Genomic DNA, 288,358 nt, shown 5'->3' with positions numbered 1-288,358 from the left:
TATTTACAGTTTATACTCTGGAAGAGACCTTGTTAAGAGAACCAAAAGACAAGCCACATATGGAAGAAAATATTTGCAAAATACAGATCTGAGAATTTGTATTCAAAATATATTAAAAATTGTTAAAACTAAACAATAAGTTAAACAGCTCAATTAAAAATGCACACAGATCTGAACAGACACCTCAACAAAGAAGATCTACAGATGGCAAGTACACTTACAAAAAGATGCTCAACATACTAGAGACCTGAAAACCATAAAAAGCACAGCTGGTCTATATATAAGACCAAATATAAGACCAAAATATGCCACCCCAAAATATAATGGTAGGAAACCAGAATATGCAACCCCAAAATATGTCCCTTTGGCTTAAGAATTATTCCAAGCTAATTATTTTGAAAAAAAAAAAGCTAACAAAGGAAGTTGTGAAAACACAGTAGAAATTACTTGTGTAAGGAAAATTTACATCTATAAAGGAAATAACCATTTAATAACCTTTGTAATAACCTTTGTAATAAACCATTGTAATAACCTTACAATCCAAAAATAACATTCCTAAGTATTTTGACAACTACTTTGATGTTATTTCCAATCAAAACCTACCATGAAACCCCGTCTCTACCAAAAATACAAAAATTAGATGGGCATGACGGCATCTGCCTGTAGTCCCAGGTAATCAGGAGGCTGAGGAGGGAGGATCGTTTGCACCCAGGAGGTAGAGGTTGCCATGAATACTTATGCTGAAGTGGCATATTTTGGGCTGACATAGTCTGATCCCCTTTGGCTACTATAAACATTTGTCTGCAGGTTTTTGAGCTACCTCTCTTGACACCAAGAAGAGAACGATAACTAAATCACTAAAGAGTCTTATCAATGGAGAATGCATGGACTTAAGTCTGTATAACGAACCTTACCCTTGTCTAATGTGCTTTTGCTAGTTAACTCCCCACTAATGCACCTCAAATCTTCTTTCTTTAAGTTGAAGACAGTATTTATGCTTGAACTGAAAGCCACCTGTTGGAGATTTACTCATTTTTCCCTGAGTATCTCCCATGTAACCATAAGGTATACATGTTTTTAAACTTTTCTGTTTTGCTCATTTTAATCTGTCAGTTTTTACAGAGCATCCCATCTAAGAATTCCGAAAACAAAAAATTATTTTTCCTCCCCTATTACAAATTGGGCATTTTTTCCAAAGCTAAACAAGTCTCACCTTACAATCCAAAAATAACATTCCTAAGTATTTTGACAACTACTTTGATGTTATTTCCAATCAAAAGCTACCATGAAACCCCGTCTCTACCAAAAATACAAAAATTAGATGGGCATGACGGCATCTGCCTGTAGTCCCAGGTAATCAGGAGGCTGAGGAGGGAGGATCGTTTGCACCCAGGAGGTAGAGGTTGCCATGAGCTGAGATTGCACCTTTGCACTGCAGCCTGGATGACAGAGCCAGACCCTGTCTCAAAAAAAATTTTAAAGGAAAACTATAGCCATTATAGCTTATCAGATTCTAGTCTTGTTTCTTGTTTCTGGGCTATTTTTACCCCTTTGTAAACTGGATCCTGCCATCTGATGAATTTTGTCCCACAATGATACTTGGGGAACAAGAAGCCAAGTATTGTCTCTCCTACTAATGTATCCATTGTCAGTTAATTTGAAGGTCTCCAACCCTGGAACAAAGTTAGAAGAGGAAGGTTCTGCTCCCCAAAATGCATAACCAAATTGTGGTACATTCATGTAATGGAATACTATTTAGCCATAGAAAGGAACAAGCTATCAACTGACACAAAGACATGAGTGAATCTTGCATGCACATTGCTAAATGGAAGAAGACAGTCTGAGGAGGATACACACAATGTGATCTCATTTAATGAGACACTGGAGAAGGCAAACTATACAGATGGGAAGCCATTGGCTCCATGGGGTGGGGGTTTGAAGCATTCCATATGATACTTTAATAGTGGGATATCTGCCACAATGCATTTGTCGAAATATGCAGAATTTTACAGCCAAATGGTTAAAGCAAACTCTATTCAAATTAAATACAATTACTCAGGATGTGGAGTATCCCAGGACAGAATACATCATGTGAAAAAGAATTTATGCTACAAATTACTATGGTTTGGATGTGGTTTGTCCCCACAAAAACTCATGTTGAAATTTGACTCCCACTGTGTCAGTGTGGGGTGGTGGGGCCTAGTGGATGGTGTTTGGGTCGTGGGGATGGATCCCTCATGAATACATTAATGTCCTCCATGGGGGTGAGTGAGTTCTGTTCTCACAGGAATAGATAATTTCTGCAGGAGTAGGTAATTAAAAAGAGTCTGGCTTCCTTGGCTTCCCTCTTGCTTTCACTTCTGCTATGTGATCTCTGGGGCACCCCTTGCTCCCCTTCCACTTTCCACCATGAGGTGAAAAAGACTGAGGCCCTGCCAGATGCAACTGCCCAATCTCAGACATTCCAGCCACCAGTATTGTGAACCAAATGAACCTTTTTTACTTATAAATTACGCAGCCTCAGGTATTCTGTTACAGAACCACGAAATGGACTAAGACACAAATGTAGGTAAAAACTCACTGAAGGTGTAGGGAAAATGGTGTTGACCTAAGTCACTTTGAAAAGGAACAGAATCTGTAGGCTGAAGGCACATGAACTATACTTCATCATTGGATTCCACTTTATAAAGTTCTTTCCAACAAAAGCAATTGTGAACAATTGTAAAACCACAGTGTCTGTATCTGGAATAAAACAATGACTTACATAAGTCACAGATGGTGGGAACCAGGTTTCTCACTGTTGAAGTGGGAGATTACAAATTAGCAAGGCAAGAAGGCTAGAATGATTCATGTGATAGTAGATCAGAGGTGGAGACATCAACGTAAACTTATGTTTAGTTTAATAAAGATACACACAGTTCTACATAGAAAACTTTATAATTAGGTGTGTATAGGTAGGTTAGACACACACATATACTTCCTAGCATTGCCAATGAGGGACAAGATACAATGTGCTCATTCAGCAGCCAGATGTAAGTTTTCCTACCATTCTGAAAGGAATCAGGCTCTTTGAAGAAATGTCTGATACTAGAACTGGGACAGTAAATATAGGAGCCAGGATAATCTGGAAGTATCAGAAAGTAAGTAAGTACTAAAAAATTTAAAATATATCAAAGAAAAATAAGAGCCAATAAAAACAGCTACTGATGGCCAACACAGGAATGAATTGTGCAACATAATACTGTAGTGTTGAATAATAACTAAAGCTTAAAGTCATTATCTAGGTGTCTGTATTTGTATCCCTAGGTGAATAAGCAAATGGAGTTGCATAGAAATCTCCTTTGCAAAAGAATTCCAAATAATTGATGTAGACACTCAGCCACCAAGAAGGTGGAGCCACCTCCTCACTCCATAACTGTGGGCTCTGCATAGTGACTTGCTCCAAAAGAACACATGGACTCTAAACCCAAACCCGAACCCGAACCCCTAACCCCTAACCCTAACCCTACCCTAACCCAACCCTAACCCAACCCTAACCGTAACCCTAACCCTAGCCCGAGCCCTAGCCCTAATCCCTAAGCCCTAAGCCGTAAGCCTAACCCCAACCCCAACCCCAACCCCAACCCCAACCCTAACCCTAACCCTTCCTCAGCCTCTCAACCTGCTTGGGTTACAGGTATGAGCCCCGGTGCCTGGCCAAACATTCCATTTTATATGCATATGCTAGGAATGAATAATCTCTAAACCAAATTATGAAAATTCTACCTTAAAAAATACCAATAGCAATATTATACTTAGGAATAAATGGAATGAAATGACAAGACTTAGATGAGGGAAATTATAAGACATTACTTAAGGAAATTAAATTCCCAATAAATGTAAAAACTTATCTTATTTGTGGATTTGTAGACCACATTGTTAAGTTTCCCAAAGTACACGAAGCAATCCGTGGATTCAATGTTATTCCTACAAAAATCCCAAAGGCCTTGGGACAGAAGTGGATAAGCTGATCCTGATCACATCCCAATTTCAAATTTTATTACAAAGGAACAGTAATAAAAACAGTGGGATCCTCGCACAGGAATAAACAGAAATATCAACTGAATTGAATTGGGAGTCCAGACAGAAAACAATACCTCTATGCTCAACTGATTTTAGACAAGGTCCATTACCAGTAAATTGGGGAAAGAATCCTGTCCTCAACAAGTGATGTAAGGCAACTTGCTATCCACATAAAGGGAAATGAAATTGTATCCTTACCTCATACCACATAAAAAATTAAACTACAATGGCTCAAAGACCAAAATAGGTGAAAACTAAAAACTCTGGAAGAAAACATACAGTTAAGCATTCATGACCTTACATGTAGCAATAGTTTCTTACATCTGACACCAAAAGCACAGACCACAAAAGGAAAAATAAATCAATTTATTTCCTCAAAATTTACAACTTTTACGTCTCAGAAGACATGAAGAAAAAAGTTGAAAGACAAAATGTTATAATAGGAAAAACAACTGTCTTATAGTATACTCTCAACACTCAACACAGAACACTTCTGTTACCAGATACATCGGTTTTTTCCCCACACAGACCAAATCTTGGGTACCAGCTGGGTGTCCTACAGTGCAACCCAATTGTGACAGTAAATGGAGAAAGCATCAGACCCCACAGGCTAAGGACTCAGTCCTAGGAATACACGTCATGCCCCTTGTTGCTTGCAAATTTAAATGACAAACACAAGGATGGTAAAAAGAAAGTGACTTTATGCCAGAGCTTAGCTGAAGGGAACATACAGGCTCTTGCCTTAAGGGAAGCGCTTCCACTTTCTGGGCAGAAAGCAGGGCTTTCGGACTTGCCAGAATGGCATGCAGGGGATGAGGTGAGGAGGTGCAGGGTCTATGGGACATGCTCTGATGTTTTCTCCATTAGGTGATCTTGCTAGCACCACCATGGGCAGAGCCAGGTTGTAAATTGACTGTTGTCTGCTGCCAATCTCCTGGTGGGGGAGAGATATGGAAGTGCCAGTTTGTTTCAAGGTTTGGTCCCTGGAACTTTTAAGTTATCACACAGTTGGAAAAGTTTGCAGTATAGGAAGTGTCTGGTGGAGAGACAGTAAAGCTTATAATTGCATTCCTAAAGAGCTAAGTGCAGGAACAGCAAAATGGTAAAACTAATTCATTTCTTCTGTAAGAAAATATGGGTACTCCGTTACAAGACTGTAACCACTTAAGGTGCCAACCACAAACAGTAGGTTCCCAGGTTACCTTCTGTCTGACTTTGCTACAGATTGGAGGCTCCCACAACACCCTTATTGGGTTCAGCAATTTGCTACATCACATTGCACAACCCATGAACGCAGTGTACTTACTATTCCTGACTTATTACCAAGGATCTTTTAAATGCTACAAATGAAAAGCCAGAAAAAGAGATGCACAAGGTGAGGTAAGTGGAAGGAATGCAGGCCTCCCATGCCCTCACCAGACATGATCCTCCCAGTATCTCCTGTGTTGGGAGAGCAACACAGATGCTCTCCCAACCCTGTCCTTTATTACACAGGCAAATTGGTTACGTCTGTGGCCATAGGTGATCAACTCAACCATCAGCACCTCTCCCCTTCACAGAGACGGGACGGGGGAAGAAATTTCAAATCCTCTAATGACAAGGTTGCTTCCCTTGGCAGCCAGCCCCACTGAGGCTATCCAGGTGCCCCCAGCCATCAATCATTTCATTAGCATACGAAAGACACATTACTTCGTACATTCCCGAGGCTTAGCGCTCTGTTTCAGGACACTGCAGCAGAGACCACACATTAACTCTTATTACGTTCCAACAACCTATAAAATGGAAGAAAATGTCGGCACATTAGATACTTCATCAGTGTCTGTTATCCAGAATGTATAAAGAACTTTTACAACTCCACAGCAAAGACAACCCAATCTAAAAATTGACAAAAGACTTTAATACACACTTCACCAACAAGCACATGAAAAGATGCTTAACATCATTACCATAATTAAAACCATGAAGAGATAACCCTTAACTCACACAAGAATAGTTATACTAAAAAATAACAAGTGTTGACAAAGATGTGCAGAAACTTGAACTCTTAAACACTGCTTGTGACAATATGTGACAATAAGTGACAAAATGGTGCAGCCTACGTGTAAAATAATTTGATGTTTCTTCATAAAGTTACAAATAGATTTACCATATGACTCAATGATTCCATTCCTAGGTATATACCCCAAAGACCTGAAAACAGCTGTTCAAACAAAAACCTGTGTGCTCTTTAAATGTGTCAAGGTCATAAATATGAAGGAAAGTCTGGGAAACAGTTCCAGGAAAAGAAAACTGGATCCGAATGAAAAAAAAAAAAAACACATTATACTCCCAAGTGTGGCACGAGGTAAAAGTGAAGTGAGTTTGTGGACCGAATTATCATGTAGGAACAACGCTGATTTCCTGATCTAGGGGTTATGTGGTAGTTACCTGGGAGAGTGTCCATGCTTTCAGTGCAATATACCAGAGTATTTTGTGCGACACTGCAAATCTGGTACGGCAATAACTGTTGGGGAATCTAAGGGAAGAAAAAGTTGTATTTTGTACTACTACGGGAAGTTGCTTAGAAATATGACATTATTGGAAAGTAAGTTACTTTTTAAAACAACCATGTCAATACCATGCCAGCAAAGCAGACACATCATCAAAATCCATTACAGAGGCTATAGTTCAGCCAAAGCTGTAAAACCCTTAAAAAAGCCTCAATGTCAACAGGGTCCACTTACTAGATATTATTCTATATATTAGTATTAGAGGCAATTGTGTCAATATATTAGTGTTAGGGCATGGTATGGACATTTAGATAAGTGTTAGGGAATGGTGTGGATATTGTATTGGTGTTGGGAAATTGTGCAGATATTACATTACTGTTAGGGCATGGTGTGGATATTATTACATTAGTATTAGAAGAGATGGTGTGGATTAGATGAGTATTAGGGCATGGTGTGGATATTATTACATTAGTATTAGAAGGGATGGTGTGGATTAGATGAGTGGTAGGGCATGGTGTGGATATTATTACATTAGTATTGGAAGCGATGGTGTGGACTAGATCAGTGATAGGGCATGATGTGGATATTACTAAATTAGTACTGGAAGTGATGGTGTGGATTAGATCACCGATAGGGCATGGTGTGGATACTATTACATTAGTATTAGAAGCGATCGTGTGCATTAGATCAGTGATAGGTCATGGTGTGGATATTATTACATTAGTATTAGAATGGATGGTGTGGATTAGATGAGTGGTAGGGCATGGTGTGGATATTACTACATTAGTATTAGAAGCCATGGTGTGGATAAGATCAGTGTTAGGGCATGCTGTAGATATTATAACATTAGTATTAGAAGCGATGGTGTGCATTAGATCAGTGATAGGGCAAGGTGTGGACATTATTACATTAGTATTAGAAGGGATGGTGTGGATTAGATGAGTGGTAGGGCATGGTGTGGATATTATTACATTACTATTGGAAGCGATGGTGTGCATTAGATCAGTGATAGGGCATGATGTGGATATTATTACATTAGTATTAGAAGCGATGGTGTGATTAGATCAGTGATAGGGCAGGTGTGGTTATTATTACATTAGTATTAGAAGGGATGGTGTGGATTAGATGAGTGGTAGGGCATGGTGTGGATATTATTACATTGCTATTGGAAGTGATGGTGTGGATTAGATCAGTGATAGGGCATGGTGTGGATATTATTACATTAGCATTGGAAGCGATGGTGTGGACTAGATGAGTGATAGGGCATGATGTAGATATTACTACATTAGTATTGGAAGCGATGGTGTGGATTAGATCAGTGATAGGGCATGGTGTGGATATTATTACATTAGTATTGGAAGCGATGGTGTGGATTAGATCAGTGACAGGGCATGGAGTGCATATTATTACATTAGTATCAGAAGGGATGGTGTGGATTTGATGAGTGTTAGGGCATGGTGTGGATATTATTACATTAGTATTGGAAGTGATGGTATGGATTAGATCAGTGATAGGGCATGGTGTGGATATTATTACATTAGTATTGGAAGCGATGGTGTGGACTAGATCAGTGATAGGGCATGATGTGGATATTACTACATTGGTATTGGAAGCGATGGCGTGGATTAGATCAGTGATAGGACATGGTGTGGATATTATTACATTAGTATTGGAAGCGATGGTGTGGATTAAATCAGTGATAGGGCATGGTGTGGATATTATTCCATTAGTATTAGAAGTGATGGTGTGGACTAGATCAGTGATAGGGCATGGTGTGGATATTATTACATTAGTATTAGAAGCGATGGTGTGGACTAGATCAGTGATAGGGAATGATGTGGATATTATTACATTAGTATTGGAAGCGATGGTGTGGACTAGATCAGTGATAGGGCATGGTGTGGATATTATTACATTAGTATTGGCAGCGATGGTGTGGACTAGATCAGTGATAGGGCATGGTGTGCATATTATTACATTAGTATTACAAGCGATGGTGTGGATTAGATGAGTGTTAGGGCATGCTGTGGATATTATTACATTAGTATTAGAAGTGATGGGGTGGACAAGATAAGTGATAGGGCATGGTGTGGATATCATTACATTAGCTTTGGAAGCGATGGTGTGGACTAGATAAGTGATAGGGCATGATGTGTATATTATTACATTAGTATTGGAAGCGATGGTGTGGATTAGATGAGTGTTAGGGCATGATATGGATACTATAACATTAGTATTGCAAGCAATGGTGTGGATTAGATCAGTGATAGGGCATGGTGTGGATATTATTACATTAGTATTAGAAGCGATGGTGGGGACTAGATCAGTAATAGGGCATGGTGTGGATATTATTAGTATTGGAAGCGATGGTGTGGACTAGATCAGTGATAGGGCATGGTGTGTATATTATTACATTAGTATTGGAAGCGATGGTGTGGATTAGATGAGTGTTAGGGCATGGTGTGGATATTATTACATTAGTATTGGAAGCGATGGTGTTGATTAGATCAGTGATAGCGCAAGGTGTGGATATTATTACAAAAGTATTGGAAGTGATGGTGTGGATTAGATCAGTGATAGGGCATGGTGTGGATATTATTACATAAGTATTAGAAGCAATGGTGTGCAATAGATCAGTGATAGGTCATGGTGTGGATATTATTACATTAATATTAGAAGAGATGGTGTGCATTAGATCAGTGGTAGGGCATGGTGTGGACATTATTACATTAGTATGAGAAGGGATGGTGTGGATTAGATGAGTGGTAGGGCATGGTGTGGATATTATTACATTAGTATTGGAAGTGATGGTGTGGATTAGATCAGTGATAGGGCATGGTGTGGATATTATTACATTAGTATTGGAAGCGATGGTGTGGACTACATCAGTGATAGAGCATGATGTGGATATTACTACATTGGTATTGGAAGTGGTAGTGTGGATTAGGTCAGTGATAGGGCATGGTGTGGATATTATTACATTAGTATTGGAAGCGGTGATGTGGATTAGATCAGTGATAGGGCATGGTGTGGATATTATTACATTAGTATTAGAAGGGATGGTGTGGATTAGATGAGTGTTAGGGCATGGTGTGGATATTATTACATTAGTAGTGGAAACGATGGTGTGGATTATATCAATGATAGGGCATGGTGTACATATTATTACATTAGTATTAGAAGAGATGGTGTGGACTAGATCAGTGATAGGGCACGATGTGGATATTATTACATTAGTATTGGAAACGATGGTGTGGACTAGATCACTGATAGGGCATGGTGTGGATATTATTACATTAGTATTGGAAGTGATGGTGTGGACTAGATCAGTGATAGGGCACGGTGTAGATATTATTACATTAGTATTAGAAGCGATGGTGTGGACTAGATCAGTGATAGGGCATGCTGTGGATACTATTACATTAGTATTACAAGCGATGGTGTGGACTAGATCAGTGATAGGGCATGCTGTGGATATTATTACACTAGTATTGGAAGCGATGGTGTGGAATAGATCAGTGATAGGACATGATGTGGATATTATTACATTAGTATTGGAAGCGATGGTGTGGATTAGATGAGTGTTATGGCATGGTGTGGATATTATTACATTAGTATTAGAAACAATGGTGTGGACTAGATCAGTGATAAGGCATGGTGTGGATATTATTACATTAGTATTGGAAGCGATGGTGTCGACTAGATCAGTGACAGGGCATGGTGTGGGTATTACTACATTAGTATTGGAAGCAATGGTGTGGATTAGATCAGTGTTAGGGCATGGTGTGGATATTATTACGTTAGTATTAGAAGCGATGGTGTGGATTAGATGAGTGTTATGGCATGCTGTGGATATTATTACATTAGTATTAAAAACAATGGTATGGACTAGATCAGTGATAGGGCATGGTGTGGATATTATTACTTTAGTATTAGAAGCAATGGTGTGGACTAGATCAGTGATAGGGCATGATGTGGATATTACTACATTTGTATTGGAAGCGATGGTGTGGACTAGATCAGTGATAGGGCATGGCGTGGATATTATTACATTAGTATTGGAAGCGATGGTGTGGATTAGATGAGTGTTAGGGCATGGTGTGGATATTATTACATCAGTATTGGAAGCGATGGTGTTGATTAGATCAGTGATAGCGCAAGGTGTGGATATTATTACATTAGTATTGGAAGTGATGGTGTGGATTAGATCAGTGATAGGTCATGGTGTGGATATTATTACATTAGTATTAGAAGTGATGGTGTGCATTAGATCCGTGACAGGTCATGATGTGGATATTATTACATCAGTATTAGAAGGGATGGTGTGGATTAGATGAGTGGTAGGGCATGGTGTGGATATCACTGCATTAGTATTAGAGGCGATGGTGTGGATTAGATCAGTGTTAGGGCATGGTATGGATATTATTACATTAGTATTAGAAGCGATGGTGTGCATTAGATCAGTGATAGGGCATGGTGTGGATATTATTACATTAGTATTAGAAGCGATGGTGTGGATTAGATGAGTGTTAGGGCATGGTGTGGATATTATTATATTAGTATTGGAAGCGATGGTGTGGATTAGATGAGTGGTAGGGCATGGTGTGGATATTATTACATTAGTATTAGAAGCCATGGTGTGCATTAGATCAGTGATAGGGCATGATGCGGATATTATTACGTTAGTATTGGAAGCGATGGTGTGCATTAGATCAGTGATAGGGCATGGTGTGGATATTATTACTTTGGTATTAGAAGGGATGGTGTGGATTAGATGAGTGGTAGGGCATGGTGTGTATATTATTACGTTACTATTGGAAGTGATGGAGTGGATTAGATCAGTGATAGGGCAGGTTGTGGATATGATTACATTAGTATTGGAAGCGATGCTGTGGACTAGATCAGTGATAGGGCATGACGTGGATATTATTACATTAGTATTGGAAGCGATGGTGTGGATTAGATGAGTGTTAGGGCATGGTGTGGATATTATTACATTAGTATTGGAAGCGATGGTGTTGATTAGATCAGTGATAGGGCATGGTGTGGATATTATTCCATTAGTATTAGAAGCGATGGTGTGGACTAGATCAGTGATAGGGCATGATGTGGATATTATTACATTAGTATTGGAAGCGATGGTGTGGACTAGATCATTGATAGGGCATGGTGTGGATATTATTACATTACTATTGGAAGCGATGGTGTGGACTAGATCAGTGATAGGGCACGGTGTAGATATTACTACATTACTATTGGAAGTGATGGTGTGGATTAAATCAGTGATAGGGCATGGTGTGGATATTATTACATTAGTATTAGAAGCGATGGTGTGGACTAGATCAGTGATAGGGCACGATGTGGATATTATTACATTAGTATTGGAAGCGATGGTGTGGACTAGATCACTGATAGGGCATGGTGTGGATATTATTACATTAGTATTGGAAGCGATGGTGTGGACTAGATCAGTGATAGGGCACGGTGTAGATATTATTACATTAGTATTAGAAGCGATTGTGTGTACTAGATCAGTGATAGGGCATGCTGTGGATATTATTACATTAGTATTACAAGCGATGGTGTGGACTAGATCAGTGATAGGGCATGCTGTGGATATTATTACACTAGTATTGGAAGCGATGGTGTGGAATAGATCAGTGATAGGACATGATGTGGATATTATTACATTAGTATTGGAAGCGATGGTGTGGATTAGATGAGTGTTATGGCATGGTGTGGATATTATTACATTAGTATTGGAAGCGATGGTGTTGATTAGATCAGTGATAGGGCATGGTGTGGATATTATTACATTAGTATTGGAAGCCATGGTGTGGATTAGATCAGTGTTAGGGCATGGTGTGGATATTATTGCGTTAGTATTAGAAGTGATGGTGTGGATTAGATGAGTGTTAGGGCATGCTGTGGGTATTATTACATTACTATTAGAAACAATGGTGTGGACTAGATCAGTGATAAGGCATGGTGTGGATATTATTACATTAGTATTGGAAGCGATGGTGTCGACTAGATCAGTGATAGGGCATGGTGTGGGTATTACTACATTAGTATTGGAAGCAATGGTGTGGATTAGATGAGTGTTATGGCATGCTGTGGATATTATTACATTAGTATTAAAAACGATGGTATGGACTAGATCAGTGATAGGGCATGGTGTGGATATTATTACTTTAGTATTAGAAGCAATGGTGGGGACTAGATCAGTGAGAGGGCATGGTGTCGATATTACTATATTAGTATTAGAAGCGATGGTGTGGACTAGATCAGTGATAGGGCATGATGTGGATATTACTACATTAGTATTGGAAGCGATGGTGTGGACTAGATCAGTGATAGGGCATGGCGTGGATATTATTACATTAGTATTGGAAGAGATGGTGTGGATTAGATGAGTGGTAGGGCATGGTGTGGATATTATTACATCAGTATTGGAAGCGATGGTGTTGATTAGATCAGTGATAGTGCAAGGTGTGGATATGATTACATTAGTATTGGAAGCGATGGTGTGGACTAGATCAGTGATAGGGCATGATGTGGATATTACTACATTAGTACTGAAAGCGATGGTGTGGATTAGATGAGTGTTAGGGCATGGTGTGGATATTATTACATTAGTACTGGAAGCGATGGTGTTGATTAGATCAGTGATAGGGCATGGTGTGGATATTATTACATTAGTATTGGAAGCGATGGTGTGGATTACATCAGTGTTAGGGCATGGTGTGGATATTATTACGTTAGTATAAGAAGGGATGGTGTGGATTAGATGAGTGGTAGGGCATGGTGTGGATATTATTACATTAGTATTGGAAGCGATGGCGTGCGTAAGAACAGTGACAGGTCATGGTGTGGATATTATTACATTAGTATTAGAAGGGATGGTGTGGATTAGATGAGTGGTAGGGCATGGTGGGGATATTACTACCTTAGTATTAGAAGCGATGGTGTGGATTAGATCAGTGTTAGGGCATGGTGTGGATATTATTACATTAGTATTAGAAGCCATGGTGTGCATTAGATCAGTGATAGGGCATGGTTTGGATATTATTACATTATTATTACAAGGGATGGGGTGGATTAGATGCGTGGTAGGGCATGGTGTGGATATTATTACATTAGTATTAGAAGCGATGCTGTGGATTAGATGAGTGTTAGGGCATGGCGTGGATATTATTACATTAGTATTAGAAGCGATGCTGTGCGTTACATTAGTGGTAGGGCATGATGTGGATATTATTACAATAGTATTAGAAGGGATGGTGTGCATTAGATCAGTGATAGGGCATGGTGTGGATATTACTGCATTAGTATTAGAAGGGATGGTGTGGATTAGATGAGTGGTAGGGCATGGTGTGGATATTATTACATTAGTATTGGAAGTGATGGTGTGGATTAGATCAGTGTTAAGGCATGGTGTGGATATTATTACATTAGTATTGGAAGCGATGGTGTGGACTAGATCAGTGATAGGGCATTATGTGGATATTACTACATTAGTACTGAAAGTGATGGTGTGGATTAGATCACCGATAGGGCATGGTGTGGATATTATTACATTAGGATTAGAAGCGATGGTGTGCATTAGATCAGTGATAGGTCATGTTGTGGATATTATTACATTAGTATTAGAATGGATGGTGTGGATTAGATGAGTGGTAGGGCATGCTGTGGATATTATTACATTAGTATTAAAAACGATGGTATGGACTAGATCAGTGATAGGACATGGTGTGGATATTATTACTTTAGTATTAGAAGCAATGGTGGGGACTAGATCAGTGATAGGGCACGGTGTGGATATTACTACATTAGTATTGGAAGTGATGGTGTGGACTAGATCAGTGATAGGGCATGATGTGGATATTACTACATTAGTATTGGAAGCGATGCTGTGGACTAGATCAGTGATAGGGTATGGCGTGGATATTATTACATTAGTATTGGAAGCGATGGTGTGGATTAGATGAGTGGTAGGGCACGGTGTGGATATTATTACATCAGTATTGGAAGCGATGGTGTTGATTAGATCAGTGATAGTGCAAGGTGTGGATATTATTACATTAGTATTGGAAGTGATGGTGTGGATTAGATCAGTGATAGGTCATGGTGTGGATATTATTACATCAGTATTAGAACGGATGGTGTGGATTAGATGAGTGGTATGGCATGTTGTGGATATCACTACATTAGTATTAGAAGCGATGGTGTGGATTAGATCAGTGTTAGGGCATGGTGTGGATATTATTACATTAGTATTAGAAGCCATGGTGTGCATTAGATCAGTGATAGGGCATGGTGTGGATATTATTACATTAGTATATGAAGCGATGGTGTGGATTAGATGAGTGTTAGCGCATGGTGTGGATATTATTACATTAGTATTGGAAGCGATGGTGTGGATTAGATGAGTGTTAGGGCATGGTGTGGATATTATTACATTAGTATTAGAAGCGATGGTGTGTATTAGATCAGTGATAGGGCATGATGCGGATATTATTACGTTAGTATTGGAAGAGATGGTGTGCATTAGATCAGTGATAGGGCATGGTGTGGATATTATTACATTAGTATTGGAAGGGATGTTGTGGATTAGATGAGTGGTAGGGCATGGTGTGGATATTATTACATTACTATTGGAAGTGATGGTGTGGATTAGATCAGTGATAGGGCAGGTTGTGGATATGATTACATTAGTATTGGAAGCGATGGTGTGGACTAGATCAGTGATAGGGCATGATGTGGATATTATTACATTAGTATTGGAAGCGATGGTGTGGATTAGATGAGTGTTAGGGCATGGTGTGGATATTATTACATTAGTATTGGAAGCGATGGTGTTGATTAGATCAGTGATAGGGCATGGTGTGGATATTATTACATTAGTATTGGAAGCGATGGAGTGGATTACATCAGTGTTAGGGCATGGTGTGTATATTATTACGTTAGTATTAGAAGCGATGGTGTGGATTAGATGAGTGTTAGGGCATGGTGTGGATATTATTACATTAGTATTGGAAGCGATGGTGTTGATTAGATCAGTGATAGCGCAAGGTGTGGATATTATTACATTAGTATTGGAAGTGATGGTGTGGATTAGATCAGTGATAGGGCAGTTTGTCTATATGATTACATTAGTATTGGAAGCGATGGTGTGGATTAGATCAGTGATAGGGCATGATGTGGATATTATTACATTAGTATTAGAAACAATGGTGTGGACTAGATCAGTGATAAGGCATGGTGTGGATATTATTACATTAGTATTGGAAGCGATGGTGTCGACTAGATCAGTGACAGGGCATGGTGTGGGTATTACTACATTAGTATTGGAAGCAATGGTGTGGATTAGATCAGTGTTAGGGCATGGTGTGGATATTATTACGTTAGTATTAGAAGCGATGGTGTGGATTAGATGAGTGTTATGGCATGCTGTGGATATTATTACATTAGTATTAAAAACAATGGTATGGACTAGATCAGTGATAGGGCATGGTGTGGATATTATTACTTTAGTATTAGAAGCTATGGTGTGGACTAGATCAGTGATAGGGCATGATGTGGATATTACTACATTTGTATTGGAAGCGATGGTGTGGACTAGATCAGTGATAGGGCATGGCGTGGATATTATTACATTAGTATTGGAAGCGATGGTGTGGATTAGATGAGTGTTAGGGCATGGTGTGGATATTATTACATCAGTATTGGAAGCGATGGTGTTGATTAGATCAGTGATAGCGCAAGGTGTGGATATTATTACATTAGTATTGGAAGTGATGGTGTGGATCAGATCAGTGATAGGTCATGGTGTGGATATTATTACATTAGTATTAGAAGAGATGGTGTGCATTAGATCAGTGACAGGTCATGATGTGGATATTATTACATCAGTATTAGAAGGGATGGTGTGGATTAGATGAGTGGTAGGGCATGGTGTGGATATCACTACATTAGTATTAGAGGTGATGGTGTGGATTAGATCAGTGTTAGGGCATGGTATGGATATTATTACATTAGTATTAGAAGCGATGGTGTGCATTAGATCAGTGATAGGGCATGGTGTGGATATTATTACATTAGTATTAGAAGGGATGGTGTGGATTAGATGAGTGTTAGGGCATGGTGTGGATATTATTACATTAGTATTGGAAGCGATGGTGTGGATTAGATGAGTGTTAGGGCATGGTGTGGATATTATTACATTAGTATTAGAAGTGATGGTGTGCATTAGATCAGTGATAGGGCATGATGCGGATATTATTACGTTAGTATTGGAAGCGATGGTGTGCATTAGATCAGTGATAGGGCATGGTGTGGATATTATTACATTAGTATTAGAAGGGATGGTGTGGATTAGATGAGTGGTAGGGCATGGTGTGTATATTATCACATTACTATTGGAAGTGATGGAGTGGATTAGATCAGTGATAGGGCAGGTTGTGGATATGATTACATTAGTATTGGAAGCGATGCTGTGGACTAGATCAGTGATAGGGCATGATGTGGATATTATTACATTAGTATTGGAAGCGATGGTGTGGATTAGATGAGTGTTAGGGCATGGTGTGGATATTATTACATTAGTATTGGAAGCGATGGTGTTGATTAGATCAGTGATAGGGCATGGTGTGGATATTATTACATTAGCATTGGAAGCGATGGTGTGGATTACATCAGTGTTAGGGCATGGTGTGGATATTATTACATTAGAATTAGAAGCGATGGTGTGGATTAGATGAGTGTTAGGGCATGATGTGGATATTATTACATTAGTGTTAGAAACAATGGTGTGGACTAGATCAGTGATAAGGCATGGTGTGGATATTATTACATTAGTATTGGAAGCGATGGTGTCGACTAGATCAGTGATAGGGCATGGTGTGGGTATTACTACATTAGTATTGGAAGCAATGGTGTGGATTAGATCAGTGTTAGGGCATGGTGTGGATATTATTACGTTAGTATTAGAAGCGATGGTGTGGATTAGATGAGTGTTATGGCATGCTGTGGATATTATTACATTAGTATTAAAAACGATGGTATGGACTAGATCAGTGATAGGGCATGGTGTGGATATTATTACTTTAGTATTAGAAGCAATGGTGGGGACTAGATCAGTGATAGGGCATGGTGTGGATATTACTACATTAGTATTGGAAGCGATGGTGTGGACTAGATCAGTGATAGGGCATGATGTGGATATTACTACACTTGTATTGGAAGCGATGGTGTGGACTAGATCAGTCATAGGGCATGGCGTGGATATTATTACATTAGTATTGGAAGCGATGGTGTGGATTAGATGAGTGTTAGGGCATGGTGTGGATATTATTACATCAGTATTGGAAGCGATGGTGTTGATTAGATCAGTGATAGCGCAAGGTGTGGATATTATTACATTAGTATTGGAAGTGATGGTGTGGATTAGATCAGTGATAGGTCATGGTGTGGATATTATTACATTAGTATTAGAAGTGATGGTGTGCATTAGATCCGTGACAGGTCATGATGTGGATATTATTACATCAGTATTAGAAGGGATGGTGTGGATTAGATGAGTGGTAGGGCATGGTGTGGATATCACTGCATTAGTATTAGAGGCGATGGTGTGGATTAGATCAGTGTTAGGGCATGGTATGGATATTATTACATTAGTATTAGAAGCGATGGTGTGCATTAGATCAGTGATAGGGCATGGTGTGGATATTATTACATTAGTATTAGAAGCGATGGTGTGGATTAGATGAGTGTTAGGGCATGGTGTGGATATTATTATATTAGTATTGGAAGCGATGGTGTGGATTAGATGAGTGGTAGGGCATGGTGTGGATATTATTACATTAGTATTAGAAGCGATGGTGTGCATTAGATCAGTGATAGGGCATGATGCGGATATTATTACGTTGGTATTGGAAGCGATGGTGTGCATTAGATCAGTGATAGGGCATGGTGTGGATATTATTACTTTGGTATTAGAAGGGATGGTGTGGATTAGATGAGTGGTAGGGCATGGTGTGTATATTATTACGTTACTATTGGAAGTGATGGAGTGGATTAGATCAGTGATAGGGCAGGTTGTGGATATGATTACATTAGTATTGGAAGCGATGCTGTGGACTAGATCAGTGATAGGGCATGACGTGGATATTATTACATTAGTATTGGAAGCGATGGTGTGGATTAGATGAGTGTTAGGGCATGGTGTGGATATTATTACATTAGTATTGGAAGCGATGGTGTTGATTAGATCAGTGATAGGGCATGGTGTGGATATTATTACATTAGTATTGGAAGCGATGGTGTGGATTACATCAGTGTTAGGGCATGGTGTGGATATTATTACATTAGTATTAGAAGCGATGGTGTGGATTAGATGAGTGTTAGGGCATGGTGTGGATATTATTACATTAGTATTGGAAGCGATGGTGTGGATTAGATCAGTGATAGCGCAAGGTGTGGATATTATTACATTAGTATTGGAAGTGATGGTGTGGATTAGGTCAGTGATAGGGCATGGTGTGGATATTATTACATTAGTATTGGAAGCGATGGTGTGGACTAGATCAGTGATAGGGCATGGCGTGGATATCACTACATTAGTATTGGAAGCGATGGTGTGGATTAGATCAGTGATAGGGCATGGTGTGGATATTATTCCATTAGTATTAGAAGCGATGGTGTGGACTAGATCAGTGATAGGGCATGATGTGGATATTATTACATTAGTATTGGAAGCGATGGTGTGGACTAGATCATTGATAGGGCATGGTGTGGATATTATTACATTACTATTGGAAGCGATGGTGTGGACTAGATCAGTGATAGGGCACGGTGTAGATATTACTACATTACTATTGGAAGTGATGGTGTGGATTAAATCAGTGATAGGGCATGGTGTGGATATTATTACATTAGTATTAGAAGCGATGGTGTGGACTAGATCAGTGATAGGGCACGATGTGGATATTATTACATTAGTATTGGAAGCGATGGTGTGGACTAGATCACTGATAGGGCATGGTGTGGATATTATTACATTAGTATTGGAAGCGATGGTGTGGACTAGATCAGTGATAGGGCACGGTGTAGATATTATTACATTAGTATTAGAAGCGATTGTGTGTACTAGATCAGTGATAGGGCATGCTGTGGATATTATTACATTAGTATTACAAGCGATGGTGTGGACTAGATCAGTGATAGGGCATGCTGTGGATATTATTACACTAGTATTGGAAGCGATGGTGTGGAATAGATCAGTGATAGGACATGATGTGGATATTATTACATTAGTATTGGAAGCGATGGTGTGGATTAGATGAGTGTTATGGCATGGTGTGGATATTATTACATTAGTATTGGAAGCGATGGTGTTGATTAGATCAGTGATAGGGCATGGTGTGGATATTATTACATTAGTATTGGAAGCGATGGTGTGGATTAGATCAGTGTTAGGGCATGGTGTGGATATTATTGCGTTAGTATTAGAAGTGATGGTGTGGATTAGATGAGTGTTAGGGCATGCTGTGGGTATTATTACATTACTATTAGAAACAATGGTGTGGACTAGATCAGTGATAAGGCATGGTGTGGATATTATTACATTAGTATTGGAAGCGATGGTGTCGACTAGATCAGTGATAGGGCATGGTGTGGGTATTACTACATTAGTATTGGAAGCAATGGTGTGGATTAGATGAGTGTTATGGCATGCTGTGGATATTATTACATTAGTATTAAAAACGATGGTATGGACTAGATCAGTGATAGGGCATGGTGTGGATATTATTACTTTAGTATTAGAAGCAATGGTGGGGACTAGATCAGTGAGAGGGCATGGTGTCGATATTACTATATTAGTATTAGAAGCGATGGTGTGGACTAGATCAGTGATAGGGCATGATGTGGATATTACTACATTAGTATTGGAAGCGATGGTGTGGACTAGATCAGTGATAGGGCATGGCGTGGATATTATTACATTAGTATTGGAAGAGATGGTGTGGATTAGATGAGTGGTAGGGCATGGTGTGGATATTATTACATCAGTATTGGAAGCGATGGTGTTGATTAGATCAGTGATAGTGCAAGGTGTGGATATTATTACATTAGTATTGGAAGTGATGGTGTGGATTAGATCAGTGATAGGTCATGGTGTGGATATTATTACATTAGTATTAGAAGCGATGGTGTGCATTAGATCAGTGATAAGTCATGGTGTGGATATTATTACATCAGTATTAGAAGGGATGGTGTGGATTACATGAGTGGTAGGGCATGGTGTGGATATCATTACATTAGTATTAGAAGCGATGGTGTGGATTAGATCAGTGTTAGGGCATGGTGTGGATATTATTACATTAGTATTAGAAGCGATTGTGTGCATTAGATCAGTGATAGGGCATGGTGTGGATATTATTACATTAGTATTAGAAGCGATGGTGTGGATTACATGAGTGTTAGCGCACGGTGTGGATATTATTACATTAGTATCGGAAGCGATGGTGTGGATTAGATGAGGGTTAGGGCATGGTGTGGATATTATTACATTAGTATTAGAAGCGATGGTGTGCATTAGATCAGTGATAGGGCATGATGCGGATATTATTACGTTAGTATTGGAAGCGATGGTTTGCATAAGATCAGTGATAGGGCATGGTGTGGATATTATCACATTAGTATTAGAAGGGATGGTGTGGATTAGATGAGTGGTAGGGCATGGTGTGGATATTATTACATTACTTTTGGAAGTGATGGTGTGGATTAGATCAGTGATAGGGCGCGTTGTGGATATGATTACATTAGTATTGGAAGCGATGGTGTGGACTAGATCAGTGATAGGGCATGATGTGGATATTATTACATTAGTATTGGAAGCGATGGTGTGGATTAGATGAGTGTTAGGGCATGGTGTGGATATTATTACATTAGTACTGGAAGCGATGGTGTTGATTAGATCAGTGATAGGGCATGGTGTGGATATTATTACATTAGTATTGGAAGCGATGGTGTGGATTACATCAGTGTTAGGGCATGGTGTGGATATTATTACGTTAGTATAAGAAGGGATGGTGTGGATTAGATGAGTGGTAGGGCATGGTGTGGATATTATTACATTAGTATTAGAAGCCATGGTGTGCATTAGATCAGTGATAGGGCATGGTTTGGATATTATTACATTATTATTAGAAGGGATGGGGTGGATTAGATGCGTGGTAGGGCATGGTGTGGATATTATTACATTAGTATTAGAAGCGATGCTGTGGATTAGATGAGTGTTAGGGCATGGCGTGGATATTATTACATTAGTATTAGAAGCGATGCTGTGCGTTACATTAGTGGTAGGGCATGATGTGGATATTATTACAATAGTATTAGAAGGGATGGTGTGCATTAGATCAGTGATAGGGCATGGTGTGGATATTACTGCATTAGTATTAGAAGGGATGGTGTGGATTAGATGAGTGGTAGGGCATGGTGTGGATATTATCACATTAGTATTGGAAGTGATGGTGTGGATTAGATCAGTGTTAAGGCATGGTGTGGATATTATTACATTAGTATTGGAAGCGATGGTGTGGACTAGATCAGTGATAGGGCATTATGTGGATATTACTACATTAGTACTGAAAGTGATGGTGTGGATTAGATCACCGATAGGGCATGGTGTGGATATTATTACATTAGGATTAGAAGCGATGGTGTGCATTAGATCAGTGATAGGTCATGTTGTGGATATTATTACATTAGTATTAGAATGGATGGTGTGGATTAGATGAGTGGTAGGGCATGCTGTGGATATTATTACATTAGTATTAAAAACGATGGTATGGACTAGATCAGTGATAGGGCATGGTGTGGATATTATTACTTTATTATTAGAAGCAATGGTGGGGACTAGATCAGTGATAGGGCACGGTGTGGATATTACTACATTAGTATTGGAAGTGATGGTGTGGACTAGATCAGTGATAGGGCATGATGTGGATATTACTACATTAGTATTGGAAGCGATGCTGTGGACTAGATCAGTGATAGGGTATGGCGTGGATATTATTACATTAGTATTGGAAGCGATGGTGTGGATTAGATGAGTGGTAGGGCACGGTGTGGATATTATTACATCAGTATTGGAAGCGATGGTGTTGATTAGATCAGTGATAGTGCAAGGTGTGGATATTATTACATTAGTATTGGAAGTGATGGTGTGGATTAGATCAGTGATAGGTCATGGTGTGGATATTATTACATCAGTATTAGAACGGATGGTGTGGATTAGATGAGTGGTATGGCATGTTGTGGATATCACTACATTAGTATTAGAAGCGATGGTGTGGATTAGATCAGTGTTAGGGCATGGTGTGGATATTATTACATTAGTATTAGAAGCCATGGTGTGCATTAGATCAGTGATAGGGCATGGTGTGGATATTATTACATTAGTATATGAAGCGATGGTGTGGATTAGATGAGTGTTAGCGCATGGTGTGGATATTATTACATTAGTATTGGAAGCGATGGTGTGGATTAGATGAGTGTTAGGGCATGGTGTGGATATTATTACATTAGTATTAGAAGCGATGGTGTGTATTAGATCAGTGATAGGGCATGATGCGGATATTATTACGTTAGTATTGGAAGAGATGGTGTGCATTAGATCAGTGATAGGGCATGGTGTGGATATTATTACATTAGTATTGGAAGGGATGTTGTGGATTAGATGAGTGGTAGGGCATGGTGTGGATATTATTACATTACTATTGGAAGTGATGGTGTGGATTAGATCAGTGATAGGGCAGGTTGTGGATATGATTACATTAGTATTGGAAGCGATGGTGTGGACTAGATCAGTGATAGGGCATGATGTGGATATTATTACATTAGTATTGGAAGCGATGGTGTGGATTAGATGAGTGTTAGGGCATGGTGTGGATATTATTACATTAGTATTGGAAGCGATGGTGTTGATTAGATCAGTGATAGGGCATGGTGTGGATATTATTACATTAGTATTGGAAGCGATGGAGTGGATTACATCAGTGTTAGGGCATGGTGTGTATATTATTACGTTAGTATTAGAAGCGATGGTGTGGATTAGATGAGTGTTAGGGCATGGTGTGGATATTATTACATTAGTATTGGAAGCGATGGTGTTGATTAGATCAGTGATAGCGCAAGGTGTGGATATTATTACATTAGTATTGGAAGTGATGGTGTGGATTAGATCAGTGATAGGGCAGTTTGTCTATATGATTACATTCGTATTGGAAGCGATGGTGTGGATTAGATCAGTGATAGGGCATGGTGTGGATATTATTACATTAGCATTAGAAGCGATGGTGTGCATTAGATCAGTGATAGGTCATGGTGTGGATATTATTACATTAGTATTTGAAGGGATGGTGTGGATTAGATGAATGGTAGGGCATGGTGGGGATATTACTACCTTAGTAATAGAAGCGATGGTGTGGATTAGATCAGTGTTAGGGCATGGTGTGGATATTATTACATTAGTATTAGAAGCCATGGTGTGCATTAGATCAGTGATAGGGCATGGTGTGGATATTATTACATTATCATTAGAAGGGATGGGGTGGATTAGATGAGTGGTAGGGCATGGTGTGGATATTATTACATTAGTATTAGAAGCGATGTTGTGGATTAGATGAGTGTTAGGGCATGGTGCGGATATTATTACATTAGTATTAGAAGCGATGCTGTGCGTTACATTAGTGGTGGGGCATGATGTGGATATTATTACATTAATATTGGAAGCGATGGTGTGCATTAGATCAGTGACAGGGCATGGTGTGGATATTATTACATTAGTATTAGAAGGGATGGTGTTGATTAGATGAGTGGTAGGGCATGGTGTGGATATTATTACATTAGTATTGGAAGTGATGGTGTGGATTAGATCAGTGTTAGGGCATGGTGTGGATATTATTGCATTAGTATTGGAAGCGATGGTGTGGACTAGATCAGTGATAGGGCATGATGTGGATATTATCACATTAGTATTGGAAGCGATGGTGTTGATTAGATCAGTGATAGGGCATGATGTGGATATTATTACATTAGTATTGGAAGCGATGGTGTGGGTTAGATCAGTGTTAGGTCATGATGTGCATATTATTACATGAGTATTGGAAGTGATGCTGTGGACTAGATCAGTGACAGGGCATGGTGTGGATATTATTACATTAGTATTGGAAGCGATGGTGTGGACTAGATCAGTGATAGGGCATTGTGTACATATTATTACATTAGTATTAGAAGCGATGGTGTGGACTAGATCAGTGATAGGGCATGCTGTGGATATTATTACATTAGTATTACAAGCGATGGTTTGGACAAGATCAGTGATAGGGTATGCTGTGGATATTATTACATTAGTATTGGAAGCGATGGTGTGGACTAGATCAGTCATAGGGCATGATGTCGATATTATTACATTAGTATTGGAAGCGATGTTGTTGATTAGATCAGTGATAGGGCATGGTGTGGATATTATTACATTAGTATTGGAAGCGATGGTGTGGATTAGATGTGTTAGAGCATGATGTGGATATTATTACGTTAGTATTAGAAGCGATGGTGTGGATAAGATGAGTGTTAGGGTATGCTGTGGATATTATTACATTAGTATTAGAAACGATGGTGTGGACTAGATCAGTGATAAGGCATGGTGTGGATATTATTACATTACTATTAGAAGCGATGGTGTGGACTAGACAATTGATAGGGCACGGTGTGGATATTATTAGTATTGGAAGCGATGTTGTGGACTAGATCAGTGATAGGACATGATGCGGATATTACTACATTAGTATTGGAAGCGATGGTGTGGACTAGATCAGTGATAGGGCATGGTGTGTACATTATTACATTAGTATTGGAAGCGATGGTGTGGATTAGATGAGTGTTAGGGCATGGTGTGGATATTATTACATTAGTATTGGAAGCGATGGTGTTGATTAGATCAGTGATAGCGCAAGGTGTGGATATTATTACATTAGCATTGGAAGTGATGGTGTGGATTAGATCAGTGATAGGGCATGGTGTGGATATTATTACATTACTGTTAGAAGCGATGGTGTGCATTAGATCAGTGATAGGTCATGGTGTGGATATCATTACATTAGTATTAGAAGGGATGGTGTGGATTAGATGAGTGGTAGCGCATGGTGTGGATATTAGTACATTAGTATTAGAGGCGATGGTGTGGATTAGATCAGTGTTAGGGCATGGTGTGGATATTATTACGTTAGTATTAGAAGCGATGGTGTGCATTAGATCAGTGGTAGGGCATGGTGCGGACATTATTATATTAGTATTAGAAGGGATGGGGTGGATTAGATGAGTGGTAGGGCATGGTGCGGATATTATTACATTCGTATTGGAAGCGATGGTGTGCATTAGATCAGTGATAGGGAATGATGTGGATATTATTACATTAGTATTAGAAGGGATGGTGTGGATTAGATGAGTGTTAGGGCATGGTGTGGATATTATTACATTGGTATTGGAAGCGATGATGTGCATTAGATCAGTGATAGGGCATCGTGTGGATATTATTTCATTAGTATTTGAAGCGATGGTGTGGACTAGATCAGTGATAGGGCATGATGTGGATATTATTACATTAGTATTGGAAGCGATGTTGTTGATTAGATCAGTGATAGGGCATGGTGTGGATATTATTACATTAGTATTGGAAGCGATGGTGTGGATTAGATCAGTGTTAGGGCATGATGTGTATATTATTACGTTAGTATTAGAAGCGATGGTGTGGATTAGATGAGTGTTAGGGCATGCTGTGGATATTATTACATTAGTATTAGAAACGATGGTGTGGACTAGATCAGTGATAGGGCATGGTGTGGATATTATTACATTAGTATTAGAAGCGATGGTGTGGACTAGACAATTGATAGGGCATGGTGTGGATATTATTAGTATTGGAAGCGATGTTGTAGACTAGATCAGTGATAGGACATGATGCGGGTATTACTACATTAGTATTGGAAGCGATGGTGTGGACTAGATCAGTGATAGGGCATGGTGTGTACATTATTATATTAGTATTGGAAGCGATGGTGTGGATTAGATGAGTGTTAGGGCATGGTGTGGATATTATTACATTAGTATTGGAAGCGATGGTGTTGATTAGATCAGTGATAGCGCAAGGTGTGGATATTATTACATTAGTATTGGAAGCGATGGTGTGGATTAGATCAGTGATAGTGCATGGTTTTAGATATTATTACATTACTATTAGAAGCGATGGTGTGCATTAGTTCAGTGATAGGTCATGGTGTGGATATTATTACATTAGTATTAGAAGCGATGGTGTGCATTAGATCAGTGGTAGGGCATGGTGTGGACATTATTACATTAGTAGTAGAAGGGATGGTGTGGATTACATGAGTGTTAGGGCATGGTGTGGATATTATTACATTAGTATTGGAAGCGATGTTGTGCATTAGATCAGTGATAAGGCATGGTGTGGATATTATTACATTAGTATTAGAAGTGATGGTGTGCATTAGATCAGTGATAGGGCATGGTGTGGATATTATTACATTAGTATTAGAAGGGATGGTGTGGATTAGATGAGTGGTAGGGCATGGTGTGGATATTATTACATTAGTATTGGAAGTGATGGTGTGGATTAGATCAGTGATAGAGCATGATGTGGGTATTATTACATTAGTATTGGAAGCGATGGTGTGGACTAGATCAGTGATAGGGCATGATGTGGATATTACCACATTAGTATTGGAAGCGATGATGTGGATTAGATCAGTGATAGGGCATGGTTTGGATATTATTACATTAGTATTGGAAGCGATGGTGTGGACTAGATCAGTGATAGGGCATGGTGTGGATATTATTACATTAGTATTGGAAGCGATGGGTGGACTAGATCAGTGATAGGGCATGGTGTAGATATTATTACATTTGTATTAGAAGCGATGGTGTGGACTAGATCAGTGATAGGGCATGCTGTGGATATTATTACGTTAGTATTACAAGCGATGGTGTGGACTAGATCAGTGATAGGGCATGCTGTGGATATTATTTCATTAGTATTGGAAGCGATGGTATGGATTAGATGAGTGTTAGGGCATGGTGTGGATATTATTACATTAGTATTGGAAGCAATGGTGTTGATTAGATCAGTGATAGGGCATGGTGTGGATATTATTACATTAGTATTGGAAGCGATGGTATGGATTAGATCAGTGTTAGGGCATGGTGTGGATATTATTACGTTAGTATTAGAAGTGATGGTGTGGAGTCGATGAGTGTTAGGGCATGCTGTGGATATTATTACATTAGTATTAGAAACAATGGTGTGGAGTAGATCAGTGATAAGGCATGGTGTGGATATTATTACATTAGTATTGGAAGCTATGGTGTGGACTAGATCAGTGATAGGGCATGGTGTGGGTATTATTACATTAGTATTGGAAGCGATGGTGTGGATTAGATGAGTGTTAGTGCATGGTTTGGATATTATTACATTAGTATTGGAAGCATTGGTGTTGATTAGATCAGTGATAGCGCAAGGTGTGGATATTATTACATTAGTATTGGAAGTGATGGTGTGGATTAGATCAGCGATAGGGCATGGTGTGGATATTATTACATTAGTATTAGAAGCGATGGTGTGCATTAGATCAGTGATAGGTCATGGTTTGGATATTATTACATTAGTATTAGAAGGGATGGTGTGGATTAGATGAGTGGGAGTGCATGGTGTGGATATTACTTCATTAGTATTAGAAGCGATGGTGTGGATTAGATCAGTGTTAGGGCATGGTGTGGATATTATTACATTAGTATTAGAAGCGATGGTGTGCATTAGATCAGTGATTGGGCATGGTGTGGATATTATTACATTAGTATTAGAAGCGATGGTGTGGATTAGATGACTGTTAGGGCATGGTGTGCATATTATTACATTAGTATTGGAAGAGATGGTGTGGATTAGATGAGTGTTAGGGCACGGTGTGGATATTATTACATTAGTATTAGAAGCGATGGTGTGCATTAGATCAGTGATAGTGCATGATGTGGATATTATTACGTTAGTATTAGAATCGATGGTGTGCATTAGATCAGTGATAGGGCATCGTGTGGATATTATTACATTAGTATTAGAAGCGATGGTGTGGATTAGATGAGTGTTATGGCATGCTGTGTATATTATTACATTAGTATTAGATACGATGGTATGGACTAGATCAGTGATAGGGCATGGTGTGGATATTATTACATTAGTATTAGAAGGGATGGTGTGGATTAGATGAGTTGTAGGGCATGGTGTGGATATTATTACATTACTATTGGAAGTGATGGTGTGGATAAGATCAGTGATAGGGCATGTTGTGGATGTGATTACATTAGTATTGGAAGCGATGGTATGGATTAGATGAGTGTTAGGGCATGGTGTGGATATTATTACATTAGTATTGGAAGCGATGGTGTGGATTAGATGAGTGTTACGGCATGGTGTGGATATTATTACATTAGTATTAGAAGCGATGGTGTGCATTAGATCAGTGATAGGGCATGATGTGGATATTATTACATTAGTATTAGAAGCGATGTTGTGCATTGGATCAGTGATAGGGCATGGTGTGGATATTATTACATTAGTATTAGAAGGGATGGTGTGGATTAGATGAGTTGTAGGGCATGGTGTGGATATTATTACATTACTATTGGAAGTGATTGTGTGGATAAGATCAGTGATAGGGCATGTTGTGGATATGATTACATTAGTATTGGAAGCGATGGTGTGGACTAGATCAGTGATAGGGCATGATGTGGATATTGCTACATTAGTATTGGAAGCGATGGTGTGGACTAGATCAGTGATAGGGCATGGCGTGGATATTATTACATTAGTATTGGAAGCGATGGTGTGGATTAGATGAGTGTTAGGGCATGCTGTGGATATTATTATATTAGTATTGGAAGCGATGGTGTTGATTAGATCAGTGATAGCGCAAGGTGTGGATATTATTACATTAGTATTGGAAGTGATGGTGTGGATTAGATCAGTGATAGGGCATGGTGTGGATATTATTACATTAGTATTAGAAGGGATGGTGTGGATTAGATGAGTTGTAGGGCATGGTGTGGATATTATTACATTACTATTGGAAGTGATGGTGTGGATAAGATCAGTGATAGGGCATGGTGTGGATATGATTACATTAGTATTGGAAGCGATGGTGTGGATTCGATGAGTGTTAGGGCATGGTGTGTATATTATTACATTAGTATTGGAAGCGATGGTGTTGATTAGATCAGTGATAGGGCATGGTGTGGATATTATTACATTAGTATTAGAAGCGATGGTGTGCATTAGATCAGTGATAGGGCATGCTCTGGATGTTGTTACATTAGTATTAGAAGCGATGGTGTGGATTAGATGAGTGTTATGGCATGGTGTGGATATTATTACATTAGTATTAGAAGCGATGGTGTGCATTAGATCAGTGATAGGTCATGGTGTGGATATTATTACATTAGTATTAGAAGGGATGGTGTGGATTAGATGAGTGGTAGGACATGGTGTGGATATTACTACATTGGTATTAGAAGCGATGGTGTGGATTAGATCAATGTTAGGGCATGGTGTGGATATTATTACATTAGTATTAGAAGCGATGGTGTGCATTAGATCAGTGATAGGGCACGGTGTGGATATTATTACATTAGTATTAGAAGGGATGGTGTGGATTAGATGACTGTTAGGGCATGATGTGGATATTATTACATTAGTATTAGAAGCGATGGTGTGGATTAGATGAGTGTTAGGGCATGGTGCGGATATTATTACATTAGTATTAGAAGCGATGCTGTGCGTTAGATTAGTGGTAGGGCATGATGTGGATATTTTTACATTAGTATTAGAAGCGATGGTGTGCATTAGATCAGTGACAGGGCATGTTGTGGATATTATTACATTATTATTAGAAGGGATGGTGTGGATTAGATGAGTGGTAGGGCATGGTGTGGATATTATTACATTAGTATTGGAAGTGATGGTGTGGATTAGATCAGTGATAGGGCATGGTGTGGATATTATTACATTGGTATTGGAAGCGATGGTGTGGACTAGATCAGTGATAGGGCATGGTGTGGATATTACTACATTAGTATTGGAAGCGATGGTGTGGATTAGATCAGTGATAGGGCATTGTGTGGATATTATTACATTAGTATTGGAAGGGATGGTGTGGATTAGATCAGTGATAGGGCATGGTGTGGATATTATCACATTAGTATTGGAAGCGATGGTGTGGACTAGATCAGTGATAGGGCATGGTGTGGATATTATTACATTAGTATTGGAAGCGATGGTGTGGATTACATCAGTTTTAGGGCATGGTGCGAATATTATATGGGTGTTAGGGCATGGTGTGGATATCATAGTAATGTATAGCACAGTGTGATTATTATATTAGAGGCCACTGTAAGAATATATATTAGCAGCCACTGTGTCTTGGACGTTGACCATGATACTAGGGTATACTCCAAACATTGAGATTTGGGGGTTTTATTTTTCTAGATTAATTTCTTCCTCGGCTGAGTACTCTAAAGACTCACTCCTTGGCACTCAGGGCCGTGGACAGCAGCTTTTTACTCACCAATGAAGAACACCAAATTAACTTGACCCTCGTGCTGCCCTGAGGAAGTTGAAGCTCCTCGCTGCTTCTGGCACCTCAGCGGGAAGTTGGTTGGGGCGGGATCGCGCGCCCTCTGGTGGAGCGATGGTTCATCACAGACGCTCTTGCTCACAGTTTCTCGGCGGATGTGCGCCCCCTCCTGGCTGTCCTGAAATACCTATAAAATTCAATATTCAGTTTATTCAGTGTCATAATTTTGGAAATTCAAACCGAAATAAAGGCCACTATATCCATACCTTTCCCATAAATGGTGATGGAAGAATTATTTGGAAGCCATATAGAATGAAGTGACTCTATACACAAATTAAAACACAAAAACCTACTCAAAATAGTCCAGAGACTACAACTTGAAATGCAAAACTATAAATAATCTAAAAGAAAACCTAAGAGACATTGGATTTGGTGTTGAGTTTTAACACACAGCATCAAGTGCCAATTCGTGAAAATACTGAGAACAGACTTTATAAAACTAAATTTTCTACTATGAAAAACCCTATTCAGAGAACAAAAAGACAAGACACACTGTGAGAAGATATTTACAAAATACAAACGTGATTTTAAAAACTGTATTGAAAATACACAAACAACTCTTCAAACGAACACTAAGAAAACTAAAGGCCCAAATAAAACTGGGTAAATATCTGAACAGACATCCAGCCAAATAAAATATATAGATAGCAGGCCAGGTGTGTTGGCTCATGCCTATAACCCCAGCACTTTGGGAGGCTGAGGCGGGTGAGTCACCTGAGGTCAGGAATTTGAGATCAGCCCGGCCAACACAGTGATACCCCCTCTCTACTAAAAATACAAAAAAATTAGCCAGGCATGCTGGTGGGTGCCTGTAATCCCAGCTACTTGGGAGGCTGATGCAAGAGAATTGCTTGAACATCGGAGGTGGAGGTTGCAGTGAGCCAAGATCACGCCACTGCACTCCAGCCTGAGTGACAGAACGAGACTCTATCTCAATAAAAAAAAAAGAAGAAAAAAAAGAAAATATACAGATAGCACATAATCACACAAAAGGATGCTCAATATATCTCATTAGGAGACTGGAAATTAAAATAATGCTGAGATATCACTGCACACCTAGTACAACTGTGGGACTCTTAAAAAAGCTCAACAGTAACAATTGGAGGTTGAAGAACAATAGGTACGGCCATTCATTACTGGCAGAATGCATGAATGGGTACAGCCACTTTGGGAAACAGTTTGACAGTTTTTCCCAAAGATAAACAAGTCTTACCTTACAATCCAACAAATGCACCCCTAAATTATGTATGTTTAGACAGCTGCTTTGAAAAATTATGTTCAAACAAAAACTAGCATGTAATTATATACGAGCCACTCTACTCATCATGGCCAAAACTTGAAGTAATCAGAACATTCTTCAATAGCTGAATGCATAATCAATTTGAAGTACAACCATGCAATGGAATGCCATTCACCAACAGAAAGGAATGAACTGTCAATCCATGAAAAGAAATGAATGAATCTTGCATCTATGTTGCTAAGTAAAGGGTGGCATTATGAAGATGCTATACATTATATGACTCCATTCATATGACATTCTGGAAAAAGCACAACCAAAGAGATGATAGTCAGATCAGTGACTGTCTGGGGTGGGGATCTGAAGTATTCTGTATGCTACTTCAGTAGTGGATATCTGACAGTATGCATTTGATAAAACCCACAGAATTTTAATGCACAAAGAACAAATCACAATCTACACAAATTAAATTATTTAGGATGTGGAAGTATCTAAGGACAAAATACAGAGTGCAACCAAGAATCTAACTGTATTACCAATGTATGTTGCAAGTGGTGGGCCAAAGGTGCTGAGCTGGAAATGAGTAGAATCCATAGACTAAAAACAAAATGTACTATATACATGAACAGTGGACTCTATTTTATAAAGTTATTTCCCATAGGGATAATAGTTAATTTTGAAACCACTATATCTGTAAAAAGAAAAATAACCATGATTTTCCTCTATACTATGAACATTCCACTTTTAACAGCAAATTGTGGGGGGGGTGGGTGTTTCCCACACCAACCAATTTTCCAACTCTCTGGAAAACAATTGGGTATCCTGTAATTCAACTGTGACACTGATTACCTGGAGTTAGTATACACCCTACAGGTTAAGGGCTTAGTAACACCAGACTGTCCACAACCTCAGATGCCAATCACAAGTAATGAATCCCCAGTTTACCCAAACTTCTATATGACTTGGCTAGAAACTAGGCATTCCTACACCCCCTCTTCAGGTTTGACAATTTGCTATGATGGCTTATGGAACTAGGAAATACTTACTTATGTTTACCAGTTATTATGGTCTCAATGTGTGTACACCCCCACCCCAAATTCCTATTTTGAAATGTAATCCCCAAAGGGATGGTATTCAGAGGTAACCGAGAGGTGATCGGATCATGAGGGTGCTGTCCTCATGAATGAAACCAGTGCCCTTATAAAAGCGTCTAGGAGCCCGTTTCCCCATTCTGCCATGTCACGACATGCTAGAAGGCACTATCTATGATAGATGAGCCCTCACTAGGCATCAAATCTGTCAGCCTTTATCTGGAACTTTCCAAATTCCATATTTTAGGAATTTTTATGGAAGCTTCATCATGTAGACATGACAGATTATTAACTCAATTTCCAGTCCCTTCACACCCTCAAAGGATTGCATGTTAAGCTAAAAGTTACAACCTTCTTATCATGGCTTGGTCTTCCTGGTGACCATCCCCATCCTGAAACCATCCAGGAACCCACAGAGTGTCCTTATTAGAACAGAAGCCATTCCTATTATCCAGGAGATTCCAAGAGATTTAGGAACTCTGCGTCAGGAACCAGGGCCAAAGACCAAATATTAGAACACAAGATGCTCCTACTGTTCAGGAAATTGTAATAGTTTTAGGAGCTCTGTACCAGGAACTGCAGACACAGACCAAACATATATTTCTTATTAAGTCCCAACCTGGAATCTTGATCAAGAATGAATTCCTTGTTCCCAATGGTACAAGGGATGAAATAAATGGCAGATAGATAGTAGGAGCCAGGTTCCTCACTATTACAGTGAGAAGTTACAGATAAAAAATAGGGAAGCCTAGAATGATCTCTGTCATAATGAGTCAGAATATATATATACAACATAAGTATAAACTCACATTTAGCTTAACATATACACAGATGGTTCCACATAGAAACCTTTATAATTAAGTGGGTACATATAAGTTAGAAGACACACATATATTTCTTTGCACTGTCAGCTGTAAGTGTCATGATGCAATGACCACATTTAGTGTCCAGATGTAAGTTTTTCATACCATTCTCTAACAAAAGAAATCAGGGCTATTAGAAGAAATAGCTGAAACTAGGACTGGGACAGAAAATATATGAGCCAGGGTACTTTTGAAGTAACAGAAATACATTATAAAAAAAACATGAAATTATGTAAAAGGAGCCAGTGGAAAGAGCTACCAATGGCCACAGGTATGAACAAAGAGCAACAAAATACTGTAGAATTAGATAACAACCAAAAGATTAAAGTAACTATCTGTGGATCCATACTGGTATAAATAAATGATTAAACAGATATGCAAATGGGCTGAATAGAAATCTCTTATACAGAAGAATTCCAAATACCTGATATAGACACTCAGCCATCAAGGAGGTGGGGCTAACTCCCCATTCCTTAAGTATGAGCTCTGCATGATGACTTCCTCCAAAAGCATACATACAATATAGACATGGGAAAAAAGTAACTTCACGGTGAAAAACCTGAAAACACTGCCTCAACCAAGTGATAAAAGTTAACATTAATGGTGATAACGCATCTTGAGAGCATGAAGTGACTAGACTAGCACTTGCAAACCAAAAATAAAATTCAAAGATCTTTCCCACAACCACCTCTCCACCAGGGGACACCAAAGTTAACCTGGAAGACTGGTTCAGGCTATGATGGGAAAGAGGTGGTCAGACATTCCTCAGTATGCCCTCCTCCCTTTTGGAATTCAGGAAAAGCCAATCAGCATTTAACATCAACACGACCTTAAATCTGATAAGAAACATTTACAATCTATTCTCTCTGAAGCCTGCTACCTGGAAGCTTCATCTCCATGATAAAACCTTGGTCTCCATAACCCCTTATCATAACCCAGACACTCCTTTCTATTGATAGTAAGTCTTTCAACAAACTGCCAATCAGAAAAATTTTAAATGTACCTATAACCTGGAAGCCCCACCCCACCCTAATCCTTTGGGTTGTCCCACCTTTCTGGACCGAACCAATATATATCTTAAATACACTTGATTGATGTCTCCTATCTCCCTAAAATGTATAGAACCAACCTCGGGCACATGTTCTCAGGGTCTCCTGAGGGCTGTGTCATGGGCAATGGTCACTCATATTTGGCTCAGAATACATCTCTTCAAATATTTTACAGTCTTTGACTCTTTTTGCGGACACACTACACATCTGCTCTGCTTCCCCCAAACCCCTAAACCCAGGCTGATTATGAGAAAAACCCCAAGTAAACCACAATGGAGGACATTCTACACAATACCTCACCAATCCTCCTAACACTGTTTCAGGTCCTCAGAAGTAAAGTCTGAGAGACTGCCACAGCCAAGAAGAGCCTGACATGATGACTAAATGTCCTATGGGATCTTAGATAGGATCCTGGGAGAGAAAAAGGCAGAACTAAGGGAAACCAAATAAGATGTGAGCTTATTTAATAATATAGTAATATCCAGTCATTAACTATGACAAGAAATGATATAAGATGTTGGTCAGGAGTGGTGGCTCATGCCTGTAATCCCAGCACTTTGGGAGGCTGAGGCGGGCAGATCACCTAAGATCAGGAGTTCAAGACCAGCCTGGCCAACGTGGTGAAACCTCATCTCTACTAAAAATACAAAAATTAGCCGGGTGTGATGGCAGGTGCCTGTAATACCAGCTACTCAGGAGGCTGAGGCAGGAGAATTGCTTGAACCTGGGAGGCGGAGGTTGCAGTGAGCCGAGATCATGCCACTGCACTCCAGCCTGGTTGAGACTCTGTCTGAAAGAAAAAAAAAAAAAAAAAAAAAGATGTTAAACCTATCTGATACATGTTGATATGTTAAAAAGAGGGGAAACTAGGTTGCGTCTGCATGGGAAATCTGCATTTTCTTCCCAATTTCTGTGTGAATCTAAAACTAATTTAAAATAAAACCTCTATTTAAAAATTGTAATTTTTTCAGATATCTGCTAAATTATTTCTACTAAAAATTAGTAATTGGCAGTAACTACTCCTACTTTTAAAAATAAGAGCATTCATGATACTGCAAAGTAAATTATACAGACTAATACATACTTTCAAAGAAATGCCCCTTTTACATGTTTTATGTTAAGATAACATATATGTGTAAACATGGTCGTATCATTTTTCTTATGGTGTAGTTCACTCTCTAAGAAAGCTGGTCATCTTAGAACCAGGGAAAAAAATTCACATTTTGGAGACTATTTCAATTTACGGCTGGATGCTTTCAAAGTATGACTTTGTGAAAAAAAAAAAAAGTTCAAATTGATTCCTTGTGACTGGATCACTTATTCTAATGAATGCTTGCCTTTATTTTGTTTCCCAGCATTTCTTTCAGCTACGATACAACAGAAGCAAATATTTGCCACTGGAAAAAATATTCAAAGACACTCTTAGGTTAATCTATAGCTGATGACAGTCAGTCTAGTCTACATAGCAAGCAGCTTCAAGATATGATTATTTAGCTAAGCGGGAAATGGGACGTGACTGCTGCCTCATTCCCACGCCTCTCTGGACCTGATAATTTAGAGGAAGCTCACATTTGCAAGATAAAAATTTTCTTTTCCTTCTCAGTATTAAATATGCTGTCACAATAGAAGAAAGCTTTACTGACTTCTTAAATGATGTGTTGAGACCGGAAACCTAAAATGATAGTTACTGAGAATAGTGCTAAAGCCCTAAGTTTTTAGTCACACCCTCACCTAGGTAGGAACCTAACCAAAAGGGGAGAACTGTTGAACAAATTACGGGAGGTCATTGTTTTGGTCACAACTCCTGCATGAGGCCACACTGAGCAGGCAAAACCAGAATGGAGACACTCACGCTGAATGACACACAACGAAGCTGAAACTTGAAGGAAGTAGATAGATCCCAAAAGAGCTCCCTTTTTCCCTGAAGAGATTCCAGTCTACCTGAGTCAGCATAAAGAAGTCCCCTCTGCTTTAATTCTTACCAAAACAAGTAACTTGAAGTAATCTGATATTAACAAATCAGTTGTTATTTTCTATTGCTCTATTTCCGCCTTACACAACACAGTGTTCTGCTATTGCCCAGAGGGCACTGAGACCAAATAAAAGTTGAAAATGCCACACTGAAAGCAAATAAGTCCTAATAACTCAACTTACAACGATAACAAAGAGTGACACCAATGCCCAAAGTTTTGATCAGTATCTCAAAATTGAGAGGCTGACCAAAAGGGAGGAATTCTTACATCAAACAACATTTGGGCTTTAGAAGCCTCCCAATGAGTCCTTGTAAAGAGTCGCGGCCGGGCACCGTGGCTCACGCCTGTAATCCCGGCACTTTGGGAGGCCGAGACGGGTGGCTCATGAGGTCAGGAAATCGAGACCATCATGGCTTACAAGGTGAAACCCAGTCTCTACTAAAAAAAAAAATACAAAAAAATTAGCGGGACTTGGTGGCGGCAGCCTGCAGTCCCAGCTACTCGGGAGGCCGGGACAGGAGAATGGCATGAACCCGGGAGGCGGAGCTTGCTGTGAGCTGAGATCGCGCCACTGCACTCCAGAGCGAGACTCCGCCTAAAAAAAAAAAAAAGAAGAAGAAGAAGAAGAAGAATCGCAACCTACTTTACTATAGAAACAAACTGAAAACCTGACTTGGGAATGTATCATTGTTACAAATAGCGGCGGTTCAGCCAATCACATCAGCCGAGTGTCAGTCAATGGCCGGCAGCCAGCTGTTCAAAACAAGTTCCAAGAAGGCAAATCCGGGCTGTAACCAGGTCTGTAACCAATCCAGCCACCTCTATACCTCACTTCTGTTTTCTGTATGTCACTTTTTTTCTCTGGCTATAAATTTAACCTGCACATATTGTGTGGCAGATCATTCTGAACCATTTTTGGTCTGGACTGCTGCCTGATTCTAGAACCACAAAAAAAAAGCCAATTAAGATCTGCAAACGCAGATTTGTTGTAATTTTGTATTTTAACAGTTGTGCCCTACAAAAGACATTAAGCTGAAATTAATCAAAAATCATTTACGGTCATGATTAGGTCATAAAAAATTGTCAAACATAACAATTCTTCAAAAAAAGCTAAAAAGTATTTTTTAAAAATATTGTTGATGGAAAAAAGAGTGCAAAAGTAGATAGGAAAATTATGTACAAAACTAAAAACAGAGGAGAAATTAAAAGTCAAATAATTGCATCAAACTGGAAACCTAGAAAAAATGGGTGATTTCCTAGTAAAAATACACATTAACAAAATGGGCACTGAAATAAGGCAACTATGAATATACCAATTAGCATAGAAAAGCTAAGAAAGGTCCTTAAAGATCTCCCAGTGGAAAAAGGCCCCAGGACCATCTGGGTCCATAGCTTAGTGTAAGCTGACTTAACTAAATGTGATTTTACACTCATGCATTGCATACATATGATGGTGGTCCCATGAGATAAAAATGGAGCTGAAAAATTCCTTCCTGGCCATCTTGTCATAAGCTCATGGCTCAAAGCATTACCTTTTCTCTGTTTTGATACCATGAAAGGAAAATAAATCTCAGGACCCCCAAATCACTAAGCCAAGGGAAAAGTCAAGCTGGGAGCTCGGTCAGGCAAACCTGCCCTCATTCTATTCCTAACTAAGATAGCTACAAAGATAAAAAGCTACATACCTCACTCACAATTTGCCCACGAAGAATTTCCTTTTGGACAAAGGACAGACAGCACTCAAAGTCATCCCTCACCTGAGACAGATGCATATCTGATTGCTTCCTCTGCCCTATTATTTATGTAAAAATGCAGATTCATTGAGCCAGACTAAATTGTGTATTCAGTGGAAGGCTGATCAAGGATTCAAAAGAATGCAACCTTTTGTCTCCAACCTACTTCTGACCTGGAAGCACCCCCACTTCCTGCTTCCAGTTGTCCCGCCTTACTGGGCCAAATGACTGTATATCTTACACGTCTCATCTATTCCTAAAATGTACAAAAGCAAGCTCTACCCTGGCCACCTTGGACACATGTCGTCAGGACCTCCTGAGGCTGTGTCAAGGGTGTGTCCTTAATCTTGGCAAAATAAGCTTTCTAAATTGACTGAGACCTGTCTCAGATATTCTGGGATCACAATCTACAATCACCATGGTGTTATAGTTGACTGCAGCATTCAGTACAGAGACATGCTGTACAGGTTCGTAGCCTGGGAGCAATAGGCTATACTATGTAACTTAGGTGTGGAGTGGGCTACACCATTTAAGTTTTATAAGGACACTCTACAGTGTTCACACAAAGATGAAATCACCTAAGGATAGATTTCTCAGAAAGTATAACATCGTTACGAGATGCCTGAGTGTACTTTAAATGGTCAAAGCCTAGGAGAAAAAAAGAAACTTAACTCTTGTTATGGGTTAATAACAAAGCTTAAGAGAGTTAACATAGTTCATCTAATCTAAGATGCCAATGATTAAAAAACATTATTTTATGCACCATCACAAATAGGTTGCCAATTAAACCGACTTTCTGAATAACACACAAATGTGAATTTACTTCTATTAATGCCAGGAAAGTAAAATGAAAAATAAATTATGGTTTTGACATGTTAAAGCAAATAAGGCGGGGGTTAGCCTGAGGCCTTCCCTAAGCAAACAGAAACCGAACTTGGAGGCATTTGAACTGACTTAAAAAAATTAACAAACCAACCACAGTCAATGCCAAAAAGCTCAGCAGCCAGTTGGCTGTATGACTCGGGACGCTGAGGGAACCATCCCCACAACAGGCGGTCGCCTAGCTGGAGCCACTGAGGAGCCTCACTTAGGGGCCACCCTAAGAGCTCAAAGCCCCAAGCCGATTTCCGTTCTGGTGCTTCCTGCGTGATTCATGAACCATTCCTTTGCTGAAATAAACTCCGCTTAAATTTATTTTACCTAAAATCCTTTTAACAGACAAAGTCCAGTATTTACACTGAAAATACGGTTGTGAAAACTCACATCTACATCTGCTCTTCAATATTTTTCAAGTACTTTAACACTCTAAGAAAAACGAGCCACTGGAGCGCAAATAAAAGCAAGTCGTGGGGTGCGCGTCTCCCTGGGGCTCTCCATGTTGCCCTCAGGGTTTCTCCCTTCTCTGTCCCGGATCCACCCCAAACAAACCCAAATTGGTCAAAAATTAAAAAATGAAACAACTCAGTTATGCTATAATAATGAATAACAAAGCCACTTAATGATGGGCCACTTTGTAAAATAAAATAAATACAACTTGAGAAAGTGGAGCGCGAGGCAGCGCGGCCTCCTCAACGCTGAGCTGGGACAGAAAGCTTTTTCCTCACCTTTCCTCGGGCAGCCTCGGGGACCATGAAGCCACAGCTTCCCCAGTCGTTCCTGAGGAGCTGAGGAGAAGGAGGCTGGGTCGTCCCTGGCCACGGTCCCCAGGTGTTCCTATAGAGCCAGCGGCGTCTCCCGAGTGGGTCCTGAGGAGGAGGAGGCTGGGTCCTCTCAGGTGTCCCTGTAGGGATGGAGGCGTCTCCTGCGTAGGTCCTGAGGAGGCGGCTCGGCTCCGCCCCCTGGAGCCGCAGGGCGTCTGTGCCGGAACCCGGGCGCCTCTTGAGGTTCTGTGAGGCGGCATCGCGCCCCCTGACGGCCGTCGCAGGCGGTGCAGGATGCTCAGGTGCTCGCGGTCGAGCTGTGGCCTCGCCCCTCCGGTGAATCTCCGAAGTTCACTGTTCTGACAATTACTTGCCATGACTTTTGAAAAACCAGCTGAGGCCGGGCGCGGTGGCTCACGCCTGTAATCCCAGCACTTTGGGAGGTCGAGGCGGGCGGATCGCGAGGTCAGCAGATCGAGACCATCCTGGCTAACACGGTGAAACCCCGTCTCTACAAAAAAATAAATAAATAAAAAATTAGCCGGGAGTGGTGGCGGGCGCCTATAGTTCCAGTTACTCGGGAGGCTGAGGCAGGAGAATTGCTTGAACCCGGGAGGGGGAGGTTTCATGGAGCCTCCTCTAAACAGAAAAGACCGACCCCCAGTCAGTGTTTTATTTTCCCTGATGACCGCAGGCCATGAACTTATGGAACAATAACGTAATTAGGCTCTTGGACCCAGGGAAGTAGCTCCATGCCACCTGCCCTCATTTGCTGAACATTTTGGTTTCTCGGATCTGCTACTCAGTTTCCAGTCTCTTCCTCCCTGCCAATGCTGCCTGCGTGCCTCTTCTGCAAGCAGCAACCGCCTTCCACCTTCCATTCTCTACTCTTTAGCCATCATCTGGCTGGACTTTTCAGAACGGACTGCAAAGGAGAATAAACTGGCTGAGTCTGAGGGTGCACTCACGTGCAAAGTTGCAAGCTTTAATGTACCCATCTTGGCAGATTTTGGCTCCTTAGAGTTCTTTCTCATTTGGGGATCTCATGTGCCCTCTCATGAGGTGGGCTCGCTGACTGTCTGCGCTGGTGGCATCTGGCAGCACCTTGTCAAGTGCACCTAGGTAAGAACCTGGCTGCACCTGATGCTTAGCCAAATGGGGAGCCCACAGTTCTGTGTATCAGGTGATGTTTAATCTCTGGAGGTTAATGAACGTGAGGGAGCGATACTGTCTGGGACTGTCCACATATTGCGTCTGAGTCACTGAAGGAAAAGAATGTAGGGTCTGTTTGCTGGGACTGGACACCTCCATAATCACATGCTCCGTGAAATGCAGGCAGGAGATCTCGCTTTCTACCTCTGGGATGGGAGTGTGCAGTTTCAGAGTGAGACTAGCTCACACAACTGACTATTTGGGAAAGAGAAATGAAATCAGATGCAGCAATTTAATATCCACTAAGATGATATCTTAATCACAAACACTCTTCTGGTTTTTAGAAATGTGAATGTTATTTACACTAGGTTAAAAAACCTGAATATCCAACAGCATGACACCGACTAAAGAAATACTGGTGCACTCTGGAACCTTGCACACCACTTATTGGCATGGGAACAATGGGAACACGCCTATGCAAAGATGTGCATGGAAATTAGAAGAATGCAACACTGTAGAACAGATGTGACTAGGTGCATGATCAAGAGCACACAAGACCAAGCCTGCCTCTTCACACACAAGACCGCGCCTGAGTCTGCACCACGTGACGGGACCATTGTGGAGCAAGCCTGGGAGATTCTGATGTAGGCAGCAGAGGCGTCACTTAGGGACCAGACTTCAGTGGGAAACCACCATCTCCTTCCAACCCAGATGCACTTCGTGGGAAACGCGAGCAGATGAAGGTCATGTAGGAGACGAAAGAACTCGCTCCCCAAGCCCATAGGCCTTTGTCCTCCACCCATGGACCGAAGCATCTTGTTAGATGACGGCCGCCCGCAGCCAGGGCCAGCGGAGAACCTGCCATGGAGCAGAGGTCCGTAAAGAACTGCTGACTGTCACTGTCCCTACTTGGGGGCCACTGGGGGATCTGATGCATCTCACTACCCTTTGTAAAGGAATTATTGAAAATGTCAGCCCTCTAACAAGGCATAGGTTGATTAGTTACAGGATTTAACATTTCTATTTTAAAAGGCAGCATTGAAGAATGTCTTTACAAAGGCTGTACAAAGCCTGCCATATTCTTTGTCACACAGATTGACTCATGTGCAATGCAGCCATTTGATGAAACACTGGCATTTACCAGATGTAAACTTATTAGCAGACGACAACTAGAAATAGTGTGCTGGATGTGCCCGTTTATTTATATGAATATAACCATCTCTCTAGATGCATCGAAAGATACACAACATGAGATCCACTTTATTTCTACAAGTTTATGATCAGGTGGTCAGGACAGGGAAAGAAGAGGAAAAAACTTTAAATCATGGACCTTTATTCTTAGACACCTTTATCCTACATACACAAGGGACATGCATGGTTGAAATAACGGAAACAAGGTGGATAAAAGTGAAAGTAACTTAAACTACTTTACCCAGGAATGCCCAATTCAGATGCTGCAGAGAAGAGCATGAGAACCGGGTGTCTTCAGGACAGGTGTGCATCTGGGAGCAGAGTGGGCATTCATCAGCAGGGAGGAGCAAGGCCTGGGTCGGGGGACACTGGGGCTGCTGTCCCAGAGGCTGGCAGTGTAGCCCTGAACCCCCAAGACTTCACTGAGTCTCCCCTCAACCACCTAAACCAGAATAAACTGATGTAGCAGGACTCCTCAAACACTGTGCAGGGTCTCCATGTCCTCGATGGCCCCCGATGAGCCACAGTACCCTCAGGTCCTGGTGAAGGAGCTGGTGCTGCCTCCTGCCTTTCCCCACATGGGGTCCTGCAGCTCATCCCACACAGCCTCAGATTCCCTCTACAGAACCTGCCCACAGATGTCTTCCGAGACCGGCAATACTGGGAGGCCTGTGGCCCAGACCCAGGAGGAACCAGCTGAGAGGCTCCGTGGAGGTATCGCTGATGGTGTAACCAGAATGAAAATGCCCACTTCTGTTCTGCTCCCTGAGAACAACTGTCAAGCCAGCATGAGTTTCCAGTTGGAACTTTTCCTTTTCTCCCCATGTTTGTCGCTGTTTTAATGGACATTGCCTGGCTATTAAATCCCCCGATGAACTCACTTTGAAAATTATCTATTGCACTGGGCACCCTTTCAGGAATCACTGAGTGTTAATTTTCTCAGTCTGAGTGATAATTTATGAGTCAAACAAGGACAGATCTGAAGCCAGAGGCTGCTCCTGTTGGAAAATCCCTGAGGATGATGTTCCGGGGAAGCCTCCAGCCTTGGGAGTCCCGTGGAACTGAGCCAGCCCAGGTCATGAAGGGAGCTGGTGCCAGACACTGACTGGGGACCTGCTGGCCTCTGGGCAGACCGCTCTGTCCCTGCACCTGGCCTGCCAGGTATCCCTGTGCAGTCATACCAAGTCCTGTGCTCAGAAGGGCCCCAGAGTAGTTTAAAGTTCTGCTGCCGCCCCTGGAAGCTCATGATTTTGAACAACAACAACAAAAAAAACCCCACGTTTTCCACTCAGCCCCACACATTATGTGGCCTGCGCAGCTGTCAGGCTGTGGCCACAGTGCTGGCATCTCTCACACAATGAAGGCTGCTGGAGTCCTGGCTGACTTGTTTTGACTCTTTTGTGAGGCCCACACCTAAGCTAAACACTCACGTGCCCCCATGCTGACTCCCCACACTCTAAAGCGTGAATCTGCCCCTTCAGCTGGGAGAGGGTCCTCATGTCATCTGGGTTTTCAGAGAGAAGGTCAAGGGAGCCTGGGTTCTAGTTCTTCAGTAATCAAGAGTAAGGGTCTTACCTGTTCACAGGTCCCTGTGGCTGCTTTACAGAAAGCAGGAAGTGGCCACTTCAGCCACACGGCTGCATTTCCAGCTCAGTCCAGGCAGAGCTGCACCCTGCCTTGCACCTCTGCAGATCCTGAGGGGAGTCCTTAACTGAGCCAGGGCGAGTCCTGGGGGCACTCTGCCCCTGTGGACACTGCCCCTGGGCAGGCCCTGAATCTCCTCTGCTCCCACACTCTAGAGTTCAACAGGTCTCAGGGGCTCTGCCTGAGGACTGCCCTTCAACCAGGTATTCGTAATTTCCCCAAGACCCAGGCTTGCTGAGTCACTCAGTTACCTGAATGCCTTTTTCACAAAGGGATGACTGTGCTGCTCCGTCTTCCTTCTTTTTGTTTGCGAGGCCACAGGGAAATCTGGATCCTCTGGTGAAAAAGCAAATCCAGTTTCTTCTTCTTCTCTTCTTCTTCTTCTTCTTCTTCTTCTTCTTCTGCTGCTGCTGCTGCTGCTGCCGGTTCTTGTAAATGTCCTCACTTGGTTTCTGGGCAGCAACTTCCTTGACTTGACTGGGGAGCAGATCTGAGCTGCATTTACCAGGCCATGCCCAGGGGAAGTGATCAGTGTGGGACCGTGAAGCTGGATTTCCCCAGGAGCTCCCTCCAAGCTTCTGGTATGATGATAAGACTCGGGATGAACCAAGGATCTCGAACCATGGGACAATGTGAAGTCTAGACCCAGTGGAGGAAGAGAAAGGCTACGGGAAGGGCAGGCTTCACTTTACTGAGCATCCGCTACCTGCCACACAGTTTCACGTGACTTATTCTGTGTGTTTCTCACAGCACCCTTGAGAAATACAGACTACGATCACATCTTTTACATAAAAGAAAACCACCATCCAGGGAGGCGAAGTCCCTTGCTCACAGACTGTCATGTGGGAAGCTCTCTGGATGCAGTGATGTCCTCCAGCTGCAGTACCAGGCAAGCTGTCCCAGAGTTCATGGAGCGGAAAGGCTCGAGAAGCAACTGAGGATGCTCGAATCACAGGTTTATAAAATCCATTCGTAAAACACAGCAAGAAGCTGAGGGAAGGAGATGGGAGGGCCGTATGACCTGATTCCTGTGCTGTCAACATTCATCGGTTCTCTTCTTTCTCTGCTAGTCAACCTCACCCCCTCAGGTGTGACCACGAGGACCAGAGCTGAGGTCTGGGCAAGAGTGCTCACAGCTGAAGGGCTTATGACACACACCAGCTCAATGGGACAGACATGGGACAAGTGTGCCTGATCATGGTGGAGTTGCCAAGAAGCAGCTGTCGCACTGCCATGGGTTCTACGTGTTTCTTGGGCAGAGGACGCATGCGACCAGAATGGGCACCAGGAATGGTGGTGAACGAAGGCCCCATGGTTCTGCATGTTTAGGTGTCTCTTGTATAAAGGCACATTGTGAATTGAACATTTAGTGCCCAGGAGCCTCATGCATATTAAGTATCTCTTGGCCCTTGTGTCTCTTCCTTCCCACATGTAACATACCTGTTCTCTGTAACTATCTATTCTGAACGTATCTAAAAACCATGTCTTGCCTGTGTTATACAAACCACATGCATACTCACGTTCTCTGATGTAGCTGAATGTTTCCTAAGGCCAGGGCACATTTCAGGGTCACATAGAGTGGAGAGAGGGACCAAAATAGCCTTGCTCTGTTTGACTCCCAGCCGAGATGTCTGCTGGGCAGCACTGCCTCTGTAGGCTCTAATGGGGGAAGGGAGCTCAAGGGAGCCTCTGGGGCTGGGCAGGCTACCAGAGAGTGTGGACATTTGGGTGGACCCTGACGGAGGACTTGGGTTTCCTTGGGAGGAAATGTCAGGAAGGGCATCTGGGGCTGAGAGCACTGTGTGAGCAACAGAAGGAAGGAAACTGTGGCTGGCTGGGAAGGGATGGTATGGGGGACAGGGTGAGACTTCTGGCCCTGGGTGCTCAGATGAAGACCTGGGGTTGCCTAGTGGCTGGAAACACACACCAGCTGTGGCAACTTGACCTCTGGGATGTGAGTGTACAGGCAGCTGCTGAGAACGGCTGTGGATTTGGAGATGTGGCTACAGGGAATGGGCAATGGATTCATCTGGGAATTCTGCAGGCAGTGGCCCATAGAGGAAACAGCCTGGAAATGAGACTGCAGATACGTGCTAAAGAGGCTGGAGGAACAGTGACCCCAGTACAAGTTTATGGATCTTATCCACAATCTAAAGAAATGGAGGCCAAATGGCTTTTGAAATTCTAAGATACATGCAGAGGAAGAGTAATGCTTCATGGGAGAGCCAGACTCTTACTGGCAGTGACGCTACACAGTAGAGCTCTGTTCCTCCTGCCCATGTCTGTGGTTGGGGCTGGGGTAGTGCACAAACATGACGCTGATGAGGCCCAAGCATTGTTGGAAAAGAATTCAGCAGCTGCCACAAGAATCTTGAATCCGTGGGTGAAGACCTTGACTTTCTCTGGGACCAATGTGGTCAAGAACAAAGTAAAATCATGACAACAAACACTGTTCAGTTTTCCAAATATAGGCTATTTTAAATACTCTACATTTACCCTCAAAGACTGACATAACTTAGAATAACTTTTATAACAGCAAGGATGAGAACTAAAACTTAAATTGTAAATACAATTTTATTTATAAAAACAAAGTTAGCTTCAAATATTTTATGAACTAGTAGAATTTTAACCTTTTGTCACATTTCCCAACAAAGTAAATAATTCTTTTTTTCACTTCTAGTCTGTCAGAAGAAAAGTCTTAGCTGAAATGGCCAGAAACTCTGACGCACACTCCGGAGGCTGCTTCCGGGGCACCTCGGCACGGCCGCTTTTCCATCCCGGCCCTCACTTGATGAGGTCCAGCAGGGTTGAAATTGTTTGACATGCTTGTTCCCAGTGCGGTAAAGAAATAGCACTTGAATGTAAATTTAATTTCCTCAGCAAGGCCATTTTTATTTTTTTTTTAATTTCTGCAGAAAGGGTACACTCACCAGCAGTTTTGCCACAAGAGTATACTGAGCAAAGGAGACAGGGTCATTTATAACCTGACGCATCCACCCTACTGCTGTGTCCAGTTTCCAGCGGCTGGAACGGGACCTCACATTCTGTATTTGTTCCGATTGGCTAGCAACTTAGAACTTTTTTAGAGAGGAAAAGGCAGAGGAGAACAAAGGAAGGAGGAAGTAACTTGTGGAATGCTGAAAAAAGTAAAAACACCTTCGAATAAAGAAGAGGAACAGGCAATGACCTAAAGCTTGCTTGGACTAGTATAAGCATGCCAGGGCAAATATTTAGGCTAAATTGTGGGAGCTAAGAACATAAAGTACATTGATTTCTTTATTAGGGCTAGCAGATATTTAAGAATGTTAGCACAGGTCTTTGAATAAATTTTGCTTCTAAGAGAAGTTACTATTTATTTCTAATGAGATGGGAAGGAAAGTCTTTGAAGAGGAAACTCTACTTTTTACAGAAGTAGGAACTTAGACTTACAGTTTGCACATTGACAAACTTGTTTTCCTTCCGTACACGAGGGGTTTATGATCCTCTGTTGCAACTGATTTGTCTTATGTAACTTCAAGAGTTACTCGTCAACCTACTTACTATTCTGGACTTTTCGGGAAATGGCAATTTGCCTTCCTATTTAGTGGGAGGGATACTGAGACTGCACTTTTTCTTACCCCAAGAAGTGCACAGTGTCATTGCAATGTCAACATCAGGGAGATCTCAGCCAGTGTGAAATAATTAGATCGTCCACTCAAAATTCTTAGTTACATCTTTTTAATATTTTCTTCACACTTCTTAAAAGCAGCTTAACAAGAATTGCATTAGTCAGGGTTTTCCAGAGAAACAGAAAAGAGAGGAGGAGATGTCCAGAATTGTCTCGTGTAATTACAGAGGCTAGAATCCAAGGAAGAGTGGCTTGAGTCCAGGGGCAGAATTCCCTCTTCCCCTGGGAGGTCAGTATTTCTTCCTTTAAGGCCTTCAACTGATTGGATGAGACCCACCCACATTATGGAGCATAATCTGCTTTACTAAAAGTATACTGGCTTAAATGCTAATTTCATCTGAAAAATACCACAGAATAATGTTGACCAAGTACTGGGAGAGGCCTTTTCCTTCATCTTTTGGTAAATTGCAATCCCTGGGTATATTCACATTTGAAACTCAAATGTGGGCATTGGCTACTGCAGGCCTTTCCCGGCTCAATGGAGTGCAGACAGGGGAGGCACAGGAGTGACTCCATTGTGTGAAGAGAAGACTGATGAGGGCCCGTGTGGCACCTCAGGTAGGGTCTGCACTGTCTGGACTATGGTCAGGCCCCTGCCTGAGCCAGCCCTGCTCTCCAGTGTCCCCAAGGAATCCCTGAAACTAGCATCTCATGGAGGAGATAGACGATGCAGGAGGTCCCCTGTGCCCAGAACAAATGGTACAACAAGGCCCCTCTGTTCCCCAAACTGGTCTCAGCAAACTTTCCCCACAGCTTGGATCTGGGCAGGTCACAGGGCCCAAACCTCATGACCAGCAGTGCTGGACCAGGGGGCTAGAAGGGCAGGTGGAGCTCTCTGACGACATTGTGGAGAGGAAGGGTGCCAGGCAAGGGGTGTCCAGGCAGGGGGTGTCCAGGATACTGTCCTGAGAGCCTCTCCAGGGACAGGTGCCCTTAGGGGCAGAGAAAAAGGCAACCGGGGAGACCAGAGGAGTCTGATGCAGATAAGGAGGGGCTCTGTCCAGTGATGTTTCTCCACAATGAGCTCTCCCGAGGACAAGCAGCCTGCTTTATAGGTGAACCCCATTGCACAGTGAGAAGACGAAGACTTCGGAACTCAGTTCCCTAGAACCTCTTCTCTCCCTGCATAGTCCGGCCCTATTGGTCCCTTCTGGTCTTGAAGGTCTTTAATGGAAACAAACCGCAAGGCCAAGGCCAGACCTGCCTGCCCTTCATGCCCATCTCCACGCAGCAGTTGAGTGTGGACTCTGCCTCCCCTGTCCCCCGAACAGTGAGTCCCCACCAGCCCCTCCAGGGACACAGTGCCAGCTCTGCAGCCCTCCCATCCCTCTGTCCATTCTTCTGCAGGCAGGATGGGCACTGTGGCTGGAGGAAGGCTCCTGATCCACTGCTTTGGGGGAATCTCTGATTTAGCACTCCACAGGGAACCCAACAGAGATCCAAAGCTGAGTACTGATTCAGAGAAAGAACATTTCTGCTAAGCTTAGGGCCTCAGGGAGGACAGATAATTATCTAAAGTTGACAGAACAATCAATTTTTTGGGTCTGAAGTTTACAAACAAAATCCCTCTCCTTTGAAGGCAGATTAGCCGTGGAAACACCTTCTACATTGCCTGCCTAAATGGTTTGTCTCTGCAATCAATCTCTCTATTCTTTCAAACAGAATTAGGATAATTTGCATAATTGTTTCTTGTCTCAGAGAAATCTTACGGGGAGGCTGTCTCCAGATAACCAGCAGCCTGGGCTCCAGGCTGGGTTGTTTCCCGACGCCAAACCCACAGGCAGCCTTGCGGTAAGGCTCCAGGCTCTAGAGCCAAAGGCTCTAGGTCAGAGGCTCCACCTGGGACCCCTGCGCCCTCCCTGCCAGGGCGGCAGAGGGAGCCACATCCCTGAAAGCCTCTGGCTTAGGGACCTCAGAATTCCCACCTCTGATAAGGTAATGAAATGAGCCAAAGTTGGTGAACAAACTGTGAACAAACTGGCCTACAGTGGCTAAAACCAGAGGGAGAAAAATAAGGTGATAAACCCCAAAAACCAGCCATCCTGGGAAGTTTCAAGGGGCTGCATAGGGTTCTACATAGGGTTCAGTGCATGTCACAGGCCCAGCAACCACATCTGCAGCCCCCAGGACCTAATCCCCTTCTACATAGGGTTCAGTGCATGTTAGCAAACACTGGGCTCGATTCCTGCCTAGTCCCTGCCAGATATCCCATGCCCACCTCATTAAGAGAATGAGGCCACACAATCACACCCAGGCCATCGTGGTGATGGAGTGGCTGGGGTCCAACTTGCACACCCTTCATTGCTGGTTCAGAGCCAGCTGTCTGACCACATTCCTACTCCAAGATGGGACTTTGGGGACATTAAAAGGGGTCAGCGACCCTGGTGGACAAAGTTCCAAAACATGGCCAGCTGGTCCCCTAGAAGTTTGGTACATGGGATAAGCCAAGGCTTTTCTTCAGGAACAGGTTTTCCACCACGTCGCTGCCCAAGGCCCAGGGCATCCCCAAGTTTGCGTGAAGCCTGCCTGCCATGTCCACAGCCCATGCTGAGCCCTCCTGGAGCCACTGGAATGCTTGTTCCTGGGCATGTGATAAGCCCAGACAGCTTCCGCCTTGCAGGACAACTGTGTGCATCTGGCAGCAGTAGCCAGAGGGCCCATGGAAGATGGAGGTGAAACCAGATGCTGTGAGAACACTTTATTAGGCAAAACCGCATACTATACAAATGCTTTAAAATGCAGCAGGAGATGTGAAGACACAAATGAACAAGCGCATAGTGACACATGGCTGTCAGAACACAGGAAAGAATCCACACTGCTTCCCCCCTTTACCTAGAAAAGGAGAGTTCTAGGCCACCTCCTCCTCAGCACACTCCTCATCCTCCTCCTCCTCCGCCGTGGCATCCTGATATTGCTGATATTCAGGCACCAGGTCGTTCATGTTGCTCTCGGCCTCGGTGAATTCCATCTCATCCATGCCCTCGCCTGTGTACCAGTGGAGGAAGGCCTTGCGCCTGAACATTGCTGTAAACTGCTCTGAGACACATGTGAAGAGTTCCTGGATGGCCGTATTATTCCCAATGAAGGTGGCTGACATTTTTAGCCCCTGGGGTGGGATGTCACAGACGGCTGTTTTTACGTTGTTGGGGAGCCAGTCAGCAAAGTAGCTGCTGTTCTTATCTTGAATGTTGAACATCTGTTCATCCACCTCCCTCATGGGCATGCGACCCCTAAAAATGGCAGCCGCCGTTAGGTAGTGGCCGTGATGGGGGTCACAGGCAGCCATCATGTTCTTAGCATCAAACATCTGCTGGGTGAGCTCAGCCACAGTCAAGGCCCAGTACTGCTGGCTGCCCCGGCTGGTCAGTGGGGCAAAGCCGGGCATGAAGAAATGCAGCCGGGGAAACGGAACCATGTTCACGGCCAGCTTCCGCAGGTCAGCATTCAGCTGGCCCGGGAAGCGCAGGCACATGGTGACCCCACTCATGGTAGCAGACACCAGGTGGTTCAGGTCACCATAGGTGGGTGTGGGCAGTTTTAGGGCCTTGGAACATATGTCATATAGCGCTTCGTTATCTATACAGAAGGTCTCATCCATGTTTTCCATGAGCTGGTGGACTGAGAGGGTGGCGTTGTAGGGCTCCACCACGGTGTCTGACACCTTGGGCGAGGGCAGGATGCTCAATGTGTTTATGATCCTGTCTGGGTACTCCTCCCGGATCTTACTGATGAGAAGGGTACCCATCCCAGACCCAGTCCCCCCACCCAGGGAGTGGGTCAGCTGGAAACCCTGCAGGCAGTCACAGCTCTCAGCCTCCTGACAACGTCCATCACTGACTCCATCAGCTCCGCGCCTTCGGTGTAGTGTCCCTTGGCCCAGTTGTTTCCGGCCCCACACTGACCTGTAAGACAGTACAGCCAGTCACTCGACGGCCAGGTATACGGTCATCAGTGGTCACCACCATAATGCAGAAAGGGCCAAGTGTCACATGTGAGGTGAAAGCACCATTCGCCCTGCAGGTGGAGCAAATGAAACCCGCTCCCCCAGAGTTACAGGACAGCAGCTTCCCCTGTTAGAAATTAAGACAGGAGTCAAACCTGAGACGGGCTCACAGACCTCGCTGCAGGTGGCTCCTGCCCATTCTCAGGAAAGGCAGTAGCCACGACCCCAGCTCAGCTCCCGACAAGGACATCAGTAGCTCCTCACCTTGAGGAGACACCCGGGCCTTCCTCCCGAAGCCCGTTTAGGACAGGCAGATTGAGCGACTCGACTCGGCGGATAGGAGGGTGTTCAGGGGCCCTGGCGCCACAGTTCCCACAGGATGACCTTGGGGTGTTCCTAGATTTTGAGCTGCCCTGGCTAAGGAGCCGCACCCCAGTCCTCGCCCGCAGCTCACCGGAAATGAAGTTGTCTGGCCTGAAAACCTGCCCGAAGGGCCCCGAGCGCACAGAGTCCATGGTGCCCGGCTCCAGATCCACGAGCACAGCGCGGGGCACGTACCTGCTACCTGCGTGGGGAGGGAGGGCATGAGCGAGGGGAGAGCTACGTTCCCAGGAGGGCGGTGGGGGAAGGACGAGGGTCTCACCGCTGGCCTCGTTGTAGTACACGTTGATGCGCTCCAGCTGCAGGTGGCTGTCCCCATGGTAGGTGCCAGCGGAGTCGATGGCATGTTCATCAGAGATCACCTCCCAGAACTGCAACAGACAGGAGGGGCCAGACAGGCCGGGGCTGAGTCACGGAGGCGCCCCAGCCCCTCTCCCACCCCCACCCTCATCCACACCCCCATCCCTAGGCCGCCCTGTCCCTGGGGTCCACCCCAGCCGCCTCACCAGCCGCCCAGTTCCACCGTCCCCGACAGGGAGCCCAGGGGCCGCAATGCAGGGGCACCGCTCCCGCCACTGCCAACATCTTCCCCGGCCACCCGGTAGGCCCGGGCTGGGCCCTCAGAGCCCCGGCTGCCAACCTTGGCCCCGATCTGGTTCCCGTACTGCCCGATCTGCGTGAGCACAATCTCCCTCATGGCTAAGGCAGGATTAGGGCGGCAACAGAAGCGCGAGAAGGAGGAGCAGAGGCGCAGCGACCCAGCCCGCCCTCCGCTAACGCTTAAATAGCCCCGCGTCCACCTCCCTCAGCCTCCGATTGGGCTCCCAGAATAAGCAACAGCTTTACTTCCACACAGGTGCACCCACCTGTGAATCCCTTGGCGTTGAACGTCTGTTGGAGAACTCAGGTATCCTTGCTATGGTCCCTTCCACGTTGGGGAAAGCTGCTCAGCTGAAGAACTTCCTCCCACGTCTTTAGTAAGACTAAATTCCTAGCTGAGCTGAAACTGATTTTTCCTCCCATGTGGGAGGGGAAGACTCTTGTTTCCATATTCACAGAGTGCCTTTGCACCTGTCCCAGATTGATGACATATTTTTGTAACCGATGAGTCTTTTCATCTATTAGGAGATCTGTGGTTAGGAAAGGCCTTCCACATGTTAACTCAACAGGACTTAATTATACGTTTTACTTTGGAGCAGTTCAAACCCGCAGTAAGCTATGGGTGTTAGAGATAGTCAGGCCTCTGATTTAGCTAGTCTTCTTTAGGATTAGCCCTTTCACCTTTCCAGAGGACTGTGGTCTCCAGCAGAGTGAAGGTAATATTGGATTCTTAAAGCTGAGGATAGGTGTTGGGTTACGCCTGCTGTGAAAGATGGGCCATTGTCACTTTGCAGGCTTTTGGATTACCCAAACTGAGGAGTTATTTCTTCTGGTAAACATTTTTCAGATGGGGTGGGGAATGCCTCGATCTAACCAGTGAAGGTATCAGTAAGCATTAGCAAATATTTGAATCTCCTGCAGAAAGGCTTCAGGGTAAATTAGAGTTGCCAGTTCTCATGTAGATAGGTTCCTCAATTTTGGACAGGTTTAACTGGAGAAGGAGAAAATTGCTGGCCGTTTGGGTCATGTCAGGCACAGAGCTCACAGGGCTAAGTCACCTGTTTTAGTGTCTTGAAAAGATTTACCCCTATAAACAAATGAGACATTAACAGAAACAAAGAATCCCTTCTAGGGTGAAAAGAATCATGAAAGTGCTGAGTTATACTCCTGTGTTTGGTACTTGGCATTAGTAATTTATTACCATCATTCAGCCCGAGGGGCCCTGGACTGAAATGCAATCCCTGGACCATTTTTGTTCTTCTTCAGGGTATTCCGGCCCAGTTCTATGTATGCTGACCAGCACGCCCACAAGCTTCATTGGCCCTTTCAGTGCAGGGGCCTTGGCTGTGGCATCTACAAGGGCATTTCCTTTTACATGGTCAGTCTCTCTTTTGATCTCCTCTGCAATTAATTATAGTCACTTTTTGGCAGCAAAGCAGCATTCTAACAAGCTCAAAATCTGAATGATGTTGTATGGAAAAGCCCTTTGGGGTCAGGAGTCCCCACCCATTCCAAATTGCAGCATAAGCATGAAGCACTAAAAAATCAGACTTGGAATCAGTGTAAATGTTAACTTTTAAATCCTTTCCAACTGCAGGGGCCTAGTAAGTTCAATTAACTCAGCTTTTTGAGCTGAGGTCGAGGCCAGCAAGGCTTGTGCCTTGATTCTCTTGTGCTGACTACTAATAGCATATCTAGCCCTCCTGTTTTCCTGATGCATAAAAAAACTTGCATCTGTTAACCACTCTTCCTTGGGATGGTCAAGGGGCTCATCTCTCCTACGTCTGGCCTGCTAGAATAAATTTGTTTCATAACCTGTGACATGCTTTGGCTGTGTCCCCAGTCAAATCTTATCTTGAATTATAGCTCCCATAATTCCTACATATCGTGGGAGGGGCCCAGTGGGAGGTAATTGAATCGGGGGATGGGTCTTTCCCATGCTGTTCTCGTGACAGTGAATAAGCCTCATGAGATCTGGTGGTTTATTTATTTATTTATTTTTGAGACAGAGTCTTGCTCTGTTGCTCAGGCTGGAGTGCATTATCGTGATCTTGGCTCACAGCAACCTCTGATTCCCGGGTTCAAGCGATTCTCCTGTCTCAGCCTCCCGAGTAGCTGGGATTACAGGTGCCCACCACCATGCCTGTCTAATTTTTGTACTTTTAGTATAGACGGAGTTTCACCATGTTGGCCAGGCTGGCCTCGATCTCCTCACCTCAGGTCATCCACTGCCTTGGACTCCCAAAGTGCTGGGATTACAGCTGATGGTTTTATAAAGGGGAGTTTCCCTACACAAGCTCTTTTGCCTGCTGCCATGTAAGAGATGTGACTTTGTTCCTCACCTGCCTTCTGCCATGAGTGTGAGGCCTCTCCAACCACGTGCAACTGTGAGTCAATTAAACCTCTTTTTTAATAAATTACCCAGCCTCAGATATGTCTTTATTAGCAGCGTGAGAACAGACTAATACAACCTGTATGCCAGAAAGGCTGGGAGCACCTGTGGACTCTGACAGGTAAGTAGCTGGGTTTATGGTTTGCCAGGCTTTAAGGGTTATGTCTGGAGGGTCGGTCTAGCAATAAGGCCTCACACTTTCATAAATATTCTCCTATTATCCACTGGTGCCCTTTAGCTTCTAGGACCACCTTCCCTTGTTGTGGGGTCAAAAACCTGTAGGTGCTGTTCTAATGTTAGTTTATTAGCTTTGCCAACTAGAAAAGTGGTAGCAGCAATAGCTCTAAGACATCAAGGCTAAAAGTCAGAGGATCACTAAGGAAAGTAAAAGCTAAACTGTTTGGGGCCTCTTTCCTGGGGCAGCCTCCAGACTACTGCAAAACGGAGGCGGTGGGCAGAAAGGCAACAATATGCAGAGCACTCAGGTGAGGGACAAAGCACAAGGTGGACAGTCCAAAAACAGAAAGTGGCAAACATCTTGTTTAGCCAAATCCATTCTTCTCAATATTCCCCAGGGCCTCTAACCCTGTGGGCTTGGCCTCTAATCTGAGTATGACACCCCCAGGTCTCTAACTTTGGGCTGAGTCTCTCACCCTAATATTATACCCTAGGGCCTCTCACTTAAGTAATAGTGGGTAATCATTCTTGCCAACCTGAATGGCTTCGCGACTCTAAAAGACAGCCCACTTGCCAGCTGAATGATTCTATGTGGATTGTTTTCCTTGGAGTGGGGGTCTTGTCTTGGTGTCCCTTCATGGTGTTGCTGAAAGATTTTGCTGGAAAAGAGGTTCCTGATACAGACCACAAAGTAGGATTCTTAGATCTTGTGCAGTAAAAAATTTGAGGTGAGTCAGAGAGCACAGTGAAAGAAGCAAGTTTATTAGAAATGACTCCATTACAGAGTTGGACATCCTCAGAAAACAAGAGCAGGAATGCATTGTCTTTTGTTAGTGTCTGTACTCTAACTATAAAGAGAAAGAGTTATAATTACACTTGGAAGGTGCAGATGTACTCACTAAAGTCGGGGCTATTGGTTTTAACAGTGACCATTAACCCGTTAACCTAAGCTAGCTCGTTAATATTATCTTTAACAAAAAATGCTGCACTCCTAGGACATTTATACATTTTTCAGGCTTGGTGGAAGATGTCTTGTATGGCCATAAATATTCTGCAATTGTAATCTGTGGCCAGTAAAAAAATGTGGCTATTTCCAGACCATAGGTATTAACCTTCTAGATGCCTTGTGAGTACCTAGCTACTCATATTAAGATAGAGAATTCTAGTCATGTTTATTAAACTAGAAGCTTGATAACCATGAGTTCCTCTAACACAGCAAGTCTACTCCTCAAGGAGAAAATGCATTTCTCAGGAATTTTGTGCATTTTGTATGGTGGCATTTGGTATGTTTACCAAAATGGCAGAAAAGAGTGAAATTAGTCCTCAAAGATTTCTCAAGATTGGATATAAAGTAAACAAAATGATTATAGTTAATATGCAAGTTGACACAGTTGATATGCAAAAGAAATTTTGTTTGAAACACAATGAGATTTTTATTTTTATTTATTATTATTATTTTGAGACAGAGTCTTGCTCTACTGCCCAGGCTGGAGTGCAGTGCACCATCTTGCCTTACTGAAACCTCCGCCTCCCAGGTTCAAGTGATTCTCCTGCCTCAGCCTCCCAAGTAGCTGGGATTACAGGCATGAATCACCACACCCAGCTAATTTTTGTATCTTTAGTAGAAATGGGGTTTCACTCTGTTGGCCAGGCTGGTCTCAAACCCCTGATAACAAGTGATCTGCCCACCTTGGCCTCCCAAATTGCTGGGATTACAGGCATGAGCTACTGCTCCCAGCCACAATGAGGCTTTTAAATAATTCTGATTTCCTGCTGTTGAGCAGGGAGCTGAGCAAATTCAACAGATCATGAGCCTAAAGTAGGAGAAGACTGAGGACAAACTCTAGAACACATGTGATTAAATTAATTACAATGGAAACCAAATCAAATTTAATAAGGCCATACCTCTTAGTTTCAAGATGTTTCCCCTCATTTTGAAATGTGGTGTTATTCAGTGGAAAAGAAAAATAGTGTTTATCTCCAGAGTAAAGAACAGGGATCCCTGCAGGGACTGACTGACTGAGAGCTATGGCTCAGGATTAAAAATTCTCTTTTTTCCACTTACAAACTAAAAATTAATTTCTAAGCCCCTATTGACTAAATGGACCCCCCTTCTTGGATAAGGACATTCCAAAGTTACCCTGAAAAGCTAGTTCAAGCCATGGGTCACACCTGCCTCGTTAGACTCTCCTCCCTTTGGTTTTAATTGTAATTTTTAATTAATTTTTATGGGTACATAGTTGGTGTATATATTTATGGGGGTACATGACATACTTTGATACAGGCATGTAACAAGTAATACATAATAAAAAACAGGGTATCCGTCCCCTCAAGCATTTATAGCTTGTGTTATAAACAATCCAATTATACTATTTTAGTTTTTATAAAATATATAATTAAAATTTTTTTTACCATAATCACCCTGTTGTGCTATCAAATACTGTCTTATTCATTCTTTCTAACAATTTTTTGTACCCATTTCACATCCCCACTAACCCCCTGTTCCCCCACTGCCCTTCCCAGCCTCTGGTAAACACCCTTATACTCTCTATGACATCAATTATTTCAAATTTTAGCACCCACAAATAAGTGAGGACATGTGACATTTTTCTTTCTGTGCCTGACTTATTTCACTTAACATAAAGCCTTTCAGTTCCATTTCTGTTACTGCAAATGACAGACTCTCATTCTTTCTTATAGCTGAATAGCACTCCATTGTGTATATGTACCACATTTTCTCTATCCAGTCATCTGTTGATGGACATTTAGGTTTCTTCCAAATCTTGGCTATTAGCAACATTTGTTTTTGACTGACTTCTGGATAAAAGCCACCTTAACTGAGGTGAAATGATATCTCATTTTGGGTTTGATTTGCATTTCTATAATGATCAGTAATGTGGAGCACCTTTTCACTTGCCTATTTGCCATTTGTATGTCTTCTTTTCATAAATGTCCATTTAAATTTTTGTCCACTCTTTAATTGATTATATTTTTTCTATAGAATGTTTTGAACTCAATATATTGTAGTGTATTAGTCTGTTTCTGCACTGCTATAAAAAAACTGAGACTGGGTTATTTATCTATTTATGTATTCAGATGAAGTCTTGCTCTGTCGCCCAGGCTGGAGTGCACTGGTATGATCTCGGTTCACTGCAACCTCCACCTCCTGGGTTCAAGCAATTCTCTGCCTCAGCCTCTTGAGTAGCCGGGATTACAGGCACCTGACACCATGCCCAGCTAAGTTTTGTATTTTTAGTAGAGACGGGGTTTCACCATCTTGGCAAGGCTGGTCTTGAACTCCTGACCTCGTGATCCACCCGCCGCAGCCTCCCAAAGTGCTGGGATTACAGGCATGCACCACTGCGCCTGGCGAGACTGGGTAATTTATAAAGGAAATAGGTTTAACTGAGTCACAGTTCCACATGGCTGGGGAGGCCTCAGGAAACTTACAATCATGGCAGATGGGAAGCAGGCACCTCTTCCATGATGGCAGGCGAGAGAGCATGTATGTGAAGCAAAGGGGGAAAAGCCCCTTATAAAACCATCAGATCTCATGAGAACTCACTCATTATCAGAAGAACAGCCTGGGGGAAACCAACCCCATGATCCAATCACCTTCTACCAGGTCTCTCCTTCAACACCTGGGGATTACAATTCAATATGAGATTTGGGTGGGGACACAAAGCCTAACCATATCATGTAACTATTAATTGCTTTTCAGATGGGTAATTTACAAATATTTTCTTCCATTCTGTGGGTTTTCTCTTCACTTTGTTTATTGTTTCCTTCACTTTAAAAAAGCTTTCTGACTTGCTGTAATTCCATTTGTCCATGTTTGCTTTGGTTGTCTGTGCTTATGGGGAATTATTTAAGAAATTTTTGTCCAAACCAATGCCCTAAAGAGTTTCCCCAGTGTTTTCTTGTAAAATTTTGATAGTTTGAGGTGTTAGGTTTAAGTCCTTAATTCATTTTAATTTGATTTTTGTATTTTGCAAGAAATAGGGTTCTAGTTTCATTCTTCTGCCTATGGCTTGCCAGTTTTCCCAGCCCTATTTATTACTGAAACTGTCTTGTTTTTTGTTGTATGTTATTGACACTTTTGTTGAAAATTAGTTTAGCTGTATGAGTTTGTTTCTAAGTTCTCTATTTCATTCCATTTGTCTTTATGTCTTTTTATTCTAGTGTCATGCTGTTTTAATTACTATAGCTTGATAGTACAATTTAAAACCATGTAATGGGATTCCTACAGTTTTGGTTTATATACTCAGAATAGCTTTGACTATTATGGTGTTTTGTGGTTCCATATATATTTCAGATTTTTTTTCTATTTCTGTGAGGAATGTCATTGTTATTTTGATAGAGATGGCATGAAATGTATAGATTGCTTTGGATCATATGGACATTTTTTAAAATACTGATTCTTCCAATCTGTGAACATAGAAATAACTTTCCATTTTTTTGTCTTCTCTTTCATTTCTTTTATCAGTGTTTTACATTTTTAACTGTTGAGAACTTTTATTTCTTTGGTAAATTCCCACACATTTTGTTTTATTTGTGGCTATTTCAAATAGGATTACTTTTTTGAATTCTTTTTCAGTTTGTTGACTGTTGGCATATAGAAATCCTACTGATTTGTATATGTTAATTTTGTATTCTGCAAATTTACTCGTTATTACTTCTAATAGTTTTTTGATGGAAATATTATGCCATTCTCACATTGCTGTAAAAACAATCGGTGACTGGTTAATTTATAAAGGAAATAGGTTTAATTGGCTCATGGTTCTACAGGCTGTACAGAAAGCATAGCACTGGCTTCTGCTTCTGGTCAAGCCTCTGACAACTGACAATCAAGGTGAAAAATAAATCCAGTGCTTGCACATCACATGGTAAGTGTGAGGGCAGGGGGGAAGTGCTACACACTTGTAGATAACCAGCTCTCATGAAAACTTACTATTGTGAGAATGGCACCCAAGGAAATGATGCCAAACTGTTCATGGAAATCCTGCCCTCATGATTCAATCACCTCCCGACTAGGCCCACTTCCAACATTGAGGATTACATTTTAATATAAGATTTTGGTGGGAACACATACCTAAACTATATCATTTTGCCCCTGGCCATTCCAAGTCTCATATCCTTCTCATATTTCAAAATACAATCATGACATCCCAATAATCCCCAAAGTCTTCACTCATTTCAGCCTTAACTCAAAAGTCAAAAGTCTCATCTAAGACAAAGCTAGTTTATTCTTCCTATAAGCCTGTAAAATAAAAAACAAATTAAGTGCTTCCAAGATACAAATGGGGCATAGGCATTGGGTAAATACTCCTATTCTAAAAGGAAGAAATCAGCTAAAAAAAAAAAGAGACCACAGGACCCATACAAGTCTGAAGCCCAGAAGGGGAGTTATTGAATTTTAAGGCTCCAAAATAATTATTTTTGATTCTATGTCCCATTTCCAGGGCACACTAATGCCTTGGGATGTTTAGACCTTGTGGCTTTGCATGGTTCAGCCCCCACAGCTGCTCTCATGGGCTGGTATTGTGTGCCTCTGGCTGGTTTTGTGTGCTTCTGGCTTTTCCAGGTGCAAAGTGCAAGCTGTAGCTAGATCTACCATTCTGGGATCTGGAGGACAGTGATCCTCTCCTCACAGATCTACTAGGCCATGCCCCAGTGGGGAACCCACATGGGGATTGTAACCCTACATTTCTTTGCTGCATTGTTTTAGTAGAGGTTCTCCATGAGGGCTCCACCCTTGCAGCATGCTTCTGCCTGCACACCCTAGCTTTTTTATACATTATTTGAAGTAAAGGTGGAGGCTCCCAAGTCTCAGCTCTTGCATTTTGTACACTCACAGGCCTAACAACATATGAAAGCTACCAAGGCTTATAGCTTGCACCCTCTGAAGCAGTGACTGGAGTTGTAACTGGGCCAATTTGTGCTACACCTGGAGCTGGAGCAGTGGCCAGAATGCAGGGAGCCATGTTCTAAGGCTACCCAAGGCAGCAGTTCCTGGGCCTGATCCCAGAAACTATTCTCTTCTTTTAGGCCTCAGGGTCTGTGATGGGGGGCTGCCTTTTAGATTTCTAAAATGCCTTCAATTCCTCTTCCCCATTGTCTTGGCTATCAACACTTGCTTTTTTTTTTTAAGTTATACAAATATCTCTAACAAGTGATTGCTCCACAGCCTGCTCGAGTTCCTCTCTTGTAAAAGCTTTTTATTTTTCTGCCACATGACTGGGATGCAAAGTTTTTAAGCTTTTACGCTATGCTTCCCTTGCAAGTAAAAATAAATTACAACTTACTTTTTTTTGCTGCAACATGTGAGCATAGGTTGTTAGAAGCAGCCAGGCCACATCTTCAATGCTTTAGTGCTTAGACATTTTTTCAACAGAAACCCTAAATCATCACTTTCAAATTCAAACTTTTATATATCCCTAGGGCATGACAGAAATTCAGCCAACCACTTTGCTAAGACAACATGAATGACCTTTGCTTCGATCCTAATAAGTTTCTAATTTTCATCTGAGACCTCCTCAGCTCAGCCTTCACCATCCAGATCACTATCAGCATTTTCGTCAAAGCCATTCAAAGTTAAGAAAATCTCAACTTTCCCTCATTTTTCTGTCTTCTTCTGAATCCTACAAACTCTTCCAACCTCTGCCTGTTTACCCAATTACAAAGCTGATTCCACATTTTCAGGTATTCTTATAACAATTTTCCACTCCTTTGTGCCAATTTTCTGTATTAAGCTTTTTTCCCATCACTATAAATACCTGAGGCTGGGTAATTTATTTTTTAGAAAGGAGGTTTAAGTGGCTCATGATTCTACAGGCTGTAGAGAAGACACAGCACTGGTATGCACTTCTGGGAAGGCCTCTGGAAGTTTACAGTCATGGCAAAAGTTGAAGCAGAATCTTGCACATCATAGGGCAAAAAGCAGGAGAAAAAAAACAGAGGGGCGAGTTGTTACACACTTTTAAATAACCAGGTCTTATGGGAACTCACTCACTATCATGAAGATAGTACCAAGTGGGATGGTGCTAAGCCATTTATGAGTAACCCACCCCAATGGTTAAATCACCTTTCACCTGGCCCACCTCCAACATTGAGAATTAAATTTGGGAGGGGACACACATTAAAACCCTATCAGAGGAGTCTTTACGTTTTTCCAAATATAAGATTATATCACTGGCAAAAACAATAATTTGACTTCTTTTCCAATTGGGGTGCCTTTTATTGCTTTCTCTTGTCTGATTGCTCCAGATAGGAATTTCAGAATTATGTTGAATAACAGTGGTAAAAGTGGATATTCTTGTCATCTTCCAGATTTTACAGGAAAGGCTTTTAGTTTTTCCCCACTTAGTATGATACTAGCTGGGGGTCTGTCATATATGACTTTTATTATGTTGAGATATGTTCATTCCATACCCAGTTTTCAAAGGGTTTATTATTAAAGAATATTAAATTTTATCAAATACTTTTTAGCATAATGGAAATGATTATATGGATTTCATCCTTCATTCTTTTCTTTTTTTTTTTGAGATGACGTCTTCCTCTGTCACCCAGGCTGGAGTGCAATGGCATGATCTCAGCTCACTGCAACCTCTGCCTCCCGGGTTCAAGCGATTCTCCTGCCTCAGCCTTCCAAGTAACTGGGATTACAGGTGCCCACCACTCCACTCAGCTAATTTTTGTATTTTTAGTAGACATGGGGTTTTGCCATGTTGGCCAGGCTGGTTTTGAACTCCTGAACTCAGGAGATCCGCCTATCTCGGCTTCCAAAAGTGCTGGGATTACAGGTGTGAGCCACTGCACCTGGCCCCTTCATTCTATTTATATGATATATCACATTGACTGATTTGCATGTCGAACCATCCTTGTATCTCTGGGATAAATTCCACTTGGTCATTATGAATTACCTATTTATGTATTGTTTAATTGAGTTTGCTAGGTTTTTTGCAAATTTTTGCATCAATATTCTCAAATATGGGCTCATAGTTTTCTTTTTAAATGTGTCTTTGTCTTGTTTTGATATCAGTGTAATACTAGCCTCAAAGAATGAGTTTGGAAATGTTCTTTCCTTCTCTATTTTTCAGTCTGGTCCTACAGACATTTTTTTATTATGGCTTTAATTTTGTTACTCATTATTGGTCTGTTCAGGTTTTGGATTTTTTCCTAGTTCATTCTTGGTAAGTTATGTGTGTCTAAGAATTAATTTCCTCTAGGTTTTCTAATTTGTTGGCATACAATTACTTATAGTAGCCACTAATGATCCTTTGATTTTCTGAAATGTTACTTGTAATGTCTCCTTTTTCACCTTTGATTTTATTAATTTGTATCATCTCTGTTTTTTAGCTAGCTGTCTAAATATTCATTAATTGTTTTACTTTTCAAAAAACCAACTTCTTGTTTCATTGATCTTTTGCACTGTTTTCTTCATTTTATTTCTGCTCTAATTTTTATTATTTCTTTTCTTCTAATTTTGAGTTTTGTTTGGCCTTTTTATTCTAGTGAATTAAGATGTATTGTTAGGTTATTTATTTGCAGCTTTTCTGATTTTTATATAGGCACTTACAGTTATAAATTTTCCTTTTATAATAGTACCTCTTTTACCATATTCCACAGGTTTTGCTATGTTATGTTTCTATTATTTGTTTCAAGAAAATTTTCCATTTTCTTTTTAACATTTTTATTGACCTACTGATCATTAAAGAGCATATTGTTTAATGTCCAAGTGTTTGTATAGTTTCTGAAATTCATTTTTTAATTGATTTCTAGTTTGTTCCATGGTGGTCAGAGAAAATGCTTGATATTACTTCAATTTTTTAAAATGTTTTTAGACTTGTTACTTAATATATGGTCTATCCTTGAAAATAACCCATGTGCAGAGAAGAACAATGTGTATTCTGCAGCTGTTGAATGAAATTTTCTGTAAATATCTATTAGGTTCATTTGTTATACAGTGCAGATTAAGTCTGATGTTTCTTTGTTGATTTTCTGTCTGGAAGGTCTATCCAATGACTAAAGTAGGGTATTGAAGTGTCCAGCCATTATTGTATTGAGGTCTCTTTCTTTAGCTCTTATAATATTTGCTTCATTTATCTAGGTGCTTTAGTGTTGGGTGCATATATATTTCTTATTATATCCTCTGGAAGAATTGATCTCTTTATTATTATATAATGACTTTCTTAATATCTTCCTACAGTCTTTTGTTGAAATCTATTTTTGTATGGTATAAGTAAAGCTATTTCTGCTCTTTTTTGGTTTCTATCGGCATGGAATAACTATTTCCATTGTTTTATTTTCAGTCTAAATGTATCTTTACAGGTAAAGTATTTTTTTGTAGGTCATAGATTATTGTCTTGCTTCTCTATCCATTCATCCACTATTTGTCTTTTGATTGGAGTATTTAGTTCATGTACATTCAATGTTATTATTGATAAGCACTTACTCCTGCCATTTTGTTACTTGTTTTCTGATTGATTTTTATCCTCTCATTGTTCTTTTCTTTCTTCCTGTCTTCCTTTTAGTGAAGGTGATTTATCTTTTAATATTATCTAATTTATTGCTTTTTACTTTTTGTACATCTGTGGTATGCTTTTTGATTTAAAATTACCATGAGGCTTGAATATAATATCTTATAACACATCATTTTAGACTGTGGACAATTTAACATTGATTGCATAAACAAAGAAACAAGCAAAGCAACTAATAAAAACTCTACACTTTAACTCCATTGCCATTCTTTTAAACTTTTTGTTGTTTCTCTTCCTTCCCTATTTTACTGTCTATGTCTTGGAAATATGTTGTAGTTATTTTTTATTGGTTTATTGTTTACTCTATTTGAGATTTTTGCACACCATAATTACCATGTTATAATATTCTGTGTTTTTCCATGTGCTATTACTACTGAGTTCTGTACCTTCAGATGACTTCTTATTGCTCACTCACTTTTTTTCTTTCAGGCTCAGAACTCCCTTTCGCATTTCTTGTAGGACAGGTCTGGTGTTAATGAAATACCTCAGCTTTTGTTTGTCGGAAATGTTCTTATTTCTCTGTCAAGTTTAAAGGACTTTTTGCCAGATACATTATTCTAAAGTAAAAGTCTTTTTTTTTTCCTTCGGCTTTTTTAATATGTCATGCCACTCTCTCAGCCTGTAAATTTTCCCCTGAAAAGTCTGCTGTCAGATGAATTGGAGTTCCATTGAATGTTATTTGTGTCTCTTCTCTTGCTGCTTTTAGAATCATTTCTTTATCCTTAACCTTTGGGTGTTCAGTTAAGTGCCTTGAGGTGGTCTTCTTTGGGTTAAATCTGCTTGATGTTCTGTAACTTTCTTGTACTTGAATGTTGATATCAAATGTTGGGGAATTGTTTTTAATATTATTTCTTTAAATAAATGTTTAATTTTTTTTTTTTTTTGACAGAGTCTCGCTCTGTAGCCCAGGCTGGAGTGCAATGGCGCGATCTCGGCTCACTGGAAGCTCCGCCTCCTGGGTTCACGCCATTCTCCTGCCTCAGCCTCCCAAGGAGCTGGGACTACAGGCACCCCCACCACGCCCAGTTAATTTCTTTTTGTATTTTTAGTAGAAATGGGGTTTCACCGTGTTAGCCAGGATGGCCTTGATCTCCTGATCTTGTGATCCACCCGCCTCTGCCTCCCAAAGTGCTGGGATTACAGGCGTGAGCCACTGCACCGGGCCAATAAATGTTTAGCTCTTATCTCTTTTTCTACCACCTCTTTAAGGTCAATAACTCTTAGATTCCTATTTTGAGGCTATTTTTTAGATTCTGTAGGCATGCTTTATTTTTCATTCTTTTTTGTCTCCTCTGACTTTGTCTTTTCAAATAGTCTGACTTCAAGTTCACTAAATCTATCTTCTCCTTGATCAATTTTTCTAAGTAACTCTGATGCATTCTTCAGTATGATAATTGCATTTTAACTTCAGGATTTCTGCTTTATTCTTTTTATTTCAATCTCATTGTTAAATTTATCTGATAGAATTTTGAATTCCTTCTCTGCATTATATTGAATTTCTTTGAATTACCTCAACCAGCTATTTTGGATTTCCTGTATGAAAGGTCACATATCTCTATTTTTCCAGGATTTGCCCCTGGTGCCTTATTTAGCTTGTTTGGTGAGGTCATGTTTTCCTGAATGGCCTTGATACTTGTAGATGTTCATCCATATCTGGGCATTGAAGAGTTCAGTCTTTATTGTAGTCTTCACAGTCTGGGCTTCTTTGTTCCCATTAGTTTTGGGAACATTTTCCAGGTGTTCAAAGACACTTAGGTCCCAAGCCCAAAAACACAGTAGCAAACACGTAGAGGTACTGCTTTGGTGGCCTTGGATTAACATTAAGAAAAATTCTCTTGATTTATCAAGTAGAGATTCTTGTTCTCTTCCCTTTCTTTCTCTGAAACCAGCAGTGTCTCTTTCTGTGCTGAGGCATGTGGAGCTGGAGTTGGGGTAACATAAGCACCCCTGAGGCCATCACCACTGAGACTGTGCTGGTTCACACTTGAAGTAGGCATAGAACTTGGTCTCACCCAAGGCCCACTGTAACCACAACTTGGCTACCATATAAGTTTATTCAAAGCCCTAACCCTAACCCTAAACCCTAACCCTAACCCTAACCCTGACCCTGACCCTGACCCTAACCCCTAACCCTGACCCTGACCCTGACCCGACCCTGACCCCTGACCCCTGACCCTAACCCGACCCTGACCCCTGACCCTGAACACTGACCCTGACCCCTGACCTTGAGATAGGAATTTTCTAAACACAACAATCGGCCTCCAGCACCATCTCCATTGTCAGGGCCCAGTGCTTTACTCCTAAGATCACCACCAAGACATCAATGCTCATTTTCATCACTGTATTCAACACTGTATGGGAAGTTCCATCCACAACAAATAGGAGAGAAACAGAAGTAAAGAGCACTCATATGTGAAAGGGGACAGCAAAACTGTCTACTCACAGATCACATGATCTATCTTACATACAGAAAATCATTAAGAACCCCCAAAATATTATTAAAACTAGTAAAGTAAGCAAAGTTACAACACAAAATCTCAATACACAGTAATCTGCTATATTTCTAGACACTAGAAACAAACAACGTGAGAATGTAATTATGAAAAAAATTCCAGTCTAGGGGTGGTGGCTCACACCTGTAATCCCAGCACTTTGAGAGGCTGAGGTGGGAGGATCTTTTGAACCCAGGAGTTTCAGGCCAGTCTGGGCAACACAGGGAAACCCTCTCTCTACAAATAACTTAAAAATTAGCTAGGTGTGGTGGTGCACGTCTGTAGTCCTAGTTACTCAGGAGACGGAGGAGGGAGGATTGCTTGAGCCCAGGAGGTTGAGGCTGCAATAAGCTGCGTTCACACCATTGCACTCCAATCTGGGCAACAGAGCAAAACCATGCCCAGAGAAAAAAAGAAAGGAAAAAGAAATTCCATTTTTAAAAATCAGCAGGCTGGACATGGTAGCTAACACCTGTAATCCCAATGCTTTGGGAGACAAAGAGAGGAGTATCACTTGAGGCCAGGAGTTTGAGGCCAGCCTGGGCAGGAGAGAAAGACCCTACCTGAAAAAAATTAAAAAAAATTAGCCAGCTGTGGTGGTGCACACCTCTAGTCCCAGCTACTTGGGAGGTTTGAGGTGGGAGGATCACTTGAGCCCAGGAAATAGAGGTTGTAGTGAGTCATGATTGTGCCACTGCACTCCAGCCTGGGAGACAGAGTGAGGCCCTGCCTCAAAAAATAAAACAATTGCTCATAGGAGTATGGGTTTATCTGGACTCAGAATTCAGTTCCATTGATCTATTCCATTGATGATGCCAAAATCATGTTGTTTTTGTTAATGTTGCTTTCTAGTAAGATTTGAAATTTGGAAATGTGAGCCTCTGAGTTGGTTTCTTTGACACTATGTTGGCTATTCTGCATCCCTTGAAATTTCATATAAATGATAGGATCAGCTTGTGAATTTCCGCCAAAAGTTTTCTTGAATTTATTTCAGCAATGTTTTGGAATTTTCTATGTATGAGTTTATTTTTTCCCCCCAAAACAGAGTCTTGCTCTGTCACCCAGGGTGCAGTGCAGTGGTGCAATCTCGGCTCACTGCAACCTCCGCCTCCCGGCCTGTAATCCCAGCACTTTGGGAGGCCGAGGCGGGCGGATCATGAGGTCAGGAGATCAAGACAATCCCGGCTCACACAGTGAAACCCCGTCTCTACTAAAAATGCAAAAAAAATTAGCCGGGCATGGTGGCTGAGACTACAGTCTCAGCTACTCAGGAGGCTGAGGCAGGAGAATGGCGTGAACCCGGGAGGTGGAGCTTGCAGTGAGCAGAGATCACACCACTCCACCACACCACTGCACTCCAGCCTGGGCGACACAGCGAGACTCCGTCTCAAAACAAACAAACAAACAAACAAAGCACTATGTCTAGGTATGACTGTTTTCAGAAGAGGTGTCATACTGGTATAACATATCATGGCATATCGTAATACCCACCCACAACACTGCTGTGATGTTCACAATGCAGATGATACCTGCAAGACTGCTATGGCACCCTTAAAACTGATGTGAAGCCCGCAAGATTCATGACACTCCTAAGACTCATATGACACCCTTAATAATGATATGACACCCATAAGGCTGATATGATGCCCATAAGACTGATGGGACACCTGCAACAGTGATATGATGCACACGATACAGACATGACACCCGCAATACTGATGACACCCACAAGAGTACTATGACACCCCTAAGACTCATATGACACCTGTAATACTGATATGACAGCCGCAATACTGACATGACAGCAGGGCGCTTGGTATACAGCTTCCACTGACCTGGATTTGGATTGGTTTGGCCTCTATAATGAAGTTTGATGTCTCTGCTTTACTGACAAGGTATTAATGTGGTTGTTTATAGTTTACAATAATTTCCTTCTTCTAGGAATATTGCAATAGCAAAGTTTAACTTATCCCTTCTCTTGGATTCCCCAGCAGTTACAGCAACTTCACACAAAATACTCCTATGTATTTTATCAAAGCAAAGACAGCCTAAAAATTTTTTTAATTTAGAAAAAAAAAAGCAGCCGGGCATGGTGGCTCAGGCCTGCCTGCAATCCCAGCACTTTGGGAAGCCAAGGCAGGTGGATCACTTGAGGTCAGGAGTTTGACACCAGCCTGGCCAACATAGTGAAACCCCATCTCTACTAAAAATACAAAAACTTAGCTGGGCGTGGTGGCGGGTCCCTGTAATTCCAGCTATTCGGGAGGCTGAGGCAGTAGACTCGCTTGAACCTGGGAGGCGGAGGTTGCAGTGAGCTGAGATGGCGCCATTGCACTCCAGCCTGGGCAACAAGAGCGAAACTCGGTCTCAAAACACACACACACACACACACACACACACACACACACACACACACACACACACACAACAAACAAAAAAAAACGAGCACTGATCCGGGGGCGCCTGTTTTCTTGGCCTCAGGCTGTGGCGCCTTCCCGTCCCCAACCTCCTGACCGCGTCTCCTCTCCTGGTACCAGGGTCTCTCCCCAGAAACAAACTCACATCCATAACCTGCATCTTGGCCTGCGCTGGGGGTGACCAGCCCAAGCCCTCATGAGGGGACGCTTTTATTAATATAAAGTGAGGTCCCGCTACAAACGGCGGACAGGGAAACACGGCCGCGCTCCCGCCGCTACACTCAACGGCAACAGGAAGCTTTTTCCTCATCTTCGCCTGGGCGGCCCCAGGTGTCCCGAAGCTGCAGCAGCGTCTCCCTGTCTCACTGTGGACGCGGCCCCAAGTGTCCCCATGTCTCCCGAGGCCGCAGCCTCTCCCAGCCGCGTCCTGAGGGGAGGAAGCTCTGTCCTCACGGTAAACGCCCCGCAACGCCGCCTTGCGGATCAGAGACGGCTCAAGCGCGCAGCGCTCGGGTTTAGCAGGGGCTGGGCGCCCCCTCGCGGCAGCCCTCGGGAATCTCTGAAATTCAGCCTCCAGATTACTCCGGGCCATGATTTTGGAAATTTCAACTGAAATCGAGCCCACCATCACATGCCTTGATCAGAACGCATGGAGATTTTTAACAAGTAAAGAAGATGGCCAGTAGACAAAGGTCAATGGATTTTCTTTTTCTTTTTCTCTTTCTTATTTTAGAGACGGAGGCTTGCTCTGTAGCCCAGGCTGGAGAGGCAGTGGCATGACCTTGGCTCACTGCAGCCTCCGCCTCCAAGGATCAAGCAATCCTCCCGCCTCAGCCACCCAAGCGCTGGGATTACAGGCGAGAACCTCCGCGCCCAGCCCTAGCTGATTTTTTTTATATCACCAATAATGTATAGGAATAATTTGAACTTAATGAATTAAATTTTGGGTGTGCTATTGTAAATGATATTCTTTAAAATTTCAATTCATTGAGTATAAATCTAACAAAAGACAAACAAATACGCATTCAGGAAACTGAATCATGGTTGAGAGGAATAAAAAATATATAAATACATGCAGATAGTCCTCGTTCAGAAACAATAACTTAGTATTGTTATCTTTACCACAAAGCTAAAGTAATGAAGAGTGATATTGGTGACAGAATAAGCAAAAAGATAAATGGAACACAATAGAGAACCCAAAAGACCCGAATAAATACAGTTAACTGATTTTGTCATGGGGCAAACGCAATTCAATGGGGAAAGAAAAGTCTGTTCCACAAGTGGTGACAGCACAACAGAAACCATAGTGAAGGAATGAACAAAGACACAAACTTCACGGGTCAACCAAAAAATCACTCAAGGTAATCTATAGACTTAAATTTCCAAATATAAAATAGTAAAAGTTATAGAAGAAAACCTACATGGATTTGGGTTGGTGATAAATTTTTAGATACAATAGCAAAAGCTAGTCCATAAAAGAAAAAGAAATTGATAATGTGGACTTTATTAAAATTTGAAATGTCTACTCTGTGAAACATCCTGTTACAAGAATCAAAAACAAAGCCACGGACTGAGAGAAAATATTTATAAAACAAACCTGAAAATGACTTATATGCAAAATATACAAAGAAATTCTAATGCTCAACAAGAAAACAACACAACTAAAAGGTTGACACCTCACTAAAAATGATATAAGACAGCAAACAAGCATCCAAAAGAACGCTCATGGCACTTGTCAAGAGGGAAAAGCAAATTAATGCAACAATGGTATACCACTGAGCATCTACTAAACTGACTAAAATCTTTTTTTAATGCAATAAAAATTACAACAGGAGGCGGGGCACAGTGGCTCATGCCTGTAATCCCATCAGTTTGGGAAGCAAAGTCAGGAGGATCAACTGAAACCAGGAGTTCAAGACCAGCCTGGGCAACATAGTGAGACCCTCATCTTTAACAAAAATTAAAAAAAAATTAGCCAGCCCTGGTGGCACATGCCTGTAATCCCAGCTGAGGTGGGAGAATTGCTTGAGCCTGGGAGGTAGAGGCAGCAGTGAGCAATGTTCATGCCACTGCACTCAGATTGGGCTACAGAGCAAGACTCTCTCTCAAAAAAACAAATAAATAAATAAAATTAAAATAAGTTGCAACAGGAACTCTCATTCAATGATAGTGGAATGCATAATGATACAGCAACTTCAGAAAACAATACAGCAGTTTATATTAAAGTTAAACATGCTCTCACCATAGAAGCACTCCTAGGTTTTGGGGGGTTTTTTTGTGTTTTTTTTTTGTTGTTGTTGTTTATTTGGTTTTGTTTTTGTTTTGTTTTTTGTTTTTTGGAGATGGAGTCTCGCTCTGTCACCCAGGCTGAAGTACAGTGGTGCGACCTTGGCTCACTGCAACCTCCACCTCCTGGGTTCATGCCATTCTCCTGCCTCAGCCTCGCAAGTAGCTGAGACTACAGGCACACACCACCACGCCTGGCTAATTTTTTGTATTTTAGTAGAGAAGGTGTTTCACCGTGTTGCCCAGGCTGGTCTGAAACTCCTGAGCTCAGGCAATCCACCCACCTCAGCTTCCAAAAGTGCTAGGATTACAGGTGTGAGCCACTGCACATGGCCAACTACTAGGTATTTAGATAACAACTTTATAAACTTAAGTCCAAACAAAAGCCAATATGCTGTTATGTACAGTTGATCTCTTCATAATGGCCACATACTTTAAGGGGTCAGGATGACCTTCAATAGGTGAATGAATAACCAAGTTGGGTACATCCATGCAATAGAATGCTATTCAGCGAGAAACAGGGGTGATCTATGAAGCCATGCAAAGACACTGATGAATCTGACATGCACATCGCTAAGTGAAAGAAGCCACTCTGAAAAGATCACATAATGTGTGATCCCATTTCTGTGACATTATAGAAAAGTGTGACTATAACTCGTTTTAGGCTCAAACTCCTGGGCTCAAGCAATCCTCCCACCTCAGCCTCCTAAGTAGCTAGGACTCCAGGCAAGTGCCGCCACACCCAGCTAATTTTTTAACTTTTTTGTACAGTTGGGATCTCCCTATGTTGCCCAGGCTAGTCTTGAACTCCTGGGCTCAAGTTAACCTCCCACCTCAGCCTCCCATGTAACTTGGACTTAAGGCATGGACCACTACACCCAGCTAATTAAAAAAACATAATTTGGTAGAGATGGGCCTCAAAATGTTGCTCAGGCTAACGTGAAACTCCTGGCCTCAAACAATCCTCCCTCCTTGGCCTCCCAAGTGCTGCGATTACAGGCATAAGCCACTGCACCCCACCTGATTTTTTAGTCAAGTTATTGTTTGTTGTTGAGTTATAAGACTTTTTAAAATAAGTTTCTGGATATTAACTCCGTACCAGTTATATGATTTGCAAATATTTTCTCCCTTTCTATATATGTTGCCTTGTCACTCTGTTGATTGTTTCCTTTGCTACACAGAAGTTTTTAAGTTTGATGTACTCCCATCTATCTAATTTTGCTTTGGTTGCTTATACTTTTGGTGTCATATCCAGGAAGTAATTGTTCATTACAATGTTATAAAGATTTTATTTTTTTTCTTCTTGGAGTTCTGTACTTTTAGGTCTTACATTTCAGTCTTTAATTTATTTTGAATTAATGATAATAGATGATGCATTACACGGTAGCATTCCATAGAATGGAATGATCTGGTTGGGATCTGTGTCCAAAACTTAGTTGAAATGTAATCCCCAGTGTTGGAGGTCGGGCCTGGTGGGAGGTGATTGGATCACAGGACAAACTTCTTATGAATGGTTTAGCACCATCCGTCTTTGGAACTGTACAGTGAGATCTGGTTGTTTAAAAGTGTACAGCACCTCCCCATCTTTCTCTCTTCCTCCTGCTCTGGCCATGTCAATTGCTGACTCCCCTTTCGCCTTCAGCCATGAGTGTAAGTTTCCCAAGAAGCCAAGCAGGTGCCAGCATCATGCTTCCTGTACAGCCCGCAGAACAATAAGCTAATTAAATCAATTTTAATTGGAGGAGACTCTGGCAGCAGCTGACGTCTGAGCCAGGAGACAGCAGTGGCAGCTTCCCTGTGGGACTTGGGTGCCTCCGTTCTGCAAGTCCTCCTGTCCACTGGCCCCTCCCAGGGCCCATGCCTAGCCACTCTGCAAGAGTAGGTGCACAGTGCAGCCTCTGCAGCCCAGCCTGAGTGCATTGCTCCACCTGAGTACCTTCCCCGTGACCCAGGAGCACATTGGATTCCCCAGCGCAGCGAGAGCCCAACCCCAAGCCATAGGACTTCCTGGTGTCCCCAGGGCTGTGGCACGTAGCTAGGGATACCGAGGGGGAGATCTGTGGCCAGCACTCGAACGGAGGAGGAACCCCCACTCTCAGAGCACTGAGAGAGGTGAGACATGTGGGATCCTGGGCAACGAGGGAGCGAGGCATGCCTCCCTCCAGAGGGCCAGTCCAGAAAGGGGGCGACCTATGCAGCCTCTGCCCTAGGGAGCCCCGCAGCTCAGAACACCTAACAAAAGAAACGCAGGCAGGCGCCAGTGATCACAGGAGGCTCCCCTCAAGGTCCAGGAGCTGATGAGGGGCTATCGCTCTCCCGTCTCAATGCAAAGCACACCTGCGAACGCGAAGTACAAAAGAACTTTGCTGCTGGAGATAGCAGCCGTTCCTCTTAAGCACCATCTATTGGATCACAGCCCTAACTACAACACCAAAATTGGCCAGCTAATACAACATCTGTGAAACCAAGCACAATTCACCCACCCGTAAGGGTCCTGTACAGAACCTTGGCCCTCTGAAGCATCCAGAAACGAAGCCAGCTGACAATACCCAACTTACACCGCAGTTAAAGGAACACCAACCCTCCCAGATGAGAGTCAGTGCAAGAACTCTGGCAATTCAAAAAGACACAGTGTCCCCTCAGAAGACCCAGGCCTGACGAGGGACGTGAGGAGCAGCCCCGACTCCCGGCTCAGTCGCAAACACCGGCGTTGGGGAAAACCAAGTAATAAAACCGCGAAACTGCGCCTGTGCGCGGGAGGATTCCAGATGGTTGCACGCAATCCCAGCGGGGTGGGGCAGGACCTTCCCCAGGGGCGGGACCTTCCCCAGGGGCGGGAAAAGCCAGGCCCCTCCCCGACCTCCTGAGCCCAAAACCGGGTTGTGCCCATGACTGACAGGCAAGGCTCCGCCCTACTCCCCGCCCCTTTAGCACCTCCTGACTGCCGATTGGCGGGCTCGCCTTGGTCTCAACGCTGATTGGCTGGCAGCACTACAGGCTGGCACCCACCGCGTCTCACCTCCTGAGCGGCTCCGAGAAGACGCCCGGCCAGGGTGAACACCGCGGCAGGAGAAAACGGGAGACTGTGAAGAGCATGGGGAGCCTTTGTCGTGCAGTGTGAAACCCTCGTAAACCCTCATCCCAAGACCTTCAAATTTTAGCCTAGGAGACCCCAGATCCCCTCACCCTGAGAAGCTCCAAATCCTCTCAGCCTCAAAAGACCCCAAATCCTGCCACCTTGAGGGATTTAAAATCCCCTCAGCATGAAACCCCCAAAGTACCTCAGCTTCAGACACCCCAAATCCCTTCACCCAGAGGAACATCGAATCTCCTAATGCTTAGATCCCCAAATATTCTGAGCCTGAGGAGCCACAATTTCCCTCACCCTAAGGCACCCCAAATACCTCAGCCTGAGGAACCCTAAATATCTCAGAGAGACCAAATTTCCCCAACCACAGATAACCTACATAGCCTGACAACTCAACCCCGTCAGCTTCAAGGACCAAATAACCTCAGTGTCAAACACCCTAAAACCCATTAATGAGAGACCCAAATCTCCTTTACCCGAGACCCAGAATTTCCTCAGCCTCAAATATCCCAAATCCTTTCATCCCGAGGAACCCCAAATCCCCTTAACCTGATGAATCTCAAATCCTGTCAACTAGAGCACCCCAAATCTCTTCAGCCTAAAAGACCCCTAATCTCATCCTGAAAAACCACAAATACTATCAGCCTGAGGGATACCAAAGCTCCTCAGCTCGAGATACCCCAAATTCCCTCAACCTGAGAAACCCCAATTTCTTCAGTCTAAGACATCTCAAATCCCCTCAGCCTGAGGGACCCCAAATCCCAACCAGAGAGATAGCTTCCCCTTAGAGATGCAGACTGATTTACTCCTGGATTTTTCTAGAATCCCCAGGTAGAGATCCCCAAATCCTGTCTATGCAAAATGTTCATTTTGCCTCGCTAAAACAGAACCCTGCTCCTCAGTGTGACCCAAGTCCCAGCAGTCAGGGGGCCTCAAGGTCTCCTTGGGACTCCTCTGGCTCTCACACCTCAGGACTCCCCTCAAACACCGGTAGCTACAACCCTCCAGGCACCTGTGCCACCCTTCTCCAAATGAGCCAAGCTGCAGGGGAACTAAAAGAACAAAATCCAGCTTACATTAGGTGGCAGCTCATGGCCAGTGGAGGCCTTCCCATCCCATCAGTACCCCCAGACCTCCCTGGGGTGCTCGAGACCTCACCAGGAACCCAGTCTTCCTGCTCTGAACACCCCAGCCAGATGGAGACGACAGAGCCTGGTTCTGGGTAGTGCTCAGGGCTGTTGCCCCATCTCAGCACCTTCTCCTTCCACAGGAGCCTTTGGCCTAGGAGCTGGGAGACTCAGGGGCCCTTCCCATACGCAGAATTGGAGCAGGGCCTTCTAGACAGTCCCAGCACCATGAGCCCTGAAAGGTCCCAAGAGGAGAGCCCAGAAGGAGACACAGAGAGAACAGAGCGGAAGCCCATGGTGAGAAGTCGGGGAGGTGAAGCCAGACTCCCAGCAGGAGCTGATCTCTGGAGTGCTGCAGACTCCTGACATGTACCCTTGGGTGACTCTGTCTGAATGTGCATGGAATGGGGGCAGCTGGTCCTGGCCAGGACATGGGGGAGAAAAGAACACTAGCATCAGCGACTGCTCTGTGTCAGCAGAGAGCTAGGAAAATGCTCAGTGTCTGCTCAGTTAAACAGGACACAATCTGGAGAAGGAGGGAAGGTCTTTATGTTTCACAGAGACTCCCAGAGGCCCCAGGCTATGCCCTACACACAGGGTAGAGGAAAAGGACCAGCTCAATGTGTATTAGTAAATCACTGATGGAATCTGTTACTTCCTCTAGGTCAAAGATGCCTTCAAAGACATTTCCATATACTTCACCAAGGAAGAATGGGCAGAAATGGGAGACTGGGGGAAAACTCGCTATAGGATTGTGAAAATGAACTATAATGCACTGATTACTATAGGTAACAGGAAGTACTGGGCACAGACCAGCCTGGGCGATATAAAACAGGTCTTTGGTCCCTATATTATTTTAATTATCAGGTGGCGGCATCTGCCCACAATTCCCTTTTGCACGGAGACAAATCTGGAGGGAAATATTGTTCTTTTGCGTCAGTGCAGGGTTGTGTGTGGATACTGACCATGCAGAGGTCACATCTTGACCTTGTTCAAGACTCTCCCAGCTCATCAGACTGAGCAACACTGACTTTGTGGTGCTTTCCATTGCCACTGCCCTTTGTTCCTCCTCCCAGCTCTTCCATTTCAGAGCAAAATTTTTTGCTTCTTTTCAGGTCTCAGAGCCACTCGACCAGCTTTCATGTGTCACCGAAGGCAGGCCATCAAACTCCAGGTGGATGACACAGAAGATTCCGATGAAGAATGGACACCTAGGCAGCAAGGTAAGAGGGAAGGGAAGGAGGATTTTTTTTTTTAAAGATGGAGTTTCGCTCTTGTTGCCCAGGCTGGAGTGCAATGGAGTGATCTTGGCTCACGGCAACCTCTGCCTCCCAGGTTCAAGCGATTCTCGTGCCTCAGCCTCCCAAATAACTGGGATTACAGGCATGCGCCACCACACTCAGCTAATTTTTTGTAATTTTGTTTAGTAGATATGGGATTTCTCCATGTTGGTCAGGCTGGTCTCGAACTCCTGACCTCAGATGATCTACCCACCTTGGCCTTCCAAAGTGCTGGGATTACAGCCATGAGCCACCACACCTGGCCTATTTTTATTTTTTTTAAGACAGAGTCTTGCTCTGTCATCCAGGCTGGAGTACAGTGGTACAATCTCGGCTCACTGCAGCCTCCACCTCCCAGGTTCAACAATTCTCCCACCTCAGCTTCTCAAGTAGCTGGGACTGCAGATGTGCACCACCTTGCCCAGCTAATTTTTGTATTTTTTGTAGAGATGGGGTTTCACCGTGTTGGCCAGGCTGGTCTCGAATTCCTGGCCTCAAGTGATCTGCCTGCCTTGGCCTCCCAAAATGCTGGGATGATGATGATGATGATGATGATGATGATGATGATGATGACTGTTACTATTATTACAGACAAGGTCTCACTCTGTCACCCAGGCTGGAGTGCAGTGGCACAATCATAACTCACTGCAGCCTCAAACTCATGGGCTCAAGTGTTCCTCCCACCTCAGCTTCCCAAAGTGCTGGGATTACAGGCATGAGCCACCGTGCATAGCCCCCAGTAAGATTTAGAAGTGACCTCCTGGCCAGGCATGGTGCCTCACACCTGTAATCCCAGCACTTTGGGAGGCTGAGGCAACCATGTCACTTGAAATCTGGAGTTTGAGACAAGCCTAGCCAACATGGTGAAACCCCATCTCTATTAAAAATGCAAAAAAAGATAGCTGGGCATGGTGATGGGTGCCTATAATCCCAGCTACTCAGGAGGCTGAAGCTGGGAAATAGCTTGAACCCAGGAGGTGGAGGTGGCAGTGAGCCGAAATCGTGCCACCACCCTCCAGCCTGGGCAACAGAATGAGAAGACTCCGTCTCGGGGGGAAAAAAAAGTGACCTCCTGAAACCGGCCTCGGTTTAGGTCTCAGCTTCATTTCAGAATTTAACAAAGGAAAAAGAGTCTTCCCTCAAAAACATAAATGTTCAACAAACCAGCACAATGTAATCCCAGCACTTTGGGAGGCCGAGGTGGGCGAATCATGAGGTCAGGAGATCAAGACCATCCTGGCTAAAACGGTGAAACCCCATCTCTACTAAAAATACAAAAAATTAGCCAGGCACAGTGGCGGGCACCTGTAGTCCCAGCCACTCAGGAGGCTGAGGCAGGAGAATGGCATGAACCCAGGAGGTGGAGCTTGCAGTGAGCCGAGATAGCACCACTGCACTCCGGCCTGGGTGAAAGAGCGAGACTCCATCTCAAAAAAAAAAAAAATTGTCATTCTTTTTTTTAAAAAAAGAAAACATTGTTTTTGCTAAACAATGTTAATAAATCACAGAACAATTAAAGAAAACAAACTGCAAATCCACAAAAAAGCTTTCTAACACCAATCTCATAATAGTTATTGAGTTAAATGTCTTAGAAGAAATAATATTAAGTAAAGATACATCATTTATGTACATTTAATCATACTATATGATCCTCTTATACCAAAATGTATCTACTTCTTTGTCTCGATTCTGGAGCGGGTTTGAGAGAGCTGTTTAGTTGCCCTGATCTTTCCCATACGTCACTGACCAGAGACAGCATCAAGTAGATAAAATAATGTACCATAATTATAAAATAGAAGTGCAAAGCTCATTTCCTCTTCTACTGCTTGGTTAGGAGAGTTTAGAAGTAAACACAGTCAATCTGCCCAAACTGGAGAAAGCAACTTGGATTGGGTCTACGATTTCCCCATCTGTGGATTTGAGATTCCTTAAGACCTTAATGTAATGTAAGAGGAATGAAAGGCCAGCGTTTGCTTTTCTGCAAATGTTTTGACAGGAAAAGAATGTCTCTTTAGAGGGAATCTATCTCCCGTGGTTTACCACACATCTATACATCTTTATCTGAACTCAGTTAAAATCCCCAATTTAAATCAATTTATTTTCTATTGTGGAAATCAAACAACATATATTTACTCTTCTAACAATTTTTAAGCATACAACTTTATTAACTATATGCACACTGTTGTGCAATCGATCCCTAGAACTCTTTATCTTGCATGACTAAAACCCTAACCCATTGAACAATAACACTCCATTGCTTCCTCCCTCCAGCTCCTGGCAACTGCAATTCTGTTTCTATGAATTTGGTTACTTTAGATACCTCATATACGTGGAATCAGCCATGAAACATTTGTCTTTTTGTGACTGGCTTATTTAATCACTTAGCAGAATGTTCCCAAGATTCACCCATGTCACAGCATGTGACAAGATTTTCTTCTTTTTTAAGGCTGAATAATATTCTACTGCATGTATATACCACATTTTGAAAATCCATTCATTTGTCAATGGATATTAGGTTGCTTCGCCTCTTGTCTATTGTGAATAATGCTGTAATAACTATCAGTGTGCAAATATCTCTTTGAGATCGTTTTTAATTCTTTTTTTTTTTTTTTTTTTGAGACGGAGTCTCGCTCTGTCGCCCAGGCTGGAGTGCAGTGGCGCAATCTCGGCTCACTGCAAGCTCTGACTCCCGGGTTCACGCCATTCTCCCGCCTCAGCATCCCAAGTAGCTGGGACTACAAGCACCTGCCACCACGCCAGGCTAATTTTTTTGTATTTTTAGTAGAGACGGGGTTTCACCATGTTAGCCAGGATGGTCTCGATCTCCTGACCTCATGATCCGCCTGCCTCATGGGCTCGATCTCCTGACCTCATGATCCGCCTGCCTCGGCCTCGTGAAGTGCTGGGATTACAGGCATGAGCCACCGCGCCCAGCCTTTAATTCTTTTTAATATATTATATATCCAGAAGTGGAATTTCTGGATCAGAAGGTAGTTCTGGTTTTAATTTTTTGTGGAAGCGCCATACTGTTTTTTTACAGTGTCTGCACCATTTTATATTCCCACTACTATGGTTTGAATGTGTGGAAGTTCATGTATTGGAAACTTAATTGCCATTGTAACAGTATTAAGAGGTGGAGCCTTTAAGAGGTGATTCGGTAATGATAGCTCCAACCTCATGAATGGATTAATGCCATTATCACAGGAGTGGGTTAGTTATTGCAGGAGTGGGTTCCTGATGAAAAGGATGAGTTGGGCCCTTCCCTGTCTTTCTCTCTGTCTCACATGCACACTTACCCTTCTACCATGTCATGATGCAGCTTGAAGACCCTTGCAAGATGCCAGTGCCATGCTCTTCAACTTCCCAGCCTCCAGAACCACAAGCCAAATAATTATTTTCTTTATAAATTACCCACTCTGGGCCAGGCACAGTGGCTCATGCCTGTAATCCAAGCACTTTGGTAGGCCAAGGCAGGCAGATCACAAGGTCAGGAGTTCGAGACCAGCCTCGCCAGCTTGGCAAAACCCCATCTCTACTAAAAATACAAAATTAGCCAGGCATGGTGGCATGCACCTGTATTACCAGCTACTTGGGAGGTTGAGGTAGAAGAATCACTTGAACCCGGGAGACAGAGGTTGCAATGAGCCGAGATCACACCACTGCACTCCAGCCTGGGCAACAGAATGAGACTCCATCTCAAAAAAACAAACAAACACATAAATTTCCCACTCTCTTGCATTCTAGGAAAGCAGCAGAAAACAGACTAAGCTACCCACCAACAATAAGCAAGTGTTCTAATTTCTCCACATCTTCGCCAATACTGCTATTTTCTGGTTTTTTGACAGAGGCTATCATAACAGGATAAGGTGATATCTCATTGTGGTTTTAATTTTCATTTCCCTGATGATTAGTGATGTTAAGCATATTTTCATATGCTTCTTGGCCATTTATGTATCTTCTTTTGAGAAATGTCTATTCAAGCTTTTTGCCCATTGTATTAGTCAGCCCAGGCTGCCACAAGAAAATACCACACATTGAGTGGCTTAAACAACAGAAATTTGTTTTCTGACATTTCTGAAGTCTTGTAGTAAAAAATCAGAGTGCCAGCATGGTTGGGTTCCGGTGAGGGCTCTCTTCCTGACTTGTAGTCAGCCTCCAGCTCACTGTGTATTTACATGAATTATTTGTGTGCCAACAGCAGGAAGGAGAAGGAATTTCTCTCTTCTTCTTCTTATAAAAGCAATAATACCTACTAGAAGATTTTTTTTTAGACAGCCTCATTCTGTTGCCACAGGCTGGAGTTCAGTGGTGCAATCTCAGCTCACTGCAAACTCCACCTCGTTCAAGCAATTCTCCTGCCTCAGCCCCCCACGTAGCTGGGACTACAGGGGCACGTCAGCTAATTTTTGTATTTTCAGTAGAGATGGGGTTTTACCATGTTGACCAGGCTGGTCTCAAACTCCTGGCTTCAAGTGATCTGCCCACCTCAGCCTCCCAAAGTGCTGGGATTACAGGCATGAGACACCGCACCTGACCAAAAGCACTAATGTCATCCTAAGGGTCCCACCCTCATGACATCACCTAGCCCTAATTACCTACCAGTGGCTCCATCTTTAAATACCATCATATTGAGGTATTAAATATGCTTCAGCATATGAATTTGGGGGAAACAAAATTCAGCCCATAGCACCCATTATTTAATTATTTGTTTTGTTGTTGTATTATAGGAATTCTTCATATATTCTAGATATTAACTCTTTCTTCGGTTTTTTTTTTTTTTTTTTTTTTTTTTTTTTTTTTTTTTTTTTTTTTTTAGACAGAGTTTCGCTCTTGTCACCCCGGCTGGAGTGCAATGGCGCGATCTCAGCTCACTGCAACCTCCCCCTCCCAGGTTCCAGCGATTATTCTGCCTCAGCCTCCCGAGTAGCTGGGATTACAGGCACACACCACCACGCCCAGCTAATCTTCTGTATTTTTAGTAGAGACAGGGTTTCACCATGTTGGCCAGGCTGGTCATGAACTCCTGACCTCAAGTGATCCATCTGCCTCGGCCTCCCAAAGTGCTGGGATTACACCCATGAGCCACAGTGCCTGGCCTGGATATTAACTCTTTATCTTCTTTTTTTTTGAGACAGAGGTCTCACTATGTTGCCCTGGCTGGTCTCGAACTCCTGGGTTCAAGTGATCCTCCCACCTCAGCCTCTGAATAGCTGAACTATAGTCATGTGCCACTGCACTCAGCAACATTAACCCTTTATCAGATACATGGTTTGCATATATTTTCTTCCACTCTGTAGGATGCCTTGACACTGTGTTGATTGTTTTCTTTGCTACACAGAAGTCTTTAAGTTTGATGTAGTCGTACTTGTCTATTTTTGCTTTTATTGCTTATGCTTTTGGTGTCATATACAAGAAGTTATTGTTCATTTCAATGTCATGAAGCTTTTCCTCTGTGTTTTCTTCTTGAAGTTCTGTACTTATAGACCTTACATTTCAGTCTTTAATCTATTTTGAGTTAATTTTTGTATGAGATATGTGGTAAGAGTCTGTCTTCTCTTTTGCATATGTATATCCAGTTTTCCCAATACAATTTCTTGCAGACTGTCCTTTCCTCCATTGTGTAGTCTTGGCATCATTGCTGAAGATCATTTGACCATATACACAAGGGTTTATTTCTGGCCTCTCTATTCTGTTCCATTGGTCTATATGTCTGTCTTTATACCAGTACCATACTTTTCTGATTACTGTAGCTTTGTAATATGCTTTGAAATCAGGAAGTGTGAGGCCTTCAACTTTATCCTTCTTTTTCAAGATTGTTTCAGCTATTCTGGGTCCTTAGAGATTCTACATGATTTTTTGGATATTTTTCCATTTCTGAAAATAATAGCATTGGCATTTTGATAGACAGGGCATTGAATCTATAGATCATTTTGATAGTATGAACATGTTAACAATATTAAGTCTTCAAATCCACGAACACAGGATGCCTTCCATTTATTTGCGTCTCCTTAAATTTCTGTCGGCACTGTTTTGTAGTTTTCAGTGTTCAAGTTTTTGCCTCCTTGGTTAAGTTTATTCCTAATTATTCTATTCTTTTTGATGCTATTGTGATTGGGATTTTTTTCTTAATTTCCTTTTTGGATTGCTCATTTTTACTAAATAGAAACACAACTGATTTGGGGTGTTGCTTTTGTATGCTGAATTCATGTATTACTTCTTTTTTTTTTTTTTTTTTTTTTTTGAGACGGAGTCTCGCTCTGTCATCCAGGCTGGGATGCAGTGGCATGATATCGGCTCACTACAAGCTCCACTTCCAAGGTTCATGCCATTCTCCTGCCTCGGCCTCCTGAGTAGCTGGGACTACAGTTGCCCGTCACCACGCCCAGCTAATTTTTTGTATTTTTAGTAGAGATGGGGTTTCACCATGTTAGCCAGGATGGTCTCGATCTCCTGACCTCGTGATCCCCCCACCTCGGCCTCCTAAAGTGCGGGGATTATAGGCTTGAGCCACCATGCCCAGCCCAAATTCGTGTATTACTTCTAACAATTTTTTGGTAAAATCTTTATAGTTTTATTTTTATTTATTTTTTTAGATGGAGTCTCGCTCTGTCGCCCAAGCTGGAGTGCAGTGGCATGATCTCGGTTCACTGCAACCTCTGCCTCCCAGATTCAAGTGATTCTCCTGCCTCAGCCTCCCGAGTAGCTGGGACTATAGGTGCCCGCCACCATGCTCAGCTAATGAATCATTATAGTTTTCTGCATGTAAGATCATGTCATCTGCAAACAGAGATTATTTTACTTCTTCCTTTCCATTTGGATGCCTTTTATTTATTTTACTGGCCTAATTGCTCAGGCTACGACTTACAGGACTATGTTGAATAGAAGTAGCAAGACTGGAAATCCTTACCTTGTTTATGACCTTAGAAGGAAGGCTTTCAGTTTTTCATCATCGACTATGATGTTAAAAAATGGGCTTTTTGGCTGGGCGCGGTGGCTCATGCCTGTAATCCCAGCACTTTGGGAGGCCGAGGTGGGAGGATCACAAGGTCAGGAGACCGAGACCATCCTGGCTAACATGGTGAAACCCCATCTCTACTAAAAATACAAAAAATTAGCTGGGCGTGGTGGCAGGCACCTGCAGTCCCAGCTACTCGGGAGGCTAAGGCAGGAGAATGGCCTGAACCCAGGAGGGAGAGCTTGCAGTGAGCCGACCTCGCGCCCCTTCACTCCAGCCTGGGTGACAGAGCGAGACTCCATCTCAAAAAAAAAAAAAAAAAAAAAAAGGGCTTTTCTTATATGACCTTTTTACATTGAGGTGATTTCCTTCTATTCCTAGTTTGTTCAGTGTGTTTGTCATGAAAGGTCAATTTACATTTTAAAAATTAATGTAATAAACACCTTATTAGGTATACCTTTACAGATAGGCTGGAACAAAGATGAAGTTTTATCTATTTTTTTTAATCTTAAGAAAATTAGCAATGCCCCCAATAGAAGCATAGGCCTTAATGATACTTCAGAAAACATTTCCAAATTGCCCTTGGATAATACTTGGAATCACCACTCTCTGATTCAGAATTCTCTGTCTCTAATGAGAAACTCCAGAGTTAGGCCGAGCATAGTGGCTCATGCCTGTAATCTCAGCACTTTGGGAGTCCGAGGCAGGTGGATCACCTAAGGTCAGGAGTTCGAGACCAGCATCGCCAACATGGAGAAACCCTATCTCTACTAAAAATGCAAAAATTAGCTGGGTGTGGTGGTGCACACCTGTAGTTCCCAACAACTCACAAGGCTGAGGCAGGAGAATTGCTTGAATCTGGGAGGCGGAGATTGCAGTGAGGGGAGATTGTGCCACTGCACTCCAGCCTGGGCGACAGAGGGAGACTCCATATCAAAAAGAAAAAAAAAATCTCTAGAGTTTGGAAACATTTACCAACCAAACCACTGATTTCTCATCACCTTTTAGTCAAACCTCCTTGGATGGCCTTCAGAGGAGAACAGAGTAAACACCAGAAGGTAAGTATCTCCCAAATCCTGTTGACAAGAAAACTTCCTCATAGATCCAAATACAGGTAAGAGAAGGAGAATGTACAGACTATCCTAGGAACTACTGCCTTCCTCTCCTGATCTCTTTAGCGCAGTGTCTGACATCATCATTATTTTAAGAGTTAATAAGAACAGCAACAATAATCGCTACCATGGGTTATTTTCTCAGTATTTTCAGACTTTATTTTAAGCATTTTACATGAATAAACTTTACGTATAGTACCTATTCAACTTCACATATAGTACCTATTAAGTAGGTACTATAACTATAGCCATTTTACAGGTTAGGAAACTGAGGTATAAAAATGTTCAGTTATATCCCTGGGATCACATTCAGTGTTGGTGCAGTCTAATCCAAAACTCCTTCTCTAAAGCACTTACAAGATCATTAAAAGTTTCATAGTTTTATAAAGTTTATGCTGTCTTACCCATATGTCTTTACATCATTCGTCCAATTGATTTTTCAACCTCAGTTTTTCTCTGTTGTAGTAAAGTCAGATTTGCACTAAAACACTCTGATTAAGGGAAGCTTCCAAGTAAATAGACAATTCATACTGTGGATGGTACCAGAAGAAGATAGGGTCCCTACCCTCATAAGGGACCCATTCTGATCAGAGGAAGCAGCTTCCAGCCCTGAGGAGTTTCAGGTTCGAAGATTGAGAAACAACAAATAAGAAAATGGTTTAGGACTTCATATAGGTTACACCCTATTAAGTAAAAATATATTCTTCTGGAACCAATTTCAAATGCTCATTCCTGTAGAAGGCAGTAACGGCTCCTTCCTCTGGGCTCCAATTAGGGAACTCTCATGTTATTTGGAATTATTTGTTTAGCCTGCCTGCTGCCTCTTCATTGTGAGCTCTTCAGGAGTCTAGTCCCTTCCTGATTCTTCTCAGAACTCCCAAGCCCAGCTCAGGGCCTCTGAGAGCCTCCTGAGTGTTTTCTGAATGATTGATTCCAAGCTTATGAATTAAACTATAAGTAACAGGGTCAAGGAATGCTGAAAATATCTTTGAGTTAGATTTCAACTGTAGAGATATATCAGGACTATGAGATAATTTTTGTTTGTTATTTTTCTACAGGGGCAGGGGGTGGTTTGAGACAGAGTCTGGCTCTTGCGCCAAGGCTGGAGTACAACGGCTCAATCTCGGCTTACTGCAGCCTCCATCTCCTAGGTTAGTGTGATCCTCCTGCCTCAGCCTCCTGAGTAGCTGGGACCACAGGCATGCACCACCATGCCCGGCTAATTTTTATGTGTTTTGTACAGGCAGGGTTTTGCCATGTAGCTCAGGCTGGTCTTGAACTCCTGGGCTCAAGCCATCCTACTACCTTGGCCTCCCAAAGTGCTGGGATTACAGATGTGAGCCACCGCACCCAGTCTGTGAAAAAAATTATTTTTTTCTTTTCTTTTCTTTTCTTTCTTTCTTTTTTTTTTTTTTTTTCAGACAGTTTCACTCTTGTTACCCAGGCTGGAGTGCAGTGGCGCAATCTCGGCTCACTGCAACCTCCACCTCCTGGGTTCAAGTTGTTCTCCTGCCTCAGCCTCCTGAGTAGCTGGGATTACAGGTGCCCGCCACCACACCCGGCTAGTTTTTTGTATTTTTTGTAGAGACAGGGTTGGCCAGACTGGTCTCAAATTCCTGACCTCAGGTGATCTGCCTGCCTTGGCCTCCCAAAGTGCTGGGATTACAGGTGTGAACCACTGTGCCTGGCGAGAATAATTATTAATCTCACATTCATACTGTATTAAGTACCTCAAAAAACACTTTGGTGAACATTATTATCTTTCATGTTCACTACAATATTAAGAATTAGTGCCGGGGGCAGTGGCTCACACCTGTAATCCCAGCACTTTGAGAGCCAGAGGTGGGCAGATTACCTGAGGTCAGGAGTTCGAGACCAGCTTGGCCAACATGGTGAAACCCCATCTCTACTAAAACTACAAAAATCAGCTGGGCATGGTGATGGACACCTGTAATCCCAACTACTCGGGAGGCTGAAGCAGGAGAATCGCTTGAACCTGGGAGATGGAGGCTGCAGTTAGCTGAGATCATGCCACTGCACTCTAGCTTAGGCAACAGAGTGAGACTCCCTCTCAAAAAAAAAAAAAAGAATTAGCATGGGCTGGGTGCGGGGGCTCTTACATATAATCTCCGCACTTTGGGAGGCTGAGGTGGGTGGATCACTTGAGGTGAGGAGTTCTAGACCAGCCTGGCCAACCTAGCGAAACCCCGTCTCTAATAAATATACAAAAATTAGCTGGGTGTGGTGGCACGTGCCTGTAATCCTAGCTTCTTGGGAGGCTGAGGTAGGAAAATCTCTTGAACCTGGGAGGTGAAGGCTGCAGTGAGCTGAAATCGTGCCACTGCATTCTAGCCTAGGCAACAGAGCAAGACTCCTTTTCAAAACAAAACAAAACAAAAAAACCATGTATGCCAACTTCTGGATCGGGAAACTAAAGAGAAATTAGCTAACAATACACCCTTATTCAAGCAGACAAGCAGAATTGGTACAGGAACTAACTAATCTAATTCAAAAGCCAAATATTCTTTCCAGGATATGGCAACATGCAACTTTGACTTCACTTTCTTAGTTGTCTAGATATATTTTTGCCAATCATCTCTTTGTTCTGTTCCGAACCTTACTGCCCTATTACCTCATTTTCCAGATGTGCTTTGTCCCTCTGTGCTTTTCTACATTTCCCCTTCCATCAAAAGTCTACTAGTTTATGGAAGATTTCCTCCTTCTCTCTGTAAGCCCTTATCCCCTTCTTTCACAGATCTTGCTGATTCTCCAGCTAGTCTTCCCAAGTATTCTTCCTCCTTCCCTTTAACTTACATAGAACGTTTTGAGAGAAAGTTGAAGGAAAGAGCCTTAAGACATGGGTTAGAGTCCCAGATTCACTACCCACTTAGACCTTGTCTTTTCCCTCTAGTATTTAGACACTCTAGGTATTTCCAAGGTTTGAACATTAACTACAGTCATATGAAAACATGTTGCAAGCCGTAAAGAACTAAATAAATGCACGTTGTCTTTTAATATGTGATTCTCACATTAAAGGGAATGCCCAAGGCGTCATTCAATAATGAATCTAGTTTGAAAGAATTGTCAGGAACGCCAAATTTACTGAATACAAATGGCTCAGAGCAGGCTCAGAAACCAGTGTCCCCTCCTGGAGAAGCAAGTACCTCTGGACAGCACTCTAGACTAAAACTGGGTAAGAAAAAATTTGAGGGGAATTTAGTCCCGCTATGTCCTCTAGAAAGGTTGGTGAGTATGGTCTACCTATGTGGGGTGGACTTTGGATAGGCCTGGGCTTAAGCTGGACTCAACTGTGAGACCAGAAGTTAGATGCAGTATTTTGTTAAAATTATTTATTTATTTGTTCACTGAGACAGAGTCTTACTCTGTCACCCAGGCTGGAGTGCAATGGTGAGATCTCGGTTCACTGCAACCTCTGCCTCCACGAAAATAGCGATTTTCATGCCTCAGTCACCCGAGTAGCTGGGATTATAGGTGTGCACCACCGTGCCTGGCTGATTTTTAGTAGAGACAGAGTTTCACCATGTTGACCAGGCCGGTCTCAAACTCCTGGCCTCAAGTGATCTGCTCAGCTCAGCCTCCCGAAATGCTGGGATTACAGGCTTGAGCCACCATGCCTAGCCTTGGATACAGTATTGAATAGCATGTAAGAACATTAACTTTGAAGTCACTCACTTGGGTTATAATCCACACAGAAGCATTGGGGCCTTGGGCAAATCTTATAAATTCCATGGGCTCCTGAATGGTAATCTGTAAAATGAGACCAAGTATACAGAGCTCATGTATTGTTTGAAATCATTAAATTAAATATAAATGAATTGATACATGTGAGGTGTCCAATAAGTACCTCTCTGATAATATATATTCTTTTGTGCGTTTCTACATTTCCTTTTCCATCACATGTCAACTAGTACATAGAAGATCCCCTATAGAGACTATACTTTCTTAGTGTTGTATGTCCAGGCCTTTGTTCAATGCCTAAGATGTAATGAACTCTCAAAAAATATTTTCTGAATAAATAAATGCATGAATGAACCATTTTGTAAGCAGAAAGGCTGGGAGGTTAATGGGATAATGAGAACAGCTAGAAACTAAAATTGAATAGGCATCTACAGTCAGTGTGGGTGTGGGGTCTAAGTCTCTCTGAAGCAGTAAAGAGGGGGAGACTAGAGTATGTAGAAAGGTAGATGCTAATTTGATGGTAGGAGATTTCACATTTTCTTATGAAACAAGGACAAACACCCCAGACTCCCAATTTTACCCATCTACTCTTCTCCAACCTAGAACTCAGGAGGAAGGAGACCGTAGGAAAGATGTATAGCCTGCGAGAAAGAAAGGGTCATGCATACAAAGAGATCAGCGAGCCACAGGATGATGACTACCTCTGTGAGTGACCCTTTCAGCCACTCACACAGCTTGCTGTTATGTCCTGGTACAATAATTTCATCATTTGGCCCACAAATCATTCCCTTACTCGAATGAATTAAAGTACAGGATTGGGGCTAAATAATGTGAGTGCCAAGCTCTTTCTGAAGCTCTTATATCAAGGAACATGCATTACAACTTTCCTAATCCCTGCTTCCCTCACTTCCAGATTGTGAGATGTGTCAGAACTTCTTCATTGACAGCTGTGCTGCTCATGGGCCCCCTACATTTGTAAAGGACAGTGCAGTGGACAAGGGGCATCCCAACCGTTCAGCCCTCAGTCTGCCCCCAGGGCTGAGAATTGGGCCATCAGGCATCCCTCAGGCTGGGCTTGGAGTATGGAACGAGGCATCTGATCTGCCACTGTGTCTGCACTCTGGCCCCTGTGAGGGCCGAATTACAGAAGACGAAGAGGCAGCCAACAGTGGATATTCCTGGCTAGTAAGAAGAGCCTGCTGTTTCCCCTGTTCTGTCTTCCCACATCCCTTCTGTGCCTTTGGTGGGACATCACCTTCTACATGTTAGGATATAGGTAGGGATAACATGGTTAGCTCTGTGTACTCAAGGGTCTTTGCATGAACATGGAACTCCTATTTAGAGATCACAGGGTACGTGGGAGCAGAGTGGTACAAAGACAAAGAAGTGCATCCTCCCTTTTGGAGCTTCTGCTCTGATTGGACAAACCAACTCAGATGTGTAGATGATGACTAAGGTGCATGCCATGTGGTCTCAGTTGGCAGTTGAAGCTCTGCAGGTCCAAAGGCCATTGATGACCGTGGAGTAAAATAATTCTTCAGATTTTTACCCTCTAAAAAGTCTTTACCTTATTTTTTGAAACTCAGATCACCAAGGGGAGAAACTGCTATGAGTAGGTGGATGGAAAAGATAAATCCTGGGCCAACTGGATGAGGTAAGGCCACTAGCTCTCTTAGTTTCAGAGAGAACCTCCATCTCTCACAAACCCGGACTTCCTTCCTTCTCATTATGCCTCCCTCAATGATTTTCACATCCCCTATTTCTATTTTTCTCCATACAGTGCTGTTTTATACCATCAACTTTTAGAAATAAAAAATAAAAATATAGATATTATGATTTATTGGTATCAAAACACAAATATGTATGCTAGACAAAATTGAGGCACCAAGATAAACCTTGACAAGGTTAATTCATGCTTTAATTTATGTAATCCACATTTGTTAAACACTTAGTATGTTCCAGGTTAGGAAGTGAAGTTCACTACTTGAACAGAAGTGAGCTGCAGGATGACCCAGCCCCTTTCCACAATGGGCTGTCGTTCTATCAGAGAATAGAAAAATGAATCAACTATTACTGTTCTATGTTATTGGGCCAAGAGAAAGAGGCTTCTGAGTTTCTCTAGGAATCTGAAGAAGTCAGGTGAATGGCAGCTGAGTGAACTGTAGGGTGATTAGAGGAAGGCCTGTCAAAGAAAGATGTACTTGAGCTGAGTGTAGAATGATGTGAGCTAATCTAGAAGCAGAGCACGTGATCAAGCACCAAGTTCTGTGGTATAAAACGAATTAATTTAGAGTTTAGAGAAGCTAGAGGTCAATGTGTTTTATGGACAATCAAGGTGGAGGTAAGTCTGGAGTTGGGCTTTGAAAAAATGGCTGATTAGGCACAGCAGGGAAGCATTCTAGGCAGGATGAGCACTGTAGTCATCCTGCCTAGAGGGAACTCACTGCCTCTTTTCTTTCCCTTTGCCTGCCTTGACCCCAGGTATGAGAACTGTGCCCGGGATGATGAAGAGCAGAACCTGGTGGCCTTCCAGTACCACAGGCAGAGCTTCTATAGAACCTGCCGAGTCATTAGGCCAGGCTGTGAACTGCTGGTCTGGTCTGGGGATAAGTATGGCCAGGAACTGGGCATCAGATCTTCTATAGAACCTGCTGAGTCATTAGGCCAGGCTGTGAACTGCGGGTCTGGTATGGGGATGAGTATGGCCAGGAACTGGGCATCAAGTGGGGCATCAAGTGGAAGAAAGAGCTCATGGCAGGGAGAGGTAGGCATCACTATTACTCTTTTAAAAGGACAGGAAAGAAAGAATTATCCTAGAGAATTTTCATGATTGAACACTTAAGTAGACTAAAACGCCGTCTAAAGTCAGTAAAATTTTACATCAGTGGCTCCAAAATTAAAGATTCATGTTATGTGCCTTTGCCTCTTTGGAACAGTTTTTATATTTTTAAATCTTTGTTCCGATTTTATATTCAAAGTACTTCATGCACAAAGTATATAACAGCATACAGTGCTCAAAGACTTAAAGACAAAAATCAAGTTCTCAAACACCTACCAGCTCTCCCAACAAGGTAGTTTCTTCTGGCATTTCCTTGATATTTCTTAATGATATGCATATGTTGTTATTCATTCATTCATTATCTCAATTAGCTGTCATGTGAATTCCTACTCTGTGCCAGACGATGTTGCAGGAAGTGTAAATACAGACTGATCAAGACAATCAAAAAAACTGCTCTTGAACAGATGACTTGTGAATTAGGGAACCATATGAATACACACAGACATATGTGTAATATCAGACGGCGATTAGTGCTTTGAAGAAAATGAATCCAGAAAGAATACCTGGGATCAGTGTGAGACCTGGGATCAGTGTGAGAGCTGAGGTCAGTGTGAGACCTGGGGGTCAGTGTGAGACCTGAGGTCAGTGTGAGACCTGGGGGTCAGTGTGAGGTGAGAGTAGAGTGTTGCAGGGGATTGTCAGGGAAGGTTTCTCTTAGGAGACAGCATTTGAGAAGTGCAAGTGCCTGTGGGCCAAGGATTCCAGGCACAGGGCGCAGCTAGTGCAATGGTCCTGAGGCCAGAAAGAGTTCAGCTTTGGTTCATTTTTGGAAAATAGGCTGCCATGGGTCATCCCTTCAGAGCTGCTCCAGTTTCCAAGTGAGAGAAAACGGTGGGCAGGATGAAGGTGGGGAGCATGGCGGTAAGCCTGAGTAGGGATATATTTTGAAACAAGACTTCCTATTATATTTAAAATGGGTTCAGGCTGAATGAAATAACTCAAACATGAATACTTGATGTGCAGCCTGACAAAGAGCATATTCTCATTTTATGATTTGTGGAATCTGAAATAGAAGCAGTCCATGCACCTAGTTGGTGCAGCAGGACCCACAGTCCTTTAGTCAGTGGGACCTGGACCACTCTGTGTTGGCCAACCTGAATCACACTTCCTGATGGAGAACCAGGCACATAACAGTCCTCAATTAAATATGTCCTTTTGAATGAGGATACTCAAATTCAGCCTAGCCTAGCCTGTCACTCACACACAGGTACAGATCCCAGGGTCCACACAGATACAGATCCCAGGGTCCACACCTATCACATATATGAACATTATCACACAGACCCCTGCAGACACATCTGTGAGGCATATGCATTCCCAAACACACAGACAGACTCATGATAAATTTGTTCCTACCCAGCCGTGACTTCTAAATCCTTGGGGAAACCAAGACATAGTAGAAAGGAGTGTGCAATTATCATTTCCCATGATGCCGTTACTTAAGAACTCTTTGTGTCCGTCCTTCTAATGGCACCAATGCCTCCCATCAAGCCTTAAACCTCACCTAAATTATGTCATTGGGCTTTTTCATCCATAAATGAGCATACCAGGTGCCAAGGGAATCAATATGCCCTTTCACATGCCTTAGACCAGTGTCCAAAGAAAGATAAAATGTTATTCTATAAAAGCTTTCTCCCAGCATTTCTATTCCTTTACATTTTGTCCCATATACAACTATGGTTTTCTAATGATCTTATTTCTGACAGCTGTTTTTCTTCAGAACATCAACAGCTTCTTTCCTAAATTAGTTTTAGTATGAGTTCCATTTCTAATTAGCTCAAATTAAAGTCCTAGAGAGCAGCGAGGTAATATTTAAACCCTCAGGCTAAAATTTCGGAGTAGGTGCAGAATGTTGACTCTAAATGAGTTTTTCCTGTGACATAACACGCATGAAAGCAGGATTTCCTTCATGTGTGAAATGTCTTAAATCAGACTTACCCTTTGTGATTCTCTTTTAGCTTTAAATGTCATTTAAGAAAAAAAAAAGAAAAGAAAATTAAGCATGACATTCCCCAATATCCTCTGCTCACTGTGTTATAATCCCTATCACTCCCCAAGTGAATTGGAGAGAGTGAAGACACAATGAACAGAAACTTCCCTGATGCTTCACAGAGGAAGTGTTCTCCAGGACCACACAGCCTCCACCATGTCCATCTATGAAGGGCTGTGGCAAGCCATATACACAAAGATGCCTGTTTCCTGTCTTCTCGGTTAAAAACAAAAACAAAACACTGGAAGGAACCCCAAAGCCAAGCTGCCATGGGTTGCAGAGTGCCAGCCCTTAAGTAGTGTTGTCCATGGGTAAACAGGAGATGGAAAAGGGCAATTTCAAGAAATAACAAACTCAAGGCATGAATATGGTTATCCAAACATCAAGGGACTCCTTCATTTGCATTTGGATAATTGTGCAGTTATATGATTTGTTACATGGAGACCAGATGGAAGTAAGAGAGCTCATCCTCAACTTCCTGTACCTCTGGAAGTCTTTACACACATGCTGGAGAGATAGATGAGAGTTCATTAGCATCAAACCACCATGGATTTCATAATCAATTCCTAATATCTGAATAAGTGCAGAAAAGTCACAGGCATCTAGAAGTGTGGCCCAAGTCCTGTTCTTCAATCGGCCCACCCATTTCTCAAGATTTCATTGAGAAGATCAAGAAATCTAATCTTCCTTGGATGCAAAATGGAGGTGGTGAAAATTGGAAGTATGTCCTTCCTGGTAATGAGGCAATTTCAGTACATAGGAAGTGCTCTGAAATCTTTAAGGTATACAGTCTGACTCACTAGAACAAGAAAGGGCCCCACTTGTTGCCATTTTATGAGGTGACCACCCCAGCTGGATAAGAGCTACAAGTGTCCATTGGGTCTACCTGGGTGTGGGTCAAGAAAGCAGAGTTGAGTGCCCTGAGGTAAGCTGAGATTTTGGTGTTCAATGGGAAAGAATGTAAGAATTGACTTTGCCACCTACTGCCTGAGTGACTTTGCGCAAGATCCCAAATCCCTATGTATCTCGATTTTGTTATCTAAAAGATCTCATGATGGAGGATGTAAGCAAGTAACACAGCCAAGACCCAGTTTACAGTGTCTAGTACCTAACAGACTCTTGACACGTTTCACTTGCCCTTGAGTCAATCTTTCCATGTCACTGAATATTCTTCCACAACATGATTTTAATGGATATAGTCGTCCATTGTTTAAATGTACCATTATTGACCAATGTAAAAATGTTCTTTTACCTCAAATTTTTATATGTAAAACAAAAACATGTTTGAGGACTAAACCCACACTGTAGTATAAATTAAACTGGATGTAGGCCAGGCATGGTGAGTCACACCTATAGTCCCAGCACTTTGGGAAACCAAGACAGGAGGATGGCTTGAAGCCAGGAGCTCAAGGGCAGCCTGGGCAATACAGCAAGACCTCATCTCTACAAAAAAATAAGAAAAATTAGCTGGCCATGGTGACGTGCACCTGTAGTCCCAGCTTCCTGGGAGGCTGAGGTGGGAGGATCCACGGAGCCCAGGAGTTTAAGGCTGCAGTGAGCTTGGATAACGACTGCACTCCAGCCTGGATGACAGAACAAGAACCTGTTTCAAAAAAGAAAAAAGAAAAAAAAACCTAAAAACTAAAAACTGGATGTAGTTTGCTAATAACTAAACAGCAAATTAATTGTAACATGCTGACATATCAACGATGTCTTTCTTCTTTAATCATAAACCTGCTCACTAAGAAGCTGCTGAAGTCCATGGTAGTGACAGGTACATGTCTGCATCCTTGTCCTGACCTGCATCTTCTTTGATTGTCCCCATCTGTGTCTCCGACTGGCACTGCCGAACCGGCTTGCTACCTGATCAATGTTGTACTGAACCGGACTGCTAACTGATCAATGTTGTTGAGCTCACTGCACAAAGCTGTTCTTACAAGGTAGATTTCTGCCTGGAATAGTCATACTTACACTGTTTATATTCCTTACTCCTGACCCATCCAACGCAGCACAAGTTCTATTTATTGCCATAGAAACATAGGTCATTTGGAAACACCTCCTTCATTTCTATGGAATGTTCAAACATTTCTGACATTTTGGACTCTGTTCTAGCCTCTTGTTAAATATATCCAGAAAAGAGACAAAGCTTTATGGGGGGGCTATATGCACACATATGCTATAGAATAAGCTATCTAAATGCTTAAAAATACTTTCCATCTGGCACCACACCTTAATAGGTAGACAGAAATTAAGTATGTGTATATCTATCTGTATAGATACGTATAAATATATATCCCCAAAACAAAAACTCATTCTCTTACTTATACATAGGTAGAATATAGGTGAATATACATATACATTTATAGGTAGAACAAAAAAACCCCTCAGCCTCTTTAGGGCCATGTGTTTTCTCTGAGTAATTGTCACAATTAATTAAAATACATGTGTATGCCTTTTTAGATAAATTCCATCAGACCAGTTTCTGTCTGGTTGGAAAATAATAACTGCCTATTTGCTAAGTGCCCCTGCCCCCATACTATGTTCCAGTGAACTAAAGACCTCTGGCAATCATAGATTTACAGCTCAGCAAGATTAAACAATTTATTGTTATTTATGACATCCAAGCTGGATCCTCTGTATTATATTCCACATTAGCATCTATCACTTTACATTTGGGAGATCCTGTCCAAAAAAAGATTATGCCTCCTAACCAAACATTCAGCAGGGCTGCAGGAACAGACCCCTGAACAAACATCCTGCCAAAGTACTTTAAAGCACCGTGAGCTCCCACAGCTGTGCATTTTCAGACGACTCAGCAGATTAGCATGGAGTCTCTTAGCCTCTGCTTGGTCTGTTCCTTTCAGTGATCTCTCACATGGCCCAGTCCATTCGGTTTGAAAATCCTCATGAAATGAGCAGATTAAGATCTGGCTTCAGTAGAGGGCCATGGGGTGGGCATGGAGGGGAGAGGGTTTGCTCTTAACACAGCCTGAGCCTCAGAAAGGTTTCAGATGGAAAAGCATGGCACTGACTCAGCTCATGCTTAACAGGAAATAATGCACAGACCACACCAAAAAAGTCCTTTATGTTGTGTGAAAGTCTATGCTGGAGCAGCTGCTGCCACCTCATGTACTGTGATAGAGTGTGCATGTGTGTGTTTGTGTGTGCATGAGTGTGAGTACGCACACAAATGTGTGCTGGGAGGGGGAGGAGATCACACCTTCCACAGTCGCCACCTCAGCCTTAGCTAGCAGCATGGAGAAATGCCAAAAGTCAAGAGGAAGCTGCACCAAAGCAACTGTGATCACCACATCAGCAGGGGCTTTCTGGTTAGTAGAACTACCGGGACTGAAAAACACGCATGATCTCATCCTTCTTTTATTTTAATCAGAGCAAAATATTTTTATAATAATTGTGTTATATGAATAAATAATTCATAATGCTGTAACCCATTATCACATTCAATCCTCCTAACAACCCTAGAAGATACGTAGACAAGTATTATTACTTTCCCTATTTTTATAAATGAGGAAATAAACCCCAGAAGGCTAGGCAACTTCCCCACGGTCATATAACTTGCAAACAGTAGTATCATGATTCAAATCCAAAGCTTCTCCTTTTGTCTTTATCATTTTAATTTTGAAGGTAATGCATATGCATGTATGATCTTTTAAATCCAGAGATGTATATGGAATAGATAGGAAAAGGGACTCTCCTTCCCCATTATACAGCCCCTCCACCCAAGCTATATACACTGTTGACTAGAGTATGTCCTTTCAATCCTATTTTCTATGCCTACATTATATACAGAAAAGCAGGATTACGTTACACACAATATTCCAGTCATTGCTGTTTTTCACCAACAAGCTATCATTCACATCTTTTTCATACTACATATAAATTTATATCCTTTATTTTAGTGGTGTATATTGTGCAGTTGTGTCATAAATTATGTACCTGTTCTCTGTTGAACATATAGATTTTTTCTGAGTTTTTCCTTAGCAAAATGCTGCAGTGAGTACCCTTGTACATAAATGTTTGTATATTTGTTCTAGAAAAATCTAGTAAAGATTCTTAGATTAAGAGATTCCCAGGTTATTAGAAAACTGCTCTATTAATTTAGATATATACTTCCAAATTGCCTGACCAAAAAGTTATGTCAATTTAACTTCTATGAACAGTATACAAACATGACAATTTTACATCACCTACACCAACTCTGGGAAATTTCATCTTTTTTACAAGTTGATGGATTGTTTTAATTTATATTTCTCTGGTTATTAATAAGGTTGGCCACCTGTTCATGTGTTATTATTGATGATATTTGTATTGAATTGTTTGAATTTTCTTGATTTCGAAAACCTTTTTACATGTCATAGATATTAAATATTTGTTGTAAAACTCTCCTTCCAGTATTTTGTATGTGTTTAGTCAAGTAGAATAAACTCTTGTCCTCTGATTTCAGATTCCTTTGTCTTTCCATTAGAAATCCCTAAATGTAAAACTACATATTGATAGCTAAAAACCAGGATGTTTACTAGAGAAAAGGAATACAAAGGCAATAATTAAATATTATATTTATACAAAATACCTACTAGTACAAACTTAAAAAGAGAAAGTAAAAGTCAAATGCTTCTATGACTTCAGACTAAGAAAAAGAACTTTTGAGGTTGAATGTTCCTGAAATTTTTCTTTTCATACAACTACGGACATGACTTCAAAAGTTGATGTTACTAAAAATGTAAGATATGAAAGATATTTGAAGACTCAGAGAAGGTGGATTTTCATTTTAACAAGTCACATATATATTCTAGATATCCTCTTATTCGTAACTAAGAGAGTCAAATCAGATGAAAGAATCTAAAAATTTCCCTTTGACTGTGTTAAGTAGAAGTAGTAGAGGCATATTGGCCAAATCTTGAGTGTTTGCAAATTGACTCTTAAGGCTATAGGCTGGCACAGGTCATTGAAGCCCTAGCTTTTTATCTTTAATTTTAAAATCCCCAAACAATTTATACTAATTTTTCTTGTCCATTATTTCCAAATAATCTTGTTTAAATGTTATTACAGTGCTTGCTCATGTTACTGTTGTCTAACAGAAGGGTATCCGGGGCCTTAAAACTGAGAGGGTTAGGATTAATGATTCCAATACCTATGCTTGGACATCTCCAAAAGTGGGTTCCAGCTTCTTGTCCTCAAGTCTATATAGAAACTAGCAAACTTCCAGAGTTCACAAAAGGCTCAAAGAGAACAGATGTTTTATAGAAAATTCTTAGAGCAAGTTTCACGCATAATGTTGCTGATGTGTGTCTGCCTTTTCAATAAACATCACTATGCTTTATCACAAGATTTAATAAAGCAGCTTAGTTAAAAATGCCATCTGGGTCTCTGGACACATTAAACAAAGCTTAAAATAACCACCCCAGCAACTGGGAGGACCCAGCTGTTCTCATAATCTGTCCCACTCCTTTTACTTCCCCATAAAAAGAGTGAATGAAGACCACAGACTAAAAGCATCCAGAATGAACTGACACAAACAGGGAGATAGATGGAGCCAAGGGCTCCTGTAAGTTTGCTATTGCTCACATAATAGATTTGCTAATTCCACAACCTGCGGATGGTGATTAAGAACGGGAAGCAGAAAGAGGGAAGAGAGAATCATAGAAGGGCTCATTCAAGTTTTCTAATGTATCACAAACCTGTCCTCCCTAATGTCTGGATCATAGCAGCCCATTCCATTCACCTATTCTGTAGTGAACTCCAGTAGAAAATACAAAGCCATCACCACCCAGTTCTTTCTCCCTTCTAGAGATGAGATATTAGCCACCCAATCCCAGATTCTCAGATCCATTCCAGGAAAGAAGCCCTAGGTATTGAAGCACAGCTTTCCCTCCCTCCCTTCTTTCTTCCACCCCAAGATTTGTTCCCCAGATAGTTCTAGTAAATGCAAAACCAAGTATATTCTCATTCTTTAGAGCAACCAGCTTTTCATGGCCAACTGGAATCAAATACAACCTGCACAAACATCTGTCTGGAGGACACTCCCAAGGCTCCTACTGAGCCAGCCTTCTGCATACCACTGCATTTCAGCTTCCTAGTTCACAAGACACTGAGACATTCTTGAATTCTGCAAGGTGCACTGTGTGTTAATATCATTGCTGCTCATCATGTGGCCAATAAAGGGCATGACTAGTCAACAAATAAATTTTCTCTTGGCTAAAACTTGCAACAAAACTGTAAGCTGTTTACCAAGGGGCCCACTACAGGTTATATTCAATACATACAGTCAAATCATAATTATCTGAGATGTATTCAGTTGACCATACACCTTTATATTTCAGTAAAAGGTCTTTACATTTCCCAGTGCTATCGATGTTACAAAGTGCTTTCATATGCAGTGCTTCATCTGATTTCCAGGATAGTTAAATGATCCTGTCATACCTGATTTTTAGATGAGGAAACAAGTGGTTTCTGGGTATTTCAAGAGGCTAATGCATCTGCCCTCCAACTTGTATGTGAAAACCAAAAACAAAATTCCAAGGCCCCTCAACCATCTGAATGGACTTTGACTCTTTTGGTCAATATATGGCAGAGCTAGGAAAAGAAGGTGAGTCTTCCAGCTGCTGATACAGGGTTTTTTCTGCCATACTCCATTACCTCCAAGGCTAAAGTCAAAAGAGGGTGTGGTTATCACATGAAAAAATCTGGTTTGGATTTCCCAAATGTGTATGTAGTATTTGGTGATTTACCTGAATTTAACCTACAGTTCTTTTGGGTTGTAACAGTCTGACTCCATTTTTGAAAACAAAACAAAATCGATTTTAAATGCTGAATTATAGATCTTTGCTGTCCAGTATGGTAGCTACTAACCACTTATGGTTATTTGCATTTCTATTTTAATTAATTAAAATTAAGTAAAATGCAAAATTCAGTTCTTCAGTTGCTCTAGCCACATTTCAAGTGTTACAGTAGTCACATATGGCTAGTGGCTGGGACAATGCAGATTATAGAACAGTTCCATCATCAAAGAAACTTCTATTGAACAGTGCTATTATATAACGTCATCTCCAGAGAAAGAAGACTTTAGAAAAAGTCAGAAACGGCCGGGCGCAATGGCTCACACGTGTAATCCCAGCACTTTGGGAGGCCAAGGCAGGCAGATCCCTTGAGGTCAGGAGTTCAAGACCAGTCTGGCCGACATGGTGAAACCCCGTCTCTAGTAAAAATACAAAAAATCAGCTAGGCGTGGTGGTGCATGCCTGTAACCCCAGCTACTCAGGAGGCTGAGTTGGGAGAATCACTGGAACCCAGGAGGCAGAAGTTGTAGTGAGCCAAGATTGTGCCACTGCACTCTAGCCTGGGTGACAGAGCAAGACTCCATCTCAAAAAAAAAAAAGAAAAAGAAAAAGAAAAAGTCAGAAACATCTTGAGGCAGGCACAGTGCTGTCATCTGTCCAATATTGGAGATGATTTAAGAATAAGAAAGAAGAAGAGAACAAAGAAGAGAAAAAGAAGTTGCCTTAGGTGTACCTACCCAGAAAAGGACAAAGGCATTCTTGTAGTCATTGTGTTGTATTTTAGCTCTTAAACTTTTTAAGAGATTAGAACAATTTGACACATAGAAGATCTAAACCACTGAAGAGGCTCTGAAGCAGATAAAAGTAGAAAGAAAATAAAAAACTAATTAGTTACAAACTAAGCTTAACCACAATTCGTTTAAACGATACTATTTACTCTTCACATGATTGGTTTTTCTTTTGCTTTATAGTATGACATAGTTTATATCTTTCAAGGGGAATTAAAATATTTCTGGGAATTTTTAAAAGTAAGTTCACACAGCCACATAAAAACTACAGAAACAGATAAAACCTATCTTCTCATTTATTCCCTAATCCATTCAAATTAAATATAAAAATCCAAGCATCCACAGTGATATTCAAAAAAGCAAAAGTGAGACAAAACAAAATTCATTTGTCACCTGTGGAGGTAGTTACCTCACCTAATCTTCACTCCAAACACCAGTAATTTTTAAAAGACAGAAATAAACATATGTTCTGCCTTCCCGGAAGGAACTATGTTTCAGGGTAGCCAAATAACCCAGTTGTGAAGAAAATGGTCTGCTTATAGAAAAATGCCAGCTAAAACATGTAGATAGAATTAGAGAATTAGAAATTCACCATTTTGAAACCCCTAATGAAATAATCAACTCAAGCAAGGATCATTAATAAATGCTAAAACAATCAAGTAACTATTGATACAGAATATAACTGAATATACACATGGTACAAAGTTCACGTCACAGACTACTGGCTTGACCCAAGGGGGAATATAGCAGAGGAGATAGGCAGTGATCACCCTAACCTTACGATCATCTCACCATCACTAATGATGGGATGTGAATACACATTATTGCCTATGAAATAGTCTTTAAAAAAAGAAGTTGAACCTGAATCTAACTAAACCTTGCAATGGGCTGAACGTGTATGTCTTCCCAAAATTAATATGTTGACATCCTAACCCCAAAGGTGCTGGTATTAAAAGGTGGGGCCTTTAGGGGGTCATTAGATCATAAGGACAGAGCCTTCATGATTGGAATTAGTGCCCTTATAAAAGAGGCCCCAGAGAGCTAGCTAGTCTCTCCCACTATGTGAGGGCCCAGCAAGAAGGCCAATCTATGAACCAGAAAGCTGGTCCTAACCAGATATCAAAACCGCATGCTCCTTGATCTTAAACTTGCTAGTCTCTAGAACTGTGAGAAATAAATTTCTGTTCTTTATAAGTCATCCAGTTTTTGGTATTTTGTTATAGCAGGCCTAAAAGCCTTTAGAACTAACTTCCAGTTAACCAGGAAAAAACAGAGTGAAAAGTTAAATGACACCATAAAAAGCAGCCAGAAAATTCCAGAAGGGGAAATATTCTACAGGACCACTGACTAGTTTTTCAACAAGTCAATTTCATTAAATAAATACATAAACAAAGAGTGAGGGTATTTTCCAGGTTAAAAAAGTCTTGAGCTAAATAATCAAATGCAATGTGTGTCCCTTGATTAGAAGAAACTAATTTGAACAAACCAGCCACAAAAGATATTTCAGGGAGACCAAGCTGGAAGGATCACTTGAGGCCAGGAGTTTGAGACCAGCCTGGGCAACGTAGTAAGACCTCCATCTCTACAAAAACAATAAATTAGCTGGGCATAGTGGCATGCACATATAGTCCTAGCTACTCAGGAAGCTGAGGCAGGAAGATCACTTGAGCCCAGGAGTTTGAGGCTGCAATGAGCTATGATTGTTTCACTGCACTTCAGGCTGTGTGAAACAGCAAGACTTTGTCTCAAAAAATAAAAGGACATTTCATAATACTTGAGGAAATCTGAATGTGGACTGGGTAATAAATGATATAAAAAAACTATTTTTTATTTTGTTTGAAAAGATGATTTTGTAACTATACAGGAAAATGTTCTTATTTTTTAGAAATCTGCACTAAAGAATTTAGGGGTAAAATATCATTTTCTTTAATATACTTTCAAACACAAGCAAAAAATAATCATGACACAAATATAGCAAAATGTTTACAATCTATGTTCTATGTTTGCCTATGAGTGCCATTAATCTCATCTCTCTGCTTTTCTGAAAGTTTGAAAATTTCAAAGTTTTATAATAAATTTGTTTACATCCCATAATTTTATAATAAATTTTTTAAAGTTTGAAGCAAATCAACAACTATAGCTTCAAAAATATCCTGACCCACAATAAACATTGAACAGGGTATATTTCTCCCATTTCCTAAAAAAGTTGGCCCAGGAAGGAGTATGAGAGCTGCCATAGCTCTCCCAAGGCTCATTATTCTCCATCACTCCATGGGAAATCCCAAAATAAATTTTTTAAAAAGTTGTTTAAATTTATAATGTTTTTGATTCTATAATAATTTTATAATAAAATAATTTTATAATGTTTTTGATTTTATATTTTTAATTTATAAAAATTTTTATACATGTTTATGTTTGAAATGTCTATTTCAAACTTTATGAGATATTAAAATATAAGTAATATAGTTCATCACTTTAGAAATGCCATGCTTTTCTTCTCCAGCAATTACATAATCAAAGAGTAACAGTAGTTTTTCCTAGAACATTGCTTTGTAGGCTGGGCATGGTGGTTCATGACACTTTAGGAGGCCAAGGCAGGCAGATCTCTTGAGATCAGGAGTTTGAGACTAGACTGGGCAACACAGAGAAACCCTATGAGTAGTAAAAACACAAAAATCAGCTGTGCGTAGTGGCGTGCACCTATAGCCCCAGCTACTCAGGAGGCTGAGGTGGGAAGATCACCTGAATCTGGGGAGGTCAAGGCTACAGTGAGCCAAGACTGTGCCATTGCACTCCAGCCTGGGCAACAAAGTGAGACCCTGTCTCAAAAAAAAAAAAAAATGAAATTTAATTTAAAAAAAGAAAATTGCTTTGTAAAATTAACTTTTTCAATCAAAACCAAGATTTTTCAGATATAGAGAATGCAGCCCACTGGTCAGATTTGTCAGTTCAAAGAGAATAAATTCTAGTTTCCTATTTTTCTAGCCTGCTTATGATTATCCAATAGGATATCAAAAAAGACCAAAGCCTTTGGGATCCAAGTTCAGTATTCCTGAGTCTAACTCAGGATGCCAAATCAGGAGACAAGCACATTCTCATCAATTTTCAATCATTCAAGACCAATTTTGCTTATAATTATTCAGTTCTTTTAGACCGCCTTTCTCCTGAAGCCAGCCTTATGGCTGTTCACTTCACTTTAGCATAAGCCCCCAAGAAGGTGAACAAAATGAGGAAAAGATTGGTTAAAGTTGGCTGTTTGAAATTCTGAAACATGTCCACCATTCCCTTCACCCATGCCCACCCCTCTTAGAAGTAGTACTTTCAGATTATTTAAAAGTCGATGCTTCTATGTGGATTTTGTCATCTGTCCTTTATAACAGCTAGTAGGTTTAATTTGACTCTATTTTAAGCATATATTGACCTATGCTAATTATCTGTTAAAATAAATTCCACTCTTAGAGTTAATAAAGTGTGTTTGTCATGGAAGACCCATTGAAGTAAGAAGCTGAGGAGCCCTTATGGTAAAGTGGGACAAGAAATAATAAGACATAATAATTTTCCCATGCAAATCAACAACCGTAGCTTCAAAAATATCCTGACCCACAACAAGTATTGGACAGGCCATGTTTCTCTCACTCCCTAAAAAATTGGCTCGGGAAGGAGTATGAGAGCTCCCATAGCTCTCCCAAGGCTCATTATTCTCCATCACTCCACAGGAACAGCCTGTCAGAGAAGAGTGAAAGTCCATTTGTCAACCTCTCTTCAACTCCCTGACTCTAGCCAAACTTCATCAATCCCAAGTGAGGAGCCAGAGAGAAATCAAACCCCATATATCCAGCATCATTGTCTATTGGAGTCAAAAATCACAATTCCACTACCCACCCCAACACCACTGGCCCTGTTTCTCCCAATTGCTTTTTATTGTGTTTTTTAAAAAATCCTCTTTCCCCATCCCTGCAACACCGAGAAGGAGGAATTATAGTAGATAAATATGAAGCACGGAGATCCTTTAAAAATGTTTTTAATAATAAATGAGAAAATGAAAAGGAGAGGGTTGGGAAGGAAGGAGGGAATTCAAATGCCAGGGAATTGTTGAGTTTCGCTTTTAAAGATGTTAACACTCATTTATACATCTGCAAGACACTCCCCTTAAAGAAAAGTTCTATGAGTGTGGGTCTGGTTGCATGAATAAGGATAAAATTACTTTTTTAGACGATGTTTCCCACATATAATTCAGAGACCCCTGAAGTTAGGTATCCCTCTTGTAGATGTCCTTGAGATGCTGCTGGACCTGGGAAAGAGGAAACTGGGATACGGGTCTATGCCAAAAGGTGCTTCTAGTTATAGGACAGAGAGGAAAGGGGCAGAGGGAGAAAAACCCAAAGTCTGAGAATCTAGATTGCAGAAGACTACCGAGGTCGTGGGAGAAGGGAGAGAAAACAAGGATGAAAACCGAAAGGGGAAGAGGCATGAAATGTTGTTAAATGTCAAAAGGCATTTGGAGAGAAGTTGGGAATTGCATTAAGAAAACCACTGCAAATCTCATTTCAGACCATTTAGAGATATGCCCCCTGGGAACTGCGAGCTCAGGCTGTTTAGCATCAAACAAATGGATCCACTCCATCCCTACCCTAATTCAATAAATCATTCAGTAATTCCACTGGGTTAAAGAACCAAAATATTAAAAACCTTCAGGGCCTACTCTTGCCAAATATGTCAGGGATCGTGTGTGTGTGTGTGTGTGTGTGTGTGTGTGTGTGTTCTGAGACACCACTACTGTTAAATAGGCAGAGCTAAGACTTAGGGGACTGGCAGATTATTGCAAAAAGGGCACGGGGCAGAGGGACTATGTTGTGAGCCTGGGAAAGAAGTTTGTGTGGGGACTGTGGGCAGTGAACGCGTTGGGAACAATATGGAAAACTGGGAGCTGCCTTGGAATCCACAGGGCCGGGTAAGAGAATGTCCGAAAGAAAAATGAGCAGGTGCGGGATGTGCGCAGAGTCGGAGAATAGTCCAGGGCGCCCGGAGTGGCTCCAGGAACGACGGAAACCCCTCAAGGCTTTTGGGGGCGGTGGGTACTAATAGAACCCAGTGTCCGGGGTGCGCCGGGGAGGCTGCGAGCGCGGCGGGAGTGGGACGCTGGAGGGTGAGGACGCGGGAGTGAGGAAGCAAAGCCGGGGCCGGGCAGGGGCCTCCCAGCTGGGCCCGGAGGCAGCAGGGGGACAAGGGCTAGGAGAGGGCGTGGCGGCGGCGCGGCGGGAAGCGAGGGGCATCCGGACACTCACCCCGTTGGCCAGCGGCCATCTGCACCACGATCTCGATGGCCGTCCTGCTAAAGCACCTGCCGTCGCTGCCCACCACCATGGTGCAGCCCTGACGGTCGCGCAGGTCGATGGACGACAGCACGCTCTGGATGAAGTCGGGCAGGTAGTTGCGCTGGCCCTCGAAGAGGCCGGTGGGTCGCCGCAGACCCCCGCCGCCGGCCGGCCGCCGGTCCTCGTAGGGCGCGGTGGGCACTGTCAGCACCGGGATGGGGCTCCCCTCCGTGGCGCCTCCTGGCCGGTCCTGCTGAGGCTCCCGGGGCCGGAGGGAATCTGCAGCCTGCCGGGGGCCTCCACCAGCCTGGCCGCGTGCCGGGACTCCGCCTCGGGCCCGGGCCCCCTCTCCGGCAGGTCGGCACCCTGCGCCCTGCGCCCGCCCGCCTGGGGACCGCCCGCCCCTCCTCTCCGCGCGGCCGCTCGCTGACTCCCTCGGCGGAGATTGCTTCTGCCTTCCTGTAAAGTTTTCTCCCGCCCACCTTCTCCGCGGCCAGACCGCCCGAGGTGCCCTCAGTTTCTCCCCAAGTTGGACTCACTTTCGGGGTGTCCCAAAAGCCTGATTCCAGGGCCTGCTAGCCCGACCCCGGTGACGCCTCCACCCGCGCCTGGCCCCAGCCTTCACCCGCGATCGCCGCCCCCCGGGGCACACCCTCCGCCAGAAAACAGCCGGCGGGCGGCGAGAGTTTGGGCAGAGTCCGGGTTCCTCTCCGGCGCCAGGCCGGTCTCCCTGTCTCCCTGGGAGTGCGCAGCCTACACGCACCAGTTTCTCTTTAGAACAAGCACGGGGAGGGATTTGGGGGGGGGCTGAAACCTTTTGCCATCAGCAAACAGCCTCAGCCAAAAATAACCCTGGAAAGGCGAGCTAAGAATGGTTATCTCCTGCCAGCGCTGAAATCGGAGGCTGGGCGCTGCGTGTGGGGGGTGTGTGTGTGTGTGTGTGTGTGTGTACCCTCCCACCCCGACCATTTGTTGAAGGGAATCACCACTGTCAGACTTCAATCCAACAGGACCCATTCGAGCCATCCACACTTTCCCCAGCCTCCTCCAAAACAGCACACTTTCCGGTATGGACGATTCTTTTTTTTTTTTTCACTTGTTTGTTTGTTCTGGTGGTTGCAACAGCAGCAACACAGACGACACATATTTCCCTATTCTTCTCGCCCTTCTCACCCTCCCTACCCAGCTCCTGCCTTAGAAACAGGCTTGGCCTACACTGTATCTGTCCACACTGTCTGAACTCTTCCCTGAATTAATCGTTTTCAATAGGAGGGGGCTAAATCCCTTATTAATGCCCTACCAGGAGTGAATGAATAAAGCCAAGTTAAAGGGGAACTGGGTACCACATACTGTGCTAGGTTCCTTTGCATGTATCCTTTCATTCTGCTGGAGCTAAAGATGTTCTGCCTCCTCTCCATAAAACGCACCCAAATTCCAAAACCAGGAAATTCTCCATAGAAAATAGGAGTGAAGAGAGAAAAGACTAACAGGATAAAACCCAAAGCAGGAAGAAAGTTCTGTCTCCCATTTCTCTCAAGGAATTTTTGGACCCACCAAGGCTACTGTCCTGAAATATCCTGCTGCTTCTCCTTCCCCAAATATTGTCCACTTCCTGAGAGTGAGGCTGACTTGCCGCAGGCTTATAAAGTGTTTGGTCACAGTAAGACAACTGTGAGTAATAACACACATTGTATACTGTTTTGCAATTGATAAAAGGCTTTGCATCTCTTTTTTCTTTGGAGGCTGAAGAAAAGAAGAATGGTATTCACGCAGTTCCCATTTTACAGATGAAAACAAGAGGACTTTTTCTGTGAAGTCAAGAAAGTGGTTACAATGGTACTTTCCGCCTGTCCGAATTATGTATTGCCCCTCCCCTTTCTATTAATAACATTGAAGTGTGATGGGAAAACCACTGAAACCGTCAGTTGAAACCTGCTGGGACTTTTTAGCCATTCTCTTCAACATAAAGAATGGGTGTTTTTGGAGGGGGTGAGAGGAATGGGGAAATGTTGTCAAAGAGTACAATGTTTTAGTTGAGACAGGAAGAATACATTTTGTTGAGATCTACAGCACAGCAAGGTGACTGTAGTTAACAATGAAGTATTGTGTATTTCAAAATTGCTAAGATAATAAATTTCAAATGTTCTCAACACAAAAAAGATAGGTTTTGAGGTGATGAATCTATTAATTCTCTGGATTTAATTATTCCACAATGTATACATATATCATAACATCTCATTATACCTCCGTAAATACATAGAATTTTAATTTGTCAATTAACATTTTTTTAAAAGAATAGTGTGGCCAGTCGGAGAGGTAGTTTTTTTTTTTTTTTCCTCTAGTCTCTACTCAGTCTCCAAGATCCCATTCCCCATAAAGTTCCTGTCACCCAGGTGGAGTGCAGTGGCACAATCATGGCTCACTGCACCCTCTCCCTCTTGGGCTCAAGCGATCCTCCCGCCTACAGGTACATGCCACCACACCCAGCTAATTTTTGTAGTTTTTGTAGACATGGGGTTTCACCATGTTGCCTAGGCTGGTCTCGAACTCCTCAGCTCAATCAATCTGCCCACTTTAGCCTCCCACAGTGCTGGGATTACAGGTGGGAGCCACCAAGCCCAACCCATAAAGTTCCTAACTTTTTATCTCCCTGGGAGTGCACAGCCTACACACACCAGTTTCTCTTTAGAACATACTTAAGAGTCTTGGCTTAGCATCCAACAGACAGAACTTTAACACTTCTAGGGATCTGTGCACCTGTCTATGGTGTGGGGTTTTTAAGATCTCTTTCTAATGACACTTCATTTTGCAAAGCAGGACAGTTTCATTCCTAGAAGAGCAGGTATGGTAAATCCTTTGTTCCAGTAACGAAGACAATGATCCAAACCCTAAGCCTCAGAGAAGCCCAGAAACCCTCCAGGCCTCCATCTCTCTGCTCCTAGCACCTGCCTCTCTCTTGACATCAACATCATTCTCCCCTCTCACAGCCCAGCTCCTTCCACAGAGCCAGGGATTAGGCACCAGCACCTCAGACTAGATTTTAGAGAATTACCATTCAAGAGGCAATCCTCTTCCCTTGGTTCTAATTTCAAGGTTCTCAAAGACTGGAACAGGGCTGTTTGAGGCAATGTGCCCTACCACATAGCCAGAAAGAACCTTACAGTGAAAAGGAAAACAATTCTTCCAAAGTAAGGGGGTGCTGATCCCCAGAGGTAGGACAGATGGGCAACCAAACAGTAACCAGGCCACCACGTGCTTCACACTCACTGATCAAGGATTTCTAAAACCACTTTTCTTTTCTCTGAATTTATATAGGACTTTGTATCACTCATAAAGGAATGTCTTATAGGCTGATAACACCTTTCTATTCATGCTTATACTTAACATTTAGGCTAGGATAATTTCCTAACCTCAGTGTCCTCACTATAAGATGGGAATTATTATAATCCCTACCTCATAAATTGTTGGGAGGATTAAAATACTTAGTAAAGTGCCTGACTAATAGAAAGGCATTCAATAAATGTTAGCTATTCATGGTGTCATCATCATTATATTTACCATTATTACTAATCTCCTGTATTGCAAGAATTACAGTTTATATTTTTGTAGACCATCACTGTAGCTAAAGGGTCTTTGGGCCATAGGTGATATTCCATAAAAGTTGGTTAAATTGATCTGTGGTTTTTGACTATGGAAACTCAGAACTCCCTCAAAATGTACAAAACAGATTTACCTGCTAAATAAATCTCTTCAAAGCTGACCCCAGGTTTAATTGAATTAATTCCAATGAATTTGTCACAATGATGGAGAAAGGAAACTTAGAGGGCCCCACAGTTGTTTGCTGGTAAAATGAGAAGTTTGGATTAGATCAATGTTTCCCAAAATATTTTCCTCAGAATGTTAGTGCCCCTCGAATCCTGCACAAAGCAAGAGTTTCATGACCAAGTAGCTTTTAAAACTCCTGTACACTCTACTCCCATTCTTCACAATGCACACTTTCATATTAAAAGTTCTGAGAGGTCCTCAACAGAAGACATCACTTAACTTTTTTTTTTTTTTAAGACAGATTCTCACTCTGTCACCCAGGCTGGAGTACAGTGGCCACCACTCCTGGCCTAAAAGTTTTTTAACCTGGTGCTTCCCAATCTAAACTCACAGGGACCAGTTTTCTTAATGAAAGAGAATCAGACTAGCTTGTAACCATAGCTGGTGACACTCCCCTGCCCCATTCCTTGTATGTCCTCAGTGGACTAGGTCAGGAATAAATAAATTTTCCTGATTCTCAAGGGCTGGACACTCCTTTGCACTGAGCTCAAAGCTTCTCTGTAGCATGGGTCACAATGAATGGTAGCCCTGATAGCCTAGAGTAGCCTTTCAGCCTTCTCTGAGCCTCTAAAGACTGAGGATCCTTGGCATGAAATAGGAGCAACTGATATACCCTTGCTTCCCCTGGGGACTCTCTTGCTCTCAAAAAGGCATCAGCCATCATCTCCATCTAGAGAATATACTAGCTGACTCAGCTTGACCAGCCTGTCCCAAAATGAGAATCTGGGTAAAATAAGTATTGAAACACTTCATTCCTTGTAGATTCACAAAACACATTAGCATATTAAAGACTATGAAGTTCTGCAGGAAAAAAAAAACCTATTTAACTTTAATCCAACATTGCCAAGTTTTATTTGACCATGGAAGATTTTTCCAAAACACTTACAAGCAGATCAAGGACATTAATCTTTCATGAAACACTTTAGATCCCCAGGGTCCTCTCCAGCTACATCATTCTGTGATTTTCTTTTTTATTTATGATGCATTAAAAGATTAATCTCTATCAGACTTCCATTTAGAAATTCACCAGAATGTGCAAAGGCAGCAGGTAAAATTGCCGAAGGGTATTATAAAAATACCTTCCAGTGATTTTTGAAACTTAAACTGAAATATTTATATAACTATATATTTCAGTTTGTATATTATATATATATGTATATACACACATATATATTTGTGTATATATATTTGTGTATGTCTATCTATATCTATGTATATATGGCATTATATCCATTTTACAGATGCGGAAACTGAGCTTTAGAGGGGGTGAGCAATTGGTCCAAAGCCACACAGCACACAGGTAGTCATTGATAAAGGTAAAAACAAGAGTTGAAGCCTGAAGTGTAAGGACACAGAGACAAGTACACAAATGTTTACAAGTTACACATATGACACGTGCCTTTAACATGAATTTCTTGAACATTCATTTAGAGGCCTTACAATGAAGACATCAGAGTGGCAGCAAGTTCTGTTGGAATCAGGGGAGCGTGTTCTTCTATAATCCCCTGGCTGACAGGAAAGCACACTGATTTGGCCCATGGTAGTTATACACTCCCATTGAGTCAGGGGCCACTTCTATGCACACAGGAGGTGCTAAAAATATGCTGTTGACTCATTGCCTCTAAGAGCAGAAGAAATGCCAAAAGTATAGGACAAGAGGCAGAAAAGCACACGGAAAATGTCATAGGGCAGTCCTCTAAGGAAGTGTTAGATCCCTTTGAAATCTGTCCAAACACTTTCTTGTGCTGGGGAAAGTCAATTACATATTTCAAGCAACCCCACATGTCATACGAGTATCTTGTACATGTTTGCGTACTCGTGTCTGTGAACTTACATCTCAGACTTCAACTTCTCGCTTCCCACCCTTATCAATGACTGCCTGCATGGCCTTGGGCAAGTTGCTTTCCCTCTTCAAAGCTCAGTTTCTGCATCTATAAAATGGACATAATGCTACCTACCTCATGGGGTCAGTGATCACATTTAAGGAGCTAATATGTGGAGATTGCTTACACAGTACCTGTCACATCATAAGGGTTTAATAAGTGTTTGATGTAATTGTTTTGATTATTACTACTATTACTAAAATAATAATTACTACAATAATAATGATTCTTATTCTCTATATTAGTATTATCTTTGAAAACGGGCATGGATTATGTCTATGTAACACTTTTGGCACAATATCTAGCGTTATATCACACACAAATTAGAGAATTCATGTTATTTAGGATGAAAAAATATTTTTACTGACCCTTAAATTCTTCGTAAGTAACTGCAAAAGAAGCCATTATCCCAACACATGAAATAAAAAAAAAATTCAGTTCCTCTGGAGTTTGTTTTTGGAGGTAGCCACAGGATACCTAAATTTTTTTTTCTTTTCAGAGAGACCGAGGGGCTCATTAGGTTGACCAGGCTGGTCTTGAACTCCTGGCCTCAAGCCATCCTCCCACCTCAGCCTCCCAAAGTGCTGGGATTACATGCATGAGCCACCACATCCAGCCTACCTAAAATATTGAATGCTGTTAATAAATCTCCTTAGGCCAGCATAAGAAGGTGATGGGCAAAACTAATGCAGGTATGTTTTTCTGGCTTTTTCATGTATTGGGCCCAACTTTGAAAAGCACTTACTATTAATGGCTAACTTGCAAAATTTGTGATTTATTAAAAGCAGATATTAATTGTTTTACCTAAAAATAATAGGCCTCTGATCTGCCAAAGATGAAGATTTAATTTCTAGGTGTTCCCCACAATACCTAGAAATGCCAGTGTAATCGATTATTAAACACTTTAGAACTATTCTCATCAAAGTTCTTTGTTATATAATACAGCAAAAGAAAAGTTTCTTTTCTAAAGACTTCTCTATACCTTTTTTAATAGTTGAATTTCATTTCTGAAGGCTCCTTAAAAGAATAGAATTTAGATCTTTATTAAAGAGGAAATATATTTTCCATGTTTAATTTAAATTACATTCCATCAGTCATTTGCAATCTTAGCCTACACGGAATTTTTTTTTTTTGGTAGTTTTTATGTTTGGGCTTTAGGAGGGGATTCCCAATAATCTCTATATAAATATTTCTAATCTCTATATAAATATTTTAACATTTCAATGTAAATTAGTTTTTAAAGCTATTTTATCCATAAAAATAATGAATTTGCATGGCTGAGGGTGAAATAATGTGTTTTCAGGACCCCTCAGTTTTGGGGGTTGTGAGTAGATCCCATCTTCATGTTCCTCCAGCCCAGTCCAAGCCTGGCTCAGGTCCTCCTCCCCCTTTTGTCAGGAACCACCATCCCCAGGGATTCTATGTGCCCTGCCTGACCAGTGTTCTCCATCAGAGTTTACCAATCTTTTGTTCATTCCCTCAGAGCACAGCTAAGCAAGAGTACACTAATTTGAAAATTAACTCAAGCAAATAGAGGAACAATATCCCCAACACATTGCATTTTAACATAGGGTTTCCTGGACACACTGTTTCAACCCAAGAGTTGGGCTAATAGTAGGAGTTCCATCTGCTAAAATACGGCTGTCAGCTTCAGAGGGAAATTCATGAACGTCTTCGTAGTTTGTTTTTACGTTTCACTTGGCACTGTTTCTAAAATTTCCTCTGAAGCCAAAAAATAAGTTATTTCCCAGAACACTGGTCACTTTTCATTTATCATTGGATTGATTTTTCTAACTTGCAGTAGGAGCTAAATCGACCAGGGGGTTCTTATCCAACAGACAGCAGCAAAACTCTTTGTGTATCTGCGTTCCTTTCCACAAGTGTGACTTCCTCAATGGCATCATTCGTGAGCATAACACAGAGCTCTGCAATAACGTTTCTTCACTAACCCTACCAGGTATCCAACATAGGATGTTACTTCCTTTCACTGTTTTCCGACTCCTGGCAGATATTAATCATTGGGATTTGGGAACAAGGAAATAGAATTTCTGAGAATGCTTGGGAATTCCCAAATTCATATGATTTTCATAACACTTCACTTACAAGTTTTTGAAAAATAATAAGTGACTATAATAACAAGCAAATAGTCGTTTTTTTCTGTAACAGGATTATATGAAAAGTTTTAGTAGTCTTCTGTTTTAAAAAGATATGATAACAAATGATGATTTATTATTATTATGAGCCAACATATTGTAACAAGATTATAAAATCCAATAGCATTAATAGAGAAAACATTAAAAAGAAATGAATATTATCACAAAATAAATGCTAAAGAAAAGTCCTTTAAAGATTGAAAGGTAACACCACAAATACTTAATGCTTTAATCATTGTTTACATGACATTGTTAAACAAGGCATCAATCATCCCCTCCAATACCATTTAAATAACATAACATTCTGATCTCCTGGCAAGATGAATAGCACTAGAAAGAAGCAACTGTCAAAATTGCCGATTTAAGGGCATATTTTGTTTCTAAAACTTGGCATTTCTTAGAAAACCTCTCATAGGATTTGTAAAACATATACTATGCCTATGAACACATTAATATTTATTTGCAGAAATGGTTCACTGTTAGCCGTGGACAAGGCCATGAACACACACTTGTAACACAGCAACAGATACAAGAAAGTCTGACTGAGGCTCCTTTACTGCTCCTGTCCTGTTCACCTTAACTTTCATCTCCACATGTCAGTGCTTCCTCATCTTGCTTGACTTGAAGTCAGTGCATTTCTTCAAGCCAGTAAGTTCTCTATACTGACTATTAAGCTGTAATTTTCACAGGAAAATTAGAATGTTCCTTCCCATTTTCCTAATTTCTCAACTGATTTTTCTCAGAATTCAGAATCCATAAATATTGAAATGCCAGGAGAGAATTTCCAAATGGAAATGCTATTCCCTTCATCCATTTTCAGAAGAAACTGTAGCATAGTGTTATCCTTCTCTTCTCCAATTTTTTTTTTCCTGCAAACTTATGGTTATCACCTCTTTAAGTGCGTAGCTCACAATTTTGCCTCCCCTGCAAATGGTCCCAAAACAGTGAAGTGGGTCCTCTTTAGCTGTGTCTTTAGTACATAATCCTGCATTTCTGACCATATGCAGGGAGTGTGACCCAGGGAAGGATCCCTGACTCAATGGGATTTCTCTTGCTGTCTCTAGAATTTGAACACCGGAACCCAGACGTGCAGAGGCTGGGAGTCATTGTGGTGTGCTATATTGATGACGGCAGCAGTGGGTGGTGTGGGGGCAGTTAATTGACAGCTACCTGTTGCTGACATCCCAGGAACTGCCTGAACTTCCTCTTTCCCAGTCATAAGATATCTAAGATTCTGCAGTATTCTTCATTAAATCCTAGCATGGTTTAAGCTAGCCAGAATTAGGTTCTGCTGCTTTCAATCAACAGAACCTTAGCTAATACATTATTTCCTGGTCTTTGTTCCTTTAATTTTCCAGGAAAAGAAGGGAAAATGGCTTACTGGTTTTAAAAAGAGACAAGGGACAACATACCATTTATGCAAAATTTAGAAGCACTCAAAGGAAACTCTGGAAAGTTCCTGAGACATATATAGGTAGGATCAGCATAAAACTTGAACAGTGTATCTAGATCATGGTTGCCATGGTTGCCTTGACACAATGAACATCTGTATCAAGATCATATTTTCTTGGTGGGACAGAGAGAAGCACAAGGCGGGACTCACATTTACAATAATCCTTGTTTTCCAGGGACCATACAACCCAGTTTGTCCAGAGCTGTTCATCTTAAGTTTGTTATCCCGCCATAATTATAAATAGAACCTCCTTTTTCTCTCAAGAATATCCCACTTTGGATGATAATTTCTGTGACTACCCATTAAGAATATTTAATAACTATAGAAAACTGATTCTCTATATTTTTTGTATGTTTGAAACATTTTATAACAAAAATATCTTTTAAGTAATCGCCTACACAGAATATAGCTGCCAAATGCTCCTACTCTGCTATTCTAACCATGAATCCCTCTGGGGCCCCTTCCTCCTACGGCGCTTGTGAGGATGAAATGAAATAAACTCTATGAAGTGCCCAACAGTGACCAACACTGAATAAAATACAGCCACCATAGGCGGCCTTCCCTTATGTTCACCAAACTCCTGATAAGTTATTTGGTGATGTTTTAATCTTAATATTTTATGTAGATTATACATTCATCTGATTCAAAATGCAAAAGGTACAAAAGCATATACAGTTAAAAGTTTCCCAACCCACTACCATTTATCTCCCTGGAGGCAACTGTTTCCAGATTTTTGAATATCCTTAAAGAATATCATATGTATGGAAAATAAAGATTATATATTTATATGCATCTGTGTATGCATTTTCCTATGAGAGGCTCACAAAGTCTCCTTGAAGAGATATCATTATTACAAATACCCCTCAATTTACAATGGGGTTATATTCCAATAAACTTATGAAAATATTGTAAGCTGAAAATGCATTTAATACACTTAACCTACTAAACATCATAGCTTAGCTCGGCCTACCTTAAACACTCACATTAACCTACGGTTAGGCAAAATCATCTAACAGAAAGCCCATTTTATAATAAAGTGGGCTTTGAATATCTCATGTAATATAATGAATACTGTACTGAAAGTGGAAAACAGAATGGTTGTATGGGTACTCAAAGTACAGCTTCTGCTGAATGTGTATTGCTTTCAAACTATCTTAAAGTTGAAAAATCATAAGTCAAAATATTGTAAGTCAGGGATTGTTTGTACTTCCACTTTACATGATGAAATTGAGCCTTGAAAAGATTAAGCGACTCACCCAAGGTCACACTGGCAGTTAAATAGTGAAACTTGGATCCAAATTGTTCAGTCACTACATGTATTGTCTTGAAATTTGAAAAAGAGGAAGAGGAATTAAACTACTAAATTGAAGGAATATTTTAGGCATAGAAGAAGCAGATGCCTTCATGTCCAAGTGACTGTGAAAAGCCCACTTGCCCCAAAATATGTCTCCTGGTCATATGAAATTCCACCATTTCAGATTTTTACCTGGGGATTTAGAGTAATCTGCTGTTTTCCTAGAGCTCCCCTAAAATAGAAATGGAAAATTTTGGAAGGCTAAATATATGCTAACATTGGAAAACTCATTTTCTCCCCTTCGTAAGGCAAGGTACTGAAGGAGGGGCCCCTACGGGCTGTGCAGGGACATCCTGGAGGCATGGGGAGAAGAAACTGAAAGGCAAGGTTGTATGGAACAAAGAATACCGATCTCAGGATTCTCCCTTGAACCTGCCCTAACTTTGTTCAAATAGACTTAGCCACTGACCTGCTGTCAAAAGACCACAGCCAATCTGACTTGTTTTCAATATAATGATGAATATTGATTTGGTCCCTTCATCCAACATTCTCAGCTGGATCTTTTTTGACCAAGGATATACATTACTAGGTGAGTACAGGCAGTTAATTCTTCCACACGGGACTTCGGAGTTTCTGAGTTAACCAGAATCACCCACCTTAACATCTGCCAGTCTATACCCCAAGTCCTGACCAATGCCCCCTACCTGCTATGCCTCATGTTTTCAATATAGCATAAAATCAGAAATGAAAGATGAAACATCATAGCCAATATCACAGAAATACAAAGGATCCTAAGAAACTGCTAGGTATAATTACACACTAATTGGATCATCTAGAAGAAATGGATAAATTCCCAGACACATAAAACCTACCAAGATTGACTCATGAAGAAATTAAAAAATCTGAACAGACTAATAGCAAGCAAGGAGGTTGAATCAGTAAGAAAACGTCTCCTATCAATGAAAAACCCAAAACCAGATGGCTTCCCAGATTAATTCTACCAAATATTTTAAGAAGAACTAATACCAGTCCTTCTCAAACTCTTCCAAAAGCTGAAGTGGAGGGAATACTTCCAAACTCATCTTACAGGGCCAGCATTACCCTGATTCCAAAGCCAGACAAGAACACTACAAGAAAGGAAAATGACAGGCCAATATCCTTGATCTACATAGATGCAAAAATCCTCAACAAAATCCTAGCAAACCAAATTCAATAGCACATTGAAAGAATCATTCACCATGATCATGTCATGGGTCAACATAAGCAAATCAATACATATAATATACCATATTAGAAAAATAAAGGATAGAAACTATATGGCCATCTCAATAGATATAGAAAAAGCTTTTGACAAAATTCGAAACACTTTCATGGTTAAAAAAAAAAAACACCCAACAGATCACATATTGAGGGACTGTATCCCAACAAAATAAAGGCCATATATGACAAACCCATAGCTAACACCATAATCAGTGGTGAAAAGTTGAAACTTTTCCTCTACCATCAGGAACAAGACAAGGATGCCCACGGACACCACTTCTCAGGGTAATTAGGCAAAAGAAAGAAATAAAAGGCATCCTAATAGGAAAGGAAGAAGTGAAACTGTCTCTACTGACAGCGTGATCTTGTTATATATAGAAAACCCTACAAACTTCACTTAAAAAAGGTTAGAACTCAACACAAAGAAGGGAACAATAGACACTGTGGGACTCCAAAGGTGGGAGGGAAGGATGGTGGGAGCAAGGGTTGAAAAACTACCTATCGATTACTATGCTCACTGCTTGGGTGGTGGGATCATTAGAAGCCCAAACCTCAGCACCATGCAATATACCTGTGTAAGAAACCTGTACATCTACCCTCCTGACTCTAAAATGAAACATACAATATTTTAAAAACAAAAACAAATAAATAAAATTTGAAAACTGTTAGAACTGAACTGATAGGTGAAATCAGTAAAGTTGTAGGATACAAAATCAACATATAGAGCCTTGAACACAGCAACATCCAGCTGTCTGACACGAAAGTCTCAGGGGCAAGAAAACCTCTATATGAACTCAGAAACAATGAGCTAGGTTGTGTTTATGTCTGAAAGGATGTTAAGAACTGCATTCATGTTACATCAGAGCCAAAAGAAAGAACCAACAGGAAACCTGTACCCAACAAACAGAAATGACAAGATGAAGGGAAAGCAGAGGTAAGGGCTTACCTTAGAAAGGGCAAGTGATTAGCTCAATATGCAATACAATGTTTGCTCCTGAGCCAAAAATTTGTACAATAATTTGGATATTACTTGCACAACCAGAAAAATCAGCCACTCATTAGGAAAATGTGTTTCTGTATAAGTCTTAGGACTCAGCTATCTATAATAACATGAAAAGACAATATTTTCATCCAAAATGAGTATTTTTGTTTGTCTTGGCTTGTTATTCTAACGTCAACAGCCTCTAAATAAACTGTTGAAGTACATGATATAACCACCTCTTTCTCCATCTTTCCCATTGCTCCCATAGGGTTTCAGTTGTGCAATTTCACCATTAGCAAAGCTTTTTGCTGAAATCTGGCTTTTCAAAGGGAGAGTATCCAGAAACAGAAGATGCTGATCTGGGAGGCTCTTCCTGATAGAACTGCTGCTTCAGTTTAGCTTGAAAAAGCCCACACCCAGTTCCTAATGACAAACATCTGAACACCGGGTCTTCCCACGAGCAAGACCATGCTATGCCTCCTGCTCGCTCTGTTCTATAAGCAACCCACAGATTGCTCCCTGTGAAGAGGAGCCTGCCAGGGGAGCAGCATTCCACCAGACCCTGATTTAGCAAGATATTTCTGTATCATTCCCCCAACCAGCTGGAAGTCCTCCACTGCTCTTGTGTAAAAATCTAACTCATCTCGCTGAATTTCCTGATTTAAAAGTCTAATTCATTTCACCAAAAGTGTGACAGAAGGAAACCAAGTACACCATCTCTCTCTTACAAACCAAAGCTATTGCATGTGCCTTCTGGGGGAAAAAAATGGTCCAAATATGTTATGGAGGGGGTGCCAGCCCAGTGTCATCCGCTTACTATTGCCATAGGATCTTGGCTGATGGCATCAGAGGAAAAACAAGTTTATCGATTACTTTCAACCATTAAGCTCACTCCTCCATGAAAAATAAGTCACAAGTCCAATGTCTCTTATTAAAATAAGCACTGCAAAATATAAAGGAGTCACAGTTTTAAAATGGGACACACGTTCTCTAAGCGGTGAACCACGTTAGAGGTGCACTGTTTACATTGTATAAAGTCCCCTGGAGCCAGGGTTAGGAAGCGCATCTGTTCTTTGGTGTTCTGGGATGAAGGAGAAAGGAAAATGTGCTGCCAGAAGTGAGTGGGAAGGAGCCCATGAGATAAAGGAAGTAAATCCATTTGCTGATTGCAATAATAATGGTAATACACGAAGCTATACATACATACATACATACATGCAAACTTTCACATTTTTTAAAAAAAAGAACTTAAGGCTTCCACACATGTAATCAGCCCTTATGAACTCTCCTGATTAGCTGCAAGGAAAATCTTCCTTTCTCCTTTTTCCTGCACCATCCTGGGCTCCCTTTTGACTTGTTTTTTTTTTTTTTTTTAACTTATAAACAATCAGCTCATATTCTGAAGTTTGTAGTCCCCTCCCGCCCCCTCTCTCTCTATACCGCTCATTTACATTGGCAGCTGTCGTGCTGCTGGGCATCCTCAAACCCACCAGTTTCCCTTTTATGTTTGAGCAGACAAACATGATCATGCACTAGGCATCACTGTGCCACTCAAAATGCTTTTTTGTTTTTTTAATTGCATCTGAGAGAAATCTCAAGGTTGCAAACCTGGAGTCAGAATTGTCTCCATGTGTCTCAGTGGGAAGAGTATCGTGTGAAGAAACAAGTTGATTCTACTAATCAAAAGGAATTTTTTTGATATCAGGTCATCCTCCGAATGAATTTATATTACCGAGTGGAGGGTCACATGAAGAAAATGGTCAAACAGCACCACCTACAGCAAGAGCTCAGAAGTGCAGCGGAGCCGGGCTGAGTCAGGAAAGAAAAGCAAGCTGGGGCCTGGCTCAGCGCTCTCCCCTCTGCTCCTGTCTGCACGGAAAGATTAGGATGACAGTGGCAGGAAGCCTGTGCACCTAGTATGCATCACTTGAAGGGAACACACAGATTCCAGTAAACATTTGGAAGGAAATGTTAATACCAGGCTCTGCTAAACAATATGAAATGACTCCTAGATGAGACAAGCGACTTTCATCAAAGTTTCCTGATACCTGAAAAGACAGCCCAGGGGATCCTGCACTACATCTGCTGTATGTAAATTAAGCGGGTTTTTTTCCCCTTTGTAATCAAGGCTCATACACAAACAAAATCACACTTTAGAAACGGCCTATTTCAACTTGTAACTAGCTTGCTTTCAGGGGCTCCAGGTCAAAAAGAAATAGAGCACAAAGACGCTTTCTCCTTAGGGATCATACACAAATTCACTCTGTCCGTTTCTTTCCCACACGGAGCAACAAAGCCATCAGACCTCTCCATCCACCCATCGGGTCCTTCCTGATTAAAGTGAGATAAATCACAGCCCTCTCTCTCCAGATGGCAGGCGACAAGAGGGGGATGCTTGCCTCAAGAAGTCCTCCCCATCCCTCTGCATTCATGCAAGCCCGAGCGGAGAGATGCAAGATATTATGGATGCATTTTAAATCCCCAGACCCTGCAATTAAAAATGGAAATTTTTTGGCCACACGTGTTGGCTCACGCCTGTAATCCCAGCACTTTCAGAGGCCGAGGTCGGCGGATCACCTGGGGTCAGAAGTTCGAGACCAGCCTGGCCAACATGGTGAAACCCTGTCTCTACTAAAAATACAAAAATTAGCTAGGAATGGTGGTGGGCGCCTGTAGTCCCAGCTACTCGGGAGGATGAGGCAGGAGAATCACTTGAACCCGGGAGGCAAAGTTTGCAGTGAGCCAAGATCGCACCACTGCATTCCACTCTGGGTGACAAAGCAAGACTTCATCTCAAAAAATGTTTTTAAAAAATGGAAGTGTTGTTCTTTCATTTGTAAATGTGTTTTGGTAAAAGAGGGGCAGTTTAAGCAACCCTTTTTATTGTCTACATTGTTAAAATTCATCAGACATGGACTCTTGACTCCGTTTTGCCTGGGCAGACCCAATTCAAGCATTTACAACAGCTATAACCTCCTCAAATCAAAAAGAGGAATCAGCATTATTGCTAAGTTCAAATAAGGTCTTGTTTTATTTCATTTTTATTTTTGAATGCAGCCATTCCTCCAGGTGCTATCATCAGGTAAGATTGTCAGTCCCGATTAGGTAAAAGTATTATTACAAAATGCAATTCTTAAAAATTCAGTGTCTAACTACACTTTTAATAAGCCTTTCCCCCTCCCCTATGTATTCTCCCTTAGACACCCCTTCTCAAATTTAAAATCACAGAAACTAAAATATGATGCCTAAAGAGAGCCTAGCAACTGCCCAGTCCTCTAATTTGATGAGTGGGAGTACTGAAGCCCAGAGGAGGTCAAGTAATTTGTTCAATGTCTTAGATAAGAAGAAAATGACCAGCTGGGAAATCCCACTCATGTCAAGGCAGAGGCACAGGGCCACAGACTGTGGTTGAATTGTGCCACACTCCTACATCCTTCTTTAGGAATCACAGAACATTCCTGTGTTGAGTCGGAGTCACTGACTTCCTTTTCAGGCTGATTGAGTTCTGTCCTTATGGGCTGCGACAAGAAGTTTTGGTATTATGCTACACCAAGACCATTTATCTAGTTCAAGAAATGAGCACAGTCCTTAGAGCCCAGCAACTTTCCCCATGTCCAGTAAATGTAGCTTCTCCACTAGAAGCTGTCAGAATGGAGCCTTCTGGCTCATCTTGATTTTGATTTGTGCAAGAATGAATGGTTGTGCTAAGACAGCTTTCCTAGCTGATAGTGAGCAAAACTTTTTTCTCATAATCTATAAAAAAATATTAAATTAGAAGCACAGAGGTTATTTCATGACTTTTATCTTCCTGCAATTTTCTTGTGGGCATAAATGATTTGTTTTTATCCTGCCTGCCCCCCCAATCCCTTTTCCAAGAGACTAAAAGAGTATCTAGTGCAAAGTAGAGACTCAAATATTTTTTAATAAACAGTGATCCCAGCCACCCAGTGCATGTTGCCAAATGCCAACCCCATAAATGATCAAACACATCATCTCATTCAGCCAATCAAAATCAAGTGCTACCTATTTTTTTAAGTTTTCATAGCCCTTGGGCATCTGCTTTCTCAGCATTTCCCAAACTTGAGTCATTCTCATCCTGCCTTCATAATTTTGCTCTGTCAATTACCTCTACTATTATTTATTTCATATATTTTTAAATAGCCCCACTTTTGAAACTTAAATACATGCCTTTTAAAAGGAAGCTTTCTTACTACTATACATCAAAAGCCATTATTACTTGTTCTAAGTACTCATAACAACATGTTCACAACTATTAAAATTTAGTAATGTGCATCCACATACTCTATAAATTCATGGAGCATCTGCACACACTTTAAGAAACAATTCTGCATTACTCACTCAATTTTCTTGACATCCTTCTGAGGCAGGACAAACCTTGGGCCCAAAGAATTGAGGTAGGAGTCCAAGCAAGTTGCCAGCCACATAAAGGCAAACCTTGGCTCGGAAGTCAGGACTACCGGCCCCTAGGTTATGGTTCATGCTCTTTCCTCTGCTCTCCAGAACCTCCTATCTCCAAGTGTAGTTAGCAGCCCAGATGCAGCAGCATCCTCTAGAGACTTGTTAAAAATGCAGAAGCTCAGGCTCCACCCCAGGCCTATGCAGACTGAATCTGCATTTTAACAAGGTCCAGGTAATTCACGTGCACATTAAGTTTGAAAAGGCCTGGTCTAGATCAGCGGTTCTCTAACTTAGCAGCACATTAGAACCATCTGTAGAGACTTTAAAAATACCAGTGCCTGGGCTTCACCTCCCAGAGAATCTGACTTAAGTGTCTGGGGTTTGCCCTGAGTCTAGGTATTTTTAAAAACTCCTCAGCTTATACAAAGCTGGCAGGGCCGGGCACAGTGGCTCATGCCTATAATCCCAGCACTTCGTGAGGCCAAAGTGGGCAGATTGCTTGAGTCCAGGAGTTTGAGACTAGCCTGGGCTAAAACCCCATCCCTACAAAAAAAAATACAAAAAGTAGTTGGGCATGGTGGTGGCACATACCTGTAGTCCCAGCTACTCAGGAGGCTGAGTCCTCGCTTGAACCCTGGAGGTCACGGTCTGGTCAACAGAGCAAGACCCTGTATCAAAACAAACAAACAAACAAACAAAAAATGCTAGCAGCTTACCAGCTAGGGAGGCCTGTACAGCCAAGTTTTCCAAATGGGGCTACATTAGTTGTTCCAGAACTTTAGCTGCATCAAAACCACCTGGATGGCTTGTTCAGCTACAGAGGGTCTGGCCATGCCCCTAGAGTTTCCAGCTGAGGGTCTGGAATGAGGCCCGATGATTTGCATTTCTAACAATCTCCAGGCGATGCTAATGCTGTGGGTCCAGGGACCACATTTTCAGAATCTATGCTAAATGAACCGGACAAGATCAAAGCTCAAACTTATTCCAAGAACTTTTCAAGGCCCACCTGCAAGTTGTAGTGGAAGTAAGCATCTAAGGGTGCAAAAAAGTTTGCACCCTTAGATGCTATCAACCTAAATAACAAACAGAGAGAGGCTCTCCACAAGAAAAAGATATTCGTTTGGAAACAGAGCCTTGCAATAGAAATAGGCAAGCCAGAGTAAACTATATGCATATTCACGGAGGTAAAGGAAGACAAAAGAAAAAATGAGGAAGATTATATGATCATTTGGAAATGATTATCCTTGGCTACAAAGATCAATAACAAAGGTGATGCCAGGCCCAGGTTGGACAGGCAGTTGTTGGGCAAATATCCTTCAGAAGCATTGTTGTGTGCAAAGTTGCAATGGGCTTTGTGCAAGATTGTGTTTTTTGCAGTCTTCTGTGATAAGTTTTTGTTATCAGGCATACAAGCCCAAGAATCCTTTTTTGCATGGCCTTCCCTGGCTCTATTTGTCAGGGTTTTGGTTAGGGGAGGGGTATTTTTAACACTCTCAATGTAAAAAATGCCATAAGGTAGGTGCCCCAATTGCTTGTTTCATCTTCATAAAATAACTTTTCCACCCGAACAAAGTCTACACATAAATTGTAAAAATACCCTGGCATGCAGTCCCTGGAAAAGTTTGGAGTCATTCTCGGGGTTCCCACCCAGGTGGGCAAGCGTAGCCACCACAGATAAACACAAAGTAGGGGTGCCCACTGGGGTTTGGTGGCAGGCAGTGGCCCTGGTTCTGATATTTGGCTGAAAACACAGCTCCTCTTTGTCACCCTCAGGAAGCCATCCCAAACCGCTCGAGGAGTCCTTGAAGCCAATGTTACCACTAGGACAGCAAGTTTGCCTGAAAACTATTTGCCTTTGCAGCAGATTCATTAAGCCAGAACAAAGAGAAGACCAATGACTAAAAGATTTCTCTCCTTTTAAAAATCATGCTCTTTAACTCATAGCACATTTTCATTGTCCATCTGGGCAAAGCCGCTGTTTCATTTTGCTTTTTCCCTCGTCTGTGATGCTCACACTCATCCTCCCTATCCCATCAGCAACCTCTCTAGTATGTTTGATATGTGTCCTTAAACTTTCTATCTTGGCTGGGGGCGCGGTGGCTGTCATCTCAGCACTTTGGGAGATGGAGGTGGGTCTATCACTTGAGCCCAGGAGTTTGAGATCAGCCTGGGCAACATAGTAAGATTTCATCTTTACTAAAAATAAAAAACAAAAAACTTTAGCCAGGTATGGTGGCCTGTGCCTGTAATCCTAGCTACTCGGGAGGCTGAGGCAGGAGGATCACTTGGGCCTGGGAGGTCAAGACTGCAGTAAGCTGAGATGGTGCCACTGCACTCCAGGCTGGGCAACAGAGTGAGACCCTGTCACAAGAAAAAAAAGAAAGAAAAAGCAACTATCTCTGTAGAAATAGGCAAGGTTGTTTGATATGCAAATGTGGCTTTAAATTACATAATAACATTATATCAGTAAGCCCATTTTTTTCTTATAGTTGCACTCAACATCATGATTTTAAGACCTAGGCATGTTGCTTTATATTTTACCTCATGAGAAGTCACCTTTACACATCTGTTTCTCACACTGAAATCAACATGCTTTTGAGTCAGTATTTAGGACTGAGTGAGGCTGTTCGCTGGAGTTAATCTGACACCAGATGCATTTATCCCTCTTTAGGACTGTAACGAATTCCTTTCCGCTCTGTTCGCCCATGCTCACTAGTTGGCATCACAGGTGTCATCTTTGAAAAAGAAAAACATCTCATCCCTTGGTTTCCTGACAACCACCCCCACCCCCTGCCTTGGCTCTTTTTCATGGAATTTGCACCAAACAGCACAGAGACAAACATATCTCTAACGTCTATGATTTATCCTTGCTTACACAAGATCACTCCGGCCTATAAAAAAGTATTTTTAAAAAATATGAAAAGTTACCCCAGTCTTGGATTACAGAGTTTCAGATAAAAATGAAAACATAGTAAAATTGCTTATCAGAGAGTTTCCTGTTCTTATTCGCCCTTACTCCTTTCGCAGATGTGAGTCATAAATCCACAACCAAATCCTCCCTCCTTCGAGGTCAACTCCTACTAACACCCATGAGGAGGGAATTTGGCTCATATAATAACACTTAATTAAAATGTATAATGTCCACATGTACATGAGAGATAAAAAGAATGCTTCTTCGGGTATGTTTCCGCCCAATCTTTCAAAATACGTGAAGTATTTCTTAACCTACTATACCCTATAAATGATAAATATAAGATACTAAGATTTAAAATACTTTCAATAACACTTTCCTAGGCCTCCAGATGAGCACTACATAAGTTTATAATCAAATGTTTCAAATAGCTACCATGTATTATGTGTTTATAATGTGCCAGGCACTGGAGTAATGTGTTTTCACATTTTAATCCTCATAAGCCAAAGACATAGATTTTTTATCTTCGTTTTAAAGTTGAAAGACCTAAGGCTCAGAGATAAATTTTTAAAAAAATCTTTAATCCCTTTATACAAGATTAGCTCATTCTCACAAGCCAAAAATAAAACCCAAAACTCCCATATCTCCCCATATAAAAAAATACTCTTTAACTTCTTTCTCCCTCCAGAACCCCTCCTCCCTCTCCTTTCTATCTTCAGCCAACATCTGGAAGGTTCTGTCTACATTCACTCCTCCATGTTAACGCCTCCCTCTTCCCCTCCTTTCCTTGCAACCTGGTTGCCCCTCACAGCAGTGAAACAGGAAGCTGTTTCCCCAGCCCATAACCAGCTGTAACTTTGAATCACTGTGCACCCTTGGCCGCGGCCGCCTCCTCCTTCAATTTAACTCCCTGCCTTGATCTGCCATCTCTGGCATGCTCTACTTACATTCACTCCACCTCTTCATGTGTTTCTGGGCTGCTTTGCCAACTCTTCTTCCTCTGCTGCCCTCATACATCCAGGCAGAGGAGCACAGCTTCTGCCTTGGCCTCCTGCCTTAGTTCTAACTGGTGTCCCCTGAGCATCTCAAGCCCCCAGACTGGAGCCTGTGTCCTGGGGTTAATTCCCTTCCCCACCTATGGAGGCTTAGCTCCTGCCCACCAGTGGGGTTATCACAAGTGCCTGCCTTTTCCTCACACTCTGCCTCTTACAGTGTTTCCGTAGGCTGGCCATTTGTGAGTTGTGTGACCCTGGACCTCAGTGTCCTCCCATAGAAAACAAGGAGCATGAACTAGATTTATCTCTAGTGTCCTTTCTAGGTGTTTCTTTCTTTATTTATTTTTAAACAAGATCTCACTCTCTCACCCAGGCTGGTGTGCAATGGCACTAACATGGCTCACTGCAGCCTCAACCTCCTGGGCTCAAATGATTCTCCTGCCTCAGCCTCCCAAGTAGCTGGGACCACCACTCCCAGCTAATTTTTTTATTCTTTGTTGAGATGGGGTTGCAATGTTTCCCAGGCTAGTCTCGAACTCCTGGGCTCCTAAGAATTTTAACATTTGAGTTTTCTTCCAACAAAGAGGTGGAGGAAAATATAACTTTATATAAACATGTATAAACCCTGCTTCCCACTTTAATTAAGCCATAAATTCCTGCGGCAGCTAGGGATGTGAAGAGGCAAGTGAGAAGAGGAAATGTGCATAAGACTCCCAGCAGCTTGGAAGTAAACAGGGAGGACTGAAGTGACCCTGTTGCTCCGAAGGTGGCTGTTCATTAGCCTCCTTCTGTCCTTAGACCCAGCTGGAGCATTGCATGCACTGGCTCCCAGGTTGCAGGGGATGTCAGCAGCTCCAGCTCATCCGATTGAAGGAGGCCATGTGGCTTTCCCTGGACTTTCTGCTTGAACAGTGAATCCCTGTAGGGCCTGGATCCATTGCCCTCTTCTCCTCCCGCCCCACCCAAGCACTCTTCTTCATGAGTTTGCTTTCTCCTATCTTTTTTTCCTCCACTTTTCCTTCAGAAATTGTTGATTAAGCACCTGCCATGGGCCAGACATTTTTCTAGAGTAACACCTCAATGAGCAGACAGGTTCTTGTTCTCATAGATCTTCCATTTTAGAGAGAAAGCTGAACGATAAACAAATAATACAGCAGGTGGTGAGGGGTGCTATAAAGAAGGATGAGCAGGGTAAGTGGGTGAGAAAGTGTGCTACTTTGTCCTCTAGAGGCCAGGGAAAGCCTCTCTGTTTAGGTGATATTTGACAGAGATTTGAAGACACTGAAGGAGTGAGCCATTTGGATCTCTAGGGAAAGAGCATTCTTCCCCAGACAGAGAACAGCAAGTGCAAAGGCCATGATGAAGAAGGGAGCTTGGCCAGAGTGAGGGACACAAACGGCAGCCTACGGTGCATGCACGTCTTAAGAGATGAGGTTCCTGGTGCCCTTTGACTGCCTCAGAGATCCCGTGCTCACAACACACAGCCCCAATCATCCTAAAATACATCTATGCTATAGAAACTTGTCCCAAAATATCCTTGCATAATGATTTACCTTCTGGTATCCCACCCATGAAAGCAGAAATTTCCTGCTTTCTCCTAATAATTACTAATAATTCTCCTAATAATTACTAATCTGTCTCCTCCCCCAAAATGTAAGGCAAAGAAGAGCAGGGACTTGGCCTATTCATTCACTGCTCTATGTTCGGCTCCTATTTCAGTGCTAAAAACCAAGTGGGCCCTCAATAAATATTTTTGTGAATTTATTTATTTATTTATTTTATTTTTTGAGACGGAATCTCTCCCTTCCGCCCGGGCTGGAGTGCAGTGGTGCGATCTTGGCTCGCTGCAACCTCCGTCTCCTGGGTTCAAGGGATTTCTGGCTAATTTTTGTATTTTTAGTAGAAACAGGGTTTCACCATGTTGGCCAGGCTGGTCTCGAACTCCTGACCTCAAATGATCCATCCACCTTGGCCTCCCAAAATGCGGGGATTACAGGCGTGAGCCACCGCACTTGGCCAGCCCTCAATAAATATTTATTTTCTAGGTGAAATGGGGAATCTAACTATGCTACATTGTAATGAGGCAGCTGACTTTCTTGGAAGCAGAAGACCTAATTCTAGATGTGGTGACATAAAAGCAATAAAGGAAGGACCTCTATAAATCACTTGTGCAGCTGAGCCTCAGCTCTCAAAGTGTTAGATTAGAACTAGGGATGGCAAAATCCTGTTACAGGCACAACTCACCCCCTCCCTTCCATGCCCACTAGACTCTCTAATGAAGCGTGGCTGTCTCTCTCTGGAAAAAACTACAGAATTCTTCCCACCCAGTGCTCCTAGCAGCCACAACCAAAGGGTCAGAGGTGACCCTTACAATGAACCCAATTTGCCATCCCTCAATTAGATGTTTAAGATTCCTTTCCACTTTAATATCCTGTGGTGCAAATCTAAGCAAGCCTGCTTGTTTGGCCACATGGAGGTACATGTTCCTGCAAAATCAACCCCAAGAAATCCTATTGCTCACAGGTAAGCAGGTAACCCCTGCTTCCATAGCAGAGGCAGTCACTAGTAGTACTTGCTTCAATTGGGACAAATATTTTTCACCCGGAAACTAATTCAAGGCTACCTTTTTCAGACTCCTTCGAAGACTGCTAGAATTGGTCCCTTGAGTAAGCTGAGTGTTGTGGTGCCCCTCAGTTCCCATGCCATAGAAGCTCGAACCTCATTCATTAATACACTAGCCCTAAGGCTTGAAACCAGTCTGGCCTGGCTTGGAGCCTTTAGATCACTCTCTAGCTTCTGGCCAATAAGAATGAGCTTCTAGGCCAGGCATGGCGGCTCACGCCTGTAATCCCAGCACTTTGGGAGGCCGAGGCAAGTGGATCACTTGCATCCAGGAGTTCAAGACCAGTCTAGGCGACATAGTGAAACCCCATCTCTACAAAAAAATACAAAAAATTCATCGGGCGTGGTGGCACGGGCCTGTAGTCTCAACTATTCAGGAGGCTGAAGTGGGAGGATCGCTTGTGTGGGGAGGTCAAGGCTGCAATAAGCTGTGATGACACCACTGTACTCCAGCCTGCATGACAGACTAAGGCTGGAGTGCAGTCTCCAAAAACAAAACAAAACAAAACAAGACAAAACCAAAAACCTGCAGCCTGCACCACTCCTACTGGTAGGCTTGCTCTGATATCAGCACTTCAAGCAGGTGACAACACTATGAGGTTTATTTTTAATTGCTAGGTGTGGTGGTTGTATTTCCTCAGAGTAAAAATGCATTTCCTTCCTCCCTTTGAAGTGAGATGTGGACCTGTGATTTGATCTGGCCAAGAAGGTGTGACCGAAAATGACCTGGACACTTCCAATGGGAGCTTTAAAAGCCAGTGCACAATTTATCACTGATCCTTGTTCTGCTTCAGTCATCGTAGAAGCCCAGGTCAGGATGGAACTCCCACCAGCCTGGATTGCTGATTAAGGATGCTCCATGTTAGAGCAAAAATATAAGTTGTTTTAAACCACAGAAATTTGGAGGTGGTTTCTTATTGCAACATAACTAGTCTCTATTGACTGATACTCCATGGTGTAAGATTACTCATGGGATTTTTCTAGCTCAGAGTTTCTCAATTTTGGTAGGATTGACGTTTGGGGTTAGTTATTGCTTTCTTGTGGGGACCATCCTGTGCATTGCAGGATGTTAAGTGGCATCCCTAGCCTTTACCCACTAGACACCAGCAGCACCCCATCCCAAGTTGTGACCATCAAAAATCCCTCAACAGTGTGATTCCACTTATTTGAGGTACCTAGAATAGTCAAAATCATGGAGACAGAAAGTCAAATGATGGTTGTCAGGGGCTGGGAGAAGAGGGAAATGGCGAGTTAGTGTTTAATGGGTACAGAGTTACAGTTTTGGAAAATGAAAAGAGTTCTATGGATGGATGGTGGTGATGGTTGCACATCAGTGTGAAGGTGCTTAGTGCCACTGAACTATACACATGAAAATGGTTCAAATGGCTAATTTTATGTTATGTGCTTTGCCACAATTTTTGAAAATGGAAAAAAAAAATGTCTCCAGACATTGCCAATGTCCCCTGGAAAGCAAAATCGCCCCTGGTTGAGAACTAGTGTTCTAGCGGTAGTGCAACACATTCAATTGTAAAATATGTGTAAAAACGTGGGCTTAGGGCTCAGCCCTGCTTTTTGCCATTGAGGGTTAGAATCTCATCTCTCCTAAAATATTTTTTATCCACTCAGATTTTAGGCCAGGATCAACAGGACAATTGAACTGTTTGATCTAGAAAAAGCCCCTCTCTATGGACCCAAAACTGGTGTGATATGAATACACTCTGTAAAAACTCTTACACTGTTTTAAGCTTTACATCTGATAAACAGAGCACAGTAGAGACTCCACTTGGGATAATTTTTCCTGAAACCTACTTGTTTTTCATGCTGTTTCTGCAGTTAAGGTGCCTGGTCTTGAAATGTGTTGAAGCAAAAGAATGGGAAGAGCCAAGGGACACATCAGGGAGTTTCCAAATGACAGAACTGCAAACCTGCAGGGCAGTCCTCTGCTGAGGAAGAGGTAGCTTACACTCTGAATGCATCTTGAGGAGTATTCTCCATACCTGAGGAATAAATTAAGGCTAACAAGGGGGCCTAAATGGTGATTGGCTCTGCTCTTGACCAATTGAATTCCATGCTCGGACTGAGGCAGCAGAGGGCTTCTTACACCCACCTCCACCACCATCACCCTGCCTAAGTCATCTCAGAGAATCCTCTTTCTATCTCAGTATTGGGTCTACATTCTTATGCTTCAGCCCTTTTCCATAATGACCCCTCCAGATTGCCACACTCTAGAACCACTACAGAGGGTGGCGTCACTGCTGTATGGACACTTCATCTCAAAGTGAGGGGCCAGCTCACATGATTTGCAGGGTTCCTTTCTCTGGCCTTCTAAAACATTCTCCAGGTTGAGGCTGAAACTGCTCCCCCAAAGCCCCATAATAGGCATGAACAGATTATCCTCCTCTTCTTGGTTCTCATGGCTAGAATCCTTAACCAATCCTCTCCCCACAAAGTAGGGTTGATTTCACAAGCTGTTATTTTACCTGCTCGTTCTGCCATCTGCTCTTGAGTTGCTTGGTGAACACCTCCAGCGGGCTTGGAGCTGCACTGTCACGCTTCACCCCAATCAGCTTCTGGCCCCCCACTCTCAAACACATCTGCATCGGCACACCCCTCCCACGCCCCAGTTCTGCCCACAGTGGATCCATCCATCTGCGCTCCAGGCCCCAGCCCCTTGGGAGCTTGCGCTATCAATTACTTGCACTTAGTTCAGAATATTTAGCCACTCCATGTTCATGGTTATTTCATTTATTCAATGTAGTAACATGTTTAAACCTCTCCCGTCCTGGAAAAAAAAAAAAAAAGTCCTACATTTAACCCTATCTCCCTCTTTAGCTTAAAGTCATCTGTAATCTTCCTTGCCATTTATTTACTCCATGTCCCAGGTTGAACAGTATCCACACACCCCCAAAAATTCATGTTCTCCCTAGGAATCTTAGAATGTGACTTTATTTGGAAATAGGGTTGTTGCAGATGTAATTAGTTAGGAGTGGACCCTTAATCCACTGTGACTGGTGTCGGTGTCCTTAGAAGAAGAATAGAGGGAACACAGAGGCACACACAGAGAGGAGGCCATGTGATGATGGGGGCGGAAACTGGGGTGATGCATCCATAAGCCAAGGAATGTCAGGGCTTGCAGGAAACCCCAGAAGCGAATGGAAAGGCATGGAGCAGATTCTTCCTAGCATCTTCAGAGAGAGCATGGTGCTGCCAACACCTCGTTTTGAACTTCTAGCTTCCAAAACTGTGAGAGAAAAAATTTCTGTTGTTTTAACAAGACACCCAGTTTCTGGTATTTTGTGACAGCAGACCTAGAAACTGAATATACCCTTTAAACCACCACTGTTTTCCTTTTGGTTCCGAGATTCTTTCGTGTATGACCTGCGAGAGCCAAATCCAGTCTTTATTTGGCCTCTCTGGAGCACGTGCAACTCATTTATTCCTTATTGATGCTTCTCCCCCACATCCTTCTCGGCCTCTTTCATTGCTTCCTAATCTCACAGCCAGCTACTGCATACTGGAGTCCCTGGGTTCATCACCGCCTTTTCCCACTCTGTTCCTGCTCCACCACAATCTCATCCAAATACCAGCTCTCCTCCCACCCCCATGCTGATGATTCCCCAAGCCCTCTGGCCTAAGCCTCTCTCCTGAGATCTACTTTGAGTTCCCCACTGGCTCCTGGACATTTCCACCTAGAACTTGTACAAGCACTTCAAAAACTACATGGCTAAAATGGAAGTCATGGTCTAGAAGCCTTCCCAAATAAACCTGCTTTTCCTCCTGTAACCTGCATGTCAATGAGAGGCTTCACGTTCACACAGGGGCATAAGCCAGACACCTGGCATCTTCTTGGGCTTCTCCTCTGCACTCTTGGCCGTGGTCACTGAAGCCAAAGGACTCTGCCCATAAGGGTTTGGGGAATGTATCCTCTGCATCCCTGCTGCAGCTGCTTCAGCTCAGCCTCTTACCACCTCTTGTGGCTAGCGGAGACCTCCACTACACCAGACTTTCATGCTGCTCTGGGAGCACTTTCTTATACCACCTTGTTTTAAGCCATTCCCCTGCTTTGAATGCTTCAGGGTTTCCTGGTCACCTGCAGGATGCTGTCCTTAGCATTCCTCCACTTGGAATAACAACGCCTCGTAGCATCTGGCTTTCAGGAGTTTAGAGTGGAGGGGCTCTGCATTCAACTCCAGGACCTACCACATACTTGGTGCGTGGCCCTGGGCAACATACTTACTCTCTCTGTGCCTCAGATTTCTCACCTGAAAATGGGGATAAAAATAGTACCTACCTCATAGGGTTGTTGTAAAGATTAAATGAGTGAATATGTTCAGAGTACCCGGAACTGTGTCCAGCATGTCGTAAGTGGGCACTAAATATTAACTGCTATTGCTGTTAAGTATTACCTTTCCCCACTCATTTCTGTACAGCTTCCCATGTGCGTTGTTTTCCAGCCGATCAGAACACTCTTCCATCTTAGAAGAAAAAAAAAGAAGCCCCACCTGTGTTCCCCTGGCTCTTGGCCTTGACACACAGTGTCTGGAACACCTTTCCCACCACCTCTCCTCCCATGCTCCCTATGAACATACTTCGACTCATCTTTTCTAACCTAAGTACCCTCCCCTGCAGTCAAGCATGCTCTTCATTGAGCCTTCGTAAGGCCCTTGTGCTCACCTCTATTGCAGCACAGATCATACTGCATTATAAAGGACCATCTCCTGTCTCTCTGTCCATCTTTCAGAGTTTGCTGTATTGATCTTAGTGATGTCAGCACGTGGCACTCAGCTAGACAAAGAAAGCAGGCTCAATAAAGGCTGGTAGAATTAAGTAAAGAATTGTATAAAGGCATTAAATAGAGATGGGGTACAAATATGTCCCAGGCTGCCTGGGATAGTCCTGGTTTAGGCCATAGTCCTGATATAACTACTAACAACACCTTCTTTCACTGTCAAAAATAACTCCTTTGGACAACACATTATAAGGTCACTCTAGGTATTAGAGCTGTGATTCTCACCCTATCAGGCCCAATTTTCTCTTTGCTTAACAGCTATTTTAGAATACCCTATGCACTATCTTTAAATGGGATTGATAGGCAATAGAAACTGCCAATAACAGAATTTCAAAAAAACCAATGTAATACCCTAAATACAATGCTAAATGGAAAATGAAGGAGATTTTTTAAAAAGTAGCTTAAACTAAAATTATGTGTGCAGTATTTGGATGTGTAAATGCTTAGGTCTTACACTTCTGGCCAAGATGGAGTAACAGAGACCAAAATTACTTTCTGACCTAAAACAACAAAAATACTGGACAAAATATATGAAACTATGGCCCTCAAGCAACAAAGGGAATCAATCACTGGAATCAAGCATCAAAAGGCAGTGATCCTCAAGAAATGAGAAACGTATGAGGCTAGCCCCACAATTGACTTCCCAAACACCTTAGAAAACTTTCCACGCCACAGCACAGGAAGAAAGAATGCAGACGGAGCTCAGAGATCTTCCTGAGTTGAGAGGACAGAACTATGAGTCTGGGAAGGCCAATGTGGCTAGAATTCATAGGGCAGAATATTGAGGAGGAGAGGGCTGTACAGAGACAGAGCTCTGAAAATCTGCAGATAATACTTACCCTCCTTGACTGTTTAACAGAGTAGTGATCAGAGTATGCAGGTATGAAAATCACCTGAGAGGGTGGACCCAGTGGCTCGTACCTGCAATCCCAGCACTTTGGGAGGGTGAGGTGGGTGGATAACGAGGTCAGGAGATAGAGACCATCCTGGCAAACATGGTGAAACCCCATCTCTAATAAAAATACAAAAATTAGCTGGGTGTGGTGACACACACCTCTAGTCCCAGCTACTCAGGAGGCTGAGGCAGGAGGATCTCTTGAACCTCGGAGGCAGTGGTTGCAGTCACCCGAGATCCAGCAAAGCATGGGCAACAGAGCAAGATTCAGTCTCAAAAAAAAAAGAAAGAAAAAAGAAAACTGCCTGAGAATGGAAAAAGAATCATCCACAAAGAGAGTCAGCCCCTCTTCCCCCCTGGCTCTTGGGACCCCGATCGCAAGGTGGGGAGGCACCTCGCGAGGCGTGGTCTCAGAGCCAGCCCCTCTTCCCCCACTGGCCCTTAGGACCCCCGTCGCAGGGGGAGGAGGCACTCCCAGCGAGGCGGGGTCTCAGAGCCAGCCCCACTTCAACCACTGGCCCTTAGGACCCCCATCGCAGTGGGGGGAGGCACCCCAGCGAGGCGTGGTCTCAGAGCCAGACCCTCTTCCCCCACTGGCCTTTAGGACCCCCGTCGCAGGGAGAGGAGGCACCCCCCACGAGGCGGGGACTCAGAGCCAGCCCCTCTAAGCCTTCTGGCTCTTCGGACCCCCATCGCGGGGGGGGAGGCACCCCCCGCGAGGCGGGTACAGAGAGCCAGCCCCTCTTCCCCACTGGCCCTTAGGACCCCCATCGCAGGGGGGGGAGGCAACCCCCGCGAGGCGGGGTCTCAGAGCCAGCCCCTCTTCCCCCACTGGCCCTTAGGACCCCCATCGCAGGGGGGGGAGGCACCCCCCGTGAGGCGGGGTCTCACAGCCAGCCCCTCTTCCCCCGCTGGCCCTTAGGACCCCCGTCGCAGGGGGGGGAGGCACCCCCCACGAGGCGGGGTCTCAGAGCCAGCCCCTCTTCCCCCACTGGCCCTTAGGACCCCCGTCGCGGGGGGGGAGGCACCCCCCGCGAGGCGGGGTCTCAGAGCCAGCCCCTCTTCCCCCACTGGCCCTTAGGACCCCCGTCGCAGGGGGGGGAGGCACCCCCCGTGAGGCGGGGTCTCAGAGCCAGCCCCTCTTCCCCCGCTGGCCCTTAGGACCCCCGTCGCAGGGGGGGGAGGCACCCCCCGCGAGGCGGGGTCTCAGAGCCAGCCCCTCTTCCCCCGCTGGCCCTTAGGACCCCCGTCGCAGGGGGGGGAGGCACCCCCCGTGAGGCGGGGTCTCAGAGCCAGCCCCTCTTCCCCCGCTGGCTCTTAGGACCCCCGTCGCAGGGGGGGGAGGCACCCCCCGTGAGGCGGGGTCTCAGAGCCAGCCCCTCTTCCCCCACTGGCCCTTAGGACCCCCATCGCAGGGGGGGGAGGCACCCCCCGCGAGGCGGGGTCTCAGAGCCAGCCCCTCTTCCCCCACTGGCTCTTAGGACCCCCATCGCAGTGGGGGGAGGCACCCCCGCGAGGCGGGGACTGAGAGCCAGCCCCTCTTCCCCCGCTGGCTCTGAGGATCCTCCGTGGACTCACAGCCTCTTTACCATATTGTGAGTAATATCATCTCCCCCTCTGGAGATTAAGAACTCTTTCACAGACGGGTGTACACCCTCGGTGTACAGAGGGTGTACACCCGTCTGTATTGGGAGTAATATCATCCTCTTCCTCCCTGAATATGAAGAACAGTATCACAGGGGTGTTTCTACTCCCTGCGATATCGCGTGTCATATCCTCCTCTCCCACGTTGCAATTAGAAGGAATATCAGTGGGGGCGTGTCCACCTGTAGGGAAAAGAAAGAGAGATCAGACTGTCACTGTGTCCATGTAGAAAGGAAAGACATAAGAGACTCCATTTTGAAAAAGACCTGTCCTTTAAACAATTGCTTTGCTGAGATGTTGTTAATTTGTAGCTTTGCCCTAGCCGCTTGGCCCCAGCCACTTTGACCCAACCTGGAGCTCACAAAAACATGTGTTGTATAAAATCAAAGTTCAAGGGATGTAGGGCTGTGCAGGACGTGCCTTGTTAACGAAATGTTTACCAGCAGTATACTTGGTAAAAGTCATCGCCATTCTCTAGTCTCAATAAACCGGGGACACAATGCACTGTGGAAAGCCGCAGGGACCTCTGCCCTTGAAAGCAGGGTATGGTCCAAGCTCTCTCCCCATCTGATAGTCTGAAATATAGCCTCATGGGATGAGAAAGACCTGACTGTCCCCCAGCCCGACACCCGTAATGGGTCTGTGCTGAGGTGGATTAGTAAAAGAGGAAAGCCTCTTGCAGCTGAGATGGAGGAAGGCCACTGTCTCCTGCTTGCCCCTGGGAACTGAATGTCTCGGTGTAAAACCCGATTGTACATTCGTTCAACTCTGAGATAGGAGAAAAGCTGCCCTGTGGCGGGAGGCGAGACATGTTTGCAGTAACACTGCCTTGTTCTTCTTTACTCCACTGAGATGTTTGGGTGCAGAGAAACAAATCTGGCTTACGTGCACGTCCAGTCATAGTACCTTCCCTTGAACCTAATTATGACATGGATTCTTTTGCTCACATGTCTTCTGCTGACTCTCTCCTTATCATCACCCTGCTCTCCTACTACATTCCTTTCTGCTAAAATCATGAAAATCATAATCAATAACAACTGGGGGAACTCAGAGGCTGGTGCCGGTGCAGGTCCTTGGTGTGCTGAGCGCCGGTCCCCTGGACCCACTGTTGTATCTTTACACTTTGTCTCTGTGTCTTATTTCTTTTCTCAGTCTCTCGTCCCACCCAACTAGAAATACTCACAGGTGTGGAGGGGCAGTCCACCACTTCATCCACCTTCTGTCATATTGAAAGTAACATCATCTTCTTCCCTCCAGGATCGTGGGAATAATATCCCTGGGGGGTTTTTTCCACTTTCTGCCATGTATGTAGTCATATCACCCCCTCCGCCGTGGAATATCATTAAGGAACATCTCACACGGGGGTGTATACTTCCTCCGATATTGGGAGTGACATCAACCTCTCGGTCTCTGAATATGAGGAAGAAAATCACAGGGCGGGTGTACACCTCGTGCTCTACGATGGGGAGTCATATCTGTCTGTTATGGGGAGTAATATCATCCTCTCCCTTTCAGGATACTAATAACAGTTTAACAGGCTGGGTGAACACAGCCTGCGATGCTGAAATTATTATCATCCTCTCCCCCTCTTCCTCCCCTGGCTCTTAGGATGCCCATCTCAGCGGAGCGAGCCACCCCCCGCGAGGCGGGCACTGAGCCAGCCCCTGTTCCCCCCCTGGCCCTTAGGATCCGTATCGCGAGGGGGGGAGGCACCCCCCGCGCGGCGGGGACTGGGAGCCAACCCCTCTTCCCTGCCTGGCTCTTAGGACCCCCATCGCAGGGTAGCAAGGCACGCCCCGCGAGGCGGGGACTGAGAGTCAGCCCTTCTTCCCCCCCTGGCTCTTAGGAACCCCATCGCAGTGGGGGGATGCACCCTTGGCGAGGCGCGGACTTAGAGCCAGCCGCTCTGCCCCCCCTGGCTCTTGGGACCCCCATCGCAGGGGGGGAGGCACCCCCTCGTGGCGGGGACTGAGAGCCAGCCCCTCTTCCCTCCATTTCTCTTAGGACCCCCATCGCAGGGGGGGAGGCACCCCCCGCGAGGCGGTGACTGACAGCCAGCCCTTCTTCCTCGCCCAACTCTCAGGATCCCCATCACACGGGGGAGGCACACCCCGTGAGGCGGGGACTGAGAGCCAGTCCCTCTTCACCCCCGGCTTATGACCCCCATCGAGGATTCTAAGATCCTTAGGACTGACCTGGAGGGCTGTGGGTATTAGGTGTCCAAGAAGAAAACTCAGATCTGCCGACGACCGCAGGTAGCTTACTTGGGATTTACTATTCGACAGGTGTCCGAAAGCAGCCCGGGATCCGAAAGAAAGCAGGTCATTTGCAATCTTCCGGAGCCTAAGGGCAGAAGGCTGGTGAGAGAATTCCTAGGAGCTGTGGGGTTTTGTAGACTGCGGAGCCCAACTTTGCAGTCTTAGCCACGCCTTTGTATGACGTCACAAAGGGGGGCGGGGACCGGCAACTTTTGGAATGGGGATTCCAACAACAGCAAGTCTTTCATGACTTAAAGGAAAAACTTCTGAAAGCCCCAGCCCAGGGGCTAGCGGATCTCACAAAGCCTTTTCCACTGTATGCGTCAGAGAAAAGATGGCAGCTGGACTTTAAACCCAAACTGTGGGGCCCTGGCTGAGGCCGGTGGCCTACCTCTCTAAACAGCTAGACAGGGTTTCTAAAGGATGGCCCCCCTGTTTGAGGGCCTTGGCAGCAACTGCCCTGCTAGTACAAGAAGCAAATCAGCTGACTCTTGGGTAAAACCAGGACATAAAGGCCCCCCAAGCTGTGGTGACTGAAAGCCAGCCCCTCTTCCCCACCTGGCTCTTAGGACCCCCATCGCAGGAAGGGGAGGCACTCCCCGCGAGGCGGGGACTGAGAGCCAGCCCCTCTTCCCCCCCTGGCTCTTAGGACCCCCGTCGCAGGGGGAGGAGGCACACCCAGCGAGGCGGGGTCTCAGAGCCAGGCCCTCTTCAACCACTGGCCCTTAGGACCCCCATCGCAGTGGGGGGAGGCACCCCAGCGAGGCGTGGTCTCAGAGCCAGACCCTCTTCCCCCACTGGCCTTTAGGAACCCCGTCGCAGGGAGAGGAGGCACCCCCCACGAGGCGGGGACTCAGAGCCAGCCCCTCTAAGCCTTCTGGCTCTTCGGACCCCCATCGCGGGGGGGGAGGCACCCCCCGCGAGGCGGGTACAGAGAGCCAGGCCCTCTTCTGCTCCTGGCTCTAAGGACCCCCATCACAGGGGGGGGAGGCACCCCTCGCGAGGCGGGTACAGAGAGCCAGCCCCTCTTCCCCACTGGCCCTTAGGACCCCCATCGCAGGGGGGGGAGGCAACCCCCATGAGGCGGGGTCTCAGAGCCAGCCCCTCTTCCCCCACTGGCCCTTAGGACCCCCATCGCAGGGGGGGAGGCACCCCCCGTGAGGCGGGGTCTCAGAGCCAGCCCCTCTTCCCCCACTGGCCCTTAGGACCCCCGTCGCAGGGGGGGGAGGCACCCCCCGTGAGGCGGGGTCTCAGAGCCAGCCCCTCTTCCCCCGCTGGCCCTTAGGACCCCCGTCGCAGGGGGGGGAGGCACCCCCCGCGAGGCGGGGTCTCAGAGCCAGCCCCTCTTCCCCCGCTGGCCCTTAGGACCCCCGTCGCAGGGGGGGGAGGCACCCCCCGCGAGGCGGGGTCTCAGAGCCAGCCCCTCTTCCCCCGCTGGCTCTTAGGACCCCCGTCGCAGGGGGGGGAGGCACCCCCCGTGAGGCGGGGTCTCAGAGCCAGCCCCTCTTCCCCCACTGGCCCTTAGGACCCCCATCGCAGGGGGGGGAGGCACCCCCGCGAGGCGGGGTCTCAGAGCCAGCCCCTCTTCCCCCACTGGCTCTTAGGACCCCCATCGCAGTGGGGGGAGGCACCCCCGCGAGGCGGGGACTGAGAGCCAGCCCCTCTTCCCCCGCTGGCTCTGAGGATCCTCCGTGGACTCACAGCCTCTTTACCATATTGTGAGTAATATCATCTCCCCCTCTGGAGATTAAGAACTCTTTCACAGACGGGTGTACACCCTCGGTGTACAGAGGGTGTACACCCGTCTGTATTGGGAGTAATATCATCCTCTTCCTCCCTGAATATGAAGAACAGTATCACAGGGGTGTTTCTACTCCCTGCGATATCGCGTGTCATATCCTCCTCTCCCACGTTGCAATTAGAAGGAATATCAGTGGGGGCGTGTCCACCTGTAGGGAAAAGAAAGAGAGATCAGACTGTCACTGTGTCCATGTAGAAAGGAAAGACATAAGAGACTCCATTTTGAAAAAGACCTGTCCTTTAAACAATTGCTTTGCTGAGATGTTGTTAATTTGTAGCTTTGCCCTAGCCGCTTGGCCCCAGCCACTTTGACCCAACCTGGAGCTCACAAAAACATGTGTTGTATAAAATCAAAGTTCAAGGGATGTAGGGCTGTGCAGGACGTGCCTTGTTAACGAAATGTTTACCAGCAGTATACTTGGTAAAAGTCATCGCCATTCTCTAGTCTCAATAAACCGGGGACACAATGCACTGTGGAAAGCCGCAGGGACCTCTGCCCTTGAAAGCAGGGTATGGTCCAAGCTCTCTCCCCATCTGATAGTCTGAAATATAGCCTCATGGGATGAGAAAGACCTGACTGTCCCCCAGCCCGACACCCGTAATGGGTCTGTGCTGAGGTGGATTAGTAAAAGAGGAAAGCCTCTTGCAGCTGAGATGGAGGAAGGCCACTGTCTCCTGCTTGCCCCTGGGAACTGAATGTCTCGGTGTAAAACCCGATTGTACATTCGTTCAACTCTGAGATAGGAGAAAAGCTGCCCTGTGGCGGGAGGCGAGACATGTTTGCAGTAACACTGCCTTGTTCTTCTTTACTCCACTGAGATGTTTGGGTGGAGAGAAACAAATCTGGCTTACGTGCACGTCCAGTCATAGTACCTTCCCTTGAACCTAATTATGACATAGATTCTTTTGCTCACATGTCTTCTGCTGACTCTCTCCTTATCATCACCCTGCTCTCCTACTACATTCCTTTCTGCTAAAATCATGAAAATCATAATCAATAACAACTGAGGGAACTCAGAGGCTGGTGCCGGTGCAGGTCCTTGGTGTGCTGAGCGCCGGTCCCCTGGACCCACTGTTGTATCTTTACACTTTGTCTCTGTGTCTTATTTCTTTTCTCAGTCTCTCGTCCCACCCAACTAGAAATACTCACAGGTGTGGAGGGGCAGTCCACCACTTCATCCACCTTCTGTCATATTGAAAGTAACATCATCTTCTTCCCTCCAGGATCGTGGGAATAATATCCCTGGGGGGTTTCCACTTTCTGCCATGTATGTAGTCATATCACCCCCTCCGCCGTGGAATATCATTAAGGAACATCTCACACGGGGGTGTATACTTCCTCCGATATTGGGAGTGACATCAACCTCTCGGTCTCTGAATATGAGGAAGAAAATCACAGGGCGGGTGTACACCTCGTGCTCTACGACGGGGAGTCATATCTGTCTGTTATGGGGAGTAATATCATCCTCTCCCTTTCAGGATACTAATAACAGTTTAACAGGCTGGGTGAACACAGCCTGCGATGCTGAAATTATTATCATCCTCTCCCCCTCTTCCTCCCCTGGCTCTTAGGATGCCCATCTCAGCGGAGCGAGCCACCCCCCGCGAGGCGGGCACTGAGCCAGCCCCTGTTCCCCCCCTGGCCCTTAGGATCCGTATCGCGAGGGGGGGAGGCACCCCCCGCGCGGCGGGGACTGGGAGCCAACCCCTCTTCCCTGCCTGGCTCTTAGGACCCCCATCGCAGGGTAGCAAGGCACGCCCCGCGAGGCGGGGACTGAGAGTCAGCCCTTCTTCCCCCCCTGGCTCTTAGGAACCCCATCGCAGTGGGGGGATGCACCCTTGGCGAGGCGCGGACTTAGAGCCAGCCGCTCTGCCCCCCCTGGCTCTTGGGACCCCCATCGCAGGGGGGGAGGCACCCCCTCGTGGCGGGGACTGAGAGCCAGCCCCTCTTCCCTCCATTTCTCTTAGGACCCCCATCGCAGGGGGGGAGGCACCCCCCGCGAGGCGGTGACTGACAGCCAGCCCTTCTTCCTCGCCCAACTCTCAGGATCCCCATCACACGGGGGAGGCACACCCCGTGAGGCGGGGACTGAGAGCCAGTCCCTCTTCCCCCCCGGCTTATGACCCCCATCGAGGATTCTAAGATCCTTAGGACTGACCTGGAGGGCTGTGGGTATTAGGTGTCCAAGAAGAAAACTCAGATCTGCCGACGACCGCAGGTAGCTTACTTGGGATTTACTATTCGACAGGTGTCCGAAAGCAGCCCGGGATCCGAAAGAAAGCAGGTCATTTGCAATCTTCCGGAGCCTAAGGGCAGAAGGCTGGTGAGAGAATTCCTAGGAGCTGTGGGGTTTTGTAGACTGCGGAGCCCAACTTTGCAGTCTTAGCCACGCCTTTGTATGACGTCACAAAGGGGGGCGGGGACCGGCAACTTTTGGAATGGGGATTCCAACAACAGCAAGTCTTTCATGACTTAAAGGAAAAACTTCTGAAAGCCCCAGCCCAGGGGCTAGCGGATCTCACAAAGCCTTTTCCACTGTATGCGTCAGAGAAAAGATGGCAGCTGGACTTTAAACCCAAACTGTGGGGCCCTGGCTGAGGCCGGTGGCCTACCTCTCTAAACAGCTAGACAGGGTTTCTAAAGGATGGCCCCCCTGTTTGAGGGCCTTGGCAGCAACTGCCCTGCTAGTACAAGAAGCAAATCAGCTGACTCTTGGGTAAAACCAGGACATAAAGGCCCCCCAAGCTGTGGTGACTGAAAGCCAGCCCCTCTTCCCCACCTGGCTCTTAGGACCCCCATCGCAGGAAGGGGAGGCACTCCCCGCGAGGCGGGGACTGAGAGCCAGCCCCTCTTCCCCCCCTGGCTCTTAGGACCCCCGTCGCAGGGGGAGGAGGCACACCCAGCGAGGCGGGGTCTCAGAGCCAGGCCCTCTTCAACCACTGGCCCTTAGGACCCCCATCGCAGTGGGGGGAGGCACCCCAGCGAGGCGTGGTCTCAGAGCCAGACCCTCTTCCCCCACTGGCCTTTAGGAACCCCGTCGCAGGGAGAGGAGGCACCCCCCACGAGGCGGGGACTCAGAGCCAGCCCCTCTAAGCCTTCTGGCTCTTCGGACCCCCATCGCGGGGGGGGAGGCACCCCCCGCGAGGCGGGTACAGAGAGCCAGGCCCTCTTCTGCTCCTGGCTCTAAGGACCCCCATCACAGGGGGGGGAGGCACCCCTCGCGAGGCGGGTACAGAGAGCCAGCCCCTCTTCCCCACTGGCCCTTAGGACCCCCATCGCAGGGGGGGGAGGCAACCCCCATGAGGCGGGGTCTCAGAGCCAGCCCCTCTTCCCCCACTGGCCCTTAGGACCCCCATCGCAGGGGGGGAGGCACCCCCCGTGAGGCGGGGTCTCAGAGCCAGCCCCTCTTCCCCCACTGGCCCTTAGGACCCCCGTCGCAGGGGGGGGAGGCACCCCCCGTGAGGCGGGGTCTCAGAGCCAGCCCCTCTTCCCCCGCTGGCCCTTAGGACCCCCGTCGCAGGGGGGGGAGGCACCCCCCGCGAGGCGGGGTCTCAGAGCCAGCCCCTCTTCCCCCGCTGGCCCTTAGGACCCCCGTCGCAGGGGGGGGAGGCACCCCCCGCGAGGCGGGGTCTCAGAGCCAGCCCCTCTTCCCCCGCTGGCTCTTAGGACCCCCGTCGCAGGGGGGGGAGGCACCCCCCGTGAGGCGGGGTCTCAGAGCCAGCCCCTCTTCCCCCACTGGCCCTTAGGACCCCCATCGCAGGGGGGGGAGGCACCCCCGCGAGGCGGGGTCTCAGAGCCAGCCCCTCTTCCCCCACTGGCTCTTAGGACCCCCATCGCAGTGGGGGGAGGCACCCCCGCGAGGCGGGGACTGAGAGCCAGCCCCTCTTCCCCCGCTGGCTCTGAGGATCCTCCGTGGACTCACAGCCTCTTTACCATATTGTGAGTAATATCATCTCCCCCTCTGGAGATTAAGAACTCTTTCACAGACGGGTGTACACCCTCGGTGTACAGAGGGTGTACACCCGTCTGTATTGGGAGTAATATCATCCTCTTCCTCCCTGAATATGAAGAACAGTATCACAGGGGTGTTTCTACTCCCTGCGATATCGCGTGTCATATCCTCCTCTCCCACGTTGCAATTAGAAGGAATATCAGTGGGGGCGTGTCCACCTGTAGGGAAAAGAAAGAGAGATCAGACTGTCACTGTGTCCATGTAGAAAGGAAAGACATAAGAGACTCCATTTTGAAAAAGACCTGTCCTTTAAACAATTGCTTTGCTGAGATGTTGTTAATTTGTAGCTTTGCCCTAGCCGCTTGGCCCCAGCCACTTTGACCCAACCTGGAGCTCACAAAAACATGTGTTGTATAAAATCAAAGTTCAAGGGATGTAGGGCTGTGCAGGACGTGCCTTGTTAACGAAATGTTTACCAGCAGTATACTTGGTAAAAGTCATCGCCATTCTCTAGTCTCAATAAACCGGGGACACAATGCACTGTGGAAAGCCGCAGGGACCTCTGCCCTTGAAAGCAGGGTATGGTCCAAGCTCTCTCCCCATCTGATAGTCTGAAATATAGCCTCATGGGATGAGAAAGACCTGACTGTCCCCCAGCCCGACACCCGTAATGGGTCTGTGCTGAGGTGGATTAGTAAAAGAGGAAAGCCTCTTGCAGCTGAGATGGAGGAAGGCCACTGTCTCCTGCTTGCCCCTGGGAACTGAATGTCTCGGTGTAAAACCCGATTGTACATTCGTTCAACTCTGAGATACGAGAAAAGCTGCCCTGTGGCGGGAGGCGAGACATGTTTGCAGTAACACTGCCTTGTTCTTCTTTACTCCACTGAGATGTTTGGGTGGAGAGAAACAAATCTGGCTTACGTGCACGTCCAGTCATAGTACCTTCCCTTGAACCTAATTATGACATAGATTCTTTTGCTCACATGTCTTCTGCTGACTCTCTCCTTATCATCACCCTGCTCTCCTACTACATTCCTTTCTGCTAAAATCATGAAAATCATAATCAATAACAACTGAGGGAACTCAGAGGCTGGTGCCGGTGCAGGTCCTTGGTGTGCTGAGCGCCGGTCCCCTGGACCCACTGTTGTATCTTTACACTTTGTCTCTGTGTCTTATTTCTTTTCTCAGTCTCTCGTCCCACCCAACTAGAAATACTCACAGGTGTGGAGGGGCAGTCCACCACTTCATCCACCTTCTGTCATATTGAAAGTAACATCATCTTCTTCCCTCCAGGATCGTGGGAATAATATCCCTGGGGGGTTTCCACTTTCTGCCATGTATGTAGTCATATCACCCCCTCCGCCGTGGAATATCATTAAGGAACATCTCACACGGGGGTGTATACTTCCTCCGATATTGGGAGTGACATCAACCTCTCGGTCTCTGAATATGAGGAAGAAAATCACAGGGCGGGTGTACACCTCGTGCTCTACGACGGGGAGTCATATCTGTCTGTTATGGGGAGTAATATCATCCTCTCCCTTTCAGGATACTAATAACAGTTTAACAGGCTGGGTGAACACAGCCTGCGATGCTGAAATTATTATCATCCTCTCCCCCTCTTCCTCCCCTGGCTCTTAGGATGCCCATCTCAGCGGAGCGAGCCACCCCCCGCGAGGCGGGCACTGAGCCAGCCCCTGTTCCCCCCCTGGCCCTTAGGATCCGTATCGCGAGGGGGGGAGGCACCCCCCGCGCGGCGGGGACTGGGAGCCAACCCCTCTTCCCTGCCTGGCTCTTAGGACCCCCATCGCAGGGTAGCAAGGCACGCCCCGCGAGGCGGGGACTGAGAGTCAGCCCTTCTTCCCCCCCTGGCTCTTAGGAACCCCATCGCAGTGGGGGGATGCACCCTTGGCGAGGCGCGGACTTAGAGCCAGCCGCTCTGCCCCCCCTGGCTCTTGGGACCCCCATCGCAGGGGGGGAGGCACCCCCTCGTGGCGGGGACTGAGAGCCAGCCCCTCTTCCCTCCATTTCTCTTAGGACCCCCATCGCAGGGGGGGAGGCACCCCCCGCGAGGCGGTGACTGACAGCCAGCCCTTCTTCCTCGCCCAACTCTCAGGATCCCCATCACACGGGGGAGGCACACCCCGTGAGGCGGGGACTGAGAGCCAGTCCCTCTTCCCCCCCGGCTTATGACCCCCATCGAGGATTCTAAGATCCTTAGGACTGACCTGGAGGGCTGTGGGTATTAGGTGTCCAAGAAGAAAACTCAGATCTGCCGACGACCGCAGGTAGCTTACTTGGGATTTACTATTCGACAGGTGTCCGAAAGCAGCCCGGGATCCGAAAGAAAGCAGGTCATTTGCAATCTTCCGGAGCCTAAGGGCAGAAGGCTGGTGAGAGAATTCCTAGGAGCTGTGGGGTTTTGTAGACTGCGGAGCCCAACTTTGCAGTCTTAGCCACGCCTTTGTATGACGTCACAAAGGGGGGCGGGGACCGGCAACTTTTGGAATGGGGATTCCAACAACAGCAAGTCTTTCATGACTTAAAGGAAAAACTTCTGAAAGCCCCAGCCCAGGGGCTAGCGGATCTCACAAAGCCTTTTCCACTGTATGCGTCAGAGAAAAGATGGCAGCTGGACTTTAAACCCAAACTGTGGGGCCCTGGCTGAGGCCGGTGGCCTACCTCTCTAAACAGCTAGACAGGGTTTCTAAAGGATGGCCCCCCTGTTTGAGGGCCTTGGCAGCAACTGCCCTGCTAGTACAAGAAGCAAATCAGCTGACTCTTGGGTAAAACCAGGACATAAAGGCCCCCCAAGCTGTGGTGACTGAAAGCCAGCCCCTCTTCCCCACCTGGCTCTTAGGACCCCCATCGCAGGAAGGGGAGGCACTCCCCGCGAGGCGGGGACTGAGAGCCAGCCCCTCTTCCCCCCCTGGCTCTTAGGACCCCCGTCGCAGGGGGAGGAGGCACCCCCAGCGAGGCGGGGTCTCAGAGCCAGCCCCTCTTCAACCACTGGCCCTTAGGACCCCCATCGCAGTGGGGGGAGGCACCCCAGCGAGGCGTGGTCTCAGAGCCAGACCCTCTTCCCCCACTGGCCTTTAGGAACCCCGTCGCAGGGAGAGGAGGCACCCCCCACGAGGCGGGGACTCAGAGCCAGCCCCTCTAAGCCTTCTGGCTCTTCGGACCCCCATCGCGGGGGGGGAGGCACCCCCCGCGAGGCGGGTACAGAGAGCCAGGCCCTCTTCTGCTCCTGGCTCTAAGGACCCCCATCACAGGGGGGGGAGGCACCCCTCGCGAGGCGGGTACAGAGAGCCAGCCCCTCTTCCCCACTGGCCCTTAGGACCCCCATCGCAGGGGGGGGAGGCAACCCCCACGAGGCGGGGTCTCAGAGCCAGCCCCTCTTCCCCCACTGGCCCTTAGGACCCCCATCGCAGGGGGGGAGGCACCCCCCGTGAGGCGGGGTCTCAGAGCCAGCCCCTCTTCCCCCACTGGCCCTTAGGACCCCCGTCGCAGGGGGGGGAGGCACCCCCCGTGAGGCGGGGTCTCAGAGCCAGCCCCTCTTCCCCCGCTGGCCCTTAGGACCCCCGTCGCAGGGGGGGGAGGCACCCCCCGCGAGGCGGGGTCTCAGAGCCAGCCGCTCTTCCCCCGCTGGCCCTTAGGACCCCCGTCGCAGGGGGGGGAGGCACCCCCCGCGAGGCGGGGTCTCAGAGCCAGCCCCTCTTCCCCCGCTGGCTCTTAGGACCCCCGTCGCAGGGGGGGGAGGCACCCCCCGTGAGGCGGGGTCTCAGAGCCAGCCCCTCTTCCCCCACTGGCCCTTAGGACCCCCATCGCAGGGGGGGGAGGCACCCCCCGCGAGGCGGGGTCTCAGAGCCAGCCCCTCTTCCCCCACTGGCTCTTAGGACCCCCATCGCAGTGGGGGGAGGCACCCCCGCGAGGCGGGGACTGAGAGCCAGCCCCTCTTCCCCCGCTGGCTCTGAGGATCCTCCGTGGACTCACAGCCTCTTTACCATATTGTGAGTAATATCATCTCCCCCTCTGGAGATTAAGAACTCTTTCACAGACGGGTGTACACCCTCGGTGTACAGAGGGTGTACACCCGTCTGTATTGGGAGTAATATCATCCTCTTCCTCCCTGAATATGAAGAACAGTATCACAGGGGTGTTTCTACTCCCTGCGATATCGCGTGTCATATCCTCCTCTCCCACGTTGCAATTAGAAGGAATATCAGTGGGGGCGTGTCCACCTGTAGGGAAAAGAAAGAGAGATCAGACTGTCACTGTGTCCATGTAGAAAGGAAAGACATAAGAGACTCCATTTTGAAAAAGACCTGTCCTTTAAACAATTGCTTTGCTGAGATGTTGTTAATTTGTAGCTTTGCCCTAGCCGCTTGGCCCCAGCCACTTTGACCCAACCTGGAGCTCACAAAAACATGTGTTGTATAAAATCAAAGTTCAAGGGATGTAGGGCTGTGCAGGACGTGCCTTGTTAACGAAATGTTTACCAGCAGTATACTTGGTAAAAGTCATCGCCATTCTCTAGTCTCAATAAACCGGGGACACAATGCACTGTGGAAAGCCGCAGGGACCTCTGCCCTTGAAAGCAGGGTATGGTCCAAGCTCTCTCCCCATCTGATAGTCTGAAATATAGCCTCATGGGATGAGAAAGACCTGACTGTCCCCCAGCCCGACACCCGTAATGGGTCTGTGCTGAGGTGGATTAGTAAAAGAGGAAAGCCTCTTGCAGCTGAGATGGAGGAAGGCCACTGTCTCCTGCTTGCCCCTGGGAACTGAATGTCTCGGTGTAAAACCCGATTGTACATTCGTTCAACTCTGAGATAGGAGAAAAGCTGCCCTGTGGCGGGAGGCGAGACATGTTTGCAGTAACACTGCCTTGTTCTTCTTTACTCCACTGAGATGTTTGGGTGCAGAGAAACAAATCTGGCTTACGTGCACGTCCAGTCATAGTACCTTCCCTTGAACCTAATTATGACATGGATTCTTTTGCTCACATGTCTTCTGCTGACTCTCTCCTTATCATCACCCTGCTCTCCTACTACATTCCTTTCTGCTAAAATCATGAAAATCATAATCAATAACAACTGAGGGAACTCAGAGGCTGGTGCCGGTGCAGGTCCTTGGTGTGCTGAGCGCCGGTCCCCTGGACCCACTGTTGTATCTTTACACTTTGTCTCTGTGTCTTATTTCTTTTCTCAGTCTCTCGTCCCACCCAACTAGAAATACTCACAGGTGTGGAGGGGCAGTCCACCACTTCATCCACCTTCTGTCATATTGAAAGTAACATCATCTTCTTCCCTCCAGGATCGTGGGAATAATATCCCTGGGGGGTTTTTTCCACTTTCTGCCATGTATGTAGTCATATCACCCCCTCCGCCGTGGAATATCATTAAGGAACATCTCACACGGGGGTGTATACTTCCTCCGATATTGGGAGTGACATCAACCTCTCGGTCTCTGAATATGAGGAAGAAAATCACAGGGCGGGTGTACACCTCGTGCTCTACGATGGGGAGTCATATCTGTCTGTTATGGGGAGTAATATCATCCTCTCCCTTTCAGGATACTAATAACAGATTAACAGGCTGGGTGAACACAGCCTGCGATGCTGAAATTATTATCATCCTCTCCCCCTCTTCCTCCCCTGGCTCTTAGGATGCCCATCTCAGCGGAGCGAGCCACCCCCCGCGAGGCGGGGACTGAGCCAGCCCCTGTTCCCCCCCTGGCCCTTAGGATCCGTATCGCGAGGGGGGGAGGCACCCCCCGCGCGGCGGGGACTGAGAGCCAGCCCCTCTTCCCCCCACGGCTCTTAGGACCCCCATCGCTGTGGGGGGGAGGCACCCCCCGCGCGGCGGGGACTGGGAGCCAACCCCTCTTCCCTGCCTGGCTCTTAGGACCCCCATCGCAGGGTAGCAAGGCACGCCCCGCGAGGCGGGGACTGAGAGTCAGCCCTTCTTCCCCCCCTGGCTCTTAGGAACCCCATCGCAGTGGGGGGGATGCACCCTTGGCGAGGCGCGGACTTAGAGCCAGCCGCTCTGCCCCCCCTGGCTCTTGGGACCCCCATCGCAGGGGGGGAGGCACCCCCTCGTGGCGGGGACTGAGAGCCAGCCCCTCTTCCCTCCATTTCTCTTAGGACCCCCATCGCAGGGGGGGAGGCACCCCCCGCGAGGCGGTGACTGACAGCCAGCCCTTCTTCCTCGCCCAACTCTCAGGATCCCCATCACACGGGGGAGGCACACCCCGTGAGGCGGGGACTGAGAGCCAGTCCCTCTTCCCCCCCGGCTTATGACCCCCATCGAGGATTCTAAGATCCTTAGGACTGACCTGGAGGGCTGTGGGTATTAGGTGTCCAAGAAGAAAACTCAGATCTGCCGACGACCGCAGGTAGCTTACTTGGGATTTACTATTCGACAGGTGTCCGAAAGCAGCCCGGGATCCGAAAGAAAGCAGGTCATTTGCAATCTTCCGGAGCCTAAGGGCAGAAGGCTGGTGAGAGAATTCCTAGGAGCTGTGGGGTTTTGTAGACTGCGGAGCCCAACTTTGCAGTCTTAGCCACGCCTTTGTATGACGTCACAAAGGGGGGCGGGGACCGGCAACTTTTGGAATGGGGATTCCAACAACAGCAAGTCTTTCATGACTTAAAGGAAAAACTTCTGAAAGCCCCAGCCCAGGGGCTAGCGGATCTCACAAAGCCTTTTCCACTGTATGCGTCAGAGAAAAGATGGCAGCTGGACTTTAAACCCAAACTGTGGGGCCCTGGCTGAGGCCGGTGGCCTACCTCTCTAAACAGCTAGACAGGGTTTCTAAAGGATGGCCCCCCTGTTTGAGGGCCTTGGCAGCAACTGCCCTGCTAGTACAAGAAGCAAATCAGCTGACTCTTGGGTAAAACCAGGACATAAAGGCCCCCCAAGCTGTGGTGACTGAAAGCCAGCCCCTCTTCCCCACCTGGCTCTTAGGACCCCCATCGCAGGAAGGGGAGGCACTCCCCGCGAGGCGGGGACTGAGAGCCAGCCCCTCTTCCCCCCCTGGCTCTTAGGACCCCCGTCGCAGGGGGAGGAGGCACCCCCAGCGAGGCGGGGTCTCAGAGCCAGCCCCTCTTCAACCACTGGCCCTTAGGACCCCCATCGCAGTGGGGGGAGGCACCCCAGCGAGGCGTGGTCTCAGAGCCAGACCCTCTTCCCCCACTGGCCTTTAGGAACCCCGTCGCAGGGAGAGGAGGCACCCCCCACGAGGCGGGGACTCAGAGCCAGCCCCTCTAAGCCTTCTGGCTCTTCGGACCCCCATCGCGGGGGGGGAGGCACCCCCCGCGAGGCGGGTACAGAGAGCCAGGCCCTCTTCTGCTCCTGGCTCTAAGGACCCCCATCACAGGGGGGGGAGGCACCCCTCGCGAGGCGGGTACAGAGAGCCAGCCCCTCTTCCCCACTGGCCCTTAGGACCCCCATCGCAGGGGGGCGAGGCAACCCCCACGAGGCGGGGTCTCAGAGCCAGCCCCTCTTCCCCCACTGGCCCTTAGGACCCCCATCGCAGGGGGGGAGGCACCCCCCGTGAGGCGGGGTCTCAGAGCCAGCCCCTCTTCCCCCACTGGCCCTTAGGACCCCCGTCGCAGGGGGGGAAGGCACCCCCCGTGAGGCGGGGTCTCAGAGCCAGCCCCTCTTCCCCCACTGGCTCTTAGGACCCCCATCGAAGGGGGGGGAGGCACCCCCAGCGAGGCGGGGTCTCAGAGCCAGCCCCTCTTCCCCCACTGGCTCTTAGGAACCCCTTCGCAGGGGGGGGAGGCACCCCCCGCGAGGCGGGGTCTCAGAGCCAGCCCCTCTTCCCCCACTGGCTCTTAGGAACCCCGTCGCAGTGGGGGGAGGCACCCCCCGCGAGGCGGGGTCTCAGAGCCAGCCCCTCTTCCACCACTGGCTCTTAGGAACCCCATCGCAGGGGGGGGAGGCACCCCCCGCGAGGCGGGGTCTCAGAGCCAGCCCCTCTTCCCCCACTGGCTCTTAGGACCCCCATCGCAGTGGGGGGAGGCACCCCCGCGAGGCGGGGACTGAGAGCCAGCCCCTCTTCCCCCGCTGGCTCTGAGGATCCTCCGTGGACTCACAGCCTCTTTACCATATTGTGAGTAATATCATCTCCCCCTCTGGAGATTAAGAACTCTTTCACAGACGGGTGTACACCCTCGGTGTACAGAGGGTGTACACCCGTCTGTATTGGGAGTAATATCATCCTCTTCCTCCCTGAATATGAAGAACAGTATCACAGGGGTGTTTCTACTCCCTGCGATATCGCGTGTCATATCCTCCTCTCCCACGTTGCAATTAGAAGGAATATCAGTGGGGGCGTGTCCACCTGTAGGGAAAAGAAAGAGAGATCAGACTGTCACTGTGTCCATGTAGAAAGGAAAGACATAAGAGACTCCATTTTGAAAAAGACCTGTCCTTTAAACAATTGCTTTGCTGAGATGTTGTTAATTTGTAGCTTTGCCCTAGCCGCTTGGCCCCAGCCACTTTGACCCAACCTGGAGCTCACAAAAACATGTGTTGTATAAAATCAAAGTTCAAGGGATGCAGGGCTGTGCAGGACGTGCCTTGTTAACGAAATGTTTACCAGCAGTATACTTGGTAAAAGTCATCGCCATTCTCTAGTCTCAATAAACCGGGGACACAATGCACTGTGGAAAGCCGCAGGGACCTCTGCCCTTGAAAGCAGGGTATTGTCCAAGCTCTCTCCCCATCTGATAGTCTGAAATATAGCCTCATGGGATGAGAAAGACCTGACTGTCCCCCAGCCCGACACCCGTAATGGGTCTGTGCTGAGGTGGATTAGTAAAAGAGGAAAGCCTCTTGCAGCTGAGATGGAGGAAGGCCACTATCTCCTGCTTGCCCCTGGGAACTGAATGTCTCGGTGTAAAACCCGATTGTACATTCGTTCAACTCTGAGATAGGAGAAAAGCTGCCCTGTGGCGGGAGGCGAGACATGTTTGCAGTAACACTGCCTTGTTCTTCTTTACTCCACTGAGATGTTTGGGTGCAGAGAAACAAATCTGGCTTACGTGCACGTCCAGTCATAGTACCTTCCCTTGAACCTAATTATGACATGGATTCTTTTGCTCACATGTCTTCTGCTGACTCTCTCCTTATCATCACCCTGCTCTCCTACTACATTCCTTTCTGCTAAAATCATGAAAATCATAATCAATAACAACTGAGGGAACTCAGAGGCTGGTGCCGGTGCAGGTCCTTGGTGTGCTGAGCGCCGGTCCCCTGGACCCACTGTTGTATCTTTACACTTTGTCTCTGTGTCTTATTTCTTTTCTCAGTCTCTCGTCCCACCCAACTAGAAATACTCACAGGTGTGGAGGGGCAGTCCACCACTTCATCCACCTTCTGTCATATTGAAAGTAACATCATCTTCTTCCCTCCAGGATCGTGGGAATAATATCCCTGGGGGGTTTCCACTTTCTGCCATGTATGTACTCATATCACCCCCTCCGCCGTGGAATATCATTAAGGAACATCTCACACGGGGCTGTATACTTCCTCCGATATTGGGAGTGACATCAACCTCTCGGTCTCTGAATATGAGGAAGAAAATCACAGGGCGGGTGTACACCTCGTGCTCTATGATGGGGAGTCATATCTGTCTGTTATGGGGAGTAATATCATCCTCTCCCTTTCAGGATACTAATAACAATTTAACAGGCTGGGTGAACACAGCCTGCGATGCTGAAATTATCATCCTCTGCCCCTCTTTCTCCCCTGGCTCTTAGGATGCCCATCTCAGCGGAGCGAGCCACCCCCCGCGAGGCGGGGACTGAGCCAGCCCCTCTTCCCCCCTGGCTCTTAGGACCCCCATCGCAGTGGGTGGATGCACCCCTGGCGAGGCGCGGACTTAGAGCCAGCCGCTCTTCCCCCCCTGGCTCTTGGGACCCCCATCGCAGGAGGGGAGGCACCCCCTCATGGCAGGCACTGAGAGCCAGCCCCTCTTCCCTCCATTTCTCTTAGGACCCCCATCGCAGGGGGGGAGGCACCCCCCGCGAGGAGGGGACTGAGAGCCAGCCGCTCTTTCCCCCCTGGCTCTTAGGACCCCCATCGCAGGGAGGGGAGGCACCCCCCGCGAGGCGGTGGCTGAGAGCCAGCCCTTCTTCCTCGCCCAACTCTGAGGATCCCCATCACACGGGGGAGGCACGCCCCGCGAGGCGGGGACTGAGAGCCAGCCCTTCTTCCTCGCCCAACTCTGAGGATCCCCATCACACGGGGGAGGCACACCCCGCGAGGCGGGGACTGAGAGCCAGTCCCTCTTCCCCCACTGGCTTATGACCCCCATCGAGGATTCTAAGACCCTTAGGACCAACCTGGAGGGCTGTGGGTATTAGGTGTCCAAGAAGAAAACTCAGATCTGCCGACGACCGCAGGTAGCTTACTTGGGATTTACTATTCGACAGGTGTCCGAAAGCAGCCCGGGATCCGAAAGAAAGCAGGTCATTTGCAATCTTCCGGAGCCTAAGGGCAGAAGGCTGGTGAGAGAATTCCTAGGAGCTGTGGGGTTTTGTAGACTGCGGAGCCCAACTTTGCAGTATTAGCCACGCCTTTGTATGACATCACAAAGGGGGCGGGGACCGGGAACATTTGGAATGGGGATTCCAACAACAGCAAGTCTTTCATGACTTAAAGGAAAAACTTCTGAAAGCCCCAGCCCAGGGGCTAGCGGATCTCACAAAGCCTTTTCCACTGTATGCGTCAGAGAAAAGATGGCAGCTGGACTTTAAACCCAAACTGTGGGGCCATGGCTGAGGCCGGTGGCCTACCTCTCTAAACAGCTAGACAGGGTTTCTAAAGGATGGCCCCCCTGTTTGAGGGCCTTGGCAGCAACTGCCCTGCTAGTACAAGAAGCAAATCAGCTGACTCTTGGGAAAAACCAGAACATAAAGGCCCCCCAAGCTGTGGTGACTGAAAGCCAGCCCCTCTTCTGCTCCTGGCTCTAAGGACCCCCATCACAGGGGGGGAGGCACCCCCCGCGAGGCGGGTACAGAGAGCCAGCCCCTCTTCCCCCACTGGCCCTTAGGAACCCCATCGCAGGGGGGGGAGGCACCCCCCACGAGGCGGGGTCTCAGAGCCAGCCCCTCTTCCCCCACTGGCCCTTAGGACCCCCATCGCAGGGGGGGGAGGCACCCCCCGTGAGGCGGGGTCTCAGAGCCAGCCCCTCTTCCCCCACTGGCTCTTAGGACCCCCATCGAAGGGGGGGGAGGCACCCCCAGCGAGGCGGGGTCTCAGAGCCAGCCCCTCTTCCCCCACTGGCTCTTAGGAACCCCTTCGCAGGGGGGGGAGGCACCCCCCGCGAGGCGGGGTCTCAGAGCCAGCCCCTCTTCCCCCACTGGCTCTTAGGAACCCCATCGCAGTGGGGGGAGGCACCCCCCGCGAGGCGGGGTCTCAGAGCCAGCCCCTCTTCCACCACTGGCTCTTAGGAACCCCATCGCAGGGGGGGGAGGCACCCCCCGCGAGGCGGGGTCTCAGAGCCAGCCCCTCTTCCCCCACTGGCTCTTAGGACCCCCATCGCAGTGGGGGGAGGCACCCCCGCGAGGCGGGGACTGAGAGCCAGCCCCTCTTCCCCTGCTGGCTCTGAGGATCCTCCGTGGACTCACAGCCTCTTTACCATATTGTGAGTAATATCATCTCCCCCTCTGGAGATTAGGAACTCTTTCACAGACGGGTGTACACCCTCGGTGTACAGAGGGTGTACACCCGTCTGTATTGGGAGTAATATCATCCTCTTCCTCCCTGAATATGAAGAACAGTATCACAGGGTTGTTTCTACTCCCTGCGATATCGCGTGTCATATCCTCCTCTCCCACGTTGCAATTAGAAGGAATATCAGTGGGGGCGTGTCCACCTGTAGGGAAAAGAAAGAGAGATCAGACTGTCACTGTGTCCATGTAGAAAGGAAAGACATAAGAGACTCCATTTTGAAAAAGACCTGTCCTTTAAACAATTGCTTTGCTGAGATGTTGTTAATTTGTAGCTTTGCCCTAGCCGCTTGGCCCCAGCCACTTTGACCCAACCTGGAGCTCACAAAAACATGTGTTGTATAAAATCAAAGTTCAAGGGATGCAGGGCTGTGCAGGACGTGCCTTGTTAACGAAATGTTTACCAGCAGTATACTTGGTAAAAGTCATCGCCATTCTCTAGTCTCAATAAACCGGGGACACAATGCACTGTGGAAAGCCGCAGGGACCTCTGCCCTTGAAAGCAGGGTATTGTCCAAGCTCTCTCCCCATCTGATAGTCTGAAATATAGCCTCATGGGATGAGAAAGACCTGACTGTCCCCCAGCCCGACACCCGTAATGGGTCTGTGCTGAGGTGGATTAGTAAAAGAGGAAAGCCTCTTGCAGCTGAGATGGAGGAAGGCCACTATCTCCTGCTTGCCCCTGGGAACTGAATGTCTCGGTGTAAAACCCGATTGTACATTCGTTCAACTCTGAGATACGAGAAAAGCTGCCCTGTGGCGGGAGGCGAGACATGTTTGCAGTAACACTGCCTTGTTCTTCTTTACTCCACTGAGATGTTTGGGTGCAGAGAAACAAATCTGGCTTACGTGCACGTCCAGTCATAGTACCTTCCCTTGAACCTAATTATGACATAGATTCTTTTGCTCACATGTCTTCTGCTGACTCTCTCCTTATCATCACCCTGCTCTCCTACTACATTCCTTTCTGCTAAAATCATGAAAATCATAATCAATAACAACTGAGGGAACTCAGAGGCTGGTGCCGGTGCAGGTCCTTGGTGTGCTGAGCGCCGGTCCCCTGGACCCACTGTTGTATCTTTACACTTTCTCTCTGTGTCTTATTTCTTTTCTCAGTCTCTCGTCCCACCCAACTAGAAATACTCACAGGTGTGGAGGGGCAGTCCACCACTTCATCCACCTTCTGTCATATTGAAAGTAACATCATCTTCTTCCCTCCAGGATCGTGGGAATAATATCCCTGGGGGGTTTCCACTTTCTGCCATGTATGTAGTCATATCACCCCCTCCGCCGTGGAATATCATTAAGGAACATCTCACACGGGGGTGTATACTTCCTCCGATATTGGGAGTGACATCAACCTCTCGGTCTCTGAATATGAGGAAGAAAATCACAGGGCGGGTGTACACCTCGTGCTCTACGATGGGGAGTCATATCTGTCTGTTATGGGGAGTAATATCATCCTCTCCCTTTCAGGATACTAATAACAGTTTAACAGGCTGGGTGAACACAGCCTGCGATGCTGAAATTATTATCATCCTCTCCCCCTCTTCCTCCCCTGGCTCTTAGGATGCCCATCTCAGCGGAGCGAGCCACCCCCCGCGAGGCGGGGACTGAGCCAGCCCCTGTTCCCCCCCTGGCCCTTAGGATCCGTATCGCGAGGGGGGGAGGCACCCCCCGCGCGGCGGGGACTGGGAGCCAACCCCTCTTCCCTGCCTGGCTCTTAGGACCCCCATCGCAGGGTAGCAAGGCACGCCCCGCGAGGCGGGGACTGAGAGTCAGCCCTTCTTCCCCCCCTGGCTCTTAGGAACCCCATCGCAGTGGGGGGATGCACCCTTGGCGAGGCGCGGACTTAGAGCCAGCCGCTCTGCCCCCCCTGGCTCTTGGGACCCCCATCGCAGGGGGGGAGGCACCCCCTCGTGGCGGGGACTGAGAGCCAGCCCCTCTTCCCTCCATTTCTCTTAGGACCCCCATCGCAGGGGGGGAGGCACCCCCCGCGAGGCGGTGACTGACAGCCAGCCCTTCTTCCTCGCCCAACTCTCAGGATCCCCATCACACGGGGGAGGCACACCCCGTGAGGCGGGGACTGAGAGCCAGTCCCTCTTCACCCCCGGCTTATGACCCCCATCGAGGATTCTAAGATCCTTAGGACTGACCTGGAGGGCTGTGGGTATTAGGTGTCCAAGAAGAAAACTCAGATCTGCCGACGACCGCAGGTAGCTTACTTGGGATTTACTATTCGACAGGTGTCCGAAAGCAGCCCGGGATCCGAAAGAAAGCAGGTCATTTGCAATCTTCCGGAGCCTAAGGGCAGAAGGCTGGTGAGAGAATTCCTAGGAGCTGTGGGGTTTTGTAGACTGCGGAGCCCAACTTTGCAGTCTTAGCCACGCCTTTGTATGACGTCACAAAGGGGGGCGGGGACCAGCAACTTTTGGAATGGGGATTCCAACAACAGCAAGTCTTTCATGACTTAAAGGAAAAACTTCTGAAAGCCCCAGCCCAGGGGCTAGCGGATCTCACAAAGCCTTTTCCACTGTATGCGTCAGAGAAAAGATGGCAGCTGGACTTTAAACCCAAACTGTGGGGCCCTGGCTGAGGCCGGTGGCCTACCTCTCTAAACAGCTAGACAGGGTTTCTAAAGGATGGCCCCCCTGTTTGAGGGCCTTGGCAGCAACTGCCCTGCTAGTACAAGAAGCAAATCAGCTGACTCTTGGGTAAAACCAGGACATAAAGGCCCCCCAAGCTGTGGTGACTGAAAGCCAGCCCCTCTTCCCCACCTGGCTCTTAGGACCCCCATCGCAGGAAGGGGAGGCACTCCCCGCGAGGCGGGGACTGAGAGCCAGCCCCTCTTCCCCCCCTGGCTCTTAGGACCCCCGTCGCAGGGGGAGGAGGCACACCCAGCGAGGCGGGGTCTCAGAGCCAGGCCCTCTTCAACCACTGGCCCTTAGGACCCCCATCGCAGTGGGGGGAGGCACCCCAGCGAGGCGTGGTCTCAGAGCCAGACCCTCTTCCCCCACTGGCCTTTAGGAACCCCGTCGCAGGGAGAGGAGGCACCCCCCACGAGGCGGGGACTCAGAGCCAGCCCCTCTAAGCCTTCTGGCTCTTCGGACCCCCATCGCGGGGGGGGAGGCACCCCCCGCGAGGCGGGTACAGAGAGCCAGGCCCTCTTCTGCTCCTGGCTCTAAGGACCCCCATCACAGGGGGGGGAGGCACCCCCCGCGAGGCGGGTACAGAGAGCCAGCCCCTCTTCCCCACTGGCCCTTAGGACCCCCATCGCAGGGGGGGGAGGCAACCCCCATGAGGCGGGGTCTCAGAGCCAGCCCCTCTTCCCCCACTGGCCCTTAGGACCCCCATCGCAGGGGGGGAGGCACCCCCCGTGAGGCGGGGTCTCAGAGCCAGCCCCTCTTCCCCCACTGGCCCTTAGGACCCCCGTCGCAGGGGGGGGAGGCACCCCCCGTGAGGCGGGGTCTCAGAGCCAGCCCCTCTTCCCCCGCTGGCCCTTAGGACCCCCGTCGCAGGGGGGGGAGGCACCCCCCGCGAGGCGGGGTCTCAGAGCCAGCCCCTCTTCCCCCGCTGGCCCTTAGGACCCCCGTCGCAGGGGGGGGAGGCACCCCCCGCGAGGCGGGGTCTCAGAGCCAGCCCCTCTTCCCCCGCTGGCTCTTAGGACCCCCGTCGCAGGGGGGGGAGGCACCCCCCGTGAGGCGGGGTCTCAGAGCCAGCCCCTCTTCCCCCACTGGCCCTTAGGACCCCCATCGCAGGGGGGGGAGGCACCCCCCGCGAGGCGGGGTCTCAGAGCCAGCCCCTCTTCCCCCACTGGCTCTTAGGACCCCCATCGCAGTGGGGGGAGGCACCCCCGCGAGGCGGGGACTGAGAGCCAGCCCCTCTTCCCCCGCTGGCTCTGAGGATCCTCCGTGGACTCACAGCCTCTTTACCATATTGTGAGTAATATCATCTCCCCCTCTGGAGATTAAGAACTCTTTCACAGACGGGTGTACACCCTCGGTGTACAGAGGGTGTACACCCGTCTGTATTGGGAGTAATATCATCCTCTTCCTCCCTGAATATGAAGAACAGTATCACAGGGGTGTTTCTACTCCCTGCGATATCGCGTGTCATATCCTCCTCTCCCACGTTGCAATTAGAAGGAATATCAGTGGGGGCGTGTCCACCTGTAGGGAAAAGAAAGAGAGATCAGACTGTCACTGTGTCCATGTAGAAAGGAAAGACATAAGAGACTCCATTTTGAAAAAGACCTGTCCTTTAAACAATTGCTTTGCTGAGATGTTGTTAATTTGTAGCTTTGCCCTAGCCGCTTGGCCCCAGCCACTTTGACCCAACCTGGAGCTCACAAAAACATGTGTTGTATAAAATCAAAGTTCAAGGGATGTAGGGCTGTGCAGGACGTGCCTTGTTAACGAAATGTTTACCAGCAGTATACTTGGTAAAAGTCATCGCCATTCTCTAGTCTCAATAAACCGGGGACACAATGCACTGTGGAAAGCCGCAGGGACCTCTGCCCTTGAAAGCAGGGTATGGTCCAAGCTCTCTCCCCATCTGATAGTCTGAAATATAGCCTCATGGGATGAGAAAGACCTGACTGTCCCCCAGCCCGACACCCGTAATGGGTCTGTGCTGAGGTGGATTAGTAAAAGAGGAAAGCCTCTTGCAGCTGAGATGGAGGAAGGCCACTGTCTCCTGCTTGCCCCTGGGAACTGAATGTCTCGGTGTAAAACCCGATTGTACATTCGTTCAACTCTGAGATAGGAGAAAAGCTGCCCTGTGGCGGGAGGCGAGACATGTTTGCAGTAACACTGCCTTGTTCTTCTTTACTCCACTGAGATGTTTGGGTGGAGAGAAACAAATCTGGCTTACGTGCACGTCCAGTCATAGTACCTTCCCTTGAACCTAATTATGACATAGATTCTTTTGCTCACATGTCTTCTGCTGACTCTCTCCTTATCATCACCCTGCTCTCCTACTACATTCCTTTCTGCTAAAATCATGAAAATCATAATCAATAACAACTGAGGGAACTCAGAGGCTGGTGCCGGTGCAGGTCCTTGGTGTGCTGAGCGCCGGTCCCCTGGACCCACTGTTGTATCTTTACACTTTGTCTCTGTGTCTTATTTCTTTTCTCAGTCTCTCGTCCCACCCAACTAGAAATACTCACAGGTGTGGAGGGGCAGTCCACCACTTCATCCACCTTCTGTCATATTGAAAGTAACATCATCTTCTTCCCTCCAGGATCGTGGGAATAATATCCCTGGGGGGTTTCCACTTTCTGCCATGTATGTAGTCATATCACCCCCTCCGCCGTGGAATATCATTAAGGAACATCTCACACGGGGCTGTATACTTCCTCCGATATTGGGAGTGACATCAACCTCTCGGTCTCTGAATATGAGGAAGAAAATCACAGGGCGGGTGTACACCTCGTGCTCTACGATGGGGAGTCATATCTGTCTGTTATGGGGAGTAATATCATCCTCTCCCTTTCAGGATACTAATAACAGTTTAACAGGCTGGGTGAACACAGCCTGCGATGCTGAAATTATCATCATCCTCTCCCCCTCTTCCTCCCCTGGCTCTTAGGATGCCCATCTCAGCGGAGCGAGCCACCCCCCGCGAGGCGGGGACTGAGTCAGCCCCTGTTCCCCCCCTGGCTCTTAGGATCCGTATCGCGAGGGGGGGAGGCACCCCCCGCGCGGCGGGGACTGAGAGCCAGCCCCTCTTCCCCCCATGGCTCTTAGGACCCCCATCGCTGTGGGGGGGAGGCACCCCCCGCGCGGCGGGGACTGGGAGACAACCCCTCTTCCCTGCCTGGCTCTTAGGACCCCCATCGCAGGGTAGCAAGGCACGCCCCGCGAGGCGGGGACTGAGAGTCAGCCCTTCTTCCCCCGCCTGGCTCTTAGGAACCCCATCGCAGTGGGGGGATGCACCCCTGGCGAGGCGCGGACTTAGAGCCAGCCGCTCTTCCCCCCCTGGCTCTTGGGACCCCCATCGCAGGGGGGGAGGCACCCCCTCGTGGCAGGGACTGAGAGCCAGCCCCTCTTCCCTCCATTTCTCTTAGGACCCCCATCGCAGGGGGGGAGGCAACCCCCGCGAGGCGGGGACTGAGAGGCAGCCGCTCTTTCCCCCCTGGCTCTTAGGACCCCCATCGCAGGGAGGGGAGGCACCCCCCGCGAGGCGGTGACTGAGAGCCAGCCCTTCTTCCTCGCCCAACTCTGAGGATCCCCATCACACGGGGGAGGCACACCCCGCGAGGCGGGGACTGAGAGCCAGTCCCTCTTCCCCCACTGGCTTATGACCCCCATCGAGGATTCTAAGATCCTTAGGACTGACCTGGAGGGCTGTGGGTATTAGGTGTCCAAGAAGAAAACTCAGATCTGCCGACGACCGCAGGTAGCTTACTTGGGATTTACTATTCGACAGGTGTCCGAAAGCAGCCCGGGATCCGAAAGAAAGCAGGTCATTTGCAATCTTCCGGAGCCTAAGGGCAGAAGGCTGGTGAGAGAATTCCTAGGAGCTGTGGGGTTTTGTAGACTGCGGAGCCCAACTTTGCAGTATTAGCCACGCCTTTGTATGACGTCACAAAGGGGGCGGGGACCGGCAACATTTGGAATGGGGATTCCAACAACAGCAAGTCTTTCATGACTTAAAGGAAAAACTTCTGAAAGCCCCAGCCCAGGGGCTAGCGGATCTCACAAAGCCTTTTCCACTGTATGCGTCAGAGAAAAGATGGCAGCTGGACTTTAAACCCAAACTGTGGGGCCCTGGCTGAGGCCGGTGGCCTACCTCTCTAAACAGCTAGACAGGGTTTCTAAAGGATGGCCCCCCTGTTTGAGGGCCTTGGCAGCAACTGCCCTGCTAGTACAAGAAGCAAATCAGCTGACTCTTGGGTAAAACCAGAACATAAAGGCCCCCCAAGCTGTGGTGACTGAAAGCCAGCCCCTCTTCCCCTCCTGGCTCTTAGGAACCCCATCGCAGGAAGGGGAGGCACTCCCCGCGAGGCGGGGACTGAGAGCCAGCCCCTCTTCCCCCACTGGCTCTTAGGACCCCCGTCGCAGGGGGAGGAGGCACCCCCAGCGAGGCGGGGTCTCAGAGCCAGCCCCTCTTCCCCCACTGGCCCTTAGGACCCCCATCGCAGTGGGGGGAGGCACCCCAGCGAGGCATGGTCTCAGAGCCAGCCCCTCTTCCCCCACTGGCCTTTAGGACCCCCGTCGCAGGGAGAGGAGGCACCCCCCACGAGGCGGGGACTGAGAGCCAGCCCCTCTAAGCCTTCTGGCTCTGAGGACCCCCATCGCGGGGGGGGAGGCACCCCCCGCGAGGCGGGTACAGAGAGCCAGCCCCTCTTCTGCTCCTGGCTCTAAGGACCCCCATCACAGGGGGGGGAGGCACCCCCCGCGAGGCGGGTACAGAGAGCCAGCCCCTCTTCCCCCACTGGCCCTTAGGAACCCCATCGCAGGGGGGGAGGCACCCCCCGCGAGGCGGGGTCTCAGAGCCAGCCCCTCTTCCCCCACTGGCCCTTAGGACCCCCATCGCAGGGGGGTAGGCACCCCCCGCGAGGCGGGGTCTCAGAGCCAGCCCCTCTTCCCCCACTGGCCCTTAGGACCCCCATCGAAGGGGGGGGAGGCACCCCCCGCGAGGCGGGGTCTCAGAGCCAGCCCCTCTTCCCCCACTGGCTCTTAGGAACCCCTTCGCAGGGGGGGGAGGCACCCCCCGCGAGGCGGGGTCTCAGAGCCAGCCCCTCTTCCCCCACTGGCTCTTAGGAACCCCATCGCAGGGGGGGGAGGCACCCCCCGCGAGGCGGGGTCTCAGAGCCAGCCCCTCTTCCCCCACTGGCTCTTAGGACCCCCATCGCAGTGGGGGGAGGCACCCCCGCGAGGCGGGGACTGAGAGCCAGCCCCTCTTCCCCCGCTGGCTCTGAGGATCCTCCGTGGACTCACAGCCTCTTTACCATATTGTGACTAATATCATCTCCCCCTCTGGAGATTACGAACTCTTTCACAGACGGGTGTACACCCTCGGTGTACAGAGGGTGTACACCCGTCTGTATTGGGAGTAATATCATCCTCTTCCTCCCTGAATATGAAGAACAGTATCACAGGGGTGTTTCTACTCCCTGCGATATCGCGTGTCATATCCTCCTCTCCCACGTTGCAATTAGAAGGAATATCAGTGGGGGCGTGTCCACCTGTAGGGAAAAGAAAGAGAGATCAGACTGTCACTGTGTCCATGTAGAAAGGAAAGACCTAAGAGACTCCATTTTGAAAAAGACCTGTCCTTTAAACAATTGCTTTGCTGAGATGTTGTTAATTTGTAGCTTTGCCCTAGCCGCTTGGCCCCAGCCACTTTGACCCAACCTGGAGCTCACAAAAACATGTGTTGTATAAAATCAAAGTTCAAGGGATGCAGGGCTGTGCAGGACGTGCCTTGTTAACGAAATGTTTACCAGCAGTATACTTGGTAAAAGTCATCGCCATTCTCTAGTCTCAATAAACCGGGGACACAATGCACTGTGGAAAGCCGCAGGGACCTCTGCCCTTGAAAGCAGGGTATTGTCCAAGCTCTCTCCCCATCTGATAGTCTGAAATATAGCCTCATGGGATGAGAAAGACCTGACTGTCCCCCAGCCCGACACCCGTAATGGGTCTGTGCTGAGGTGGATTAGTAAAAGAGGAAAGCCTCTTGCAGCTGAGATGGAGGAAGGCCACTGTCTCCTGCTTGCCCCTGGGAACTGAATGTCTCGGTGTAAAACCCGATTGTACATTCGTTCAACTCTGAGATACGAGAAAAGCTGCCCTGTGGCGGGAGGCGAGACATGTTTGCAGTAACACTGCCTTGTTCTTCTTTACTCCACTGAGATGTTTGGGTGCAGAGAAACAAATCTGGCTTACGTGCACGTCCAGTCATAGTACCTTCCCTTGAACCTAATTATGACATAGATTCTTTTGCTCACATGTCTTCTGCTGACTCTCTCCTTATCATCACCCTGCTCTCCTACTACATTCCTTTCTGCTAAAATCATGAAAATCATAATCAATAACAACTGAGGGAACTCAGAGGCTGGTGCCGGTGCAGGTCCTTGGTGTGCTGAGCGCCGGTCCCCTGGACCCACTGTTGTATCTTTACACTTTCTCTCTGTGTCTTATTTCTTTTCTCAGTCTCTCGTCCCACCCAACTAGAAATACTCACAGGTGTGGAGGGGCAGTCCACCACTTCATCCACCTTCTGTCATATTGAAAGTAACATCATCTTCTTCCCTCCAGGATCGTGGGAATAATATCCCTGGGGGGTTTCCACTTTCTGCCATGTATGTAGTCATATCACCCCCTCCGCCGTGGAATATCATTAAGGAACATCTCACACGGGGCTGTATACTTCCTCCGATATTGGGAGTGACATCAACCTCTCGGTCTCTGAATATGAGGAAGAAAATCACAGGGCGGGTGTACACCTCGTGCTCTACGATGGGGAGTCATATCTGTCTGTTATGGGGAGTAATATCATCCTCTCCCTTTCAGGATACTAATAACAGTTTAACAGGCTGGGTGAACACAGCCTGCGATGCTGAAATTATTATCATCCTCTCCCCCTCTTCCTCCCCTGGCTCTTAGGATGCCCATGTCAGCGGAGCGAGCCACCCCCCGCGAGGCGGGGACTGAGCCAGTCCCTGTTCTCCCCCTGGCTCTTAGGATCCATATCGCGAGGTGGGGAGGCACTCCCCGCGAGGCGGGGACTGAGAGCCAGCCCCTCTTCCCCCACTGGCTCTTAGGACCCCCATCGCAAGTGGGGGAGGCACCCCCCGCGAGGTGTTGACTGAGAGCCAGCTCCTCTTCCCCTCCTGGCTCTTAGGACACTCATCACAGGAAGGAGAGGCACGCCCAGCGAGGTGGGGACTGAGAGCCAGCCCCTCTTCCCCAGCTGGCTCTTAGGATCCCCATCGCAGGGGGTGAAGCACCCCCCACGGGGCAGGGACTGAGAGTCAGCCCTTTTTCCCCCCCTGGCTCTTAGGAACCCCATCGCAGTGGGGGGATGCACCCCTCGTGAGACGTGGACTTAGAACCAGCTGCTCTTCCCCCCCTGGCTCTTGGGCCCCCCCTCGCAGGGGGAGCGGCACCCTAGTTGAAATAGAATTAGTTTTTAAGGGCATGGCTAAGGCAAAATTAGAAATATATATATATCAGGCTGGGTGTGGTGGCCTACACATGTAATCCCAGCACTTTGGGAGGCTGAGGCATGAGGATCACTTGAGCCGAGGAGTTTGAGACCAGCCTAGGCAACATAGCAAGACCCCACGCTTACAGAAAATTTAAAAAAAAATTAGTCAGGCATGGTGACACATGCCTGTGGTCCCGGCTTCTTGGGAGGCTGAGATGGGAGGATCACTTGAGCCCAGGAGGTTGAGGCTGCAGTAAGCCATGTTTGTGCCACTGCACTCCAACCTGAGTGACAGAGAACCCCATCTCAACAAAATAAATAAATAAAAAGAAAAGAAATATATATAGGAATGGGAATTAGAACTCTCAAGTATAGAGCCACCCACTATGCCTACCCTTAAGCAAAACTGCCCCACCAATTCAAAATACCCAGAGACATGTCCATTTTCATGATCTTCTATGGACATATACGAGACTTATGAAATATTCATTGCAGCATTATTTGCAATAGCCAAGCTGTGAGAACAAGTTAAATGTCCACTAACAGAAAAAGGGATAAAGCAAATGTGGTATATGTAGAAAATGGAATATTATTCAGACTTAAAAAGGAAACCTTGCCATATGCAAAAACATGGATGAACCTTGATGACTTTATGCTACGTGAAATAAACTAGTCACAGAAAGACAAATAATGCATGATTCCACTTGTGTCAGGTAATTAAAATAGTCAACCCCACAGAAAGAGTGTAGAATGGTGGATGCCAGGGGCTATGAAGACAGGGAAATGGGAAGCTGCTATTCAAGGGGTATAAAGCTTCAGTTATAAAGAGTGAAACGTTCCAGAGATCTGCTGCACATCCTCATGCCTATAGTTAGCAATACCGTATTGTACACTTAAAAAATTGTTAAGAGGGTAGATCTCATGTTAGATGTTCTTACTACAATAAAAAAAGAAAAAGATACTGATGCACAAGAATAACTAAATTTTCTTCCCTCCCTTACCAAAAAGATTCCCCACAGGAGAAGGCAGAAAACTAATCCATTATTAAAGTGAAGAGAGGAGAGAGGAGCCAAGATGGCTAAATAGGAACAGCTCCAGTCTACAGCTCCCAGCGTGCGAGACACAGAAGACAGGCGATTTCTCCATTTCCATCTAAGGTACCGGGTTCATCTCACTAGGGAGTGCCAGACAGTGGGCGCAGGTCAGTGGGTGCGTGCACCATCCACGAGCTGAAGCAGGGCGAGGCATTGCCTCCCTTGGGAAGCGCAGGGGGTCAGGAAGTTCCCTTTCCTAGTCAAAGAAAGGGGTGACAGAGGGCACCTGGAAGATCGGGTCACTCCCACCCGAATACTGTGCTTTTCCGACGGGCTTAAAAAACGGCGCACCAGGAGATTGTGTCCCACACCTGGCTCGGAGGGTCCCACGCCCACGGAGTCTCGCTGATTGCTAGCACAGCAGTCTGAGATCAAACTGCAAGGCGGCAGCGAGGCTGGGGGACGGGCGTCCGCCATTGCCCAGGCTTGCTTAGGTAAACAAAGCAGCCAGGAAGCTCCAACTGGGTGGAGCCCACCACAGCTCAAGGAAGCGTGCCTGCCTTTATAGGCTCCACCTCTGGGGGCAGGGCACAGACACACAAAAAGACAGTAGTAACCTCTGCAGACTTAAGTGTCCGTGTCTGACAGCTTTGAAGAGAGCAGTGGTTCTCCCAGCACGCAGCTGGAGATCTGAGAACGGGCAGACTGCCTCCTCAAGTGGGTCCCTGACCCCTGACCCCCGAGCAGCCTAACTGGGAGGCACCCCCTAGCAGAGGCAGGCTGACACCTCACACGGCCGGGTACTCAAACAGACCTGCAGCTGAAGGTCCTGTTAGAAGGAAAACTAACAAACAGAAAGGACATCCACACCAAAAACCCATCTGTACATCACCATCATCAAAGACCAAAAGTAGATAAAAACCACAAAGATGGGGAAAAAACAGAGCAGGAAAACTGGAAACTAAAAAGCAGAGCGCCTCTCCTCCTCCAAAGGAACGCAGCTCCTCACCAGCAACGGAACAAAGCTGGATGGAGAATGACTTTGATGAGCTGAGAGAAGAAGGCTTCAGACGATCAAATTACTCCGAGCTACGGGAGGACATTCAAACCAAAGGCAAAGAAGTTGAAAACTTCGAAAAAAATTTAGAAGAATGTATAACTAGAATAACCAATACAGAGAAGTGCTTAAAAGAGCTGATGGAGCTGAAAACAAAGGCTCGAGAACTACGTGAAGAATGCAGAAGCCTCAGGAGCCGATGCGATCAACTGGAAGAAAGGGTATCAGCGATGGAAGATGAAATGAATGAAATGAAGCAAGAAGGGAAGTTTAGAGAAAAAAAGAATAAAAAGAAACAAACAAAGCCTCCAAGAAATATGGGACTATGTGAAAAGACCAAATCTACGTCTGATTGGTGTACCTGAAAGTGACGGGGAGAATGGAACCAAGTTGGAAAACACTCTGCAGGATATTATCCAGGAGAACTTCCCCAATCTAGAAAGGTAGGCCAACATTCAGATTCAGGAAATACAGAGAATGCCACAAAGATACTCCTCGAGAAGAGCAACTCCAAGACACATAATTGTCAGATTCACCAAAGTTGAAATGAAGGAAAAAATGTTAAGGGCAGCCAGAGAGAAAGGTCGGGTTACCCTCAAAGGGAAGCCCATCAGACTAACAGTGGATCTCTCGGCAGAAACTCTACAAGCCAGAAGAGAGTGGGGGCCAATATTCAACATTCTTAAAGAGAACAATTTTCAACCCAGAATTTCATATCCAGCCAAACTAAGCTTCATAAGTGAAGGAGAAATAAAATACTTTACAGACAAGCAAATGCTGAGAGATTTTGTCACCACCAGGCCTGCCCTAAAAGAGCTCCTGAAGGAAGCGCTAAACATGGAAAGAAACAACCGGTACCAGCCGCTGCAAAATCATGCCAAAATGTAAAGACCATCGAGACTAGGAAGAAACTGCCTCAACTAACGAGCAAAATCACCAGCTAACATCATAATGACAGGATCAAATTCACACATAACGATATTAACTTTAAATATAAATGGACTAAATGCTCCAATTAAAAGACACAGACTGGCAAATTGGATAAAGAGTCAAGACCCATCAGTGTGCTGTATTCAGGAAACCCATCTCACGTGCAGAGACACACATAGGCTCAAAATAAAGGGATGGAGGAAAATCTACCAGGCAAATGGAAAACAAAAAAAAGGCAGGGGTTGCAATCCTAGTCTCTGATAAAACAGACTTTCAACCAACAAAGATCAAAGGAGACAAAGAAGGCCATTACATAATGGTAAAGGGATCAATTCAACAAGAAGAGCTAACTATCCTAAATATATATGCACCCAATACAGGAGCACCCAGATTCATAAAGCAAGTCCTTAGTGACCTACAAAGAGACTTAGACTCCCACACAATAATAATGGGAGACTTTAACACCCCACTGTCAACATTAGACAGATCAATGAGACAGAAAGTCAACAAGGATACCCAGGAATTCAACTCAGCTCTGCACCAAGCAGACCTATTAGACATCTACAGAACTCTCCACCGCAAATCAACAGAATATACATTCTTTTCAGCACCACACCACACCTATTCCAAAATTGACCACATACTTGGAAGTAAAGCTCTCCTCAGCAAATGTAAAAGAACAGAAATTATAACAAACTATCTCTCAGACCACAGTACAATCAAACTAGAACTCAGGATTAAGAATCTCACTCAAAACCGCTCAACTACATGGAAACTGAACAACCTGCTCCTGAATGACTACTGGGTACATAACGAAATGAAGGCAGAAATAAAGATGTTCTTTGAAACCAACAAGAACAAAGACACAACATACCAGAATCTCTGGGACGCATTCAAAGCAGTGTGTAGAGGGAAATTTATAGCACTAAATGCCCACAAGAGAAAGCAGGAAAGGTCCAAAATTGACACCCTAACATCACAATTAAAAGAACTAGAAAAGCAAGAGCAAACACATTCAAAAGCTAGCAGAAGGCAAGAAATAACTAAAATCAGAGCAGAACTGAAGGAAATAGAGACACAAAAAACCCTTCAAAAAATTAATGAATCCAGGAGCTGGTTTTTTGAAAGGATCAACAAAATTGATAGACCGCTAGCAAGACTAATAAAGAAAAAAAGAGAGAAGAATCAAATAGACGCAATAAAAAATGATAAAGGGGATATCACCACCGATCCCACAGAAATACAAACTACCATCAGAGAATACTAAAAACACCTCTACGCAAATAAACTAGAAAATCTAGAAGAAATGGATAAATTCCTTGACACATACACCCTCCAAAGACTAAACCAGGAAGAAGTTGAATCTCTGAATAGACCAATAACAAGATCTGAAATTGTGGCAATAATCAATAGCTTACCAACCAAAAAGAGTCCAGGACCAGATAGATTCACAGCCGAATTCTACCAGAGGTACAAGGAGGAACTGGTACCATTCCTTCTGAAACTATTCCAATCAATAGAAAAAGAGGGAATCCTCCCTAACTCATTTTATGAGGCCAGCATCATCCTGATACCAAAGCCGGGCAGAGACACAACCAAAAAAGAGAATTTTAGACCAATGTCCTTGATGAACATTGATGCAAAAATCCTCAATAAAATACTGGCAAACCGAATCCAGCAGCACATCAAAAAGCTTATCCACCATGATCAAGTGGGCTTCATCCCTGGGATGCAAGGCTGGTTCAATATATGCAAATCAATACATGTAATCCAGCATATAAACAGAACCAAAGACAAAAACCACATGATTATCTCAATAGATGCAGAAAAGGCCTTTGACAAAATTCAACAACCCATCATGCTAAAAACTCTCAATAAATTAGGTATTGATGGGACGTATTTCAAAATAATAAGAGCTATCTATGACAAACCCACAGCCAATATCATACTGAATGGGCAAAAACTGGAAGCATTCCCTTTGAAAATGGGCACAAGACAGGGATGCCCTCTCTCACCACTCCTATTCAACATAGTGTTGGAAGTTCTGGCCAGGGCAATTAGGCAGGAGAAGGAAATAAAGGGTATTCAATTAGGAAAAGAGGAAGTCAAATTGTCCCTGTTTGCAGACAATATGATTGTATATCTAGAAAACCCCATCGTCTCAGCCCAAAATCTCCTTAAGCTGATAAGCAACTTCAGCAAAGTCTCAGGATACAAAATCAATGTACAAAAATCACAAGCATTCTTATACACCAACAACAGACAAACAGAGAGCCAAATCATGAGTGAACTCCCATTCACAACTGCTTCAAAGAGAATAAAATACCTAGGAATCCAACTTACAAGGGATGTGAAGGACCTCTTCAAGGAGAACTACAAACCACTGCTCAAGGAAATAAAAGAGGATACAAACAAATGGAAGAACATTCCATGCTCATGGGTAGGAAGAATCAATATCCTGAAAATGGCCATACTACCCAAGGTAATTTACAGATTCAATGCCATCCCCATCAAGCTACCAATGACTTTCTTCACAGAATTGGAAAAAACTACTTTAAAGTTCATATGGAACCAAAAAAGAGCCCACATCGCCAAGTCAATCCTAAGCCAAAAGAACAAAGCTGGAGGCATCACACTAGCTGACTTCAAACTATACTACAAGGCTACAGTAACCAAAACAGCATGGTACTGGTACCAAAACAGAGATATAGATCAATGGAACAGAACAGAGCCCTCAGAAATAACGCCACATATCTACAACTATCTGATCTTTGACAAACCTGAGAAAAACAAGCAGTGGGGAAAGTATTCCCTATTTAACAAATGGTGCTGGGAAAACTGGCTAGCCATATGTAGAAAGCTGAAACTGGATCCCTTCCTTACACCTTATACAAAAATCAATTCAAGATGGATTAAAGACTTAAACGTTCGACCTAAAACCATAAAAACCCTAGAAGAAAACCTAGGCATCACCATTCAGGACATAGGCATGGGCAAGGACTTCATGTCTAAAACACCAAAAGCAATGGCAACAAAAGCCAAAATTGACAGATGGGATCTAATTAAACTAAACCGCTTCTGCACAGCAAAAGAAACTACCATCAGAGTGAACAGGCAACCTACAAAATGGGAGACAATTTTCGCAACCTACTCATCTGACAAAGGGCTAATATCCAGAATCTACAATGAACTCAAACAAATTTACAAGAAAAAAACAAACAACCCCATCAAAAAGTGGGCGAAGGACATGAACAGACACTTCTCAAAAGAAGACATTTATGCAGCCAAAAAACACATGAAAAAATGCTCACCATCACTGGCCATCAGAGAAATGCAAATCAAAACCACAGTGAGATACTATCTCACACCAGTTAGAATGGCAATCATTAAAAAGTCAGGAAACAACAGGTGCTGGAGAGGATGTGGAGAAATAGGAACACTTTTACACTGTTGGCAGGACTGTAAACTAGTTCAACCATTGTGGAAATCAGTGTGGCGATTCCTCAGGGATCTAGAACTAGAAATACCATTTGACCCAGCCATCCTATTACTGGGTATATACCCTAAAGGACTGTAAATCATGCTGCTATAAAGACACATGCACACGTATGTTTATTGCGGCATTATTCACAATAGCAAAGACTTGGAACCAACCCAAATGTCCAACAATGATAGACTGGATTAAGAAAATGTGGCACATATACACCATGGAATACTATGTAGCCATAAAAAAGGATGAGTTCATGTCCTTTGTAGGGACATGGATGAAATTGGAGATCATCATTCTCAGTAAACTATTGCAAGAACAAAAAACCAAACACTGCATATTCTCACTCATAGGTGGGAATTGAACAATGAGAACACATGGACACAGGAAGGGGAACATCACACTCTGGGGACTGTTGTGGGTTGGGTGGGGGGAGAGGGATAGCATTGGGAGATATAACTAATGCTAGATGACGAGTTAGTGGGTGCAGCGCACCAGCATGGCACACGTATACATATGTAACTAACCTGCACAATGTGCACATGTACCCTAAAACTTAAAGTATAATAATAATAAATAAATAAATTTTTTAAAAACTCAAGAAAAAATAAAAAATAAAAAAATAAAGTGAAGAGAGTTATTTGTGTGAAAATGCTAAGCTAAAATTTTCTATGTATTTCATGCATTTTCTCATAGAAAGAGTATTAGACATAGTGTTTGGTGTAGAAGTGTTAACGATTAGCCTCTAAAGTTAACTATCATTTACACTATAATTTCTACAGGAAAATGCAATATGATTTCCAAACAACCAATTAGTAAAACTTCCAAGAATATACCTCATTAAGAATGGTCTTGTATGCCAAAGGAATGGCAGGAAGCTTAAATCATGGATGCAATTGTGCGAATCATTCCTGTTAACTATGGGGAAAAAAGGTACATAACAATAAAAGTAACCAAATTATACAAAACATACCTTATTACAGAGAGACTATCAAAGGCATGAAGATCTAATACATTAGAGAGATCAACTCTAAAAGGAAGAAAACTAACGTGAGCAGTTGGAAATTCTGTGAAATACATCCAATTAATCAAGAAAAAAAAACTCTGACTCTTAAAAAATTTTACACATAAAATTCATAGAAGTGGGCAAATGGTGTAACATTTGAATCACAGTTGAATCAAGATTGAAAATTATTTGGTTATTACTTCAATGAATTAGGTTTTTTTTAAACTTTCAATTATCTTTTCAATCCTGAAATTTATGAGCTTTTCAAATACATTTTTATAGCTAAAAAATCAGCTAAAGAACAGAAACTTTTCCAAGCAGCTTATTACTCAAAAGATGAAACAAAAGAAACGACAAATAGAATTAACAAATAGGTACATTCCAGATACCTCTGCAATTTTTGTATTTCTTTTATACCCCCTCCCTTGATATAACATGTAATATAAAAATGAGGAGTCAAATAACCAATGTACAAAATATTAAGTTACTCTAGGACCCTGATCTTCACGTGATTTGATTTCATTCATTCAGAGTGGGGCTGCATGTAGAAAGAAAATTCCCACCATCCGAATAGACATTATTTCTCTTATAATTATTTAATGATAATTAAACTCATTTAATTGAATCCAATGATTCAAATCAGGTGAGAATAAATAACATATCACAATTAGCATTAGGTTTGGTTTAAATATAAAAAAGCAAATTTATAAAGACTGGTGATTGAGTTATAATTTTAACATAAGCCCAGAAAACCACAGAGGACAGGCCTGGCGCGGTGGCTCATGCCTGCAATCCCAGTACTTTGGGAGGCCGAGGCGGGCGGATCACAAGGTCAAGATCAAGACCATCCTGGCCATGGACAACGTGGTGAAACCCTGTCTCTACCAAAAATACAAAAATTAGCTGGGTGTGGTGGCATGCACCTGTAGTCCCAGCTACTCGGGAGGCTGCAGCAGGAGAATCATTTGAACCCAGGAAGTGGAGGTTGCAGTGAGCCGAGATTGCACCACTGCACTCCAGCCTGGCACAGAGTGAGACTCCGCCTCAAAAGGAAAAAAAAAAAAAAAGAACAGCAGAGGACAGTGATTTCTCATAATCAAAGCTAAGGTGAAGAAATATTTAAAGAAAATGACAAATGTATAATTTCAAATTTAGATTCCAGAAGCTTGCCAAACATTTCTTAAATTTTCTTACAAGGAAAAAAAAATCATTGGTCAGATTCAAGATTTTTTTTCTTTAATGCACAAACATATAAGAAAAAACATCTCCTTTATCTTAGGACTGACCAACTGTGCCTGCTTTCTTTATTCTCAACAGTCTATCACATACTCGCACTCGTGACAACAATACTGTGTTAGATTACGAATGCTTGTCTTGGCAAAAGAGAGACAAATTCCCATCTTATTACTCCAAAGTTCTATGTTAGTAGACTATAACAGCAACTCAAATTCTGGGCATTTTAGATGTACAGAATTAGAAAAATGATCAAGCAAAGAAGCAAATGTTCTATGAAGAAATTTTTGAATATCAGTTTACACTAAAAGGCCAAAGTCTAATATTAAACATATTTCCTTTTTCACTCCCCACCCCTCCCCCCACTACTGAGCATATTTATATTGACAGGTCACAAACAAGGGGCATGGGGGCTCCACTTTGGGAGGCCAAGGTGGGCGGATCACTTTGAGGCCAGGAGTTTGACACCAACCTGACCAATGTGGCGAAACCGTCTCTACTAAAAATACAAAAATTAGCTGGGTGTGGTGGTGCACACCTGTAATCCCAGCTACTTGGAGGGTGAAGCAGGAGAATCGCTTGAACCCAGGAGGCAGAGGTTTCAGTGAGCCGAGATCGCACCACCGCACTCCAACTTGGGGGACAGAGTGAGATTCTGTCTCAAACCAGAGTGAGATTCTGTCTCAAAAAGATAAAAATAAATAAATATAAAAATAAAAATAAACCAAATGAATGAAGTTTCCCTCCAAGTTTGTCATCTTCATCTTAGGAAATAGCTTAAAGTTTAATAAAGTTTACACATGCCAATTTTGTGAATATCAAATTCAACAGTTTGGAAACACAAGCTTCTAAATAAACTGTTTCACTGTGACAGTGTCCTTGAGAATACATGTCATCCAGAGGTAATTCTGCTTTATACTCAGATTCTTTCCATACTTCCAAAAAAGGATCAATATTAGACCTGTACAACAAATTACACTCTTTTAGAGAAAATAATAAAATATCCAAGTCTCTCACCAAATTTTCAAAAAAGAGGAAAAGTGTAAGCTTCCAGATGAAAGTTTCTATAGCTTTCCCCAAATTTAGTACCACCATGAAAAAGAAATTCTTCACTCATTCAAGGCATACGACTAGAAAACTAATTTCCATGGCATCAAATTAATTTCCTCCTTTGGAGATAAAACCATGAGATCTTTTCCAAAGCATTAAAATCGCCAAGAAAAAAAAAAAGGAAAAAAAAGACCATTACCAGCATTTTAAAACTGAGTAAGAGAATGAAGTAAACAAAAAAGGGAAAGAAAAAGCTTCAAAAGTTCGTTTTTCTCCTCATTTCTTGAACTCTCTATTCCAGAAGTACCTAATGTTTTTCTTAAAAGAGAGGCTTTCAATTTTTCCCTAGGTCTAAAGGCTGCTTTAAGTAGCCTAAGACCAAAGACAGGAGAGTGAAAACGAAGAGGGTTTTGGCTCTCCAAGGTGGGGGTAGAATTGCAGCTATTGCTTAGGGATATTTTCCAGTGGTCATCTCTTCAAACTCCAGTGAGTCTCACAAACAGGGTGCACCAGCCAATCCAAGTATCCAGTATCTACAATGCAAACTGTAGATACTATCCAAATTGACAGTAGATAGCTCAGTAAATAGCTAGGCAAACTGCAATGATAGCTCAGTCTTGAACTCTGGAAATAAATTTCCAAAAGCCTTCCCCAGTGGCACTTCAAACTCAAAAACGTTTACAAAACTAATCACATTTTCCAAACCTGCTTCCACCACTACCCGACCTGTTGCTCCTCCTTCCTGTATTTCCTATACCTCGGAGATTAGCCTCACATTGAATCTACCTCCCAAGAGTCATGTTGCTTTTAAAATCCTTCACTAACTCCTTGCTCCCTACAGAAGAAAATCCAAACTATGTATCATGGCATTCAAGACCCTTTGTGGTAAGTTCTCTATCTCTTCAGTCATACCACTTTTTCTGTGCTACATAATACCAAGTTTTCTAGCCATTCTAAAATATTCAAAGGTCCCTGGAATACAAAATCTTCCTTATACCTGGAAAGTTATCCCTACCCTACTCCATCTGTAAAAGCCTTATTCATTCTTTAAGACTCAGGTCAATGACTGCCTTCTCGGTCAATATTTTCCTGACTCTTTTTCAAGAAAAGTTGAGCAATCATTCCCTCTATTTTCCTATTATTATAGAACTCTGTGCTTTTAAAATTCTTGTATTAATATTAATATCTATTATGTTGCCTTTTTGTTTGTTTGCTTCTGTTTCCCCCCAATGACTGATCTCCTTAAAGGCAGAGTTTTTGCCTTATCCATTGCTTATATAGTCCTTAAAAAGCTATGAAATGCATAGCAGGCAGTTTGTCAAATTAATTTAACTTATTATTGACCAGCTGTGTTTTGGTTTTCCTCTGTTCAGTCCACTTACATTTCTAAAAATTAAGAAAAAGTCTAGAGAAGATTAAAATGACACATCTTCTAACCTTTTACTCCTACTTCTGAAATCTATGTGGTTCACTAGTACTTCCATTTGCTACTAAATCAACTTAAGTCTTACCACTAAGACGATGCTACACACTATTCCTTTTCCTTACTCTTAACTACTCAAGGTGAGCCTTTTTCTACACATGCTTATAGCAGTTTATTGTCAGTACTTGTCGGCTACAAAATGGTAAAAAAATTTTAAAAAACAAAAAATAAAACAAAACTTCTATAAGAGTGACTTTGACTATTTTGTTAACCAAATCTCTGGTTTTTTTGTTTGTTTGTTTTTTTTTTTTTGAGACAGAGTCTCACTCTGTCACCCAGGCTGGAGTGCCGTGGTGCAATCTCAGCTCACTGCAAGCTCCGCCTCCCGGGTTCACGCCATTCTCCTGCCTCAGCCTCCTGAGTAGCTGGGACTACAGGCGCCCACCAACAGGCTCAGCTGATTTTTTGTATTTTTAGTAGAGACGGGGTTTCACAGTGTTAGCCAGGATGGTCTCCATCTCCTGACCTCGTGATCCGCCCACCTTGGCCTCCCAAAGTGCTGGGATTACAGGCGTGAGCCACCGCGCCCAGCCCAAATCTCCAGTTTCTAAACTGGTAAGCTCAAGTTGCTATGCCTCAAGGAATTTGAGAGAATATTTAATGTAAGATTCAGGACCCAATAGTAAGAATTCTACTCAGGACATCTGATCTTCATTGAAAAGGATTCTAATCCAACTTCAGTCCTCATGGCAAGGAAGTACTCTTTCAGAAAGTCCCTAGATTCTCAGATGCATTGGCAAGCACCATACACGGAAGAACTCACAGAAGATTTTAGTCACTAGTCCCTAGATTCTCAGATGCATTGGCAAGCACCATACACTGAAGAACTCACAGAAGATTTTAGTCACTAGTCCCTAGATTCTCAGATGCATTGGCAAGCACCATACACGGAAGAACTCACAGAAGATTTTAGTCACTAGTCCCTAGATTCTCAGATGCATTGGCAAGCACCATACACGGAAGGATTCACAGAAGATTTTAGTCACTAGTCCCTAGATTCTCAGATGCATTGGCAAGCACCATACACGGAAGAACTCACAGAAGATTTTAGTCACTAGTCCCTAGATTCTCAGATGCATTGGCAAGCACCATACACGGAAGAACTCACAGAAGATTTTAGTCACTTGCTCACTCATCCACTTGAAGTAAGAAAAATCAATCACTGCATGTTTATTGTTCTATAATAAAGCAAATGTTAGAAATAAAAGTTAGAAATGTCAAACACACTAAATTGTTACATAATAAACTAATCAAGACACAACTTTTATTCAGGACATGGATATTTCTGAAATGAAAACAAAAGAAGAGAATTGACTTAAAATGTTTATAAATACGAATATTATGACAGAACCAAAGCTATTTATGAGCATTATTTTTAAAAGCTTGTTTAAGTATTATGCACTTGTCTGTGTGACATTTTGTAAAGCGGAGAAAAATTAAGGAGAAAGGAATTGTAGAACACTAACAGGAAGAGGACAGATACTGAGGAATGGCTCGTGGTATAAGTGAGATTATCAGAGACTTTCTACAATGGAATTTGAAATGCAGGGAGCACATTTGGTGTATGGTTGTAGAGGACTTACACTAAGGGCATTCTTCTGCTACCTCTGCCAGCAGATGAGTGGCTCCTGAGAATGCATACCAAATTAATTCCCCAGCTGTTCACATGCATATAAGCAGCTGCTGCTGTTACTGCCTAATACTTATGGCAGTCTGGCAGCACCTCTAATCTCTGCCATAGCAGACAAGCCACTCACCTAAGGCCTCTGCTGTACTTCCAAAGAAAGAATTTCTCAAGTAGAGACTGAGTGGAACTAGACTGCCAGCTGTGAGCCTCAGAGCTCCTGGCTGCCTGTTGCTGAGTCTATCAGCTGCTGAGCCTTTCTCACCAAAAAAAAATAAAATAAAATGAGCTTAATAAAATAACCCTGCACAGAAATTTTCTGAAATTAAGATAACATTCAATGGAAAACAGAATTTAATCTACAGAAATACACTTCACAGATGTTTTAGGAACAGAACCTAGAGAAAATGAAAGTCAAAATTTAATAAAAGAATTTGTCAGGAACTTCAAGGTAAAGACTCCATGTATTTTTTGGCAACTATAAAACACTAAGAAGGCTTTTTAAATATTAAAAAGCCATTTAAACACTTCAAATTAAGATTCCTCAATATACTTCAGATTTCTGTACTGAGTTACCCTCTCGAGTGTTTGTAAGTCTTTTCTTCCTCATTAAGCAAACACTTACACAGTGTTATCATGGCTTTGTAATCTTAGTTTTGAAGACAGGCAAATGTACTAGCCAAATATGCCAAACTAACTTATTAAGAGCATTCCAAACAACATTTTGGATCCAATTCTTTTTAAATGCACTTAGATCTTTCTTATATCAGAATCAAGCATATTTGTCAATTACTTAATGTTTATTATTAATAACTAAAATGATTTGTTATTAATAGGAATAGCTTTTTTAAAGTACCTTGATCTTTGTGTTTCTAAGATTTGTCCTAGTCCATTTATGGATCTGAAATAAATAATAAATGAGGAAGACAAAGTTTAAAAGTAAAAATTAACTTTTTAAAAAAGTATACAAAGTATATTGTTTCTAAAACAGGAAATAAGCATACCCAAATACATCTGGAACCAGAAAATAATTAAAAACAGAAAAACAAAACTTGCTTTAAAAAATAATTATGATTTTCCTTCAAACAATAAATCACATATATTCCACTCACACATCAATAAAGCATATATGCAAAAATTCGCACAACTGTCCGATTAAGGGCTACTTTGTGGTTAATAAAAAGATGCTTCACTTTAGAAAAAATCATTCATAAATAGTCAGTTATCCTAGTGTTCTTAAAAATGAGTAGATACTCAAAATTTTTACGGTGGTCACTTTTTTCCTCAGGCATACATGGTAGAAATGGCTATATACACACTAAAAATAAAAACCTAGTTGTAAGTTGCTTTGCCCCCAGCCTGTCCTTAGTATTCACAGTAATTCTAAGTCACACATCCCAGGTTCCTTTATAGAATAACCTCGTCAGTTCCCTAATTAGGCTCTCTACCCGTTATGCCTGTTCTCCCTCTTTTGATACTATAGAATATGGCTTTGTATGGCACCAAAAAGTACCTGTTAAATTCTTTTCAACACACTGTACACCTCATCTATTTATCTTTTCCATTGCCTATCATCAATCATCAATTCTCTATCATGAATTCAATTGTCTTTAGGGTTACTTACCCAAGATTCTTGCTACTTGTTCAAGTTTGTTCTCATGGGTAAGGCTTCCCACATATAATGATCCTGAGGCAAGTCTCTCCACTATTTTACAAAATTCTTAAATCTTCTTTTTTGAATACACTCTAGTCTGATGGCTAATTCCTCTCAAACATGTTTACCTTTTTTCACCTCCCCAAATATCATTCTGAGTCAGTCACAAGTCTGATATAAAGGGAGGGTAAAAGCCAAAAGGGTGTGTAATTTATCAAATTGCTTCTTCCAAATTCATTTCTAGTACAGTTAACAAGCTGGCTAATAGTCAATATTGTCAGTGTCAGAGATTTAGCTTAGGTCTCTATAAGGATATAAAAGTCAAGTAATAATTATCATTCCTTTTATGCCAAAAACGTTTGCTAAATAGATTGTGTTCTTCTTAGCAATCACAATGGTGCACAAGATTTATGAAGAGAAACAAGATTAGAAGACCAGTGTCAAAAAATGTAAAAGCAATCTTCATTCATCACTTTCTCCTTTTCAAAATCAGCCATCTTTTTCTTTCTTCCCTTTTTTACTATACCTTGAACTTACTATGTAAGCTAAGAAAAAAAATTACATAATATAGCTAACAGAGCACTTACTATGTGTCAGCACTGTGCAAAGTTTACCAACATTGTCTCATGTAATACTCAAAGCAAACTTATGATAGGCATTATGCCTTTTACAGAGGAGGCTTTAAAAGGGTAAATAAGCTCCCTAAGAAGACAATGAGAAACAGACCAAGGATTAGAACCCAAGCAGATTCCAAGGTCTGTGATCTTTAACACTACGCAACAAGACCTACCCTCCACGTGGAGACATTATATTTTTTTATAGTAAAGTTTAAGGACATTACTATTAAAATAAGATGAAATATGTGGAAAAAATATGAATTTCTTTCTTCCACAATCATTAATCATGGCAAATAATCTCCTAATGAGCCTTACCTTTATTGATTCAATTTATAATATATACTATATGAACTGAGATGACAGATTCAAAATCTAATGTCAGTAGAACTTATAAATACTAAGAATAGTAATTTTGAGCCATCACGCTCAAAGCATTGTACACATTAAAGATAACCAATAATAATAGCTACCGAATGTCTCTCTGTATAGGGCTTTTATTAGTTCAGGTCTTACAATATAATTCAAAACAAAGCCCCTGAACTATAACCTCATTTGAAAAGTCCATCTTTGTTTTCAAAAGGAATGGGAGTCTCCAGAACAGTCAGCAAAATGACTGTTAGCACATATTTGAGCATCATTCATATTGTCCTGATTGTCCTATGCTGATCAGCCTTGGCTATGGACAAAGAAGATATTAAAGCAAGCTGGAAGACAAGGCATGGTTGACAGTTAAGGAAGATGAAGTCAACAAGAGTTCAGGGAAAACTGAGACCACTTGAGTCAGGGAAGACTTCACATAGGAAGGGGGGAGAGACAGAATAGGCTCTATAGAATAAATTAAAAAAAAAACAGAACAAAAGAACTCAGGGATTGGCAGAGTGAGAATACATTATGAGTAAAGACAGGAACTGACAGGATGCATCCATGGGAAAGTGAATTAACCATCCTGGGTAAAGTTAGGGAAGACTGACATTAGGAAAGAGTCAAAGAGAAGACAGGAAAAGAAAGATGGAGTGAGAAGACCCTGAATATCAGTCTATTAACTGTGAACTATATTCTGCAAGCACTGGGGACTAATTTTATGTATTACCATTTATATAACAATTAGCCGTCAACAATATATGTGATTCCCTAACGTTCTTGAAGCAGGTCAACCTTATACCTTAAGTTTCTACAGGGCAACAATCAGAGTAAAAAATATTCTGTGTATACAATATGGATCTGTAGGCACTTAACACACTTATCATTTTGTACCTAATTGTCGTTCTTAATTTCTTTACATCTTCTTCTGGCACCAAGTCTGTTTTATTAATGAGAATGATATCTGCCAAAGCAACTTGCCTAAAATAGCAAACAAAAAGAAATGTTAAGAAATTTTAAATAATATACACGCATGCAGATTAATACATCAAAAGAGAAATGTTAACAAATTAAAAATAAATAAAAACACCTCACGTAGATCAATATATCAGTTAAGAATTATATAGTGCTCTATAGGAGTGATTCAGTTTACTCCTAATCCGCTAATTTTTCAATGTGAATGAATTGTATTCATTACTATGCAAGTTCAGATTTCACATTACCCATTCGCAAAGTATTTACTAAGTTCTGTTACTTGCTACTCTTGTGCTACAAAGATAAGTCTCAAAAAGTTTACAATCAAAAGGATGATTTTAAACTCATAATTTTCTTTGTGAAGAAAAGCATAAAATTCAGATATCCAATATGGTAAAAAGAAGAAGAGTTTACCTACTAAAATACTGTAATATTTACCAAAATTTTCAAAGAAATAGAATAACTTCACTTAATACTAAAAACTGTATTAAACAGGTTTTTTAAAACTATACTTCAGAGCTGGGCATGGTAGAGCACACCTGTAGTCCTGGCTACTTAGGAGGCTGAGGAGGGAGGATCCCTTAAGCCCAGGAGTTCAAGTCCAACCTGGGCAACATAGCAAGACTCCATTTCTTAAAAAAAATAAGCTATACTTCAGAAGATATATCAGGATATTGCCCATGTGTCTTCTTTATCACTATAAATATACTGTACATTATCTCTGTAAAGAATCCAGTTGACTGAATGCTAGATAACAAAGTAGATGATAATAATCAGAAGCTCTATTTTCTATTAACAGGATAGTAAAACTGGAAATTCTTTCAATTTTCCTCAATTATTCAGGGTCTTATGCTTTATCTCAAAGAATACAACTAAATTCTCAAAACTAAATTAACTTTAGTTCACTGAAAGAGCAGGTTTCAACAGTATGTACATCACAAATCCAATTTGGCTATTTTCTATTTGGCTTATTTATATTTTCTATAATAACCATATTTTCATAAGGAAAAAAGTTATAAAAATACTTAAGTTCAGCCAGGCGCAGTGGATTCATGCCTGTAATCCCAGCACTTTGGGAGGCCGAGGCGGGTGGATCACCTGAGGTCAGGAGCTCGAGATCAGCCTGGCCAACATGGTGAAACCCCATCTCTACTAAAAAAAAATAAAATAAAATAAAATAAATTTTTTAAAAAATGCAAAAATTAGCTGGGCATGGTGGCGGGTGCCTGTAATCCCAGCTACTTGGGAGGCTGAGGCAGGAGAATCGCTTGAACCTGGGAGGCGGAGGTTGCAGTGAGCCTGCACTTCAGCCTGGGTGACAGAGTGAGATTCTGTCTCAAAAAATAATAATTATTATTATTATTATACATATATATATATATAAAATCTTCAATCCCAAAGAAATTGTATGACAAGAAAATATTTTTAAATGTTAATATTTCCCGAGTTCCTCAAAATTACAGAACTCCTGTGTTCAGCATTCACTTTATGCTACGACAAAAATGACTTTAAGTAAAAGTTCAGTTATGAGATCATTATAAATAGATAGCAATAATTCAACTAAGGGAAAAAAAGAAAATAAATTTTCCTTGACTATGTTTTAAAATTTCTTAGTTTGTTTTTGGTTTTCATCTTAGTGATTTTTCTCTTTACAATTAGCCAGCAATCAATATATACTTTAAATATGAATACCTAGTAGCTTCATTGATAAGGCCATCAGGTTTCTCTTCTGTTAAATGCTAAACAAAAAAAAGTTTGAATAAAGTTACTATAATACAATAAAAAATCTAATGTCAACACAAAGGATTTTACTTTAGAGACATTTTCTTGCATCTAATAAAAACTTCAACATGTTCTGTTACTGAATACACAAATCCAAAACTAACTTTTCTAGCTGAAAGCATTTTTCTTCCCCATTTGCAATTTTTTTCTACAAGTGAACATGTGGGGTTTTATACGGGGAGGAAGAGGGCTTAGGATTTCATACTCCTGACCTTTTCTTTTACTTAAAAGGAAAACCCCTTTGATTCACATAATGTCATAAAAACATAGAAGATTACAGTTCAGATTTTAGGTATTTTCCTTCTCACAAAACTGTTCTGGTTCTAAATATTCATTATTATTTATTTTTAAAAAAGGATAACCACTGAAATATACTTTCTTAGAACCTAATATACTTCCCTTCACACCAAACCCCCATATTAGAATCTAAAATACTTCCCTACACCCCAGCCCACAATCATGCACCACGTGAACTCAGTACTAGGCCTTTCAAACACCCTAGAAACAAATAAGTGGTGGGAAGGCTGATTCAGCCCTGATTCTAGCCTAAAAGCAGTTTATCATTTAGAAACCTATACTTGCTAATCTGGCCTCTCAGTGCAACTGTTTATTTTACTGACCTCTCCAGAGTCAGGCTAACTCCAAAAAATATTTTGACACTGACTTAGAGCCCAAGTGGTAGTTTTCATCTCTCTGGAGGCAAGTTTTGTTGTCTGTTTTTTTCCCCCCCTCATAATCCTGTTTACATCCCTAACATCATCAACATCACAAGCTTCTTCTCTGGGAAATTACACTTTTACCCTCATTACCTCAAACCTCAATAGAGGTTCCCTGTCACAATAAAAAGCTGGCTACTGAGGTTTAGAGGCAACTAGATTATAGTAATACTCTATATTTGAAGCCAACTTTACAAATGAATTAAATCCTTGAATCTAACTTTATAAATTATATACATTTTTCTCATTTAGCTTTCATAATAATTATGGGAGATGGCTATTTTCATTTATAAAGGAAGAAACTAAATCTAACACCCTCATCATCACAGGATACTATATTTTATATACAATCACAGGGACTTTTTTTTTAATTGAACACACACCCATCAAGTAAAATGAACATAATTTTAAAGTCTTTGTGAAATCTTTTATGCCACATAAAATCAGTCTGTGTACAATGCTACACAAATGTCAATAACCATATATCAGAGCCAAACCAGTTTCATAATTCACGGGGAGATGATCATTAGGGGTATCTGAATAGTTTGGAACCTCAGAGCAAGCAGGTAATAATTTTATTTAACAAGCTTGATTAGGTCTATAGAAGAAACATTTTTTCCTTCTAAAAGTTCAGCAAATTCTATTTTGAGGAAAACAAAACTGAAATAAAATCATGGCAATGATACTTCTATTTCAGGCAAAATCTTGTTCAATTCAACTGCAGATCCACTCTGCAATTATGGAAGTCACAGAACTTGACAAGTATTGTATCAAAAATCATTCCATGCCAAAAGATCAAGTTTAATATTTTTTTCATAATTCATCTTGGCCTGAGGCTACAACAAGTCCTATTGTTATATACTCTGCCTCTAGAGAATGAGGCTGCTAACAGACCTTGGAATGGTGCCTGGCACAAAGGCTCAAGACATATTTGTTGAATGAATTGTAATTAACACCTCCTGTTGTGGGGATACATAAAAGATGTTACATGAAAAATGCCATCTAACATGCAGCAACAAATCTCTTCCCATTAAGCAGTAAATCTACTTAACAATGATATATTTTTGGCAAGGCATCTGCCTCTGAATGATCCTATAGTACTGAAAATTCTTTTTAAACTGAAATATTTTTCAAGATATTATATTATTGACCTTATGAAAGCTTTTTTAACATATGAAATTGGGGTTATTTGGCTATGAGTTTGTGAGGCATAAAAATGATATGACAGAAGAATTACAGATTTGTTTTTGCATTTCCATGCCTAAATGTAACTAATACAATGTTAGTTTCACAAGGTAATGTGCAATGTTTTAAATGCATTTACCTCTCCAAAATATTAGAATTCTTCACTCAAAGCTAACAGTGGTAGACTAACGTTTTACTACTTCCAGGCAGTCAGAAAGTATCAAATATAAAAATAAATGAAAATCACCCCAAATGAGAGCCTGCCAATATTTACAGCTGTATTAAAATTATATGTAATCATATACAATTATAGCAGAAGAGATAAATGTCCTCTTCTATGCCCATAGGAAAGCTATACAAACATTTAAAAAAATAAGTGTATATTAACATTTATTTTCTTTAGACATCAGCCCTGCATTTCCCTCATGTGACTTCCTACCTTCCCAAGTCAAACTCTGCAAAAAGTATAAAATCAATGTCTTCTATTCAAAAGAACATTCTCCAATAATACATTATATACCATTTGGTCATTAAGTCAGATGACTTTCATTTATAAAATAAAACAAAATGGAAATTTTGGCATTCTATTCCACCTGTGTAAGTGAAGAAAAAATTTTTGCAAAATATTTTTTAAATATTTTATACTACATAGATGTCCAAAGTATTCCTTATCTCTGCTTAACAACTATGGCTTTTGCTTATATATCAAAAAAGACAAAAATAATTTTGATACTAATTAATCCAACATATTCAAAAGGCTAAGGATCAAAACCCCAATTTAACTTACCACAAGAAACAAAGGAAATTAAAGGGGAGTGGTGTGAGATGTTGGTCAAAGAATACAAAGTTTGTTATACAAGATGCATAAGTCATGGAGAGTTAATTACAGCATGATGACTGCAGTTAATTCTATTGTATACTTGAATCTGCTAAAACATAGATCTTAATTGTTCTTACCACCCCCTCTCAAAAAAATAGCAATGTGAGGTGATGGATAGGTTAGCTAGCTCGATTGTTTTATATTTCACACATTGTATACCTTAAATATATATAATTTTTACTTGTCAATTATACCTCAATAAAGCTGGGGGGGTTAGGGAGAGAAACAAAGGAACTCTCTGAAATAACACCACTGTAGACCTAACTTCATGAAGGGCTATAGGGTGTCCTTTTTTGCAGAAATAAAGAAAGAAGCCGGACCGAAAAAAGAGAAAGAAAGAAAAGAAAAAACTATCTTAAAACCCACTGGCTATGAAAGAACACTGCTGTTGACCAGAGTGGAAATAAATCTAGTGTCAAAGATGTCTGGTGTCATTTTTAAAAAGCAGCAGCAGGAACTATTTCTTTCAAATGGATTGGTCACAGATGTAACACTATTTTAGTTTTTTAAAAATTATTGCATAATGTCAGTCTATTTATTGTTCTGGTCTTTTCCAAGCTAACTGTTTTCTGACTGAATTGTTTCAACAGATTGTGCAATATAACAGAGGAACCAAGAAGAAACCTCTCACTTGACCTTCTCTGGGTAACTTCATTCATTGCTTCTATTGCATTAAATGCTGTCACATTTGTGGAACTGAAAAGAACAATGTCAGTAGCCTGGGTGTCAAGTCCTGAGAATAGAGAGCTGTCATTTTAAGTTGTCCAATTCTTTGCCTATGATTAAAAAATGAATATTTCAGATCAATGGGTGACAATCCTATTAGCATGATACCCCATGATATCAATTACCACTTCAGTTTCAATTTGGCTGGCTGGCCACAGGGTACCATTTCTCAGCTTTACTTGTGATGGGCTGGCTCTGTGAAGCATGACATTCTTAAATTGCTGCCCATTATCCAAGTGTCATTACTTGTACTGCTTCAGAATTCTCTGAATCACAAGCAGCTACTGAGGTCAAGCTTTGCAACCAGAGGAATTGGACAAGTTGGAAAATTCTTTATATCAAGGCAAAGTTATTTATCTGGCATCCGACTTAGAAAATCTAAAGTTTCCATTATCCTGACAGTGTGTCAGTTTTGTGTAGGTATATTGATTTAATAATTTAAGAGGTTTTATCAAGGTAGCAGGAGGTTAAACGTTTACTGTGTTTGCATTATTCAGAATGTTGCTTTGTTTTTTTGGCCTCTATCATGCTGATAATAGATTCTATTTAACTCTTCTCCATACCCAACTATACATATAAAATTATTCCTATAATCATAAAATACATAAACAGTTTGACTTTTAGCATGGCATTTTCAGTCTATCAAAATAAAAAAAAGTCTTAGCAGTTATCTGTCACATAGGTATATCAAATTTTGTAATAAATTTATGGAAGAGGTAGATTCAAACATGCCTATAATAAACATTCAAAATGAATAATTTGGGGCTTTTTGCTACCTCCATAAGCATTTTGCAAGAAATATGATTTCCAACAGTCAATGGAATTTTTCTGCGTGAAACTGTAATACTGTATTTGGGATCATTCTTTGATTCTTAAATTATATTCATAAATTCATAAATTGAGATTTTAAACTCTAAAAAAGGAGTTTTCTTCCAAACTTTTCAAATTAGGGCACTCTATCAACGAGGGAGAGAAGACCCAGTGAAGAGATATTGGTAGCTATTTGACAAACCTGACATATCCCCTTAGAGCATAATTTCAGCAAAAATTTGGGGAAAAAAAGCAAACTTAAACATTAACAAGTTCAGGCCGGGCGTGGTGGCTCATGCCTGTAATCCCAGCACTTTGGGAGGCTGAGGCAGGTGGATCACTTGAGGTCAGGAGTTCATGACCAGGCTGGTCAACATGGTAAAATCCGGTCTCTATTAAAAATACAAAATTAGCTGGGCATGGTGGTGTGCACCTGTAATCCCAGATACTCAGGAGGCTGAGACAAGGGAATCGCTTGAACCTGGGAGGTGGAGGTTGCAGTGAGCCAAGATGGTGCCACTGCACTCCAGCCTGGGCAACAGAGTGAGACTCTGTCTCAAAAAAAAAAAAAAAATTAACACGTTCAGATATGAGGTTGGATACAAAACAGACACTAATTTTTAAACACTGAATTTAAACTTCTAAGAACTTACTGCTTTGGGCCCTATCCATATGCTCAGATTGGGAACGGGTCAGTGGGTGGGATGATTTCATTCTCTTCTGCCTTTAGTGGTATTTCACTTGGGAAGTTGAGAAACATCATTTTACTGTATGTAACAACATACTTTTAAAGATCTTACTAAATGCATTTTATAAATTAAACCTCATTTAAATGCATTCTAGGACCTTAGAAGTTAACAAAAACATTCATAGCAGGATGTCTTTTACACTTGATCTTAGCCAAAAGACCAAGAAGCGATGCAAGATGCCTTTTAATGGACAGAGTCTTCTTACTAATCCTATGTGTATATCCTGATTTTCTTCGATATGTACTTTTTAAATTTTAAGTTCCAGGGTACATGCTCGGGATGTGCAGGTTTGTTACATAGGTAAACGGGTGCCATGGTGGTTTCCTGCACCTATTAACCCATCACCTAGGTCTTCAATATTTTTAAAAAACTCATTTCCAGTGTGTGTTTAATAGTAATTTAACAAGAAAAATAAGATCTCAGATGCTTTATCAAGCTCAGCTTCTTCTATGGAACAGAAAAACTTACCAATATTGGGGTTGAATCCTTGTGAAGAGTTATACATACCAAACTCTATCCTAACCCCATATGCTTATTACAAATTATAATTCCAAATTTTATCACCAACTCAAACTCAGAGTAATAGAAAAGAAATATTTAACACAAACTAATAATTAAAACACAAATTTCATCTATTGTTCAGGATATCTTTTTGAGAAAGGTTTTTGTTAAAGAAAATTTCAGCTACAAACATAAAGAAAATTAAACAATCAATCCCCATATTCCCAGCTCTCAATAATGAGCCACTCATAGCAATCTTTCAACTTACTTTTAATCCATATTTTGAATCCACAATAGTTATGATACCTACAAAGGAAAAAAATTTTAATCACTTTTTAAAAAGAATGTTTATTAATATTTATGCAACCATACTTCAGAATGAAAATTAAAACTAACCTATTTCAGTTCACAAATACTACTCAATAAAACAATGTACTGTTTCTTTCTCTTGCCAGTGCTGCCATTTAATTAAATTCCAGTAATAAGTCAATGTGTTTCCTGAGTGGCTAGCACTACTTTAAGGCACTAGAGAAGATATAAAACAAATAAAAATTTTAAATTAAATAAATAAGAAAATAAGATTTCCTTGGCACTGAAAAAGCTTACAATCCAAAATATAAGTCAAATTTCATAACATAGTCAAATGTGATAAGTACATAAGACAGGTTATTTCTAGTTTATTTTCACATAATCAAAATCAAGACTTTTCTTAAGATTTAAATTATTGCCTAAAGAATGAGACATCTTAAGGTATCATTCCTAACATCTCTCACCAAATCCAAATCCAACTCATAAATGTTTTACATAACATATGCCTAAGTTTCCAAACTACCAATTCATTTTGCAATCTCTGAATATATGCTGATAACAAAAGAATGAGTTTAATTATGCCTAAGGAATTCAACCAGTTACCCGCCACATATATTAGAGCTCAATGATGGGGCCCAGCTTAATAATTCTTAAATTTCTTAATGATTATTACTTTTGAAAAAGTAAGAAAATTTCGACTGGTTTTTAAAAAGGTGAAAAAGGGAAAGAGAAAGGGAGAAAACATAGTCGCTTAACTAAGAAAGTTTCTAATATATTTTAAATGAAGGCATGTCATTGCCCAAAAGTGTTCAGGTAAATAAAGTAAGGGAGGAGTGTTTAATTCTTATCTTCAAGAGAAAATAAAATCAAAAATATGATCCTCATATTGCCTGGCGGATTAAAATAAAAGGCTCTAACATTATATTAAGGGCATAAATCAAACAACAGAGGATACAGAAAACCTACAAAGCATTTTTTTTTTTTAAGAAAACCTTAGTGGAAGCACTAAATTCGAAGTTGAGTGACATCGAGTTCCACCACTGTCTGGGGTTTTTTAATCTATATGAACAAAGATTTCATCATTAAACTAAAGTGTGAAAAGAACAACAATGCAAGGAATTAAAGTTATAATATGAATGAACAACAATAAGCTTAACCATAAAGATTTTACTTAAAAACAAAAGAGGCAGGGTGTGGTGGCTCATGCCTGTAATCCCAGCACTTTGGGAGGCCGAGGCTGGCGGATCACCTGAAGTCAGGGGTTCAAGACCAGTCAGGCCAACATGGCGAAACCCCGTCTCTACTAAAAATCCAACAATTAGCCAGGTACGATGGTGCATGCCTGTAGTCCCAGCTACTCGGGAGGCTGAGGCAGGAGAATCACTTGAACCCAGGAGGTAAAAGTTGCAGTGAGCTGAGATCATGCCACTGCATTCCATGCACTCCAGTCTGGGCAACAAAGTGAGACTCTGTCTCAGAAAAAAAAAAAAAACAAGAAAGATAAAAGAAAACTGTTTTTTAACTTACCATCAAGGTAAATATCACTCCCTAATTCAGCATCAACCCAAAACATAGAAGCCACTGCACCTGAAAATATATAATATTCATCAAATAAAAATATTTCTTCACACTGAGAAACATGATTCTATCCATGTTTTAATTTGCCCTGATAAAACTAACAGGTAAACACATATATCTTCTTATGGAAATTATAGTGATAGAACCTTTAACTATTTATAGCAAAAGGGAATTATAGTGACAGAACCTTTTACTATTTATACCCATTCCATTTCCATCTCTCATTATTTCCTTTAAAAAAGACCAATTCTAACCACATATAAACAAAACATCATTCTTCTACCGATGCCATAATAATTTAATTAACAGATATTATCAAACAATTTGAGCAGTATGGCTTTGTGCACATCAGACTTATTTTTATTTTCTCACCTCTTTAATATGATAATCATTCAATCATAAATAGTGAATTATCACTCTAAAGGAAAAGGAAAACAAAACATAGATAATTCCAAAATCACTTGCCCAAAAATAATTTACTTGCAATCTGTGTAGAACTAGAAGTAAAATTATATACTCTATGGCATTACTAATTATTTCTCACAGTATTTATTTAGTACTGTATAAAACCTGGGTCTTAGGAAAAATTTTTCCTAAATAATAAATTAAAACTTGCTTTTGACAGAAATTGGTTCAGTACCAAACCACATACCCTGATAAGTATGCCACAACGCAAGAAAAAGAAAACCGACAGCAAGGAAAGTATTTGATTTTTGAAAGCATCACAGGCCCAGTTAGTGACAGGGCTGTCTAAAAGAATGAGTGTAGGAGAAAAACAAGGATAATCAAACTCATTCCAACGTCTAAAGCTGTCCACCTACTCTGACAAGATGTGGTCCCCCAAGCATCACTCGGTGTCAACAATGAAATACCTGTCAGCTGTTTACAGTGATTACTCATGCAAGATATAGCAAGGGCCACAAGATCTAATGGTTTCCTGATACCTATTGACTTTTTTCCCAAAAACTTAATAGTTTTCCAATTTGACTCAAATAGGATTTGTGAGTAACAGGGGCTGAATCAGTGTCCGTTCTTTACAAGGAAATTACTTTACCATGACGATTATTTAACTTAGAACTGGAGAGTGTCAGTCTCCAAAACGGGAAACAACTGAATTGCCAATAAGAATTTTGTTCACTTTCTTGGCTAAAACATGATTTTAATTAATGAGGGGGAAAATTAAACCTACTGTATCACTACTCCAAACAATAAGTCATTTAAAAAAGCATGAATTTTTTCACTCAGTAAAATATCTAACATACATAAATCATTTTGTAATTTTTAAAAATTCATTGATTTTTATTCCAATAAATAGTTTACAAATCCTACTGTTAATATTTGCCTCTTAAGTTGAAATGCAAGAGTATATTAATGCTTTATTCTAAAACGGGTATTTATCTTTGATATAATACTTGCCAGACTACATGAGAAAGATCTATTTAAAATTTGGATGTAGGTATTTAGGAGGAGTAAAGATGAATGAACAAAATTGATCAGTGGCTCTCAAACCAGGGTGCTTTTCTCCCCAGGGAATATTTGGCAATGTCTGAAGATGTTTTTGGTTGTCTTAACTAGGGGAATGCTACTGGCATCTAGTGGGTAGAAGCCAGGGATGTTGTTAAATATCCTACTCTGCACAGGGCAACCCCCTCACAACAAATAATGATCCAACCCAAAATGTTATTTGTGCTGACACTGAGAAAACCTGAACTACATTTTAGAATCTCCCTTCTTCAAAATCTAATAAAACAAAAAATAAAAATAAAAAATAAAACAAAAAGGCCAACATTTTATTAGCAGCAACCAAATATAAAAGGGCCTGCCATAAATTTTGAAGACTGATAGTCAAAATAAGAAACAAAGTTATAGGTGATTGATGGTCATTCCCAACTCTACCCCTACCTCCAATAAGAGGTTGTAGGGAAATAGTTTACAAAATCCTAAACACTTACCAGAAATACACTCCAAAATGGCAAAAAGTAGAGCCGAGGAATGAATAAGCAACACAGGGAAAAGTCAACAAAAAAATTTCAAGAGTGAGTTTTAACCATCTCCATGCTTTGGGAAGGAGAAGGTCAGGTCACATTCTAGGGCTCAGAACAAAGAGAAATGAGAGGTCTGAGGTCGAATGATGTCCCTATACAAGGCAAAGTAATTTTATTCATAAGCAGTTGGGCAGACCCAAGAGTGAGATACTTGGTACTTCAAGAGAGCAGAGCCTAAAAGCCACATTGCCCCCTTTGGCTCTCTGAATCACCACTTTTCCCTTCTCTTTCCCTCCACTCCAACAATATACAGCTTTCAAACTAGGGCTCAGGAGAAAAACAAACTTGGGTAAGGAGAGTGGAGTATTAAAAATATTTCCCATCAGCACCACATAGAAGTTCTCCCATATCAAGAAGAAACATGTATGCATATGTATTACAGCCTGACAAAAAGAAACACACACATACAGGGAATAAAAAGCAAGAAAGAACACAAAATGAAGAAATGAATAGGGCACACAAGTGGCAAAGAACCCATTCTGGAAGGATACACAACCCAATAAAAACTAAAGAAAATTCTCAACAACTTCATCATAATGAAGAACTTGAAAACAATACAACCTTATAATAAACAAGCTCAAAAGCAAGAAGAAGCAGAATAAGATGAAAATGCAGTTTGTAGTGCTAAAGAAACTTAGAGCCTATATAACACAATGATTTAACCAATTAATTCATTTAAAATATCAAAAACAGGACAGACACTGGAGAAAACAGAATTATTGACAAAAAGAAAGCCTTCAGATGATCACAGCATCTGAAAAGACAAAATCAAAGCAATTAGAATACATACGAAGAACAAAAGAAAATTCAGTATTAAAAAAACTGGTGTCATGAAGTAGAGGATCTAATAATTTGACCAAAAAAAAGTATTCATGGTAATAAGGAAAATGTTCTTAGAAGAACTAAGGGCATATTATAATTTAGGGAAAAATGATTATAAGTGACACTTAGATATACCTTGTTTATATTACTGAATTTCAAAAATAAAGAAGAAAACTCTCAGGCATTTTAGATTAAAAAAAAAAAAGTGCCTTCAAGGAGGGAGGGAGAAAAATCAGACTTTTCTACAGTAACACTAGATGTCCCAAAATAATAAAACAGTGACCACAAAGTTCTAATGAAAGTGTTCCCAAACAAGTTATTTTTCAGGAACGAAAGCAATAGACAGACATTCTCAAGCATTAAAGAAAACAGCAAGCATTGAAACTCAGAGACTATAATACTCACAAATTCTTCCTAATAAAAGGAGAAAACATTGCACAAAGAAATCCAGCCAATCAAACACTAGGAGATTATGGAACAACATTTACAAAGTTGAGGGGGAAAAAAGTGTGACTGATAAATTTTATACCTAGCCAAGTAATCCTTCAAGTAATATAAAAACAAAAGACAAATATTTTGAATCAATGAAGTGTATAAGAACCCAAAGAATGCATGCAGTACCTGTAACTTGAAAAGACTGCCTGACAATGAAATTCAATCAGGAGATAGACTAACTCGGGAATGGAGAAGCAACAGTACTGGTAATGAGCACCAAAACTATTAAAACATAGAACTAAAAGAATTATGACAGAACCATGACAACATAAAGAATATGATCAACATGAAACTAGGCCAATTAATATCCTACAATGGCCTCTAAGTGTTCAAGTGAAAGGAACAGTCACCTGTTTCTCACTTTAAATCAAGAGCTAGAAATGATTATGCTTAGTGAGGAAGTTATGTTGAAAGCCAAGATACGCCAAAAGCTAGGTCTCTTGAGCCAGTTAGCTAAGTTGTGAATGCAAAGGAAAAGTTCTTGAAGGAAATTAAAAGTGCTACTCCAGTAAACACACAAATGATAATAAAACAGCCTTATTGCTGATATGAAGTGGTCTGGATAGATGATCAAACAAGCCACAATGTTCCCTTAAGCCAAAGCCTAATTCAGAGCAACCCTAACTCTCTTCAGTTCTATGAAGGCTGAGAGAGGTGAGGAAGCTAGAGAAGAAAAGTTGGAAGGTAGCAGAGGTTGGTTCACAAGATTTAAAGAAAGAAGCCATCTCCATAACATAAAAGTGCAAGGGAAAGCAGCAAATGCTGATATAGAAGCTGTAGTAAACTACCTAGAAGATGTAGCTAACATCATTCATGAAAGTAGCTACACTAAGCAACAGACTTATTATTTATTTATTTATTTATTTATTTATTTTGAGATGGAGTCTCGCTCTGTCACCCAGGCTGGAGTGCAATGTGCAATCTCAGCTCACTGCCACCTCCGCCTCCCGGGTTCAAGCCATTCTCCTGCCTCAGCCTCCCAAGTAACTGGGATTACAGGCTCCCACCACCAAGCCAGGCTAATTTTTGGTATTTTTAGTCAAGATGGGGTTTCACTATGTTGGCCAGGCTGGTCTTGAACTCCTGAACTCGTGATCTGCCCACCTCAGCCTCCCAAAGTGCTGAGATTACAGGCATGAGCCACCGAGCCCAGCCAGCAACAGATTTTTAATGGAGATGAAATGGCCTCCTTTTGGAAGAAGATGCCATTTAGGACTTTCATATCTATAGAGAAGTCAATGCCTGGCTTCAAAGATTCAAACGACAGGCTGACTCTCTTGTTAGAGGCTAAAGCAGCTGGTGACTTCAAGTTGAAGCCAATAATCATTTACCATCCTGAAAATTCTAGGGCCATTAAGAATTATGCTAAATCTCCTCTGCCTGTTTTCTATAAATAATAAAGCCTAGATGACAGCACATCTGTTTACAGCATGGTTTATTTTAAGCCCACGATTGAGATCTACTGCTTAGAAAAGATTTCTTCAAAATACTATTGCTCATTGACAACGCACCTGATCACCCAAGAGCTGTGATGGAGATGTACAAGGAGATTAATGTTGTTTTCATGCCTGCTAACACAACATCCATTCTGCAGCCCACTGATCAAGGAGTAACTTTGACTTTTAAGTCTTATTTAAGAAATATATTTCATAAGGCTATAGCTACCATAGACAGTGATTCCTCTGATGGATCTGGGCAAAGTAAATTGAAAACCTTCTGGAAAGGATTCATCATTCTAGATGCCATTAAGAACATTTGTGATTCATGGGAGATCAAAGTATCAACATGAATGAGTTTGAAAGATGATTCCAGCCCTCACAGATGACTTTGAGGGATTTCAGACTTCAATGGAGGAAATAACTGCAGATGTGGTGGAAACAGTAAGAGAACTAGAATTAGAAGGGGAGTCTGAAGATGTGACTCAATTCCTGCAATCTCATAAGAAAACTTTAACTAATGAGAAGTTGTTTCTTATGGACGGGAAAAGAACGTGGTTTCTTGAGATGGAATCTACTCCTGGTGAAGATGCTATGAACACTGTTGAAATGACAACAAAGGATTTAAAATATGACAGAAGCTTCATTGATGAAGCAGGGTTTGAGAGGACTGACTCCAATTTTGAAAGAAGTCATACTGTGGGTAAAATGCTATCAAATAGCATCATGTGCTATAGAGACATCTTCTATGAAAGGGAGAGTCAACTAATGCAGCAAACTTCATTATCATCTTATGAAATTGCGATAGCCACCCCAACCTTCAGTAACTGCTACCCTGATTGGTCAGCACCCATCAACATTGTGGCAAGACCCTCTACCAGCAAAAAGATTATGACTTGCTGAAAGCTGAGATGATCGTTAGCATTTTTTAGCAATAAATATTTTTAATTAAGGTATGTATGTTTTTTAGACAATTATATTACACATTTTATAGACTACAGTATAGTATAAACACAGCTTTTTTTTTTTTTTTTTTTTTTTTTTAAGAAATGGGGTCTCATGCTGTCATCCAGGCTGGAGTGCAGTGGTGCAATCATGACTCACTGCAGCCTCAAACTCCTGAGCTCAAGTGATCCTCCCAAGTAGCTGGGACTACAGGCCTGTGACATCATACCCGGCCAAAACGCATAACTTTTATATGCAATGGGAAACAAAAAAATGTGTGTGACTCACTCTATTGTGATATTCAGTTTGCTGCAGTGATATGGAACTAAGCCCACAACATCCCTGCGGTATGGCTGTACAGTATAAGAATCACCTGAAGGGCTTATTAAAAACAGCTTGCTTGACCCCCTCCCTTAGAGATTCCGATTCAGTAGATCTGGGTTGGTCAAGAATTTGCATTTCTAACAAGCTCCCAGCTGAGGCTGAGGCTGCCATTCAACATACTACCAAGTAGCACTGGCATAGAGAGATCCCTGGAATAAAATTTACCTACTTGTGTGTGTGTGTATGAATGTGTGTGTGTGTGTGTGCATGTGCGTGTGTGTGTGTGTGTGTATACAGTCTTGCTCTGTTGCCTGGGCTGGAGTGCAGTGGCGTGATCTCGGCTCACCGCAACCTCCGCCTCCCAGCTTTCAAGCGATTCTCATGCCTTAGCCTCCTGAGTAGCTGGGATTATGGGGTGCGCCACAACGCCTGGCTAGTTTTTGAATTTTCAGTACAGACTGGATTTCACCATGTTGGCTAGGCTGGTCTTGAACTCCTGGCCTCAAGGGATCCACCTGCCTCAGCCTCCCAAAGTGCTGGGATTACAGGCATGAGCCACCATGCCCAGCCCCTACTTGTATATCACAATAGTGAGATGATTACTTTTCAACTTTCTTCTTTGTATTTTTTAGGTATTTAAATTTTTTTACAATGAATGTTCCATCTTTACCCAAACAATAAAATCTTTATTGTAAAGAAAGTTAGAAGCAAGAAACATTAACTTTTTTATAACTACAATTTGTATAAAAGCTTTCTCTGTGATCTTTAGTTTTTCTTTCTTCCTCTGAAAAGCTGAATCGTGTTTAATTAAACTCTCAAAAGTATCAAGTTTTTGTCTATAAAATGGCAAAACTGGCTATGATGAAATAAACTGATACTTGCTATTTCTAATAAAAGCATACAATATATTTTTCTTTCTTACCAGATTCAAATAATATTTAATGCCAACATATTAGTCCAAGTCCTATCATCAGTCAGATTTATCAGAAAGGTATGAAAACCCATGCCTACTATAAGGACCAAAATAGCCTAATTCAATACTACTTTGAAAACATGGGGATGATGTTATTATGTAATTGTTTTAATTACAATAACCACTGATCACATTTGAACTCTCAGGATACTTCAATATTTCTTTTGGACAACTATGACCTGTTTAGTAAATTACCCCCAAATACTTTAACATAGTCTTACAAATCGCCCCAATGCCAGAGACCCAGATCAAAAAGAAAATAATGGTATGGGTCAGATTCACAGAATAAGCACTAACTTTTATGCAAACTGAAAATAAAGATTTTATCTAAAAGTTATTTGGGGAAAATAAGCAGACTTTATCAAGAATTAGAGCTTGGTAAGAAGGTAACAGAAACCCATTGTTAGAAACAGGTTGACTCTGTGTAGCTTTCCATAGTAGAGTTTAGAGTTTCTTGTCATGATTACCTTATCAATGCAGTATAATAACTACTTACACAGCACTTACATTGTATTAGGTATTATAAGTAATCTACAGATGATTTAAAGTATATGGGAGGATGTGCATAGGTTATAGGCAAATACTACACCATTTTATGTAAGGGACTTGAACATTAATAGATTTTGGTATCCTCAGAGGTTCTGCAACTAATACCCCATGGATGCCAAGGGACAACTGTACTTAGAGGTAGAACGTCTCTGCTCTTCCTACATGTCCTTATTTTTAACAACTTCTGTTCTTACAAATAATCCTAAGTCAATCAATAAAACTTCAAATTCTATTAACAGCTTAAAAGTACCAAGAAATACTCTGATCATTCATTCAACTGCCAAAGAAAATGAGAACCGAGTACTTTTCCTCTTTTAAACCAAAAAAAGTTTTTGGTTTAATACTAACAAAAGCTTTAATACTCATTTTAGATATTCCTCTAATACGTCTATTTACAATATATCACAGAACTATATTCTGGTTATTAATAATCTCACTTCTTACCAGGATCTGCTAATCCAGTGGTCTCTAACAGTATGTAATCAAATTTCCCCTTCTTTTGCATCAAATTCTCAATAGCTCTAAGGCCATTGTCCCTGGAGAATACCAAAACATAATTTACAGTTAACTACCTAAATATTTTGAAGTGATTATTATAAACACTTTAAAATGTATTCAACAACCCAAGACAAAAGTATCCTTAGGAATGTGAAAATTTAACTCACTTCTAACCTTCTAACAAAATGTCCGTCCCATATTTACCAGTGAGAAAACAATAGATGCATATATATAATAGGGAAAAAGAAATCATATACATAATAATACTTTATTAAAATTAAAAGCAGAGGAAACTTTATCTGACCAAGTATCTTTTTATAGCTTTATGAAATTTTTAAAAACCAACATACAAAATAATGATAAAATTTATTAACTATAGTAGTTTAATATAATAGCTAAAGGGACACTGATATTAAACACCATATAATTCTATTTTACATTAGGATGCAAGGTTTTAATTTCCTTTTTTCTTATTTTATCAAAAGTGAAGGAAAATCCTTAATAGATTATATTTTGGTTGTTCAAGAAAGTCTGTTATAATTTTATCCTTGCCAAAACATTTGACACAAAGTCAAATACCTAAGGGAGTAAATGATGCCGAAGAGATTTAATTCACTAGAATACACAAAATTAACAGTACAAGTAGTCATTTTTATAATTCATTCAACAAATATTTGAGTGCTACTATGTGTTGGGTAACTCTTCTAGGGTATATGGTAGACTAGTGAACACTGTCCTTGAAAACTTAACTAGTAGAACATAATGTAAGGTTTTTCTCTTTTTTGATAGTCATTTATTTTTTTTATAAGGTTGAACACTTAGAAATATGACCAATGACAGATTAAATTCAGAATAATCATTTTTTACATATGAGACTTTCAGGCACTAGAGATTAAATAAGCCCTGACATCAAAAGCAATAAAAACTCAATAAAAGGACCAAAACATTAGAGCAGATAGAAAAGACAGCAAGAAACACTTTAAGAAAATGCTTCCTAATAAGTTTATTTTCTATTTGTTTAAAAATACAATGAAGCAAACTGTGTAAATTCAGTTAAATTACTCAAGAAAATTAAAGCTGGAAATATAATCAATAAACATTTCTAGTAAACCATGTACACAGTAAACACATTCCTCACTTCACTGAACAGCAGAGGCAACCGTTTCTAAGTTCCAGCCACTCTTCATAGAGCTCTCCACCTTGGCTGACAGCTAAGGATTTCTCCAGCGCACTTCCTAGAATAATTAACAAACAGCACTCTTTAGCTTATGTCCATTAGCCAACAAAAAACAAAGATGAGGATAACTCAATAATGGAGATCTTAAAGCAGAAACTGCATTTTATAACTTATATTCTTTCATTTTATTCATGCAGCCTCGATATCTAAATTACAGTACACTACATTATTTTACCTTTTATTTAAGATGACTTAAGCCCTGAAAAAGACACATCCTAAACTAATAAACATACCTACTTCCTCCTTAGGCCTCTTACTTGGCCACCCCCATTTCTTAATAAAGTAGCTATCTTGAAGGCATTTTTTTCTTGTCCAGGGTAAACTTTCTAAATAGACTAGTATGTTTTATATACTGGATTTTGTATGCCCTTCAACCTCTTAAGAGACCGCCTTATCTATCTTTTTCTTTTCATTCTTCTTCTAAATTGTTTCTTTTAGACAAACTGCTGAATATTCCCAATGAGTAAAAACCCTAGTTCATCTTGAGGAAGGTTTTTGGCCAGTGTACCATGTGCTCATTTAAAAATTAAACTTATAGGGAGGCCAAGGCGGGCGGATCACGAGGTCAGGAGATCGAGACCATCCTCGCTAACACAATGAAACCTCATCTCTACTAAAATTACAAAAAATTAGCCAGGTGAGGTAGCGGGCGCCTGTAGTCCCAGCTACTCAGGCGGCTGAGGCAGGAGAATGGTGTGAACCCGGGAGGCGGAGGTTGCAGTGACCCGAGACTGTGCCACTGCACTCCAGCCAGGGCAACACAGCGAGACTCCATCTCAAAAAAAAAAAAAAAACCTAAACTTTTAGTCAAATTCACATATTTTCCTAGCAATACTTACTTAAGAAAGAATAAACTATATTTGAAATGCTTATCTATAAGAATTATTTTAAATGTTTTACTTTTCCTCTAATAAAGAAATATACCAAATGGTGAAGTTCTAAAAGTCCACTAAGCAAATGAGCTCCCATAAAATCGAGTAGTTTTACACTTACATATTTTTTATATTTCAGCTAGGTATTAATAAAGAGCTTCTAAAGAGGTTGCTACAGAATTCAGACTATATACAGAACATTAATGAAACATGAAGAAAAGTATTGAGAATGCTGTGAAAAATAAAATTGCAAAAATGATCCGGGAAAAAATAAAGAAAATAGTAAGAATAAATGTAATCAGTGTGCAATAGGTTATTTAATAAGATGATGAAAAAAACAGTCTGTTATTAGAAATCTCAGGATTTTTGCCTAAAAAGCACTTTTCTCTTTAGTTTATTAAAACCAGAAATCGAATATAACTGGCTTCCCATCCTGTTCATAAAACCTAGCTCTTTTACTTTTTACAACTGAAAAAAAATAGAACATTTTAAAAGAAATCGTTTAATAGATATTGTTTTTTGGCTAGAAGTGAGCTTTGATTACAATTCATACTTATGAAGAAAAACTCCTATAAAGATAACAGAAGTATTGTGTCTAGAGCTATTTTTTTGACTACAGTTTAATATTTCAGTTGAGAAGTTAAGCACACTTATTTTCACAGATAACTTAAAATACATGAGGATAAAGACCATATGTTTACCTCATTTTTAAAATACTGAGTTTTAACTGCATTGCAGATAATAAACATTAAACAAAGTTAACTAATAACAGAAGCATTTTCAAATATTTTTCATGAGTTGCAATAGAGTCCATACAAAAGTGCCTTTCTAATTCCTAAAAAAAACATTTTTTGGCCAGGCATGGTGCCTCATGCCTGTAATCCCAGCAACTTTGGGAGGCCGAGGCGGGTGGATCACAAGGCCAGGAGCTCAATCAAGACAATCCTGGCCAACATGGTGAAACCCTGTCTCTACTAAAAATACAAAAATTATCTGGGCATGGTGGCGCATGCCTGTAGTCCCAGCTACTCGGGAGGCTGAGGCAGGAGAATCACTTTAACCCAGGAGACAGAGGTGGCAGTGAGCTGAGATTGCACCACTGCACTCCAGCCTGGCGACAGAGAGAGACTCCATCTCAAAAAAAAAAAAATAAAATAAAAAATAAACGTTTTTTCATATGTCTAGATTTTTACTTCTGGAGTCATTTATTTCAGGTAAAAATGTAGTTTAATTCTGTTAATAAGAACTCCAAAGTTATACAAAATAAAATTTTATTAAAACTAATTTCAGTATCTCAACCCATATAAATCTTAACAGAAATTAATCTAATTTTTCTAAAGCTATCCACATCAATACAATACCTTGCATTTTCATTTTTAAATATGGAATATCAATTCACCAGAGGAATAAACAGTCACACAAAATCTTGCAACATGACATTTATTGAACTTTACTTACCTTCCCCAAATTCATTTAAAATGACCGCTACTCTTTTACTATGTTGCTCTGTCAAAATATAGTTCAGAAGTGTTGTCTTCCCAGCACCTATAAAACATATTTTTTGTAAATAAAAAAATTCAAAATAATTTTAAAGATACAAAAAACATATAAAGAATCCTAACGTTTTTGAGAATTTGCATGCTATTTTTCATATATTATTTTAGTAGAGAATATCCTAGAGGATAAGATTAAAGCATCCTTTGAAACCTGTTGCAAAATACTTTATGTAGACATAAAATTTTATAAATATTTACAAACACTCCTACAAGTTGAAACAGTTTCTTCAACCCAGCCTAACCTTCCCTAAAATTTACACACACTCTTTTATTTATAATGACCTTTTATTTCAACATTAACGAGACGCAACTTCAGGCTGACTATATGGCTACTTATAGTATGCTTTAAATAATCTATATAAGTTTTTATGAAATGGGGAATAGAGCCAGGTAGTGTCAACAATGGACAGAATGTTCAGTAAGATAAATTCATAAAGCTATACCAACTTTATCCAGCAGGTGGCATATGAAACCCAATATGTCAATCTCCAGTAGAAAAAAAATAGTCTTGTGAACCGTACACACTAAAATTCATAGAGGAAAAAAAGAAAATCCTAACTGCATAGTATTGTAGTTCAATTGTATGACTATATCATTTCTTTATCTTTTTTTTTGTTGGACATTTGGTTTGTTTCCAGTGTTTTACTATTACAGTGCTGCTAAAAACTTTTACATGTAGGCTATACATGTCTTCTGAAATACATTAAGTTTTCTAGTATATAACTAGATCTTCCTATAACTAGGAAGATTTTACGGAGTATTAGGGTATTAATATCTTTTAGGTCATATTCCTTTCAAAGCTTTTTAAGAGATGAAGGCTTATATTTAGAGTACTTTAGGAAGCTCAACATCACAAAAATATGAAGTATAGAATGGAAGAGAGAGACTTAGGGCAATGAGGAAGATCTTAAAACCAGTCCAAGCCTGAGACAGAGGCCCTGAACATGAGTGTTTCACAGGGCAGTGATGTGAAAACTGAAAGGAAAGGGTGAATGTAAGAAATCTTCTAAGAGAAGATTTACTAGGGCTTTTTAACCATATTATGAAAAAAAAAAACACTTTAAGACATAGTTCATTCATTCGAAGCTTTCTAATACGTTACAGATTTATGCTGGGCCTTGGTGAAAAAGTGAACAAGATAGTCTTTGCCTTCATAGAGCTTAGAAATATTAAGGGAAGGGGGGAATGGAGGGGAATTCAGTGAATAAGGAGGCAATTATGTCACAGGGTGACATATTCAATAGGAGATGCACAAAATGCTATGGAGAACCTAAGAGGGACATCTAGCCAGAGGAGTCACAGTAAAAAAGTACCTATTCCAAGGGGCTAAAACACTTGGCACCTTTGAAGTAACATTAGTTCATTGTGCGGGGCCAATTTGGCAGGCTGGAAAGGTTGGCAAGATCCAGATCCTACAGGTCCTTGTAATTCATGTTAAGGAATTTGAATTTTAACCCATAGGGACGCCACTGAAAGGTGTGACGCAGTCGGATTGACATTTATAAAGATCATTAAGGCTAACATGCAACGAATAAATTAAAGGGCAGCAAGACTCCAGATTAGTCAGGAGGCTTTTAGAGTATTCCAAATGGTTGGGATCACAGAAGCAGGATTTGGGGGGATGGTAACAGATGAAGTTTCAGACATGTTAAGTTTTAAGTTGTAGGACATCAAAATAGAAATTACACAGGTGTGTAGCTAAAGATGGACAAAGGGGTAAGGAGGAGGGAGCCTTAAAAAGAAGCCAGAGAAGCAGGTGGAAAAACCAGAAGAAAAATGTAATAGAAGCCAAAAGAACAGTGTTTCAAAAAGGGAAAATGGTCAGGGATAGGAGTGAAACTATCCCTAGATTCAGCAACAAGGTTGCTGGTATTAATTCTCACTCCTGAGCTTCAGATCATTTTCTCCAATGATCTACTGACCTACCAGTGAGCAACACGGCAAAGGCCCGAGGGGCACGTTTGAAATACATTGTTTTGGACAAGAAATTTGTTCATCTTCTCAGCAGAGCAGCCTCTGAATAACTGTGGGGAAACGCCAAAAATAAATTCCCTTATAAAATTACTTCCGAGCAAAAAACGGGAATAAACTTACAGTCTACAAAGTTTTTAAAAAAACAAAAGCAGTTATTTCTTATTTTTACATAAAAGGTCACGAAGTGGCCCAAGTCTGTACCTGTCTCTAGCAACAACTAGGAATATTATTTCCCGGAAACAGTATCATTTTATTTACATTTCTTAACTTTTTCCAAACTTCTAATACAGTCATATATTTGTTCTAGCCCTTCTATTTAACTGTAAGGTTTAAAAATACATTTCTCAAACTTTTCCAGTAAGAAACTTCTAGTGTAAGTGCATAAACCGCCCTTCACGAAACTACCAAGTTCACAAACTTGTGGTTTCGAGTATCCCTGTACACTCTCAACGTTCTTAGTTTGAGAAATAGTCTTGGAGGACAGAGATTTTATTCTTACTTCCTACGCAGTGGTTTACAAACAGACCTCCAAAAAAAAGCGTTTAAGATGGGAGCACTTCCTGCCAACTGGCTGGAGGACTGTGGCTCGTGGGGAAGGGGAATCTACTGACGAAAGCCCCACGTGTCGGGCATTTTACAGACGGGACATCCTTTCACGGCAATAGGTAGGTGGTTCCGGCCCTGTTTCCCAGGTGACAGGTATTTTTCCATTTTCAGGTGAGGTAGATGAGCGTCAGGAAGGTAAGATAACCTGGTAAGAGGTCACAGAGACAATTAGGGGGGCGTGTCTTCGCTTCAAAGCCTTGTTTCAAAGGCTAACTTTCCATCTCACTTGAGAAACGGGAATCGAACGCAGAGGGGACCGGGCATCATTAACTCCCAAGATGAGAGGTAACCCCTACGAGAAGCAAGTGACCCAGCCCCTACCTCAAAGACATTTGCTCTTGATCATGAGGCCCCAATGCCTCAGGAGAAGAGGCACCGGCAGCCCGCAAAATCCCACGACACCAGAGTTCACGGCATTTTGTGACTGGGATGGTTAGTTACCTAAATACCCGGTGATGATTGTGACTGGGATCTTGGCGCCGAGGCCAGACTTTTCCTCCTCCTCGCTTTGCGTCGTCTCAATGGGAACCAATTCAGGACAATCCTCTTCCTCATCCGCAGATCCAACAGCCGGTAACATTCCGGCCTACAGCACGTCCCTACCTCAGCTGAACCGCGGGGACCAACACGCCGGACCGCAGCCGCGCACGCCCAGCGCGCCACTCCAGGCCTGCCCGGGGCCTGACGTCATCACATCGCGACGCCAGCTGATCCCGCCCGGATTACCTGGGCTCTGGACGAGAAGTGCCTCGTCCCTTAGCCACACCCCCCGGGGAGGTGGGCTCTCCCCGACGACAGCTGGACACGCCCCTGGGCGTGTTCTGTGAACCTGAGCGACGCTGCGGAGAGTCCTTAGGGCGCACTAACCACCTGTCTGAAGGTGTCACTGGCGCCTAGAGCCTTAATAAGCTACTGGCTGTAGGTAGAGCTGAGGCCAGCCTGCTGGAAATCTGGAGTGGGTAGCCTGACCTAACCAGTTCCCACAGGGCATAGATTTTATCAACTTGATTTTTTAGTCTCGTTAAAAAAAAAAAAGTTTTAATTCATAGGGGAAAGAATGGAAGGTTATAACATTACAATTTTAATTGTAATTTTTATACCTGAAGGATAACCAGTGACACTTTTTTCTTTATTATTACATACTATATATGTAATTCCAAATTTTTAGTATTCATGCATCACTTTTATTTACTTTTTTCTCATTATTTATTTGGACCTCAGGTAACCTAAGTTCATTAATCATATTTGCTGGTGCATGACACTCTCATCACTAATCCATAGATAGCCCTTCTTTCTAATATAAATTTATAGTGAACTCCTTTGACCTCATTCCTAACCTAAAAGCATTACCAGTAAGTTACACGTACCTATGTGCACCGCCCCCGCTTCCAATCCACAGCCTGCCCCATAAGATAGTAACAACAGTCATGAATTGGTTCTGGATTGCTGATCATTCCCTGTTTTCTTTTTAGTTTTATCACATATCCCATGTATGTACTTAGAGAATATGTTGTTTAATTTTGGGTGTTTTTGAGCTTCATAAAATTATCCATATAATATATAAACTCCTGAGGCTTGCTATATTTTTCAGCATCACTGCTGTCTTGTATTCTATTGTGTGGCTACACGGCAATTTATTCATTTCCTCTCAATTGTTCCAGGTTTTGCTCTTATGAACAGGGCTGCTATGAACATTTTTCCTGACATATGTGTGTGCAACTTCCTCTTGAGTGTCTGTGTAAGAGTTGAATTGCTGGGTCCTAGATTATTCAAATGTTTTACTTCACAAGAAAATGCACAATTATTTTTCAAAATGTTTGTACAAATTGATACATTTTCCCAGCAAATTATAAGAGATCTCATTGGTCTGTATGTCAATATTATCAGGCATGCATTTTTCACCAATCAATTGAGTACAAAAGAAGACTTCATTGTGATCTTCATTTGCATTTCCTTGATTACTAACAAGGTTGAGAATCTTTTCATGTGTTTTGGCAATATTTAATTCTTAGAATGACCCTGTAGAGTGTTATCCCTCTTTCAAACAGGAGGCACCAAGAGTTAAGTTACTTGTCCAGGTTAGGTCATAAAAATCTATCTGATGCACAAGTAGAATGTTTTACTACTATCCTGATGCCAAATAGAAGGTTGACTTTTCCTTCCTTCTCTGAAATTCCCCATAAAATATACTGTGTGTATTCCATTAGTTCTACTGATAAGTACATATAACTTGAAAGTATTTATCACGCCTTTTGCAGAACACAGTTAAGACAGAGGGTTTATATTTGTGCAAATGAGTATATTATATTCACACATACACTCGGTCTGAGAAATCAGGTCTTGAATGCTTTGCCAGCTTTGACAATGTAACCATGAACCAGCTGAGGAAGAAATAAGGCAAATACCTTAGGCATGGTGGTTCAGTTCACTTTATTCTACCAAAGGAGAGAAGCTGTGATGGGTAGCCCAAAATAGATAGCTTACACCCTAAACACAATGGTTCATAAGCTTTTTCGTTTCAGGAATGCTATGAAGTATTGATTTTTTTGGCAACCTAAGGGAAGGAGTAACATTGCACCCACAGGCATCACACTATTTGCTTGATGTCCCTTCAGCACTGCATTACTGCCTGAATAGCAGCTATTACGGCCCTCACCACCTTCTTTGACATATTTTTTAAAGTACATTCTTGTGGGTTCCCAATATGGCACTGGCTGAATGTTATACTAAAATCCCTCTTTCTGTTTTTTGAGACAGGGTCTCACTCTGTCGCCCAGCATGGATTGCATTGGCACGATCACAGCTCACTGCAGTCCTAAACTCCTGGGCTCAAGTGATCCTCCCGTCTCAGCCTCCCAAGTAGCTGGGACTCTAGTCATATGCCATTACATCTGGCTAATTTTTCTTTTTCTTTTTGGTAGAGACAGGGTCTCACTATGTTGTCCAGTCTGGTCTAAAGTCTCATCTCTAACAATGAGCAACCTGTAACCTATGAGGCCAGCTCAGTCAAGTTGACCAAATAGCATTGTTGTAACAGTATGTAGCCTCAGTGAGAGAAAAATAAGTTTTACACATTGGCCAAAAATTAAATGCACCACAAATATCTATCAACTGATAGACAACCAAAATGTGACAAATGGATAAACAAAATATGATCTATCCATACAATGGAAAATTATTTGGCAATAAACAGGAAAAAGGACTGATACCTGCTACAAAATGAATCAATCTTGAAAACATTATGGTAAGTGAAAAAAGCTATTCACAAAAGACCACATGTTGTATGATTCCATTTATATAAAATATCCAAAATAGGCAAATCTATAGAGACAGAAAGTACATTAATGGTTCCCAGGAGTGGAGGACTGGGGAGAGACTACAGTGGTTTTTGGGCGGTGATGAAAATGTTCTAAAATTGATTATGGTGATGGTAGTACAACTCTGATTATACTGAAAACCATTGACTTGTACACTTTAAATTGGTGAATTGTATCATATGTGAAATTTATCTCAATAAAGCTGCTATTCTTAAAAGAAATAAACACCTATCTGTGCATCAAAATGGGGTGCTTGTGTGCATTTGTAGAGAAACACTGTCTTCAGCAGTTTCAAGTTCTGGCCTTAGGCACAAGTATAAAGATTACAGCTTGATAAAATTTTTCCTTTAGTCTGTTCCATATTCCTCTTCAGTTAAATTTTTATCTATGGATTCTGTGGAGTCCTGTCATTTTATTTTCTCAGATAGAGTTGTAATTTCAGTTCTCCCAAAATAGCTGGGCATGACTTTTTATTTTTATTTCTTTTTTCTTTTTGAGATGGAGTCTTGCTCTGTTGCCAAGGCTGGAGTGCAGTGGCACGATCTTGGCTCACTGAAACCTCTGCCTCCGGGTTCAAGCGATTCTCCTGCCTCAGCTTCCTGAGTAGCTGGGATTACAGGTATGCACCACCACGCCCAGCTAATTTTTGTATTTTTAGTAGAGACGAGGTTTCACCACGTTAGCCAGGCTGGTCTTGAACTCCTGACCTCCTGATCCATCCACCTCAGCCTCCTAAAGAGCTGGGATTACAGGCGTGAGCCACCGTGCCGGGCTTTTTTTTTTTTTTTTTTTTTTTTTAACTTATAAGAGGGTTAAATTGTTAAATTGAAAATGCCTTTTTAAATAAGTATGGAATTTCTTAATTATAATATTTTAGAATCTATTACAGTTTCTGATGTAACTTAAAAATTCCTCCTCATTTAGCTTTGCTATTTTGTCTCATTTACTTTAGGGTAAAACAACAACAATAACAATAATAATGTGTTGAGCCCCTAAGCATCTGATAGGCACTGTGTTAAGCACATTAAATGCATTATCCCATTTAACTCTCCAAGGTAAATACTATTTGTGTGCCCATTTTATAGATGAGGAAATTGAGGCTTAGAAAAAGATAAATACCTTGCTCAAAGTCATACAATCAGTAAATGGCAGCCCTTGGGCTCAATCCAAACCTGCCTGACACTAAATCTCCTGCTCTTTTAAACCAGAAGATCTGCAAACTTTTCTGTAAAACTAGATGATAAATATCTTAGTCTTTACAGATCAAAAAGCAAATTTGAGGACATTGTGTAGGTACTTATATAATAAGAGAGAGAGCAAATGTCTACAAGTTTGAAATTTGAATTTCATGTATTAAACAAAATTATGAGGGGCCATTGTTTTGGACTGAGCTCCTGCACTAATCCCAAGCAGACCAGACCAAACCAAAATGGAGTCACTCATGCTAAGCACCACAAAATCAAACTAAAACTTTAAAAAACAGGTCCCAAAATAGACGAGTTTTTTTTTTCTTCTGAAGACAAAAGATTCCAGTATAATAAGGAAGTCCCCTCTGCTCTATCCCTTACAGAAAAGTAACCCAAAGTAACAACAGATTACTTACAAAAAAGCAATCTCAGCCAGACACAGTGGCTCATGCCTGTAATCCCAGCACTTTGGAAAGCCAAGGCAGGTGGATCACCTGAGGTCAGGAGCTTGAGATCAGCTTGGCCAACGTGGCAAAACCCCATCTATACTAAAAATACAAAAATTAGCTGGGTGTGGTAACACGACACACTTACGGACTCTTAACACACCCTTCTTACATGAAGGGAGCAGCAGAGCAGAGGGCGACAAGAGCACCAAGGCCAGGTGGAGCCACAGCCAATGTGGGCCCATCTCACTCCGCAGGGAGAAGCAACTGCACTGTGCACAGAGTGCAATCTGGCAGAAGGGAAACGCCGTCTTAAAGAGCTTCAGATGCAGCAACCTTGAAGAAGGGCTGTGCCAGAAAGTCCACTAGATGAGGCCGCAAACCTATCAAAGGGCATCAGACACTCTGTGCACAGGGTACACAAAACAATGCCTCCCACATTCTGTGACTTCCTGCATGTGCCACTTGGACCACCACACTCCCTACCTGCACCATCTTACCTGGACATACTAAATCTCAGCCACCTCATGACTAGGATATTAACATGGCTTCCAGTTCTATAAATTCCTCCCCCTTAAGAATGCATGTCTGTAATATCAGAAATGATGAAAACTGGACTTGTGAGTGGCTTTGTAGTAGGGATTACAGGTCCAGAATAGAATAGGTTCTGTAACATATTTAAGATATTTAAGGGAAAAAATATAAGCCAAAGATTTAACATCTAAATAGTGACTATCAAGGGTAAAAGTCACACATATTTTTTATGAGTACACACAAACACAGGAAGTACGGTGACCAGGAGCTGAGGGATGACCCACTAAAGAATAAGCTCCGGAAACCAAAATGACTAGAGGCAGATGCAAAGGTGAGCTGCAGGGTGGTCTGTATTTATCTGTGGAGCTGCTGGCACATGACGGTGATAAAAGTGCAGCATGCCATGGTTACCAGCTTGGACAATGCAGACAAAGAACAACCACCAGAGAAGTGGTAGGGGCGGGCAGAAGATGTGCAGGGGCCAACTGGGACTGGGGTGTCCATCAGCTAGCTGCAGTATCAGGTACTATGGGGAGCCAACCAAAGAAACTAAGTGTTTGCTATAAAGGCATTAGGATAAAAGTGGGGAAAAAAAGGGAGGAAGAAAGCCCTCTTAAATACCAAAAGGGTAAAAGCAAATAAAATAGAACAAGGTGGTTCCCTGTTATCTGTGATGTAAAAAATGGACTTGGCTCACCTATTAAATGGAAAACAGTCTTGGATTGGCTCACAAAGCAAAATCAAACACCATACTGCATATAAGATATGCAGCTATAAAAGGCTGGGAAAATATATAGAGAATTTATAGGACTCAGAAAAAAAGTAACTGTCACAGGAAACTTTATAGCATTAAATACCTATATCAATACAAATTTAAATAATAAAAATAAATTATTTAAACATATAACTGAAAAAGCCAGAAAAAGAATAAGTGAACCAAAAGAAAGGGGTGAATTATTACAAATAAAAGCAGATATTATTAAGTAGAAAAAGAATAGAACTAAGAAGTAAATCCAAAAGCTGGCTCTCAAGAGAAAATAATCAACCAAAACAAACCACTAGGTATCTGATTAGAAAAAAAAAAAAAATAAGAAAGTTACAAGTGCTAGCAGAAGAAAATTTAAATATTGTAAAAGATAAGGAAAAGAAAGGGATAGAGAGAAAAATGTGTAGATTAAAAGAGACTTTAAAAACATATCAAATTTTAAGAATAAAACAACACTAAACTATAGTGTCTAAGGATATACACTTGGTGATAAAACTATAAAGATTAGGGAAATGATTACCATAAGAGTTTGGGAAGTGGTTATTTTTGGGGAGAGGAAGTAGGTTATAATAGAAATGGGACATGTGGTGGGCGCTTCTGGGATGATTGATAAAGTTCTATTCCTTGACCTGGGTGTGGTTACAAGGATGTTTCCTTTATAAAAATGAAGAAAAACATTAAAAAATCATTACAGGCAACTTTATAAAACTCTTTGCAGTAAGTTAGAAGTAGATGAAACATTTTTTAAAAATATTAAATTTAATGCTATTCCAATACAAAATCAAGTTTTTTTCTTAGAGCTAAACAAGTTAATTATAAAATGCATTTAAGAACAAGAAGAAACTATCCTAAAATTCATATGGAATGAAAACAGAGCCCAAATAGCCAAAGCAATCCTAAGCAAAAAGAACAAAGCCAGAGGCATCACACTACTCAACTTCAAACTATACTATACAGCCCCAGTAACCAAAACAGCTTCTGTACCGGTACAAAAACAGACTCATAGACCAATGAACAGAACAGAAAACTCAGAAATAAAGCCACACACCTACAACCATCCAATCTTTGACAAGGCCAGCAAAAGCAGCAGTGGAAAAAGACCATCCTATTCAATATATGGTGTTAGAATAACTGGCTAGCCACATACAGAAGACTGAAGCCAGACCCCTACCTTTCACCATATACAAAAATTAACTCAAAATATATTAAAGATTTCAATGTAAGACCTCAAACTGTAAGATCTTGGAAGATAACCTAGGAAATACTCTTCTTGACGTTGGCCTTGGCAAAGAATTTTTGGCTAAGTTCCCAAAAACAATTGCAACAAAACAAAATTGGCAAGTAGAATTTAACTAAATAAAAGAGCTTCTGCACAGCAAGAGAAATGTTTGACAGAGAATACAGACAACCTACGGAATGAGAGAAACTATTTGCAAACTATGCATCTGACAAAGGCCTAATATCCAGAATCTACAGGGAACTTATGCAAAAAACGTTCACTTTCTGTCTGTGTTCACGTCACCAAGAGAATAGAAAGGAAAAGGGAAGAATGCAAAAGTCAAAGACACGTCACCCTCCTTGAGACAGCCCTCCAGTCCAGGCCAAATCTCAGCCTGCCCTTGGTCCGCTGTGGTTGGGCCTGCACCCAAGCCATGAGCACACGCAGCAATTGTGGCAGCAGAAGCTTCCTCTGGGCTCAGACTCAGGCTGATGCTGTGTCAGGACCTGCCGCGGTCTCGGCTGGGCTTCCTGGGACTCGGTGGTTGTGGGCTGACTGTAAAGCATGGAATGACTCTTAGAAACTGGGCGTCATTCTTTGTGGTTTTCCCAGCTTGGTCTCTGATGATACTCCAGGTCTTAGGAGACATGCTGAATATTTATTATGCTTACATTCAAGCAACATGAACCCTTAAGGTTGATGTAGCTCCCCGTCTTTTTTTCCCGGAAGGAGGAGCACTGAAGGAACATTTTTCCAGTATGGATTCTTTCCAGCTCCGAGAAGCTGGAGGCACACGGATCCCTCGGCCAGCTCCCATCTATGGATGTGCTGTAGTCACAAGGACTGTGACTAAGGCTCAGTCCCTGAGGAGTGCCTTGGCATGGGCTGCTTTAGGCTGTAAACACCCAGTTTTATCCACTTTATGTGAAGAAAGCCAACAAGGGGCATGGAGTGAGTTCCGCAGGTTTTAGCGGCTGCGGCGGCTGGTGCTCAGTGGGGATGATGGAGGGAAGGTGCCTCCCTCTGTGGGCCCCGAGGTCTGTGTGGGAATCAGCTCCGCAGCTGTGTCCAGGGGCAGCCGTAGACCACACACGGCAGGCTCACAGCTCTGTTCCATGAGAACTTTATACACAAAAGCAGACAGGTTGGGCTTGGCCTCTGGATTATAATCTGCTGACCCCTGGGTAAGAAATTTTAAATATTTACTTAATTTTGTTCAACAGAAGGGGTGATATACTGAGTAGTGAATAATGGGAAAGATCTGATTCAGCTGTATCAGGAAGGACTGGTGTAAATTCAACTTATTAACTGAATTCACAGTATTCGTGTTTTATGCCTTTAGGGGTTAAAAATGGGTCACACACGAGCAGCATGCACTTCACTGGCGTGGCAGGGCACCTCAGTGTTTACATGTGTGGTTCCCATGCTTACCAGGGCTGGAGGCCCCTGTTAGTAGTGAAGTGCACGTGCAGTTCTGGATACTTTTCCTGGCTTTCTCTATTTGTGTGAGCTTGTGCAGTTAGAGGTTTGGGCTGAATTTGGGTAGAAATGGGTGGCTCACAGCCTGCAAAAGTTCTGTGGACCCTTTTTCCCCCAGCTGATTAATGTTGTAAATATTAGAATATTGTTACATAAAAGTCTGGATTTTTAGTTTCTTTCACATTGGAATAGCTGCCAACATTGGGCCTGCATTCATCTCTCTAGGGCAACGTCGGCTGCAGCAGAGATGGCTGCTCCCCGGTGGGGTGTGTGCTTGGCCTGCAGCCCCCGCCCTCCGGACTCCATTCGCCTCCGCTCTCAGGTTTGCACCTCGTCATTGTCTTCTAATTTTGCATCCCTGGACTGCGTGACCTACAAGGCTCTCAGCACAACAAGACTCTATGATTCTGTCTATTGGAACAAAAAGCCAGTGAGGCAAGTGTATCATCCTGTTGATGAATTCACAGCATTAACTCTGGGAGTTGGGGACAGTGTCTATTCTTTCTCCAGACACTCTCTGTTTCTCCTGGATGGAAAGGTTCTGCTACTTGTCCCGTGGTCAGGCCCAGCCAATGGAACAGAATGGAAGTGACTCTGCCCCTTATTGGCAGAAACTTTAAAAGCCGCACAACGTTCCTGCACCCTCCCCTCTGCCATGAGCCTGGCAGTGCTCAGGATGGGAAAATTATCTCACCTGGGCCTGAGGAAACAGGAGCTACCCCCAGCCTGCAGTGGAAGAGAAGCATGGACAAGTGATTAAACTTTGTGTTTTCAAGCCACAGAGGTTTTTTGAAGTTGTTTGCTACCATGCTTTGTCCCTACAAACACAGTCATGGAGAAGGCCAGTGGCAGAGCCTGAGCCGTTCGCGCATCTGTTCACCAGTATCCAGAATAACAACAGATTTTTGAAACATTCCTGAGAAAATTCTGGGAGTTGCATACCGGCCAGTCTTATTCTCTAAAGTTGTTCCTTCTAAAGGGTGGGATGACTGAAAATTTCAGAAAAGCAAACCACCGCTGAAAGGCAACATTATTTCTGATGGCAGAAGGTGGCCTGAGCAATCTAGATTTTCCACGGTTCACCAACTAGTTTTTAAGGAAATATGGCTGTGAGAGGAATAAAACATGATTCCTACCTTTAAGGAACTCAGAGAAGTGAATTAAAGGAAGTCACAGATCAGACAACCAACGACACAAAGTTTCTAAGAGCAAACTGTTCAGGTCCGCAAGTCACTCTTATCCACTGTTTTGCCTTCTAAGGTTTCAGTTACTCTCAGTCAGTCATGGTCCAAAAACATTAAATGAAAAATTCCAGAAATAAACAATACACACGTTTTAAAACATGTTTCATTCTGAGTAGCGTGATGAAGTCTCATGCCGTCCCACTCAGCCCCACCTGGGGTGTGACTCCTCCCTCTGTCCAGCAGATCCACCCTGTCTATACTACCTGCCCGTCGAGCAGATCCACCCTGTCTACACTACCTCCCTGCCCAGTAGATCCACCGTGTCTACACTACCTGCCTGGGCAGTAGATCCACGCTATCTACACTACCTGCTGGGCCAGCAGATCCACCCTGTCTACACTACCTGCTTGTACAGCAGATCCGCCCTGTCTATACAACCTGCCAGGCCAATACATCCACGCTATCTCCACTACCTGCCTGTCCAGCAGACCCACCCTCTCTATACTACTTACCTCTCCAGCAGATCCACTCTGTCTACACTACCTGCCTGTCCAGCAGATCCGCCCTGTCTATACTACCTGCCTCTCCAGCACATCCACCCTGTCTATACTATCTGCCTGTCCAGCAGATCCGTCCTGTCTACACTACCTGCCTGGCCAGTAGATCCACCCTATCTACACTACATGCCCGGCCAGCGGAACCACCCTGTCTACACTACCTCCCTGCCCAGTAGATCCACCGTGTCTACACTACCTGCCTGGGCAGTAGATCCACCCTGTCTACACTACCTGCCCGTCGAGCAGATCCACCCTGTCTACACTACCTGCCCATCCAGCAGGTCCACCCTGTCTACACTACCTCCCTGCCCAGTAGATCCACCGTGTCTACACTACCTGCCTGGGCAGTAGATCCACACTATCTACACTACCTGGCTGGCCAGCAGATCCATCCTGTCTACACTACCTGCCTGGCCAGCAGATCCACCCTGTCTACACTACCTGCCTGTCCAGCAACATTAGTCCTTAAAAAAAGCAAACACACAAAATCAGTGTCTATTTACAATAGCCAAATATTATGACTACGATTTGAAATAAATTTGTAGACCCATGTAAATAAATTTTAAAACTTAATGAGGATATAAAAATGACATGAATAAAGCCTGAAAATCATATTATTAGAATGGAGGACATAGTGACATAAAACCTCTGTGACTGTAGACTCAGGGCAACCTAGACTTAAAAGTCCCATGTAGTCTTTTACATGTAAAAAATGAGAATTAGTCTAAAAGTCAATTTTGTCTAAATTTTGATTTTTGGTGAGTATACAGTCAAAATAGTTGTGAAAAGAAAAAAATAAAGTTGTCAAATTTCATGTAACCTATGTTATTTGGAAATTTAAAATAAGTTATATAAATATTTATAACAATATTAAACAATTTCATAAGTGGACTGAATAAAACATAATATTTTATCATATACAATAGCTCCTGCCTTCCTGAGGAAAACATAAAATCAAAGGGCGTGAAGGAAGGATTTTGGTTTCACTGCAGAAACATAATAAGACACCGAAGTGTGTGTTTGTGTGTGCGTACATATAATTAAACTACAGAATATAAAATAGCATCTAATATACATCAAAAATGAGTTTCATAGAAAAATTCATTTTACATATATGTCTATAAAATAATAAAATTTATTCAGCCTCACAATTACTTTGTGAACTGGAAATAACAATGAGTTGTCATTTTATCCAAATCTAAAAAAAAACATACATACAGTATCAAGTTCTGGTTAAAGTAGTAGATGAACTTTACGTGGTACATAAGAGTATCTATACAGTTTGTGGGCTGCATCTTGCTAGAATATATTACATTATAAAATGCACCATTTATTTACTCTGTGATCAAACCCCCAACTTGCCCCAAGTGGAGGAACCCTCAGACATTTGCAGAGGAGTCAGTGTGCTAGTAAGCAGCATTCTTTACAAATCTAGGAACATCAAGGTCTCCTTGGAACAGATGCTCTGTGAACAATTTATAAAACTCCCTCCTGTTAGACACTTAGGTTGATTCCATTTTTAAATCAATTACTGAATAAAACACACTCCATCGTGTGGATGAAATGCTACCTTAATTTGTCAAAGCTATCATTTTCTAAACTTTTCTTTTTAATTCAAATCATTAATATTTTGTGACCAGATCAATACTGATTCATTGTTTTAAGCTTCAAATGCATTATACAGTTGGGCAGAACACATTTCCTCTCATCAATCTTCTTTTCCAGGATTTGTCAGGTATTCCTGACATTAATTCACTACTAATATGCACAGTTTCTCTAATCATGGTCAAGAAAGATCTGACAGTGCATTGTCCCTAAACGATCCATACTTGCCTCACTGACACCATGTGGCCCACTTCCCATCTATAATCTATGTCTGGGTGTGAAGCCCTTCCCATATGATCCCCCGAATGGAACTTCGCAAGTTCGAATTCACTGGGTCACAGTGTGATAGTGTGAAGATAGGAGGACGTTAAGGGAAGGCTATGGGTGAGTTGGGAAATGTGTTAGGCAGGGTCAGAGATTACCACATCCTAAAAACAACACTTAAGGAGGGAGATGACAAAACAATCAATGAATAACATGACTTTTTCCAGCAAAAGTGCCATATCTAATCCTTTTCCATTTTTGTTCTCTGAGCTTCTTTCTTAGGGAAGATCCTTCTTGAGAAGCCCCTGCTGAGTATTAGGAAAATGCATTTCAGGACCTCTCATCAACACATCCTCTTTCTTTACCACAACCACATATATGGGGGCATAACTCAACATGTGTAAAAGACAATCTTCTGCTTTTCACTGAACCTCCAGGAATTCAGGACAATAAACGTCTACATGGAGACCAACAGGTGAGTTTTTCTGCCCCTTCTTTCATAACACCGTTCTTCCCTAGTGAAGTCCACACACATCCTTACATGGCAGCTGTGGGTATATCAACTGGTCTGACCCCTTTTAGTCACAGAGCCTGAAGTCTCTGCTAGTACCTGCTGAGCACAGGGTCATGGGTGAGAATGGGCAAGTCTTTTTCTTTCTCTGGTTCCTGAACTTCCCAGGCTCTCTCACTTCTGGATCCTGAATACCCAAATCCCAAGCTTCCTTCCCAGAACCAACACCTCCTCCTCATTAGAAAGATACCTTTGTTCTGTGCTTACTTTATAAAGTCTTGCTCTTTCCCTATCCACTGCCTTGTGTCACTATGTGTGTGTCTTGGGGCCGGTGGAAAGGTGAACAGAAGCCAGTAGAGAGTAACCAGCACCAGCTTCACAGGAATGGCATGACCTTGATACGATAGCGGCAGTTTTCCCTTAACATCCCTGCCCCCTAAAGATTTCAGATCATATGTCACACTCTTAAGTAACAGCGATTTGTCTTTCACGGTTTTAATCATATTGATTAAAAGCATTTGTCTTCTCCAGAACATCACATTAAGTCATCAAAAAATATAAACCTTAAAAAGATGTAATTATTGGAACTGAAAAACATAAAAGGTGAGCTTTGGAAATATCTTTGAGCAATTTATTCATTATGAACACATGTAATCTGTCGGAACAAAGTTCTAGGACAATCCAGGTCATCCTTCAATATTTGCAGAAAACAGCACAAAGAAAACTTGATACTTATACTTAGTTGGAAACTTTATGCCACAGCCATTAAATACAGAGATCATATAAAGGAATAGAGGAAGCTGTTGAATACTAAACTAACTCAAATCATCAATATCCTTACGAAGTGCACACTGAATTAATGTAAAAAGTATTTAGTAAACAAAAAGTATTTTCAATATACAATTAAGACTGAAAAGTATTGAGGCCTCATAAGCTGAACCTGACACAATAAATTTAAAAGGGAAACTAATTTGGAAATCAGAAAACCATCTAAGGAATTTGGGAATTAGGCTTCTGTTGCCCTCTCTGCTACTGACGGTCAAGGCCTCCTCATTGTATTCTGTCCTCCATATCTCTGCTGATTCCCATTTTGTCTATTTCCATTTACCCCACTACTACTTGCTCAGGTCACTCTCCTTCATTGCCAGTGTTTGTTCAAATCCCTCAGACCCATCCACTTCCCATCTAAACTTCCCTCCCCTTTTCCCGCTCGTTGGCTCTACCTCCCTCCTCTCTGTTTTCTCCTCACTCTCCTGCCCCACCTCGACATCCACAGCGAGGCAATGAAGAAGCCCCCGCCAAGGAAGAGCCCGCTTCTCAGTGGGACACCGGGAAGGTAAACACCCAACACTCACCGCTAGTGGGAGGCGATTGCGCAGAAGCACGAGGGTTGTTACAGGATCGGGCAGGTCCCCTGCCCCAGTCTCGGACTCAGGGTCCTGTCTGAGGCGGCCACCCCGAAGCGTGGGGTTTGCGGAGACGTAGGGCCTGGCGGAGGGAAGGATGGGGAAGCATCTCAGGGAGGACTGGCGTCTGCCGAATCCCAGGGCTGCCCTGAGGGGCCAAGAGGGGCGAGGGTGGGGACGACGGAAGACAAGCCACATGCCGAATGGGGACCTGACGCGGCGCGCGACAGGATGGGCGGACGGTGAAGAGACCTAGGGAGGAAGGGCCGGACAGGGGCGACCTCAGTGACGGAACCGGACACAGACGCAGATCTGGCAGCTGAGCGACAGGCTCCGGAGCATTTCCGGGCGTCGCGGGACTCCCCGCCGACAGGAGGGCGGTTGCCGAGCCTGTGACATCCGCGGAGACCAGCAGGCCCCGGGTGTGGAGGATGCCGCAGGAAGGGGACTGCGTGGCTGGGTTTGGCCACAAAAAGCGGAGGGCACTCACCCGAGCGGACCTTGGCTCCGGAGAACCCGTTTCCCGGTCAACAAAACACGTCGCGCGAGGGGCGGGGCCCGTACGTGCAGGGAGGGGAGGCAGAGAAAAAGGCGGGGCCGGGCCGGGGCGGGGTCTCGGGCAGGGGCGGGGCCGGGGCGGGGTCTCGGGCAGGGGCGGGGCCGGGGCGGGGTCTCGGGCAGGGGCGGGGCGGGGCCGGGCCGGGGCGGGGAGCTTACCGACCTCCGGCCCCAGCTGCGCGCGTTTCTGGCCCTGCCGGTGTCTCCGCCGGTTGAAAGCGCGTGTCTGCGTCGGGTTCCGTTGGAGTGCGTTCGGTGCGCCGTGGGTCCGCGCTGCTTCCACCCAACTTCCTGTTAGGTAAGAGGCGCGTGAGGCTCCTGTGCCGGGGGCGGTGCTGCTCCCGAGTCGGCGCGCGGCGGGGACGCGAGTCCGTAGGTGCTGGCGGGAGCGAGAGTGGGGTGGGGACCCTCGCGAGCCCGCACTCCGCCTCTGGGTAGCAGCCTCTTCGGCCCCACACGGCGTGACGGGCGCTCGGGCTCCGCATTCGCGTCGAGGCAGAGGCCTAGTAGGGGTCGGGCCCGGGGCTGGAGGGGCCGGGACCGGGCGGGGTGCTGCCCTGGACACCGCGCCGGCAGCTGTTCCGCGCGGGTTCGTGTCATTCCTATTTTCAACCTGTCCTGCTCCGCACCTGAGATGATTTCTAAATTCGGTACCTTTGGGACAGGCGTGGATGACATCCCATAATTTACTTATTAATTTCTAAATGTAATACATACCACTATCTAAAAGTATTTTTTAATTTGAAATATATTTGTATATATGTACATATATATTTATTTATTTCTGAATTTTGTCTCCAGTACATATAATGAGGCTTGTAAAGTGGATAGTGTTCAGGACATAGGTGGATTTTGCTTTTAAGTAGTAAAGACTTAATTGGTGACTTACTGGGGCTATTTGATAAGGATTTTTTTTTAATGAACATTAAAAACAGTGAAATTGTATTTCCGGATTTCATTAACTTCATTTATATCTTAATTGGTGAAAACTGTAAGTTAATAACTCATTTATATTTCCTTTGGAGATTAAGTTTGTGCTACCAATGATTATTTCCAAAAAAAAAGGCACACTTCTGGTTTTCCCAGAACTAATGCTAGCTTCTCAATCTTTTGAGTTTACTTGATATTAATGTTTGACCTCAAATCATGTCACATTTTTGAAGAAAACTTTCTCTTAGCCAGTGGAACATAAACCACCCTGGAGTTCATATAGAGGAGGGGTTCAAATGCCTCTGATAGCGTCGTGTTAAAACTCATGGCCAAACGCAAGGTCACATAGCTTTCTTTCCATGTTTTCCTCTAGAATTTGTATAGTTTTGTCATTATAAAATGGGTCTTGTCCTAGACCCCAAGAACAGGTTTTTGGATTTTACATGGGAAAGACCTTTTGGCAAGTCACAGAGTATAGTGAAGTTAAGATAGTTTATTAGCGACTACTCAGCTACATAGCAGGGCGTCCTCAGAAAGCAAGAGGAGGAATGCACCTGTTGTAAACATATAATTTTTTTTTGAGACAGAGTTTCTCTCCTGTCACAATGGCATGATCTCGGCTCACTGCGACCTCTGCTTCCTGGGTTCAAGGATTCTCCTGCCTCAGCCTCCCAAGTAGCTGGGATTACAGGTGCGTGTCAATATACCCGGCTAATTTTTTTGTATTTTTGGTAGAGACTGGGCTTCACCATGTTGGTCAGGCTGGTCTGGAACTCCTGGCCTTAAGTGATCTGCCTGCCTCGGCTTCCCAAAGTGCTGGGATAACAGGCATGAGCCACCGGGCGCCCGGGCTTAATGTTTGTTTATATAGGTTATTAAGAATCAGTTTGTGACAGGCTATTAGTATTGTTACTTCTCTTTGTTACTGTCGATTTTAACAACAATTTATGTGTGTACTATTACCTTTAAAGTAAAACTTATTTTTAAACTAAGAATGCTTTTTGTTCTTAACGTTCTGGGACATTTAAATAAGTTTCGTGTCTTTATTAACTTGTTCCCACAATCATAAATATTTCATAACCAAAAGTGCTCAACCCCCTAAATATATAATCCAACAAATTTAACGTGTGTGTGTGTGTGTGTGTGTGTGACAGAGAGAGAGAGAGACAGGGTCTCACTCTGTCGCCCAGGCTGGAGTGCGGTGGTGCGATCATGGCTGGCTCATTGCAGCCTCAAACTTCTGGACTCAAGCAATCCTCCCACTTCAGCCTCCTGGGTAGCTGGGACTACAGGTACGTGCAAGCATGCCATCTAATTTTTTTTTTTTTTTGTAGACATAAGGGTCTTGCTATTTGCCCAAGCTGGTCTTGAACTCCTGATCTCAAGTGATCCACCCGCCTTGGCCCTTCATGTGGAAAATCAGAAACCAAAATCCCCTGTGAATCCAGCGCACTCGAGGTTCATTCTCCACACCCAAGGTGAGGCAGCCACAGGGCCAAGCTGCGGTCTTGGAACAGAAATGTAGCGTCAGGAAAGCAACTAGAACACCCGCCACACTGATATTAACCTCCGTAGTACTAATAACACTGCATCTGTGATGCTAGTGTTAGCACCCGTTGTATACAGAGAGCACACCCGTCAGGGTAACTCGGAAGCTGCCGTCCACATCCAACCCCGGGAACATGGATGTGTCCCTCAGTGCGCACATAACGCTTGGAACGCGGAGATGACATCGTCACCTAACGCTACACGCGTCACACTCATATAATCCCCGGAACACGCATGTGTCCCTCAGAGCACACACGTAACCCCTGGAACGCCCATGACACAGTCAGACTCACGCCACACCCGTCACACTCATATAACCCCCAGAACACGCATGTATCTCTCAGAGCGTACATACCGCCCGGGATGCAGACATGGCCTTTGCAGCCCACACGAGAGGGTCTGCAGCTCTGAGGATGGAACCTTCCGGCTCTCGCTGGGTCGCTGAGTTGACAGCCTCGGCTGGGCTGGGTTTGGGCTGGATTTGGCCTCTGTCATGAAACTTCATGTTGTTGTCTCTGCCTTACTGACGTGGTATTGCCACAGTTGTTTTAAAAAGTAGTTTACTTCCCAATAATGTCATACTTCTGGGAAACTTGCAACAGCACTTAGTATGCCTTCTCCTTTATCTCCAATTCCCCAGCTGTTATTGCTGTGCCAGTTTTGCAGCTTCACAAAAAATACCCCCGTGTGTTTCACCAAAAGCAGGAATACTCCTCCAGGTGATCCCCAAATAACCCCCAATTTAGGAAATACACAGTTTCTATGTGAAAGTCCAGTCTACAGACCTATTTCACTTCACTCCCTGCCCTAGGTGGGAGAAAAATGTCTATTTCCATGCGGGCCCAATTTTCCTTTTCGGGAACTGTTCCTGAGACTCAGTTTTCTGTTTTTTTTGTTTGTTTGTTTGTTTGTTTTTTGATGGAGTCTCCCTCTGTCACCCAGGCTGGAGTGCAATGGCGCCATCTCTGCTCATTGCAACCTCTGCCTCCCATGTTCAAGATATTCTTCTGCGTCAGCTTCCCGATTAGCTGTAATTACAGGCACCTACCACCACACCCGGCTAATTTTCTGTATTTTTAGTAGAGATGGGGTTTCACCATGGTGGCCAGGCTAGTCTTGAACTCCTGACCTCAGGTGATCCATTCGCCTCGGCATCCCAGAGTGCTGGGATTACAGGCGTGAGCCACTGCATCCGGCCGACTCTCAGTTTTCACAGCCTTAACAGATGTAAAGAGCAGAGATGACTCCAAGCTGGGTCTGCCCGGCGTTTCCTCCTAAACGTGTGCAGATCCTGTGTTCCTGGCAGGAACATCCTGGCCTGGGGCTGCACTCTCCTCACTGCAGCCCACTTGGAGGGGCACCCGTCCATCCCACCACCACTGGCGAGCTCACTTGGAAATGGCAAATATTCATTTACAATCACAAATTTCATCCTGTCAAGCTCCGCATTTCACTTTGCCAGTGGTTTTCCCTGGCCTTAGAACCGTGGACTCCAGACCCTGAGTTCTCCTGCCTGCTGTCCTCTCCCATCCAGTCTGCTACAGCTGCCTGCAGTCCCACTCATGGGGACATGGACTCCCAGGTGTCTTGGGGATTTTATGTGGGTTCCCCCAACCCATTCACCCAGTGCTGACTGTACTTTTTTAAGGCTTTTTCTAGATAAGTCCTTCAAGTCACAGCAGTTACGATATCTAAAAGTAGAAAAGTTAATGTTGATTTTCTAAAGACAAAAAAATAATTCATTATTAGATCATCTGTGAGACGACCCTCAATTTTTTTATCTTTTTTTTTGAGGATAGAGTCTCCCTATGTTACCCAGGCTGGAGTGCAGTGGCACGACCTTGGCTCACCACAGTCTCCACCTCTCGGGTTCAAGCCATTCTCCTGTCTCAGTCTCCTGAGTAGCTGGGACTACAGGCACCTGCCACCATGGCTGGCTATTTTTGCAGTTTTAGTGGAGATGGGGTTTCACCATGTTTGCCAGGCTGGTCTTGATCCCCTGACCTCCAGTGATCTGCCTGCCTTGGCCTCCCAAAGTGCTGGGATTACAGGCGTGAGCCACCGTGCCCAGCTGCCCTCAATTTATAAATCAAGGAAATACTAGTTCTCTGGAACCAAAGTTCATGTTTGAAATAATTAGGAAAGAAAAATAAAATCTCATTGCTGAAAGAAAGGCAAATAGCACAATTGATTATTGAAATTGCAGAAGAGGGCTGGGTGCAGTGGCTCACTCCTGTAATCCCAGCACTTTGGGAGGCTGAGGCAGGCAGATCACCTGAGGTCAGGAGTTCGAGACCAGCCTGGATAAGATGGTGAAATCCCATCTGTACTAAAAACACAAAAATTAGCCTGGTGTGGTGGCACGCACCTGTAGTCCCAGCTGACACAGGATAGTGGGCTCTGTTAGAGTAGATAGCTAGCTAGACATGAACAGGAGGGGGAGATCCTGGAAAAGGGGAAGTCTGTGAAGGCTCACCTGGAGGGACCCCAAAAATGCACATATTAGTAGCATCTCTAGTGCTAGAGTGGATGGGCACTTGTCAATTGTGGGTAGGTGGGAGAAGAGGTACCTACGCAGAAACACCCTAGAATTCCTCTTAAGATGCCCCAATCATCATTCATTCTGCAATAAAAATGTCATACATCTACTCTAACAGAGCCCACTATCCTGTGTCTTTCCCAGAAATAGGGAACAGTTAATTGGAAACCATAAGAAATGATATGCGTGTAGATGAAAACTTTACAACTTACACAAATAATCACTCAAAATCATCCTTACACTAAAAATGCAAAACTGTACCATTTCTAGAAGAAACTATAGAAGAAAAGCTATGTGCCTTTGGGTTTGGTAATGAATTTTAACAAATGACACAAAAGGTTGATATACACAGAAGAAATGACAATGTGGATTTCTTAATATTTAAAGTTTATACTCTGGAAGAGACCTTGTTAAGAGAACAAAAAGACAAGCCACATATTGAAGAAAATATTTGCAAAATACAGATCTGAGAAAGAATTTGTATTCAAAATATATTTTAAAAATCTTAAAACTAAACAATAAGTTAAACAACCCAATTGAAAATGCACACAGATCTGAACAGAACCTCACCAAAGAAGATCTACAGATGGCAAGTAAACATACAAAAAGATGCTCAACATACTAGAGAACCGAAAACCACAATGAGATAGCACAGCTGGTGTATAGCTCTTAGAACTGCTAAACTCTTTACAAAATGACAAATTGCTGGAGGAAAAACAAGAACTCTTTTCATTGTCGGTGGAACACAGTGTATAAGACCAAAATATGCCACCCCAAAATATAATGGTAGGAAACCAGAATATGCCACCACAAAATATGTCCCTTTGGCTTAAGAATTATTCCAAGCTGATTATTTTGAAAAAAAAAAAAATGCTAACAAAGGAAGTTGTGAAAACAGAGTAGAAGTTACACTTGTGTAAGGAAAATTTACATCTATAAAGGAAATCACCATTTAAAAGCCACCTCTCTCGACACCAAGAAGGATAACTAAATCACTAAAGACTCTTATCAATGGAGAATGCGTGGACTTAAGTCTGTATAACGAACCTTACCCTTGTCTAATGTGCTTTTGCTGGTTAACTCCCCACTCACCACTGCACCTCAAATCTTCTTTCTTTAAGTTGAAGATAGTATTTATGCTTGAATTGAAAGCCACCTGTTGGAGATTTACTCATTTTTCCTTGAGTATCTCCCATGTATCCATAAGGTATACATGTTTTTAAACTTTTCTGTTTTTCTCATTTTAATCTGTCAGTTTTTACAGTGGGTCCCATCTAAGAATTCCAAAAACATAGAAAATTTTTTTCCTCCCCATTAAAATTTCGGCAGTTTTTTCTAAAGCTAAAAAGTCTCACCTTACAATCCAAAAATCACATTCCTAAGTATTTTGACAACTACTTTGATGTTATTTCCAAACAAAAGCTACCATGCAATTATTTACAGAAGCCCTATTCAGAATGACTAAAGGAAAAAAAAGGAATCAGAAAGTCTTACAATAGACGACTGTGTGGGACTCCACTCAGACATCAAAAGTTGTTATAAAGATTATTTAAGTGAAAACACTTGAGATACTGAAGATAAAGGAAGAAATCTTACCAGAACTTACTTTATCCAATTAAAGCAGAACTCCCAGAAAAATACAACTGCCATTAACCCCATCCAAGGAGTTTCTTGCAAATTCAGCTGCCATAGACACAGCGTACTCTTTCCCATTAGCGATGATAAATGAAAATGAAATCCTAAGCTCCCAACTGACTGAACAGACCCACTCTTGGCTGAGGGGACCCCAGAGTAACTTTCAAAACTGAGTTCTCAGCTTTGCTAGGATGGGATGATGGAGGTCAGATACACATCGTTATACCCCTTCCTTTGCTAACCATGATGAGGCTTTCTTCCCTAAGGATTTAACAGAAACCAGCCCTTTCAAAGGCTCTACCACTGATATCAACCTCTCCTTTCTTGCCTGATAAGAGACCACCCACAATGGAGAGGTTCTGGCCAGTGTACAGAGGATGCACAGAGCGAGTTTTCATGTCCTCTGCTTCACCTTTTAATGTCAGATAGCTGAAAACTCCACCCTGGGATCATGATAACACTGCCATTTTTTGTACATGGGACCCATGAAGAAGCAAGAAACTCAATTGCACATGCATGCATTTCTCCTTCCATAAATATTCATGACTCCTCCTAGAGCTTATTAAATAAATGCATTTGGCCATTCCACTCAGCATAAATTACTATTTCCTTTACCTCCTCCTTGAAGCATCTGTTTCTGGCTTCTGGCTGGAGGCTGTGCTTCCCAGCCTGTCAGAAGGACAACTCTTCAGGCTGCAACCCTTTATAAGAAATAAATCTCTCATTGGGTGTGGTGGCTCATGCCTGTAAACCCAGCACTTTGGGAGGCCGAGGCAGGTGGATCACCTGAGGTCAGGAGTTTCAGACCAGCCTGGCCAACATGATGACACCCTGTCTCTACTAAAAATACAAAAAAAATTATCCAGGTGTGGTGGTGGGTATCTGTAATCCCAGCTAATCAGGAGGCTGAGGCAGGAGAATCGCTTGAACCCAGGAGGTGGAGGTTGCAGTGAACCAAGATCACACCATTGCACACCAGCCTGGGCAACAAGAGTGAAACTCTGTCTCAAAAATAAAAATAAAAATAAACATAAAAATGAAGAAATGTCTCCTTTCCAAATTTATGAACCTCATCATTCTTCCATTGTTAGCATTAAAAGGTTCAAAAAGATCTTTCCATACTCTCCCACAGAAGCCGTACAAATTGTCATTTTGTTAATCATTTTGGATGCCTGGGAACTTGTAATCCAATGAGTAGAAAGTTTGGTACCCCATTTATGGCTGTCAACCTGCCAATTCTCAGGAGTTTGTAAAAGCCTAAATCTGAAAGGATCTCATCCCATTAGGACCCTTGTCTCCTTTTCTGTTGCCTTTGCCCACTGGCTCTGGCAACAGGGGTCTTTCTTTCTCCTTGGCTATCTTTGGATATGGGGGCTCCGTCTTCTGTGCCACCTTAGGGAATGCCTTTTGCAGGCATGGCTAAGTCATTAAAAAGCCTTCAGTTTCAGTAACACTTTGAGTGAGTACTCTCTGAAGATGCATTGGAATCTCAGGCTTCTTTGTCTGGAAGATAACTCTTGGGCTACAAGTTTCTTATCCTAGCTTTGGTTTTGAGGCCTCTCTGTTCTCCTCTTGGGTTGGAAGTTATTCCTGGCTTTTTGTTTCGAGGTGTCTCTGTGATCTTGAACTTGCTCCTTTCATGGGAACTTCTCAGTTGACTAAATTCTCCCTTCTTACACCTCTGCTGACTATGTGTTCCACCAATATGGAACTAATTCTACTTCCTTTCCTGTTTGCATGATTTTACTAAGAATTATTTAGAAATTTAATCGCTCTTTTGAGAAAATTTTTATCTTCCAAATTGCCTCCTTTTAGACTTTTCCTTTCCCAGTTGAGTCTCTCAACTCCCTATAATCACTGAAACTTTAGGCACCCCACTCCATGCCTTGGAGTGCTCTCCATGCTCTCAATGTGCTCAAGAATCTGCAAAAGCTAACACCTGGGGCTGAAAAATAAAATAGAAAAAAATTTTATTTCTCAGCCTCCATAAGATTGTATGTCCAAACAAAAGAAAATCTTAAAAATCTCCAAAAATATTGGTGAGACAAAAGCTTTGGCGCTCATATGAAGAAGAAAAAACTTGTTCCATTTTCCAGATACACAGTTATAATACAAATATAAAATTGGGCAAAGACAAAAACCAAGTCTTCTATATAAACTAGTGAATTTAGTATTATTGTAATAACATTAGTCAGGGTTCTCCAGAAAGGCAGAATCAATAGGATATATGTAGATAGATAGATGAGAGAAGACTCATTAGGGGAATTGGTTCACATAATTATGGAGGCTGAGAAGTTACACAATAGCCTGTCTCCAAGTTGGAGAACCAGGAAAGCTGGCAGCATGGCTCACTCCAGATATAAAGGACTCAGAATCAGGGAAGCCAATGGTGTAACTCTGATTCTGAGGCCAAAGGTCTGAGACCCTGAAGTTCTGATGTCAAGGGCAGGAGAAGAAGGATGTTTCCGTTTCAGAAGGAGATAGTTCACCTTTCCTCTTTCTTTTTGTTCTATCTGGGCTCTCAACCAATTGGATGGTGCCTGTATTCATCCATTTTTATACAGCTATGAAGAAATACCTGAGTCTGAGCAATTTATAAAGAACAAAGAGGTTTAATGGGCTGACAGTTCCACATGGCTGCAGGGGCCTCACAATCATGGCAGAAGGGGAAGCAAAGATGTCCTTCTTCACATGGCAGCAACAAGGAGAAGTGCTGAGCCAAAGGGGAAAAGCCCCTTATAAAACCATTGGATCATGAGAACTCACTCACTGCCATGAGAACAGCATGGCAGTAACCACCACCATGATTCAATCACCTCCCACCGGGTCCCTCCCACGACATGTAGGGATTATAGGAACTACAATTCAAGATGAGATCTGGGTGGGGAAACAGGCAAACCATATCAGTTCCCATCTACACTGGGTCATGGTTATCTCAGTGTCTTCCAGAAACACCCTCACAGATATGCCCAGAAATTGTGTTTGACCAGCTATGTGTGTCTCTTAATCCAGTCAAGTAGATGTCTAAACTTAACCATCAGAATATTTATGCCTGATTCATGACTGAAATCATGTTTGACCAGCTATGTGTGTCCCTTAATCCAGTCAAGTAGATGCCTAAAGTTAACCATCAGAATATTTATGCCTGATTCATGGCTGAAATTGTGTTTGACCAGCTATGTGTCTCTCTCAATCCAATCAAGTAGATGTCTAAAATTAACCATCAGAATATTTATGCCTGATTCGTGGCTGAAATCGTGTTTGACCAGCTATGTGTGTCCCTTAATCCAGTCAAGAAGATGCCTAAAGTTAACCATCAGAATATTTATGCCTGATTCATGGCTGAAATCGTGTTTGACCAGCTATGTGTGTCCCTTAATCCAGTCAAGTAGATGTCTAGAATTAACCGTCAGAAGATTTATGCCTGATTCATGGCTGAAATCGTGTTTCACCAGCTATGTGTGTCTCTTAGTCCAGTCAAGTAGATGTCTAAAATTAACCATCAGAATATTTATGCCTGATTCATGGCTGAAATTTCAGGATGAAAGCTATGAAATCTCTATTTGTGTTTGTATATCTATTAATGTATGTAATGTATATGTGATATTTTCTTAACTCCGGATAGCATTGCAAAATTCATTTATGAAATCCTCTAAAAGTGCTCTATTCTAACTTGGCTTGGAAAAAAATAAGCATTTATAAGTAAATATTCACCAAACTCCTAGAAATATAGGAACTGATCAAATGTTTTTTAAGTTAACACGATTTGGATAAAAGTTAAATAAGATTAATATAATATTTTTGGTGTAATAAAACAACTGTGTCTTCAAAATTATCACTATTGAATATAAAACAAACATAAATTCCTATTCTGCTTGAGTTCTAGTGAAATAAGCTAATATTATACTTACTAAAAATGTAAAATCTTAGAGCTTATAGATTTGGTTCTAATTAATTTGTCATTCTTATGAAAAACATCTTTTTTTATGGTGAAAAGATACACATATATTTAGAGTTAGCCAGCTGGACTCAGTTTAGATGATCCCAATTTTGTTGCAACATCCAAAGCATCATAATCAGGAGCCAGTCGAACATATGCCTTCTTCTCTTTATCAGGACAAATCAGGGTGGTGACCTTGGCCACATCACTGTCACAGAGCTTCTTCACAGCCTGTTTGATCTGGTGCTTCTTGGCTTTAACATCCACAATGAACACAAGCGTGTTGTTTTCTTCTGTCTTCTTCACGGCCGACTCAGCGGTCAGCAGAAACTTGATGATAGCATAGTGGCCAAGCTTTTTTCTCCTGGGGGTGCTCTTCTGAGGATATTTGGGCTGCCTCTGGAGTCGCAGTGTCTTGGGCCGCCTGAAGGTAAGTGACATGCGGATCTTCTTTTTTGCGTGTGGCTGTGGACACCTTTCAACACTGCCTTCTTGACCTTTAAAACCTTCACTTTGGCTTTGGCTTTAGGAGGGGCAGGAGCTTCCTTCTTCACTTGCGGTGCTATCTTGTGAAAAGAGAAAAACATTATTTCAAAAATAGTTTGTTTACAGTAAATCTGCTTAATAGTAGTTTCCAAAGTACTTTTGGTAATTTTTAACCTTAAAGTTAAGCTAAGTAAAAGATTTGCATTAAATATCTAGACCATTTATAAATAAGATACAATACTAAAACATTTATTACTGAGCATAAATGATTCAAGTTTATATAATTTTGCCTTGCTACTTTTACAGAGAGACTAAAGATATTTTGGCCCATTAATAAATGTCTTTTTTTCTGCCACACTGAGAAATTGTACTATGAGGAAACACATCCCTCTAGATGTTGGGAGATGATATATTCATACATTTTCTAACCTACTATAGAATGGTAATATATGACAGTTTATAACTCTCTACTTCCTAGTTTTCTCTGGAAAATAAAAGATTACTAAGTATTAAAATTATAATCAATATATGTAAAGAAAACTACTAGAAATAATAGAATAACTAGAAACAACTCTACACAAAGCATGCAAGAAAAGTAGGGCATGTCTTGCAAGTAAAGTAGGATGTATTTTTTATAAGGAAAACCATACTTAAGATACAAATAAAAAGAGATACCTAACCATCCCTGTGTTATATTTGTATGGGTACAATGTTATGTTTTCAGAAATTATATAAAATTCCTGGAAATTTGTCAATGTCTTCCTTATCCATGCTATGTGCCAGTATAGAGTAATGAGTCATAATTCCAATTATTATTTTAAATGTTGTGCCAGGCGCAGTGGTTCACGCCTGTAATCCCAGCACTTTGGGAGGCTGAGGCGGGTGGATCACAAGGTCAGGACATCCAGACCATCCTGGCTAACCTGGTGAATCCCCGTCTGTACTAAAAATACAAAAAATTAGCCAGGCGTGGTGGCAGGTGCCTGTAGCCCCAGGTACTCGGGAGGCTGAGGCAGGAGAATGGCGTGAACCCGGGAGATGGAGCTTGCAGTGAGCCAAGATCACGCCACTGCACCCAAGCCTGGGCGACAGAGTGAGACTCTGTCTCTAAATAAATAAATAAATGTTGTATGCCACAGAGAAAATCGAATATCCTTGTCAGCTGTGGTATAATGAACTCTCATCAGATCTTTCATCACAGCCATTTCATACTCTTTGTCATTTAGATATTATTTCCCCTGATGCTTTCCTGAAAGCTCCTGCAATCAGCTACAAGTCAGAATGTTCGTCTCCAACACAGGACTCCCTCTGAGACTCACGGAAAAGACTATGACAGGTACTCTGGTTATAGGCTTGGCTTTTAGCCTGAATAAGGCCTTTAAAAGTCAAATCTGAGATTCTGTATGAATTCATACATACATCCTACTTTACTTGCAAAACATGCCCTACTTTTCTTGCATGCTTTGTGTAGAGTTGTTTCTAGTTATTCTATTATTTCTAGTAGTTTTCTTTACATATATTGATTATAATTTTAATACTTAGTAATCTTTTATTTTTCCAGAGAAAACTAGGAAGTAGAGAGTTATAAACTGTCATATATTACCATCCAGCACTTTGGGAGGCCAGGAGTTCAAGACCAGCCTGGGCAACGTGGTGAAACCCCGTCTCTACCAAAAATACAAAAATTAGATGGGCATGATGGCATGTGCCTGTAGTCCCAGCTAATCAGGAGGCTGAGGAGGGAGGATCGTTTGCACCCAGGAGGTAGAGGTTGCAGTGAGCTGAGATTGCACCTTGCACTCCAGCCTGGGTGACAGAGCCAGACCCTGTCTCAAAAAAAATTTTTTTAAAGGAAAACTATAGCCATTGTGAGTTATCTGATTCTAGTCTTGTTTCTTGTTTCTGGGCTATTTTTACCTCTTTGTAAACTGGATCCTGCCATCTGCTGAATTTTGTCCCGCAATGATACTTGTGGAACAAGAAGCCAAGTATTGTCTCTTCTACTAATGTATCTATTGTCAGTTAATTTGAAGGTCTCCAATCCTGGAACAAAGTTAGAAAAGGAAGGTTTTGCTCCCCAAAATGCATAACTAAATTGTGGTACATTCATATAATGGAATACTATTTAGCCATAGAAAGGAACAAGCTATCAACTCACACAAAGACATGAGTGAATCTTGCATGCACATTGCTAAGTGGAAGAAGACAGTCTGAGAATACACACAGTGTGACCTCATTTAATGAGACACTGGAGAAGGCAAACTACACAGATGGGAAGCCCATGGATTGTCAGCTTCCCAGATGTGTGAGAATCTCTCCTCCCTTCCCAACATTCTCATGCTCTCCCTCTGCCTCTAGAGAATTTCCTGTCCCATCTCTCATGACAAATCCCTTCTTCATTCTTTATGATGCAGCCCCTTCTGCATCTCCTAGAGCCATGCTCAGCTAAATTTTGTTGTGTGAGTAATGAGAAGAGAGTTGTTATTTGTATTTAGTGAATAATAACAAAAGGCATTTAGCCTTCTGGAACCTGGTATGTAGTAGATCCTCATGAAAAACTAGCTCTGTTGATAAAACTAGACTGAAAGGAGCTTTCAAAGTCAACAACGACATCATGCAGTGAAGGACGTAGATGAGAAGCTGCTGCTGCAGCCTGGAGCTCCTGGAAGCCCGTTTTGTCCAGGACTTAGCAGGAACGCACTACCTTTCCAGTACTTCATTTCTCCCTAATGTGAGTCCTTGACCAATTCCCTGGGACAGGTACAGATAGGAATAGAAAGCCACAGTACTTGGAGATAATAGACATTTGGGACTTCAGCACAAGCAGTGTCAAAATAGATGTATTGGTAGACAGAAATGCCAGATGTGAGTCCTAAACTACTGGTAGCAATTGGCCACACCCCCCTCTCAAAGTCTGGGATTGCATCTCTACCTTCAGTGGGGTCCGTTTTCCTTCTAGAGAAAGGCGAAGCATACAAGCATCTTTGATGGATCAGAATGTGCCTCATATCCTGATCACTTTTCTTTCCTGGTATTTTATCATAGTGGAAGGAGTGCAGGATTTAGGATCAGATGACCTGGCTCTGCCACTTACTGTCTAGTCTTGGGCAGGTGTCAACCTCCTTGAGCTTCACTTTTTCCCTAGGATTGTAAGGATTAAAAGAGATCATATATGTTAACCATAAAGCACTAAACAAATGTTTGCTGTTTTATTTGGCTTTCTTGTAACTTGTCTTCCCTTGTTTGGGTGCTGATATGGTTAATGCCTTGCTTTCTAGTCTTGACTTCTAAGCATTAGATAATTGTCTCAATGACAATGAGCATGAGTACCATCTTCCTTACCAAAAGTCTAGGTAGATTTGACTCCTAGCAGTGCCCAAACGAAGGAGAGGTTGTCTTCAGGCCCGGAAAGGTTGACCTGGATATGCAGCAGCCGCTGCTCACGTCTTAGTAGTGCTTTACAGTTTATAAAATATATTTCCTCATATCTCCTATAGCAGTGGTTTTCAAATTGTTTTTTGACCAATTAGTGTGTCTTAAAATAAATGGGTCATGCCTAGCATTATCTCAAAATGAAGTAAGAGAAAATATTAGAACACATGGAACATAGGGTAAGTATTGCTTTATGAAACTTTTAAGTTATATATATATACATGTATATACTTCGTCTAAAAATATATTGCTTTCTTTGAGTTGCAGTCAAAACACAAACACAAAGCACTGTCCTACAGGCTTCATATATTAGATATTATTATCACCCCCCTGCCCCCATTTTATAGCAAATATTGGTAAGTGCACAGTTAAGGCACAAATCTAACCATAAGTCACTGCTACCTCTGTTACATTAACCTGACTTGAAGGACAAATCCTAGTACCATGTTTTCACCCAAGGTGATAACTAAAGTATCCCATGGAAAAAACTTATGTCCTATGCTTCTGGGTTTTAGTACACTGAAGCTGAGGAAAAGAGAGAACCTTCCATTTCTCTCCTAACTTTTTTTTTTGAGACGGTGTCTTGCTCTGTTGCCCAGGCAGAAGTGCAATGGCATGATCTCGGCTCACTGCAACCTCTGTTTCCCGGGTTCAAGCGATCCTCCTGCCTCAGCACCCCTAGTAGTTGCGATTACAGGCACATGCCACCATGCCCAGCTAATTTTGCATTTTTAGTAGAGATGGGGTTTCACCATGTTGGCCAGGCTGGTCTTGAACTCCTGACCTCAGGAGATCCACCACCTGGGCCTCCCAAAGTGCTGGGATTACAGGCATGAGCCACTGTGCCCAGCCTTCCTCAGCTAACTTTTATCATCATCCCCTTCCCCCATTTTATAGTAAATATTGGTAAGTGCACAGTTAAGACACAAATCTTTTTTTATTTTTATTTATTCATTTATTTATTTGAGCTGGAGTCTCGCTCTGTCATCAGGCTAGAGTGCAGTGGTGCGATCTCGGCTCACTGCAACCTATGCCTCCCGAGTTCAAGCGATTTTCCTGCCTCAGCCTCCCAAGTAGCTGGGAATACAGGTGCGCACCACCACGCCCAGCTAATTTTTGCATTTTTAGTGTAGACGGGGTTTCACCATGTTGGCCAGGATGGTCTCAATCTCTTGACCTCCTGATCCCCCCGCCTCGGCCTCCCAAAGTGCTAGGATTACAGATGTGAGCCACCATGCCTGGCTGTCTCTTTCATTCTTTAGGCAGTTCATTGTCACTTCCTTCCATTGGTAAACATGTAAATTATAGTCGCATGATTTAGAATTTTACTGACCAAAGTCATAATAATAGTTAACGGTACAAGGAACTATTTTTGTATAATGGTTTATTTAATACAGTATACATTATCTTTCATATACTTTGTTACAATGTTAAAAAAACTTCATTTTTCATAATATAGGAAATAAAGTTGGAAACAACTCTGGTGGGAATACTTCAGATAGAGCAAGAAAGCATTCACAGCAAGGCCTATAATCAGTAAGATATGTGAAAAGTTGGGTAGCCACAGGAGGTGTTCATTAAGGATATGATTCCATTTATATAGCTATTTCTATTGCATAACCAGGACAGTTTTATTGTTTTGAGGTCAATGTTCTTTTAAAATTTGATTTTCTCTAAGAAGAGGCTTTTTGGCCCAGAAAGCCTTACTTATTTTACATCTTCCAGTTTGTCCATCCCATGAGTTAGAGTTCGTCTTGACTCTGCAAGCTAGAATCAAAGAATTATGAAAGTAAGATCATTTAGATTTGACCAAGGGCACCATTAAATGGTGTCAGGTTTTAGGAAGCAGACGGGTGTATAAAAAGAAAATGAACAAAGATTTCACTTATTGGGGATCAGGCATAACTGGATGCCTGGATTGTCCTGCCACCCAGCTGCCACCAATAAAATCATTCATCACTCTGCAAGAGGGACCAGATGCTTCCATCATCAGTACTCCTTGTTTTTCTGTTATCTCCTTTGAGGTAGCTAAAAATGGCAGCCAAAAAAAAATGTTGAGGCTTTTCTCAAGTATATACTCATGTTATTTTGCAGAAGATAGGGTCAACTTCTTCAGTTGAGTTATCTGAAAGTGTTGGGCAGTGACACCATGCCAAACACTGTTAAATTCATGCCATTAAAAACAGTGGAGTGTTCTGCAAAGCCCGATTCTCTGCAGCTTTAAGACTGGACAGTATTGAAATATTCACAGGAATCTTCCAAGCCATGAAAGCTTAATATTAGACAGCCTTTTTAATTGCAAAGGAGAAAAAAATGGAGACACTTGTGAAACCTTGCATTCTGAGTGCTGCCACAAATAAATTAAGGAATTCCAGAATTTCTTCATCTACTTCTGCAGTCTTAACTCTGAATTAATGACTGAATATATCAAACTTCAGATCTTAAAAAACATCAGCTCGCAAGAGGCTGAGGCAGGAGAATGACATGAACCTGGGAGGCGGAGCTTGCAGTAAGCCAAGACTGAGCCACTGCACTCCAGCCTGGGCAATAGAGCAAGACTCCATCTCAAAAAAAAAAAAAAAAAAAAAAATCGGCTCATCTTTTATTGCTGTTGGTTGAGATGAATCTACTGATGAAGAAAACTGTACTTTGCTTACATTCAGAATAAGGCTTTCAAAACTGTGGATGTGCTGTTTTCGTGAGCCTTCTACTTGACCACCAAAGACAGTATTTTTGCAGCTGTATCAAATGAACCGAGTTGGAGGAAATTGTATAGGAGTATATCTTAATGGCACTACAGCAAACTGTGTTAAATTTGGGTTTTTGGCAAAGATTGAAGAAAACTGGTATTCAAGATGTACTGCAGCTGTCACCACCAAGCATGAACTTTCACTGATTACCCATAACCTACTGGAAATCTTCAGCCTTGCTGTCAGCATAGACCACTGTGAGAAACAGTACATTCCATTCCAGTCTGCCCTGCTTTTTGAAGATCTAAATGCCATTCCATGTTTTCTGTTACATATTGAAGTTTCTTGGTTGTCAAAGAAAAACGGATTCTGCTGAACTTGTGGACAGAACAACCCCAAGGTTGGAAGAACAATGAAAAATAATCTATACTTGAACATTTCAAAAGTTAAAATTTTCAACAGAGTTTTAACACACTGAAGCTTAAAATACATTGACACTGAAATGTCAAGGGGCAAACACCAATTTCGCCGTTCATTATGAAATACATCAAACAAAACTTGCCAAAAATACAACCATAAAAATATAGCAAATGTATGTATGAGCAAACTAATGCTAAAAATGTCTAATTTTCTTGGCTAGTCTTTCAAGGACCAGATTCATGAATGTCATTTGAAGGGAAAAAGTGAAATACTTGGAATTATTTTGAGTGATGTGCTCCTGAGCTTGTTCTTAAAATCTACCAGTGGTAGCTTTTGGAAAGAATGTGTTTCATACCAATGTGCAGGCCTCACCGGAAGAGCTTCAAGAGGAGTTTGTGAAACTCAAGGTCTAATGGTTTTGACTAGAAACTTCCAGGCAAATACTGTAGAGAAACTTGGGTGTAAAATGACTAAACAGATGAAAAGGCTTTATCCACTATTCCATTTGCTCCTTACACCTCAAAAAGCTTTTTTATTTTTTAATGTTTTGATATATCTAGCTTTGGGGAGAAAGCAGTGCAAGAGTGTTATTAAAAGCAGCTTGTGTTTTCTTGCACCTTTTACACCACCCAGGAAAGAAAAGTTCAGGCTTAACAGTGACATGGCTATCACATCATCTGAATAAATTTTTTCCTTCTAAAATTACTACTGCTTTCATTAATTTTAATCATGATACTTAATTTTGAAATTGTAAATGGAGGGGCAAATGTGAGATTTTCAGGTATATGAAAAGTAGAAGTGTGGGTTACAAAAACATTGAGGAAAAACATACAGCTCACCTGTTTATTGAATGTCTTCCCTATTAGGTTCAGCTGTTCACTGCTGTATCACAAGTCAGACTGTTTAAACTTGTTCCTCTACTTCTGTGGCTGTACCCTGGATCTCATCTTCAGATTGGCTACACATCTGAAATCAACTCCCATTGCACTATGACCTTAGCTCTTAGCCTTCCAATACACTTAAGCACACTCCAATTACACCTGCCCTTCAGCTTTAGGGAGCCCACTGTTTCACTCACTCCATATTTTTTCCTTCCCAATTTATCAGACATTTAACAGCCTTACTATCCTACTGAGCCTAGACTGCATGATTCATTTTGGCATAAAGACCTGATACAGGCTGGGCGCGGTGGCTCACGCCTGTAATCCCAGCACTTTGGGAGGCCAAGGCGGGTGGATCACGAGGTCAGGAGATCGAGACCATCCTGGCTAACACAGTGAAACCCCGTCTCTACTAAAAACACAAAAAATTAGCCAGGCATGGTGACGTGCACCTGTAGTCCCAGCTATTCAGGAGGCCTAGGCAGGAGAATCACTTGAACCCGGGAGGCGGAGGTTGCAGTGAGCCGAAATCGCGTCACTGCACTCCAGCCTGGGCGACAGAGCGAGACTCTGTCTGCAGGGGAAAAAACAACAACAACAACAACAAACCTGATTCATGTTGTCATCTAAACCGGATTGATTGATTGATTGATTTCTTTTTCTTTCTCTCTCTCTCTCTCTGTTTGACAGAGTCTCGCTCTGTTGCCCAGGCTGGAGTGTGGTGGCACGATCTCGGCTCACTGCCAGCTCCGCCTCCTGGATTCACGCCATTCTCCTGCCTCAGCCTCCCGGGTAGCTGGGACTACAGGCACCCGCCACCAAGCCTGGCTAATTTTTTGTATTTTTAGTAGAGACGGGGTTTCACCGTGTTAGTCAGGATGGTCTCGATCTCCTGACCCCGTGACCTGCCTGCCTCGGCCTCCCAAAGTGCTGGGATTACAGGCCTGAGCCACCGCGCCCGGCCTCTTTCGGCCTCTTTCTTTCTTTCAATGCTTTTGTTTTTGTTTTGTTTGAGCCAGGGTCTCACTCTGTTGCCCAGACTGGAGTGCAGTAGTGCGATCACAGCTCACTCACTTCCTAGGTTCAAGTGATGCTCCCACGTCAGCCTTCTGTGTAACAAGGACTATAGTGCAGCTAATTTATTTTTATTTTTTGTGGAGCTCTCCCTACATTGCCCAGGCTGGTCTTGAACTCCTGGTGGGCTCAAGTGATCCTCCTGCCTTGGCCTCCCAAAATGCTGGGATTACAGTCATGAGCCACCACACCCAGCCTAGACCAGGATTTCTCAACCTCGACCCTATTGACATTTTAAGTGAGATAATTCTTTGTTGTGGGCAGCTGTCCTATGCATTGTAGGATACTTAGTAGCATCTCTGGACTCTACCCACTACATGCAGGTAGTACCCCTCCACTAGTGGTGACAACCGCAAATGTCTCTAGACATTACCAAATGTCCCATAAGCGGACATTGCAAAATCATCCCCAGTTGAGAACCACTGATGTAGAGTCAGGGAAAGTGGTCATGTCCACATATCATCCTCTTGTAGGCACTATAGCCGGTGCCTGGCATAGGTGTTCAAAAGTGGAACACCTACTCTTGAGAGGAAGAATAGGCTTGCCTAGCTAGCACTTTATTAAAAGTACCCTGAGGGCCAGGCATGGTGGCTCACACCTGTAATCCCGGCACTTTGGGAGGCCGAGGTAGGCAGATCACCTGAGGTCGGGAGTTCCAGACCAGCCTGACCAACATGGAGAAACCCTGTCTCTGCTAAAAATACAAAATTAGCCAGGCATGGTGGCGCATGCCTGTCATCCCAGCTACTCAGGAGGCTGAGGCAGGAGAATCACTTGAACCTGGGAGGAGGAGGTTGCAGTGAGCCGAGATCGCACCATTGCACTCCAGCCTGGGCAACAAGAATGAAACTCCGTCTCAAAAAAAAAAAAAAAAGTACCCTGAGTATCAGTGGATTAATGGATATGACACCCACTACTCCCTGCTCTTGGAGTGGGACATAAACATTACCGCTGCTTATGTCACTTGGGTTTGGGAGAACAAGAACCGTGACAGATGAAACAGTTCACAAAATCAAGCTCTGGAGATTTTGAGTAATAACAATCACTTCAGCTACTCCTCAGTTCCAGCAGAGCAGTAGGGATGTCATTTTTTGTTTTCAGGTATTATGCAGAACCACTGAGTCCACAGTGGAGGCGGCCCTGGTAATATAACATCAGTCCCTAAAGTACTTTCTTAAAACCTAAGGCTCCTGCCATTGACCATCAACCCCTGGCCTCTATGCCATGCCTCCTGAAACTCCTATAAGACTTGTAGATTCTATGCTGCTTCCTACCCCCAATTCCTAACTCCTCTGAAAATTATCCTGTAACAGTGAAGTTATTGCAAATATTTGCTGGCTGGTAAAATGTGGTTATAAGAAAGGAAGCTAAAGACGCTAGTCCTCCACATTCAAGCTAATAGAACTTCATGTAACAATGGAAGTATTCTGTATCTGCTGTCTAATACAGTAGATACTACTAGCTACATATGACTTGAGCTCTTGAAATGTGGCTAGTGCACCTCATGAACTCAATTTTTAAGATAGTATTTAATTTAATTTTAATTAGCCACATGTAGCTAGTGGCTATCAAATCCTATTTAACAGCACAGTTCTGTACAACCAAAGTCTAGTTCTTCCTGGGGCCCTTGGGAGTAGCAAGTGCAAGGGGGAGGATAAAAACAGAAATGAAACAATTTTCTTTTTCCAGCTGGGAGCAGTAGGCTGTAAGGTAATATTTTTAGACATAAAAGGAGAAAATATTTTATTTTTAAAATCTGACCAAAATGATCTTGAGCCACCTATCACTTCTGATACACGTGGATCACACGGGTGACGAGACAGGAGAAAACTAGGGGAAACAAGTTAGAAAATAAACTGTATTACCTTCTCCTATCAAAAAAGGTCTGGGGCTAGAGCTGGAGCCTCAAAACAGAAGGGATAATAAATATAGGGTTTTACTTTGTGCCTGACTTTTTGAAAATGGGACGGGGGGCAAAACCTAGTATTGGAGCAGGTAAGTGGGTTCTTTCCGTGTTACAGCAGATGAGGGTGATGAGGAGCTCCTGGAGTCCTGGAAGAGAGAGCAGCCTGTGCTGACAGAGTTAATGAGAGGACAGATCTAGGAGTAACAGGGTCTGAGGAGAGGAGATGGCCTCCCAGACCATGAGAACTAAAGGTTGTGATCAATTTCATCGTAGTCTGTCCAAACCAGAGAGTCCTCAAGTGTGGTATGAGAATCCTGGGTGTGGGGCAGTGAGCTCATTTCTGCTCTTGAGAAGTGTAGGAGATGCAGCAAGGTTCCTGCTCTCAGGAGACCTGCACAGATGGAAGGAAACGTTCCCCTAAGTTATTACTTGTCTCACCCCCTCCCTCCCCCAAAGGAAGGGGAAAGATAGACACCTCGGGGGTTTGAATTAAAATAGCCCTTTGGAGGGTTTTTTGTTTGTTTGTTGTTGTTATTGTTGTTTTCCATTTTTTTTACACAGCTCCAAACAGCCAACTGAAATAAAAATAGCCTTTAAGAACAAGGAGGCTTATCCTGTATAGCGATTCCCCCTGCTGAGGTTTGTGCTTAGGCCTTCCTAACTTTCTCGTCTCATCTTTTTTCTTTTTTTTTTTGAGTTTTGCCCTTGTCGCCCAGGCTCTGGAGTGCAGTGACACGACCTCGGCTCACTGCAACCTCCACCTCCCAGGTTCAAGCAGTTCTCCTGCCTCAGCCTCCAGGGTAACTGGGATTACAAGCATGTGCTACCACACCCAGCTAATTTTTTTATATTTAAAAAAAATTAAAATGTAATTTTAATTGTTGGCCAGGCTGGTCTCGAACTCCTGACCTCAGGTGATCTGTCCACCTCGGCCTCCCAAAGTGCTGGGATTATAGGCAGGAGCCACCACGCCCAGCCATCTCCCCTCATCTTAAGGGACCAAGATCCCAACTTAGAGCCCTTTGGTTGACAATTCCAGCTGGCAGTAAGCAGAGTCCTACAAAGATAAGGAGGGATCCAGGTGGCCTGGAGAGGATCCATGGAGCTCACATCCCCTTTTTCTCTGACATCTCTTAGGCACATGGAATCCCTTCTCCTACAGCAAAGGATGTGATTTCTCAGCAGGCCCTGGCCATTTCGCCTTAGTGTGAGCAGAGAGGACTGCCCTTCATCCCTCATACAAATTTGAGCTAGCCAGCCCCAGGGTTCCATTCTGACCTTTTTCGCACTCTGGTTCATATGAAGTCCTCTCTCCAGTAGAAAGCTGAGAAAATGAAACTTGGGTCATTTTTTGTTTCTCTCTACCATCTAATGCTACTTTAAATCCTTTGACAAGGAGGCTAGAAGCTTGACTTCTCCCTGCATTTCTTTTTTTTTTTTCTTTTTTTGAGATGCAGTCTCCCTCTGTTGCCCAGGCTGGAGTGCGGTGACGCAATCTCGGCTCACTGCAACCTCTGCCTCCTGGGTTCAAGTGATTCTCCTGCCTCAGCCTCCCAAGTAGCTGGGATTACAAGCATGCACCACCACGCCCAGCTAATTTTTGTATTTTTAGGAGAGACGGTTTTGCCATGCTGGTCAGGCTGGTCTTGAACTCCTGACCTCAAGTGACCCACCTGCCTTGGCCTCCCAAAGTGCTGGAATTACAGGCATGAACCACCGCGCCCGGCCATCCCTGCATTTATTATAGTCCTGTCTGGACCATCCCCTTTCCACAGCCTCTGACTCTGTATCAGCCAAAGCACCCAGGCCTAGCCCACAGTCCATCTCCCAAGGAAGCCCCAACAGACAACAGAATGCTTTCTGGGGGACTGCTAGACGTCAGACTTCTGCCTAAAATTTATGCTGAATCTTTATCAGGAAAATAAACATTTTTTTAAAAAGTTAATGACCAGGCTGGCCAACATGGTGAAACCCTGTCTCTACCAAAAAAGACAAAAATTAGCCAGGCATGTAGTCCCAGCTACTCGGGAGACTGAGGTGGGAGAATTGTCTGAACCCAGGAGGCGAAGGGTGCTGTGAGCCAAGATGGCACCACTGCACTCCAGCCTGGGTGACAAGAGTGAGACGCTGTCTCAAAAAAAAAAAAAAAAAAACCGCAAGTGATCTCTGATCTCTTTGTAAGATTTGTTCCAGGAACTGATTTAATTTCACAGCCGACCTCACTAAGAGTGGGACAGCACCTATACTTGTACTCCTGTTTCCTGGTCTCCAAACTTTTTGTGCTTAATTTTTTTTTTTTCTTTTTGAGACAGGATCTTACCCTGTCACCCAGGCTGGAGTGTAGTGATGTGATCATAGCTCACTGCGGCCTCCAACTTCTGGGCTCAAGCGATCCTCCTGCATCAGCCTCCTAAGTAGCTGGGACTACAAGCGTGCACCACCATGCCTGGCTAAAATTTTTAAAAATTTTATAGCGATGGGGTCTCACTGTGTTGGTCTTGAACACCTGAGTTCAAGTGATCCTCACCTCAGCCTCCCAAACTGCTGGGATTACAGGTGTGAGCCATGCTCAACCAAAGAGCTCCTATATACAGAGGCCAATTCTAGACACTGGAGTGAAGGAAGTAGTGTAGGGATGAGAGAGCCCTCTTAGTCATAAGGTCTTTAGTAAGTACTCAGTCCCTCCTTTAGTGCCACTTCGTAGGAATCTTGCACCACCACCCCCAGCTAAATTTAGGGTCCCCCTAGAGACCTTCCTGTACAGCATCTCAGCCTTTGGCTTGACTCATTTGTCTTGATTACTGCAGTGGCTTCTTAACTCTTCTTGTCTCTAGTTTTACTCCTCCAACCTAGCCTGCACCGTGACAATAAATGCATTTTTAGCAGGTAGCAATAAAAACTTGTCCTAAAAAAAGAAGCAGTCTAGGCAGGACAGTGCTGAGATCAGACTTTTTTTGTTGTTGTTGTTGTTCAGATGGAGTCTCACTCTTATCACCCAGGCTGCAGTGCAGTGGCATGATCTCTGCTAACTACAACCTCCACCTCCCCGGTTCAAGCAATTTTCCTGCCTCAGCCTCCCGAGTAGCTGGGACTACAGGCACGTGCCACCAGGCCCAGCTAATTTTTTGTATTTTTAGTAGAGACGGGTTTCACCGTGTTAGCCAGGATGGTCTGGAACTCCTGACCTCGTGATCCGCCTGCCTTGGCCTTCCGAAGTACTGGGATTACAGGCGTGAGCCACTGCGCCTGGCCGAGATCAGACTCAAAGAAACTACTCTAGGCTTCAGGACAAAATCCAGATCCCTTAGCAGCAAGGCCTTCCAAACTAGGGCTCCTTGACCCTCAGGGGTTTCACTCCCTCCTAAGGAGCCCTCAAAGCTATCCCTACCTTACCTCTGCACCTATGCTGATCCCTCTGCCTGGAACGCCCTTCCTTTAACTACTTGACCTTTACTTTTCAACCCATGAGGCTGGCCACCAAAATTAGAATCTTCCACAGGCCAAACCCTCCACTGGGTGGTGAGAATGCAACACTTAGCAGAAACAGAGCAGTCCTTGTGAGGAGACACCTGAGGGATAAGAAGAACCAGTATACACTACACCACCGCTGTGAAAGCATGAAACAAATGTGACCTAGACCTGAGGGTCCCAGAGGCTTCCCTGAACAGGCAACCTAAGCTGAGACCCCAAGAAAGCTTAGATTGAACCGAGAGGGTTGGGGAGGGATGTGATGGGCCTTCCAGGCAGAACAATGTGTGTTCTGTGTGGGAGAGAACTAATGAGTTTGGAGGAAGAGGGGAGGCCCAGTCTGGCCACAAACACAAGAGTATGGGACACGCCAGAGGAAGCCACACGGATTTTGCAGGGAGACAGTAAGGATTTTGGTCATCATCTTAAAAGTACGTAAAGTACGTGGGAAAGCCTCCTGCCCAGGGTTTTAGCTGGCAGTCAGCAGGCCCTCTGGTCCTGGCCACGCACCTTTCCCTCAGCCTCACCTCAGCATTCAAGGGAAAACCTGCCACCGCGCAAGCCCTCCAGGGTCTGGAATGCTGGCAGGAGGGGATGGATGCCTCTGCTCCTGGAGAAAAGGGCTCTGGCAGGGAAGCCTGAGGGGCTGGTTCCAACTGTACAGGTCCTGTGGACTCCTCAGAAAAGGAATGGTGAGATGGATTTTCATAGGAGAGCCTCTCCAATTTCTCCTTGGGACTTTTTTTTTTTTTTGAGACGGAGTCTCTCTCTGTCGCCGAGGCTGGAGTGCGGTGGCGCCATCTCGGCTCACTGCAAGCTCCGCCTCCCGGGTTCACGCCATTCTCCTGCCTCAGCCTCCCGAGTAGCTGGGACTACAGGCGCCCGCCACCACGCCCTAATTTTTTGTATTTTTAGTAGAGACGGGGTTTCACCGTGTTAGCCAGGATGGTCTCGATCTCCTGACCTCGTGATCCGCCCGCCTCGGCCTCCCAAAGTGCTGGGATTACAGGCGTGAGCCACCGTGCCCGGCCTCTCCTTGGGACTCTTACCTTGTATGGAATGGAAGTGGTGCCTCTGGGGTCCCAGACACGGGAGAGAGGAAGCAGCCCAGGGGCTGGGAGAAGTGGTGAGACCCAGAAGAACGGTGGACCCAGTCAGGAAGGGTCCTGCCAGCAGGGCGTGGGCCAGCCTCGGGGTCTTCCCCAAAAGGCAGGTAGGGGCCTCCAGCAAGCTTCCCACCTCCGTGAGGCTGGAGAAGAGGCCCCCTGGATGAGAAGGAAGAGGCCGGCAGGCCCGGCGGGCGCAGGCACAGGTAGACTTCTGGTGGGAAAAGCGTGACTCAGCCTCCTCCGGCGGCTGCAGGACGTCCCCCCGCTAGAAAGGGCCGGGCTCCCTTTGCTGACCCAGAGTCAACCCAGCGATTCCTCCCGGGGAGGCGGGGGGCCCCTGCCCCGGCCCCGGCCCAGAGCGCATGCCTATGCCGGGAGCTGGGCGAGGACGGGGCACAGCCACAGCTGGGTGCCCAACGGGAAAGGCGGCCGTTCCCCCTCAAGCTGCACCTGAAGGGGTCCCCAGGGTCGAGGCCACTTCTTCGGCTCAGGGTTGACCTTCAGTGACCACTGTGGCCTGCGGGCATCCCCTGGGAGGGACGGAGGGGGATGGAGGAAAACTCCAAAGGGAAAAGCCGAATCCTGCAGGGTCTGGTCGTTGGAAAGCCAACCATACAGTCAGCCCTCCCTCTCCTCGGGCTGCCATCGCCATCCGGGTCCACACGGGCTCTAAGACAAAACCCCAATTGCCCCCAAGGCCCCATAGGAGGGGCGCTGCCAGAATCGCCTATTTTTAGTGAAAGAGAACAGGGCCGGGAGACGGCGGCAGGGGGTCGGAGCATTCCCGAGGTCTCGGTCTGGGTGTCGCGAGGCAGGGAAAGAGGGCGGCCCCGGAGCGGAGCGGAGCGGGAAAGGGGGCGGGGCAGGGTGGGGCCGGACGTGGCAACCTCCCGCTTCCGGGACAGGGACCCGCGGCGCGGCAAGGCCTTTTCCTTGGGCGTGGGTGGGGACCTGGACTCCCTGTGGAACGTTTAAGAAAAAGAGAACCGAGTGAGGTTTCGCGAAAGGAAAAAAAATGTAACTGTGATCTAGTGCTGTTGGCGGCCGCGAATGGAGAAACCGCGTGTTCTCGAGGACAAATTGGAACTCCTCGGCGTTTTAGGTCCCCAACCCGGGAACCCCTCGCACCGCGAATCTCAGTCCACAGCGGGAGGCGGGTGTGGTCGTTCACCTATTTGTGCCCGAGGGCTCAGGGAGGCGCTGGCATGACCCGAGTGGGGGGCAGCAAGCTGGTTAGCGGGAGGGTGAAGGCAGGGGTCTTCCACGACCACCACAATCACCTGGGTAGGGATTGAGTCCCGTAAGAACAGTCAGCTGGGGGTGCCAAGGAGGCAGGTGATGTATACAAACCTGGAGCCTTAGGATGGTCCACAGGCTGCGGAGGACCACAGCCAGGACAACGTCCCGGAAAGCCCAAGGGAGACTGCGGCGGAAGGCAGGGGAACCTACAGAGGACCAGGCGAGCAAGCTGTTTCAGGGAGGGATCCTGGCCTTCTCTGCACACCTGGGCGTCTACAGCCTCCGGCAGCTCTGCCACCGTCCCTCGCCTGTCTTCTGCCTTTACGCAGGCTTTCTAGCAGACATTGCCAAGGTTCTTCTCCAGGCCTTCAAGGCCCTAGGTTAACTGCACCCTCCATTTCCCTGCTCTGTCCTCAGCCCCTCCACACTCCAGCTCAATACGTTGGCACTAACTCTTCCCTCCGATTGAAATATTTTTCCCCCATTTGACTTCCCTCCACAGGAACATTATTCTCCCATATACCCGCAGGGCTCTCTCCGTGTCTCTGTTCCAGTGTTCTCCCCTCTTCGCATACCGTAGGAAGTAAACTGCAAATAAAACAAACCAGGGTCCCCCCTCTGTCTTGTTCACAGCTGTGTCCCCAAGACCTAAAATAAGGCCTGGCACCCAAGAGGTGCTAAGTTTCACAACATTTACTCTGCCTTGTTCAGGGCGCTTTACATTTGCTTCTTTACTTTCCACACCACCATGTAATGTAGATACTAATATTATTTCCAATCTCATTTCACAGATGAGAAACGAAAGTTGATAGATGTCACAAATAGAAAAGTATATACTTAGGTATAATGCCCCCTTTATTTTGCATAGATGTTGGTGGCTGCTATCATCCTGATCTGTGCCCCTGTTTAAAACTACTTGAATAGACATGGTGCCAACACTGTCTCTCATAGTCAGAGATGGGTGAGAATGGGAGCCATTACTTATTTAAATTCCTGCGGTCGAGCGGAAGGCAGAAGGACAGTTAGGTATCCGTGTTCCACCGCTTCCCTGTCTGGGCATGTCCTTCAGGGCACAGTTGGACCCCCAGACCCCTGGGCTTTTGTGTACGCTGGCTGGGCCCAGAGAGAGCTTTCCACTAGATGTCCCCAGAAGTCAGAACCTTAAGGTCCTCCTTTGGGCATTTTCGTTTCTGCGAGAGCTTCCCGTGTTCTGGCCTAGGCAGGAACGGATTGGCAGTCTAGCAACACACAGGGCAATTTTTACTTTATTATTTTATTGTATGTATGTATTTATTTATTTGAGTCGGAGTCTCGCTCTGCTGCCCAGGCTGGAGTGCAGTGGCGCGATCTCGGTTCACTGCAACCTCCGCCTCTCAGGTTCAAGGGATTCTCCTGCCTCAGCCTCCCGAGTAGCTGGGATTACAGGCACCCCCCCACCACGCCTGGCTAATTTTAATTTTATTTATTTATTTATTTGGAAAGAGGTTGCATCATGTTGGCCAGGCTAGTCTTGAACTCCTGACCTCAAGTGATCCACCCGCCTCGGCCTCTCAAAGTGGTAGGATTACAGGCATGAGCCACCGCGCACGGGAAAAGGGGACCATTTTTAGCTCATCCAGAGTAACCCTCTCCTGCCTTAGTCCAGCCTGGACTAAGTCCTTCCGGAGTTGGTGTGCATCAGAACAAAAACCTCGTGAGGGGAGAACACCCTCCGGAAGCACAGTTTTAAAGTTTATTTTTAACATTTTAATACTCTACTTTTTAAATTGCCCATCGTTACCCACGATAGTGAAATGAAAATTAAGCTCCCCTGGGGTTGCCCCGTCAACCCTCCCCGCACCAAGTGGAACAGGCGGAGCTCGAGCTATGCCACATAGGGGCGGGGAAGCAGCCAGGCGGTCCTCACGGGAATGTGCCGTACACTTCACCTCTTTCGCTTCTCGCTCTACATCATCCCTGAGAAGCCTTTTTAAACACTTGAATGTGCTTGTTTCAGAGTGTATTTGTAAAGTGCAGTCAGATTTTGTTGTACGGAAGACGGGACTGTGATGCCGTGCAATTTCCCTCTGCCTTTTGCATTACATGGCGCCGCCATCTTGAGCAGAAAGGTATCATGGGGCTCGCCATTTTGCATGGTCGAGCGGGTATTTCCGGTTCCGGCGGGGGGCTTTTCTCTCTCTCTTTCACTGCAAGGCGGCGGCAGGAGCGGTTGTGGTGCTGGTTTCTCTAAGCCATCCAGTGCCATCCTCGTCGCTGCAGCGACACACGCGCTCGCCGCCGCCATGACTGAGCAGATGACCCTTCGTGGCACCCTCAAGGGCCACAACGGCTGGGTAACCCAGATCGCTACTACACCGCAGTTCCCGGACATGATCCTCTCCGCCTCTCGAGGTACGGACTAAGGTAGATTTCAGGACCCGAGATTGCAGGGCTGGGGGATTCCGCGTGTCGTGTAGGGGATTCCGCGTGTGGTGTGGCAGGCCGGTGGCGCGCGAGCTGGCGGGGACTGACAGACTTCTCTGCCCCATTGTGAATTGGGGCGTGCGGACCCGAGCCTAGGCCTCAACCCGGGCGAACCACATTGCAGATGAGAACCTACGTGTACATCAGCTCGCAGCTGCTAGGAGGGTTGGAGAGTTGGAAACTTTAAAAATATCTTTTGCCTTCTCCTTCGTAGTGTGGCCGGGGGCCTACGGGCCGGGCGGGGCGGTGATGACCCCAACATGCCATCTGAGTGTCGGTGCTGAAATCCAGAGGCTGTTTCTGAGCTGCCGCCCGGCCCAAGGCTCGTGGGGAGGCAGGTGGACTCCGGAGGACCTCGTGGCTCAAGTCTCGGCCTACTTTTCCTGCCCCTGGTTCTCCCCGTCCCTATCCCTGTGTTCCTGACTGCGTTTAGACGCTTCTTGTGCTTCCGCTTTGCTGCTACACTGTTAAGAATTGTCTGACTTTTGAATCATGTCTGGCTGTTAATCGTAAAATTTGTTGAGTGGGACAGGTTTCAGTAAAAGCATCCAATCCTGTAGCGCCTGAAGTGGCTTTTCCAGCATTCATTACTACATTTCTGTCGGCCCTCAGAGGTAGGCATAGGAGGCCCCAGCTACTCTACAGCCACAAACTGCTGTGCATTTGGTTGCAGAGAAGACACAAAGTGGCTGTTGAGTTCGTCTGAGTTTCAGGAAAGGGTGTCTGTATTTCTGGCACCTAAATTAAGTTCTCAGGATACAGGCCGGGCGCGGTGGCTCACGCCTATAATCCCAGCACTTTGGAAGGCAGAGGCGAGTGGATCACTTGAGATCAGGAGTTAGAGACTAGCCTGGCCAATGGTGAAACCGCATTTCTAGTTAAAAAATTAGCCAGACGTGCTGGCAGGTGCCTGTAATCCCAGCTACTTGGGAGGCTGAGGCGGGAGAATTGCTTGAACACGGGAGGTGGAGTTTGGAGTGAGCCGAGATCATGCCACTGCACTCCAGCCTGGGCGACAGAGCGAGACTCCGTCTCAAGAAAAAAAAAAAAGTTATCAGGGTACAGTTTACCTCTACGTGCGTTTTTAGTCTGGAATAGAGCCACTCAGTCCTGGTCTGTAACTGCTCTTGTCTGTTCTTTCCATCCCTCCTTAAGCGTCCTTAGTTGTTGTTAACCCACTCATGACCTTGACACTTAGTGAATTATCCAGTGTGTTAACAAACGGGCTGCGGGTTCCTCACTGATTTTTCTTCTGTTTTACCTCCTTTAGATAAGACCATCATCATGTGGAAGCTGACCAGGGATGAGACCAACTATGGAATTCCACAGCGTGCTCTGCGGGGTCACTCCCACTTTGTTAGTGATGTGGTTATCTCCTCAGATGGCCAGTTTGCCCTCTCAGGCTCCTGGGATGGAACCCTGCGCCTCTGGGATCTCACAACGCAAGTAGCTGCTCACTTAGCTCTGGGGCCTTGGGAAAAATCTGGGCAGAAATGAGGTGGATGCAATTGGCTGGTTTCCCAGGGGAGATCCAGTCCATTTGGGAACTGGAAAGCAGAGCACACCTACAGAAGATGTTTGGCCTCCCTCACTTTAAATAAGTTACTCAGCATTGCTGAGGAGTGTGGCTGAACATTTTTGCCAGGTGCAACAGTTCTGAGTGGGCAGCAGTTTGAACATGTTTTACCTTGAAAGCTCAGGTAATTGGCAGGTGGAATTAGAGGGTCCTGGTGATGACAGATGGCATTGTCAACCAATCCCCAAGTGGGAGTGAGGACATGTCCTGCAATTCTGAAGGGATTCTCTGTCACTTGGCTCTTCTCTTTCATATACTCAGTCACTTGACTCTGTGATCAGAGCCAAATCCAGGGTTGTATGAGTGATGCAATGAGACAGAGACAAAGCCCAGGAAATGGGTCTGACCGTTGAATGAGAGTGTTTGCTAAGTCTGAGAATGACAAACTCCTCCCTCTCAGGGGCACCACCACGAGGCGATTTGTGGGCCATACCAAGGATGTGCTGAGTGTGGCCTTCTCCTCTGACAACCGGCAGATTGTCTCTGGATCTCGAGATAAAACCATCAAGCTATGGAATACCCTGGGTGTGTGCAAATACACTGTCCAGGTAAAGTGAGCCATCTCCAAGGATCTCTTCCACCCTCTTAACCTTTGCCTTTTTTTTTTTTTTTTTTTGGCGACAGTCTCACTCTGTTGCCCAAGCTGGAGTGCAGTGGCGCAGTCTCGGCTCACTGCAACCTCTGCCTCCCGGGCTCAAGGGATTCTGGTGCCTCAGTCTCCCGAGTAGCTGGTACTACAGGTGCGCAGCCACCACGCCTAGCTAATTTTTTGTGTTTTAGTAGAGACAGGATTTCACCATGTTGCCCAGGGTGGTCTCAAACTCCTGGGCTCAGGCGATTTGCCTGCCTCGCCCTCCCAAAGTGCTGGGATTACAGGCGTGAGCCCCCACCTGCCTATCTTTGCCTTTTTTTTTTTTTTTTTTTCTCGGAGACAGTTTCGCTTGTTCCCCAGGCTGAAGTACAATGGCGTGATCTCGGCTGACCACAACCTCTGCCTCCTGGGTTCAAGCAGTTCTCCTGCCTCAGCCTCCCAAGTAGCTGGGATTAGAGGCATGCACCACCATGCCCGGTTTTGTATTTTTAGTAGAGACAGGGTTTCTCCATGTTGGTCAGGCTGGTCTTGAACTCCCAACCTCAGGTGATCTGCCCGCCTCAGCCTCCCAAAGTGCTGGGATTACAAGCGTGAGCCACCGTCCCCCGCTTTCTTTGCCTTTTTAAAGTCTTGTCTGGGCTGGGCTCACGCCTGTAATCCTAGCTCTCTGGTAGGCCAAGGTGGGAGGACTGCTTGACAGGAGAGCAGCCTGGCCAACATAGTGAGACCCCATCTATTTTAAAAAAATTTTATTTATTTTTTTTCTTTTTTGAGATGGATTCTGGGCTAGATCGCAGATTTGGGATCGCTGATTGGGGGCTGGATCGGGGATTTGGGGATGGGCGGGGGGTGGTGAAAAGGTGAAAGGGAGTTGCCGCAGCTCAGAAGCCGATGGTTGGGTGTCTGAGAAGATTACAGGCGTGTGCCATCATGCCCAGCTAATTTTTGTATTTTTAGTAGAGATGGGGTTTCACCATGTTGGCCAGGCTGGTCTCAAACTCCTGACCTCAGGTGATCTGCCCACCTCAGCCTCCCAAAGTACTGTGATTACAGGCGTGAGTCACCGTGCCCGGCCTTATCACTACTATTATGTTTTGTTTTGTTTTGAGACAGTCTCATTCTGTCGCCCAGGCTGGAGTGCAGTAGTGCGATCTCGGCTCACTGCAAGCTCTGCCTCCCGGGTTCACGCCATTCTCCTGCCTCAGCCTCCCGAGTCGCTGGGACTACAGGCGCCTGCCATCAGGTCTGGCTAATTTTTTGTATTTTTAGTAGAGACAGGTTTTCACCGTGTTAGCCAGGATGGTCTTGATCTGACCTCATGATCCATCCACCTTGGCTTCCTAAAGTGCTGGGATTACAGGCGTGAGCCACCACACCAGGCCCTATTATTATTATTATATTTTTTTTGGAGATGAAGTTTCACTTGTTCGTTGCCCAGGCTGGAGTGCAATGGCACAATCTTGGCTCATTGCACCCTTCGCTTCCTGGGTTTAAGCAATGCTCCTGCCTGAGCCTCCCCAGTAGCTGGGATTACAGGCACCCGCCGCCACACCTGGTTAATTTTTGTATTTTTGGTAGAGACAGGGTTTCACCATTTTGGCCAGGCTGGTCTCAAACTCCTGACCTCAGGTGATCCACTTACCTCGCCCTCCCTGGGATTAGAGGCGTGAGCTTCTGCGTCCAGCCACCATCTCTAAATTTTTAAAAAATTTTCTTGTCTGGAATCTAAAGGGATTCTATTGAGCTTAAAGGTTTGGGTTCTTGGTTTTTGAAAGGTGCTGCCAGCCATCATCCTACTGAGGGGTAGGGCTGGGAGATCTAGCATTTCATGGGATAGGACTGTTTGCCCTTATTTCCTTTTCATCTTCTGTAGGATGAGAGCCACTCAGAGTGGGTGTCTTGTGTCCGCTTCTCGCCCAACAGCAGCAACCCTATCATCGTCTCCTGTGGCTGGGACAAGCTGGTCAAGGTGAGTGTCAAGCCAAGGCAGGGGCGGCTTTACCAGTCAGGGTGTGCTCCCAGGTGGTCATACACTCCAAGTCCTGTGGAAAGCTTTACAGATTCCCTCAGTTGACTCTTTCCCTTGTCACATGGTCTGATGTCCCTTGTAAGTCAGCACACTGCATTGGATATGTGTTATAATCTAACGTGAAGTGGCCAGGACATGTTACTGAATGAGAAATGGCTACCGTATCCAGAAGTGCCAAGCCCTTTTTTGTTGGGCCTGACCCTAGCTCATCAAGAGCTAGGATGTTCACCTGTCAACCGCACGTCTATGCAGGTATGGAACCTGGCTAACTGCAAGCTGAAGACCAACCACATTGGCCACACAGGCTATCTGAACACGGTGACTGTCTCTCCAGATGGATCCCTCTGTGCTTCTGGAGGCAAGGTATTTGGGGACAAGGCGTCTCCTACTCAGTGGAAGACAGCGTCATGGAAGGAGCACTTAGCCAGCGTCTCTAACGTAAAATGGCAAACGTTAGCCAAGATGGTTTTAGGAGGATAATGAGATAATGGCAATCTGAGAATATGTTTCCAAAGATTACTTTCAGCAAATGACAGTTAAGGCATACTATCTGGAAGAAAAAGATGATTTTCTATAAGCCTGTGGGGTTTTTTTTGGTTTTTTTTGTTTGTTTGTTTTTTGTTTTTTTTTTTTTTTTGAGACGGAGTCTCACTCGGCTGCCAAGGCTGGAGTGCAGTGGCGCGATCTCGGCTCACCGCGACCATCTCCCGGGTTCAAGCAATTCTCCCATCTCAGCCTCCCGAGTAGCTAGGATTACAGGCACCCGCCATCACTCCTGGGTAATTTTTGTATGTTAGTAGAGACAGGATTTTACCATGTTGGCCAGGCTGGTCTTGAACTCCTGACCTCAGGTGATCCGCCCACCTCGGCTTCCCAAAGTGCTGGGATTACAGGCATGAGCCACCGCACCCAGCCTAAAGTTGGCTTCTTGAAGCAGTTGATGAGATTGGGATCCTGGTTTTCAGAAATGCTTGGAGTGAATTATGTAAGTTGGGAGGGGTTTTTTGATGGGGTTGGTAAGGTCTTACGTTAAAGGAAAGGTATACAGAGATAAATATTGGTACTTGAGTCATTAGCTTTCAAAGAAGCCTGGGGTAATGGAGGAAAGGTAAGAATTGATTCTGACAGAATCTTGAGATGGGCAGAATTAACATCTGGAAGAGGTCACAGCGTCCTGATTTACCTTACCTGTGTCCAGGATGGCCAGGCCATGTTATGGGATCTCAACGAAGGCAAACACCTTTACACGCTAGATGGTGGGGACATCATCAACGCCCTGTGCTTCAGCCCTAACCGCTACTGGCTATGTGCTGCCACAGGCCCCAGCATCAAGATCTGGGTGAGTATGGGTTACAGTTGACTGGGTACCTGGCTGCACTCTGAGCCCTGACAATGTTTTGGTTATTATATATGCCATCTGGCTCCCACCTGGGAGCTAAGCTTTCTCAGCCTCCACGTAATTGACATTTTGGTCTGGGTAACTCTGTTGTGGTGTGCAGTCCTGTACATTCCAGGATGTTCAGCAGCATTTCCAGCTTCTACTAGATGTCAGTAGCAAACCATCCTTCCACTAGTGGCAACTGAAAATGCATGTAGGCATTGATACATGTACCCCAGGGAGCAAAATCATCCCTTTTTAACTTGAGAATCTTGAGGGGCTTTTAAGAGGGGACTCTCTGATTGGTAAGTCTTAAGGTTGCTTTTGCCCTGTTCCCCAGGATTTAGAGGGAAAGATCATTGTAGATGAACTGAAGCAAGAAGTTATCAGTACCAGCAGCAAGGCAGAACCACCCCAGTGCACCTCCCTGGCCTGGTCTGCTGATGGCCAGGTAAGTGGGTCTGTCCTCTCAGGTGATTCTGCTTCCAGTTAATTTTCTCCCTCTCATTCTGTTAGTATATCTAGTCTGTCAGACACAAGAGCAGTGTCCTTGGCATAAAGTGAAATGACAAGCCAGGTTGATGAGGATGCCCTCGTTTGCCATGCCAGTGAATGTGTTTCTGCATCAGAGGGAAGACTGATGTGGAACGCAGTGGCTGTCAGCCTTCAATTAATACCTTAATTAATCTGACCAGTTTTCAAATGTCTGGAGCCTTATCACCAGCTGTTTCTTCCTCAAGGAATACATAACCACCACTTACAATCTGGCTGTTAAAATGAGAGCGGTTTCTTATAGTCTACCCAGCGTTGCGGCACATGCCTACTGGAGGCTGAGGTGGGAGGGTCTCTTGAACTGCAGGGGCTTAAGGCTGTAGTGAGCCAGGATCGCACCCCTGCACTCTAGCCTAGACAATGGAGCAAGGTGGATGGATCTCAAAAAAAGCCACTTGTGCTGAATCTAGTGAGACTGCAGAATTTATGCCAGCCTGACCTGTCACTGTCATTTCTTCCCTGCAGACTCTGTTTGCTGGCTACACAGACAATCTGGTGCGAGTGTGGCAGGTGACCATTGGCACACGCTAGAAGTTTATGGCAGAGCTTTACAAATAAATTTTAAAAAAACTGGCTTTTCTGACTTTTAGGTTTTTTTTTCTTATATGCAAAAAAGCTCCATTCTATCTACATTGCTTACACATTAAGTTTGCACTAGCGAACTGGATGCAAGGTATGGACTAAGTAAACAAGGCTTTGAGGGGTAAGGGGAGCTGTCCGTCTAAGTTCTCAGGATTGGGGTAGCATCAGGTGGGATGTTTGTGAGAAGTCACATAGCAGTTTCCCTGAACTTAAACCCCATCAGCGTCCTACATACCAGGTGCAGATCATCAGGGCCTACCTTCAACCTGGGGAACCTTCTTGAGGGAAAGAACTGATTATTTCAAAGCGGTTGCAGTCAATTTTTAGAAAAAGCAGACTCCGCAGGTCCAACCCCTGACACGTAAGAGTGGAAGATGAATCCTCATTCCTCTAAAGATTTGAACATAATTCAGAAAACTTAAGCTTCATGTTAGCAGTCTCTGTCAACATGGTCTTTGAGGAAAGTCAAGGGTTTTTAATTCTTTAAGCAAGGCAGTTCTCACCAGAAGAACTTAATTCAAAACTAATTTATTCCTCAGGTTAAAAGTTTTGGGGTGGTTGGTCTGGAAGCATTCATAAATAGAACCATAAAGTTGGCCCTACTAAACATTTCAACTGCTACTATAACCTGGCCCTCAACCCCCGCCCCCCCCACACACAAACACAGTTTATTCATGAGGATAGATGCCTTGTGAAAGGCCAGAAGTGAGCCATTAAACTACAATTACAGTTTCCAATAGAAACCTCAGTACAGGGATGGAATGGTTCAACATTCGGCTGAGACCCCACTACCCTTGCAATTTTCTGTGCTGACTAAGCAACTACAGCATATTGAAGGCCCACATGCACCCTCCACTTCCTACTCCCCTCAATTTATAATGGTGATGAGGCATTTCTGGCTTCAGTTTCAACCAGGTGTGGCAAACATCTCTAAGTAGACTGAACAGTTAGTAAATTAGGTTAAGATATTAAAATGGGGAGCAGGGTCCACATCCCTGTTGAAATAGGAGCCTGCCTGGTAACAGGTGCAAAGCATGCCTTTAACTGCAACTAACCAGTTCAGTTGTGTGGCTTCTCACTGCAGGGGTGGCAAAGGAAGAAATCCTGAGTTACACCCTCACCTGAAGGAACAGACCTCACAAGAGAAGCAAATAAACATTTTATTTCCACAGCACGCCTTCCCTTTTCCCAAAGAACATGAGTTCACCTCAGCCATCAAAGCAGAGGGCGAAAGCTGCAAGTGACAAGGCAAGGGGCTCCTAGAAAAATAGATTATACCCAAGGCGCTCCTCTTGGGGACCCAAACCCGTCCCCAGGCTCCCCCTCAGGGCTTGCCAAATGGAATGAAAGGCATGGAAAGGGGCTGGGAGAAAAGCCAGCTCCACTGAACAAAGGGGAGAGGAGCCTGGCAGTGAGCAGACCTGGGAGGGGTGTGGGGTGGGATGAGCTTTGCTCCTTGGTTGAGTGCTGGAAAAGGGAAGGGGGAAGAAATAATTTATGTTGATGTAATTAATGTAATGATGATGTAATGGTGCGTGGTTTCAATCATGGCGACCATTCCAGATCTCTCTCAAGTGAAGCTAAATTCTGGCCGGTCTATGGAGGTAGAAATTGAGGACGGAAGGAAAGTTTAGAATCCCTCCTCCCCAGGAGAATAGACATTTATTACCCAGCTCTACCCTTTGGCCCAGCCTGCCTCCCCAAATGGCTTCCAAATCCCTCAGCTAAAATCTGCATCAGAAAATGGAATTGGAATGGGGATGTTGCCTTGCCCAAACCCTCCAGCCTCAGAACTGATAAAGAGGTTGAAGAGCAGGGGTGGGGAAAAGGAAGTTAAGGAATGAAATTACAATTTCCCCTCATCCCCTACTCAAATTCCAGTCCCAGGGCTGGGCTAGGCAGACTGGGAGAGAAGACCAGGCAGCGGTTCTCATTATCAGGGACCCATGCAGACCTGTTGGACAGACATAGTAGGTGAGAGAAGGCTGAGCTGGAGGCCAGGAGGGTTCTTTAGGCTCCTAGAGGGAGAAGCAGGGGCCTGGGGTCAAGGGGGAGTGGGAAGCAACACAGTAACAAACAGTGGGAAGAGCCTTTGAGCCCTCAAACTTATGGGCCACCCTCCACCACCCACCCCCCAAGTGCTGACAGAGGGGCCCCTGCGGGTGGCAGGATAATCAAGGGCAGAGCTTGATGCGGGTGCCCTTGGAGAGCACCCGGAAGAAAGGAAAGACACGCTCGCCCAGGAAGGCAGCCGAGAAGGTGTGCACGTGGGCTAGAGTCTCTGCGTTGTAGAAGCCCAGGCGCCCAGCTTCATAGTCCAGGTACACACCAAAGCGCCTTGGTTTCTCACTGGGGCTCAGCAGCGTCTGTTCTGTGGAGCTCTGGGCCTGATAGCGTTTGCCGTTGGTGCCCACGCACCACACTTCCCGCTGGAGCAGGGGCTGCTGGGGCAGGTGGAGCCGGCGGCGGCGATGGTGATGGCGCGAGGAGCTGGCATCCCCGCTGCCCACGGAGGAACCCCCAGGGCCCACCTTTTCCTTATGATGGGTTGATTCACGGGCAGCACCCACCGCCCAGCCCCGCCGCCCGCCCACCTCTACCTCCCAGTAGTGCCGGCCGGAGCGGAAGCCCTGGGCCCCCAGTACGCAGCAGTCGGCCGAGAAGCGCTTGGGATGGTCAGCAACCTCCTGCCGCCGCTCTGCCAGGCGGACCCCCCGGCGGTCAGGGGACAGCATCAGGGCCGGGTGAGCCGTGTCAGGGTCCAGCGTCAGGTCCACTTGGGAGGAAGGGAGGACAAATACGCCAGGGCTGGAACGGCTGTTCCCCTGTCAGCAGCCAACTCCACAGATTGGGCCCCCTTCCTCCCTGAATCCAGCTCCCCACACCATCCCAGAGGCCAGCCTCAGATTCCTGCAGGCTCATCTTGCTCCTCACTCTTGTTCCTAGGACACCTGACAGGTCTTCCCCCAGCCTGGCTCTTCCTGCCACTCCACCCCACCCCACCCTCCAGGCCTGCCTGCACTAGGTCTACCTGCTCATGGCTTGAAACCTCAACCTCAGAGTGGCTGCCTGGATCCTGCTCCATCTCAAGCCCCACAGTTTCCCTGGGGCCCAACTTCCCTCAGGACCCAGTCTCAGGTCTGTGAAGGGAAAGGCAAAGGAAGGTCGTGGAGGTGACCTCCCTACCTCTCGCAGCCTGACAGAACATCCGGCTCATTTTCCTCACGATGGCATCTGTCAGGAAGTCATGGCTATGGGGTTGGCACGGGTCAGGGGACCAGACCTCTGGGGGCTGCAGCTGTACCTCTTCACACCTGGAGGAAGGGGACCGGGAAGGGGGTGGGACCACGATATTCCCAGAGGGAAAAGCAAAAGCTGAGGGGAAGGAGAGGAGGGTCCAGGAGATGGAAACTCAGGTCCTGGGGAAGGAAGGAGAGGAGAGGGATACCCAAGAGAAGCAGGGACAGGGAACCAGATGCCACTGGGTCACAAAGGGCAAAGAGTGGGAACACACCTATTGAAAGTCTCCTTGATGTCCTGGGAACAAGAGAAACAAAAAGAGGGAGAGGGAGAAAGAGATAAAGAGAGTGTCAGCTGCACAGGGACAGCGTTCCCCGATCTCCAGTCAGAGACTGAACCTGAGCAGGAAGGGAGAAGCAGCACCCTCACGGCCCTCCATGAACACACATCCATTTCAACCACCCCATGCCTCGCCATACCTAACTCGCCTCATCCTGCTGTGAGCCCAGGGATACTGTCATTTCCACAATACGATTTGCTCACCTTTTTCAGGATGTCACTGTCAAAAAGCCTTTCCTCAACTGTCATTTAAACCTCTCCTACAACCGAATCTTCATGCTTTTCACTGGGTATAATCGCCACACATACCACATTCGACATTAACTCTGTTTCCAGCTTTAAAACATGTTTTTGGTCTTCAGGTTCAATCATTGTGGGTTCCTCCCAGGGAGAAAAGAGGCAGCTCTGGACAGGTGTTTGGTAAGCACTGCCTGACAGCCAACACAGAATGCTGGGGGAACAGGGAGGGGACATCGCTCACCTGGAGAAGCCGGAGACCCCCCTGCTGGCTCCGCTCCTGGGCCTCAGCCAGCAGGCGGCTGAGCTGGGCGGCCTGTTCTGCAAGGCGACTAGCCGCGGCTCCCGCACGCCCCAGCTGGGCTTCATGCATCTCTCTGAGACGCCGTTCCAGCCCTGCCTGCTCTTCAGCCAGAAACCGTGTCAGTCGCCCAAACTCCGAGGCCACCGCTGCCAGCTCTGACTTCATCTGGCTCTGGAATGGTGCAAAGGGGATGGCAGACACCACCTCAACACGTACGAAGATAACCTCCAGTTTTGCAACTACTACTTCTCAATGCAAGGCAAAGGAGCCCTACACTCCCCAGGTCCAAGACAGTCCCGGAAAGAGGCTCATCTCCTACCGGCCTTACTTCTCAGCCTTACCAGATACCACCCCCTTGCTCCCAGCACAGTGGTCTCAAACTCACTAACCTCTGCCTGGAACACTCCTCTCCACCTGATTCTACCTAAGTTGACTCATCCTTCAGGTCCAACCTTAAATATTCCAAGACAAGCCTTCCCTCCTCTCCAGATCTAAATCGGGACCATCCCCACAAATATCCCTGTATCTCTCTGTGGCACATATAATATTGAAACGTTGTGTTTAAATGACATAACTGTTAACATCCTTTCCCCCACTGTACCATGAGCTCCCACTGACAGGGACCAGGAATGTCTTTGTTTGCCAGTGTCCTCGGACCCTGACATAGTACCAATCAGAGTAGGCACCTGGTAAAAATTTTTGAAATGAATAAATAAAAGAATTCAGGCATCAAAACATGAAGTTAGGGTCCCGACGCCATTAAACACAGTGACCTTAAGAAAGTCACCCAAAAGCCCCAGATCAGAACTCGGAAAAACTTTTTCTGTGAAGGTCCAGATAGTAAATATTTTTATGCTTTGTGGGCTAAGAGGCAAAAATCAAGGATATTATGTAGGGACTTAATATCCTGTAACAGAAAAAACTCCTGCCCAGTCCCACCCTATTTGCCAGGGATGGCCCTTCCTGGGTGGTAGGCACACTTTTCACACAGTTACCATCGGCTGCAGACGCTGTGAGTAGCAGGCCAGAGGAGGGTCCTAACTGACCAGACGCGTGAGGGAACAGCCGCCACAGTCAGCTTCACTCTATGCCAGGGGCACACAGCTCCTGTTACCTCTATACCCAGGAGAGCCCAAAAGTATCAACTTGGGCAGCTGGCCAGAAGCAGGATGACCTCCTACTCCCAGACAGATCCTACCATTCAGTGCCTAGCAGTCGCCAGCAGCAGAGTCCCTAACGTTCAGGTGGCAGTGAGCATGGGCCCTGGGTAGTGGCAAGGCCCAGGCACTGGCTGGGAAGGGAGGAGGGAAGAGGGACAGAAGGGGAGGTCCTGGCTTGGTCTATGAAGCTCACAGTGCCAGCCCATTCCAGCAGGACCTGCTGAGGTTATGAGAACAGGCGGGAGGTGGGGAATGGAAAATGTATCTTAAAAGACTCCTTGGAGAAGGGCGAGCAATAATGGAAAAACAAAAAACAGAAAAAGCGGGGGGGTCGGGGTGTGCTGAGAAAACACTAGACTAGGAAATATTAGGTCTCCGCAGTGCTAACATACACTAAATCCTGCCCCAGCTTAAACACACCGGCCCCCTCTCAGGACACAGCAAGTGTCCCAGGACAGTGTCCGCCTCATGCTCAGGGCTGCTCTGCCCAGTGCCTGCATGGATCCTGGGGCCGGCAGCTTCTCTGATGGCTGCTATGTGGGTTTTGCTTTGCCCCCTTCAGGCTCTGGTGTCGGGTAGAAAGCCTGTTCTGCAGCCTTGGGCCAGGCACCTAGGACCTCCAATCCAGGCCTCAGTTTCCACTCCATTTTGGAACCAGGAATGAACATGCCTCCTGATTCTCTAAGGCCCCGCTCTCCTCAGCACCCAGGGAAAGCATCTACCCCTCACCCCTCTCCCAGGCCTTAGCTGTCCCCTCCTCAGGGGACCAAGTCACTCCCTGTGAGAGTGGGAAGCCCTACCTTCCTTGCCTCGACTGTACTGCCCATCAGCCCCGTCGAGAACATTCACCCACCTTCAGTTCTGTCACTCGCCTCTCCTCCTTGGCTTTCATCTTCTGCACAGCCTCCAGGTGCTTCCTCAGTGGTTCCACGTGCCCCTGCAGTTTGGCCTGAGGAAACAGAAAAAGAAAAGTGGGGGCTGGGAGAGGCACCTGCCCTTCAGAGCCTACCTCTGCAATCCTCCCTATAGCAAGATGGGTCAAAGCCTGATCCCTACCCCCCAAAATGGGTGTCAAGTGAGTATTATACCCCTTCCTCCACTTTCTTCTTTCAGATGATGACAAAAGCCTCCAATCCCTCTGTGCACGTCTGCAGAAGCCCCCTGTGTGTACTTTTTTTTTTTTTTTTTTTTTTTTGAGACAGAGTCTCGCTCTGTCGCTCAGGCTGGAGTGCAGTGGCACGATCTTGGCTCACTGGAACCTCCGCCTCCCGGATTCAAGCAATTCTCCTGCCTCAGCCTTCCCAGTAGCTGGTACTACAGGTGCCCACCACCACGCCTGGCTAATTTTTTTATTTTTAGTAGAGACGTGGTTTCACCTTGCCATGCTACCCAGGATGGTCTCAATCTCCTGACCTCGTGATCCGCCCACCTCAGCCTCCCAAAGTACTGAGATTACAGGCGTGAGCCACCGCGCCCGGCCGGCCCTGTGTGTATTCTCTAAATGTAGGAGCCTCAAGACTAGAGAGCTCCCACGCTCACAGCTGAGGGGAAGTGGCTTGAGCCCCGCACCAGAGTCTTTCCAGGGGTGCCCTCACCTTTGGTCCCTTTCCCCTTCACAGGCGATCTTCCCCAGAACTCTTCTCTCTAAATACTTTTCTGATGATTTTTTTCCTATGCTAAAACCTTTCCATGGGTCACCACCACTTCCAAAACATTGACCCCACACTTCCAGCCTCACCTCTACACTCAACGCCTTCCACACAGACTGTTAACACGTTTGACCACATAAAATTACTTGTCATTTCCTGAGTATAATTCCATGCTGTTCCCTCTGTCTGGGAGTGCCTTTCTCCACTTGGCCCAAGGTATTCTTCCTTTAAAACAGCTCCCTGAAAATGGCCCTGATCCTCCCCACCCCCAACATCCTCTGTGATCCCAAGAAATATCTAATACATGACTTCCCAGGGCACCAGTGACAGGTGTGCCTCCTCCAGGACACTGCGGAGTCCCTGCCCACACTCTACTTATTTCAACTTCTTTGCTTCTTTCTGCTCATCTGCTTTCTCTCCTGCTCAATTACTTGCTAAATGGCAAAGGACACCGAAACCCCTCTTCCAAAGGTTGTAACTGTTATAGCCAATAGGCACACGAGCTCTGTGTTTCTACAATTTGTAGCCAAATACTTTTCTTTAAAGGGCTGTTAGCCCAGAATGAGTGGAATAAGCCCTACCTATTTGCTCTTTCCTTTTCTATGTCTTCTACTAGCCTGTCTCCTTTTCTTTGAGAGAGAATATAGGGTAGGAGAGCTCCAGCCTGACTCCAATCAGGACCAGAGGGAAGTGAAGTGACCTCAGGCAAGCCATGCTTTCAGTTTCCTCAGCTTCAAATAAGAAGAGAATGGACCTCATGGATAGCACACTTACTGCAGTGCCTGGCATGTAGCAGAAGATCAGTAAATGTTATCTAATATTTGTTCCCTATACCTTAAGCTGCCAGTGACATCCTGATAATGACCGCTGAACTAAAGAGTTTACCAAGCCAGAGTGCAAACAGCAGTTGCTGCACAGGGTAAGTGGTTGTAGACAAAATTATAGTAATAATGGAATTATAGTCAACTCGTGACAATAGCATGAACTACACAAAATTTGGCCTTCTGATATAACTTTCTACTTTTCTAGTCAATAATTTCTCCATTAATTCAGAATTTATAATGCTTAAATTTACCATTTAGTGTTTTTCTTTTTTTTTTTTTTTGAGACAGAGTCTTGCTCTGTCGCCTAGAATGGAGTGCAGCAGTGCCATCTCGGCTCACTGCAACATCCACCTCCTGGGTTCAAGCAATTCTCCTGCCTCAGCCTCCCGAGTAGCTGAGATTAAAGGTGCCCACCACCACACCTGGCTAATTTTTGTATTTTTAGTAGAGACAGGGTTTCACCATGTTGGCCAGGCTGGTCTTAACTCCTGCCCTCAAGTGATCTGCCCACCTCTGCCTCCCAAAGTGCTGGGACTACAGGTGTGAGCCACTATGCCTGGACCCTAAATTGCTGACAAAAACAAAAATTAATAAGCACAAATTCAAACAGAGTTCTATTTAAGATATATTTCCTTTTTTTTTTTTTTTTTTTTTTTTTTTTGAGATGGGAGTCTCGCTGTGTTGCCCAGGCTGGAATGCAGTAGCACAATCTTGGCTCACTGCAACCTCTGCCTCCCAGGTTCAAGCGATTCTCTTGCCCCAGCCTCCCGAGTAGCTGGGATTACAGGCACATGCCATCATGCTGGCTAATTTTGTATTTTTAGTAGAGACGGAATTTCACCATGTTGGCCAGGCTGGTCTTGAACTCCTGACTTCAAGTGATCCACCTGCCTCAGCCTCCCAAAGTGCTGGGATTACAGGCGTGAGCCACCACAGCCAGCCAGTTATAAGAGAAATTCTCAAAACATTTTTTCTTTTTTTTTTTGAGACAGAGTCTCACTCTGTTGTCCAGGCTGGAGTGCAGTGGCGCGATCTCAGCTCACTGCAAGCTCCACCTCCCCCGGGTTCACGCCATTCTCCTGCCTCAGCCTCCCGAGTAGCTGGGACTACAGGCACCCGCCACCGTGCCCAGCCAATTTTCAAAACATTTAACTGTCGGGCAGACACAGTAATCCCAGCACTTTGAGGGGCCAAAATGGGAAGATTGCTTGAGGCCAGTGGTTCAAGACCAGCCTGAGCAACACAGCAAGACCCTGTCTCCACGAAAAAAAAAAAAAAAAAAAAAAATTAGCTGGGCATGATGGCACACACCTCCAGTCCCAGCTACTACTCAGGATCACCTGAACCCAGAAGGTCAAGGCTGCAGTGAGCTATGATCATGCTACTGCATTCCAGCCTGGCCAGAGCGAGACCCTGACTCAAAAAAAACAAAACAAACATGTAACTGTTCAGGAACTATATTTATATATCATTTGTGTGTTATTACCTATTCAACAAAAAAAATTTTTACAAAACATTTTGCCAAGCTACTGGTTACTGCATGTACATATCTGAAAAGAATAAATGACCCACTTGTGGCTGGGCGCGGTGCTCACGCCTGTAATCCCAGCACTTTGGGAGGCCGAGGCAGGCAAATCAGAAGGTCAGGAGATCGATACCATCCTGGCTAACATGGTGAAATCCTGTCTCTACTAAAAATACAAAAAAATTAGCCAGGCGTGGTGGCAGTCGCCTGTAGTCCCAGCTACCTGGGAGGCTGAGGCAGGAGAATGGTGTGAACCTGGGATGCGGAGCTTGCAGTGAGCCGAGAACACGCCACTGGACTCCAGCCTGGGCGACAGAGCGAGACTCCATCTCAAAAAAAATAAAAATAAAAAAATAAATGACCCACTTGTAAAATAGCCTATTAAGTCAGAAAGGGAATCACTCAAATTAGTCCTATACAATAAAACTATGTATTTACATTTACTCATCACTTAATGTCAGATTAAATATGTGTATATGGCCTCCCAAACTGCAGAGCGCAGTAAACAGATCAAGAAGAGAGTATGGCCAGGCGCAGTGGTTCACGCCTGCAATCCTAGCACTTTGGGAGGCCAAGTTGGGCGGATCACCTGAGGTCAGGCGTTCGAGATCAGTCTGACCAACATGGAGAAATCCCGTCTCTACTAAAAATACAAAAAATTAGCCGGGTGTGGTGGCGCATGCCTGTAATCCCAGCTACTCGGGAGGCTGAGGCAGGAGAATCGCTTGAATCCTAGGCAGAGGTTGCGGTGAGCCAAGATCGTGCCATTGCACTCCAGCCTGGGCAACAAGAGTGAAATTCTGTCTCAAAAAAAAAAAAAAAGGGGGGGGGGAAGAAAAGAGATTATGACTTTTGTAAATTCCTCACCTACTTCAGGACCTAATACGGGATTTCAGGCAGCGGGCATTGAACAGATTTGGCTAATGCACATTAAAATCCAGTTTCAGAAGCTCCTTGGAGCCGTCCTACAGGGGGAGGTGAAAGAGAAGGGGTGGAATGCCCATGGATAGTTTGGCCTGGGTTCCTGTTCACAAAGTGACCACACATGATATGATGGGTATGGTTAACTAGGAACTGAGGAGATGGAAAGGACAACAGGACCTCACAATCTCTGCTAAAAATGTAGGGACTAACAGCTAGGCAATGTTACCCATGCAGTGATCCCCATGCTAGACTGGGCTTTTTAAAGATATTCTCCTACTCACTGATTCAGAAACTCTAGTGGTAGGATCCACTGTATTTCTGAAAACCTCCCCTAGTAATTCCAACAATCAGGCAGGTTTAACAATCTTTGTGTAGCCAGGCACAGTGGCTCATGTCTGTAATCCCAGCACTTTGGGAGGCCAAAACGGGCGGATCACCTGAGGTCAGGAATTTCAGAACAGCCTGGCCAACACGGTGAAACCCCATCTCTACTAAAAATACAAAAATCAGCCAGCTGTGGTGGCGAGTGCCTGTAATCCCAGATACTCAGGAGGCTGAAGCAGGAGAATCACTTGAACCCGGGAGGTGAAGGCTGCAGTGAGCCGAGATCATGCTACTGCACTTCAGCCTGGGCAACAGAGTGAGACTCCATCTCAAAAAATTTAAAAAAAAAAAAAGCCACTCTGTAAAAGAAATTGTTACTTGTGATGAGGTAATGTAGGTATGTCTAGCTGTACCACTCAGAGCTGAGAAACCCTAGACACATTACTCTAAAATTGGGGTAACGAAAATAATACCTAAATGAAGTTATAGCAGGAATCAGGAGAAGGTCTGAAAACATGAGTTATAAAACAAAAAAAGCTCTGTGCAGACCACACAGAGGCTACCCTCTCCTCCTCCTGGTCCCACTGCTTCAAACCCATCCAGGCCTTCACTAAGTATTGCTATTTGTGCTGGCTGCCTTGCAGACAAATCTCCTTTACCTATGTCCAAAGAAGAGTCAAAATGAGAAGTAGGGGCAAGGTATTTGTCAAACTAGAATCAGACTCCAAGAAAGCCACATCAGAAAAGTCAAACAACAGACATCCAAATGGTGGTGGCGTTGTTAGTATACACCAGGGGAAGGGACAGTAAATAACTAAGTCAATTATTACTGAAGCTCTGTGGCCCTCTGTATGGTACTTAAAGCCTCTCTGACTTTGTTTCCCAATCTATAAAATGGGAATGGAAAACATATCAAACTCAGGGTTGTCTGGGTTTTAACGAGACAGTCCATGAAAAGTGCCTAGTACAGTGCCTGGTATACATATAAATGTCCAGTGAATATTAACTATCAATCCTGGACAAATTAAAGTCCAAAGACACTCACAGACTTAATCAAGATTTGACAATGCAACTTGCAGAGCCAGGTCTTCTGACTGAAAAGCTCCTCCTTTCTAGTCAGTGCATAAGAATGACACAGAGCCAACCAAAGTCCTTGAAGACAGAACCAAGCCATATCGTGGTAGGTGGGGAACCCACTGGGAGGCAAGTGCAGGGCATTTGGGTCTGACACTGACACTAGCAGTTATCTCTGTGTTCCTCCTTCTGAGCCTTTTCTTGTCCTTTGAAGCCCCCAGTTCTTTCCATCTCTAGGTGTCTCCGTCAAGGACAGACTTAAGACTCACCCGAAAGAAAACGAGACTTCTGGTAAAGCCCTGGAGACCTGATCTGGCATCACCGGCTTTGCTCTATTTGCTTTGAGGAAGCCATTCTTCACTGCATCTGCTCTGTGTACAGAATCCTTCTCATTCTAATCCACCTTGGTGGCCCTAAGTGCTTAGATAAGCAAACTCAGCTCACCAATACCATGAGGTTCTTTGGTGGGTGAAGAGATGTTTCCTTTTCCCAGGTCCCCTTACTTCCTCTCCGCCCCCCCACTAAACTCCCGTCTTCTCTCTGTACTTCTCTCACCTTGTACTCCTGCACCACCTCCTCCAATGGCACCACGCTGTGCTGTTTGTGGCTCCTGGATTCTCGGCACACCACACAGATGGCCTCTTCGTCTACCTCGCAGAAGAGCTTCAGGGCTTCTTGGTGTTTGGGACAGATGCCCTGATCGGTCACGCGGCTCCCTCGACCAGGGGTTGGGTGCATCTGCCGAATCACCTGGACCATATTGGCCAGCTGCAGGTTGGGGCGGAAGCTCCGCCGAGGAAAGCTCTTTCGGCACTGAGGGCATGTGAAGCACCTCCGAGGGGCTGGAGGCGGGGGCAGTGGGGTCACGGGGTCTAGATCCTCTTCCTCAACCTCCTCCAGCACTTCCTCCTCGTCCTCCTCATCCTCCCCCCTCAGGTCCTCCTCCTCCATGTCCCCCAAGTAGTAGTCCAGCTCTTCCTCCTCGTCCTCCTCCTCCCACACATAGTCCATGTTGTCCCAGCTGGACCTGCTCATGCCACTGGTCCAGAACACACCCTCTTCTTCCTCCTCCACCTCCTCCTCCATGTCACCCTCGTAGTCTTCATCCCGCATGGGGGTGTCCCACCCCGCGCCAGCCCCCACAGCCTCCACTTCCTCCTCCTCTCCGTCCTCCTCCTCCTCCTCCCGATCTAACTCCTCTCTGTCCTCCTCATCCTCCCCACCCCACAACTGGGTTACACAAACTCGGCAGAAGTTGTGCCCGCAGCCGATGGACACGGGGTCCGTGAAGTAATCGAGGCAGATGGCGCACACCGCCTCCTCCTGAAGGGTCTGCACAGGGTTGGGTGTCATGGCAACGGCAGCCATCTTAGTGTCCAGCCAGCCAGTGTAGAGGTTCGGTGGGGGGGCGGGGGCGGGGGTCTTCCCTACCGACGCCCTGGCGACCCGGCTCCACCCCCAGCCCTGCCCCTCCACACCTCGCCCCAAGAGCAGCCAGAGAGATGTCCTCCCGACAACCCACCCCAACACACAGTGTTCCCTACTCCCAAACGACAACCGTGTCTCTACGAGGGGAGGGGACAGTGCTGGGCGCCACCGCCAAGTCCCTCAGGTGGCTCTGAGTGCAAGTCTGCCCCCAATGCTCCCTTGGACTCCTCATAACCCCCCGCCCCTCCTCACTTCCTGGCCCCGCCCCTAGCTTCCGGCCTCCTTCCCAACACTTCCGGCGTCTACACACCACCTAAGCTCGCGACTTCCCTCCGCTGTCCTGCTACTCCCCCTTTTTCCCCGCGGGGCCCCAGGGCGACAGGAAATGGCGAGGAGACGCTCTAGTCCGCACTAGAGAACAGGGCGGGAGGGCTAGGACGGTGGAGGCCCGCGTCTCTGTGGTAAGGGGCCGCGGGGAACGCAGAAAGAACAGAGGAACCGCCTACCCCCATCCCCCGCCGCTGGGGAGAAACTTCGGGGGGTGGGGGGAGCGCTTGGCGGCCGTCTGCTTTCGGTGCTATCACCGCATCGGCCAGACGCCATCCTACCCTCCCGGCACAGCCGACTGCAGCCGGTACTCCCCACAGCCGATGCCGGAAGCGAGGGGGTGGGTCCGCGGCGCGCCCTGAAGTACTTCCGGCCCTTCTAGGCAGACGACTTTGTTGTGGAGGACTCAGAGGGTCGTCCGGGTCGGACCGGGGGCGGGGCCTGAGAAAGCGCTTCGCGGGTTAGGGCAGCAGACGCCCCACCCTTCCCCAACTGTAGTCGGCGTTTCGCATCCAAGGTAGAAACTGCCAACCGGACACTGTCTCATGGTTTAGATGAACTTCCCTAACTGCCCAGCAGTGAAGAAGTGGTGACGAATCATTACATCTACATTCTCACAGCATCTCTGCAAAAATAGATGCTTTGTGCGGTAGAAATAATACTTGATGCTTAAATAGCTCTTTAAATTTTATTTTTATAGAGATTTGATGTCGATACATAAATAAATAAATGTTGTTTGATGCGAGAAAAATGACGGGGCCATGATTTGTGTACAGAATCTCCAGTGAGTGCCAGACACAGCGTGACGCCAGGGCTGGGCCTGCAGAACTTACCCTGCTCTCAAGGCGGCTCGCGGGAAAACTCCAGATGGACGTCGCGCTTCCTAGGGGGGTGGTCAGGCCTCTGAGTATGTCAGATCGAACGCGCCAAAAACCACGAACCCTCGTGGGTGAACTATGCTAGGCCATTACAGGACCTGCGGACTCGGCTGCGGTGGACAAGTCCGGCTCCAGAACCTGGACACCGCTCAGCCGGCCGCGTCAGGGGTCCCCGGGCCTGTCCTACAAGGGCGCTTGCCTAGAGCTATCCCGGCAGTCTCAGCCGTGTGTATCTTCAGGACGACGCCGGCAAGAAACTAGCCAAGGTGGTTTCCGTAGTGTAGTGGTTATCACGTTCGCCTCACACGCGAAAGGTCCCCGGTTCGAAACCGGGCGGAAACACGTTTTGGTCTGTTCGGGAGAGAACTTCTCTTCTCACCCGAGGCCGGCCTTACGTGGCAGGAAGGACATGTGTGTTCCTGCGCTTCGGAGGAACACGGACTGGGGCAAAACTGAAGGAGAGCACTACTCAAGTAAATTCAGGTCTCGCCCCTCACCTAATCTCTTGCTCTTCCCTTCTGAAGCCTATGCAGCCATCACATGTACAGGAATCCGTAGATTTCAGATCCTCGGCTCTAGTGCCTAGAACAGAGCCAGGCGCAGGCGCTTCTTAGTATTTGCACAGTGGAAACGTGCTTACACCTCTGAGGGTAACCTCCGTCTTCAGAGACAAAGTTAGAATACAAACATGACCGCCCGGCTAGCTCAGTCGGTAGAGCATGAGACTCTTAATCTCAGGGTCGTGGGTTCGAGCCCCACGTTGGGCGTAATTTCCTTTTTTTGGAAAGGTTAAGGCAAGTCGTGTTACCTAAGTGCACAAATGGTATTCTCCGTACCAAGACCTAGTGGGTAGCGGATTCACCAACAGTGGGTGTTAGAACTTGGACTAACCTGGTGTTCTCCGATCCGTGTGTGGAAGGCCCCGAGCAGAATTCTCACAACGTTTGCACCCTCGCTAACTCTCAAAGAAAGAATGAGAGGCGGGTACCTGTGGACCAATTCCAGCAGGCCAGCACCGCGGGCTATCGTGCATGCGTGACCCTTTGCTGTAGGCCACTCGCCCACGGGCAGCACATATTAGGCATTTTATGTTTACCAGACGGCCTGCCCCCGTCTTGCTGTGAGACTTGCTGTGCTGGAGGGAACAATGTGGTTTACCGAAACTGGGGTGAGACCGCAGGACGACCCCAGGCGTTCGTGAGCGTCAAAACCTATCTGATTCACTCCCACTTTACTGGGAGATTTAGTGGTTAGGATTCCGCCTTTGTCTCGCTACGACCTGCTTTCGACTCCCTGTCAAGAAAGATGCTTTGTGTCATATGAGACACTTGTCTTCCGTATATTCTTTTTTATGCTCCTGATTTTAAGAGTCTATTTTTGTGAGATGTTGCCCCACAAATACCAGCCTCCACGTTTCCCCCATACATAAATAAAGATAAAAACGGGCCATGCGCCGCGGTGGCTTATGCCTGTAATCCCAATACTTTGGGTAAGCCAAGGCGGGAGGATCGCTTGAGCCCAGGATGGCCTCGAAATTAGTCCTGCAAATATAGGCCTTTTTTCTTTTTTTCTTTTCTTTCTTTCTTTTTTTTTTTTTTAAGATGAAGTCTTGCTCTGTTTCCAGGCTGAAGTGCAGTGGCACCACCTCGGCTCACTACGACCTCCGCCTCCCGGGTTCAAGTGATTCCCCTGCCTCAGCCTGCCGAATAGCTGGGACAACAGGCGCGCCACCACGCCCGGCTAATTTTTTGTGTTTAGTAGAAACGGGGTTTCACCATGTTGGCAGGACGGTCTCGATCTCCTGACCTCGTGATCCTCCTGCCTCAGCCTCCCAAAGTGCTGGGATGACGGGCGTGAGCCACCGCGCCTGGCCCCGTTTTGTATTTTTAAGCTGTCGAAGTCTCCTCCGCATACGCACCACACCACGAGAGAAGTCTGTTGATCATAGAAAGCTGGCTTGATCTCGCTGAGCAAAAGATAGCGTCGTCTTCTGTCTCAGACGTAAATCAAAGCGGGGACTTATGAGGGCTATATAGTCTGTGAGGGCGGTCTGGGCAGAAGTTGGTCAACGTCTGTAAATAGGCAGAGTCGCTAGTACAATCCTAGCACATGAGTTATTGGTGTTCAAAGCTGGTGTTCAAAGAGTTTTAAGTTTGACATTTCGTCTTGCACAAATTATTTCGGATTCTTTTGCAGACTGTGATTTCAGGGTTATTTTTTACCACCTTCACTGGGACTGGAAAACATTCTTAAAGGATTCTGGCTTTTTCATTAAAGTGGAGATGAAGTGGACAGGCTTCTCTTCTTTGTCCTCTAGCAAGCCAAGGGAACGCCCGCTGGAGTTTTTGCTACAATTCCTGCTTTCTCTCCTCTCCACCCCTTCCACCCGTCGCCGCTCTGGCCAGGTCAGGTTTGGGATGCCCCTCCAGGCAAGTGACCCAAGCTGCTCCGGGCACAAAGGCGGCAAGCGTTCAACAGTCGGAGAAGCACGACACACACATGAACCTGGTGGGATCTTTGGCCTCCTCCCAAACCCTGTGGGGATGGGGCCTGGGGAGACTGAGGGACTCACTCTGATTTATATTTCAGGGGGTTCCTTCAGGAGTGATGCAAACAGGGAGTTTGAGGGGGAGTAAGACTGTCGGAGACAGGGGCTGGAAGGACACAGGCCTGGTCCATACAGGAGGCGGCCGGCGCCGGGTGAGGCGGCAGCCAGAGGGAGACGCAGGTGAAGGAGCGGGATGCAAGGCTTGCAGCGGCGATAGATTTGGGTGGTTCCACAACCTAGATCACAGGCTGAGGATGCGGGAGGGGAGGGAAGAAAAAAACAATGACTTAGGTCTCGAACGGTTGGGCGTTAGATGCTGTGAGATACCTGGAAAAACTGCCCAAGACACGCGTGGATCTGAAGCTTGGGAGAACAGTTCTTGCTGGAACCAGAGACGGAGCTAAGGTGTGGGTCCTGCTGCCAGCCGACGTGACGCTCCAGGGTCAGCCTTGGGCGCTCGGAGGCGGAGACGGGATGGGAGAAAAGCCTGCAGCGAAGCGCCCACCCAGGCCTAGGGTGCCGCACAGTGCAAAGGAGATTGGCAGCGTCCAGTTCAGCACATGGTCTCGTAAGAGAAGGCGTCCATGGATTGGGCCACCTGGAGGCCCGTGGTGACCTTGACCAGAGAATCAGACGCACACAAGAAGGGCTCCCGCCCTGCGCCGAATGGAGCGGGCCTTCGGGGTCACAGAGGCAGCAAGGATCCCTGATCAGCAGGACTGCGCCTCGCTTCCAAGCAATCCAGGTATTCGGAAATTAGGCGTCGGCAGCGGAAAAACATTTCACAATATTAAGCAATCGCTACTACTTTTAAATTTACATATATGCAGATCTCCATATGACAGGCGTTAAGCGTATTCCAACTCTACATACGTACATACCTTGGACGCTAGGATTGGCGAGTTTTATTTTTATAAAAATACTTAAAATTTTTCATTGAACTTTTAAAATGTAATAAAAATTTCAGATTTATCTTTAAAAACCGACTTAAAATTTTGATATTCATTAATTTATATTTTGCCGTTTAGTTTAATACTTATGCATAATTCATAGAAATAAATTTTTGAAAGGACATAAAAATAATTTCACTTTTTGATTTTTATGTTTACTTTAATTTACATTTTAACAAAATATATTTAAATATCGTGTGCTTTGAATGCATTTTGCATTTTTTAAATCCTCTCTGTCATTACTGTCCGTAGAGCACAAATCATGTGAAAATTAAAACCTCTGGCTGTCTTCCCTGGAAGAAAAGGAACCACTAGGGAAGCGTGTCCAGTCTTAAGCCTTGGAAGGTACATTTGCCTTTCCTCCCGCGATGCTCGCTAGTTTTTTGTTTTGTTTTTATTTATTATTATTATTCGAGACGGAGTCTCGCTGTGTCGCCCAGGCTGGAGTGCAGTGGCGCGATCTCGGCTCACTGCAAGCTCCGCATGCCGGGTTCACGCCATTCTCCTGCCTTAGCCTCCCGAGTGGACTACAGGCGGCCGCCACCACGCCCGGATAATTTTTTTGTATTTTTAGTAGAGACGGGGGTTTCACCATTTCAGCCAGGATGGTCTCGATCTCCTGACCTAGTGATCCGCCAGCCTCGGCCTCCCAAAGTGCTGGGATTACAGGCGTGAGCCACCGCACCCGGCCTTGTTTTGCTTTTAATTGCTGGAAGTGACTAGGGTACCCTTAGAGGTCACGCTTTACGGTTTGACAAACGGCATTACGCAGGGCCACAAGGAGACTGGTGTTCTGGGGAAGAATGGATCTAAAGGCCATGACTCAATGGGTGAAGCCGACACCTGGATGTTGACGATAACACTTATAAAAATCATAGAGTAACCTTTCCGCATCTGTTTCCGTAGTGTAGTGGTTATCACGTTCGCCTAACACGCGAAAGGTCCCCGGTTCGAAACCGGGCGGAAACAAGACCGTTTTCCTTCCGTAGTGTGGAGTCTATGTGTATAAACGTTCACAAGTTTTGCTACACTTAGACACCGGCCGGATTTTCCAATCCGTTGCCAATTAACTTCAACCTGCGTATTCCATGTCTACGTCTGTAATATGAGGGTGAGAAGTAAGTGGTCTTACTCGTCATTATTAGGGTCTGCCTGCAAAGTCCCGGCGGATCAAATACAGTCAGCCGCCGGGGAATGCCACGGAATGACAGATGAGCGATTAAAAAGTGCAAGAAGGCTCGGGTCAGAAATCCTTGGTGGAAGTTCACGCCGTGGAAGGTGTGCACCGGCAGGCCAATAGTGATGGCGGTAACTACAACGTGTACCACACATCAAGTAGTCTGCAGGTGTGGCCCTGGGCTTCCTGCAGAGGAACCTAACCATTCTGGGAGGTTGTTTACAGATGAGGCCACTGAGGCATGGACAGGTCACACAAGGCTGCGGAACACGTAGGACGGAGCAAAAGGACAGGGAACGGAAAAGAAACAGGGCACAGAGAAATTCAAGTGAAATACAGGCTGGTTCAGGCGGAGGACTGCGCCACTTCGGGCGGGCCTGCAGCACTGACACGGCTTTTGGGTTCGCAGTGGCGGTGGAGGGCGGTCAAGAGGACCATCAGCCTCTCCAAGGCGTGACCGTCGGCCTCCCTCTGCACCCATCCTCGCTTGCAGCTCGTCGGCTTCGGGCCGTGGGACGCGGCGGGTGAGTTGGGAGCCCGATCCCCAGGGGCCTCTTCAGCAATCTCAGGGAAAAGGCTGCAAAGGCTTCAGAGAAGAAGCCGGAGCGGTGGGCGGGATCCCTAGGAGAGCGCTCCTGGCAGGAGAGTAGGCCCGGGGAAACCCACGTGCCATGATGCGGCCCCGGCAGCGCAGGCTGCTTCCCCGCCTAGAAAACAGGCTTCCAGCTTTCTCACACCGCACCCGCACACTTACGCAGGGGCCAGCCGCCTCTTTCCCAGCACCTCTGCCCGACGTGAAAGTCGAATAAATGCAACATCTAAGTGGCAAAGCAAGGGTCGGGCGTGTCAGCGCGCTACTGTAGCCCCAGCGACTCGGAAACCGGGCTTAAGAGTTCGAGACCAGCCTAGGCAACATAGTGAGACTGTCCCCTCCGCCCCCGCCCCCGCCCCCCGCCCCCCGCCCCATCTCTAGGAAAAAATATATATTTTTTTTAATTAGCCGAGCGTGGTGGTGCATACCTGCAGTTCCAGTTACTACCCTAGATCGAGGCTGCAGCGAGCCATGATCGCGCCACTGCACTCCAGCCTGGGCACCGAGCCCGTTAAAAAAAAAAAAGGAAAAGTGGGAAAAACCAAAATTCTCTTTAACGTTTCATACATTTTAAATGCAGACAAAGCGTAATCAAAGCAGAGTCCCGTGGTGGGAAACTTGTTGGGACAGCGTTAGCATAACGTTCACAGAAAATATCAATGTCATGCCTATTTCTTCATCACCGCTCTTTCACACTTAATTGTAATTTTATACCGTCCCAGAATTTACGCATCAGAAAGTCCGGTAGTCAGCCTGGAACTCACAGACCCCATGCAGGAGAGTTCTCCCAGAAAATTCTCCCCGGCCCAACTTCTTCTCCTCACCCCTTCCCCGCCGACCCCCCCTCGCACTCCTCCTGTCGTGTTTAACTGACTGGTTTGAAGTGAGTCTGTACTTTGCTGACGGAGTGCCTTCTGCATCCCTCTAAGCTGACCTCCTTGGCCACTGGGACTCTGGGAGGCCAGGACCATCACTCAGTCCTTTGTCACTCTTCTCTAAGTATATTTTGCTCTGTGCCTCAGGTAACGTAAGACAGTTCTCATTGGTCTTCCTTGTGGAGACAGTGAAGCAAATTCAAAGCAACACAGTCAACATCAGCCAGTTAGCTGGGCAGGGCAACAAGATGTACAGGAAACAGTCTCTTTGAGTCCTATTTCAAATTACATTTTTAAAAATATTTAGGAACGGGCCGGGCGCGGTGGCTCACGCCTGTAATTCCAGCACTTTGGGAGGCCGAGGTGGGTGGATCACCTGAGGTCAGGCGTTCGAGACCAGCCTGACCAACGTGGTGAAACCCGTCTTACCAAAAATACAAAATTAGCTGGGCGCGGTGGCACATGCCTATAATCCCAGCTACTTGGGAGGCTGGGGCACGAGAATCGCTTGAACCTCGGAGGCAGAGGTTGTAGCGAGCCGAGATGACGCCATTGCACTCCAGCCTGGGCGACAAGAGCGAAACTCCGCTCCGTCTCAAATGTATATATATTTGTTTGTTTGTTGGAGACGGAGTTTCGGGAGGATCCTCCGGGAGGACCCTTTGAGACCACCGCCCCCTCCACATCTCTAAATATATATTATATATATTTATAAAATATATTATATATTTATTATATATTAATATATTATATATTTATTGCACAAATAATAAATCTATTACATAAATAACACATACATTATATATTTATTATATAAATAATGAATATATTATATAAATAATGAATATATTATATATTTATTATATAAATAATGAATATATTCTATATTTATTATATAAATAATGAATATATTCTATATTTATTATATAAATAATGAATATATTATATTTTATATAATATATTAAATTATTATATAAATAACAAATATATTTTATATTTATATTATATTATATTATATTATATATTATAATATTTATATTATATTATATATTATAATATTTATATTATATTATATATTATAATATTTATATTATATTATATATTATAATATTTATATTATATTATATATTATAATATTTATATTATATTATATATTATAATATTTATATTATATTATATATTATAATATTTATATTATATTATATATTATAATATTTATATTATATTATATATTATAATATTTATATTATATTATATATTATAATATTTATATTATATTATATATTATAATATTTATATTATATATAATATATTTATGTTATATTATATATTATATAAATTATAATATATTATATATTTTTATTATATATTATATATGCTATATATTTTATATAAAAATACATATATATATTTTAGAAACATGGAGTGGATGGTGGCCTCAAAGGATCCTCCTAGAGGCTTCCCAAAGTTGATTGGGCTACAGGTCTCAGCCACTGTGGCTGGCTCTAGGTTACACAATGCCACTTTGTCATTATGGATTTACAGCTTTCCTTAACTCATCTTGTTTCAGTTAACTGGAACTCAGTGCTATTACTCTCTTTTTGATGCTTGAATTGCAGCTGCTTGTTGGTGGGCGCCCCTTTGCCATGGCTCTTTGTCTTTTCAGCATTGTCCTGAGTATTTGAAAGCACCCCTGTTTCCAAATTCTGCTTTGGCCTGTCTAAAATTCCTCTACCCTATGATGCAGGAGAATATTCAGGAAGTTTGAGGGGTTTTTTTTCAGTGAAGAATAAAAGAGCCCACTCCGGGTGCCAGGACAGTGCATGGAGTCAAAGCTCCTGGCTCCCTCACTTGCAGGTGCCCTAGAGAAATAGTTTGAAGGAGGCGAACTCACATCCGGGGTTCTACTGACTTGCAGCTTTGCTAGGTCTTTGCTTTTTTGTTTTGTTTTGTTTTGAGACAGAGTTTTGCTCTGTTGCCCAGGCTGGAGTGCAGTGGCACAGTCTTGGCTCACTGCAAGCTCCGCCTCCTGGGTTCAAGAGATTCTCCTGCCTCAGCCTCCCGCGCATCTAGGACTACAGGCACGCGCCACCACACTCAGCTAATTTTTGTTTAGTAGGGATGGGGTTTCACTATATTGGCCAGGCTGGTCTCCAACTCCTGACCTGGTGATCCACCCACCTGGCCGCCCAAAGTGCTGGGATTACAGTCGTGAGTCACCACGCCCGGCCTTTTTTTTTTTTTTTTTTTTTTTTTTCAAATAAACTCCAACATCATTTCCCTACCAAATTATCTACTTAGATTTTTAACCTCTCACTCAAAAGCAATTGTAGGCCAGTTATGGTGGCTCTCACCTATAATCCCAGCATTTTGGTAGGCCAAGGTGAGTGGATTGCTTGAGCCTAGGAGTTTGAGACCAGCCTGGGCAACATGACAAAACAAAAAATACAAAATTATTTTCTCTCTTTTTTTCTATTTTAAAGTAGAAAATACAGAATCTTTTCTAGAAAAATTAGCCCGGCGCCTGTAGTTCCAGCTATTCAGGAGGCTGAGGTAGGAGGATGGCTTCAGTCTGGGAGGAGGAGGTTGCAGTGAGCCGAGATAGCACCACTGCACTCCAGCCTGGGCAGCAGAGCATGACCTTGTCTCAAAATTTAGAGAGAAAAAGGTGTAATGAAAGTCCAAATACACATCTCCCAGCTTCAACAACTCTCACTCTCCCACTATTCCTGTTTTATCCCTGTCTCCATCCATCTCCAACCCACTGGCTCTTTTCTTTCTAATCCTCATAGATTTCATGGACTTCTCCTCTGTAGTCTCATCACTGACCGTCTCCCTTTCACTGTGGCTGTTCTGATACTCTATAACCTTTTGAGGTTTAGGGAATCATACTAACAGCTACAAATTTCATTAATTGAACCCTTACTAGGGATTAGGCACTGTGCTTTTATTTATTTATTTATTTTACATTTTCTTTGATGAGTCTAGAGGTTCCCTATGTTGCTAGGGCTGACCTTGAATTCCTGGGCTTAAGAAATCCAATCCTCCTGCCTCAGCCCTCCTGGGATTAAAGGCACACACCACCGTTCTAGGCATTGTCCTATGTGCTAGACTCGCATTGATTCATTGCATCCTCGAAACCAACCTGTGGTGTGCACTGTTAAAATGACATCTCATTTATTTATTCATTTATATTGCCGTAAAAAGGGATAGATCAGGTCCTTGCCCGCCTGGAGTTCACTTTCTGACAGGTGATTTAAATAAGAAACAACAGGCAGATACAGAAACCACCTCAGAGAGTAAGGACTGTGACAAAATTAAAGAGGGCAACGTGGCAGAGTGGCAGGTAAACAGAAGACGGCATTATAGAGAGGGGCCAGGAATGAGGCGGCAGAACAGGTGACACTGAGCTGAGCCAGGAAAAGAGAGAGGCAGCCTTCCAAAGATCTGGAGAACAGGTTCTTGGGAGAGAGGAAGCAGAGGAAGGTCACATACTATGAAGTAGGAGTGAGACTGGTGTGCTCAAGAGGGAAGACCTTGGGTGTGGGGAGGTAAGGAGCCACAGGTCTACTTCCTTGGATATGCATTCTCATGACTCCATCCACACCAGCTGCTGTTTTTGTTTTGCAAACAGATTGAAAAATGAGTGGAAGACATTGGATCTGCTATCTTACTGGACTTCCAGGCTAATGAGGCACACAGTAAGGCCTCAGTGCAGGACTGTGAAAGACAGACAAATTAGTACATAGCTTTATTCAGAAGATTTCAAATGAACAATACTCCCAGGATTTCTGAAAGTGCTATGGGTTAGGGGTTAAAGCAGGGAGTCTGTAAGAGCAGATGAAATTCGGATACCAGCTCTCCACTGCCAGCTGTGACCTAATGTCTGTCTCCTGTCTCCTTGTCCAGCCAATGAGGGTTCATAAGCATAAAATTCATAATTGTAATTTAAAATATATAAGAAAAGATTACCAATTGCTTAGCCGTTCGGAATGCCTCCGTTTGATAGCCTTAGTTAATGAGGGAACCATTAACTAAGGAAAGTTAATGAGGGAACTAACGAAAGGGATTGTTCTGGCTGTTTCAAAAAATGATAGCTTTATAGAAAAACAGCAATATCTGTAAGCTGAATTTAAAGCCTTCAGAAAAACTAGGCCTTAACATTTGCAACTCTAATAAATTGAATATTAATCACAAAGCAAGCATGTATTCTTTTCTATATTCAGAAGCGCCCCCCGCCCCGCACCCTTAGATATTATACATCTCAAATGACAGTGATAAGCAGGGACATTTCCCAGAATATCCTATGGCTCTACTCCAGTTGGTCCCAACACAGAATGGAAGAGCGGGCCATTCTGGGTCATCTTTTTGGCCACTCTTCCTATTGCAAGCAGTCCTCCAGAGTTAGGTTGCCCTAGTTGACACTTCAGCTTCCTTCGTGCTCAAAACTCACATTCTCCAGAACACCAGCATGTGACTGAGGCCTGCCTTTTACCTGAGGGACTTGCACCTTTAATCCAATGTGATATGATATAAACAGCAACGAAACAGTGAAGTGAGCATTTGATGGCAGCTGAGCCATCTTCCCTGATGCTACCACAGAGATCCTAGAAGAAAGACTTCCTCAACTTCAGTAAAGAGAAACCAGTGACTGGTAAAGAAAGAGATACTGGAATATTTTTAGACTAGTTAGATTAGATAACAGCCATGAATATATTAAACCTGAAGATAATTTTCTGCTTCAAATGAGGCTTTTAAATGAAAACATTCGGAATGGTTGATTAATAATTTACATATAAATTATATGTAATCATTCTTGTAGACCACTTCACCAAACACATCTGTGCTCTAATAATTTATACATGCCCCAAAGGACACCAAGATCAAATGGAAAATGACATATACATTTTATTTCTTATGTCTGGTTGGATTCTTCCTGTCCAAGGAAGAAGATGTGCAGAGTAAGAAATAACAGAGCAGGCCTTTCTAATGGTGTCCTGGCTTTGCAAGTGAAGAGAACATGATAGCTTCTTCAGAAACAGGCCTGAAAAGAGAAAAAACAACGCTGCCATATAGAATTGGATTAAGAACCGCAAATGAAAGTGACACTGTACTCTTCAAAATCTTTTATCTGAGTAGATTCCTGTGTGATGTAAAGGGGCGGGGAGGGTCCTTCTCCCCTCCAGGTGGCACCCTGCACGCCCTCCAGTGGGTATTATCCTGCAGGCAGGCAGTGAGGGACTCCAGCAATTTTAAGTGGGGGAGTCACACGCTTAAATTTGTTGTCCAGGCAGCCCGTTTCCCCCAAGACCTTGGAGAAATAGGCAATCTCATTCATGGCTAGTGGGAGGTAATATCAGACTGTAGGTTCTACAGTAGGGCGATTTATCTATTTTTACAAAATTACTTGCATATAAACCTGGATGCAACAAATCTCATTTCTGGCAATTACCTCCACAGATAAAAAAGTGCAAAAGTGCAAAATGACAATTGCTACATGCTTAACTGTAGCATTGATCGTAACAACAAAAAAATTGGAAACAATGTAAATGCCCATCCATTAAGTGATCTGTTAAATAAAAGATGATTCATCAACAGTGGAATATTGAGCAGCTGTAAAAAAAGATCGAGGATATGTTCTATGTCTTGAAATAGAAAGGTCTTCAAAATAGGCCGGGCGCAGTGGCTCATGCCTGTAATCCCAGCTCTTTGGGACGCGGAGGCTGGCGGATGACCTGAGGTCGGGAGTTCGAGACCAGCCTAACCAACACGGAGAAACCCCGTCTCTACTAAAAATACAAAATTAGCTGGGCGTGGTGGCAAATGCCTGTAATCCCAGCTACCCAGCTACGAGGGAGGCTGAGGCAGGAGAATCACTTGAACCTGGGAGGCGGAGGTTGCGATGAGCCAAGATTGTGCCATTGCACTCCAGCCTGGGCAACAAGAGCGAAACTCCTACTTAAAAAAAAAAAAAAAAAAAAAAATCTTAAAAATATAGCACAATCATACAATACAAAATTTTGTATAAAATACAGGAAAATAAAACTCCGCTTGTATCAGCCAGGCACAGTGACTCACACCTGTAATCCCAGCACTTTGGGAGGCTGAGGCAGGCAATCATTTGAGACCAAGAGTTCAAGACCAGCCTGATCAAAAGGGCAAAACCTGGTTTCTACTAAAAATAGAAAAAATTAACTGGGTGTGGTGGCACACGCCAGTAGTTCCAGCTACTCAGGAGGCTGAGGCAGGAGAATGGCGTGAACCCGGGAGGCAGAGGTTACAGCAAGCTGAGATTGCACCACTGCACTCCAACCTGGGCAACAGACTCTGTCAAAAAACAAAATAAACAAAAAGGCCGAGCGCTGTGGCTCACGCCTGTAATCCCAGCACTTTGAGGGGCCGAGGCGGGCGGATCACCTGAGTTCAGGAGTTCGAGACCAGCCTGGACAAAATGGTGAAACCCTGTCTCTACTAAAAATACAATTAGCCAGGCGTGGTGGCAGGCACCTGTAGTCCCAGCTACTCGGGAGGCTGAGGCAGAGAATCGCTTCAACCCGGGAGGTGGAGGTTGCAGTGAGTCAAGATCTCGCCACTGCACTCCAGTCTGGGCGACAGATCAAGAGACTCTGTTCCCCCTCCTTACCCAGCCCCCCCCCCAAGAAAAAACTACTTGCATCAAAATTTCTGGAATATGTACAAAAATATAAAATTGAAATTTTAAGGGGGAGTTAAACACTTTTCACTGAATTCTGTTTTATATTTTAATGTTCTTTAATTTTTATTTTAAAGATGAGGGTCTGGCTAGGTTGCTCCCGAACCCTTGGCCTCAAGCAATCCTCCTAAAAGTGCTGGGATTTACAGGCATGAGCCACCGCGCTCAGCCGAAAGATTTTTGTTTTGGGGTTTTTTTTGTTTTGTTTTGTTTGTTGTTGTTGAGACGGAGTCTCGCTCTGTCGCCCAGGCTGGAGTGCGGTGGCGCCGTCTCTGCTCACTGCAAGCTCCGCCTCCCGGGTTCACGCCATTCTCCTGCCTCAGCCTCCCGAGTAGCTGGGACTACAGGCGCCCGCCACCACGCCCGGCTATTTTTTTGTGTGTTTTTAGTAGAGACGGGGTTTCACTGTGTTAGCCAGGATGGTCTCGATCTCCTGACCTCGTGATCCACCCGCCTCAGCCTCCCAAAGTGCTGGGATTACAGGCGTGAGCCACAGTGCCCGGCTTTTTTTTTTTTTTTTTTTTTTTTTTTTTTTTTTGAGACGGAATCTCGCTCTGTCCGCCAGGCTGGAGTGCAGTGGCGCCATCTCAGCTCACTACAACCTCTGCCTCCTGGGTTCAAGTGATTCTCCTGCCTCAGACTCCCGAGTAGCTGCGATTATAGGCGTCCACCACAACGCCCGTTTGTATTTTTTAATTTTTTTTTTTAGACGGAGTCTTGCTCTGTCGCCCAGGCTGGAGTGCAGTGACGCAATCGCGTCTCACTGCAACCTCAGCCTCCCGAGTAGCCGGGATTACAGGCGCGTGCCACCACGCCCGGCTAATGTTTGTATTTTTAGTAGAGACAGGGTTTCACCATATTGGTCAGGCTAATCTCGAA

At 44.2% G+C, this 288,358-nt stretch overlaps 5 protein-coding genes, 7 long non-coding RNA genes, 5 other non-coding genes and 2 pseudogenes across 25 annotated transcripts; 8 read left to right on the top strand and 11 right to left on the bottom strand.

Annotated features, from left to right (window-relative positions):
* Nucleotides 1-4,409: 4,409 nt before the first annotated feature.
* On the bottom strand, nt 4,410-107,934 carry LOC129398234 (tubulin beta-8 chain-like). Its single transcript, XM_063604729.1, is given in 9 exon segments — nt 4,410-5,834; nt 6,490-6,577; nt 31,247-31,442; nt 40,866-41,412; nt 45,140-52,374; nt 52,377-52,457; nt 52,953-53,063; nt 53,142-53,250; nt 107,743-107,934. Coding segments are annotated over 3 exon segments (1,113 nt in total). The 5' UTR covers nt 53,014-53,063; nt 53,142-53,250; nt 107,743-107,934; the 3' UTR covers nt 4,410-5,834; nt 6,490-6,577; nt 31,247-31,442; nt 40,866-41,412; nt 45,140-51,403.
* Nucleotides 90,709-95,911, top strand: LOC129392944 (histone-lysine N-methyltransferase PRDM7-like; annotated as a pseudogene).
* A 30,744-nt stretch (nt 107,935-138,678) lies between the features above and the next one.
* LOC134730469 (uncharacterized) lies at nt 138,679-142,244 on the bottom strand. The gene is made up of 3 exons (XR_010112256.1): nt 141,093-142,244; nt 140,081-140,307; nt 138,679-139,079 (listed from the first exon to the last, which is right to left on the bottom strand). It is a non-coding gene; the product is annotated as an uncharacterized LOC134730469 (long non-coding RNA).
* Nucleotides 142,245-142,685: 441 nt separating this feature from the next.
* On the bottom strand, nt 142,686-146,332 carry LOC129397844 (uncharacterized). Its single transcript, XR_008625500.2, has 3 exons — nt 145,115-146,332; nt 144,106-144,329; nt 142,686-143,104 (listed from the first exon to the last, which is right to left on the bottom strand). It is a non-coding gene; the product is annotated as an uncharacterized LOC129397844 (long non-coding RNA).
* A 375-nt stretch (nt 146,333-146,707) lies between these two features.
* Nucleotides 146,708-150,291, bottom strand: LOC129397843 (uncharacterized). The gene is made up of 3 exons (XR_008625499.2): nt 149,137-150,291; nt 148,128-148,351; nt 146,708-147,126 (listed from the first exon to the last, which is right to left on the bottom strand). It is a non-coding gene; the product is annotated as an uncharacterized LOC129397843 (long non-coding RNA).
* A 439-nt stretch (nt 150,292-150,730) lies between these two features.
* On the bottom strand, nt 150,731-154,346 carry LOC129397841 (uncharacterized). The gene is made up of 3 exons (XR_008625497.2): nt 153,245-154,346; nt 152,151-152,377; nt 150,731-151,149 (listed from the first exon to the last, which is right to left on the bottom strand). It is a non-coding gene; the product is annotated as an uncharacterized LOC129397841 (long non-coding RNA).
* Nucleotides 154,347-154,853: 507 nt separating this feature from the next.
* On the bottom strand, nt 154,854-157,837 carry LOC129397845 (uncharacterized). The gene is made up of 3 exons (XR_008625501.2): nt 157,263-157,837; nt 156,259-156,482; nt 154,854-155,257 (listed from the first exon to the last, which is right to left on the bottom strand). It is a non-coding gene; the product is annotated as an uncharacterized LOC129397845 (long non-coding RNA).
* A 581-nt stretch (nt 157,838-158,418) lies between these two features.
* Nucleotides 158,419-162,000, bottom strand: LOC129397846 (uncharacterized). The gene is made up of 3 exons (XR_008625502.2): nt 160,808-162,000; nt 159,799-160,022; nt 158,419-158,797 (listed from the first exon to the last, which is right to left on the bottom strand). It is a non-coding gene; the product is annotated as an uncharacterized LOC129397846 (long non-coding RNA).
* A 14,223-nt stretch (nt 162,001-176,223) lies between these two features.
* Nucleotides 176,224-209,859, bottom strand: LOC129392967 (zinc-regulated GTPase metalloprotein activator 1A-like). Of its 3 annotated transcripts, none has more exons than XM_055112936.2 (10): nt 209,332-209,842; nt 206,213-206,299; nt 203,784-203,880; nt 202,592-202,683; nt 194,508-194,567; nt 192,940-192,977; nt 187,015-187,061; nt 185,242-185,328; nt 182,573-182,617; nt 176,224-176,350 (listed from the first exon to the last, which is right to left on the bottom strand). In XM_055112936.2, the coding sequence occupies exons 1-10, from the start codon at nt 209,468-209,470 to the stop codon at nt 176,239-176,241; spliced, it is 804 nt and encodes a 267-aa protein (XP_054968911.1). In that variant the 5' UTR covers nt 209,471-209,842; the 3' UTR covers nt 176,224-176,238. The 3 variants fall into 3 exon arrangements, with proteins under 3 accessions (XP_054968911.1, XP_054968907.1, XP_054968918.1); XM_055112932.2 differs by lacking the exon at nt 176,224-176,350 and adding an exon at nt 177,917-178,237 and having other exon boundaries at nt 209,332-209,859; XM_055112943.2 differs by lacking the exons at nt 176,224-176,350; nt 182,573-182,617; nt 185,242-185,328; ... (2 more) ...; nt 194,508-194,567; nt 202,592-202,683 and having other exon boundaries at nt 202,895-203,880; nt 209,332-209,594.
* A 6,021-nt stretch (nt 209,860-215,880) lies between these two features.
* Nucleotides 215,881-223,889, bottom strand: LOC117980458 (uncharacterized; the record flags this gene model as incomplete). Its single annotated transcript, XM_055113111.2, has 3 exons — nt 215,881-217,539; nt 223,315-223,447; nt 223,618-223,889. Coding segments are annotated over 3 exons (618 nt in total), but the record flags the coding sequence as incomplete, so codon positions are not given.
* Nucleotides 223,890-224,021: 132 nt separating this feature from the next.
* LOC106635459 (uncharacterized) lies at nt 224,022-242,248 on the top strand. 3 transcript variants are annotated; one of them, XR_004671782.2, is made up of 6 exons: nt 224,022-224,221; nt 225,441-225,544; nt 226,188-226,331; nt 234,692-234,945; nt 236,228-236,337; nt 240,528-242,248. It is a non-coding gene; the product is annotated as an uncharacterized LOC106635459 (long non-coding RNA). The 3 variants fall into 3 exon arrangements; XR_004671781.2 differs by having other exon boundaries at nt 239,893-242,248; XR_004671780.3 differs by having other exon boundaries at nt 224,045-224,221; nt 236,563-242,248.
* Nucleotides 229,389-237,111, bottom strand: LOC117980459 (large ribosomal subunit protein uL23-like; annotated as a pseudogene).
* Nucleotides 242,249-244,251: 2,003 nt separating the features above from the next.
* Nucleotides 244,252-260,385, top strand: RACK1 (receptor for activated C kinase 1). The gene is made up of 9 exons (XM_008956905.4): nt 244,252-247,417; nt 248,516-253,611; nt 254,954-255,125; nt 255,660-255,807; nt 257,725-257,820; nt 258,133-258,243; nt 259,079-259,219; nt 259,599-259,709; nt 260,276-260,385. Exons 2-9 carry the CDS (start codon nt 253,269-253,271, stop codon nt 260,339-260,341), a joined length of 1,188 nt encoding a protein of 395 aa, XP_008955153.1. The 5' UTR covers nt 244,252-247,417; nt 248,516-253,268; the 3' UTR covers nt 260,342-260,385.
* On the top strand, nt 253,924-253,991 carry LOC112439959 (small nucleolar RNA SNORD95). Its single transcript, XR_003028177.1, has one exon. It is a non-coding gene; the product is annotated as a small nucleolar RNA SNORD95 (small nucleolar RNA).
* Nucleotides 255,407-255,485, top strand: LOC112439935 (small nucleolar RNA SNORD96 family). The gene has a single exon (XR_003028155.1). It is a non-coding gene; the product is annotated as a small nucleolar RNA SNORD96 family (small nucleolar RNA).
* A 1,148-nt stretch (nt 260,386-261,533) lies between the features above and the next one.
* Nucleotides 261,534-274,183, bottom strand: TRIM41 (tripartite motif containing 41). 5 transcript variants are annotated; one of them, XM_008956896.5, is made up of 8 exons: nt 272,548-274,183; nt 266,526-266,621; nt 264,453-264,683; nt 263,907-263,929; nt 263,579-263,706; nt 262,987-263,168; nt 262,347-262,410; nt 261,534-261,988 (listed from the first exon to the last, which is right to left on the bottom strand). In XM_008956896.5, the coding sequence occupies exons 1-8, from the start codon at nt 273,358-273,360 to the stop codon at nt 261,963-261,965; spliced, it is 1,563 nt and encodes a 520-aa protein (XP_008955144.2). In that variant the 5' UTR covers nt 273,361-274,183; the 3' UTR covers nt 261,534-261,962. The 5 variants fall into 5 exon arrangements, with proteins under 5 accessions (XP_008955144.2, XP_008955148.2, XP_008955126.2 ...); XM_008956900.5 differs by having other exon boundaries at nt 262,993-263,168; XM_008956878.5 differs by having other exon boundaries at nt 261,534-262,410.
* A 711-nt stretch (nt 274,184-274,894) lies between these two features.
* Nucleotides 274,895-274,967, top strand: TRNAV-CAC (transfer RNA valine (anticodon CAC)). The gene has a single exon. It is a non-coding gene; the product is annotated as a tRNA-Val (tRNA).
* Nucleotides 274,968-275,319: 352 nt separating this feature from the next.
* TRNAK-CUU (transfer RNA lysine (anticodon CUU)) lies at nt 275,320-275,392 on the top strand. Its single transcript has one exon. It is a non-coding gene; the product is annotated as a tRNA-Lys (tRNA).
* Nucleotides 275,393-279,019: 3,627 nt separating this feature from the next.
* Nucleotides 279,020-279,092, top strand: TRNAV-AAC (transfer RNA valine (anticodon AAC)). The gene has a single exon. It is a non-coding gene; the product is annotated as a tRNA-Val (tRNA).
* Nucleotides 279,093-288,358: the final 9,266 nt, after the last annotated feature.

This window comes from Pan paniscus, chromosome 4 (genome assembly GCF_029289425.2).
Source record: "Pan paniscus chromosome 4, NHGRI_mPanPan1-v2.0_pri, whole genome shotgun sequence".
NCBI classification, from domain to species: Eukaryota; Metazoa; Chordata; class Mammalia; order Primates; family Hominidae; genus Pan; species Pan paniscus.
This window is presented reverse-complemented; position numbering and strand designations above follow the sequence as displayed.

What these genes read in the sequence shown, in the direction of transcription:
- RACK1 (XM_008956905.4), top strand. Translation starts at nt 253,269, where the DNA reads ATGCCGTGCAATTTCCCTCTGCCTTTTGCATTACATGGCGCCGCCATC. An exon ending in CGCCTCTGGGATCTCACAAC is followed by an intron (nt 255,126 to 255,659) that starts GCAAGTAGCTGC and finishes CCTCCCTCTCAG; the next exon opens with GGGCACCACCACGAGGCGAT. An exon ending in CCTGGTCTGCTGATGGCCAG is followed by an intron (nt 259,710 to 260,275) that starts GTAAGTGGGTCT and finishes TCTTCCCTGCAG; the next exon opens with ACTCTGTTTGCTGGCTACAC.
- TRIM41 (XM_003806745.6), bottom strand. Translation starts at nt 273,360, where the DNA reads ATGGCTGCCGTTGCCATGACACCCAACCCTGTGCAGACCCTTCAGGAG. An exon ending in AGGTGGTGCAGGAGTACAAG is followed by an intron (nt 266,622 to 272,547) that starts GTGAGAGAAGTA and finishes CTGTTTCCTCAG; the next exon opens with GCCAAACTGCAGGGGCACGT. An exon ending in ATCAAGGAGACTTTCAATAG is followed by an intron (nt 263,707 to 263,906) that starts GTGTGTTCCCAC and finishes CCCTTCCTCCAG; the next exon opens with GTGTGAAGAGGTACAGCTGC.
- LOC129392967 (XM_055112932.2), bottom strand. Translation starts at nt 209,470, where the DNA reads ATGTTACCGGCTGTTGGATCTGCGGATGAGGAAGAGGATTGTCCTGAA. An exon ending in CACTGGATTAGCAGATCCTG is followed by an intron (nt 194,568 to 202,591) that starts GTAAGAAGTGAG and finishes ATATATTTTCAG; the next exon opens with GTGCAGTGGCTTCTATGTTT. An exon ending in AAATTAAGAACGACAATTAG is followed by an intron (nt 182,618 to 185,241) that starts GTACAAAATGAT and finishes TATTTATTTCAG; the next exon opens with ATCCATAAATGGACTAGGAC.